Source organism: Hermetia illucens, chromosome 3, assembly GCF_905115235.1.
Source record: "Hermetia illucens chromosome 3, iHerIll2.2.curated.20191125, whole genome shotgun sequence".
Classification (NCBI taxonomy): domain Eukaryota; kingdom Metazoa; phylum Arthropoda; class Insecta; order Diptera; family Stratiomyidae; genus Hermetia; species Hermetia illucens.
The window spans coordinates 94,895,686-95,126,908 of NC_051851.1; the positions used below are offsets into that span (position 1 = coordinate 94,895,686).

The 231,223-nt window shown below is 39.9% G+C and overlaps 18 protein-coding genes and 3 long non-coding RNA genes across 30 annotated transcripts; 10 read left to right on the forward strand and 11 right to left on the reverse strand.

Moving 5' to 3' along the window:
• Positions 1–9,698: 9,698 nt before the first annotated feature.
• LOC119651648 (mitochondrial coenzyme A transporter SLC25A42) lies at positions 9,699–32,054 on the reverse strand. Its single transcript, XM_038055324.1, has 8 exons — positions 31,865–32,054; positions 11,373–11,563; positions 11,183–11,312; positions 10,937–11,125; positions 10,752–10,871; positions 10,553–10,698; positions 10,310–10,493; positions 9,699–10,250 (listed from the first exon to the last, which is right to left on the reverse strand). The coding sequence occupies exons 2-8, from the start codon at positions 11,509–11,511 to the stop codon at positions 10,100–10,102; spliced, it is 1,059 nt and encodes a 352-aa protein (XP_037911252.1). The 5' UTR covers positions 11,512–11,563; positions 31,865–32,054; the 3' UTR covers positions 9,699–10,099.
• Positions 13,138–13,605, reverse strand: LOC119652065. The gene has a single exon (XM_038056003.1). The coding sequence runs from the start codon at positions 13,603–13,605 to the stop codon at positions 13,138–13,140; it is 468 nt and encodes a 155-aa protein (XP_037911931.1).
• On the forward strand, positions 14,168–15,850 carry LOC119652066. Its single transcript, XM_038056004.1, has one exon. The coding sequence runs from the start codon at positions 14,168–14,170 to the stop codon at positions 15,848–15,850; it is 1,683 nt and encodes a 560-aa protein (XP_037911932.1).
• On the forward strand, positions 15,967–17,253 carry LOC119652067. The gene has a single exon (XM_038056005.1). It carries the CDS (start codon positions 15,967–15,969, stop codon positions 17,251–17,253), a length of 1,287 nt encoding a protein of 428 aa, XP_037911933.1.
• A 161-nt stretch (positions 32,055–32,215) lies between the features above and the next one.
• LOC119651649 lies at positions 32,216–32,957 on the forward strand. 3 transcript variants are annotated; one of them, XM_038055327.1, is made up of 3 exons: positions 32,216–32,406; positions 32,542–32,721; positions 32,782–32,957. In XM_038055327.1, the coding sequence occupies exons 2-3, from the start codon at positions 32,551–32,553 to the stop codon at positions 32,839–32,841; spliced, it is 231 nt and encodes a 76-aa protein (XP_037911255.1). In that variant the 5' UTR covers positions 32,216–32,406; positions 32,542–32,550; the 3' UTR covers positions 32,842–32,957. The 3 variants fall into 3 exon arrangements, with proteins under 3 accessions (XP_037911255.1, XP_037911253.1, XP_037911254.1); XM_038055325.1 differs by having other exon boundaries at positions 32,327–32,487; XM_038055326.1 differs by lacking the exon at positions 32,216–32,406 and having other exon boundaries at positions 32,413–32,721.
• Positions 32,958–39,416: 6,459 nt separating this feature from the next.
• On the reverse strand, positions 39,417–71,245 carry LOC119652783 (fibroblast growth factor receptor-like 1). The gene is made up of 4 exons (XM_038057098.1): positions 70,390–71,245; positions 40,377–40,516; positions 40,094–40,316; positions 39,417–40,026 (listed from the first exon to the last, which is right to left on the reverse strand). The coding sequence occupies exons 1-4, from the start codon at positions 70,481–70,483 to the stop codon at positions 39,470–39,472; spliced, it is 1,014 nt and encodes a 337-aa protein (XP_037913026.1). The 5' UTR covers positions 70,484–71,245; the 3' UTR covers positions 39,417–39,469.
• An 18,232-nt stretch (positions 71,246–89,477) lies between these two features.
• On the reverse strand, positions 89,478–90,206 carry LOC119652711 (protein chibby homolog 1). Of its 3 annotated transcripts, none has more exons than XM_038056996.1 (2): positions 90,077–90,206; positions 89,478–89,945 (listed from the first exon to the last, which is right to left on the reverse strand). In XM_038056996.1, exon 2 carries the CDS (start codon positions 89,941–89,943, stop codon positions 89,626–89,628), a length of 318 nt encoding a protein of 105 aa, XP_037912924.1. In that variant the 5' UTR covers positions 89,944–89,945; positions 90,077–90,206; the 3' UTR covers positions 89,478–89,625. The 3 variants fall into 3 exon arrangements, with proteins under 3 accessions (XP_037912924.1, XP_037912922.1, XP_037912921.1); XM_038056994.1 differs by having other exon boundaries at positions 90,022–90,179; XM_038056993.1 differs by having other exon boundaries at positions 90,000–90,171.
• A 4-nt stretch (positions 90,207–90,210) lies between these two features.
• Positions 90,211–101,088, forward strand: LOC119652709 (sodium channel and clathrin linker 1-like). Of its 2 annotated transcripts, none has more exons than XM_038056990.1 (8): positions 90,211–90,369; positions 90,420–90,492; positions 90,578–90,725; positions 90,787–91,169; positions 100,350–100,490; positions 100,548–100,612; positions 100,812–100,877; positions 100,938–101,088. In XM_038056990.1, the coding sequence occupies exons 1-8, from the start codon at positions 90,353–90,355 to the stop codon at positions 101,065–101,067; spliced, it is 1,023 nt and encodes a 340-aa protein (XP_037912918.1). In that variant the 5' UTR covers positions 90,211–90,352; the 3' UTR covers positions 101,068–101,088. The 2 variants fall into 2 exon arrangements, with proteins under 2 accessions (XP_037912918.1, XP_037912919.1); XM_038056991.1 differs by having other exon boundaries at positions 90,465–90,492.
• On the reverse strand, positions 101,077–115,236 carry LOC119652710 (vacuolar-sorting protein SNF8). The gene is made up of 5 exons (XM_038056992.1): positions 115,075–115,236; positions 101,752–102,142; positions 101,562–101,691; positions 101,328–101,474; positions 101,077–101,267 (listed from the first exon to the last, which is right to left on the reverse strand). The coding sequence occupies exons 2-5, from the start codon at positions 102,089–102,091 to the stop codon at positions 101,132–101,134; spliced, it is 753 nt and encodes a 250-aa protein (XP_037912920.1). The 5' UTR covers positions 102,092–102,142; positions 115,075–115,236; the 3' UTR covers positions 101,077–101,131.
• A 140-nt stretch (positions 115,237–115,376) lies between these two features.
• LOC119652679 (probable histone-lysine N-methyltransferase Mes-4) lies at positions 115,377–127,345 on the forward strand. The gene is made up of 6 exons (XM_038056950.1): positions 115,377–115,689; positions 115,742–115,888; positions 115,943–116,855; positions 124,413–126,588; positions 126,708–126,821; positions 126,879–127,345. The coding sequence occupies exons 1-6, from the start codon at positions 115,647–115,649 to the stop codon at positions 126,969–126,971; spliced, it is 3,486 nt and encodes a 1,161-aa protein (XP_037912878.1). The 5' UTR covers positions 115,377–115,646; the 3' UTR covers positions 126,972–127,345.
• An 8,060-nt stretch (positions 127,346–135,405) lies between these two features.
• LOC119650753 (glycerol-3-phosphate acyltransferase 1, mitochondrial) lies at positions 135,406–179,604 on the reverse strand. 2 transcript variants are annotated; one of them, XM_038053847.1, is made up of 9 exons: positions 179,460–179,604; positions 167,128–167,203; positions 151,088–151,249; positions 150,131–150,778; positions 149,457–150,066; positions 149,241–149,401; positions 136,141–136,302; positions 135,772–136,081; positions 135,406–135,712 (listed from the first exon to the last, which is right to left on the reverse strand). In XM_038053847.1, the coding sequence occupies exons 1-9, from the start codon at positions 179,573–179,575 to the stop codon at positions 135,522–135,524; spliced, it is 2,436 nt and encodes an 811-aa protein (XP_037909775.1). In that variant the 5' UTR covers positions 179,576–179,604; the 3' UTR covers positions 135,406–135,521. The 2 variants fall into 2 exon arrangements, with proteins under 2 accessions (XP_037909775.1, XP_037909776.1); XM_038053848.1 differs by lacking the exons at positions 167,128–167,203; positions 179,460–179,604 and adding an exon at positions 151,350–151,522.
• LOC119650756 lies at positions 151,556–152,536 on the forward strand. 2 transcript variants are annotated; one of them, XR_005249367.1, is made up of 3 exons: positions 151,556–152,141; positions 152,217–152,322; positions 152,387–152,536. It is a non-coding gene; the product is annotated as an uncharacterized LOC119650756 (long non-coding RNA). The 2 variants fall into 2 exon arrangements; XR_005249368.1 differs by having other exon boundaries at positions 151,692–152,141; positions 152,207–152,322.
• LOC119650757 lies at positions 152,531–171,306 on the forward strand. Its single transcript, XR_005249369.1, has 3 exons — positions 152,531–152,672; positions 152,740–152,894; positions 170,512–171,306. It is a non-coding gene; the product is annotated as an uncharacterized LOC119650757 (long non-coding RNA).
• On the reverse strand, positions 159,393–161,315 carry LOC119650754 (protein GVQW3-like). The gene is made up of 2 exons (XM_038053849.1): positions 160,778–161,315; positions 159,393–160,720 (listed from the first exon to the last, which is right to left on the reverse strand). Exons 1-2 carry the CDS (start codon positions 161,225–161,227, stop codon positions 160,706–160,708), a joined length of 465 nt encoding a protein of 154 aa, XP_037909777.1. The 5' UTR covers positions 161,228–161,315; the 3' UTR covers positions 159,393–160,705.
• LOC119650755 lies at positions 178,856–180,667 on the forward strand. Its single transcript, XR_005249366.1, has 3 exons — positions 178,856–179,125; positions 179,279–179,915; positions 179,978–180,667. It is a non-coding gene; the product is annotated as an uncharacterized LOC119650755 (long non-coding RNA).
• Positions 180,668–184,616: 3,949 nt separating this feature from the next.
• LOC119651037 (pre-mRNA-splicing factor SPF27) lies at positions 184,617–185,554 on the reverse strand. Its single transcript, XM_038054354.1, has 2 exons — positions 185,297–185,554; positions 184,617–185,239 (listed from the first exon to the last, which is right to left on the reverse strand). The coding sequence occupies exons 1-2, from the start codon at positions 185,369–185,371 to the stop codon at positions 184,661–184,663; spliced, it is 654 nt and encodes a 217-aa protein (XP_037910282.1). The 5' UTR covers positions 185,372–185,554; the 3' UTR covers positions 184,617–184,660.
• Positions 185,555–185,740: 186 nt separating this feature from the next.
• Positions 185,741–192,411, forward strand: LOC119651036 (60S ribosomal protein L4). Its single transcript, XM_038054353.1, has 4 exons — positions 185,741–185,886; positions 186,049–186,229; positions 186,288–186,658; positions 191,700–192,411. Exons 1-4 carry the CDS (start codon positions 185,884–185,886, stop codon positions 192,363–192,365), a joined length of 1,221 nt encoding a protein of 406 aa, XP_037910281.1. The 5' UTR covers positions 185,741–185,883; the 3' UTR covers positions 192,366–192,411.
• A 9,223-nt stretch (positions 192,412–201,634) lies between these two features.
• LOC119652068 lies at positions 201,635–202,393 on the reverse strand. The gene has a single exon (XM_038056006.1). The coding sequence runs from the start codon at positions 202,391–202,393 to the stop codon at positions 201,635–201,637; it is 759 nt and encodes a 252-aa protein (XP_037911934.1).
• LOC119651590 (retinol dehydrogenase 12-like) lies at positions 202,324–215,479 on the reverse strand. 2 transcript variants are annotated; one of them, XM_038055237.1, is made up of 3 exons: positions 215,135–215,322; positions 214,951–215,069; positions 202,324–203,255 (listed from the first exon to the last, which is right to left on the reverse strand). In XM_038055237.1, the coding sequence occupies exons 1-3, from the start codon at positions 215,191–215,193 to the stop codon at positions 202,462–202,464; spliced, it is 972 nt and encodes a 323-aa protein (XP_037911165.1). In that variant the 5' UTR covers positions 215,194–215,322; the 3' UTR covers positions 202,324–202,461. The 2 variants fall into 2 exon arrangements, 1 of the variants encoding a protein (XP_037911165.1); XR_005249470.1 differs by lacking the exons at positions 214,951–215,069; positions 215,135–215,322 and adding an exon at positions 215,342–215,479 and having other exon boundaries at positions 203,119–203,255.
• Positions 215,480–215,620: 141 nt separating this feature from the next.
• LOC119651592 (JNK1/MAPK8-associated membrane protein) lies at positions 215,621–216,944 on the forward strand. Its single transcript, XM_038055238.1, has 5 exons — positions 215,621–216,000; positions 216,062–216,274; positions 216,333–216,499; positions 216,559–216,693; positions 216,757–216,944. Exons 1-5 carry the CDS (start codon positions 215,774–215,776, stop codon positions 216,909–216,911), a joined length of 897 nt encoding a protein of 298 aa, XP_037911166.1. The 5' UTR covers positions 215,621–215,773; the 3' UTR covers positions 216,912–216,944.
• A 7,862-nt stretch (positions 216,945–224,806) lies between these two features.
• On the reverse strand, positions 224,807–225,421 carry LOC119651415. 2 transcript variants are annotated; one of them, XM_038055009.1, is made up of 3 exons: positions 225,289–225,421; positions 225,007–225,199; positions 224,807–224,947 (listed from the first exon to the last, which is right to left on the reverse strand). In XM_038055009.1, the coding sequence occupies exons 2-3, from the start codon at positions 225,176–225,178 to the stop codon at positions 224,877–224,879; spliced, it is 243 nt and encodes an 80-aa protein (XP_037910937.1). In that variant the 5' UTR covers positions 225,179–225,199; positions 225,289–225,421; the 3' UTR covers positions 224,807–224,876. The 2 variants fall into 2 exon arrangements, with proteins under 2 accessions (XP_037910937.1, XP_037910938.1); XM_038055010.1 differs by having other exon boundaries at positions 225,272–225,352.
• Positions 225,422–231,223: the final 5,802 nt, after the last annotated feature.

Below are 231,223 nucleotides of genomic sequence, written 5' to 3' on the forward strand. Positions count from 1 at the left end.
ATGAAGCATCAACAAATGATCCTCACCTGAAGACCGTTAATAAATACGCCCACAAACATACTTGGCCCCAGTCACAAAAAGAGTCTGAACGGGTGGGTTCGACGATGATCGCGCCCACCAAGTATTTATTTTGCGCTCGTGCTCTTCACATCTTTCCGGTGAGTGGCAGATCCGTTCACGTGCGTGTCGTTTCGCAGAGGTCTCGCCTGAGTCAGCTTCGCACTATGATATTTTTCCTCTCTGTGTACATCTATTGCCCTTGTCAGCGTGTTTCATGTTCCCGGAGATTGCCATGATAACATTCGGGGTGATCTACGAAATTGGTTCTTCTTCGGCGGATGCTTTTAAAATGGTGTTCAGCAGTTTAATTAATCTCAATTTAGCTTTAATTTGTAATGATCACCTTTCAGACAGTTATTTAACATGACACGCAATGCAATATTTGGAGCTAAATCATCAACGCCAGCCCAAAACTAGCGTTTTGGAAGTGGTGAATTTGTGTTACCGGGCATACTTTGCAGAAATCCTCCAGTCACCGAACGGTGAAACACTACATTTTTCTATTGATCTGAAACAATTACCAAACGATCTCATTTGAAATACTAGTTACTATTTCCCGTTATTGTCCAAATCTACAATTCCTCAATTGCGCCCATTTAACGAATCGCAATGACATCCTTCACATAACAAGTAATTATGGTCACTTCAGTGATTTAGAGTGTGGTGAATCTAGAGCACTTAAAGAGTATTGAACAACGTCCGATTACTACATATTGGGTTGGGGAAAAAGAAATGTCGTATTTTGTCAATAGATGGCGACACTTAATCATATTTTGTGTTGTACTTATCGCATCGGATCATACTATACAGCGCTTGGAAGACGATAATCTGTGCTATAAGTGTCTTTTTGACAGTGTTGTCATCGTACATTTCAGTCTCAAGTTATAGCGCGTCAAAAATGGAGTCTACCAAGCAAGAAAGTCGTCATATTTTACGTTTTTACTACCCGAGAGGTAAAAATGCAACTAAGGCGGCCGAAAAAATCTGTGAAGTTTATGGGCCCGATATTGTAACGATTCGCACAGCACAGCGTTGGTTCGATCGATTTCGTTCTGGTTTAGTGGATGTGGAAGATACACCCCGTACTGGTTAGCCAATCGTCATAGGAACCGGTAAAATCGTCGAAATCATCCAAGTAGACCGGCATGTGAGCATTCGCTCGATTGGCCAGGAACTGGGTATAGACCATAAAACCGTTTGGAACCATTTGCAGAAGATTAGATTCCAAAAAAAGCTGGATGTTTGGGTGTCACACGAGTTGACGCAAAAAAATCTGCTCGACCGAATCAACGCCTGCGATGCACTGCTGAAACGGAACGAATTCGACCCATTTTTGAAGCAGATGGTGACTGGTGATAAAAAGTGAATCGCGTACGACAACCTCAAGCGAAAAAGATCGTGGTCGAAGCGCGGCGAGCCGACCCAAACCATCGGCAAGCCCGGATTGACGGCCAGGAAGGTTTTGCTGTGTTTAGTGAGATTGGAAGGAATCATCCACTATGAGTTGCTCAACTATGGCCAGACCCTCAATTCGGTCCTCTACTGTGAGCAACTCGACCGTTTGGAGCAGGCGATTGACCAGAAGCGGCCAGAATTGGTCAATAGGAATGGTGTTGTGTTCTACCAGGACAACGCTCGGCCTCACATATCTTTGATGATCCGCCAAAAGCTACGGGAGCTCGGATGGGATGTCTGATCACCGAACCGGAAACAATATTTAATACATTTGATGAACGTTAAGGCGAATTTGGAATGGCATGAAATAATATGAGAGAGGAGAATAGATTTAAGAAATGTATACATATATTTTGTTTACACGCCGATATAATAGAATATTTGAAAATCCCACTATCATAATGTAAAACTAAATAACCTTACCTATAAAACTACAGCTATTGTGATATGCTACAATTATCTAAACAAGATCGACAATAGACATATATAAATGTATGTATGAAAACAGTAGAGTAAAAATTTATCATATACCAACGTATGTAATGAAGGATCGAATTTGGCTGAGACATTCGAGCTCGTATAAACAATAACTAACTAAACTAAAATATATAAGCAGTATAAAAAAAGCGCATATCACTGAATTATATATATAGATATGATAATCATGCGTAAAATCTAAGTTGTTTTGCTCTAGCCCTCCCTAGGAAGGCGTCAGTTCTCCCAGTTATTTAGCGTCCGCTCCATTATATTTAAAGCAGCAGGGAGTGAACCGCCGCAGGGCCATCATGTCATCTGGCCCCCCGTGAAAAGGAAAGGAAGAGGGCCACTCGCCGCGTAGATGCCAGAATCGGCTCTTCACATCTCTATTAGAGTAGTTTACCGCGGGTGGGTTTAGTTTTGTTGACTCCTGAGTACGTGATAAAATCTCTGTATCCTGACAGGGAGAGAATATTTAAGAACCAAGAATCTCGGCCCTCATCTCTTGAACTGCAAGCTTTCGAGTTAACTCTAGCACATGCCGTCCGGTTCCACATATTATCTCGCGCAGTCGGTGTTCACGACTGGCAAATCTGTTAGGGAAGTTTGGTTGGTTGACAGCTTAGGTGACCGTGCTGGTGTCGAGGTTATGCAACGCTGGACGCTCCCCGTAACAGAGTTGGCGACCAAAGTGGGGCCACAGTTGTTCCGTATGTAACATAGTTGGCGCCCAACGTAGGGCTACAGTTGCGTATGTAACATGGTAGTGTTGTCTTGGCAGTCAGATGGTGTTCTACCTCTCTCAATAACCCTATTTATGAATTCACTGACCCACAATATTGGATGCCAGCTCTTCGCTACCAGAGCTCAAATAGGATGTCGTCAGGTCCTTTCATTCATTTGCTTCCACGACTTCAGTCTCGCTGGCAGGTGTAATTGATATATATGTCGGCAATGCTTCTGGAAGTGGGGGATGAACAAATTCTTCAGTTGAAATCTTTTCGAAATATTCCCGTCATCTATCCGTCGCGGCTCGTCGATCGTTAAGCAAAGTATCATTCTTGTCATTAAAGCAACAGAAGTGTTCGATGTCCTGTTTGAGTTGGTCTTGGCTTTTGACAAGTCTATACAGACCTTTCTCACCGCCCCGAGTCCAGTTTATAGTAAAGATCTTTGTAATGCATTCTTGCAAATTTGCTAATTAGCAAGCGTTTTATCGTCAAAAAACTTATGGTAAAGATGTTTCTTTTCACGGACCTTTTGCATATCATCATTTCACAGCCAAGCATATCGGTTGATACACTGCTTACCTGGCATGGTGACCCCGAGGGATCCATACGCGGCCTTGTGGATTGTATTTTTGACTTGTTTCCACGATTCTTCCACATTCGTAATCGTCGACAATGTTGTAAATGAAACCGTTCTTCCTTTTTTCTCGAGAAAACACCGCCGCAAGCCAATGCGTTGCTTACGCAGTTTTATCGGAGACTTGGTTCACAAGACAGCAATCAGCGGCCAATGTTGAGGTACCATGTTCTCATAAGGAACCGCATTGCCGTCAGTGACGGTAATAAAATATTGGCATCTTATGAGGATATAGCCGATTTGCGTGTTACTGTCCCCACTATAAAATGTAAGAAGATGAGGCAATCGTTTGAAAAACTGCGTATTGACAAGCAAAAAGTCATAAGCATGCGGAAAATCGACTATACGCTCGCCATCATCATTCTTCATCTGTCTTTTTATCAACCATTAGCACCGACTCCACAAACCTTCACAAACATTTGCCTTCGGCTTTTGGGATGCAGCATCCCCATCCACACGTTTACACATGCGTTAGTATGTTCTTAGGAAGCAAGCGAATTTCCTTTAATTTGTGTCAAAAAAATCGAAATCCAATCGTCGGCTGGCTGTTTAACAAAGTTAATAATACTATATTTATTATTAGTATATTTTTTAGAAATTGACTGACATGCTAAATGCATATTCATTACAAGCTACATGCAAATGGAACAGTTCTATGTTTCGCCGGGGCTTGTTTTAGAAATTAAAATGCTTGTGGCAGTTAAAAAACGGGAAATAGTTCATAATTAATAGTTTTAGAACTGCATATCAATCAGCTGGCATACAGCTTGTCCGGTCGTGTTGGAACATCGCGTACATGTATAAACGTTGAAATACAATCCGGGGCAACAACTATGATGCGATAAGTATTCCCCCTTAATTAGTTCCGAAAATTCTCATACATCACACAAACGGTATTATTTGTAAATAAATATTTTTCAATTATTATTGATAAAAATAATCTTTTATAATGATTATCTATAAGACCCCGAAATAACAATTTTGTTGTTGATTAATATCCAAGCGGATATTCACTTAGTCACATAAGGGTTTAAACCACTTCAGATTACGATTTACACGACAGTTTTTTTATAACAAATGAAATTGTGGGAAAGAGGAGCCATATGGAACCACACTAATAGCTATAGCTACACCTCTGCAACTTCTATTTACAGTGCACCATAAACGTTTCGTTGAAACTAAGGTGAATCCCCGAAAGCTGTTTCTTCTTAATACTTTTACCGGCACCTATAAATAGAATTTATTTAAATTTGGGATTTCTTCTTCCCGACTTCACAGGAAGAAGGAAGCTTTGTGCCCCATTAGGGTTTATGGTTATGTTTAGTTTCTCGAATAGTGGCTTACAACTAAACAATGTTTTCTTAGAGCTAGCTTAAACAGGTCGGGAAACTGGAAAGCTGGTCGCTTCAGGTATGAAAGGTTTTGTGTATTTCTTATATAAAAAATATTTGAGTGGACATTTGTCCGATTAGCACCTATCACGTAATATATGCATACATTATATGAGAATATCCATTTTCGCGTGATACTGACATTCAAAGTTTTGGATTTGCACAGAAGTGAAAAATTTGACCTATTATAAATTTGTTATTAATAGTGCGATTTCCACTAAACTTGACAAGATTGTGCTCCGTATTTTGCTACAAAATTTGGTGATTCTAGGATGAACTTAAGAGGGATTTTGCAGCCAATCACTAAAAATTATAGTAATATACTATTATTAACTTTATTTGAACATATATCTGCATCATATAGTGGCATCCTCTTGATTTTTTCAGATTTTTCGGTTTGGTAGTTACTGAGAATGAGTCCGTGAAAGAAATGATCACTTTCGGCCTCTGAACTCCCTACCTTCCAAACAGATGTCAAAACTAAGACCGACATCGGGAAGTACTAATTGAGACCTTTCATTTGATATCCCATATGACTATATTTGGTGAAAAAAATAGCACCTCCCTTTTGCATATATGGGCAACTCCCCTTTCCCCGCTCCTTAAGTTTGACTTAGAATGATGTAATTCATTGTATGCGTGGACGTTCACAGTTCCCACCTTTTCGAACGGGTCATCTTCAATAGGCTTGTACCAAACACAGAAAAGGAGGGTGGTTTCCCAGACACGCGGTTCCGATTCCGAAAGGCAAGATCTAGTGTCAATAGCATCAGCACGGTGACGGAAATTGCGGAAAAAGCAATGGAGGCCAATAAATCTCGCGTGGTAGTTACTCTCGACGTGAAAAATGCCTTTAATATCGCAAAATGGAGTAAAGTAATTGCGGCTTTAGCCAAATTGGGAGCTTCTAAATACCTGGTGCACATACTCATTTCTCCGGGAGAGGATATAGTGTTACGATTCGGACGATGGACCTAAGACGTATACAAAAACCTGCGGATAACGGAATTATAAAGTTGCAACTACCCAAAGGATTGACAATCATTGGCTTCGCAGACAATATCGGAGTGACTATTGTGGCCCAAGATATTGATGAGATCGAAGTACTCCCAAACGAAGCAATTTTTGAAATAATGTCTTGGCTAGATGAAGCTGCTTTGACTCTCGCGGAACATAAAGCCCAGGTAGTTTTGATTACTAAGCGAAGGAAGCAGACGTCGATAAAGATCAGGATTGGTGAGCATATCATACAGTCGCAGCAGGAGTCATGGTTGACCAGAGACTGAAATTCAAGTCCCATTTTGAAAATTTAGCAACCAAAGCTTCCGGAGTGGCTCTATTGTCGGCAAGAATGTTACCAAATATAGATGATCCTAGGCAAAGCCATCGGCTCCTCATGTCGAGAGTTGTCACTCCATCTTGCTTTATGCAGCTCCAGTCTGGACACCGTTTTTGAAGTTGGAAGCAAATAGAAAAAAAAAATCGCAACCCATACCGATTGAGTGCACTGCAAACGTCGTGCGCTTATCGTAAGACTTCAGACGAAGTAGTTTGTGTGCTACCAGGCATGATCCCCACCGACATCTTGGCGAACGAAGGTCGACGACTCTATGACCCATCTTATGCAATCGGCAAGTCCTATACCTATCGTCGGCAATTAGCTCGAAGTGAATCTATCATATTATAGAATGGCAAAAAAGATGGGATAATTCACTTAAAGGACGCTGGACACACAGGATTATTCCAGATGTGTCTAAATGGATCAAACAAAGGCACGGTGAGGTTAGTTGCCACCTAACTCAATTCCTAAGCGGACACTGTGGCTTCATTTTCATCCCTATAAGATGGCGATAGTGCAGGAACTTTCAGAACGTGACTTCAATTCTCGGATGAACGCGTGTGAGCTTCTTCTTGATGTCGTTCCCGAGGGTGCTATTGTTTTTTTTAGCGATGAAGCCCATTTTCATTTGTGTGGGTCGGTTTACAAACAAAACATGCGCTACTGGGCTGACACCAACCCTCGAGAATTGCATCAAAAGCCTTTGCATTCACCCAAAGTCACAGTGTGGTGTGCAATTTCCTCAGCTGGAATTATTGGTCCCTGGTTTTTTGAGGAAAATGAGGTTACAGTGACAGCGAACTCGGACCGGTGTGTAAACATGCTACAGAATTTTTTTTCCCACGGCTAGAAAATTTGGATTTGGGGGACACTTGGTTCCAACAAGACGGTGCAACAGCACACACTTCAAGAGCATCGATGGCTGTTTTGAGGGAACAATTTCCAGAGCGCCTTATCTCAATTAGAGGCGATTTGGAATGGCCGGCACGCTCTCCCGATCTGTCCCCTTGTGATTTTTTTCTATGGGGTTTTTTGAAATCCCGTGTTTATGTGAACCGTCCAAGAACCCTACAAGATTTGAAGACCAACATCCAAGAAGAAATTGCCAACATAACACCTGCTATGCTAACAAAAGTCATGACAAACGCCAGAAATCGGTTTACGCAATGTATGGAAAATGGGGGACGTCACCTATCAGATTTGATCTTCAAAACAATGTAAATAAAAACTTTACACATGTACCTACACTATAAAAAATAAATAAATATTTTCCGATGCATACAATAGTTTTTATTGAGTTTTGAAAAAAGGAAGTTATGCTGCCGCACCCTGTACTATTAATAAATTTATTTGAGCAGATATCGGAGTAGAACCTATTTTAAGGCCTAGATTTTGTATAAGCGCATCACCCTGATTTTTTTTTTAGTTTTTTGGTTTGCGTAATTTCCGAAAATGAGTCCTGTCTCACTTTATGTGTTCACATTTTGGTTCTCTACTCGCGCACTTTACAATTTATGTAAAAACTAATAAGTTTTGGAAATACCCCAAATGATACCCCAACATGGCTATATATGATGAAAAAATTTTACATCCCCCCCTTGCATGCTCCTTTTAAATGGCACTTAAATTTATGTCGCTCACTATATGCGTGGGACTTTATAGTTCCCATATGTCCACCTAACTTTTTTGAATCGGTGTAGCTGTTTTGGAGAAAAGTGCGTGGGACAGACAGACAGTGAATCTGTGAATAAAAACACTGAATTTCGCAAAATAACAAAGAAATTTATTTTCAACCGACAAAAGGATATAACGGACAATTTGACGAATGAAACAATTGTATTGCAAGTGTTTTCATTTTATTTTCTTTATGAAAATGCTCAAAATAACCGCCCTCCATTATTAAAAACATTCTCGTTGATATCTTCACAGCAGCATTACTTATTTTGGAAAAAATGCCTTCGAAAAACCTCAGGATGTTCTTTTAAGCCACTTTTTTCAAATATCCTCACGAAAGGTGGTGCGTACATCGTACCGGCTCATAACGAACCCCCGTCCACGACGTTTTCGTTTAAGCAACGATGTGACGTCCATGAAATTATTTGAAAGTGCCCCATCCTGGTGAAGGCGATCCCACTTCTTCTATCAAGTCATTAATAGATATTAAATAGTTTATTGAACGAAGTGTAATGGACAAAAGGCGAGCTTAAATCTTTCGAATTGGTATTTATATTCGTGAATTTGCTTACATACATTTTTGGCAACTGCGTTTGTTTGTCGAATGTTTATTATGACAAACTGACTATCTGCTCTGCTCGATTGCTATGGGAAGATGATACAATTATTATGTGGAAAATAAATTTCATGCGGGTAACAAACTCTAAATAATAATAATAATAATCGTTGGCGCAACAATCCATATTGGATCAGGGCCTTGAAGTGTGTTAGAGCACTTCATTCAAGACGTCAATGGTACACTACAGTACACTGTAGGAGGCAATGTGCTCAGCATTGCTCGCCCGAGATTATTACCCTGATTTGACTCAGGTACTCATTCACAGCTGAGTCGACTGGTGTCCGACGTCAAATCACGATACAAATTCCATTGCCACCAACGAGATTTGAACTGCGACCTTCCGTACGGCAGCCTTGTGCTCTAATCACTCAGCTATCCGGACCCCATCAAAATGAATAGACTTTTTAAAAAATATTATACATTCGCTACAGGACATCACGAAAGATTCGGTTTGATAATAAATATGAAATAATTTATCGTGCAGTTTCATTGGTATAAATTAAAAGCAGGTACCGACCACTATCGTGTCAGAGCATGTAAAAAACCTTTAGCTTTCAATCAATATCAAAGAGTGACCTACGCAGGAAGGGCATTCGTAGAAGCTAGAAACTTACGTGCTGCACTAAGGTAAAAGAAAAGAGAGGACTTTGAAGTTCGAGACGGAGTCTCCTAGGGTTGCATCCTAACACCGATATTATTTCCCTGATGTTTGGTGACATTCTTCATGCTATCTTGTCCGGAAGACGTGGAGGAGTTCAATGGATTATAACATCTTTCCCCAAACACCTTGACCACGGCGATGACATGTTTGCTCTCTCATCGGGTCATAACCCTTGTCCAAATGGCTCTGGATTTGGAAGGAGAGGCAAAAAGTTACCTGAAGGTAAACATAAAAAACTCAGTTTCTGTCTGGCGGGTTTAATGGAAAGAGCGTCGAAAGCATTGATCAATTAGTATATCAAAAGAACGTTGTTTCCTTGCCTAAAACCTGGGAATGCAGTTATCCCAATTCGGCACACTGGTCAGCTACCTGTAGGTGAGTTGATTAGTAGGCGGAAGTTGCAATGGCAGGGCACACATTGAAAGACATTGCATGCAGTGGAACCTACTATCACTAGATGGCCGACGAGTGGGTCGCCCTAACAGCACTTGGCCCAGAACAGAGGAGAAGTACATCCGTCTCGGAAGGTCCTGGAGGGAGCTGAATCGGATTTCAGTGAACCATGAACGATGGCGACGCCCTACGCGCTAACGCGCTATTCTTCATTAGAGGGTGAATGGCAACCATATTTGAAATAATTAAAAACAATTACACATATACAATCTTTTCTTCAATTTATTTCAGAGCATAGAAACTAAAAAGGCATGTACGTAACAAAACCAATCAAGTCTATTTTTTCTCATAAATACACAACATAGAAAAACAGTTGTACAAAATTTAATTAGATTAAATTTATAACAATAAGAAAAAATCCAATATTGCATTTCTCTTTCTCATCCTAAATCTAAACCTTTTAGGAAACATTGCATTGCGTTTAAAATCAAAAATAGGCTTATGTATTGCGCGGGCCTTTCCCCAGAAAACAGTTAGAACGTCTAAAATCAAAGTCACAACGGCGGAAAACAATACTCTTCAGCATACATATGTGTCTGTGTGGATACACCATATCAAATATTCAACGACATATGTTGCTCTTATCCGCGTCATGTTGCTCCAACTTAGCCAAACCTTCCTTTTTTATAAAGCGCTAATTCCCTAAGAAACTCCTTGGTTAGATCGTACGTTGTGAAACTGATGCCAACCGCGATAGGTCCTTTTATCCAGTTCATGCTCAGGCCTTTGAAAAATCCGTTTTTAATGCCTTCTTCCCTGTTTTAAATGTATGTAAGCATTAATTCGCCATAAGAACTTGAAAATTACAACGTTACCTGTATATTTTTGATAAGGTGGAAATGAGCGTAGAGTATTGTTGATTTTTGTGCTTTATTCCCATTGTTTGCATTCTCCTTCGTACAATATCCAGTGGGTAGCTGGAAGTTTGGCCTGCCAAGCCAGCCAAAGCGCCAAAAGCTAATGATACTAGTGTATGTGGTGTTTTGCTTCCGGTTAACTCTTTTTTTATGAACGAGAAATTAGTAGAGAATTTGAGGAGTCGATTTATGTGTTCATACCATAATATTCTTTTTTCAGGGTTTCGTACGTGAAGAAAGACGTTCCTGCATACGGAATAACTCCTAACACTGTTGCAAAATATCCCCTGTATAAAGTGAGTGGACCCTCTTCTACCCAAATTTTAACGAAAACTTGCCTGAGAGAGCTAAAAAATCCAAAGTAAATAAATCAACTAATAGCGTCAATCGATTCACATACGTATAGCCAGAATATTTATTCGTAACAGCCATTCGAGCTCTCGCTAAATCAAGTGGGTAGGTTAATGATTGCGAAGTCACTCCAGCCAGGGAACCTGCTATATATCGGCGGCCCTTCGTGCTGTTTATGAAATATAAATAACCCAAATTCAGATATATACCTACTTAATTGAGAAAAAAACTTACTCCGTGTTATGTTGATCCACCTTGAGTATTTTCCGCCACTGTTCGTGGGCAGTGAATTGAATGGCTGAGTACGGGATTATTCGAGCCATAGTTGCTGAATTACCGCGCCATAACGCAAAGAATCCCTCGTTTCTATATGTTTTCTCGATAAACGAGATTGCTCCCCGGAATGAGTATGTCGCGTCCTTACTTTAAAGTTTTTTTTTAGAGTTTAATACTTTCTTCCACGTGACATTGGTTACTTACTTAATTTGAAAATTAATTTTCGTCCTATCTAGAGGTGCAATTGTTGTCTTGGCAAGAGCTCCAGCAAAGGCTCCCGCTGCCATACTCGTCAGCACAACATCGACATTGTCTAATTTTTGTGCACTTGATCCTAGAGTAGAAAAATCTACCGATTATGATTGTTTTCTAAAACCTTAATACGAATATTTACCGTAAGATATTTTAGGATCGCTTTCGTTGACATTATGTTGCGGTGGAGAACTCTGTATCACTGGAGAGCTATTTGGTGTTGAAGAAGTGGCTGTAATTGACATAGTGATATTCGGATTTTTCAGTCGGCTCATTTCCATCGACTATGGCTGCTTTTTATCATTTCAAGTTTCCCAAATGTATGCTATGCACCTGCGGAAAGTTGAACTTCATTATTCGCACTCTATCATTCTGGCAATTCATTTGGATTAGTAAGCTTTAATTTTGGCATATATAAATCTTCAATCATTACAAACTGTACTGAATTATCAGTGTTATCATTTATGAAACGCGGAATGATTTAGATTTTTATGATCCCCGCAAAGGTGAATCCATCCAAAACCAAATCGAAAACCTAGATAATTGCCCATTTTGAGATAACATACGGCGAGCGTCAAACGTACACCCCCTGAACGTTAATTGTTCTCGTCTATTATGACTAACTTGGAGAGTTTGATGAAGATACCAGCAGTTTACTACATTCGTTGTTTTAACTGAATAAACAGCGGCAGTTCAATGTATGAATCACTCTGTGGCTGGTTCTAAAGGATGACAATGTTTGCCAAATTGGAAAAAAGATTGTTTTAGTCTATGTAACGGCTTCTTCACTTTGGAACTTCGAATCTACATCATTAAAATTTCGTGATTTGCCACAAAACTTCAAGTTAAGACTCAATCTTATCCAAGATTGCCTTGTTGAAATGAAACAATCAGACAAAAACGAATTCAAATTACATTTCTGATTTCGTTGATGCGTACTGCGATGCCATCATGTTTGGAGTCGTAATGGTTTCACATGATTTCATGGACCGTAGAGCAAAAAAAATCCCCTTACTATTGAGTGATGGCCATTATTAGTTCCGAAAAAATACATCCTAAACCTGTGCGTATAAATTCTTCACAAATAAAGCATTCTTGTTTTGAAGCTTTTTGATTTCGAATAACTAACAATTTCTTTTCTGAAGGCGAAATAAACCCGAAGGTGCCCAAAGTCCAAGTCATTTCGATAGGACAATTATATTCGCAGAATGTTCAACTGCTCGTGATAAATAGTATATGCAGTTGCTCACAAATGTAAGTACGCACCGCAGAAGTGTAAGTTGTCATTGAAGAAAATGTTAGCAAACAATTTTTCGCCACAAAACAAAATGTAATTTATTTAAGTAAGGATTAATAACTACACGAAAAGACTGCTTTTTGATTGCGACAACCCTATTGTTTTTATCAGCATATATCGATATTTCGGAAGCCAGTTGCCCCCTTCTTCAGTGCTTACAATCTAAGTTAAAGATTAACAATTTAATGCTAATGAGTAAAAAGCTGATCATTATTTAAGAAAAAATCGAAGGAAAATCGGGTAAGGCACAAATTTTATGTCACAAAAGTAAGTATGCAAAAAAGTTAAAAATGAATAAATAAAAAAAAATAAAAATGAATTTAGTATTGAATGGAATATCATTTTGATGTTAAAACTGCCTTTGTTCTTGTGAGCATTGACAATTCCAGATTTTTGGGTGCTTTATTATCTATTTTAGGTCACTCTTTTGTTCAAGGTTAATATTATTTGAGCTTTTGTGGAAAACATCCTTTCTAATTTGGCCAAGATGTTGTCATAGATGTTCTATGGGTTTTATATCGTGGCTCCGTAGTGTTTTCAGTTGCCCTGGACTATTCTGGAGTAGCTGTATCAAGTATGAACATTCTTTCTTTATGGAAGCCATCCTTGTTTAGGGGGTATGTACCATTGAATTGTAGGCAGCCATTTTTTGCGTTGCGGTATGAGCCGAAGTTGCTGGTATCGTTCTTTGGGTTACCGTTGGTTTCCTGTATATCTCGAATTCGAGGTTTCCGATATTGTTTGTTACTCGTAGGTCCAAAAATGGTAGAGATACATGTTCTTCCTTTTCTATTGTGAATTGGATATTCGGGTGTATCCTATTGATTTCTGTTAACGTGTTGTCAACCCTCTCCTTTTCAACTATGGCAAACATATCATCGACATATCTGAACCAAATCCTCGGCATTATCCCCTTTTCTTCGATGATTGATTTCACGTATGCCATAAACATTTCCGTCACCAGTGGTGACATTGGGTTGCCCATGGAGATTCCTGCTGTGGTTTTATAGAAATTTTCACGAAATGTCAAAAAATTTCCACCCACACATAGTGATGCCAATTTAGTGTATTCATTCATTCATTCTGTGACGAGGCCAAATTTGGAGCTTGTACGACAAGTGAATAAGCCACACACCTTGGACGCATGGGAGAGCTTAGAAATATTGCGAAAGGATGCGGCAAAATTGATGAACACAGATGGAGGGAATTTTGCATCGAGGCTAATTAAAAAACTCGCTGACAAACATAGGAACCGCACCACCCACTAACTATAGATAATTGATGGCCATCAACCTAAAAGTTATAAGATTATCCCTACCTGCATGTGGACCTTTTCACGTTTTTCTCATTACCTTTGTGAATATTGAATTCTTTTTTGATACTTGCCTATTGTAATATTTTCTCTTTTCTTTACACATACAACTTGAAGTCTATGTAATTGTAATCAAAATTTTTTGCTTGCATTTTTCTATAAGTCAGTCTGAGCTAAACTCCCGAACCGCATATATCGATAACCTATAATATTTCATTTTCGCTTATATTCTATTCTTAGTTTTAAATAAAATAATTGAATTCAACCAATTGTTTTAAAATCTGGTGCCGAAACCCGGGGACGTAAGTCGGAAAAAAAAAAAATAAACATGGACATAACGGAACGAGCGGTTTATCGTGGGCAGTTAACGAAATTAACAAATAGTGCGTCCGAATATTTAAACAGCTCAGATTCCAAAAGTGATAAAACGGAAGACATTGATCTTATTGAAGACGAACTTGTGAGCTTTATCGAACGCATAAATTCAGTTTTGGGTACGTTACGAAAATGCAATGATGAAATTCGACCTTCTATAAAGCTAGAAAATGCCCAGAAAGAATTTGAAACGATTTACGAGTATGAGGATAAAGCCGCGAACATTTTATCGCACCTAAACCAGAGACTTAAACGGTTACGAAAATGCCGCGATAATCTTGACACTTCATCATCATCTAGCCTAAGTATTGAACGAAAAAAGGAGCACACATTTAGCTCTGCTAAATTGCCAAAACTTTCGTTAAAAGTTTTCAGTGGTCAACCACATGAGTGGCTCCCTTTCTGGGAACGCTTTCGTGTAGCGGTTCATGACCGAACGGATTTAACCGGTGCTGATAAATTTTATTATTTATCAAATCATTTGGTTGGCAAGGCGGCAGATACAATTGCTGGTTTTACACCAACAAACGCCAACTATGATTCGGCTGTTTCGTTGTTGCTGGAACAGTATGGAAACGTCGATAAGCTCGTCGATTATACGATGCAGCAGCTGATGAACCTTTCTCGAATAAACTCTCGTCATGACGTGACAAAATTGAGGAAATTATACACAGACATAAGAGCCCATACAAGGTCACTTACCGCACTTAATGTTCCATCGTCACAGTACTCTATAATGCTGAGAAGTTTAATTCTGCATTGTTTGCCTCATGATTTAGTGATCGATTTTCATAGGCTACATCCGAGTAAGCAAGATAAAGCTGCACGTTCAATCGAAGACGAAACTGCATCACTATCGGTGGGTACTAGCGAGCACAGTAGTTGTGGTGGTAATCAGCTAAATGATATTCTGTCATTTATTAAAGAAGAGATCTCCTCTCTCGAAATGGCCGAGCTGACAAATGACCGGAGAACGAGAACATCAAAAGTCGCAAATATATGTAAAACGGCTGCTGGGGTACTCACCACTACGAACATAGCTGAGTTTTGCTGCTTTTGCAAATCAAACAGTCATTTAACGGAAAATTGCAAAACGACGTTATCGCTTGCAGAGAAGAAGACAATTTTGAAAAGCATGGGGTATTGCTTTAAATGCACCAAAAAGGGACACAATGCTAAGCGATGCTTCAATAAACGTGTAAAGTGTTCTCTTTGTGGAAGTAATCATGCTACGTCTATGCACGACCCAACATACCGACCTAAAGCTAAAAATACAACAACAGTAGCACCTTCAACAACAACGGTAGCACCTGCAACAAACTCTTGTGGCTCAACAACAGCATTGTATGCATCAGCTTTACTGCAAACAGAAGAGGTACTTCTTCAAACGGCTACTATTATAGCTTCGAGTAATTCGAGTTCTGTGCCAGTACGAATAATTCTAGATGGTGGCTCGCAGCGTACGTTTGTCAAAGAAAACATTGTAACGAAACTACAACTCGACACACATGATATCGTTAAGCTACGTATTTTACCATTTGGAGATTCGAATAACTCTGAGCCAAAGCTCTTTAAACGCGTTCGAATTAAACTACGTAGTTTACATTCAGAAGAGGCGATCGAAATCCTGGCATAGTCGTGCCAGAAATTTGCTCTACTGCATTCCAGTATGTTCGTAGCACAGAATTGGACATCCTTGGCCTTAAGTTAGCGGATACTTCATATTTAAATGAAACGGAATTCGAAATCGGAATGTTAATAGGGGCCGATATTTACTGGTCCATAGTAAAAGACGACTTCAAAAGAATAACCGACAACCTTGTCGCCATTGACACCATTTTCGGATGGACACTACAAGGACCTATATCGACCCAAGGCACGTCAGTAACATCTACGAATCTCAATGTTGGTGTAATTGAGGACAACTCACTTGAATCTTTAGTTGATCGGATTGAACGATTATGGGTTGTTGACGATATTACATCAAATCATCATAAGCTTCAAGTGGATGATATTATCGAAAAACACATTCGGAAAAATGGCACGCGATATGAAGCATCATTGCTATGGAGAAACGACAAATGCACTATTGATAACAACCGCGGTGGCGCTCTCAAAGGACTTCGACGTTCATTGGTGAAGCTTAGTGAGGATCCGGAAAAGTTAAGGCAATACGATGAAATCATATGGGAGATGATTTCAAGTGGTGTTGCAGAAATTTGCGATGAAGCAGAAAAAACCAACGAACGGACTTATTTTATGCCACATCGACCGGTGTATCGGGAGGAAAGAGAGACCACAAAAATGCGTATTGTGTTTAACGCATCAGCACGATCTGGTGGTAACCCCTCATTAAACGACTTATTGTGGTCAGGACCAAACCTTTTACCAGACATATTAAAAATGATTTTGAACTTCAGGCTTGGCAAACATGGAATTACGGCCGATATCGAACGAGCTTTCTTGCAGATAGAGCTGGCACAAAAGGATCGAAAAGTACATCGTTTTTTCTGGATTTTATCCTTGGATGATTTGCTTTCAATAATCATTCTTCAAATGAATAGGGTAACCTTCGGAGTCACCTGCAGCTTTCATCTGATTGAAGCATTGTTGAAACATTTGGAGGATGAATCAATCAATTTTCCTGAAACCTGTGAACTACTAAAATCGTTTTATGTGGATGACCTAATCGTAAGTGTTGACGATTTTGAAGACGCTGTAAAATTGTTCAACGAAACACGTGAAATATTGTCCAGAGCATCGATGAACATACGTAAATGGAAGTCGAACAACGAGAAACTAAGACAAATTTTCGATACAAATGAAAGCAACAATATTTCAAAACACAAGGTGTTAGGACTCATATGGTTTATGGAAATTGATACCCTTGCAGTGGATCTGCAAAAGCTTTGTCAACAGATATCTTTCGATGTAGTAACGAAACGAACCATTCTTCAAACGTTAGCATCTTTTTATGACCCTTTGGGAATGTTATCACCATTTGTCATAAAAATGAAGCTCATTTTCCAAGAGGCTTGAAAACAAAGTTTGGCATGGGATGAAATTTTACCGGCATCAATGCTGCACGAACGGAAGAAAAGCGTATCCGAAATACATTTACTACGAGCCCTTACGATTTCTCGCTATGTATTCGATTCACCACATCAAGTTGAGAAGCAGCTACATATTTTCGCGGACGCGAGTCCAAAAGCTTACGGATCTGTTGCATACATCAGAAATAGGAATTTGGATGAAACCATCCGCATTTCGTTTTTATATGCAAAAAGTCGACTTGCGCCTATTCGTGACAAACGCATAACACTACCCAAAATGGAACTATGTGCTGATCTGGAAGCCGCAAGGATGCGCTGCTATCTTGTTGAGAAATTAAGAGTGAAATTCGATTCAATATATTTATGGACCGATTCAAAAATTACTTTACTTTATACTGGATTCGTAGCAGTAAATTCCAGAAAGATGTATTCGTTTACAACCGAGTTCAAGAAATTCAGCAACTAACCGCTAACGACAACTGGAATCATTGCCCAGGATCAATCAATCCCGCAGATCTATTGACTCGGGGTGTTTCTGCACAAACTCTACTGAGTTGCGAGACCTGGCTTAACGGACCGTCTTGGTTATACAACAACATTAGTGAGTGGCCCATATCCGACCAAGATTTCGAAACTCCGATGACCGCAGTTGATTTTTGCCTTTTAACTATTCCTCAGTCGACCACTCAATCTGACTGTGCAGTACCTGATAATCCAATACAAATTGAACGATTCAGCAAATACCGGAGGCTTCTTCGTGTTACAGCTTATGGGCTTAGATACGTTGACCTGCTTCGAAAGAGAGTAGGTTTTGACTGCGGATGAACTACGGAGAGCAGAACTGTTCTGGATAAAAAGGGTTCAATTTGAAGTTTTCAAAGAAGAAGTAAATGCTCTTAACAACCGGCAATTGGTTCCTAAGTGTTCGAAGATTTTGTCATTAAACCCCTTTGTCGACGATGACGGAATTTTACGTGTAGGCAGCCGCCTAGGTGAATCGGAGTTGGAATTTGATGAAATGTATCCAGTTATTTTATCGAAGAGCTCACACTTAACGTCTCTTATCATTATCGAAGCTCATGAAAAAACATTTCATCGTGGAACGAATTTTACGCTTGTTTATCTGCGAAAACGATTTGGGGTGATCAAAGCTCGCCAAGCGGTCAAGACTATAATTCATCGCTGTTTACTCTGCAAACGTATGAAAGGTAAGGGAGGAAACCAACCATTCGCACCTCTGGCTAAGAACCGATTGTTAGCCTCGCACCCTTTTGAAATAGTGGGTATCGACTTCGCAGGCCCATTATTTGTTCGCAGTTCCTCCAATGAGAGCAACCGGAAGGCTTACGTATTGCTTATCACTTGTGCGGTCGTACGAGCCGTGCATTTAGAATTGACGCCAGATCTGACCACAGAGTCTTGTGTGCTAGCATTACGGCGATTCTTCGCCAGACGAGGTGTACCAAACGTTATATATTCGGACAATGCAAAAACTTTTAAAAGAACGACATTGGAGTTTCAACAGTTGAGGACGACGATACAATCTGAAACTTTCCACAACTATTTAGCAGAAAACAACGTTAAATGGCGTTTCATTGTGGAAAGAGCTGCCTGGTGGGGCGGTTTTTGGGAGAGATTGGTACGAAGCGTTAAAGATGTTTTAAAAGTAGCGATTCAGCGATCTACGTTAACTTTTGACCAGCTATATACTTACTTAACTGAAGCGGAATTCGTGATTAACGCTCGACCACTTATGTTAGTTATGTTAGTGACAACGAACGCGACCTCTCTCCTTTAACGCCTGCTCATTTTTTGCTCGGCACTTTTCCTTCAAGCTTAACAACAGCTTCGTTTCAAGAAGCCGACAAAAACATTGGAGCTAAGTGGAAGGCACGATTTCGCTTCGCAGATTCATTTTTTAAACGATTTCGGACGGAATATGTTCAATTACTTCGGTCAGCGCATCATGGGCCTACAAAATTCACACGTGAATTGAAAGTCGGCGATGTTGTGATAGTACACGACTCTTCTATTCCACGGCTTTTTTGGAAGCTAGCGACCATTGAAAGGGTATTTGTCGGCCGAGACAACCGAATCCGTTCATGCGAGCTGCGTCTTCAAAATGGAGTTCTCTTGAAGAGATCAATTCAGCATTTATTTCCATTAGAAGTAAATTAATTAATTAACTTGGCGGCGGGAGGATGTTGAATTCTTTTTTGATACTTGCCTATTGTAATATTTTCTCTTTTCTTTACACATACAACTTGAAGTCTATGTAATTGTAATCAAAATTTTTTGCTTGCATTTTTCTATAAGTCAGTCTGAGCTAAACTCCCGAACCTATAATATTTCATTTTCGCTTATATTCTATTCTTAGTTTTAAATAAAATAATTGAATTCAACCAATTGTTTTAAAAGTGAATGTGTACCCACATACGGATCTTTAACTTTTAAACAACTTTTTAGAATCTGTCCCTACAGACCTTTAATTTGTTTTAAACTTCCCAATGATTTAGTAACTTAAGTACTGAGGAAGAGAGTAAGTAGCTCTCTAAATACTTATTTACTAACTATTAAAATATATTGTAGTAGGAGAAAACTACCTAGTTTTATTTTTATTTAGAAGAACTACAAGCATCGGAACGATAACTATTCTAAAACTATTTGTTTATTTATTTATTTAAGTAATTAATTTATCACATGTCAAGCATGGGCTCCTTAGATACTTGTGGAAGTCTGTCTCGGTCATAGTCACCAATGCTATGTCCGGCATGCGTCCGGCGCGGATGACCTTTGCGGATGGCCTTTGCGGATGGCTTGGATTTGACACTTGTCTAATCCGAAGTCCATCCGAACATCATGGCTGTACATGTCTACTATTCGCAACAGACTTTTAAGGTGGTCGTCAGTACCAGCATACAATTTAAAGTCATCTAAGTACATCAAGTGTGTCAGTTCGCACCTAGAACGTAGTTCATACTTTATTGCAAAATCATGCCCTCTAGCATCATTCAGTAGCCATGAAAGGGGATTCAGTACCATGCAAAACCAAAGGGGACTTTGCAACCCCTTGACCGAACTCGGCAGCCCTTCTGCTCCTCGGACAGAATGTTGGTGGTCTCGAGGTACGCATTGACCCTTCCACTATGTTATGAATTTGTACAGGGTTGGTAAGCAAGTAATCGGTCTTGTGTCTGCGGGGTGCACTGTGTCTTTCGTAAGGATAAGGTAGGTAATCCCCGCAGTGAGGAAGGGTGGAAATTCTTCCGGCCGACTCATGACCTGATTTATGCTATGTCCCAACCGACTGTGTACGCTGGTAAATTTCTTATACCAGAAATTCTGCACCCGATCCAGACCTGGGCCCCTCCAGTTTTTCGAGCTGTTTATGGCTCGTCGAACCTTCTTCTTCGGTAACATTCGCAAAAGTCATGCCAGGGGCGTATTGGCATGGCGGGTGCTTTCGGCGGTGATCCACTCAGCATGCTGGGCGGGTAGCCCCCAAAGTCCACCCCAATACTCGTTCGCTTCCGTCACTGAAAACTGCAGTCTGGACGATCTGTTGGGATCCGTTGAGAAATCTTAAAAAGCTGCGCTGGTTTCTCGCGTATGTTGCAATCTGGACACGTGTGGAGTGACTTTCGCCATACCGTCGTGACCGACTGCATACAACAGAAAGTTCCCGCTTTAGTGTGTCCAGAATTTCAACTACGGGTGTTTCGCTGGGGATGGCATTGTTCCGGCAAATTTTCTGCACTTTGTTTTTCACCCGTCTACTAGTATTGCCAGAGCTGAGTTGAGTCAGCCTAGCAATGTAATGCTTTAGTGAGTCCCGCCGTCATTCCAGACGGATTTTCCATAGTGGATCTCTTCGGTTACTCAAACCAATAACGCGAAAACGAATCGTCTTCACCACAATACACACTTGATTGTAGTTGCAGCAGCGACATATCAGCACACGTTGAAATGCAATCTCATCATTGAATTCGTCCCGAACTTCAGCGGAAACCGCAGCTAGACGGTGGAGAAGAGTGCTTCGGCGAGTACTGAAACTGTTGTCTGCAGTGCGGCGTGTTGTTATTGACGCCGCTGCCTCTGCCCCCATCGACTATCGGTCACCAGTCTCGAACACGCTCCCCCTCCTACAGGAGAGAAGTTATTTGATTTCATGACATCAGCTGATGTTATGAGTGCGAAAGTTCGTCAGGCTAAGGAGAAGACCTAAAAAAACATTAGAGTTGATTGGAGACTAGTGGGTGCTAGATGAAGTCCGTGCGACCTCCGTTAGTCTGATTATTGAAGGCAAACAAATTGTAATACATAGATGGAATCCTAGGAAAACGGACGGAACAAAGTTCTTGACAATAAAGTGCAAGTCTTTAGGCAAAGAAGCTTCTAGTGTTTTGAAGAAAAAAATTCGTCTGAATCGGGCATGTGAAACAATAGAAGTGATAACTACTGTGGGCAACCAGAATGTGAAAGAGAAGGTTTGCGGAGTTCTTAGATGGGATGAATCGGTCAAGTCGAAGTTACATCATCTACAAAAGAAACTGAAAGGGGCAAGAACTGCTTTTCTTCGACCATTTCAAAGCACCTGGCATGGATAGCATCCCTCCAGCGATTTTAAAGGTATACAGAAAAAAGCGTGACTTCCAGATCACCTCTTGGCAGAAGGTTAAGGTAGTCTTCACATCGAAGCTGAGAAAGCTTACCATTCAAACCCAAAGAACTTCAGACAAATCATCTTAGCATCAACGGCCCTTGCTTTTCACTTTAACTTTCTAATGAAATGAAATATCTGGGGGTTATTTTAGGTAAGAAGCTTCTCTCAAAAATGTAGGGGGGAAGGTGAAACGAGCAGTCACACTTTATGGGTCCTGCAGCCTGATCTTTGCCTCGATATGAGGACTTAAATCGCATGTTGTAATATGCAATCATTAGGTCGTTGTGCACTTATGCCATCTCTAGTGTGGTGAGTTAAGAGTTAAGAGACAAAAGACTGTAAGTAAGCTTTACTGTAAGGTAGCATCATTGCAAAGAATACCTTAAGACAGTAGAGTAGCTCAGAATAATTCATTTATATCTATGGGACACGGAACTTTGAGACGATCTGAATCAATTTCTACTAAGATGAAGATATAAACTTATTCCCAAACATGGTGAATAATGCAGCGAACCAGAACAATTCGTGGCGGTATATACTGGGGCCTTTTAAATCGGTGCAGAACAGATGTTTGAAGCTGGATTCTACCACTCGGATTAAAACGAACGACTGAAGCAATTCTAAGAGCAGAAACGAGGATGATTGGCGAGCGATTGAACAACAGGTAAATCGCAATCTGAAGGGATAGTCAAGCTGCCCTGATTTGGTTGAGCAGTCCTCCAATCACCTCAAAAATCGCTCAGGAATGTAGAAATTGTGTGAACTCTATCTAGATTCAACACGGTAGAACTGTTCGGAGTACGTAGTCACTGAGGTATAAAGGGAAATCAAATCTCGGATGCCTCAGCAGAAGTGGGAACATTGCTTAATACTGCTATCAAAAACTAGGAACATGCTTACCATAAGGACAGGTGGCGGCCACCTAAATGTCTTTAAACACATCAATATTTTCCTGTCAGAACCAAACAAACATATTTCAAAGTTTATCACGTCGTAGGAAGACTTGCAGAAGTATTATTTGCATTCTGACTGTTCATAATTCGTTAGGTGGACATATGTTCAGAATAGGAATTCTACAAAATGATAAGTATCCATCCGGTAATGAGGAAGTTTAATCCATGGAACGTGAGTGCGGCGCCCATGGACGTATTATACATTAGATTTTTGGCGCTGATGTACTCCAGCTGCATCGGGTAACATCACATCTGGCAACAGAAATCCTGCGGTACGTAAAAAAATCTGGGATATTCTGTTGATGGAGGCGTTGAGTACACTATGACTTGAATCCTCAGAATTTGTGCCTTTCCTACTCATACACACACATACAAAGTCGTTGCTTTTTTCGAGAAAAACTAGAAAGGATGTCAATAGTATGTACACTAAAGCAAAAGTTATGCAAGGTAGGCAAACAGAAACCCCACAAGAGCCATGTGAAATATTTCGAATGTCACAAATTTGGACATTTTTAACGGGATTTTCCAGAACAGAAGAAGGAAGAGGATAAATCATTGGTGACTTTATTAGACAAGCAGACTGAGAGATTTACGTGTTTGTGGACAAATTCGAACGAAAACATTTGCTTCTTAGATATAGGTGCAAGTGAGTCACAAAAAAGAATGGGTCAGGGAATTTGGAAAACTAAATGCGCCGAAGCGGGTGAGAATCGCGAATGATGATACCCTAAAGACGGTCGAGAATCGAAATAATCAACATTTTTGCTTTCAATGGCAATAATTGAATAAGGATAAATTCCTACAGAAAGAGGTGAATTGTATGCTCCTAAACTGCGAAATAATCTATTTTCTCGAACGCATGAAATGGAGTCAGATCACGAAAAATGTGAGTTTCGTTGTAATAGAAATATCGATACAACGGAGGTTCTGATGGAAATCTGTATAACATGAAATTTTAGGTGATCAATCAAAATTAACATCGAAATAGATAAAAGGAATTTCCTTTTGTTGACAGATAACCTTCCGCATTTCGGTTTATTTATTACATAAAACAGAAGTCCCAATGCGTCGACAATTTGAAAATCTCTCTCGAAATCGTAGAGAAACTACAGTAAAGGTTCTTCCAACCGACAATGGAATCGAAGTCATGCGCGCTAAGGTTGCAAAATTTGAAGAAAAAATCGCATCTGAGTATCGAACAATTATTGAAGTATCGTTGACCATGCTGCATGCAAAAGGCATGGATGCAAAGTTTCGAGCAGAGAGTAAATACTTTGTATTCGATGCGAAAAAGTGGAGATAGGTGATATCTTCAAATGAGAAAAAATGTGAACGAAGCGGTTGTTTCTACGATATTCGTTTTCTTTGATCTTCATTCTTTTTTTATGTTATTTTCTCTAACTGTGCTGCAGTTTTTGTGTGAAACAAAATCTTATTAAAATCAATTCAATGTCTGTCTGCCACACCCGATTTACTCAGAAACTGCTGTATTGATTTGCATGAAATTTGGTGCCAACATGTGGTCTGTGTATTTTACTTGCAGCAAGTGGCGCCATTTTGTGTTGAGTTTGCAGGGGGGTGGATAGTTGAGTGGTTAGAGCACTAGGCTGTCATATGGAAGGTCGCGGTTCAAATCTCACTGGTGGCAGTGGGATTTGTATCGTGATTTGACGTCGGATACCAGCCGAATCAGCTGTGAATGAGTGCCTGAGTCAAATCAGGGTAATGATCTCAGGCGAGCGCAATTCTGACCACATTGCCTCGTACAGTGTACTGTAGTGTACCGTTACGGTCTTGAATGAAGTGCTCTAACACATTTCAAGGTCCTGATCCAATATGGATTGTTGCGTCAACGGGCTCCCTATACATGCAAAATGGAGTGTAAATTTTATTTTTCACAGAATCTGGTCAGTTTCGAAACTGATCTTATTTTTTATATTGGGTGAAACATAGGGAAGATAGGGCTCAAAATGTGTTCCCCAAAAAGTAAAGCAGGTCTCGTTCTCAAAATCTACCTAACCGAAAAATCGATTACCATGTTTTAGAAAATTACCAGAAAAATCACACGAACTCATCTGGTATGCTTTACTTCGTGCCAGAAGAACTCGTGCGCTGGGTTCAATTGCTCTACCACGATCCGAAAAGTAAAGTTCGAAGTATGGCGGATGTATCAAAACCGCTTTGTGTCTCTATTCATCAAGGAAGTGCCCTCTCACCACTCCTCTTTGTTCTTGTTATGGACACCGTCACACGCGATATCCAACGTCCAGCGCGCTACATACTGCTTTATGCAGATGATGTTTTCCTAGGATCTCAAAAGCAAAAATGATCTCGAGCAACTTGTTCAAAAATGATCGCCTCATGCAACACGGTCTCAGATTGAATTTAAACAAAACTGAATTTTTGACGATCGATCCCCATGAAACAGACACAATCACTGTCAGCGGCAGTGATCTGTCCAGAACTGAGCGATTTAAATACCTCGGGACAACGCTATCAGCCAATGGAGAACTGCGTTATGAAATTACTTCACGCATTAACGCAACCTGGATGAAGTGGCGTTCCACAACTGGTGTTCTTTGTGATCGACGTATCAACGAACGTCTCAAATCTAAAATTTACCGCAATGTCGTACGTCCAGTCGCTCTCTATGGTTCTGAGTGTTGGCCGACTATAAAAGACAATGAACCGCGTCTTGCGGTAATGGAGACGAAGATGCTTCGTTGGACTAGTGGCGTCACACGTTTAGATCACATCCGAAATGAGGATATCCGCGATCGTTATGGGGTTGCACCGATCGTGGAAAAGTTGCGAGAGAGGCGTCTTCGATGGTATGGTCACGCAATTCGTGCAAACGAGAATTCACTTGCCGAGATTAGTCTGAACATCGAAGTCGATGGTAAACGACCAAAAGGCAGACCTAAACAACGGTGGCTTGATACGTTAGATGGGGATTTGAAAGCCTCGAGATTGCGCCCAGATCAGGCATTCGATAGAGCCAAATGGCGAAGCCAATCACGACGAGCCGACCCCGCTTGTGAACGGGACAAAGGCTGAAGAAAAAGAAGAAAGTTACCAGAAAACCCCCTTAAGCTTATCTCAGAAGTTCAAAATTTGACATCAGCATATGCGATAACATAGGACATAATTCTGATTGAAGGCAATCCGATTATTATTAACAAAGTTACAGAAGGTCAAAGTTTCGGATTTCTGTTAAATTTATGGCACCCTAAGGAGTGTATGACGGCATCATCATATAAAGTGAAATTATATGAACGGCGAGGTCCATGGGGACATTTAGTTTTTGCATATCAATGTCGATTACTCTAGGTGAACATATGTATGTGCTAACCAAGCTTGCGGGTAGTAACCAATATAATGGACATGTGTGTGCTTGGTTACCAACGATTTCTAATTTACGCACATAACATATATATATATATACTTTTGTGCACGGTGTAAAGTGGAAATACGTGAAGAAGCGCCAGATCAATTTAGATGCGCGTTGCGGTAATAGACAAGGTTTGTTTACAGTATTTATGTAGTTGATATAAATGTACGTATGTATAGCTTGGAGTTTGGCAAAATATGACGGATTATTTTGTATTTTTAGCTATGTACGAATGAAAAATCCTGCTCAGAAAGTTTCTCACATAAGATGAACACAAAACCTCAATACCCGAAACTGAGTGCTTCGGATACCCCGGCTTGTTTACATAGTTGTACGTTATGAAATTTGGTCCGGAAATCATTATAAATGGCGCAACAGCCGGTATCCGACCTGCTTTAATAAGAGACTCCAGACATCCCAGTTTTGCACCGAGATCAACTAATCCGATATTCTTACAAGCTGTCAAGCTGGACGATCCTCCCTAATACGGAATAAGTGACCCAATTTTATAAGGAATAACGCAGACAAGACAATAACCTGTGGATAACCAATTTCAGCAAAATCCAATTGGCGCTAAAAACGGTACTTTTAGCTATTTTTACCGGAATCGAGGGTTTTTACGCTCTTCACAAGCCAGAATATGAAAACGTGGAGAGACAATTTGTTGCTGCTAGAAATTTTATCAAGGAGACATCGTCAGTAGGGTCAGAAGTTGCTGATGGTCGTAGTATGAACCATGATAAAATAAAATAAAATGCGTAGCAATAACAATTATCAAGGGCACAAAAATTGTTTAGCGGTAGAGCAAATATTTAGTTGAATATTCGATAACAGATGTCTCGAGTTTGTGTACTTTTCTAACACAGTATTCGCACACCTTTGTGGAATGTTCAGTGAGATATAAAAGGGGATAAATTGACTAAATGTTGTATAATTACCAAAAAAAAATATAGAACGGAGTTCTATTAGTACGTAACGGAAACCAATGATACGTAGACGTGTGGAGATTCTGATTATAGAATTCTCGTGGTTTCGTGTAAAATATATACCGTCAAACGTCTCTAAGTCGAATTATTTTCTAACTCGAACTTTTTTGGCGACTTAGAGAAAAGTCGGGTGAACCCCCTTGTGGAGCAAATGGCTACATCTACGCGCCATCGCTCGGGGTTCGCTTGGGGCGACCCACTCGTCGGCCATCTTTGGAGAGTGGATTCCGCTGCATATCGTAGCTATCGATGCAATTGTCGCCCCTCCTTAATGATCATAAACCAGACCAGCGTACTTCGATGATACTACGCACACAGGTGTCCGCTAAGGCTTGGAACTTCCGAGTGACAATGGGGATCACCTTCCATGTGCTACTCTTATATAGCAATACAGAAAGATCAATAGAGATTTCAGACAAGGCAACGAAAGCGGATCTAACGCGCGAGCGACATCCAGTTCGGTGCCACCGTCGGCAGAAACGACACTTCCGACGCCTTCGCTGCTCTGCCCATTAATATAGGTAGGGCGGATTCGATAACACGTCAGCCTGAAGACCTTGATTTTGTTGCTGTTTATCTTCAGTCCGACTTTACTTGCCTCTATTTCCAAATCCAGAGCTTTTTGACCAAGGTCTATGACTCGGTGAGAAGCCAATTGACGTCATCAGCGTAGTCGAGGTATTTGAAGAAAGATATCATAGTCCATTAAACTCTTCCACGTCATCCGGACAAAGCGCATGAAGCAGAGTTGGGCAAAATCGTAATCACGATTACAACAATAATCAGGAAAAGGGCATGGTTACCTGATTACGTGATACTCATACGTATCGACGAATGTGTAGCAGCAAGGCGAAATGATGAACTGAAAGCACACAAATACTTCCCGAGATTTCGTCAATCTGATTGTTCATTCAATGTCGGCAAGTTGACAGCTTTTGTGCTCGAATAATGTGCCACTAATAATCAAGTGGTGGAAGCTACAGAAATCCACAATCTCCCACAATATCATTACGATCGCCAAGATCGTGCTTCTATCACATGTTGTCAGAGCCCACTTTGGCATTCAGATCACCTATCACGATCACAATGTCACCTTTAGAAAACCTCCCCTGAACTGCTAGTAGTTACTCGTAGAAAGCATCATCCTCCATTATATCGGAAATCTTCGTTGGTGCATAACACTATACAATTGTAATACTTCTTAACCTGGACCGGAATCCTGTAGTCAGAAACCAGCTCCCAGGTCTCTTGCGGTAACCGTCTAAAATAACCTGATCGCGAATCTCCGTCTGCTACCACTCAGCCTTCCAGAGTACAAAAGCACATTGACGAAAAAAATAAGTGGAGTAGTCTCCAGAGTTCATCTGCTACTTAGGTTTAGAGAAAGTGGAGAAAGTGAGCATTCGGGCGGCCCTGGCTACCATTGTCGAGGAATGGACCGATCATAATTCGTTTTCGATAGCCAAAGGTCTTCGACGTGCGGTCAGTCCGTACCCGAGACTTTTTCGACGTTAGCAGCAATGTTCAGAAATTTGTAGGTTGTCAGCCCACAAATTTCTATCCCCTTTAGTCAGCTTTTGAAAAAACCAGTGAAGACTGAGTGTATTCTTGAGCCGCCAACTCACAGGGCACTGTTTTTACAAAACGATAACTAGTCCGAGAACGGCAGTCTCTCATATACGCAGAATAAAAGTAAAAAAATAAGTGTGTGATTTGTCATATCCACAGAGGACCACTATACTAGTGAGTGATTTATTATGTCCACAGATTACTGCTGAACAAAAGAGTAATTTTTAATGTCAGTAGAGGAACTATGACGAAAGTGTAAGCTCTCTATTGTTCTGTTAAGAAAAATGAAATAAAATTTCGCCACATTTCTCATCTAGACTCAACTAATAGAGCTTTAGTAATTATTACTGCAATACACTATATCATGAGCATATGTAATTTTGAAAGCTTAATCAGCAGGAAGCAGGCTGGTTTCCACTCTGGATCATCCCATACTACCTGCAACTAATAGCTAATATCAGAGCGACATGTAATGGCGAAAAATATCACGCACTGCATCGAGAGGAATTTGAAACCGAAAGCGGGCTGAATTTCCTCATGGAGGGATTTAAGGGATAATTGTCTCAACACCAACATCAAATTTTGCAGCTGCCTCGGTACACTCTCTGTGCTGCTCTGAGAGTACTGTCACTCGAAAGCTCCAAGCTTCCATTAACTTATGTCTATGTTGTGTCATCCGAAAGTAGAAGTAGCGGTGGATGGGCTACATATAGAGAAAGGGATACAACCCACGCCATCCTTGGATGACCAGCGAGTGGTTCGCCCTAGAATTACACTTCACAAAAAGTGAACAGCAGACATACAAAAATAGACCCATAGATGCATATATGGGTCTCTTTTCATTTTAATTTGATACCAATTATAACTGCAATAACAATAGGATGTCCATCAAACTTTCCAATATCATGTCCTACTACTATGTATGATGTTGGAAAATTTTACACCCCTGCCGTTTGTAGACGATCGCGAAAGTAGACTCAACTTCCAGTTGGAACCGTGTCCGGCTATAGTACGGATTGACAGCATGTACCGATTTTAACAGTGTTCTGTCATACACAAAGACTTTTTCTTTTTGTTTTAAGTAAAACCTTAAAGAAATGTGAAAATTTAAACTCATGCAATGGTGGCTGCTTTAACGAAATGATACGTCAACCTTTTCAGTAACTGAGATGAGGTATTTTCACAAAGAGTTTGAGACAACCCAAGTTCCTCAACCTTACGTAAGTATAGTCGGTCAAATCGTCTTCTATGTTTTCAACTGAACAGGGTTTCTGAGTATAAAGTCGCAATTGGGTGAAATGATATGATTCATAAACAAGTCTAAAACCGAAAGGTCAGGGCTTCATCTATGAAAGTTTTTATGTATCATTGTGCAAGAATATTTCAGTACAGAGACGTTCCATTAACGCGTAACTCGTAATTTTATGAATTTCGCCAAATTTGGGAATAGCATGCTTTATATTCACCTTTATGATTCTAGGATAGCTTTATGGAGGGTTTTTACTCAATTTCCAAAAATATAATAATATTCTATTATTAACTTTATTTGAGCAGACATCGGTATGGAGGTTATTTCGTGCTCTAGGGATCATATAGGACAGCTTTGTGCATTTTCCAGATTTTTCGGTTGGATGGTTTCTGGGAATGACCCCGTCAAAAAGTCATCCCTTTCCAGCCCGCGTACTCCCCTCTTTGGAACTAATGTCAAAATTTATACGACTTCGGAAAGTTCTAATTGTCCTTTCATTTGATACCTAATATGACTATATTCAGTGGAAAAAGTGTTCACCCTCTTTCGCATTCAATGTAGAATAATCTAACAGTTCTCACCAAATTTTGCATCAGTTGGTACAACCTTTTCCGAGAAAAGTGGGTGTGTCTAGAGACAGACAGACAATGAATCTACTTTAAATTTTGATTTACACAAAACCTTCAAAATGCATACCAAACGGTTAGTACTCAAAAATTAGATCATAGGTTGGCTTGATAATAGCACCTTACCTTATCAGAAACTTCAGTGGACACCCCTGCCTATCTCTCTTAGTGATAAGGTGCCTTATCAGCCTCCCAGGAAAGTATCCAGTTTACTCCGAATTGCTGTCGATCAGCAGCGACAGTGAAGATCGCCGACATCGTTTCCCGACTTCTTATTGGATTTTCTCATTAAATGCATTGTAACGGAGGCGACTGATTTGCCAAAAAACCGCAGATATCCAAATCCGTTGCTGAAGAGTTCAAAGTCCTAACGAATGATATAACTATTTTCAATTTCGTCACGAGGGCAAAGATTGCAGGCAGCTTATAGCTCCGTGAGGGCAAAGATTGAAAGCAATTCATGCCACAATGTTATCAAACACGGCATACCGACCCCATATGGCCGGATATTTCTGCCAAATTATATCATCCGAAGAACCTTGAAAATTTACGCTTCTGGCTCGGAATCAGTCTCCAGAATGCAAAAGCAAACAATATTTGAATTTTAGTCACCACACTAATTCCGTAGCTTGAGGATTATGCAATATGAGCCAAATATTTTGGCCAACTGAGGATCGAATCTCCAAGAATAACGAATATTCCGGGCTGCCTCCAGGTCACGGCACGTGTTGTTTTCCTACGTGCAAAGTGATATGGCATTGATCCAAAATAATACGCAAAGCAAGGTCACGAACGCGTCGCGCACTACAGCTGGGGAAACTTAACAAGACCAAGATTAATGGATACACGATGAATGGGAGACCCTAATAACCAGCGCAACCCGGGGTATGACCAAAATAGACGGTGCCATCTCACTGCCTGATAACGCTGATCGCTTTGGCGCCTCTGCCATAATTCGCATGGACCATTCCTACCCACATTGCGAATTCTTCGCACAAACCGCGAGTTACATAACTCGATATACAAATGAAACCAAGCACTAGACACTACGCGTTCTAAAAGTCTCGATTCGCCACCAATTTTTCACTAAATCCGCATTTGCGTATTATTTATTCGCGATAACACCATGGAAAATACTGGAGCGGGCTCCGGAAACTTACTTGTTCCTTGCATGGCTCTGGACTCCGGCGCATCTGGACTATTCCCAGCGAGTAAAATATAAATCAGTCGCGCGCAGATTAACTGCAGTCGTAGTTTTTATTATTGTCATTCACTTCACAGACGTCCTTTCGGCTACTCACCGACGGATCGACAAATGTTTTGATTACCTCTGTATGCCAAAAGTACAGTTACTGCTGCTATTGATAAGAGAGAAAAGAAGTAATGAACATGACTTGCATTTTGTGTGGAACTGTACTACGTGCAAATGGTCTGTTGACAACTGCCAGTTGGGTTGAGTATAAGACCCCCATACATAGGAGAACTTTGTTGAATGAAAAGTAGTATTCGAAATCAGATGTCTGGAATTAAGTTATGATGTAGGTTTTAATTACGCCAAGTTGACAGAATAGATTATGCAAAAAATCAATGAAAGTTTGCTCTCAAGACTTGCTGAATTATAAAGTGCAAACCAAACACGTTCGACTGCTTCGAAGGGCTGCGAATTGGAGGCCGATTCACATGTAGATGAGTCGGTGTTGACGTAAGTTCTCAGGATCTCAGGTTATAGTGAATGTATTCCTGATAAGTTTTTATTTTGGGGGTAGACAAAGCAGTTTTGGATGTAAATAGTAAGAATTATTAGTGTTGGAATTGCAAGTGAATGTTTTTTATGTAGCGCTCAACCATGGGCCGGTACGAAGATGAATTCAAGGGAAAGAGGTCGTTTGTCAACCGCAACTTGGTAGCTATCGTTATGATTCCTTCCCTGATTGCATTGCATTACGGTTGGTCCTTGCTGCAGCAGAATGATGCGCTCGTGAAGAAGGAGGAAAGGATCGATCTCCCGATTGTAACCGTAAGAATCAGGATATGGGCTTGTAACCCAAGCTTTGTCTCAATGATATTTTCTTTGCAGGCTGCACGGCATCTTTGGAGAAAACTACAAGGGAGTTCCGGTGATGACGCTAGCAAATAACAAAAATAATTCTTGTAGCTTAAAGTTATTTTGTGTAACCAATGATGCTTTTATAGAGTTTAAATAAGGTGCTGTGATAGTTTGACGCCCTTGAAGTAAATTTTGCAAAATTTTAACATCTGTTTCAAAATTTGTTACCGTAAATGTCGCAGCAGACCATAGAACTCCTGGGGATTCAGGAGAGTTTTTCTTCAGACTTTATGGCTCATTGTCGGTGCCTTCCAAGTTAACAGCCATAAAAGCGAGAAAGCAGCCGAGACAAGTTTGACTAAAACCCGCGGTTCTAGCAGTCTAGGAAATGAATTGGAATGGCTACGAGATAATCGAGATGAACCCCACACATCTTCGACAGTGGGGAGTTATCAAGGAAACGTAAGTTTGGAGACGCTTTCATCGTGAATAGGGACCTCAAAGCACAAACCCCGATTGTGTGCGCTTCGCATCAAAGGAAAGTTTTTTAATTACAGCTTGTCAACATACACGCCCCAACTGAAGAAAAAGATGATGATGTAAAAGGGCAATTTTACGATCGCCGGGAAAAACTACACGACACATTGCCTTCGAATGATGTCAGGTCAGGGATTTCAACACCAAAGTTGGGAACGAGAATGCACATCGTGAAACGGCCAGAGGCCACAGTCTCTATGCAACTTTGCAGGTAGCAGAAATTTAGCTGTAAAATTGATATGCTTACCTTACAAGTGAATTCACAAAAGGATATGGGCGTCCCTAGATGGCGTTACCTCCAACCAGATAGAATACGTTCTCATTACCAAAAATGGACATTCAGCATCCTCAACTTGAGATCATATCGAGGAGCAAGCTGTGACTCCAACCACTATATGGTAATAATAGTATCGCCAAGGAATATTGCACTTCTTCTTTTTCTTTTTCTTCAGCCTTTGTCCCATTCACAAGCGGGGTCGGCTCGTCGTGATCGGCTTCGCCATTTGGCTCTATCGAATGCCTGATCTGGGTGCAATCTCGAGGCTTTCAAATCCCCATCCAGCGTATCAAGCCACCGTTGCTTAGGTCTGCCTTTTAGTCGTTTACCATCGACTTCGATGTTCAGACCAATCTTTGCAAGTGAATTCTCGTTTGCACGAATTGCGTGACCATACCATCGAAGACGCCTCTCTCGCAACTTTTCCACGATCGGTGCAACCCCATAACGATCGCGGATATCCTCATTTCGGATGTGATCTAAACATGAGCACCCTGCACTGTTCCATTCTGATAAGTTCCCCAAGTAGAGCTCCCTCAGCCTTTCCTCTTCGTTCCAGTCAATCTGGTTTGTATTCTGTCACATATCCCCACAGATTAAAACAATATCATTGGCCTAATCATCAACTTCCATGCTCCACATTAATAATGAAAATACCCCGCCTTGTGGACAACCTTGTGTAGTGTTCAGGACAATAGAATTTGTACCTGTCGATACTTCTATTTGCCTACTATGTAAGATTCTGCTCATCCAGACGGCCAGGGGGCTTCGCATTTAGGGCATCTCTGGGTGCGATGTGTTATCGAACCCTCGTTCGATGTCCAAAAATGCACACAGTGCTGTTTCCTTCGTATCTGTGGTACCCCGTACTGCATCCGTCAGCTGATACAAGGCAGTTTCGGTTGACCGTCCTGTCCAGTAAGCTTACCGAAATGGATGTAGGAGATTAGACCAAAGTTATGATGCCCGCACCACTCTTAGAAGAGGTCATAAGATGATTTCTAGGTCTCTCTGGAATAGTGCTGGGAAAATGCCATCTACTCCGGGTGATTTTAGTGGCTTAAAAGTTCCCAATGCCCATCTTACTCTCTCTTTCGAGCATACCTCTTTCGCTAGTTTCCAATTCACCTTTTTCTGTTCCATCGATGGGGTTTCAGACAGAATGTTATTGCCTTCTGCCGCGGGGTAGGACTTGGGGGGAATGAGTTCTGAGAAGCAGATGTATGCCCTTTTTCCTTTTTCCTTCTTCAGACAGACAGAAGATATTGCCTAGTTTTTGGCTATAACTGTATATAGCCTGGATGATTCTGGGGCTTCTTCTATTCCTTCACACAATTCCCTGTTTCGCATTGCTTCCTTGATCGCGTTGCTATATGTCGTCAGTGCTCTTTTGTACCTTTGCCAGTCCCCCGTTTATTTCGCCTCTGGTGCCTTGTGCAGGTCACAAATGTTGGCATGTTCCCTGCATTATTGCAGAATTGCAGAAGGTACTCACCTTTTCGATTAACGTTATGATTCCCCAGACTTCATGTGCGTTAGCATCGTTGTCGAGGAGTGTGGTAGCGCTTTCCTCTCGCAGAAGTCCGCCAGTCCAACAACTAATTCCAATGGAATCCGGATGTCGTCTCCTGGAAAGTAGCCCTATGCCACGACTGCCTCTCGGGTTCTTCATCCGGCTTCCAGTGAGACTTGGACAGCCACGAGGTCTCCAGTTAGAAACTTCGAATAACAAATGTATTTTAAGTTTCTTTTGCGAATAATGCAAGTTTTTGGTTTTTCATAAGGGGAATATCTAAGTCAAGGTTGGCCTGCTTCTCTTCTTCTGTGAGCAGGAGGACCACTTCGTTGCTCGGCCCTGCCCTTCGAGCCTCTATTTCATCCAATTCCTTCGGGGACCTTCGCCACCGCGCTTCCTCCCTTCCTTGGTCTCTCCCTGTGAACGTCCACAAGTATGCTACCAAATCTGCAAATGAGGAGGCAATTACGACCTTTAATTGCCTCCCCATAACCTTGTGTGGAGATCCATGTTTTGAGTGATGAGAAGACGTAGAAGCTTCCCCGTCTCAATCGCTGCTGCTTTGGGAAGGTAGAGCTTCACCATGTGTGCCCCTATATCATCCCCAGCACATGTCGACAATTCCGTTCCCTTCCACCTTGACAGTTTAGGGACTATAGTCCTAAGCCCGCCCGCGATTCCCTACGTTGCGCAGTCTACCAGTATAAGAGCTGGTGGAAAGCGTATGCCGATGACAAGAGCGCCTTATTCCATCCCTCGCGCATCTCCATGACGATGAAGTCCTCAATTATTTCCTGCTTCTCACGAGTGAATATTTGCTTCGGGAATACTTTTGGCAGCATGGTCAGCCGAATGTTTTTTATCGAATTAACATAGCTAATAGCGGGCCTTCTGGCTCCTGCTTTCACCTCGATATTTCCCCTTTCTTGGGATTGGATTTAGGTTTCTTGGAAGCATTCCCGTTTTGCGGGCTGATTTCCATCGCTCCTCGCTTTCTTAGCTTAGATCTGCCCTGAGCTTCCTTAATGGCCTCGTCTGGTTTCAGCCCTTCTTTCAGATAGGGCAGATACCATTTAACATCTGCGCCACTGAAGCCTGCTTCCTTCCTGATGTCTGATATGGTGACCTCAGATGTACCCTTGCTCCTCCCTATTGGTTTTTTGTGGGTTTATGTATTACTGTACTCCTTTGAATCCCACGAGTATGGAGGTTAGAAGGTCCGTTGTGGCAAAGTCTCCCATAGTGCGGCAAGGTCAGGCTTACTCACTAAAGCGACCAGGTATCAGTGAGACATCGCTTGAATAGGGTCAGTTACCCCCGACTGCAAACTATTCAATGGGCACGGCACGCATAACACCCTGGATTGGGAAAAGTGTTTTTCGACTCCTCGGTCTAGATCCGTAGCGTTTTATTAATGGTAGGGTCACAGGGTGTGGTGGCCACATCTCAATAACGGTCTTGGTAGACGAGAATTTTGGCTCCTAGGGCCACATATCAACCTCAGAGAGAGATAGGTTGACTGCCAGAAAGGTGTATTCCGTATCAATTTATTCTGCAGTCCACTGCTAGACCCCCACTGCACGGTAAAAAGTGTCTACAGGTTCGGAATTTCAAAGACCCGCGGAATAAAAACTAACCCACTTAGAAAATTGAACATGGGAAAGCTAAAAAATGATTTAATAGCGGGAGAATACACGGCAAAACTTGAAGAATTATTAGGTACCATTCTCCGCAACTTCAAGGGAAGCCTATAGATGACACATAGATGATGAAATAATTAGTTTGACGATGAATGTCATGAACGACAAGAAAAACAATCCATACAGACAACATGTGATACGAAACACAAGGACGAAGAGAGAAAACTATTACAATTTCCGAAGGGCAATTTATAATATTTTTTTTTTAATTTTTATAAAATTTTTCAATCAACGGTACTCTCAAGATTATGGTCGAGCATAATGGGAACATTGAACGGCCAGCATTGGAGAAAATAGAGAAATGGATAGGAATAACGCGACCAAATGTCACAAAGTGAGTGGCCAGGCATAGCTGAACTTATCAAATCAAGCTATCCATACTCTGGTTTTTTCTTTCTGGAACTGCGAATAGGTCCTGCAAGAGTAGAAGAAAAGTGTGATATGAAGATTTTATATGTTTTTGCGACCAATAAAATCTTCACAAAAATTTTAGAGAGAAGAATTAGACGGTACACCAATAAGATGGTTGCTGAATATCAAGCTGTCGATCGTTGATCAGTTATTTACAGTCAAGCAGATGCTAGAAAAAATTGAGATCACCATCGATGTCCATCAAATATTCGTGGACTTCAAGCAAGCATATGACAGTATTGATCGAAATGTACTGTTCAAAGTAATACTTGACTTGGAAATTCCAGCGAAACTGGTAAGCGTAAGTTGGTCTATAAATTAATGAAAACAAAGCGAAAATTATGACGCAAACGAGAAAAATGACGCCCAATAGAGGAGATATTACGATTGACGTGTATAACAGAAAATGTAGACACCTTTATATACTTAGACGTAGTTGTGACGAAAAGTGGAAGTGAACTCCAGAATTCCGAAAAACTGGTTAATACCTTCGAGAGGTGGGTCTTGATGAGAATAAAAAGAGTTGAACCAGAGGACGACCAATGACGAATCAGATACAACCATAAGTTCTACCAAATTTTTGACGACCCTAAAATCTCCAAATTAAAAAAACTTCAGAAGTTGCAATGGACCGGCCACGCTCAGCATATGGACGACATTCGGATACCTAAAAGGGTATTCGATTGATGGATCGAAATGATTGGAGCAAGGGCATCCTGAAGGTCAAGGCCCGAAATGGGCTGTAGTGCCTCGACGACGAGTATTAAGTTATGCATGGTTTAGACAAATTTTTGTGTTTGTTTTCGATAGACAATTGCATGCGACGGTCTCAGACAACAGCCAGACATGTTTTCATCCATGTTCCACTCAATGAGAACGTACATATAAACAAATTGCTGGCGACAAAAGAATCTGATACTAAAAATGAGAAAGTTCTGGTGAGGAATATAAACTACAACCCTGATCTGAACACCAAAATACGCGTAATAAATTTAGAAGAAAGCAAAACTAGAACTGGTCGACGTGACAAACCTAGAAGACTTTATCACTGTGTATGTTCGGAGCAGGATCGCGTGCTTGAGGTTAAAAGTGGGTAGATCCGTAAAGGGTTTGTCCTCCTGTGGTCCGTTTGTCATTTCCAGCATCGATTTATGAAGGACTTCGCGATTATGCTTTTTTTCGAGACACTTCCGAATAATTGCAACCATTGAGGCAATTTTTTATTATTTCTTCATAAAAATTTTACACAAACCCTTGCCATACCTCAATGTACCATTCGTTTTAAAAAATAGATGTTAACTGTGTCGTCAAAAAAATTCACAAATTTGTGCCTTTTTGCACGAATTAACGTTGTTACTATCGTTTTCTCTAATTCAATTGTACATTGAGTGAAGATAAAATGTTGTTTAGGGACCGTAAAGCACATATGCGAATGGACTCAAAATAATGATGCCTCTTTCAATGCCACTGTCTAAGTAGTGGCTTCGAATCTATTCCGAGTTATACGATAATATTAGAACACCTCATCTCATTAGAACATCTTCATCGGTGTTTTTAATGATTGATAATGATCCATAATTCAAATATTGAACGCCGTGGGCATGAAAACCACCCTAAGCACTTATAAGTATTGCGACATTGACTCCTCGGAACACATAGGCGTAGCGGAGAGATCCTTGTCCAACGCTGCAAAACAGGCGAAAACCGACGCATAACTGCTAAGGAGGGAAAAGCAGCAGAAGGATGATAATCTAGAAGACCAGTTCTTCGATTGACTTGAAACTTTTACTGTATATTCAGAAATATTTGCTCCTTGATTACACGCTATTTTTTGAAAAATTAGTTTAGAAATCCTAGTTTTGGAGTTGTTATGATACCTAATCGATTTCCTTCTATGTCAGCATTTTATGTTTGAAATTGCTGCAAATATGGGTCAAGAGATGTCTCTGTCTATTGGGAAGCCGTTATTTTGCCTTGAACAGTTCTGATAAAACTTACGAGCACTGCCTACTACTTTTATAATTAATGCTGATACCGACGCCTTCAGTTTTTGGAAAAAAATTTACCGGAGTTTATTGTATTTTTTGGCCTCTTAAATTATATTTTTTACCATTTTCGTGTTAATATGTAGTATTTTGCATACTAGAGATCCACTTCAACAAGTAATCAGTTGTCTAATCGAAAAGGATTCCTGGTATACTAATTACTACTAAAAGTATATAAATAATATTTTATAAAAGCTTATTTTTTATATTTAAAATAAATTAACAACGTATTTTATTCACAGTTCACTCTCACATAATTCATATTTGCATTCTTCATCCTTTCCATGCGCTCAGTGTGCTCTTGTTTATATCTTGAGTACCTTTTGCCAAAAACAAAGCAAAACCAAAGCGACAATGGTATCATGGCTAGTCCTACAGGCATTAAAAATAAGAGCAGAAATTCCGATGGGTCTGTGGTGCTTTGTAGGTCGTTCTCGATTGATTCAACATTCACGTAAACTTCCCTTATACGATGACCACGATAATTTAATGCTACACAAGCATATACTCCACTGTCGTCCTCAGTTACGTCCTCTAGAATAAGTTTACTTAAATATATATCATCTTTAAGGATTCGCTCGCCAGCGGTATTTATAAGTTTGTAGGTTTTGTTGGAATATTGAACAACTCCGCTTTGATCATGAAAATCTATCAGAGGTACATCCAACTTTCGGAACCATTTAATGGCAAGATGCGCCCTGCTTTGAACACGACAATGTAAAACCACGCGTGATCCCACCTCTGCTGTAGTATTTGCTAAACCATCCAGGAACTCTGGTAACAAAATTGCTGGAGATAAAATCGAAAAAGAAATTGGTTACACGATTTCAGCTGAAATCCGAAGGTAGATACTTACTCTTTACTTCCACTTGATAAATCCTAACAAATTGTATTTGTAATTTCTTAAAGTCATTTGAATCGTAGGGCCTCATAGTACACTTGTACAATCCAGAGTGCTCATCACTGGCGTTTCGAATATGTAACGTCGGCCGGCAAAGACCCGGGTCACAACTTAATTGCGTCCATTTTACACTGATCGTATCCTGGCACGAATACTGACTTGATGCGCCACCACAAGGCTGGAAAAATTTCCATTTGTACGTGTTCATAATTGAAAAGGTTCAAAATAAAAAAAATACCTTAAAATACCACTCCACCGGCAATTCCAGTGAAGAATTGATAGGGTTTTCCTTCAAACCGCATTTAAGTCTTATATCTCTTCCTATTTCCTGTTGCACTAGTTCCGGGACGTTGGATGTAGAGTCTGGCGAATAAAATACTGGGAAAGGGGAAAGGAGTTAATATTGATTTAATATTGAAATAGATCTAATTGGTGTCGCGATCGTCAATGCAATTAACTGAGTCGATTGTTATGGGTTTTCTTGAATTATTTTCATATACCCTGCAAATCTTAAATCACAGTTGTAAATGATTCGATTAGAGATTCATCCATCATTCCATACCCTTTATAAAACCAGAGGACAGTACGAATTGACAATTTCTAAGACGAAGTTTTAAATAAACAACATTTTCAGGTGTACTATTTTACTTTCACGGCTCATATACAGTCTTTAACTAATGATTTCAAAATGCTTGATGAAACTGAAGCGAGAAACTCTCTTTCTTCAAACATCGAGTTATTAAAGAGATTGTGAAAGAAATCGAGCGTCCAATGGTGCATGAACAAGCGGCCATTTACTAAAAAAAAAGTAATTAGAACATAATCGAAGAGTCACATACATTTGAGTAATTTATTTCCGGCGAGGTTGCCAGAAGCCGATGGAATTACAGCCGATTTGGTTAAATATGGAGGCGACCAATTGTAAAGCGGTTCATCAACTTATGCTCAAGGTGTGGGGCAGCGAATCTATGCCTGGAATATCACACAGTGCGGCAATTATAGAGGTATCACGTTGCTGAGTACCATCTATAAGATATTCTCCGCTATCTTGCTAGGTCGGATAGCCCCATACGCCCAGAACATCATTGACCCATACCAAAGAGGCTTCACTCCAGGAAAATCAGTAACAGATCAGATTTTCTCTTTGCAGCAAGCGATGGAAAAACTGTTCCAATATGGACATCAGTTACACCATCTTTAGTCTATAAGGGCAATATCTATGGTAGAAAGAGAAGACGAGGCTGACTCTGCCTGAGATTGAACGATGGTGTAGACCAGGACGCCAGGCAGCTTTTAGGGATATCGAATTGGTAGATCTCGGCGCAAAAGGGGGATGCCTGGAGTTCCTCATTAAGGCAGGCTTAGACCAGATACCGGTTGTCGCGTCGGTCATGAGGATGAAAGTAAAAATTTATCAAATGCCAAATATCAAATCAAATAATGAGGAATCGAATTTTGTTGAAAGATAGCGGAGCTCGTATAAACAATAAATAACGAACAAATGCTTCCTGTGTACATTGGTACATTATTGCATCTTATATGTTATTTCCACATATCACTGAATTATATGATATTATAGATATGATAGTCACGCGTAAAATCTAAATTATTTTGCTCTAACCCTCCCTAAGCGTCAGTCCTCCCAGTTATTTAGGGCTCCTCATTATATTTGATGCGGCAAGGGGCGAAAGCTTAGGTCGGGATGGACCACCACCATGTCATCTATAAATCTCAAATAATATTTGAGAAACAAGTTGGCGCCCAACGTGGGGCCATAGTTATTGCGTACGTAACAGCAGCGCGACCAGTAAGCCAATGTAAATACAGCGTTTCCCGGTGCCACCACTTAGAAGCTCTTCTTGGCCACTTGGTGTTGACGAAACCGACAGGGATGTTGCCCCATTTGCCTCCTCGAAACCTCTGAACACCGGCATTAAGGGGGAGCACCTTTTAGATATTTATTAATTTGGCTGCCACAGTAGCGTCATTTTTGCTGATTCCTGACGGCCCGACACTAGATCCGCCTTCACTGTTTCGTCTAAAATTTTGATATCCAGATACCTTACCATCAACCTTAAGTTGAAGTTGTTCCGCGCCAATGTTCTCTCCGCGCTAGTATATGAGAGCAGTACATGGAAAGTGATGACCACCCTGAACAGAGCTGAAGCATTTGCGTCCAGCCACCAACATTGGCGCCCAGGTGTCGTGGACGTGGTACGCCTCATTTAAAAAATAGTGACAATTTTATATAAAATCTATGGTGTCAGGAATTTTGTAGAGTAGCCCCGCGTGATAGGCATGCCATAAATCAATGCATCAAAAATGGACTGATGAAATACTGATGACGTGTTCAGTATAAACAAGACGACAAAAAATCATTTTTGTTGCATGTAGTTAAAGATCCGAACCATTCGGAAGTCATGTTTCGGTTAAAAACACAATGGCAGCTGCATTACACTCAATTTATCACCAATGCAGCCAGATGTGCAAATTTTATTTAAAAATTGAAATATCCTAGACGATCAGTTTGCCATAATTTTCTCATGCTCACTTATGGTGTAAGGACAGCCATACGGACAAGGCCATTGTCGTATACGTTTCTAAGTAGTTCTTTGTCTGGTGGTGTAGCGACATGTGAAGCTCAATATGGTGATTTGACGTTGTATGTTAGTCACCTGAAGTTACAAATCTGATTACAAAATAGGTCGAAATAGGTCTGCAATCCTTAAATAAAATCTATAGTTAAACTGGAAACTTTTTCTTTTAATAGTTTTACTTACAAATATGGGTATTTGGAGCTCATCAAATTGGTCAGAGGTTGTTTTTTATTCGCGACGCAGTAATTGAAAGAATTCTGTTTTCTTTATTTATGGATAAGCTGATCGATGATATTGGATTGGTTGCATCGAATGGGATTTTTCATTGATGGTTGCAACTAAATCTTTTGCACGCTTGATGTGTGTAGTAACGGATCCCTTTGCGTACTCTTATGGCAAATTAAGTTTTATTATATTAAATTGGATGTTTTCTCTCTATCCATGGTGTTGCCATTGTGCATGGGTTGCATAGTAATTTTTATTTATTACATTATTTCCCTTAGCCACTTGGCCACTGTTATCTGCTTGCACTTTGATTTCACCATTGGAATTATGAAATGCAATTTCACTTAGTTTGTACAAAGGCTTATCAATCAAGTCGTCGATAAGCATTTTGATTAATTATGCGTATGTTGCATCTGATATTGTTGGTTCCTAGATAACCACTCATAAATTTGATATACTTTGTTTAAAAACATATATGATAGGATAAGGAGCGGAATAAATTGTTAGTTTTAGAAGGCATTTCCAATAGGATTAAAGTAGGATAATCACCCCGTTTAGTTAAATCGGAATATAACAGGTATTCAAATGTTTCCTATGGATTAGGCATTGAGACAAGTGATACGGTTTCATGGAAATAGTGTGTGTGATTCGTGCGAGTGCCAAACGTTATGTGCGAGGATTCCGATTGCGGGAGTTCTGGGGTTTCAAATAAAGAGGTCTTCAAAAGTTTCAGATTTTTACATTGACCGGAAGTTTAGTCGCCGTACAGACCGCATATTCATCGTTTGAAAAACATATTTTATAAACGCTCAAACACAAAAATATCTCAAATTTGCATCTCGACGCCTTTCACCGCCAGAGTTAAACTGATGTTGATAAAAGCTTTTTAGAGACGGGAAACGATTTTAGCACTGCTTTTGCAGTTTGTTCAAGACATATTTTTCCTTTTAAAATTAGAACTTAGCTAGTCTTCTTACGATTTCATCATTCATGTATATTTTGTCGGAGTCGAAAGGACGGTTCGGTTGGTGTATACGGCACATTCCCAATTATATTGCTGCTTTGGGGGGAGCGGTATTTTTTAAAATGTGAGAAAAGATTTCATCGGATATTTAAATGGTGATTAAAATAAGGATAAAGATCGGAAGTTAATTTTATGCGGCCATACATTTAAAGAAGTAACACAAAATTACCACAAGCTACATAAGTTCGGGCAGAAGTTTATTTGTGGATATATTCAGGACTTTGTTTGATATTCGAACGAGGAAATAGTAAATGTTAAAAGGCCGTTGACTATAAAAGAGCAGATAATAAATGTTTCCAAAAGTATACATGCTTCGCGAGAATTCGTAATAAGTCCTGAGTCGAAAGAAACTGATTTGTTTTTAAACCTGTTAGTAATTAAAGAAAGACAAACAAAAGGCGTCATCTTCTGCTTATACCAAGGTCAATAAGATCCATGTATTAGATGGATAAAAGGAAATGTAACTCACGACTAACTACCTTGTGAGGCATACAACGAGACGAAGAGAAAACTTGCAATTTAATTGCAGCAAGGCTTTTACATATTAATTTAAATATTTGAATTTTTATTTATATTTGCAATTGTTTTCTGAAACTAAGTTATATCAATGTGAACCGACTCTAGAACTTTGGCTGAGGTTTATTTTGCTTTGTTTTCGTGACAATTTCTCTTGAAATATTGTTTCTTTTATTTATTTTATTTCAATATCTTATTTTAAATATAATGAAATGTATAGGAACTCAATCCTTGATCCGAGAACTGCCTCTTCCCCATTTCTTCTCCAACCCGCAGGACTTAAGAGGGCATCTCTATTTTTTTTTTTTTTTTTGAAAAATCGATTTCCCAAAACACTGGTTTTTCGTTCAGTATACATTCAAAAACAGAGTACAAAAGTTTATTCAAGTCTACGCACTATAAAAATGTATCTAAAGCGTATATCCTGAGTGCGCGCGTAAGTGTAATTGGAGGGATTCAGCCTGCTGGCGATCGGAGAGATATAGTTGCTTTTAGAACAATCCCCGCTCCCGCTCCCGCTCCTTTCTATATTTATACATCTGACACTTGTTTTTGTTGATATTTAGAAGTATAGAAATATTTTCTGTCAAATTAGTTGTGTTAAGAAAAAATTCATAAAATGGATAAAAAAGCAATTTGAGAGCAGATCGTGAAAATAAATCAATTTACGAGTGAGCGTGATGAAAGTGTGGTTAGTTCATCTGCTAAGAAAACTCTGTTGAAGATGTGAGGAATGATGGAGTAGGGGCCCAAAAAATGTAGCAGGTCTCGCTTTTGAAACCTATCCAACCCAAATATCTGAAAAAAATCACAGTGATATATCTGGACGAAATCTGGGCCTCAAAATACATCCCGTTCCGATATCTGCACAAATAAAGTTAATATTTCCATATTTTAGAAATTTATCCGGGAACGCCCCTTAAGTTCATGCTAGCAGTATTGCATAAGGTATAACTTTGGGAAGTTTGAAGGAAATCCAACTATTATTAACAAAGTTATAGAAGGTGAAACTTTTACATTTTGCGTGAATTTTTTTGCATTCTAAAATCTGTATGAGGTCATCATAACATATCAATTTGTCAATATCACAACAAAAAGAGCCCAATTGCAGGGAAACATTTCATTTTAGTTTGCTAATCATTTATATATCAATATCAATTACTCGAGACAGGCATATGTATATATTTATATGTATATGTAAATGAAGCTTTGGGGTGCCTAATTCAGATAGATATATTTTTACATTGAACAAGTGGTATTTAATATACGTGCTTTTTATGTACGTATGCATACGCACTAAGTAAATGAAAAATAGGTGTACGCTCAATTTATATACATTCATATAGAATACAGTATTCGATAATAGGCAATGTTTGTTTGTTTAGGGTGATCATAATATCTACGTCTGTAATATGTGCGTACTTCTTGTAGTTGGAAATTTGAAGGTATATTTTCAGCTTTTAGCCATATATGAATGGAAAAATGTGCGTAGAAAGTTTCTCACATAAGATGAACAAAAAACCTTTATATTCGAAGCGCCAGCTTCTGATATTCCGACTTGTTTTTTGTATCCCAAAGAATAGAATAGTTAACTCACGTGAACGGTTGAATGAATATTAATAGGAAAGTAAACACGCAAGGGAAAGTAACCGGATCAGAATATTCAAATTTCCGTCCGATCCGATCCGGTAATTTGAACATTCTGATCCGGTTACTTTCCCATACCCTGAAGAATTTTGAACGCATTCTAGACGACCGTATTCGCGAAATCGTTAAAATAACAGTGAATCAAGCCGGACTTCTAAAAATCTGCGGAACTACTAACGCAATACACGCTGCGCAGTTACTCATGGAGAAACATAGTGAGAAGCATCGCCCTCTTTACATTGCATTTCTGAATCTAGACAGAGCGTTTGACCGTGTGTCACACCAACCCATCTGGTATGCTTCACGACAACACTTCGTGCCAGAAGAACTCGTGCGCTGGATTCAATTGCTCTACCAGATCCGAAAGCTAAAGTTCGAAGTATGGCGGGTGTATCAAAACCGCTTCGTGTCTCTGTTGGTGTTCATTAAGCAAGCGCCCTCTTACCACTCCTCTTTGTTTTTGTTATGGACATGGGCACACGGGATATCCAACGTCCAGCGCTCTGCACACTGCTTTATGCAGATGATGTTTTCCTAGCATCACATAGCAAAAATTATCTCGAGCAACTTGTTCAAAAATGGAATGGAATGGTCTAAGATTGAATCTAAACAAAACTGAATTTTTGACGACCGATCCCCATGAAACAGGCACAATCACTGTTAGCGGTAGTGATCTGCCGAGAACTGAGCGATTTAAATACCGCGGGTTAACGTTATCAGCCAATGGAGAACTGTGTTATGAAATTGCTTCACGCATTAACGCAACCTGGATGAAGTGGCGTTCCACAACAGATGTTCTTTGTGATCGACGTACCCACAAACGTCTCAAATCTCAAATTTACCGCAGTTTCATCCGTCCTGTCGCCCTCTATGGTTCTGAATGTTGGCCGATCATAAAAGACAATGAACGGCGTCTTGCGGTAATGGAGGCGAATATGCTGCGTTGGACTAATGGGGTGACACATTTTGATCATATCCGAAATGAGGATATCCGCGATCGTTATGGGTTTGCACCGATCGTGGAAAAATTGCGAGAGAGGCGTCTTCGATGGTATGGTCACGCAATTCGCGCTAACGAGAATTCATTTGGCAAGATTGATCTGAACATCGAAGTCGATGGTAAGCGACCAAAAGGCAGGCCGAAACAACGGTGGCTTGATACGCTCGGCGGGGATTTAAAAGCCTCGAGATTGCATCCAAATCAGGCATTTGATAGAGTCAAATGGCGAAACCGATCACGACGAGCCGATCCCGCTTGTGAACGGGACGAAGGCTGAAGAAAAGAGAAGAGATAAAAAGAGTGAACTACCAGGAAAGTGGAAACGGGAGCAGAACGGTATGAATTTTTTGACGGAACACATATATAGTGTTTGAGAAAGGGAATGATCCTCACAAAGAAGACGCAGAAGTATTGAAAAAGGTGGTACCTAAGGGAACGAGGAAACGATTGGAGATGAAAGAACATACGTCGATTGCCTCGGAAGAAAGAAGACGCATCTAAAATTCATCAGTTTCAGCTTTGCATAAAATAAGGGTTGGATGTTCGCCAAGCAAGTTCTTTGTTTGAAATAACATAAAGCCAGTGTACTCCGATGATATGTCGCAGATAGGTATTCATGAAGGCAATGAGGATCACTTTCCATGAGATGTCCTCTTATACCCACCCATAAGGACTACTAGCAGAGTCAGGTCCGCCATCACTCGCAGAGAGAAAGAGAGTAGTTTCCACAATTCCGTAGTCAGCCAGATATTATAATGCCCCTTCGGGACGTGACCAACGATCTGCATAGCACCACAAAAAAAAAGCATTCTTGATAGCAGGTCAATACTCTCCGGGGGCTATTCAGTATATCTGCTGTCTGATCAGCAAGATAAGATTAACCCTGTCAAGCGATAGCTGGATCATATAAGCGGTTGATGTTGAACTCGGAGGCTGCAGCTCTCCAAACCTGCGATAAGTAGCGGACCCAGTACGCAAGTGATCTGATGTCAGTGCCTCTTTTGTTACATATATCAAGAAGATAAGTTCTAAACCTACTACTAATCGCAAAGTGGTTAATCTCGTATGGTGTCGGCCAATTGAAACCCTACTGATCGTACTGATCCCTATGCCAATCTTCGTGTCCGCATAACGTGCCACCAATAATAAACCGGTGAAAGCAGCAGAAATCCACAAACCCCGCACCATTCTCCTTACGGTTGCCAAGACCGGGTTTCCCCATTACATCGTGGCGGAGCGAACATACACAATTTGCGAATCGTGTTGGTCATGCACAGAGAAAAAAATTGTGACAGCGAAAATTGTTTTTGTGCGACTCAAAGAAGAGCAACTGGCGAAAGGCATCGACATCCGTGGCTAAGCCAACATTCAACACACTATGTTGTATAGTTCCAAGTATTTTTAAATGGTTGGTGCACACGTTGAGGTGCACTTGTTCATATAATCCGCAGAAAATTTAAACAAGTCGGAATACCGGAAGCTCGCGTTTCAGGTATAAAGGTTTTGTGTTCATCTTATGTAAGAAACTTCAACGCACATTTTTCTATCCCTATATAGCTACAAATCCAACATCCTTCCAATCCTTCATATTTTTTCAAATTTCAAGACATACGTACATATTACAGACATCAATGTTATCCTCACCCTAAGCAAACAAACTGCCTATTTCCAAATAATGTACATATATATGCATGTATATAAATTGATCGTAGCCATATTTCCTATTTACTTCGTGCAGAAAAGCATACATATGTACATGGCTTAAAGTCCATGGACTGGAGCTTGCCGAACACAACACGGAGTTGGTGCTCTTTATAAAGCGGCGGAAACAGAAAACTGTTGAAATTCGGATCGGATGTTGTTAGCTTTCAGCCATCGCTGAAATACTTGGGAGTATTATACGACTTCAAGCTGAACTTTAAACCCCACTTAAAGCTTACTAGGCAGAAATCGGCGACAATCAGCTCAACATTGGCAAAGATGCTTCTAAATGAAGGCGGCTCGAAGCACAGTCGACGATTACTTTTATCGCGAGTCGTCAGCTCTATACTTTTATACGCCGCACCAGTGTGGGCGTCGGCGATCAAAGTCGGAGAAAATCGCAGGCAGCTTCAAGCTGCATATCGATTAAGCACTCTCCGAACATGTTGCGCCTACCGAACAACATCTTATGAGGCTGCATGCGTGATTGCGGTGATGTTCCCGGTAGATATTCTAACCGATGAGACAAGTCGTCTGTACGAAAATCAGGAAGCGAGCCTAAACAAGCAAAGTGAACGTTTGCGGTCACTGGCTGCATGGCAAACGGCATGGGACGAGGCGGAGAATGGCCGGTGGACACACAGGCTTATCCCAGACATAAGTATGTGGAATGTGCGGAACCACGGTGAGACAAGTTACGATCTGACTCTGTTCTTAACCGGACACGGTGGATACAGGAGTTACCTCTATAGGTAGAACACGTCTTCTTCGCCTGCCCCAGATTTCAAAGCTCAAGGAGAAAGCTTGAAACAGAGCTAAATACCCGTTTAACGGTGGAAAATCTGACAAGGATTCTGGTGCAATCAAATACAGCATGGGACGCGATAGTTGCACTGGTGAAACGGATCCACCAGCAACTAAAAGCAGCAGAAGTACAGCGGAGACATAGAAGGGAAGCTACTGCAATTAACGCCACCCAAAGCGGTAGCAGCTCGTTTGGAGTGGACAGCTAAGAACTGAACAGCCCCGCGAAGCAATACCGAAACGGTGGTCCCGCAGGGAGAGTGTGGAGAAAATATGGGAGGTTTTAATCGGTAAGAGTCCGGCATGCGTGTCCTAGTATCCAGATGCATATCCATGATGGATCTCTCCCACCCAAAAAAAGACAGACGGGCAGACAGACAGACATCGACTCGATTCTAATAAGGTTATAAGGTTTTGTTTCACACAAAACCTTAAAAACTACACACAGTTAATAATTGCCATGTAGTTGTTAAACCAGTGTTTTCTATTGTTTCGTAATTAGTGTGATGTGTCACCTTATGTGGTTGTTGCCAGTCCACTTGGCAATCCCTGTGATGTGCCACCTTATGTGATTGTTGCCAGTCCACTTGGCAGTACCTTATTCTTCTTTCTTTCTAGATTAGATTATGGTTAGTCGGAGCAGCTAAATGCCAAAACTCCAGACTAACCAGCTATGGGAGCAGCAATTGCCTGAACTCCACAATGACCTAATCAAGCAGTGTAAATTATGGGAGCAGCGAATTGCTTGGACTCCACAGAATGAAACACGTTAAGCTTGAGTTTGATAGTTCCAACGAACTACGTATTTTTAATTTATATTTCCTTTTTTATACAATTTTTACCTATACTTAGTAGGCCGGTACATATCAATTTACAGTATTTTAGGAAAAATATTACATAGTAGGCAATGATAAAGTGAATAAGTTTACAGTATTTTTAGAGAAAATATTACATAGTAGGCAATGATAAAGTGAATAAGTTTACAGTATTTTTAGAGAAAATATTACATAGTAGGCAATGATAAAGTGAATAAGTTTACAGTATTTTACACCTTACCCCTTTTGAAAAAAATGAATTGTCTTTAGGAACGGTAGACAATTCGTTTTTTCTTTATTGTTTATATTATGTATAGTCAGAAGTTTTTTTTTTTTCTTTTTTTTAACAATAATGAGTAATATTTTTAAAGTCTACTTATTGTAATATATTGTATTGGTATTGATTAATTAGGTGGTATATTTATATTTATAACAGTATAGGCAATTTCAAAGCAATTTTGTTTATTTTATTTATTTATTTATTCGTCTTAACCTATTTTTGTGAATTTTAGATATTTTATTGTCCTGGTCTTTTATCAGGCAATTTACATTGTCAATTGATATTATGCTATAAGGACCTTCATACAATGGGTCTAGTTTTCGTCTGTTTTCGACGGATAACAAAACTTGATCTCCTATTTTCAATGATAATGGGTTACATTTTGGGTCATTTTGGTTCTTTGTCTTTTTCTTTGCTTTTTCTAGAAGTTGTTTGGCTTTGCTAATGGAATTTTGTAATCTGTATTTTAGTTCATTATTGTACAAATCGTAATTATATATTGGTTCTGGTTTTGTTTTAGAGAGTTCTGAGGGTATATTTACTTTTTTTCCAAACACTAACTCGAATGGTGTGTAACCATGTATGGAATTGGGTGACGTGTTGTAACAGAAAGAGTAGTATTGTACCCAATCATCCCAATCGTCTTTGTTTTCGTTAACGAAACTTCGTAGGTATTCGTTTAGACACTTATGGTTACGTTCTAGAGCTCCTATGGTTTCAGGATGAGCTGGTGTTGCAAATATTTGTTCAATTTTTAGCAATTTACATATCTCTGAGAATACTTGATTTTTGTATTCAGTACCGAGATCTGTTTTTATTTTGTTCATGGGTCCGTAGTTTAATATGAATCCATGGACAATTGCTCTTGCAACAGTGTTCGCTTCTTTGTTTGGAATAGGTATTATTATCAGATATTTGCTCAGATCACACTGCATAGTTACAGCGTATTTATTACCTTGGTTGGTTTTGGTAAACGGTCCAACTGTGTCTATTGACATGGTATCGAATACTTTGGTTGGTGTTGTTGTTATCTCTAGTAATTCCCTATTTTGTTTCTGATATTTATTTTTTGTACATGAACTACAGTTTTTAATATAATTAGCGATTGTTTTTTTCATGTTTTTCCATTTGTATATTTCACGTAGTTTTTTATACATTCTACTCTGTCCAATGTGTCCTGCTGTTGGAGTAGAGTGATTATTATGCAATATTTCTATTACTTTCGATTTGTCCGTTATCGTAATTAGTGGTTTGTATATTTGGATATCCATATTTTTCAAAGTATGATTCGCTAGCGTTTTAAATGCGGTTGTATTTAATATAGTGAATAATTCACTTTCGGCCGATAGTTTCAGAGTCTTGGTCTGAAACCTATTATTTAGATATTTTTCCAACTCTGTGAGTTCCTGCACTAATGCGGGTTCAATTGATTGGTTATTATTTAGATTTATATACCGCTTTATTTGGACTTTATTTTTATGTATTATGTTTATCTCTATATCAGTATTTTTATTTTTATATTGCGCAATATTAAATTTCAGTTCCGGTAAATGCATTACTTCATTAGGTGATAAAACCTCGAAAACGTGCAGTTGATCAGGCTGCATGTTTTTGTTAGTAATGTGGTTTTCTGAAGTATTGTGAATGAGTTTTGATTGATTTGTGTTTTTGGTCATTGCTCTTGTTTGTATTTGCAAGATATTTTTCAGGTTTGTCAGGTCTGTTATATCTAGTTCTATTCTAGATAATGTATCTGGGCCAATGTTCTCTTTACCTTTAATGTACTGTATGTCAAATTGATATTCTTCTAGATCAAGCCTCATCCGTGTTAGTTTCGATGATGGGTTTTTCATCCCAAATAAGTAAATAAGTGGCCTATGATCTGTTCTTACTATAAAATGTCTTCCATAAACATATGGTTTGAAATATATTATTGCCCAATGAATTGCTGTTAGTTCTTTTTCTATGGTAGATTTATTTTTTTCACCTTTAGTGAATGTTTTGCTAGCGAAAGCTATTGGCAATTCAGTTCCATCTATTGTCTGTGATAGTATTGCTCCACATGCATTTTCGGATGCATCTGTGGATATTGTAAACTGTTGTTTAAAATCAGGGTACTGAAGTATGGGTGGGGACATTAATATTGTTTTAAGGATGTCGAATGCAGTGCTACACAGTGGTGTCCATTCGAATTTCACATTTTTACGCAACAATTGATTTAAAGGTAGGGCAATTTCAGCGAAATTTGGGACAAAACGTCTGTAATAATTACAGAATGCGACGAATCGTCTTACTTCGTCTGGGTTTTTTGGTACTGGAAATTGTTTAATGACTTCGAATTTTGAAGGATCAGGTTGTATTCCTTCGGCAGAGATCTGATGTCCAAGATATGTTACTTCTGATTGAAAGAATTTACACTTATCAGGGTTTAACTTTAAATTTTTGGCTCGTAAGCACTGAAATACTGACGTTAGATTTTTTAAGTGATGGTTTTTCGAACATCCAGTGACTATTATGTCGTCAATGTATAAGAAAGCTGTGTCGGGTGATAAACCTGATAATGCTATGGTCATCATTCTCTGAAAGCTATTGGGACTAATATTTAGTCCGAAGGGTAGGCGGGTAAATTGGTAATGTCCCTGGTTTGTAGAAAAAGCTGTGTATTTTCGCGATGATTGTTTTAGAGGTATTTGATGAAATCCAGATAGTAAATCTAAAGTGGAAAAATATTTGGCTCGACCCATTTGGTCAAGAATTTCATCTATTCTGGGAAGTGGGAATTTATCTGCTACCACTTTTTTGTTAAGATTACGAAAATCAACTACCAAACGCCATTTCTTATCTCTTGTTGATGACTTTTTAGGGACTAGTAGTATAGGTGAGTTGAAATGCGATGTTGAGTGCTCAATGATATCGTCGTCCAACATTTGTTTGACTTGACTATTTATTTCTGTTTTGTGGGCTTCAGGTATACGGTAATTTTTTGTGTATACCGCTGAGTTATCACTCAACTGGATATGTTGGCTATAAAAGTTGTTGGTGGTTAATGGCTCATTTTCCATATTAAAAATATCCGCGAATTCTCGGCATAGTGTTTTAAGGTCTTTTATTGCATATTCTGGTACGTGTTCTACGTTCAATGTATTTAACAATTTTTGCATTCTTTGTGTGTTATGCAGTTTATCGGTATTGTTGTATACAGAATAATCCGAAAGGTGTTCCCACTGAGGGTTGAGGTTTTTGATTTTTACTGTACTTGAGGTGGTGTTTAGGATTTTAACTAGTGGGTTTTGAGGAGAAATAATTGATCCTGCTAAGAATATTCCGGGTTGTATTTCTTGTCCGGGTATAACTATGTCGTTTAAGAATTGATTGTTTAGTTTGCGTATTACTTCGCATCTGGGCGGGATTAAGATTGTGTTCCGTGTAGGACCATCTAGAATTGGAATTTCATGAAGAATATTATTGATATTAATTGTCAATATCCAGGTGTCATAGTCGATTATTGCCCTATGTTTAGTAAGGAAGTCTAAACCTAGAATTGCATCTGCGTCTAGTGGAAAGTCATTAGCAACTATTTGGAATGTGTGCTCAATTGAAAGAGTACTATCGAATTTTATATGGGTTTTTGTTGCACCAATTGATTCTTTTTGTACCCCAGTAATGCCCTGTATTGTGCATGTGTTATTTGGATAGTATATTTGATTATTGTCAATTTTTCCCCGTTTAAATATAGAAATGTCAGCTCCTGTGTCTATTATAAAGGTACATGTTGTGTTGCACATGTCAACGAAAGCTCGTACAAAGCTTGTGAGCGATGGATTTATAGTATGGAATGTGACCTTTCTTATTGATTTCCCCCCAACCGATTTTGGTTGGTTTCTAACACCGACTGAGGGGGTTGGGATTCCCCCGAACTCAAATGGTTTATATTTTGTCGGTTGTTACTGTTGTTCCAGAAGGGTCTTCGGTAATTGTTGTTATTATTTCTGAACCTGTTATTTTGGTTGCGGTTATAATTTTGGTTTCTATTTGGAGTATTGTTTCTGTTAAAATTTTCATATGAATTTCTATTTGCGGTATTATTAAAACTTTGATTATTACGTCGGTTTTGGTTATTGAAGTCATTATTGTGATTGTTACCTCTTCTGTTTGTTTTGTAATGATAGACATTTTTGGGAATTGGTTTATCGACTGCAATTGCCTTTGCAATTGTGTCGGATAGATTTGTAAGATTACCGGCACGCAAAATTAATGAGGTTTCGCTGTTCGAAACATTTTCCGCTATTGTTTGCATTGCAAATTTTTCGGCTAATTTCTCTGCAGTTTCGCCCTCTGCGACTTTTTCTGATATAAAGGCTCTTGTCAATTGCCTTGACAAGTCCTCTATTTTATTTGTAAAATCAGTTAATTTGGTATTTCCCTGTTTACAACTTTTAAGTTGTGCCAGAACGGCATCAGACGATATTTTTATAGAGAATTTTACTCTCAGTTTATCGGTTAGTTTAGTTATTGTGTTTAATTCCTCGGATACCATGTATTTGGCTTTGCCGGTTATCCGGGTTTTCACAAATTTAAGTAGAATACCTTTGTGTTCTACTGGTGTGAGTTCGTTCAATAGTGAAACTGACTCAATGAAGGATTCTGTTTCCTCTGGGTTTCCGTCAAAGTATTTGACTAAAGCTGTGGCTGTTTTAATGTCGAAAGCCATGTTCCCTAACTGTTGTTTGTCTAATATTGAAAGTATTTCAGCAGATAGTTGCTGTATTTCCTTGCAAACTCCCTTAATTAGAGTTGCTGTTTTAACGTCTGTTCGTATATTTTGTTCAGTCGACTTTGCGTCTATTAGTGTTTGTTCAATTAATTCGCGTTTTTCGCGTATAGTTTTTTCACTGTAAGGACGATTTACACTTTTCCGTAGATTTATTAGTGTAATTTGAAGTTTCTCTTTTAGAGATTCTAATTTGTCCATTTAGAAAAAGCAAAGAATAACATTTTCAGACATCTACTTTTATATTGTTATATTGTCGTGCTTTCAATCATGTGATATAAATACTAACATTATTTGGAACAAACAAAAAAATCATTTATTATTTATTACTATTACATTTATTAAACTATCATAATTCTAATTTGGAACAAACATTTTTTTTTTATATTATTTTACTGATTAACTTTATTATTTTTTTTTTGCATTTTTTTTAAATAATTTATTTCTTTTTTAACTTTGGTTATTAAATATTTATACTTGTTGGTCTCTTCTGGTGTAGCTGCGATTTCCTCTAACCGTTTATATTTTATGAACTGCCGCTGGAGTTCTCTTCTTCGTCCTCCTTTAGCGCTGACAGATTCGTTATTGGATAGTCGTTTCGTACGTTTCTTATATTCTTCTATCGTAAGGCGTCGAGGTCCCGCAAGTTTATCATCAACCGTAGTTGTCGGTGTTGATTCTGACGGCTTCCAGCGTGGTGGTTGCTCTCCAATTTTATATAGTGTTATGCCTCCATTGTTTTGCTCTGGTTTTTTGAGCAATTGCCAGATTTTCTGGTAAAGCTGGTCGAATTTTTCCCCAATGTCGTTCATTTACACGACCTTGATTTCCAAATTTTCACGATAGTAAGTAGAAACGCTAGTAAGCAGAAGTCTTTAGACTGTTACTTATGTATGAAGTCTTTAGACTGTCACGGTCGCCATGTGATGTGTCACCTTATGTGGTTGTTGCCAGTCCACTTGGCAATCCCTGTGATGTGCCACCTTATGTGATTGTTGCCAGTCCACTTGGCAGTACCTTATTCTTCTTTCTTTCTAGATTAGATTATGGTTAGTCGGAGCAGCTAAATGCCAAAACTCCAGACTAACCAGCTATGGGAGCAGCAATTGCCTGAACTCCACAATGACCTAATCAAGCAGTGTAAATTATGGGAGCAGCGAATTGCTTGGACTCCACAGAATGAAACACGTTAAGCTTGAGTTTGATAGTTCCAACGAACTACGTATTTTTAATTTATATTTCCTTTTTTATACAATTTTTACCTATACTTAGTAGGCCGGTACATATCAATTTACAGTATTTTAGGAAAAATATTACATAGTAGGCAATGATAAAGTGAATAAGTTTACAGTATTTTTAGAGAAAATATTACATAGTAGGCAATGATAAAGTGAATAAGTTTACAGTATTTTTAGAGAAAATATTACATAGTAGGCAATGATAAAGTGAATAAGTTTACAGTATTTTACATTAGTTTTCCGTTTGAAATATTAATTGCAATTTTATTTAGTTTTCTGTTTGTTCGAAAACGAGTCTACTCCTTTTGAATTGGTTCGAAGTCAGCGTAACTTTCTGTATTTTCCTTAGACTTTATTAGCTGAGTTTATATGAAGCTCATAATTTTCGAATTTGTTCCTTGCGCCTTAATTCAACCTTACTGGTTGTTTTGTTCCGCCGCAGCGCTCCACACAACTCCGTTTTCGGTGTATGTCGCGTGAAAATAAAGAAGTCGCGGAACTTCTGCCGCCCTAACTGCCGTTTCGGTTAAGGTGCCACCGTTGTTTCGGCAGAACTCGGAAGCGTGGTTCCTAAAGGTGGAGGTTTAATTAAGTTTCTAAATTTAATCACGTTTTGGTTGGCCTGGACTAGGAGTCAGTCCCATTCCTCGTCGAAGTGCAAGTTCGCTGACCCGCAGCAACACGTCTCCTTACACTGTACGACCCCCTTAATAAGTGCAATTATATGATTGACACGGGTGCAGATATTTCGGTCCTCCTCGCCTCCAGACCCAACAAGCTTTTCTCTCAGCAGTTGAAATTAGCGGGAGCAAACGGCATGCCCAACACAACTTACGAATACAGGCAAATGGACGCGGGTCTTGGCCTGCGTATGACTTTCTCGTGGCGCTTTATTTTAGCTGACATCAGTGTCCCCATTTTAAGCGCAGACTTCCTGTGTCGCTATGGGCTGCTGGTGGATATGCTGCATGAGCCCTTGTTAGACTCCACAACCTCTCTTGGGTCGTTAGGAAAAATATCAACCTGCATCTGCGCACTCCTCCAAAAATATCGCAACATTCCCGAATGCAATATATTTCAGCCAGTTAAGCATGCTGTCCAGCACCACATTAACGCTACTGGCTCCTCAATCTTCTCGAAGGTGCGTCCTTTACAATACTGACTCCATAATCTTTTCAAAAGTGTGTCCTTTACCACCTCAGAAACTCACGGTTGTGCGGAAAGAGTTTGAACAGCTAATTAAGCGATGTGTATGCAAACCTTCCAACAGCAGTTGCGCATCTTTAATCTTCGAGTTTACAGGGCATATGGAATGCTTCGCAAACCTTCCAGACATTCATCCACTTTGTACTACGAAACTTGGACTTCTATTTCATCTAATTGGATGACATTCTGCTCGCAACTTTCACCAAGTCCGAGCATTTGGTGCATTTCGAGTGCATTATCCAACGTCTCCTCGCCAATGGCCTAATTATTAACGTTGAACGGATTACAACCCGACCCAGAGGGTGTAAGCGATCGTGAGCTTTCCGCAGCCATAGAAGGTCAAAGACCTTAGAAGGTTCTTGGATATGGTAAACTGTTACCATCATTCCCTGTCCAAAGCGGCTCACCAACAAGCCTTACTGCATTTGGAACAACATGCCTCAGACATCATCCACCAGAGAACAAAAGCTGGCAACAGTTGGGTTTCTTCTCAAAAATGTTGAATCCCGCTTAACGGAATTGCAGCATCTATGATCGTGAATTACTAGTCGCGTATCTGAGCATCGTACAGCTACAAGTATTGCCGCACGATCCTTGATCGGTTTATGCAATGGCCTGAGGAGGACATTACAGTCATGTGCTGTTCCCCCGTCGAGAGTGGATTCCCCGCTTTGGTGTTCCCGCCGTAATTATTACAGACCAGGTAATGCAATTCGGATCCACTCTTTTTTTTTCTCAGAGCTCGGAAAGCTTCTTGGATTCAAACACCAGCGCAAAACCGCATACGTAGTCCAAGGGGATGCTAGAACGTTGGCATCGGACACTTAAGGCAGCCATTATGCCGCGAGTTACGATATCTCCAGGCGTCATCTCTAGACGATACCTTCACCCATCCCTAATATTGTGTAAATTCTATCAATGTTTGAGTTTGTTCGAGTTTAAGTCTGACACATATTAATGCATCAGCAGAAATCATCGCGTTTATGATTTCTGAACAAAAAAGTACGTCTAAAATTAACACAGTTTTTTTTTTATTTTGCACACGGAAGTGCTCCAACCCATAATTCTCGCGACAAGCCGTCACTTCTGCTTGGCTAGTTGACCTGGTGTACGGGGAGAACCTACGATTACCTGATGACCTGGTTCTCGACAAAAAAGACGGCTTAGAGAGACCGGATTGTTGTGCCTGCTACTGGAGACCCCTCTCAAATTGAAACCCTCGCTGAAGCCTTTCTTCCAGAAGGCAGACAGCTCTGGAAGGAAGCATGAACACCGTGTGCGTTTTGACGTAAGCCAGTTAACCACGGTAACCCATCGTGGGTTCTTTCGCCGAAAACCGTCGGTTTCAGTTGGGACGGAGTACGTTGGCCATGACATCGAGAAACAATTTCTGACAGCAAAAAAGGATGTCGATGTCAAAGGAAAAACAGAGTTTGTCTGTTACTATTCATCATGTCGTACGGGCCTTCGTATCTTCATTTATTGATTTGGTTGAATAATAAAATATAAATAGAGTTTGATGATTTAATGAATTGCAAAAAACATGTTTCATTATTCACCAATATTAAATTTGAATTGCCTCGCTGATTAAATTGACGTCTTAATCGTTTTTAAAGTTTTGTTAAAAACAAAGTCTTATTAAAATCGGTTCACTGTCTGTCTGTCTGTTTGTCTGTCACATGCACTTTTCTCAGAATCGGTTAAACCTATTGACACGGTAGAAAGGTTGGAATTGTGGCCCACGTTGAATTTACCAAGATTTCACACGGTATTGGGATTTGAGCGAGTCAAATCCGCCCTCCTTCGAGGCGATCAATAGAGCCTTCAATCTCTTCAATCGACGCCTCTTTTATTATGCAAACCCAGGAGACCAGTCCCAAATATACTACTAATCGCAAAGCGGTCAATCAGATTAATCGTTTTAACTTCGCCCAGTTTAAACACACTGACTTTATGGCAAGTTTCGCGCTCGAACAATGTGCTACCCATGACGAGGCGGTGGAAGCTGCAGTAATTCACAAACTTCTCACCATTACGCTGGCTAGGGTCGCCAAGGCCGTCTTTCACCATCACAAACACACGCTTTGGCATTCGTATAACCCATCACAATTACAATATCAGTTTTTTGGAACCTTTCCTGATCTACGTGTCATTGTTCATAGAAAGCGTCTTTTTCGTTTATGTCAGAAATCTCCGTTGATGCATAGCACGAAATGTTACAATTATTACCGTGTTAGAAACCAACTTACGGTAGCCGTCTGAAACAACCCAACATCGGAATCGCGTCTACTACCATTTGGCTTCCCAGAGTACAAAAGCACACTCACGCAAGAGTGAGTGGAGTAGTCTCCAGAGTCCTTTCTGTTACTTAGGCTTAGGCCCAGGATGTCCAGCTTCTATCGTTGCAATTCTTGCTCGAGATTAAGAAAGCAAGAATTCTCGGGACCCTCGATACCATCGTCGAAGAACATATTGCAGAAACCAATCATAGTCCATTTTTTACAGTCAAACGACGCCGTGAGGTCAGCCCCTATCCGAGGCGTTGCTAACGTTTCGGTAGCAGCAAGTTCTGAAATTTGCAGGTCGCTGCGCCACAAATTTCTATACACCCCAACTCAGAGGGTATTTTCTACTGGAAATATGTATATTTTAGCACAGATAAACAGGTTTAATTTGAATGGGATACATATGTACATAACGACTGCAGAAAAACTAAAAACATGAACATACAAATTCTTCCTTGAAATTCATTACGAGTTAATGAAATCTGAGAACAACTAAATTCCTAAATATACATAGAAACATTATAATCAAGCGATAGTGTTATCATTCTAAGATTTTCACTTTTTGCGGGGAAACCCCTAACTCGTATGCTCTAGCGTTGATAGTGTAAGAAAACAAACAGGGTGAATATTAATATGTATCTCACATTGAAGAAAAAATTGCTGCAATGGGTGCTTGTAATGAAGCCATACTTCTCACGGCTTAGATTATGAGTTTGAACCGTTTTATTCTAAAATACGGGAACTGATCTACCGTATTAACTATAGCATTATTTATAAGCCATATATGTATGATTAACGAAAATTGGATTATGAAGGATGTAGCCTCTGCTAAATTCTACAGAAACCGGGCAACAAAAGGTTCGCACAGATTACTTTGAATCAATGAATTCAAAATCTATTTACATTCACACTAGAGCATGATGGTACGATTGCCGAGTTTCATAACCTCGTTATTTCGGGTTTGACTTTCAGTTGGTCATAGATGTTTGCTTTCCTCTTTCCCTTACTTAGAGTGAGTACAAAGGAACCTTTATTTTTGTATACAAAATTGGAATCCGGCCAGAGCTAAAAAATCCTTATTAGGATTTTTTATTATTATAACATTTAAGGCTCAGACGCTGGACAGATTCGACTGGATTTCTCTTTTTTGCATCAAAATAGAACGTTTCAACAATATCGCAATCCGAGGATTATGAAGCAGTTTCGTTCGCCTTCAGGCAACAATAAAGCCGGCCATCAGTTAAGGCAGAATCCACATACCGCCAAGCCGGATCTCTTCAACTTTGGCCATCAAAGGCTTTAAGATGCAAATAAATTAATAAATTATATTTTATTTAAACTTAATTTTATTTTAAAAAACAAAATTCTATTCATAAATCAATACATTTCATAAAAACTTTTTAAAATTCAAATTTTTGGGGTAGTTCATCAGAAGTAGGTAGAAGTCTAGCAATTATTTTTTTTTATATGACATTCTGCCGTCCACTCATGGCACTCTGCTCTCCACTCCTGTGACGAGGTCTAAACTGAGTGGAGAGCGCCGGTGGCGTCATCTGTCCGCTTGCATTCGCAACATTCAAAATAAATTTCGAGTGCCGTCGAGTGGGGCACCAACTATCAATCAAATCAATGACGCGGGTAAGAACGAATTTAGATTGTAATGTTGTGTCAAGCGCTCTGATTCAGATATATGATGTTATATTATAGTCATGTTAGGTAATTTGCACAAAATAACAACAAGCAAATTTTATTTAATGTGAATTATCCAATAATCGGTATATTATAAATGTAAATGCGCTGCATAGACACATAGGAACACACCAGTGCAAAGCATTACCAGGATTTCATCCCTTTGCCGGTTATGATTACAACCCTGGTTTTAAGGTTTTGTGTGAAACAAAACCTTATTAGAATCGAGTCGATGTCTGTCTACCCGTCTGCCTGTCTATCTGTCTGTCACACCGGATTTATTCGGAAACGGCTGGACCGATTGTCACGAAAATCGGTGAGAGCATGTGATCTGTTGTTCCCTTTATATACAGCAAGTGGCGCCATTTTTTAATAAGTTCAAGGGTGCAACATTTTTTTTCATAAGATGTGGCCATGCCATTTTTCGTGCATTCTAAAACGTACATATCAACATGTCAATTCGTCAATACCACACCGAAGGGAGTTCGTATGAATGGTCGCAAAGAACTATTTAGTCATTTGTATATGAATATCAATTACTCCAAACAGACGTGTGTGCTAACGAAGTTTGCGGGTAGTGTCTAATTTAGATAGATATATTTGTACATTAAACCAACCGTATTTGATATACGTGCTATATATGTACATATGTATGCTTTTTCGCACGAAGTAAATCTGAAATATGGGTACGATCAATTTATATACGCGCATATATGTATATGTACAGCATTCGGAAAGAGGCAGTTTGTTTGTTTAGGGTGAGGATAATATCTATGACTGTAATATGTACGTATTTCTTGAAGTTTGGAAAAATATGAAGGAATAGGTTGGATTTGTAGCTATATAGGGATAGAAAAATGTGCGTTGAAGTTTCTTACATAAAATGAACACAAAACCTTTATACCCGAAGCGCGAGCTTCCGGTATTCCGACTTGTTTTAAAGGAACCAACGTCCATTTAAAGTAATTACGAACGAATTTTAGAAGGCTTTCATTGGCTCAATTGACCGCGACGACACTTTTGCGAAATTGAAGTCTTTCGTTTGCAGCATGTACGATTTTGAGTGCAGTAATAGAAACAATGACGTTAGATATCCAATATTCCAACGAAATTATAAAGTAAGGAAATGCTTTCTCCATAGAAAGCTTTCTTAATAAAAAATACAAGGCCGTGGTCTAGTATCTTTTTTTCAAAAAATCTTTTTAAAATATTTTGTTTGTATGATTTCTTTAATGTATACACAAATGTTTCTATAAAAAAAAAGTTCTTAAAAAATTTGTTACAAGATACCAGACGGTCTCCTTAAAAAATGTTGATGCTCCCCGCTTGCCACGCTTTTGTAGCAAATATGATAAACAAATCAGGAAACCGGAAGCTGGACGATTCAGATTTTTGTGTATTTCTTATAGAAAAATATTTGAGTAGATATTTGTTGAATTTATGCTACGCACTTTGACGTGACACTGATATTCTTCAGTGTTAGAATGTACACTGAAGCAACAATTTTGACATACTATAACTTTGTTCATAATAGTGTGATTTCTCACAAACTTGGTAAAACCACGCTTTATATTTTAGCCTATGTTACTACATGATTCTCGGATAACAAAGTGGAGTTTTACAGTCAATTATTAAAAATTATAGTATATTACTATTATTATTAACTTTCTATAATTAAAAGGAGGGTATTTCGAGGTCTAGGCACTGTATAGTGGCGGCTTGGGGATTTTTTCGGATTTTTCCGTGGGGTAGGTTTGGGTCCGTGAAAGGAGAACGTTTGCACTAAATGTCAAAATCAGCGTTGAAAAGTATTAATCAAGTCTTTTCATTTGATACCACACATGACTATATTTGGTGAAATGACTATATTTGGTGAAAAAACAAATCTACACCCTCATTTTGCATGTATTTACTCGAAAACCGCTGAACGAATTGTCACGGAATTTGGTTAGAAGTTGTATTCTGTGAATCCTTTTACATGTAGCAAGTGGCATCATTGTGTTGAGTTTGAGGGAGGCTCTCCATACATGCGAAAGTGGGGTGTTTAATTTTTTTGCACCGAATATAGTGATGCGGGTAATCAAATGAATTAGCACTTTTCGAAAATGATCTTGTTTCTGATGTTGGGTGAAATATAGGGGAGTGAAGGCTCAAAATGTGTAGCTCAAATTCTAAATTCCGATATCCGCATAAATAAAGTTAATAATAGTATATACGTCCGGATAGCTGAGTGGTTAGAGCACAAGGCTATCATAAGGTCGCGGTTCAAATCTCACTGGTGGCAGTGGGATTTGTATCGTAATTTGACGTCGGATACCAGTCAACTCAGCTATCAATGAGTACCTGAATCAAATCAGGGTAATAATCTCGCGCGAGCAGAATACTAACCACATCGCTTCCTACAGTGTACTGTAGTGTACCGCTACGATCTTGAATGAGGTGCTCTAACACACTTCAAGGTCCTGATCCAATATGGATTGCTGCGTCAACAATTATTATAAGGGATAATATAAGACAAAACCTTGGGAAGTTTGAGGGAAGTCCAACTATTATTAACAAAGTTATGGAAGGTTAAAGTTTTGCATTGCACGTTATTTTATTGCACTCTAAGATGCGTATGACGTCATCACCATATAAAGTGAACTTATATGAACTGCGGGGTCCAGGGGGCATGTTAGTTTTTCTTTTTCAATATTGTTTAGTCATTTGTATGTCAGTATGAATTACTCGACACAGCCATGTGTAGTGTCTAATAGGATAGGTATGTGTGTAAGTTGTACCAACAACAGTGGAAGTGCGTTAAGATGCATTTGAAGAGTTTGGATACGTACATATATATGTGTGCATCAGTATGTCATAACGGGCAACGTTTGTTTACTTAGGATAAGCACAATATTTATGTCTTTGATATGTATGTACATATGAACGCATATTTTAGAGTTTAGCAATTAATGAAAGAATACTCTGTCTTTTTAGCTGTGTACGTATTGAAAACCGTGTATATAGAGAGTCCTTCACATAAGGTGAACTCGAAGCTTTTATACCCGAAGCGCCCAGGGTCCGGTATCCCAACTTGTTTTGGATGCGCGTGGGAGAGTTTTCATTGACTGTCTTGAGAAACGAAAAACAATCAACGGCGAATATAATGTGAAATTATTGTATCGTTTGAGCGAAGAAATTAAGCAAAAATGGCAGGTTGTTTCATTAGGACAATGCACTAGTTTACAAATTCTGAAATGGCCAAAATTAATGAATTGAAGTTTGAATTGCTACCCCATGCACTGATCTCGCTTCCTGCACTCGCCAGATTTAGCCTGGATTATTTTCTGGCACAGTGGTCAAAGATTTTCGAACGATGAAGAAGTGATGTCGGCAATTAATAGCTATTTGGAGGGGGAAGTTAGTTTGTATTACAAAAAGGCCATAGAACTTACTGAATATCACAGTCACAGTTTGCTTCGCGATGTCGAGGCGAGCAGGCGTGTGCTACGGAATTGAAAAAGAAAGTGAAGGTTTTCTTATAGTGCGGTGAAATATACAGTGTATCTCAATATTATTGAGACACCGTATATTAAAGTACAATTTACATGCGATTGTTTTTTGTTTTTTTTTTTAGTGAACGGGAGAAATTCTGACATCCACGCAGGACGGGCTTGGGGACAGGATGTCCGCCAAGAGGGCGAAGACCGGGGGCCCCTCTGATTAAGAGGAGGGCCCAAGCCCCGGAGACGAGAATCGAGCAAATCTGCTCGAGATAACTAAAATGCTGAAAGAGGAGACGGCGGAGCTCAGGACAGAACGTGAATAACGGCAGGAGAAGGAAAACCTGCCAACAAGACCGTAACCAGCAACATCACTGCGCAACATCGGAGGACGAAGACCCATTCAACTTCGTCACAAGACGTAAACCAAAAAGGAGTAAGGTTAGTGCCAAAAGTGTAAAAATGAGTGAAAGCACTTCCCAGGCAAATATTACCCCAACCCCCGCTCAGAAACAAAAGATACCGGTAATTACCGGATATTCATTAGATGTCCCTGTTCTGCTAAGGTCCCTTAAGACAAAAGGGATAAAGGCAACTTTCAAGAACACGAGGGCGGATAAGACCCTCATTTTCGCCGAATCCACCGAGGATCACCGCAAAATCTTCGCTCTTATCAAAGACCAAGATTTAAACACCAAAACGAGCAACCCTCAACCCCTGAGGACGCAGTCCCTCATTGTTCGCGGACTACATCGGGAAAATGATGCTGCAGAAAATTCTTCTTTCCCAATGAAGTCTCAATCGGGACTTTTTATAGTGACCTTCAAGCCCTCTCAAGAGCTCAACGACGCATTCAAGGTGAAATACATTCTACACCAGAAGGTTACCTTAGAAAAAATAAGACCGTTGGAACAGATTCAATGTTTCAATTGTCAAAATTTTGGGCACGTTGCTCAAAATTGTACAATTGCACATTGGTGCGTTAAGTGCACCACAAAACACCCGCGTGCCGACTGCCCACGCCCCGCAATGCTGCAACTGCGGCAAAATCGGACATTCCACCAGCTTCGGCGTTTGCCGAGGATATAAACATATGCTGGCCTGAAAAGAAGCGGCCAAAGCCCGCAAATCTAAAGAAGCACAGCAGACCAAACAGGCAGTAGCACAACTGTCGCAAAGTTTGGCCAAACCAGGCGTATCTTACGCCCAAGCCATGAAACAATCACTGGCCCCGGTGGTTCCTGCACCTCCACCTCCAACTAAGTTTCTCCCAGGTATTGATCGACTCTCTGAAAGCAGACATTTATTGCGTTTCGGAGACCCATCTTAAAAGCAGGCATAACGTGAACTTCACCGGATATAATACCATCCGGGACGATAACAACACCGGCTCCGCCCTATTAATCAAAAAAGATTATGAATTCGAGGAAGTCGCCATAGACAACCTGCTAACTTGTTCCGCTGCGGCGGCTTTCATTAAAACGGCTGGCAATAAACGGATTCTCATTGTCTCCGTTTATATTAGGTGCCAATCTAGAAATGAGGAACTGGGTCATGACCTAAAAGTCTTGAGCGATCTCCAGTGGAAATCTAATTACCTTGTCTTTGGAGGTGACTTCAACTCCAGGCACACTCACTGGGGCTTTCAGGTAATATCATGTGATACCTTACCAGGCATGTCCGACCACTTTGCGGTCAATCTCAAACTGTCCTCACCTCTTTCTCTGAAAAAGAGAGTAATGACCACAATTAGGTCTTTCGCTCACACTGACTGGGATAAATTCAGGGCTGAGTTAGCATCAAAACTCAACTTGAAAAAGCCCTCAAATAATCGCAATCTGTCGGACAAAGAAATCGACGAGGCTATTAACTTGGCGTCTGACGCTACTGACACTGCTACACGCAGGAACTCTAAGCTGATAAAAGTCGATAAGTTTGAATTCAATTCTCTTTCACATGAGACAATGCTCCACTTGAAAGTTAGGCAGATTTGGAGGCGTAATATCAAGCGCAAATTTCACGAGCATGGAAATAAAATAAATGCGGAATATAAAGCAATACTCTCCCGGATAACTGCCTCAGTACGCTAATCCGTGGTATGGCGGCAAGGAATTGACCCGCAAACTTGAGAACGGGGAAATACAAAGCCCGTAACTTTATTCTAACCCAAAACCAAGTGGGAGTCTGCAGTGATGCTGAGAAAGCAAAAACACTTGGGGATTTCTTCGAGCGGCAGCTCAACGCAACTCCTCCGAGCAACAGAACGGCTCCCACTTAGATTCAACAGTCAGAGATTTCACTTCTAGGAACTGCTACAGAATCACGTCTTTTTCTGCCCAGTACCCTTCCAAGAAGCCTATTGATTCGAGCAAATTTCTGAGTTTATCACAACTCACTGCTATTACCTATAACCTTAACGGTAAAAAGTCAGCAGGCCCAGATGGAATTACAAATTTCGTCTTAAAAAATCTTCCAGTAGCCTCCATTAATTTTCTGCTTGCGGTTTTTAATATTTGCATTAATAATGGCTACTTCACATCCACCTGGAAAGTAGCCAAAATTATAGCCATTCGGAAAGGAGGTGCCTCCTGTGAACCTGGTAACTTCAGACCCGTTTCACTTCTATCTAAACTGGGGAAGCTTTTTGAGAGCATGGACCGTAAGGCTGGTCCAATACTACAATCTTAACAACATTATTCCAGACCATCAGTTCGGTTTCCGCAGGGATCCATTTCTGGTCCTACTTTATACAACATTTTCACTGCTGATGTCCCCTCCTCTGAGGTCGGTACAGAACTTATGCAGTATGCCGACGACACACTCGTCTACTCCTCCAATTTTCGACCAGACAAGGCAGTTAGCGATATAGAGGATTACTTGGTTGACCTCTGCTACTACTACCAGAGCTGGGGTATTAAAATTAACGCAACCAAGACACAAGTCTGCATCTTCAGAAGGAAATCTAGAGATCTAGATCCATCCACAGGAAGGCTAAACGGCTGAAACTGGAAATCGGGAATACAATAGTAAGAGGGTCGAAATCGATCAAATATCTAGGAATCAATTAAATTCAACGAATTCCTAAGATTTAACAATCATGTTAAACTCACCATTGGCAAACCAAATGATGCATTGCGCAAGATCTACTTTCTTCTTCGCCAAAAAGTGGGTCTAAGCACCAAGCCTAAGCTAATGCTATATAAGACTCCCATCGGGCCCATCATATGCTACGAAGCCCCTTTGTGGATCACTTGCTCTTCGAAAGCAATGGATAAATGCATGTCTTTCGAACGCCGTGTATTGAGATATTGCACTGGATTGTCTTACAATTGGAACATTAAGAAGGGCGGCAGGAACGCCATAGTATACCGGCGAGGAAATATAGACCCCATTAGAGAATATATTCTCAACATTACGGAGCGGTTTTTCAATAAACTTGGAAACCATCCAAACCCAAAAATTAGAAGACTGCATGAGCAGGGCAAAACAATCCCACTAGCGACTTTCCTTAGGCCGTGCCAGATACTCAACACTGACCTAAAACCAATAATCCTGTCCCTCTTCGACACACCTTGCCTGGTAGGAGTGCAAAGAGGCTAAGCACTATATGCATATTAAGTGCTATTGTATATAGTAGAATTAAATATTTATGTAAGTAGAAATAAGTAGTAATAAGGTAGATGCAAGTAAGTGAAATAAAACCTTCTCGCGTCATTATTGCGGACGCAGTTTTTGAAAATAGGTTAAGGTAATGTTTTAATAAAATACAAAGCCAAGGAACATTGTAAATTACAGTTTGTTTTTACACAATAAAGTTAATTACAGAGAATGTCGGGTAGGCCAAACAATGTAATAATTCTAAGCTAGCTAAGCTAATTCTAAGCTACTTGTAAGCAAAATGTATTAGATGTAAGACACTATTTGGAAATAAATAAAATGAAAAAAAATCAAAATTGAATATCACTAGGAAAAGTGTATAGAGCTGAAAGGAGGTTATGTTGAAAAATAAATACTTTTTGCTCCAAAATTTCTGGTTTTCTTTGTTTGGTTGGGTACTATTGGGACAAAAATCGTGCGGTACAGCCTTGTGAAAGTTTAACAGGATAGCGTCAACATAGGTAACGCGCGATTCCTAGAAGCCAACACCTGTATTTAGGCGGTGACGCGGAAACACATCATTCAAACGGAGTTTCTAGAAACCGCAACGAGTGAAAACCGGAAGATTGGTTACAATAAGGATGTTATATCCACTATCCCAAACCCCATCAAGATCCCGTGAGCAACAAAATGCAGGAGCGGGGGAAGCGGAAATACCCCACAAATAAATGAATGTGTGATGATATTTAGAGTCAAGATTTTGGCCGTTGGACAACTTTTCGGATGTAGGTAGCTATGTTATTAGCTTCAAACGTGCGCACTTACGATTCATTTTGTTTTTATCGTTTTCCACTAGTTCTTGGAAAGTACTTGATAAATTAATCTTATCCTCAATCTTGGTTTCGGTAATAGATTTTTGCGATTGCCTAAAGGGCATAGTACAATGGGTCGACTAAAGGTAAAAGTTCTGACTTTACGATTCCACTACACTGTTTAAAAAAAAGATTAAAATATCCATAAGATAGGTAAAACTTTATGGAACTTAATGAGGAAACTTCTTTTGATTACACTCCTTTTAATATAAATACCAATAAACCGAATTGCTGTTCTCAATTATGCGGGCATAATTCAACCATAACGGAAAGGGAGAAGGACCAACATTTCAAAATAGTTCTGGCTTCGGACGTTGTCTGCACGACATGTTGTATACGAAGTCAGATTCGAAAACATCTAAGATTTGCACATTGTGAGCTAGTCGACGCATTTCCTGTTTTTACTCGCACTATAATCAGTGGAATTACAGAATGTCTGACGAGGTCTGTATTCACTTTTTATAATATTTCTAATATTTCTAATATTATAACTTCAACATACCTCTCCCTTCTAAGTCGCCGGCCGTTAACGGAAGCGCTTCCCTTGCAGAAACTAGAAATAGGCAAACCACTAGATATTTTACACCCTTTCGCATATTTCTGCCCGTAATGTTTGTGCTGAAAACATAATCCGATTTTTATGGCTATTTTCGTGAATGCCTTGCTAATTTTAAATAAAAACTGTTTTCTCCACTTGTTGAGCGAAGTGTAATTTTAATCTTTTATTCACTGTTCACATTACACCGGCGGTAGCGGTGGCGGTGGCGGCGTAGGTCGAGCTGGGGTGGCGGTGGTGGTGCTTCACACTTTCTGCGGCTCGAGGCGGCATTTGTTTATTGACTACTCGTGAAAGTCTCTCGTGGTTACCGATTTGCACATGAACCACCAAAATGTTTATATTAATATGCTCGATGATTTGAATTTGTTTATTTATGAAATTATTTTTAAAACACCGTTTTTGCTCAAGGCGTCAATAATTTTTGGCCGTTTCACGCGATCCCATTCCAGCATTGCACACACGCACTTGGGGTACTCGAGGTATTCCTGGAAAGCTTTTTAATCCGATTTTAATCATATGTAAAGCGCTTATAATCAGTATCGTTCCAATAATAGATTCCACTTATCCGCACATAGGCGACTGATATGGAAAAATGTGGCCTTTGTCGCTGCCTTCGAGTGCGAGTATATTAGCGTGGAATTATCTGAAATGTACTTCAAACCGCGTTTATCACTCTATAAACAAACAGATTTCCCGACAATCGTTACTCTCGTTTGCCCCTAACTAGTCCAAGCACCGCCGAGAAAGTTGGATCCGCCCGAACAACAGCAACTGCCTTTTCCGGGTCCGACCTGACATTGGCCGTAAAATAATATTTCATAGTCAACTTGCAGCTACCTCAGGAACGGAGAGCTACCAAACAGCCGCGGAGTGAGTAAATTTTATTAGAACGCTGATATAAAAATCCTACTCACTCTATTTGCCGACGGAGCTGATAACGCTCGGTGTTCAACAACCACTTGAAGATAACCCAAAATCGATATAAATGCGTATAGCCCTGATAAGCAATTTAATGCAATCCGACGGTAACCATTTGATTTAGGGTTGTCAATATACATCTACCATTACAATACATTTTAATCCGTCGATTTTACAAAGCAATCATCAAATATTTGCTGTTAATGCGTGGCTCAAAAATGTAATCTTCAATGATGTATCCGTGTAATCCCTACTACTGTTGGTGTTTACTTGGATGTTTACTCGTTACATTCTCAAGATGGGGCTGCGTACGTATGTATGGAATGGTTGTTACGATCCTGGCAGTCACTGCGTACTAAAAAAATTCTGATAACGGACAGATATAATTTTCGATTTGAGAGGCTACTTTTAATGGAAATAAGTTGCCTAGAAGGTGAATCAAAGAGAAAGGTGAAAGTATGGAAAACGTTTCCTTATTACAACGCTTTAATTCCTTAGATTGACATTATTGGATTGCATGTCTCTCTTGAATGTGCTCCAGTGTTGATTTATAAATAAAAATAGCGACAATTTGCAACTACCTTCATCCAGATTAAGCAGGCTGCGGGAGACGAAGTAGGCATATGGTAGCTACAAATCCTGTCAGCAGCAGGAGAGAGAGGACACGCAGGTGGGAATTGAAAACCTTAGCGAAATTAGCTTGCTTTTCCACTTTAAGGGGGTCATCCCGTGTGTCGGGTTGGAGAAATCGATTTTTTTTTTTTGCATGAATTGTATCTATATATAGTGGAGAATATGTGGGCAAAGGGATTTTCCGATATTCCGAGTCCTTCAGAAATTACAGGGTTAAACAAGTAAGGAGTTTGCAGCCGCGGCTAGAGTACTCGGTGAGAAAGAGCATCGAATCTTTTTTTACCTGTTAGTTTTTTACCTGAGCCTTATAAATTTGAACACAGGTATAAATATGAAAAGGTGGAAAACCAACCAATTGTCTACACTTCTTTGCTGTTTGGAATAAAAAGGATAATCCAGCCTAGAGTGAGCACTGAAAGGCCTTCAAGCTATACTCAGTTATAGTTTGTTGTAAGCATTGTGCTGTTTGTGTGTTCAGTGATTTTTTTAAATGGATCGTACGAAGGGAGATGGCTTTAACGTTCAACGTCATGCTCGCACTAAAAAACGAGTATTTCATGGGAATCGATAGTTATCAGAGACGAAAAAGGACTTCGCATCAACATCAGCAAAGAAACTTTTAGCAAGCATGAACATGGATGTTCCAATTGCGACAAGTTTTGTATATTGTATATTGGATTTTGCTGCAGCTTTCTCCGGTATTTCTGCGAATTTCTGCAAATAATAAAATATACGTAGTAGTAAAAAAGGAATAAGTAGGACATGTCGAGAAAAGAATGGGAACGCGGCTTAGAAATGCAAAGATGAATCACAAAGGCATTGGTGGAAAAGGGGCTGCAAAACTTACTGATAAGGACCTCACTACATTTTCTGGGCTGGCTATTTGTCGACACGCAAATTCGATAGAAGGAATGAAGCAAGAAATTTGGGCAACTTTCTTCCATAAATGTTCTACAGACGAAAATCCTCAGCATCAAAATTGTCCAGCAGGCGAGGGCAGTTGGTGCAAATGGCGCAAAGCGCCAGCTAAGGGAGAACTGGATAGTTTTCACCACGAGAAGGCACCTTTGACTGAAGAAGTTCAAACAGTCATCAAACCAATCTACGAAGATTTGTCACGAGATGATCTCTTGAACAGATGTTTAGGAGCCGAGACCCAGAATAACAATGAGTCGTTAAATGCATTGATCTGAACTTTCGCTCCTAAACACCTTCATTCTGGGGCCAAGGTCGTAGAAATAGTCACTTTTCTGGCTGTAATTATTTTCAATGAAGGATTCAATGGCATTCTCAAAATCCTAGTGACAATGGGATGTGAAGTTGGTCACATATGTCAGGTTTATGCCGACCGCCGTAATGAAGCGCGAATTTGGCGGTCCGAACGACGATCGACTGACCTCGCTAAAAGAGCCACAATTGACACCAGAGAGCAACAATCGGCTTTACAAGACTTTTTTGAAGAAACGGAGGGTACTCTCTATAGACCAGGTGTAGCAGATTAATGGTGAGTGAAAATTTTACTGTTGATAATCACATTTAAATTTTCAAATGCGTTTTTCTCGAAACTGCATCTTGAAAATCGGCTGCCACCATAGCTCAAAATCTATCCAACCAAATTCTTTGAAATTTTCACGGCTTCTTTAGTACATATTTCTACGGTCCGCAAACTAGGATAATTGCAATCGGACGGGTAGTTTTTTTTTTATTCATGAAAAAAGCCGTAAAAAAACACCAAAATCCAAAAAATTAAGTTTAAAAGCTCACCAAAAATTTACCTTTTAATATTTTCTAATTATCCTAGTTTGCGGACCGTGGAATATTGTCCACATTAAAATGCCGTTTAGTTTTTTTCCCTCAGATGAACACAGCGCCCTCCAGCGTGGCAGCAGAAAAACACCTTTTTTTGGAGATGGGTGCATAAATTAACACCTATTCCGAAAATTAGCTATGAAATCAAGCTGAAAAATTTATCACATATACTAGAGATATCAATAAACATATGGTGAAAAAATCACGTTTCTATCTTTATCCAGTCCTCCAAAATAATTTTTCAAAAAAAGGCAAAAAAAACGGCCCCCTTAAGGGGGTCATCCCGTAAGTCGGATCCGCAAAATCGAATTTTTTTTGGCATCAATTGTGTCTAGATATAGTGTAGAATATATGGGCAAAGTGATTTTTTGACATTCGGAGTCGTTCGGAAATTATAGTGTTAAACACGTGATAAGTCACATGCTAAATTTATGTCGATCGCCGTAATAAAGCTCGTATTTATCAGTCCGAATGACTTCACTAAAAGGACAAGAACTGAAGCCAAGGCTGTACATGTGTTTTTTGAAGAAACCTAAGGTTTATGGGCTAGGTGTAGCAGATTAATGGTCAGTTAAAGTTTTATCGCTAAAAATTGCATTCTACTTTTTAAATGCGTTTTCCTCGAAACTGCATGTTGAAAATCCGCTGCAATCACAGCGCAAACTCTATTCAACGAAATTCTTTTTTTCAGGACTTATTCAGAACATATTTCTACGGTCCGCAAACTAGGATAATTGCGATTCATTCAGTAGTTTTTTTTTTATTCATTGAAGAAGCCGTAAAAAAAACCAAAATTCAAAAAAAAGGTTGAACAAGGCACCAAAAATTTAGTTTTTAATAATCTTAGTTTGCGGACTGTAGTTAAGTCTGCACTTTAAAATGCCGTTTACTTTTTTTCTTTAAGGTGACCGCAGCGCCCTCCAGCATTGCAGCAGGAAAAAACCTTTTTTTGGAGATGGGTGTATAAAATGGTCTGTATTTCAATAATGAGCTATGTGATCGGGCTGGAAAAATTGCTATGCACGATCAAGATATTAATAAATCTATAGTGAAAAATTCGTATTTGTATCTTTCTTGAGTTCTTCACAAAAAATTTCTAAAAAAGCCAAGTCCAGTAGCATTGATCAATAGAAAACTGGTGAATTTTTCTTTAAACCACCACCAGTCTTTATTGGAATGAACTAGAACCACCCTCATCTAATTCTCAAAATGGACTGAGAAGCATTTCCATCTTATAATTGAAATCGAATCTTTTAGAAAAATGTTCAATCTAGACCCTTTTCATGTAGGTAAAAGAAATAGAAAAGAGGGAATCATAGATTGGATAATGAATTGTTTGTACATGGATTTATCAAGGTGGAGTTTAGTTTACTCAACTGTCATAAACCTTAATTATACAATTCGTGGGCATCGTATGGGAAATGTTGTCAAAAACGAAATAATAGAGTTTGTGGCTTACACCTAACTCCATTTTTACACGAATTTCATTTAACACGAGTTAAAAATTTTTCTTTTTACATGAATTATTTTGCTTTAACACGATTTTTTAATATTCTAAAAATTTTTCTATATTTTTTTTTTGTTTTATGAATTTCTGCTATTCTACTACTATTCACGGAGTATATAATTTAATATCGCGTTATATTTTTCTCAACTCAGTTTAATGTAAAAATATAAGAACAAATTGAAATTGGAACCAGATGTTACAAAAACACTTCGATACCAAGCATATCTATTATGTCGATTATATGCATATTTTCTCTTTGGGTGGGATTCTCCGAATTATACATAAAGTAAGGACGTAATTTTTTTTGTACACAATTCATTATGATTTTGAGAATTGAAAGAAAAAGGCGTTTACTTGCTGTGGATGTTTAAATAGTTATAAATTAGGAAAGCGCTCCTATAAATCCTCCTACCAGGTAAGTTTTAAATAATTACCAAATTTTTGTATTGGATTTAATTTTTTATTGTATTTTGGTAGGCCTAACAAAATGTCGCATAAATCAGTATAGATACTAAAATTAAAATTTTAGATCAACTAGCAACAGGACAAGATGCAATTGTTGTAGGAAAGCATTTTTGTATTCATGAAGCTAGTATCAGAACAATTAAAAACAAGTCGGGAAAAAGAAAGCTGGGCGCTTCAGGTATGAAAGGTTTTGTTTGCTTCCTGTGTGAGCATATTTGAGTGTAGAACTATCCCATTTGTACACAGCCCGTTAAGCATGTCAGATTTAGTACCTCGGGTTGTAAATTTACACGGTAAAGACAACTTTGAGCTACTGTAACTTTGTTAGTAATACTATGATTTTGATCAAACTTGGAGATAATATGCTCCATATTATATTTTATACTACTACCAACGTTTATCACTCTGGGATAAACTTAAGATGATTTTTACTCAATTTCCCCCAAAAATATGGTAATATACTATAACTAACTTAATTTGAACGGATATCGATATGGAGAGTATTTTGAGGCTTGGGCACCATATAGAGGCAGCTTCATAATTTTTTTCAGATTTTACACCCCCCTTTTACCCCCTAAATCTCAACGTAGGACGATATCACTCATTGTATGCCTGGGGGTCCACTGGTCCCACCTTCTCGCCAAATTTCGTGTCAATCGGTAAAGCCGTTTCTGAGAAAAGTGCGTGTGACAGACAGACAGGCAGACATTGAACCGATCTTAATAAGGTTTTACACAACAAGTCGGGAAACCGGAAGCTAGACGCTTCAGGTATGAAAGGTTTTGTGTATTTCTTTTATAAAGAGATTTGAGTGTGCATTTGTCCCATTACCATGTAGGACTTAAAATATGCATATATAATCTTATGTGAAAATATCCACTTTCAAGTGATATTGACATTCATAGTCTTGAATTTGTAGAGGAGCGAGAGTTGTAACCTAGTATAACTTTGTTAGTAATAATGCGATTTTCACCAAATTTGGTAGGATCATGCTCTATGCTGTAGCCTATATTTCTGCAATTTTTGTGATTTTGTGATTCTAGGGTGCGCTTAAGAGGGGGTTTCCTGTCAATTACTAAGATTTATAGTAATGTACTATTATTAACTTTTTTTGAACAGGTATTGGTAAGGAGGGTATTTCGGAGCCTAGGCACCATATAGTGCCAGCCTCCTGATTTTTTTCAGATTTTTCGGTTAAGTAGTTTCTGAGAATGGGTTCGTTAAAAAAATGATCACTATCAACCCCCCGCACTCCCCACCTTTTCAACAAATGTCAAAACTAAGACTGGCTTCGAAAAGTACTAACCGAGGCCTTTAATTTGATACCCCACATGACTATATTTGATGAAAAAAAATGTATGCCTCCCTTTTGCATGTATGAGGCCCTCCTCTTAAATTCGACGTAAAAGGATGTAACTCACTATATGCGTGAGCGTTCACAGTTCCCACCTTTCTACCAAATTTGGTGCCAATAGCTACAACCGTCTTCGAGAAAAATGCATCTGACGGACAGACAGACAGACAGACACAGTAAACCGATTTTAATAAGGTTTTGTGTTTACACAAAATCTTCAAAATGAAACTGCGATTAGAAAGTGTATATTATCTGGAACAAAAGTAAGTGCCAAGTCGTGGTAATACATAAGAGATTTGTTAAAGAGAATATGGAAATAGCTTTGGTAATGTGGATTAGGGATAAATCTAAAAAAAAATACCAACTGACGCAATTGTTATCAAATAAACAGTCTTAAGAATCTACAAATAATTAAAAAAAAATTAACCAAGCATTTCTTCTCAGTCAAAGGACAAATTTTCTTAAAATACATGCTCTCGACTATATAAAAATTAAGGAAGAAACTGCATCTGAAAATGAATTGGCTGTTAAAGGGTTTCCTCAATCACTTACTAAAGATGGAGAATAGGAAACAAAAGTTACATAGCGCCAATGTGCGCCTCCAAAACTGCTTTTATTGATTTTTATATAAAAAATTCAAGTATTATTTTGATCATATCTTCGTTATTGTTTATCCCACTGACTTCTATCATACTTCATTGGGAAAGGCCTTTTCAAGCACTTTAAAAGACCTTTAGATGAATCTGCACCAAAAGCTATTGATTTTGCGTTATTTGACCTTGAAGGTATTAATTTTTTTTAGACATTACGAATTTACGTTTGGCGAGCCATAGCTCTATCCATCTTCTTCTTTTTCTTCAGCCTTTGTCCCGTTCACAAGCGGGGTCGGCTCGTCGTGATCGGCTTCGCCATTTGGCTCTATCGAATGCCTGATCTGGGTGCAATTTCGAGGCTTTCAAATCCCCATAGCTCTATCCATATTGTACCTATAAAAAAAAGGTTGATTCTTTTTAAGGTTTTGTGTGAAACAAATCCTTATTAGAATCGAGACGGCGTCTGTCTGTCTGGAGGGTGCAAATTTTTTTTCACAGAATGTAGCCATGTGGAGTATCAAATGAAAGGTCTCAATTAGTACTTTTCGAAACTGGTTCAATATTTGATATTGTGTAAAAGATAAGGGAGTGAGTGCTCAAAATATCACCCCCAAAAAGTGTAACGCGCCCCCGTGTAATGAAGAATGTAATGCACTGTTTGGTCAAGTTTGAAGAAAATCAAACTATTATTAACAAAGTTATAGGGAGTAAAACTTTACAATTTTTTGTGAATTTCGTACACTCTACAGCCTGGATGAGGTCATCATCACATATCAATTCGTCAACACCACAACGAAATGAATTCTTATGAATTGGATCGCAGAGAATTATTTTGTTTTAGTTTTTTAGTTATTTGTCAACCAGACATGTGTGTATGTAGGTATATAATATATGCGTGCTAATGAACTTTGCGGGTAGTGTCTAATTCAGATAGATATAAGAAGTAAATCGGAAATATGGGTACGATCAATTTATATACGTGCATATATGTGTACAGTATTCAGAAATAGGCAGTTTGTTTGTTTAGGGTGAGCGTAATATCTATGGCTGCAATATGTAAGTATGTCTCGTAGTTTGGAAAAATGTGAAGGATTATGTTGGATTTGTAGCTATATACGGATAGAAAAATGTGCGTTGAAATTTCTTACATAAGGTGAACACAAAACCTTTATACCCGAAGCTCGAGATTCCGGTATTCCAACTTATTTGTTATTTAATATGCTTTGTTTCTTCTTAATATCATTTCTGCATGAAATGTACGGTTTTCAACTCCGCCATGCTATTAACATAGTATGCTGGTCCCAAGCCCAGGTAAAGGAGGAGGGTTCGAGGCAACGTACTCTGTACTATCCTCAGTAAAAAAAATCAAATGCTGAGATCAGGGAAAGAGATAAATAGAGTATAGTTGGAGTTATTGTACTACGCTAAATCCTGCCTGATCTCTCTTGGTGACAGGCCCCGCGACAGGTCGACCAAGAAAATGCATACAATGTCGTTACAAACATGATGATCGGATTGAGTCACAAGCCTCGGAGAAATGCTAGGGCGTCCATCTCAGTCGACGCGGCAGGACGGGCCCCGGTCCTGTCGAGAAATGAGCAAGGGTTCTTGACGCATGGACGGCGTCAGGACGTAAGCAAGTTAGTCCGAACACAACGAACAAAACAAATACGTGTCTGCACGCTAAATGTTGGTACCCTAACTGGAAAGACGGAGGAACTCGCAAGAGCCCTTCGGAAAAGAAGCATTGAAATCTGCGCTCTGAAAGAAACCCGATGGTCTAGTGCCAAAAGCTGCGACATTGAACGCGAACGCGGTAAAAATGGCTACAAACGTCTCTATTTTGGTAATCCACACACTCAATATGGTGTTGACATTGCCATCTCAGAGGGTTTCCGTGTTGCCATTAAAGAAGTCGAACGATTTGATGATCGGCTGATGAAGCTCACCATTATATCAGCTGATCGCATTATTCACTTTTTCACCGCGTACGCACCACAGACAGATCGACCTGATGGCGAGAAAGATGCCTTCGGGCAACTTCTCGATGAAAAGACTTGTCACGTGCCTGCTGACGATTATATAATCATTGCCGGCGACCTTAATGGTCATGTGGGTGAAAAGGCAGACGGTAACAGGTGCCATGGGGGAAAGGGGTTCGGAGCGCGCAATGGGGGTGGCGAGCGTATAATCGATTTTGCGGACACTCATGACCTTGTACTTATGAATACATGGTTCATCAAACGATTGTCTCATCTTCCTACATTTTATAGTGGGAGCAGTAAAACGCAAATCGACTATATTCTCATAAGACGCCAACATTTTACTACCGTCACTGATTGCAAAGTCGTTCCCTATGAGACCACCGCACCTCAACATCGGCCGTTGATTGCCGTCCTGCGAATTAAGCCACCAATAAAACAGCGTGAGGAACGCACTGGCCCGCCGCGCATTAAATGGTGACGATTTGGTGAGAAGAGAAACCGAGATACTTGGCTTTGGAATGATGATGTTGAAATGAAGGTCCGAGAAAAGAAACGCCTCTACCACAATTTTCTCGACGATAAAAAGCCTGCTAACTGACAAATTTACAAGAATGCCAACCGGGAAGCGAAGAAAGCGGTCGCTGTCACCCGAGTGAACCATTTCAAAAATCTTTACGATAAACTGGACACTCGTGATGGCGAGAGAGATCTGTATCGACTTGCCAAAAGCCGTAATGAACGCACACAGGATATCGAACACTTCTGTTGCGTTAATGACAAGAATGGTACTTTGCTTACCAACCGTCGAGCCGCAACGGATAGATGGCGAGAATACTTCGAGCAGATTTCAACTGAAGAATTGCTCTGTTCATCCTCCACTTCCACAATCATTGCCGACATTTGGAGCAGTTTCACCAGTCAGTGCAACTGAAGTCGAGGAGGCAATAAAACAAATGAAGTCGGGGGAAGCTCTGGAAAGCGAAGAGCTGGGACCCAACACTGTGACTCAGTGAATTCTTTAACCGGGTTATTCAGGAAGGAAGAACACCATCTCACTGGCAAGAAAGTACCACTGTTCAAATATGGAAAAAGAAAGGTAGCCCAGTAGAATATTCAAATTACCGTCCGATCCGGTTACTTTCCCATACCATGAAGATTTTTGAACGCATTCTTGACAACCGTATTCGCGAAATCGTGAATTAAGCCGGATTTGCTAAGAACTGCGGAACTACTGACGCAATACACGCTGCGCGGTTACTCATGGAGAAACACCGTGAAAAGCATCGCCCTCTTTACATTGCATTTCTGGATCTAGAGAAAGCGTTTGACCATGTGCCACACGTACTCATCTGGTATGCTTTACGACAACACTTCGTGCCAGAAGAACTCGTGCGTTGGGTTCAATTGCTCTACCACAATCCGAAAAGTAAAGTTCGAAGTATGGCGGGTGTATCAAAACCGCTTCGTGTCTCTGTTGGTGTTCATCAAGGAAGTGCCCTCTCACCACTCCTCTTTGTTCTTGTTATGGACACCGTCACACGGGATATCCAACGTCCAGCGCCCTACATACTGCTTTATGCAGATGATGTTTTCCTAGCATCTGATAGCAAAAATGATCTCGAGCAACTTGTTCAAAAGTGGAATGATCGCCTCATGCAACACGGTCTCAGATTGAAATAGGCACAATCACTGTCAGCGACAGTGATCTGCCCAGAACTGAGCGATTTAAATACCTCGGGTCAACACTATCAGCTAATGGAGAACTGCGTTATGAAATTGCTTCACGCATTAACTCAACCTGGATGAAGTGGCGTTCCACAACTGGTGTTCTTTGTGGTCGACGTATCAACGAACGTCTCAAATCTAAAATTTACCGCAATGTTGTCCGTCCAGTCGCTCTCTATGGTTCTGAGTGTTGGCCGACCATAAAAGACAATGAACGGCGTCTCGCGGTAATGGAGACGAAGATGCTACGTTGGACTAGTGGCGTCACACGTTTAGATCACATCCGAAATGAGGATATCCGCGATCGTTATGGGGTTGCACCGATCGTGGAAAAGTTGCGAGAGAGGCGTCTTCGATGGTATGGTCACGCAATTCGTGCAAACGAGAATTCACTTGCCAAGATTGGTCTAAACATCGAAGTCGATAGTAAACGACCAACAGACAGACCTAAACAACGGTGGCTTGATACGCTAGATAGGGATTTGAAAGCCTCGAGATTGCACCCAGATTAGACATTCGATAGAGCCCAATGGCGAAACCGATCACGACGAACCGACCCCGCTTCTGAACGGGACAAAGGCTGAAGAAAATGATGAAATCTACGGGTTTCGAGCTAATTGCATGCATTTTTTCGATGAAAAAACAAGTTTGAACTTGTCCGAAAAATTTTCACTAAATATTTTTTGCTTAGAATCGACATGTAATCGATTTCGGTGGTTGCTCCGAAAAAAAAACACATCGGCGCTATATAACTTTTGTTTCTTATGCTACCCTCTACCCCCACCCCAAATTTCATGTGAATCGGTCTTGACTGAAAGAATTCGGAAGTCGCACTTGATTTTCGGCTTTAACGACTCGACTACACGTAGATAATAATTAGGAGTTAACAGTCATTGATGTATGGAAAAAAATTTCAATGATGGAGTGCATAAACCAAGTTGGGCTAGGGTTAGCTGATTTGAAGCCGTCGACCTTGAATTGTTGTGGTTGTGTTCAACGCAAACTAAAATTGTTAATAACTCATTTCGTTCTAAAAACTACTGAATTATGAACAATGGGAAATGGAAATTTTAATTGAGACATAATTCCCTAAAATAATGAACGAAATAATAATAATAAATAATAAAGAACTCCGCTGTAGCGGGTCCCAAGGCCGCTTGTGAAAGGAGGAGGTATAGATACATAGCTTCAGTCTGAATGGCTATGCGCCACCGCAGCGTCTCATAGGGTAGATGAGGAAAGTACAGGGACTTTGTAGTCTTAAAGATTACTCACTGAGGAAGCTATCACCACATCTGGCAGTTAGGTATAAAATGCACCACTAAAAATGAGAAAAAGGAGCCTTTTAAAGTGTGGTAGGGGAGTCGTCTGACTTGGTGACTGGGTAGAAATTTACCCGGGACCCCCCTTATGTCCATCCCAGAAATAAAAAAAGTGGCATGGGTATAAGGAATAACATAATGCACAATTTGGTCAAGCTTGAGGAAAATCCATCTATTATTAACAAAGTTAAAAGGGGTAAAACTTGTATGACTGTGAATGACGTCATCATCACATATTAATTCGTTAATACCAGAATGAACTGAGTTCATATGAATGGTATCCGAAAGAATTATTTTGTTTTGTATATGAATATGAATTACTCCAAACAGACGTGTGTGTGTGTGCGGGTATATACAATATATATGTGCTAATGAAGTTTTCGGGTAGTGTCTAATTGAGATAGATATATTTGTGCAATAAATCGACTGTATTTAATATACGTACTATATATGTACATATGTATGCTTTTTGTACGAAGTAAGTCGGAAAAATGAGTATGATCAATTTATTTACGTGCTTGTGTATGTGCAGTATTCGGAAATAGGGAGTTTCTTGGTTTAGATTGAGAATAATATCTAGGTGGTCAAAGGGTAGTATAGGTCCCGGGGCGAAACGTGGATTGGTACCCACGATGGAGCATAAAACCTGGGAAATGCCTGCTGAACCAACACCAACAGCTTTACTACCAAACACTATCTCCACCTCCACGTGGTGACCGCTGGGAGCTCTTTCTTGACGAAAAGCTGCAGACGGAGAAGGATGAAGGCGAGTCTCCCGCGCCTAAAAACGGGGCAAATTGTACCAACTGGTCCTCCAGGTTGGGGGTTGGGTAGGGCTGACAACCCTACACGGAAAACAACATGTTACGAAGCCACAACAGGAGCCTCGGATAGGACGGATTTTAAAACGATGGACCCGGCAACGACAAAGGAACAACGATTTGCGCATTTTCTCATGAAACGTGCGCTCCCTGTACAGAGATGAAGCTGATAAGCAGCTAGCCGATACCCTGTCCCAATATAGGGCTGATGTAACAGCGTTGCAAGAGATGCGATGGACAGGGACCGGTTTCCTGGAGAAGAGCCACTACACCATATATTATAGCGGTCATCCAGTAAACCATGTGCTCGGAGTAGGTTTCTTAGTCAGCCAAAAAATGAAACCTGCTGTTATCGGCTTTGAAAGCATAAGCGAACGGCTATGCACTCTGCGCTTGCGAGGCAAGTTTAGAAATATAAGCCTCATAAGCGTTCACGCCCCTACAGAGGAGACTGCAGAGTTGTTGTCAGCCAACAGAGCCTATTTCAGCTTACAAAGACTGTTCCGCTCGAAACGTCTCACCATAGGGCCAAAGCTCTTACTGTACAAGACTATGATCTTGCCAGTCCTCATGTATTCCTCGGAAACTTGGGTTCTTAGCAAGAAAAATTGCGAACTCTTGGCCGCGTTCGAGAGAAGAATCCTCCGAAGAATTTTTGGCCCCCTACATGAGGATGGACGATTCCGTAGCCTACACAATGACGAAATCTATGAGCGATACCATGACCGTCCGGTTGTGGATAAAATTCGGCTCAATAGGTTACGGTGGGCGGGTCACTTAATCCGTATGGATGAGGATGATCCCACCCGGAAAGTCTATAAGGGCAATATCTATGGTAGGAAAAGAAGACAAGGCAGACCCTGCCTAAGATGGAGCGATGGCGTGGGCCAGGACGCCAGACAGCTTTTAGGGATATCGAATTGGTGGACCTCGGCGCAAAACCGGGATGTCTGGAGTTCCTTATTAAGGCAGGCCTAGACCGGATACCGGTTGTTGCGCCTTTGATGATGATGATGATAATATCTACGGTTGTAATATGTGCGTATGGCTTGTAGTTTTAACAAATATGAAGGAATATAGCTATATACGGATGACATGAAAAATAGATTCTCAAGTTTTTTTAATATTGTTTATTGTACTCTAAAGGTCCTTTTTAAGATTTTGTGTAAAAGAATACCTTACTAAAATCGATTCACTGTTTGCCTGTATGTCACATGCACTTTTCTCCAAAACGGATAACCGATCCAAACCAAATTTGGTGGACAGTGGGAACTATGAAATCCCACGCATACAGGGAGTGACACACATTTATTTGGAGGGGATATCTATATATATATAATATATATATATATATAATAATGGTGTAGGGTATAAAATGAAAGGTCTCTGTTAGTGCGAAACTGATGTTAGTTTTGATGTAAATTGTAAAGTGCGTGAGTAAGGAGTCGAAATGTACATACTTAAAGTGAGACGCGGCTTATTTGCGGAAACTACCTAACCCAAGAATCTGAAAAAAATCAGGGTGGCGCGCATAGCTGAAACCTAGGCTTCAAAATATGTGCCATTTCGATATCTGCTCACAGTATAGTAGCATACACAAATCTGGCCATTAACGCCAAAGTCATAGCAGTTCAAACTTAGCAATTTCGCACGAATTTACGAAAGTCATGCAAATAAGAAGCTGACGTCATAATTAACGAGAATAATTGGCATTCGCGTGAAATATTAAAGTCGCATTTATGAAGAATCTACTTCTCCCCAGCCCTTGCAGAACAGTTATGTGAAATTTAAGCCTCGAAAGATTCCCATTCCCATATCTGCTCAAATAAACTTAATAATAGTATATTACCAACTTTTTGGAGTTGACCGGGAAACCCCCCTTAAGTTCATCCTAAGCTTACGCAGGTTCACGTATTAGCATAGAGGGCAGTCTTACGCACAATGGTGCAAAGTTTCGTTTGAATCTTAGATGCTTATCTTAAGCCTTGCAGATAATGCCCTTTTCCGCAATTAAGTGAGCCGGTTTTAAGGTTTTGTGGGAACCTTATTTAAATTGATTCAATGTCTATCTGTCACAACCGATTTGCTTGAAAACGACTGAACCTATTGTGTCGAAATTTGGTGAGAACATGTGGTTTGGAATCCCTTTACATATAGCCAGTGGCGCTATTTTCTACTGCATTTGACGGGGGGTTCCCCATACATGTGAAAGGAGTAAATTTTTTTACAGAATCTGGTCAAGTGTGGTATCAAATGAAAGTGTTTGATTAGTGCTTTTCGAAAATAGTCTTTCTGATATTGAGTTAAAGATAAGGCAGTGAAGGCTCAAAATGCATACCCCAAAAAATAAAACAAGTCTCGTTCTCAGAACCGAAAAATCTGAAAAAATTCACAATGGTGTACCTATACAAAATCTAGCCCTTAAAATATATCCAATACCTGCTCAAATAAAGGTAATAATAGTATATTACCACGTTTTTGGAATTCACCCGAAAACCCCCGTTAAGTTCATTTAATAAATACAAGATTTGACATCAATCTAGATGATAATATCGGACATATGTAATTCTGAAAAGTTTGACTGCAGTGCAACTACTATTAGCAAAGTTATATAAGGTATAAATTTCACATAAATTTATTGCTCTGTAGGACGTGTATGACGCCATCACCATATAAAGTGAAATTGTATGAACGACGGGGTCTATGAGGACATTTGAGTTTGTCTTCTTTGGCTTTTTTTAGATATTGGTATATCAGTTTAAATTATTGGAGACCTACATGTATATGTGTATATATTATATTTATGTGCTATTGAACTTTGCGGGTAGGGTCCAATAAGGTTTAGGAGCTTGTATTCTTTTATAATTCGAAATAGGTTTCTGACATGTTTTTCGTATTTAACAAAGTTCAATATACAATTTCAAAAAAGTACTCCTATTATAACTCCGAGATATTAGAAATTAAACTGATTTCCGTCCGTAACTATTTTCTTTCTGCACAAAACTTGTTCTTCTCACAATGACTGCCAACTGTCTTTTTTTTTCTTATTATTATTATTTTTTCATCTGACGTTTCTCGTCACCTGCTCTGTTCTTCACTCTTGTAGCGAGGTCTGAACTGAGTGGAGAGCGCCGGTGACGTCATCTGTCCGCTGGTATTCGCGACATTCGAAATAAATTTCGAATGCCGCGAATCCTGCCGCGCCGCAAAGGTGGACATGTGTATGTGTAATATATTCGCATATAGGTATGCTTCTGAACACCAGGTAAAGTGGAAATGCTGGAAATTTGTCTATTTAGGATGAGCATAATATTTATGTCTATATCTTATATGTGTATCTTGAAGTTTGAAAAAATATGAAAGAATATTTTTTGCATTCTTAGCTGAGTGCGAATGGAAAAATGTGTTTAGAGAATTCCTCACATAAGATGAACACAAAACTTTCCTAGCTGAAGCGCCCAGCTTCCGGTATCCTAACTTATTCAGTTGCAGTTATCAAATTTAAAACAAAAAATTATAATATGTTGGCAACTATTGCCAACGTTATTCATTTGTTCACTATTTCAATCGCATACTACTCCTGAACCCCAAAGACCTGGCAGGTGGTCACGGCTTTGCCAAAGCATCTGCTAACTTCTTATCTGTGGAAATATATTGAAGTTTAATTATCTTATTTCGTTGACAAGACAATATCATTTTATACTGATATGCTGAAATCTTTTGTAGCTGGTTAGATTATTTGCAATATTAATGCAACTTTTTTGAGAAAATTTATTATATCGCCGGGTTTTTAATTATGAAGAACCTTCATGTGTTTTTCCACTACCTAGGGTAGGATATTAGAAATGAAATAGAACCGTTATTTACCTGCCAGTCATTCTGTCGAAAGTCAAATGTCATGCTGGTTGATTCAATATTCTTTTTTTGCTTTAACCATTGTCCCGTTCACAAGTGGGGTCGGCGCGTCGTGATCGGTTTCGCCATTTGGTTCTATCAATATTCAACATAGTGAATGTTATGGTGAGAAAATCGAAAGCAAAACTAATTTCCAAGTTGCCTTTATCTAACAATACTATTAGTCGGAGAATCTATGACAAGGATCTCAATCATAAATTAATAGAAACAAGTCGAGATACCTGGAGCTGAGTGCTCGGGTATAAAGGTTGTGTGTTCATCTTATGTGGGGAACTCTCTATTCATGGTTTTCCATCCATACATAGCCAAAAATGCAAAATATTCCTTGGTTAATTGATAAATTCCACATATACTTTGTACATACATCTAAAAGATATAAATATTGTGCAAATCGTAAATAAACAAACGTTGCCTATCGAAGTTGATCTAACGCATCTTCGCGCATTTGCACTTTTCTCCGTGCACAAAAGCATATATACATTTACTCAAAGTAAATTGGACACTTCCAGCAAACTTAATTAGCACATACGTGCATATACATACATACGTCTCGTCTCGAGTAATTCCTACTGAAATACAAATAACTGAATACAGTTAAAAAGGAACTAAAATATTCCTATGGAGCCGTCATTTATATGAGTTCACTTTATATGCAATACAAAATTTTAAGTTTCTATAACGGCATTAATAGTAGTTGGATTTCGTTCAAACTTTCCAAAGTTATGCCTTATGTAATATTATCCTATATAACAATGCCAAATCTTGTACTTCTATGATGAAATTAAAGTGGTTTTCGGGTAATTTTTAAAATATAGTAACATGCTATTATTGACTTTATTTGAGCAGATGTCGGAACGGGGGCCCAGATTTCGTATAGATGCTGTTTCCCTTTTGGGGCTCTCACTCCCTTATGTTTCACCCATCAGGAATAAGATCAACCTCGAAAATTACTAACCGAGCTCTTTCAGTTGATACTCCAAATGACCATATTTTGTCGAAACAAAATGTTATACGCCCCTTTCGCATCTATACCCCCTTAAACTCAACAGAAAATGGCGCCACTTGCTATATGTAAAAGGATTCAGAGCACACCTTTTCATCAAATTTTGTGACAATTGGTTCAGACGTTTCCGAGTAAAGCGGGTGTAAAAGATAGACAAACATTGAATCGATTTTAATAAGGTTTTGTGTCACACAAAACTTTAAAAATGAACTATCGTTAACAGCCTTTTGTCCTGTAAAAGCATTATCGAAAGCGGAAAACGGAAAAGTGTATCGGCGTATGTACTGATGATGCTCGATCAATATTTGGCAAATATGAAATAGTACAAAAGTTTGTTTGCAGAAAGCACCGCATTTTATGTGCATCCATTGTAGCATGCATAAGAAAGCGCCTGCGTCTAACCCAATAAACTCTGAATTGGACCAAGAGATAAGAACAGCAGCGTTAAGCCTTATCCCATTTTGTCCACCTAACTTGTATTATTGTATTATAACTCCAGGACACCGAGACCAAAGACTAAACCTGTAAGTGCGCCGTGAACTGAAAAATGTGGAAATCTGTTTTACTTTTCTTGAAATAAATGAATCAAACATATCAAATGAGTCAGTATCAAAATTTCTGTATACATCTTCGCTCTGGTCCAAAGAATTGCCAAAAAGTGAGCCGTGAGATGGAATTTCCGTTTTTCATACAACTCCCAAAAGCTAGTATTTTCTTTTCATGCGTGACCAAATCATTCCGGAAAATCTATCGCGGCCTCCCCTACTTATACATTGTACACTGCACTATCGCCAGAGTAAGTAATAGATACATTTTAAAAGGCAATTTCCGCAATTTCAAACGAGTTAATTCTTGGGTGGGTTATCTGTTGCGATATATTTTTAGACACTATTGTTTCCTTTTGCAGCAATTGTAAGAAAAGCTCCATGGCTGATTTATTAAAATGACGAAATCTATTGTTTAATAAATAATAGACGTAAATATTTTTGAATTAAGATTTAATTAATGCATTCGTGACTATTTTTTTTTCATTTAAATATTAAAGAAATAATGAAATAAAGCAATCAAACGCGGAACAATCCAAACCAATCTACACTTATCCGGATAAAGGTGTTATGATTTTTACATTCTACATTCGTTGCACTAAATTTTCAGTTAACAAATCCAATAAAATATCCAGTTTGACTTCATTCAACTTGTTTTCATTTTCAAGAGATTTCACGGACTTGGTCAGCTTGGCTAGATTGTCATCACTAGAGGCTTGCTCCCCCTTTTTAGACACTTCAATCCAATCACCGTCTATAAAACGAAGTTGTTTATTTTCCAAATTGAGCCAAATATTTTTATAGTCATTGATGTCTTCCTTCACCACCGATGATCCGATATTGCACCGATTCATCCGAATGGGGGTTGGTTTAGGCTCGAATTTTTTAGCAAAAAGAAGCATTTCTGTAAAGCCATATAAAGATTATTTGTAAAAATTTTCACTCATCTTAAAGTTACCTTCTAAAAATAAAGGTCTCACTGTCGATAGTGATGTCCTGCCAATTCTGCAATAGGTGCGAATGCTTAATGTATACCTGTAACTCTCTTTTGGAAGTGTGAAAGTTGACAATTAGTAAACAAAATATTCACATTCACTGCACACCTAAATTTCTCTAACCAAGATGTGGAGTTGATGCCTGTTTACATTATTATGCGCAGGCCTCATTACTATGTGAAATAAAAATGCGCCATAGCAACCAGTGATACAAACAATGTTTCCCGACAACATCACTTCAACATGTTTCGCAAATTGTCACTAATTATATTTTAAAATGACAATATTTCGAAATTCATGCGGCTCCTAATGCGATATGCAATCCACAAAGAGGTATTTAATAAGCGAACAATTCAACCCATTACTTATCTAATATTAATCAGAAATTTCATGAATATCATTTCTAAATATGAACACCTCATTAAAAGGACGCAAGCCGAACTGGACTTCTTTAAGGTATGTGATATTACATTATGAAGAGCTTCTTGGCTTCAACGCGTTGGCCGGTTTACAGATTTTTCATAAAAGTCTGTTGTTTCAGATAAAAGCAGAGTATGAAGATACAATCCAGTCACTTGAAAACTTAATCAAGGGTCTGTGCCATGAACTTCATAGGCAACTGGACAGAAACTGCAATATTCTTCTTAGTAATGACTGCTGCGGAAGCGTAGCAAGAAATGGAATTACTGGTAAGTGCGTTTGAAAGCTATTCATAAATATCCATAAATAATGCAAATTCGAACTCCCCAGATCGAGATAGAATACTAAACGAATGCAAACAAGCCGAAGAAATATTTCGTAATCTAAAATGTCAATTAGACAAATTTATGGGAAATAATGTGATTCTAGAAAAAGTTCTTGAAAATGCCAAATGCCTGGTAAATGATCGGCTAAATCGTGAAAAGATGGCACTGGAAAAAGTTCAAGAGGCTCTTACGATTGCTGAGTGTGCAATCGTTGAAAAAGAAGATGCTTTGAATCGTGAAAAGGCAATAAGGGAAGAGTGCAATCAACTAGCAACAACCATTGGACAAGTAATGGAGGATGCAGCACAGAAAGTTGAACGAAACGTTAATGATATCAAGAAGCAATATGAGCGTCAGATTAAACATCTTATCCATACTCAAAATGAGGTGAGATTCATTTTAGAATGTTTATTGAATTATTATTCTCTTTTAAGGTTTCGTGTCCTTGCACTAACATGTAGAGTATCTGCCAAGCTCCCCCTCTCCTTTCCATTCAGGACAAAACGGAAAATGATTTCACCTGAATCGCTAGAGACACTCCCTGCATGATGGTCCCTATCAGGATTTGTGACAGGTGACTGATTCCTTTATGTTGTCACTGAATTCATTCCTCAACGACCCTTTCGTGAATCACCTCACCTCAATTTTTGTAACTTTTTCAGTAAATCTTGACTTGCTGCGCTTTGGTATTCTGTAACCATTTGGAATAAATTCATTCTTGTTTCAAGTGCAAAAAGCGCGCCTCACTTACTAGATGATCCATTGGACCAACACCTGCAACAACCTACTGGTACAGTGGCTCGTCTGAGGTAGTAATGAAGATGTAAAGATGTTCCCCCGTAGCGTCACTAAGTGCCCAAAAGGCTATTCTTTCAAACACTAGTATTTCCCACCAAACTGGTGCTGCGTATAATAGGGTACGGCGAATAACTCCGCCTAAAAATAATCTGTCACTATATCCAGGGCTTTCAATATTGGACATCATCCATGTTAGGAATATGTTCACATTTGCCACTTTCACGCAGGCATATTTCAGTTGTTCATAGATATAATCAGCTTTAAAGTATCCTGTTTATTACGTTTTGTGATTAAGATCGCCTCCATCTTTTCTTCCATTAGGTTAAGCTAAACCGGCAATGACCTCATTTTTTAATACTCCAATGTGGTTAGATTTCTCGTGACAGTCACGGCCAAATCATCGGCAAAACCACAGGGACCCCTTGTATTTACATTGCTCTCGACAGAAGAGGATCCAATCATGAACTCTTTATCCTTCTATGGGGCATAATACTGCAAAGTTTGGTGCAAATCCCACCAGTATTTATAAAGTCATAATAGGTGAAATTCCTCCATTCGTATAAATCTGCTTCAACCCAAAACATAGAATATAAATATTGTTACGTAGTTGCTACATATTTAATATCGATACTTTCGTACTCGGACTGGCTTACGTGACAACCTGAACCATGGAAGAAACGATTTGTGCAATTTATCGACTTAAATATCATATGGTAAGTCGCCAGGAGTGGATGGACTTACAGCCGTATTAGAGGCGGCATGCAGTTCATCAACTTATACTCAAGGTTTGGTACCGCGAATCAATACTTAATTGGTATACCTTATTTCACCATACATAAAACAAGTCGAAATACCGGAACGGGATCCGGATAGATATTATCCTCACCCTAACCAAACAAACTACCTATTTCCGAATACTGTACATATATATGCACGTATATAAATTGATCGTACCCATATTTCCGATTTACATCATGCACAAAAGCATACATATGCACATATATAGCACGTATATTAAATACGGTTGGTTCAATGTACAAATATATGTATCTGAATTAGACACTATTTGCAACTTCATTAGAACGCATATACTATATACCTACATACACACAGGCCTTTTTTAATATTGTTATACAAATGACTAAAAAACTAAATTAAAAAAATTCTTTGAGACCCCATTCATAAGAACTCATTTCATTGTGGTATTGTGATGATGACGTCATACAGGTTGTAGAGTGCACGAAATTCACAAAAAATGGCAAAGTTTCACCCTTTATAACTTTGTTAAGAATTTCTTCAAACTTGACCAAATTGCGCATTATGTTATCCTTTACACCCATCCCAAATTTTGTACTTCTGGGATGGACATAAGGGGGGTTGCCGGGTAAATTTCTAAAATGTGGAAATAAACTATTATTAACTTTATTTGTGCAGATATCGGAACCGGATATATTTTGAGACCTATATTTCGTAGAGATGCACCGTTGTGTTTTTTTTTCAAATTTTTCGGTTGGATAGGTTCTGAGAACGAGACCTGTCACACTTTTTTGAGCCCCCATTCCCCTATGTTTCATCCGATATCAAATATAGAACCAGCTTCGAAAAGTACTAATTGAGCCCTTTCATTTAATACCCCACATGGCAACATTTTATGAAAAAAAATGTTGCACCCTCCATTCACATGTATGAGGAGCCCCCCTTAAACTTAACACAAAATGGCACCATTTGCTGTATGTAAAGGGAACAACAGATCACACGCTCTTACTAATTTTCGTGACAATCGGTCAAGCCATTTCCGAATAAATCGGGTGTGACAGACAGACAGACATCGACTCGATTCGAATAAGGTTTTTTTCCACAAAAAACCTTAAAAAGAGATGTCACTCAGTACAACAATTATGGAGGCGTTACCTTGCTGCATATATAATATCGTAAAAAGACGCTGCTTCACCAAGTTGCAACAATGTTTGGTATTCCCATCCACTAAAATTCCCCCATTTTTCCGCATATATCTGCGAGACCACCGTAAAATATTGCTTCGCAGGGAGGGCTCTGGTTTATATCAACACGATTACGTCACGTGTCCGGATGGCTCAAGGCGGTTAGAGCACTAGGCTGTCGTAGCAAAAGGTCGCGGTTCAAATCTCACTGGTCGCAGAGGGATTTGTTATCGTGACTGGATGTCGAATACCAGTCGACTCAGCTGTGAATGATTACCTGAGTCAAATCCGGGTATTAATCTTGGGCGAGCGCAATGCTGACCACATTGCCTCCTACAGTGTACTGTAGTGTACCGTTACGGTCTTCAATGAAATGCTCTAACTTCAAGGCCCTGATCCAATATAGATTGTTTCGCCAACGATTATTATTATTAAGTCACGCGTCCGTCGCGCTTTCCAAGCTCGATCCAGTTCCTGTAGCTTTTCGTCTATCGCAGTTATTATTGCGTTTACCGCGCTCCAATTTACTTCTCCTTCTCCTTCATAAGATTATGAGGTCCGATAAGTACGTTCAGGGCGCTTTCTTTCGCGTATGGCCTTTTTAAGGCTATTTCAAAGATTGCGGTAACCTTTCTCCGTCTGCCAGTATTCTAGATCCCCTCTTGTCTTTTGGCAAAGCCTCCTCGCTCGCTAATACGATGATCTCAACAGCGAAATTTCCTGGTTCTACCCGTAGTTTGATTTTCTACTGTGGCGGAAACGCCGTCACGGCATTGTAAAGCCTCGTGCCACGGATACCCGATGATAGACCTTTTCCAACGCCGCGACGACTTCCTTTTAAAGCCGCCGGGAATGTCACCATCTTCGAAGGTCCAGTGGACCTATGTGCAATTTGCACTAGAGTTCTTAACGATTTCTGAGTGCAATTGATTCTTTACACCCTTGAGACCAAACTCAGTAATTTCATATTTTTGTATATATTTAACAACTTGGAAATCACTTTTAGAACGTAAGAGTTTAAATTAATTACGAATGAAAAATCCACTAATTGGAACGAAAGAGTTTAAATTCAAAGGCTGCACCGCAAGACAACCGACTATCCAAAGATTAGAGACAGAAGAGAACGATCCGTCTCCATGTGGTTCTCATGGCACACTTTCCTCGCTAGTCCTCCACTCCCGTGGCGAGCTCTACAAAGTGGAAAGTTCCGCGCCATTTATTTGTTCGCATTCGCTGTGGTTTCTAGCATCCAACACCAAACTGTCTAATATCTCCTCATATTGCGTTAATGTTGCACTAGGAGGGGTGTCACAACTTTACATATGGACACCATTAATTTTTCCTTTACAAAGCCGGCTACCAGGAGTATCATTGTTTCTTGTATGGCCTGTGTTCCGCACGCCCATATCGCCGCATTTCCAGATTAGTCTTCCGTCCACGTAGCACTATCGTAATTTCGGTAAGGTTCGCAGATTACCGCCACACCCAGATTTGACCCTCGAACGGTTTGCGGGAACAGGTCTATCTAAGCATCTGAACCATCTATTGAGAGATACTTGCTCCCTAAGTTGGCGCACGACTCAACCTATCACTACTTTGCCCGCCGTAATCTGCTGATTAAACCGGCAAGCTAATGATATCAATATGTGTACCTCCACCCGCCTTTTTCATCAACGTTATTGTACTCTCCTCTATTCCGCTAATTGCATATTTATCTTAGACCAACACAGATATCCTCCGTGATGTAACCTCATCTAGGTCCTTGCACAGAATTACTATCTTTTGCTTTCCAGCGTTCACTTCTGCGTGCTCACCTAGCACCTTTCCACTTGGCCGTGAAAACCATCCGCCATCTTCTCACTGTATTTTTTGTTTAGCTTCAACATCAGATCCCCTTTCTATCTATGTACATGAAACGACCAACACTACCGCCCATGGTCTGATAATTCCGGATTAGCTTTGACTGAAGGGTACCGACGCAAGAGATATCTCGTTTCTTGGAAATTATTATTACTTCTGCAGGAATCTTCATTGCCTTTGTCCATTCTTTAGATTTACGAACTGTCGATTGTTCCTCTGTTGTCAATGTTGATACCTTAATCGAAGAACTACCAGCTTTCTTTAGCGGAAAGGGTTTCTCTTATTGGCCATCCCTACTCTGTTTCCCCCCATTCTCATTTACCTTATGTTGAGGAGGTTTAACCGGCGTTTCTCGTGTGATTTTGCCATATGATTCTGGGGCATTTTTCTTCTGCTGCTGCCTTAATATAGGATACTTCGCGTCTCTTTGATGAACCCACATAATTCATTTAAGTATTCTCCTAGTGAAAGAAACGCTGTTCTAGTTTGCTTCTGCGTTCGTCTTTTACAACATTTGAGGACTATCTCGATTCCTTTCCGAGTCCCGCGACGAATCTCGGCTTCCGAGGGGTAATATGGGTGGTGACCTTGCAAGCTTCTAGCTATTAGGAAAAAGATCCGGTGTGGACCTCACTTCCATTCCACTGTTATATCTTGTGGCATTAGATACCAAAGTAGCCAAGTTAAGCATAAGCATGCCCATGCGCGTACACTTCCTGATGCGTACATGCGCATTCCCATAACGCAGCCGCTCTTATCCGCCCATATGTCCAAAATATCATAGGCCCCTTTGGTTTCACTCCAGGCAAATCAGCAACAGATCATTTTTTCTCTCTTCGCCACTCAATCAAAAAAAAACTATATATAGAATATAGTCATCAGTTGCACCATCATTTCATCAACTTCAAGGCTGCCTGTGATAGCATAGTCATGATGATATTTTACAAGGCCATGACCCAGAGGAAAGCAGAAGCATCACTATCGGAAACTTTCACCCTCCACCAAGGAGATGTTCCATTCTTTTTAATTTGGCCCTGAAGAAGTGATTCGCGACGCTGAGGTGAATACCTTAGATGCTATCCAAGTCCACCCAACTGCTGCTGCTATACTGACGATATTGATATAACGAAAAGGATAACCCGGGACGTAAAAACTTCCTTCATCTATATCAAGCAGGCAGTGCGAAATTTTGCAAATTAATAAAGCAGCACAACAACTGTAAGAAAGGAGACTACAACTTTGAAATCATTGAAAGTTTGTGGAGACTGCAAGGAAAAGTTCCGTAGGAAAACTGTGAAGGCCAGCATATTACAATGGCATACCGTACCATCCACAAGAGCATCGAGATGGTGTAGCGCCCCTTTCACCGCATCAGCCGCTCATTATCGTGAATAAGAAGCCTACCCTTAACGTCCCTCAGCTCACAATTCTGTATACGGTAGCGAAATCGTAACTATTTCGCAAGCTTCTCCCGCACCAACGCATTGATGGAATTCCTCATATCACGTAATCGTACACATACGTACACTGCGCTAAACTTCATATACCTTCCCACGGCAACGGAGCTTGCACTCATCAGTGGAGCTCTCAGTACCTTATGTTCATCCATCTGTTTCCACGGTATTATAGGTTTCTTTTGAAACATGGCTGACAACTTCATCCGCACTAGAGATAGAGACGCATTCGATAGTGGTCCAGTGCTAATCAATATTCCCGAGTGGGTTGTTTAGAGTTTGTTTCATTCGCACAGGATGAAAGTGGTGCTTTTGCTAGGTAACATGTCGATCGCGAAAACGGCCCGTAGTGAATTTAAGGGGCCCACTCTCTATTCCCCTGATATCACACGCTATAGCAACATGCAAGATTATGACATCTTTTGTTAACACACATTGAAAAGACAAGTGGATCTAATATCATATATCCATACATTGCCGGTCAATCGAATCCGAACAAGCATTATGTCAGGCCTTGCGCTCGAACATTGTGCCATCGATGAAGAGAAAGTGAAAGTTGCAAAGTCTACAAAGCTTGCATCTTTATTGTTACGGTCATCCACACCACGCCCCATCCCATATCAGAACAAGTTCTTGTCGAAACCCACTTTTGCGTTCATATTACCTATCACGATCACGATGTCACCTTTAAGAAGCCTCTACTGAACTGTGTATAATTGCCTATGGCAAGAATCCCTCTCCTCTATATCGGAACACGTCGGGGGGAATCGTCGCCACGTGCTCGAGGAGGGCGATCAGACCCAAGTCTACATGGGAAGTGCCTCTTGCCATGAAGTCTCCCCGAAGCGTGGAGTTGCGTTGTACAACTTGGGTGCCGCACTTTTTAGTTTAGTATATATATATAATAAAGACTGATTTACGGGCGGGTTGTTCAGTTTATGCCGTCCGGTCAGTAAGATTGTTCTCCCACTGTCTAATAACTGTTGGATCTTGTACCCGGCTGGTGGGAACCATAGGGGATCGACATTTTTCTACCCTGCGAATAGCCTCGGACGCAGAATGTAAGCGAAATAAGCAGCTACCAGTCCTTATCTCTTTCGAAGCCATTTCAATGCCTCTCTTATTACGCAAATCCTGAAGACAACTTCTAAATCTACTGTTGAAAGCGATATTATTTATCCGATTGGTGGTACGTTGATATACTGGTCTACTGTGCCGCCAATGACATGGTAGCAAAAATTCACAATCCTCTCTGGCGGCCATTGTATTACCTAAGACCCTGTTTCCTTATCTCATCATCATCATCATCAACGGCACAACAACCAGTATCCGGTCTAGGCCTACCTTAACAAGGAACTCCAGACATCCTTAAAAGCTGTCTGGCGTCCCGACCTACGCCATCGCTCCATCTCAGGCAGGGTCTGCCCCGTCTTCTTTTTCTTCCATAGATATTGCCCTTATAGACTACCAACAGTTTTTCCATCGCTTGACGCACAGAGAAAATCTGATCTGTTGCTGATTTGCCTGGAGTGAAGCCTCTTTGGTATGGATCAATGATAGTCTGGGCATTTGGGGCTATCCGGCCTAGCAAGATAGCGGAGAATATCTTATAGATGGTACTCAGCAACGTCATACCTCTATAATTGCTGCACTGCGTGATATCTCCCTTTTATGTATGGATAGATAATGCCTCTTTGCTAGTCATCAGGCATTGATTCGCTGTCTCACACCTTGAGCACAAGTTGATAAACCACTTGGTGTAATTGGTCGCCTCCATATTTAACTATTTCGGCTGTAATTCCATCGGCTCCTGGCGACTTATGATTTTTAAGCCGATAAATTGCACGGACTGTTTCTTCTATCCTCGGTTGTGGGAGTATTTGTCCGTCGTCTTCAGTTGTCCGGACCTCCAACTCGCCGATGTTTTGGTTGTTCAGTAGTTCCTTAGCTCATGTCCGCAAAGCAAAGCAAAGTGTGCGCCTTCGCATTCACATAATCCATTATGATCGTAATGTCACCTGCCTCTTTTCGGCTGTCTTGACCTGCTCATAGAACATTTAATTCTACTTCATATCAAAAGTCACCGTTGGTGCGTAGCACTGTACAATTGTAATTTCCCTTAATCTAGATTGAAATATCACAGCCAATATCCATCGAGCATCAGATTCACGCCTGCTCCGGATACGATTTTTGCAACAAAATAATACAGTGCTGCAAGAGGGAGATCAATACTTTTCAAAGACCATCATCTCACTTTGCTTAATCTCAAAATGTCCAACCGATATCACCGGAATGTTAGCCCTGGTTGGAGACAAAGCGAGCATTCTCGGCGTTATGAATACCATTGCCGAGTACCGTACGCACATTTCACAACTTGGGTGCGATGAAAATTGGAAGAGGTCGTACCATATTGTCGCAAACCATTTAATGCCCTATGAACAGTGTTTTTCATAAAAAGTACGGCCTACCCCAACAAAAGCTTAGTGCTCTATAGAAGTCTAATTAGACCCAGGCTTGAATACGCGGCTTCTGTGGAGATTTAGCCAAATCCACTCCAACAAATGCCATATTCGCCATTACGGCAAAACATACAGCCAAGCACCGAAGTATAGTACTCGCTGCAAAAGAAATCATTCCATTGAAGTCCTTCAACCTCGCATCTGAAAATTAATACTGCTTCCGAGCTTTTGAAAATATTTTCCATCAAGTCATCAAAAGACCAGATCTATCACAATCTAAACCAAATTGGAAGAAATTTGTGAAGGACCTCACAAATTTTGGTGTCTCCTCCTTGGCACTAAGATAGGCGGCGCTGATGTGCACTCTGTGTTAAGAAAATGTTTATCTGCAATTTCGGCGAAGTACCAGTTCCAACTGTAGAATTTGCAGTCGCCAACCAAAATCTACCTGAAGTTTCCACTTTAACCGACAGTTACGAGCATGCAAAGCATTTCCACTAATTATCTGGTAGCGGAAGTCCACTCCGTCATTGACAATTTTCACCTGGAGGAAGCTCAGTTTACCGTATTTAGACTTCTAGTCCCAGTGATGTTCGTTTTACGAACGGAGCACGATAACAGAAGAGTCAGAGTTAGTGCTCTTACAAACGCCCAGCTGTCGAACTGAAAATATTGTATTTACAAAGAAGATCATGGATGCCTAGGATGAAAAATATCAGTACTGCTTCAGGAGAAAAGGAAAGTTTTTCCCCAACATCATCCCCCAACCCTCTCCTTTCTCCTCTTTACTCGACTTAACACCCAAAACCATAAGATAAGGTGATCACACTATTTTCCACTGCAATAAATACCAGCACGGCCGCTCTCGGTACCCGTTCTTCAAAGAGCAGAAATGTCTAACTGGCTTTTTCAATGGAATGAAAAATGAAAACATTTTAAAACTAACACCAGCATTGACGCCACAAGCGTTGACATTCTCACCGCACAGAACCATATATTTCTATAGCGTGAAAATTCTGAATCAAGCGCTAACAATATCGATTATCCCCTTTTCAGCTAAAAAAGCAAATAGAACTGCACAAAGGACAGATAGACACAGCAGAAAAACGGAATATGATACTGGAACAAAAATTGAGAGAAATGATTCACCGGAATTCCAACCTCGATACAGATCTCCAAGTCGCTTCGCAGGCCATAGTAAGTACGACCTCCAACTCCAGCATTTAATATTTTCATTAACATGTATCTAACAAGGTTGAAATGGAATTGAAACTTAAGGCGATTGAGAATCTACTGGACCAAGATCAAAGAACAAATAGGTAAAGTACTATGAACATTTTTGGGATGTCAGCGAATGATCTTGACTTTTTTGCTGATTTTTTTTTATTCCCGGCAAGCGAGTTTTTTTATTTTTCGATAATATTTCATTGTGACACAATGAACGGAAATAAACTTTAATTGACATTCAGCACATCACCCTTTCCGCAAGTTTTCAACTAATAGGTTGGTTGTTTTCAGGATAAGTGAGGAAATTCAACAAGAAATTCGAGATTTTCTCTTGAATAATAAACAAATCAAAGAAAGGTAGTAGGTTTGGTTTGAATATTTCGTTGTTTGTAAAATCAATAAGGACTTTGTTTGAAGATGGAGATTTGCCATTGAAGACGTCACGCTCAAACTGCGAAACGAAATCAAGAACCTTCAAAAGGAGAACACTTCGTACAAGGCTGAAATTCAGAACCTCAGGATTAAATTACTCAATAAAAACAAATAAAACCCATCATTTTTAAACGAATGCGATTTTGTTTTATTATTAGCATGAGCCGCAGTAAATATTTTTATGTATCTTTACGACCTGGGAATAAACTAGGAAACCAGTACGTGGGCGCACTATTCGAGTCTGGGCAATCGACCCAAGCTAAGCCCTCACCAACAATTTTATCGATAGCTTGCTGAGTCCGGAATTCCGTCCATCTGAGAGGAAAATATCATCAAGAATTTGCTCTAAATTGTATTCTAAAGAAGTGTTCTCACCCCAATTGTTTCATTAGCAAATCTACTGTAACAGAGCCCTGTTCTTGGTTTGATGCCACTCCAAGAATTGATGATTCCTCTCGACTCAACTCCCCTGGGATAGATTGCACCATATATTTTCCTTTGCCAACAGGATAGACTACGAACCTGCAAAGGAAACAGTGGGGAATTATATAACATTCTCTCTATTCGTAAAACGAAAATACGATCTCCAAAACTTTTTCAAATACGAACCCATTTCCAAATATTTTCAATTTCTTAGCTGCTATCAAAATATCATCCTCGGTAATTTCTTGATGTATAGACTTTTGTCCTCTTGCTGCAATAAGCTTTCGCCTTAATTCACTCAATTCCATAATACCTCCTACAATAAAGTGTATCTTAATCAATTTGATACGTTTTGGATTTTTGAAAGTTTTTGCACCTGTACTAGGGTTGGAAGCCAAACAAACTTCGACAACCTGGACGCCTAATTCATAGTAGAAATCGCCCATACCAAGAACACTCCAGAATCCTTTCCCAGAAGCAAGTGGATCCACTCCAATAGCAGCGCACATCTCCTGAAACTGTCGTCGAAATTGGGCGTTCTTCCTGATATCTTGTTTGTGTTTAACTGCAAACTCCTCAAGTTTCTCCCTGAATATTTCCATGTGTTTCGTCATTTGAACAAATTGGGAATCTTCTATGAGACTCCCTTTGTCCTTATATTTTTGGGTCTCTAACTGCTGCTGTTGAATTGCGCCGAGTCCAGCTCTTCGCCTCATTTTTTCAAATTAGCTGACTTCTATCGAATTGACTGTACAATAGTAGACAACCTAGGGAGTAATGAAATATTGCAATTGATTACACTAGGCGACAAGGAAATTTTCTTTCCAATAAAGATATGACGGTCTTAACCCTTAAACCTCGATGATAGATATTTTCGACCTACACGATTTCTATTAATATCTATGCATATTAATTTAGCTGAAGCAAAAAGTTCAATTGATTTAAAGCTTTGATTATTTCTAAAATTTTTGATATGCACATATAATATATATATAAGACCATATGCATAAGGCATCCACACTCTGGTTTTCTACGAAACTCTGCTCCAATTATTATTATTTTCGAGTTTCAAAATTTCGACAGATTCGGATTTTACCTAATACTAGCATTAAGTGCCAAGCATTTAGGCTCGGACGATCCTACCTACTTAAAAACTAAAGGGGCGCTGGTGGTGGTGGCTGGTGGTAGGTCAATGGGAGAATCCGCCGAGAACTCCCCGCAACATCGAGCACCATGCAGAATGGTGTACTTCTGCATAGTTTGAACCAAACTGTGCGAAAGTTCCAGGACATCAAGGGAAGCCGTGGGAGATTTAGGTACAATACCTGTAGATGACAATATTATGAGAACTACAACCACCCGCTCGAGACGCCAAATTGTGGTTCATAGTTTACCTTCTTCTCCACGTATTTCCGTTCAATGTGGCTGTTATGGGGGATAGTAACATTAATAATATACGCAGAGCGATCCGTCTAGTCAACTAACAGCACATCAGATTTGTTATATGGAATATGGTGATCAGTCAGAACTTGCCGATCCCAATACATGCTGTAAGCAGAACTATCAAGTACTACTTGTGGCTCATATCGGTAAACCGGACATGTTCTCGAGATCAGGACATGCTTGTATGCAAGGTTTTGATGGATAACCTTACATACAGCATTATGCCTGGTGATGTATTTCGTTCCGGCCTCCGATATCACGAGGCAGGTTCATCCGCTCCACAGCAGAGTTTGGATGATGCATTCGGAATTTGGACATAGTTAAAAAAGTTAGATATTGTCTTCTATTTGTAGTTAAGTCTAAAATTGATAGACCAGTAGCTTACTCCAAACTACAATTTTATTTTATTATGTATATATATATTTCGGGAGCAACTTACTCCCTTCTTCAGTACAAAGCTTTATACTGAAGAAGGGAGTAAGTTGTAATAAAATAAAATTGTAGTTTGGAGTAAGCTACTGGTCTATCAATTTTGGACATAGTTGTTCGTATCCGCCGTTGGACTTTTTCCAGATCGGTCTTCGTCCACGGCAATATTCCGAATGCATAAGCCAGTGAAGTAATAACGAATATATTTATATATATTATTTTATTCTTCTCCGAAAGATGCGATTTCAGTACCAGCTTCACACGTTGCAGGAATTCGGACAGCAGGGCATCCTTCAGATCACCAACTCAAGCATGGGTTCCTTGCAGAATTCCTAGGTACTTGTAGAAGTCTGTCTTGGTCATAGCTTCGATGTGGAGGTCATCAATGCTATGTCCCGCATGCGGCTCGTGATGACCTTTGGGGATGAATTCGACACTTGTCTAATCCAAACTCCATCCGAATATCACCGCCCAACATGTCTATTTTTCGCAACAGACTTCTAAGATGGTCGTCAGTACCAGCATACAGCTTGATGTCGTCTAAGTACATCAAGTATGTCAGTTCGCACTTAGCACGTAGGTCATATTTAATTACAGAACCATGCCCTCTCAGGTTCAGTGCCATGCGAAACCAAAGGGGACTCAACGAAACCCCTTTATAGTATTAGCGCCCTCAAATGTACGCACTGATAAGGTGGTATGCCACCCTCCCATGACTGTCGCCAAAAACTTTATTAATTTCGGATCAATGGGATACAGATGTAGGACATCGGTCAGTCAGATATGCGGGAGTTCCTGCACTTTCCTCGCCTACCTCCTGAGACCCTGTGGTGGCGTATTCAGACTGAAGCTATCCATCCTCCTTTCACAACATTCAATGCTGTGCAAGTGATAAGCTTACAGTGACAGCACAGCATAAAGACGAACAAGAATCACCATGACGACCGTGATTGGAACCTGGAGCAACAGAATCGACTAGTGTTCGGAGAGATCAGAAGGACAATATAACTGAACAAGATATCTTTAGCAGAGGGCCAGATCTCCCAACAACAGCACAACCAAACGAAAAAAATAGAAGCCTCTACGCAGCAACAACTCACAGAAGGCTCAGATGCCTAATGGGATAAAGTTCTTGTATCCTTAGGGATGCTGAAATATCAGTATGGATATAATAAGCTGTTCGGATTCCGAAATTTGAGGACGGAATGGAAACGAAAACTTCAAGAGTCCAGAAATCGACATCGAATTGCAACGCCATAGAAATAGAAGAAGATATAGGTTCGGTGGAAAAAAATATACACCCCGCTTTTGAATGTACGGAGACCGCCCCCCCCCCCCCAACATTTTTCAAAATCCATTTGGAAAGCAGCAAGCTCTCGAAAATCTTTGGCAATAAGGAAAGTAGCGATATGAGATGATTTCGTGCAATTCCCTTCTTTTGGAATAAGGGTAACTTTGACAAATTTCAGTTACATGGAGGCTGGCACTGATTATGAAGAAGCGCCTGTCAGTGAGAGGTAAGGCTTGATGACCGCGCACCAACTGCTGCGCGAATTGAAGCAATTGGGTGGTGACAAAATCGGTTCAGAGTTCCTTCAATCTTCGTTACTGCAAAGATTCCCGGAGAGCACACATCCTGGTATGTGCCAATTCTGGACACGTCGCCTTCCACTGCCAGTAAGATTCAAGATATCCACGCGCGGCCCGTCGCTGGCGAGGTGTCGTATGACACATCAGTCCATGTGGTCTAGATACTGCAGATAGTCAACGAAGCTGGTTGATCCTTTGTATTCGGGAGGTAGGATTAGATCACGATCCTCCTCTCGAAAAGGGCGATTTGGTATTATATTGTCAGGACTCTCGACAATCGTCGGACAATACCGACAGTTCGCAGAAAAAGCCACTAAATGTACAAGCTCCTGTAATTTTTCACCAAAAACTAGACTTGCCGAAGGCTCTGGCATTGGCTATTCGAAACGCAGCACCGCGTCACCTAACAATTTATGACCCCTTCCAGTCCCAAAGCCTAATTGGTACAGTCTCGGTTCTTCTAACAACCCGGAAATACCGCTTAACACGCAGCAGCAAATTTCTCGTTGATCAAGTCCCCCCTTCTTTTTCGAAGTTAGGCAAACTCCTTGGATCCACAGACCACCGAACAACCGCTTAGAACCCCCAGTCCAATGTGATGCTACTTGGCTTCCGAACAGCCAATCGCGAGGAATTTGCTGCACACCTCGGAGATCGGGTATATGAGCAGAACATGAGATTCCCCAGCGACCCTTTGCTCCTCTTACTAAATATTGAGTCGACAACAGCTAACAAATATACGCTAGACATCACAAATGAAGTGAATTGAAGTTAGAGAAAGGATCATAAAGATAGGTTCCTAGTAAGGTTGAGTTGTTGTCTAGATGAGTACTGCCCACTGACAGTATTAAATATTCGACAGCATGGGTTCATCGAATCCATAAACAGTTTGATGCTGATATTCTTTATACAAAGGTGTATGTCTAATGTATTTCAGTTTCAAGGCAATCAGCATTAATTGCACCAGTTATTATAACAAAGGTACAGCAGGCTGAGATTAATGCTTTTTGGATGAAAGAGCCATTTAATTTATGAAATCAAGCCGATACTGTCGCCCGTAGCCTGGGTTCTAGATAATGAAGGCAAATACCCAAGTAATAAACCAACTTGTTTATTATTCGTGGACAGGATTCTGTCATGTTGCGTATTAAAGCGCATTTCACATTTCGCTGTCTAGAACTATACCAAGGCCAATAACATGACCAACTCTGTTCAGTACCACGTAGTTGAATTCTTGTGTGAAAAACTTATCGCATTGCAATTATTAGCATTAACTCAAGACCACATTAACTGCGGATAGTATGGTATATCTTGAGGCGTTCCAGAAGACACGAAATCTTTCTTAGTTCGATCAAAAAGATAGAATTGAAGCCAAATGAGTAAGGAACCCAATATACCAAAGTTATTTAATTTCCCCTATAGATCATGGTGATCAAAGGGTAGTATAGGTCCCGGGGCGAAACATGGATTGGTACTCACGATGGAGCATAAAACCTGGGAGACGCCTGCTGAACCAACTAACACCAACAGCTCTACTACCAAACCCTATCTCCACCTCCACGTGGTGACCGCTGGGAGCTTTTTCTTAACGAAAAGCTGTAGACGGAGAAGGATGAAGGCGAGTCTCCCGCGCCTAAAAACGGGACAAATGTACCAACTGGTCTTCCAGGTTTGTCGTTGGGTAGGGCTGACAACCCTACATGGAAAACCACTCGTTACGAAGCCACAACAGGAGCCTCGGACTGGACTGATAGTACAACGAAGAACCTGGCAACGACAGAGCAATAAGGATTTGCGCATTTTCTCATGGAACATACGCTCCCTGTACAGAGATGGAGCTGCTAAGCTAGCCGATACCCCGTCCCAATATAGCGCTGATGTAACTGCGTTGCAGGTGATGCGTTTGACAGGGACCGGTTTCCTGAAGAAGAGTCACTACACCATATATTATAGTGGCTATCCAGTAAACCATGTGCTCGAAATGGTTGTTGGAAGTACCCGGTTTGCGCGGAAAGGCATCCACAAACAAACGTGGGTCTCTCCAGATGGGACCACTTTCAACCAAATTAACCACGTGCTGATCGAACGCCGCCAACTCTCAGCCTTGATAACTGTCAGAACATATAGGGAGGCCAATATAGACTCGGATCACTATCTCGTTGGCATGGTGATCCGAGCTCGAATAACAACACCACCCAGAATCTAAGTCGAAAAATTTCTTTGGATCTTTGATGATTTTTTCACCCATTCAGTTAACATATGGCTCACATGTTTGGTAGAATTTTCCATTAATATTTATTCTGCATATTTACTTTATTTTGTGGTGAATTCCCTGGCAATCGTTTATTTTGTAGCAATTTTCTTAATAGCTTTATGGAGCTTATTTCGTTAATTCCTCCCGTTAATTCCCAGGATGTTTCAAATTACTATCAAGCCAGGGTATTGACCATTTATCCCATTACTTTATCTTTGGCATATAAATACTGATGGCGTGGAAGATTAATATTACTATATTAAGGATGCTACAGGACCATCTGGATCTACATTCATCTCTATGCTGTTCAAAAAATTTCTAGTGCTCTCATAGCAAGCGTTTAAAAAGTCGTGTATAATTTCGTTACTGTACGGATAAGGGGAATGTTCATGGAAGAGAGTTCAACTGTTCGGAGTAATGGCGAGAGTTAGAGAAAATGTCAGCGTCAATAGTTGGAGCTAGCAGCATATATATTGATAAACATTAGATTTAACTACACACCGCTTTGATTTGGAGTTAGAATAATTTACTGTAAATCGTTGCCATAAAATGCACTGATGAAATTAAAGTCAATAGGGTCAAGAAAGTTTACTCGGAGGAAGTGGTTATCATTTTCATCGGCAATGACCTTGATATTCGGGCGATTGAAGAGATTGTGTCAGTTACTTCATTATAAGTAGCTTCGAATGCATTTGTATTCGGAAAAGTTACTATCTCGGTATTTACACAAGTGAATACGAATACGGTTGTATTCTCACGTTCGAAAGTCGAAGTTCCTAGCGAAAACCAAAAGCAGTATTACTCCTTATGAGGAAGTTTCCTTAGGTAAAGTGAACCAACTTTTTCGGAACGCTAAATCTTGCCACTTTAATGTCCTTGCTATCACCGAGACTTAGTTGAATGATTTGTATAAACAGGAACTAATCCTCGATAGTACCACTATTGGTCTATTTGAAGAGCTGACCGTAATTAAGCTAACACTTGTGTTTCCAGGGAAGATTGTTTTGCATACAAATTTGCAAGAGCCCTCTTAGGCAAATATTACCTCTCCCGATAGTATTGTCTGCACTCCCTCCCGTTCAGCCGAAGCCAGCGTTGATCATATTTGTATTCGTAAATTTGAACACGAATAAACTCATACGATGATTTTCTATGAATGCAAATACGAATGCTTTCGTATTCGAAAACGATATTTACACAAGTGAATTCGAATACGACTGTATTCTCACGTCCGAAAGTGAATAGAAACGTTTTCGTATTTACGAGTACGAATTCTGTTGGATGAATACCTGTATTCCCAAGTGTAAATATTATTTTTCTTTTGTATTGAAATGGTAGTTATCTCCTGCATGGCGAATATTAGCGCCTTAATGATTTGTCAATATTGTACTTGTTGAAGAGATATTGTGCTTGTCGCGGAGAAGTCCATCAAAGCACCTGGCTATTTCCCAAAAATTATCGCAAATCGATTAGCTAAAATATCATCTTTTTCTGTATTTAAGTTACTAAGGGCTCAGTGATGTTTTCTTATATAGTCCTAAGCACGTTTTCCGTATTTTGCCAATCTAGACAGATAAAGTGCTCTGTAAAGAATATCTGTCTCTTGAAACACGTAGACACTCTCCATGTAGCCTACACTGGCAGAAATTTGGTTTATTGTCAGGCAACACTTGTAACTCATCATTACATTAATTGTAGGAAATTAATTGCAGGAAAAATGAAGACAGTCACAAAGTGAAACAGTTGACTAATAACACGTCTAATTGAGTTTTACAAGATTATACGCTTTAATGGTACACAATGTTTCATAAATTGTTAAGAAATTAGGTCACTACTTCTACGAACTTATACCATACAGAATAACACAGTGATTGTATAGGGAGGGGGTCAGTAGTTGATTAGCTTGCACTCTGCAATAACTCGCAAGAAAATGGCGTCCATAGTGCAGCGGTCACTTTCATAGATAACTAATTAATTTCAACAATTAATCATCATTATTGACATATCAATTTTTGAGTTAAACTTATGCACGGAATTCATACATATAATTATTTATAACTCATGAGTGAGTCGACTCATCACGACTCGGCGAGATGTGATTCGACTCAGTTGATAGCTCAATATGGAATGAAGCAACTTTAATATTGTTAGATATACTACGCAATGTCGTCCGTCTCGTTGCTCTCTATGGTTCTGAGTGTTGGCCGACTATAAAAGACAATGAACGGTGTCTTGCGATAATGGGAACGTAGATGTTGCGTTGGACTAGTGGTGTGACACGTTTTGATCACATCCGATCGTGGAAAAATTGCGAGAGAGGCGTCTTCGATGGTATGGTCACGCCATTCACGCTAACGAGATGAATTCTTTTGCAAAATTGGTCTGAACATCGAAGTCGATGGTAAACGACTAAAAGGCAGGCCGAAACAATGGTGAGATTAATATGGTGTATATGAGAAAGTACAGAGTTAACAGAAACATATTCATAAAATAACGTGAAATTGATGTTAATGAGTACATCTGTGAAAACGCATAATACAACAGTTTAGTGAAAGTGAAGCGTAGATTCTTATGCACAAGGATAAATCGAAGATAAAGTGGATATCTAGAAGTAAATGTATGAAAATGTCCGGCTCCTGCAGTGGTAGTTAACAGTTCTTTGCAAGGCGAGATATTCTAGCTGATCATACAATTCTAAAAACGAAAATATGTATTTATTCTTTTCCTATTTTTGAATAATATCTGTTGCTTGCCGAATTTCTTAGGAATTAAATTCTAAAGATTATTTTTTTGTGATTCGACAATTTTAATTTCATATGTATATGTAGAAAAGTCGGAACGTGCTTATAACTAACATATAATTAAAGACTATCATTATATACAGGCTTTTGACATCATCCTTATCGCTCATTCAATATACACAGTCCGTCCGTCCTTCCGTCCCCATCATTATAATTCGCTTGAGATGCCCAAAGAACTCGGCGGAATGTTGAAAAAAATGTATTAAAATAATAGAAGAAGTACATACAAGTCGGGAAACCGGAAGTTGCACGCTTCGAGTATGAAAGGGAAAGGTGAAGCGACAACTTTGAACTACTTCAACTTTGCTAATAATAGTGTGAAACTCGGCAGGATCATGCTTTATATTATAGCATATGTTACCACAAAATTTGATGATTATAGGATGAACTTAAGGGGGGTTTTACAGTCAATTACTAAAAATTATAGTAATATACTATTGTCCGGATAGCTGAGCGGTTAGAACACAAAGCTGTCGTACGGCTGTGAATGAGTACCTGAGTCAAATCAGGGTAATAATCTCGGGCGAGCGCAATGCTGACCACATTGCCTCCTACAGTGTATTGTAGTGTACCGGGCGGTATAGTTGTAACTTGATTATTTTTTCAGATGTTTTGGTTGGATAGGTTCTGAGAATGGGTTCGTGAAAGAAATGACCACTTTCCAGGCCGAGCCCCTCCCCGCTTAGGCATTAAATATATACACTGATACTGAAATACTGATTGAATTCTATTTCTATATTTAATATGATGGAAATACTCTAAGTATCATGTAACTGTCGTACATACAAGATATCTTGAATGTCTTAGCATAAGAGGGTTCAGACTTCCCCATGCCGGACGTGCTGCTAGGAAAAGCTGGGAACAAGTCTAAAGACAGATGTCGGAGCCTAAATGCTGCTAAATACACCAAACTTTTCCTCTCGGAACGAAGCAAACATAGTACAGCGAAATTTATTCTGGTGGCATTGGTTGGCATTCTGATTGGTCATAATTCACGCGCTGGGCAGAGTAGAAATTCTACAAAATGAAACGTGTCCATCCGTAATGAAGAGGCAGATTCCACGGAATATTTTTTCTCCGCCTAGGGACGTATCTGACATCAAATTTCAGATGCTAATGTAATCCCGCTGCAGCGGGTAGCATCAAATCCACTGGCGGAAATACTACGCTGCATAGACAAATCTGGAATATTCCATTAGAGTTGTGAGTCGAATACGACCGACCACTACGGTTTGAGTGGCCAGAGGCTATAGCTCTCCCCCGCCTCATATACACACATGTCTTCTCGAGGTCCTGAACGCCAATGGTGGCAACATCCGTTATTAAACATAATAATAATTATTGAGGTGAATAAACTTGAAAAGCAGTAGAAGGGCTCCGGTTCCCATCGCACACTAAGAGGCGAAACTCGAAACCGAATGAAAAAGAGCATCGGACTGGAAGGACAATTGAAGCGAAATTCGACGCTCTCCTAAAACAATTAACAATTAACAAGTAAAACAAATTGATGTCGGGCCCTTTAGTGCTTACCGCAGTGCTCGTATCATCAGCATCGGCAACAACAGCGGCGATGGAATCAACGTCACATATAGGTCGATTTGCCCAATTTAGGCAGTCAAAATTATTTTAGAATGTATTTTGACTATGCATCATATATTTATATGGAATTTATTACTTTTTGGAAAATGAATGTATTTTCAGGCAAAAAATTAATTAAAATTTAAAAATGGATTAAAAAAGTGATTACAATTTTAAGGAACAAAAATATATTCGTATAAAATTTGACGAAACTTCATTATTTCATTATAAATCTTGGTCCGTGTCTAGAATATCGAATTCGGTATTTGGATCAGCTGGTAGTAACATTTTTATTGTTTCAAGGCACAATGATCTTGATTCGGTCCTTTTTTATTTGATTCATGTTTGATCTGATCTTCATCATAATGTATTGTGTATATCAAGATTGCATTCCTACTTGGAGAACTGTATCACATAGTTTTCGCGGTATAAACGAAAGTGCCTCTTCTGACAATTGTCCTATGGGCAAAAAGATACTTTCAATTATAGTCGTGGTAAAACTTATTGGAGGCCATCCATCGAATTGTTGGACGTCTATTCTATCATGATTTGAGATTTTTTTCAGTGAAACATCTCTATATTAAAATTAATTTTTGTTCTCTCGATCGCTAATTGAGTATTTTCAAGGAATGTTCGACTAGCGTTATCATTATTTGTGCAATTTAGTTCGAAATCTTTCCTGGTTATGTAGAAATTCTAATTCTTTTTCTTCAGCTTCCTAAAATAATATTGTCGTTTGGATGGGTGAAGTGACCGACACCGTACGAGCAATCAGATTGGCCACCTTGCTGTCAACGCTAGAATTAGGAGTAACCAAAGAAGCGCTAACATCGGCCTCGACAGGGATCACCAGCTGATAATCGCTTACGTTCGCTTGCTGTTGCGTCCGTCACTTCTCGCACAGTTGGAGAGCTACGAACCTCCAAGTTCAACATCGACCGCTTGCATGATGAGCCGTTCATGTCCCAAAGTGGCGACTTAAGATCTGACTGCGGAATCGTGGAAGCGGATCGGTGAGAGTGATGATGTGATGTGTTCGAAGTCCGATACCATGTGAACTCCCGGGAAGTTCTACTTAGTGTGCACCTTGACAAAAGGGAATTTTTTGTTGAGTTGGTCAGGGAAGCGGAAGATTCCACAGAATGCAATGATTTGAAAGTGTATTTCGCATCACAAAAGAACTTGCATGTGATCGTCAACATTTCGATGGTCATCCAGAAGACGAGACGAAAAAATGGAAGGACTTGACCACGATTCTTAACCGTACCACATCCCGTGAAGTTTCGCCTGTTTTAGATGAAATGACTAGTGACCGTAATATGCAGATACGGACTGTTCCTGCAAGCAGGAGGGAGGGGTCAATAACTCGACGGTTTCCTGGCTGCACCTGCAGTTTCTGTAAATTTCCTACTTCCACTCCTGGGAATCTAAAACCTTTTCCAGGGAGTGGAAGAAGAGCATGGTCGTTAAAATTCCAAAGAACGGAACCAATTTTGAATATGACAATTGGAGGGGTATCTGGGTGCTCCCTACCGTCGCAAAAATAATAACTAAAATAATCCTGGAATGTATCAAGGAACATCCCGAAGACTTGAACGACAAATAGGAAGTTGGTTTCCCTTCCGGATCCTTCTGCATTCAACACATCACCAAGGATCATTTTGGAGCAGTATACGGAATATAGATCTTCGCGCTACTCTTCATCGATTTCGAGAAAACGGCGACAGCGTCAACAGAGAGTGTCGCTATTGTAATCTACGGGAAGGGCAGGACACTCCGGGTAGATTAATAGCTAATATCAGAGCGACAAATGATGACGCAAAATGTTGGGTGGTGCACAGAGGTAAAATTTCAGATGAATTGGAGGCCCAGAACAGAGTCCGGCAGATATTCGTTCTTCTTCTTAACGGTGACGTTCTTCGTGCTTTAACCAGAGAATGTGGAAGAGTTTAATGGACTATGACACCTTTCCTCAAATATATCTACCACGCACATGACATCTGTTTGCATTCTCACCGAGGCCAAATGGCTCTGAATTTGAAAAGAAAGGCATGTAGAGTTGGACTAAATGTAAACACACAAAACTAAGGTTCTCAGTAAGACTGGTCATTGCACTTTACCCTAACTGCATTAATGGTTAGAACATCGAAGGAAGCATAGTTTCTACTGATGATGACACCGAATCGGAAGTCGCTCGACGCTAGATCGCTCGGAAGCTCCAAGCAATCGTAAACACCCATTTGCCATGTATCAGCGGACTACGCTGTACCAATACAATTTCAAACGAAGAACTCGATCGGTGCACAGGCCTGTCACCCATACGCGATGTGGCAGCGGATAGGTCACACAATAAGGAGGGACAACAATTGTAGTGCCACCTACTTGCGCTAGCAATTCTAGCGATATTTGTTTTCTTTGCATGGTGTTCTCCTCGTGGATCGTGAGAACCGCAATTCTTCATTGTGGTAATTGGGTTTCTGCAAATTCCGCAGTAATAACACCTACATATACAGCTTGAAATTAACGGAGTGCATAATAAACTTTCATTATTCTCGTAATTCGGTTTTACACCTAAAACACAGCCATCACTTCTTGGTGCTGCACCGAGGAAACACAACAGTTACCTTTACATTCTGGGCGTTGCCCCGGAAAAAATAGGTTATTACCATCGTCATTGCGCCAAAGACCAAAGAAACATAGGCTCTAGCTTGACGTTGTGCCTACATAATACTTTCCGGTAGTGGTAAATTAACCGCTACCTTGCCCGGCAAAGAACAAAGTCAATGCGGATTTTCGATTATTTCCCAGTACAAAATCTTAACAAAAAAATCTAACGTAACGAATATGTCAAGCATTAATTTCGGGGAAAAAATAATAAAATAATATTTACTTTGAGTGTCATATGTGGCCATTTATTTTAATAAATGCCCTTAACCTGTAAGATAAGTTTTAGGTTTGCTTTACTTGCCTAAGAGTTTGTAAACGTATTGTATGGTCAAAAATAAAGCAATTTTTGAAAAACAAGCAGACCCAATCTACATGGTATTTTTAGCCACGCACAACCAGGCACCCTTTTAGCTACCTCGTACCATACGCGATCACAATCAGTCCCGCTTAGAAATTCGATTTGCTGCTCCTGTATGAAGTCCTCTTAGGGATGAGTTGTGGTTTTGTTGCAGAGATCAGTTTTCATTTTAATTTTCTTCATTTTGTAACATTTATTAGTGTTGGGATTTCCGTCAGGTTTCATGTAAGAATGTATTGCCCTATAAATTACACGGCATTACAGGAAATAAACTGTTATTGTCAGAGCATTTCAATGTCTGGTCTTATGGACTAAGATATCATCGGGGGTGTGGAACCGACAAAATTCACCCCCTTGTATGAAGACAATCTTAAAGTCTACATAAAGGGAGTTGCTACTGTGTTAGATTTTTCCTGCCGCAAGCAGGAGATGATTTGGTTATTAACTAGGAGAGTACTAAAACCATAATAAAATGACCCTTTTAATGATTTGTGAATCACTAACAATAAAAAAGCTTCAAGGCGGTACTTTGCAACTAAATGATGGCAATATAAGAATTGACACGAAGTACTGACTTACTTTTAGGCTTCAAATCGTGACTTCTCGGCTAGGAAATTAAAACTGTGACTAGCTCGTCAATTATTGTTTACCAAATCCCTGACGTAAACAATGCAAGTTTCACAAATCCTCAACAACCACCCACAACGCTACCACGGTAAATATGTCACTCTTGTGACTGCTGTCATATGTACGTGCTGTCAAAAAATGACCTCTCCGTTGAAATCGACAATACTCGCCATTTCCCGCGCTCATCTTGCCCTACCTTCTTATGGTGCCGGCTATGATGCTAATAAGAAGAAGACAGTAAAGCGCGACTGTGGAATTCCTTTTCGTGCCGGGTCATCACTTGAAAACGTGACTTAACTTAAATTAGGATACATTATTTTGAATTTCAAAGTTCTTACTCAAGTGATCAATTTATTTACAATCGAACACATACCACGCGATCTGCAACCACGGCCCGTTCATGAAATCGCTTTGACACTGTAGCCATTCCTTTGACAGACGCGTTCCCGCCAAAAGCGTTCCGAGTGGATTGATGCAGGCAAATGTTCTAAGTTCTTCCCAATAAGCATCAGAAAAATTTGATAATGCGAAGAACTCCTGCAGCAGTGATTAATAATAAGAGTGAAAGTATGTCTTTGGCTTGGTTTATTCAGTTTAGTTGTACGTTGTTTACTTTCAGTTCGCGTGAAATCGAAATGTGACGGAATTAAAGTACAAAAATCAAGAGTAAAGCTATCCAGGAGTTTTGCTGACCAAAGGAAATCAAAAAATGTAAAGAGACATAGTTTGCCCGCTTCCTTAGACCAACCACAATCTCCGGAAAGAAGTGAGAATTATGATTCTCACAATGGCCAATTAGTATTGAATACGTTTCTTTCAGAGCGACGGAAAAATCAGCTCGAAAAGTTGCAGTCAAGTTTGAGTCCGGAATATATTGGCTTTGGCGTTGTGACCGGGAAACGCAGTCGCTACGGCCGTGCACAGAAGCTTAAGGAGGACGATGACTTTTTACCAACGCAGATCGCTTGCTACGTTAGGAGAACTCCACCGAAAGTTAAGTATGTAGCCCAGTCGAATGGCTATGTCCAGAAGATCGCCCCGTACGAGAGCCCTATTGAGAAGCTCATCAAGAAGAACAAAATGCTTGCTAACAACAGTAGCCGAGAGAGTACAGAAAGCCCGGAATCTGAAAAGGATAAAGAGGCAGCTCTATTTAAGGAGCTAGGCATAAGTACAATCAACAACAATGAACCTACAGAGGAGAACAACGACTTCCTTGACTTTAACGACGAACCGAGATATTCCGGCAGCTTTCTGCCCTACCTCAAATCACCATCTTCTCACTCGACAGACAGTGCGAAAGGATCGTCCATCGATTTGGAAATTGATTTTCCTGTACAGTCTGGTGACATCTTTTGGGCGAGAATATCGCCCTTCCCTTATTGGCCTTGCATCGTCTGGCCTGATCCGAACGGGCGAACAATTGTTCTGAACAACAACAAAGTGCAAAGACGAAGTGTAAAAATCCATGTGAGGTTTTTTGGGGACAATGGTCGGCGTAGTTGGGTACATAAATCCAATATGCTGCCTTATAGTGGCCGTGAAGATTTTGATAAACGAGGCGAGGAATTCCTAAGGAAATTCGGTAAGAAACATTCCATATCTCGTGCATTTGAAGTGAATATGAAGAAGAAGTTCACTTGGGAGAAGGCTGTAGCCGAGGCAGATGAAGTGAGTGCGCATCCTAATGAAGAACGGCAGCGCATTTTCGATATGGTTTTGGAGAAAAGTCGGTAAGTTTATAGTTTCCTAAAAATTTACGTGATTTAGTTGAAAGCGTAGTATTTTAGGTAAAATATTTTGAATGAAGGACCACAAAATAATCTTGTTTCAAGAGAAAAGTCATTCTAGCTGTACTATTCGCATGTGTGGTGCTACTTGTTAACAAGCGAAGGATGCATATGCATTTGCATTGATTTTACTAGAACATGGTGCTCGCTGCGTTAACTTACTCAATCTCGTGATAATATAACGTAAACGATTCGTCGAAATGGTGAAAATCGAAAAAGCTTTAATTTTAGAAATAATTGAAAATACGTGTCTTTCTGCCACTATTTTAAAAGAAAATTTTTCACACTTTATATGTAATATGTGAAACATATTTTAAAAATTCCAAAAAAAAATTTAAACGACATTCTATCATCACCAAATTTGAGCCTCGATGATAAGTGCCTATTGGCCTCCCCAAATGGAATATTCAATATCGCTGTCGCAACTACTCCCTTGGTGTGTTCTCCCGAGTATTTTCCTGATCCTATCGCGCATTTATTATTGGAAGCATGTATAACAACAAAGCCTTTGAACAAGATCATGACTAATCGGGGATTAAGATGGGCTTAACAGGCTACGGCGGGCGGTTCAGTTGATCCGATTAGACGAGGGCATCAGGAGACCCGTTGTCGTGCAAAGATGATGATTCTAGCCACTTGTCTCCTATATACTTTATGGCATTGTAGGAAAGATAAGAGGCGTTGCATCGAGAAATGCTTGCAATATTAGCGTTGATGGATTTAAATTCTAGAAATTAATTAGTATCTCGAGATACAGACCATTGAATATGTGGAAAAGTTGTTGTGCCGTAGGGTGAAGGTAATTTTCTCACCTGCCAACCACCGGCCCGATTAAAATATGACATCCAAAAACCAACTCACACAAATTGAACTAATTGTCTGTCAAACTGTCAGCTCACTTACTATAATCAGTAAAAAAAAATCTATGCTAAAATTACGGAAAGGTGGAAATAAAGTACACTACTCCATTATGCAAAATCCTACTCGATTTCTCCTAATTTTAGATCCCATGAACGAAATCTCGGAGAAATGCTAGGGTGTTCACCTCAGTCGGTTCGGCACGATGCGCCTCGGGTCTGTCGAGAAATGAACAAAGGTTCTTGATGCAACACAAGGACATAATAAATTAATCCCCACCAAACAAATCCCTGTCTGAACGATGAACATTGGTACCTTCACTGGAAAGGGGGAGGATCTCGCATGAGTCCTTCGGAAGAGGCACATTGATATCTGCGCTCTACAAGAAATCCGATGTTGAGGACACTCATGCCCTTGTACTTATCAATACTTCTTCTTTTTCTTTAGCCTTTGCTTCGTCCACAAGCGCGGTTGGCTCGTCGTGATTAGTTGTTCTATCAAAAGCCTGATTCGGAAAAAATCACCATGCAGCGTATCAAGCCACCGTTGTTTCAGCCGGTCTTTTGGTTGCTTGCCGTCGGCTTCGATGTTCACACAAATTTTGGCAAGTGAATTTTTGTTAATGCGAATTACATGTCCATATCATCGAAGAAGCCTTCCCACGATTGGTTCAACCCCATATTTATTGCGGATATCTTTATTTCGGATGTGATCAAGGCGTGCTACGCCACTAGTCCAATGTAGCATCTCCATTGCGGCAAGATGCCGTTCAGTGTCTTTCGTAGTCGTCCAACATTCAGAACCATAGAGGGCAACAGAGCGGATAACATTGCGGTAAATTTTAAACTTGAGACGTTCGTTAATACATCGATCACAAAAAAGAATCAGTCACCTCCATTGTGCGCTCCAAACCATTTTCCCCCATGTCACCTATTATCGTCTGCCTTTTCACTCGCATGACCATTAAGCTCGCGCGCAATGATGATATTGTCATCAGCAAGCACGTCTTTGATCTTTGCATCGAAAAGTAGCGAAAAAGCATCTTTTTTGGCATCAGTTCGACCTGTTTGTGGTGCGTATGCGGTGAAGAAGTGAATAGTGCGATCAGTTGAAATAATGGTGAATTTCATCAGTCGGTCATTAAATCGATCAACTTCTCTAATGACATCACGGAAATCAGAGATGGCAATGCGAACATATCGAGTGAAACAGAGAAGTTTATAACGATTTTTGCCCCGTTCGAGTTCTTAGTCGCAGCTTTTAACACCAGACCATGACGCCTTTTCCGAAGGGCTCTTGCGAGTTCCTCGGTCTTTCCAGTGAGGGTGCGGATATTTAGCTTTAGCAGACAAGTATTTGTTCTGTTCCCTAACGCCGCCCATGCGTCAAGAAACGTTGACTATTTCTCGACAGGACTGGAGCCCGCTCTGCTGCGTCGACTGGGATGAACGCCCTAACATTTCTCTCAAGCTTAGTGCCGGAACCTGTCACTGAGAGAGAACAGTTAAGATTTAGCATAGTGGAATAACCCCAACTATATTTATCGCTTTCCCTGATTTCAGCATTTTCTTTTTGTTTTACTGAAGATAGTACAAAGTACATTGCCTCAAACCCTCCTCCTTTACCTGGGCTTGGGACCATCATGCTATGTGAATAAGATGGCGTAGTCACCTTGTTCTTATCAATACATGGTTTATTTAACGATTGTCTCACCTTCCTAGATTTCATAGTGGGAAATAGTGGGAACAGAAAAACATATCAACTACATATATCCTCATAAGACTGGTGCGCTAATCAAATGGTGGCAATATCCTGACAATAGTGAAGAAATGATCTCAGCTAAAAGCACAATCCACAAAGCGATATACGCTACCCTCAGGATCACCATGTCTGGTAAGCAGTTCATCAACCGAGAAGACGATGTCCAAATAAAAGTGTAAGAAGAAACCCTTCGAATTTATAAGAATGCCAACCGGGAAGCAAAGAAGATCTTTATGATCGACAATCGGGACAACGAAAGATATCTGTATCAACCTGTCAAGCCGTCACAAACGCACGCAGGATATTGGACAATTCTGTTGCACCAATGACAAGAACAGTTCTTTGATTACGGACCGACGACCCGGGACGGATAGAGAGCGGAAATAGTTTCAGCAGATTTCAACAGAAGAAATTGCTCATCCTCCGCTTCATTTCGACTCACTCATTTATCTGAGTCGACTCAAAAGAGTCAACATTGAAGAACATTTTGTATCGAAAACTTAAAAATCAGTTCAATACAATAAAACACATCTAAATTAATTTCAGCATAAAAAGATGCCTAATTTATTGTGATTTTAGTTTTCTGGTATTTGACATTCAAAAATTTGAATCTTGGGAAAGACTAGATTTATTCTTTGAATAAATATGTCTAGGTGCGGCTATATACAAGTTAACACATTGCTATCTCTGCCACAATGAAAACACTCCTTAAGTCAGCACTTACCTGTAATTCACACCATAAAGTTAAGAAGCGCATACTTCAAATCTCAGAGTAATAATTCTCAACTCCATCTACTTACAATCACTCGATCCAATTCCATATTAAAAAGACCAGAAATTTCAAGCGAATTTGCCTAGAGATTTGATTTTCTAAGGCGTCTAAGGCGTTAAATTGACCTAAAACGGAATATTTATTTGAGGAACGAACTATTTACCGCCGGGAGGTAACATTTTAATTAACACGTGAAATTGGAAGTAGTTGCATTGAAACCGTGAATAAAATAAAGATTTAATTCTGAAATTCAAATTGTTTCATTGGAAACTCCATAACTTACTTCCGACAATAGCATGCATGTCGTGGTGGTGAGTCCACTCACACATCAATGGATTGAACAGCACAATTGAGTTGACTCGCTCATCAGTTGCCCATCTCTGCAGTTTGCAGTGAATAAAATAAAGATTCAATTCTGAAATTCAAATTGTTTCATTGGAAACTCCATAACTTACATTGCCCCTGCTTCCGACAATAGCATGCATGTCGTGGTGGTGAGTCCACTCACACATCAATGGATTGAACAGCACAATTGAGTTGACTCACTCATCAGTTGCCCATCTCTGCAGTTTACCTTAATATGTGACAGTGTGGTTACCGTTGATCCCTTGATGGTGCAGGGTGCGTTTCAACTACCCGCAGGACTCTTCCTCTACGCACTGCGCTAAGTGCTCCTCCGGCGACCCACTCGTCGACCATCTTGGCCACTACATGGCACAGTCAACAATTGCAGCCCCTGTTTAATGTGTGACCTATCCATTGCACCTTTCGCCTTGTAATTACATCGTCTATGGGTAAATAGTATCAGGATAGCGTTCCTCAATGAAACAACGCAGAGAAGTTTTGACAACGGCTTGGAGCTCTTGAGTAAAGTGAGGATTACTTTCTTTATGCTACTCCAGTATAGTAATACATGATGAACATTAGCGTAGAACAGTCTCAACTTGAACGTGGTGTTGAGATAAGTGCATTTCCAGATTCTAGACAAGGCAGCGAAAGTGGATCTAGCGGTTTTAATGCGTGGAGCGACATCCTGTTCGCTCCCACCGTCGTCAAAAACCACGTTTCCTAGATATAATAATAATCGTTGGCGCAACAATCCATGTTGGATCAGGGCTTTGAAGTGTGTTAGAGCACTTCATTCAAGACCGTAACGGTACACTAGAAGGCAATGTGGTCAGCATTGCTCTCGACCGAGATTATTACCCCGATTTGACTCAGGTACTCATTCACAGCTGAGTCGACTGGTATCCGACGTCAAATCACGATACAAATCCCACTGCCACCAGCGAGATTTGAACCGCGACCTTCCGTACGACAGCCTTGCGCACTAACCACTCAGCTATCCGGATCTAACGCATTCTATGCTTTACCTATAAATGCAGATAGAGAGACTATGATGAACCGTTAGACTTAGAATATTATTTTATTTATCTTCAATTCAACTCTACTTGCTTCTCTTTCCAAATCCAGAGCTATTTGATTAAGGTCCATGATGAAAGAGCAAGTAGTTATCACCAACCTAGTCGAGATGTCTGAGGAAACGTATTTTGATCCATTGAACACCTCCACTTCAGCATGAGGAACGTCACCGATAACAAGAAGTCAACTTTGGACCTCAAATTCCTCGGAGATTTCACCTCGATGCAATACGAAAGGAGAAATTGCAAGCGCGGTGAAGAGACCATCAAGTTCAGTGATTATACCGTTTGAGCGCAATAATAGCCAAGATGACTTCTCTTCTGTTTGGGGGAATTGTCCGTCTGCATGTTACCCTGACTACCTATTTCATCAACAAGAGAGCTACTCCTGATGTAATACGTTTAAGAAGCGTGGTGAAGTATGCCTGCTATTTGGACTACGAGCGTCTAAGTGCTCAGAGGCTTTGCCTCTCTCCCACCTCAAAATACACACATGCCTTCTTTTTCTTTAATCGCTCGCTATCGCGAATGAGGAGTCGACCACCCACGTCCCTCACATCGGTCAATAGAGCCGTCAAGCTCTTTCATGCATCGACCCGCCTTCACGATTCCACAATTAGTCAGATTTTGTGACATTCCTTCGGAACGTGTCCGGCAAACTGCAGAGCACCCCCAGAAAAAAACATTTGTGATGATGGCCTAATGCTTATCAATACCCTCAATCGCTTGACTGAGGATGTCTGCCGACCAGTCAGCAATTAATCCCTTTCAAGCCCGATGTCAGTGCCTCTCTTGTTACGCGCATCCAGAATACAACTTTTAAATCTACTCAGATACAACCCAGTTGACCTTATGTCAAGCTCTGTGCTCGAATAGTGTGCCACCAATAACGAGGCGGTGGAAGTTGCATAACTCCATAAACCTCCCACCATTATCATTTCGGTCCCCAAGGCTGTGCTTCCCCACCACGTGTTCGAGCAAGGTGTTCTCAGAGCCCGACTAGGCATTCAGATTACCCATCATGATCACAATGTCACCTTTAGGAAGCGTTTCCTGAACTGCGTGTAATATCGGAAGGTTCCGTTTGTGCACTGTAGAATTGTGAGGCTTCTTAAACTGGACCGTAATCATGCAGCCAAAATCAGAAACCGGCTCCCAGGTCAAGTGAGTGCGCCTTGCGTTAGTCGTTGCTAAGAATCCGACACCGTGTACAAAAGTACATTGCGGCAAGAGGGAGATGTACCCACCAGAATCCCACCATCTTACTTCGCTTAGATTCACAGTATCCACCTTTATCGTTGGAATTCTCGCTGTTGTTCATCCTACACAAACAAGCATTGCACATTATTGCTTACGTAATTATATACGTACACAATGTAAACAATTTAAACATAAATATGCTTCCGAATTATGCTTTACTTCGTATCCAAAGGGATTTATACATATCTATGTATCTATGGTAAATTGAATATCGTCTTATAGTTAGAAGGTATATATATACACAAAAATATATGTGCAATTTCTCTGTTATGACCCGTTTTAAGTCTTCATTCCCGTACTGTACCATACTTTTCAGCTGCTTACCATCGTGAATGAGTAGCTCTCAGAGCAGCCTGGCAGATCTTATGATGTCCCTTCGTGACATGGCCGACGACCAGAGTAGCACGCGAGAAAAGATCATATTTAATATAATTCTTATGAACGTTTTCAAACCTACGTAAAGCAGCAATGTGGTCAATTTAGCTGCCCGTACGTTGACGTTTTTAGTTTAAATCCAATTGGCATTGAGGCACTCTTGTGAAAACTGCAGAAACTCACCAATCTGTCACCGTTGTCGTTATGGAAATAAAGACCGTGCCTCCCTAACACAGTTCCGAGGAAGGTGTTTCAGAGCCCCACTTTTCATTCAAATCACCTCAGTAATTGCTCATAAAAACTCTCTTATCGGTAGATTAGTAAGGAATACTATTGATAAGGTGGGTAGGTGGTACCTTATACCAATAGTAACTGAACTGCTTGATGATTCAGACTTGTAACTTCATCCTAATTTCTCAAACGCCCTATGGGTTATTTTTTGCGGTGTAGGTGTTCGCAAGTGTTTCACTTTTGACCTTTTAGCACTTTCCGAGTTAAATGTTCCCCAATCACTTTTTTGTTACGTTCTCCATACATTGCAAACTCTCCTCATGCTTTGTCCTTGGAGGACAAATGTTTTGACTTCGCTTATGTACATGTATCATGATCCCGTTATCTTTGAAATGTTATATATATCTCTTCTCTCCCCTATATTGCTTCTACCCAAAATCTCTAATAAAACAGGTTTCTTATGGTTGATTTTTAAAATGAGAACGAATCAACTAATATTTTGCAAAGTTTTGCATTTAGCGCAACAGAATTCATGAAATTAAAAGAGTAAGCTTGTAGACAAAATTTCCTGACAATGAACACAGTTATTTAGTAAATATTTGTAAATATGTCCATTTCTTCAATGTAACTTGAATTTAGTTCAATAATTCAAATAATATTTTTGGTAATATTCCATAACACTTACGAAATAGAGATACTGGAAAATTGCAAACCCAGGTCAGAATGTCAATACTGATCAAGGGATTATATACCTTATGGATTGATGCAGTAATTATTTCTATTAGAAAATCAATCATCCCATAATTTTCCTCTTTATTCTAGGGAAATGATGACAACTGAACGTTTACGAAGGCGTCAATCGGTTACTGAGAGCCGCATAAATAATTCACTTTTAAATCCAGATGCTAAAATCAAAAGAGAACGCTCACCCGGGATTGAAAGCGAAGGAGCCCCCCATGCCGAAGCACAAGTTAAACGGGTAAAAATGGAAACTAGTTTCGGTTCAGATGAAACAACCGCTTTTAATATAGAAAATAGTTCAGATGACACTCATCTGTTCGACGACGAGGAGTACACCCTTTTCTACGAGCTAATTAGACTGTACATTCTAAATAAGAAAAACCCCACGCTAGAAAAGCATTTGCAAGAAAATGTACGGAAAATATGGCGTCTTCGACGTTTGTCCCAAGGTACAGATGAAAGGCGCTCTACCATGAACATCCGGAAATTGGGGGCACGATTGCGGGAATTAAGTAAAAGTCCTCCTGCTCCGCCGAAAAAGACGATGCAACCGGAAAATCGTTCAGATAGCGCGAAATCGGAGAAGAAAGGTTCAAAACTGATAGAAGAAGTCATTGAAGACATCATGGAACTTGGCAAGAATTATCTTTTCAAAGGCCTTAGTAAAGAGTCAGTATGTAAAGATTGTCATTGTCCCTCAAATCTAGTTAAATGTAGTGGGAATTGCCAATCTTTGATTCACAAAGATTGTAATAATTCTTCTCGAAGCGTGCATGTAACGGGAGATTTAGAAGAATATCGAGTGAATATGGAAAATTCTATAACAAACAACCAACCAATGTGTTCAGAGTGCTCCTCGGGTGAATTCCCGAAATGCTTCGTTTGTAAAAAGCATGAAGAAGGCACGGGAAACATAATTAAGTGTCACGTTAATTGGTGTTCCTATCACTATCACATAGAATGCCTGAAATATTGGCCACAATCAAAAATAACTAAATCATCAGCAAAAATCGAAAGTCTACTTTGTCCATCACATGTATGCCATACGTGTGTCTCTGACGACCCCCGTGGAAAATTTTTCCAAATAGATAAATCAAAACTGGTGAGATGCGTCGAATGCCCAGCAACATATCACTCTGACTCGTTCTGTATACCAGCAGGCACAAAATTTCTCACAGCCACACAAATTGTTTGCCCTCGCCATGGCAAACATGACAAACTTAATGTAAATGCGAACTGGTGCTTCATTTGTGCAGCCGGAGGCCGGCTAATCTGCTGTGATACATGTCCAACAGCTTTTCATTTGGAATGCCTTAAAATTCCGCAACCAGATGGTAATTACATATGTGAAGAATGTGAAACGGGGCGCCTACCACTTTATGGTGAAATGGTGTGGGCGAAATTAGGCAATTATCGATGGTGGCCAGCAATAATTATACCTCCTCCTGAAGTACCAAAAAATTTGCAAACAAAGAAACACGAATCGAGTGAGTTCTGCATTCGGTTTTTCGGAACCAATGATCACACTTGGATAAACCGAAATAGAGTATTTTTGTACCAAGAAGGGGATTGGGGAAAGGTGTCTAATACGAAAGGTATTAACCAATCTTACAAACAAGGCTTAGAGGAAGCGAAAAAGATATCCGAGCTGTTGAAGAAAACCAAACAGTTGAAAGCAAATCCAAGGAAAGACAAAGGCTTAGCACCACTGCCATATACAAAAATAAAATTCAACCGTCCAGTACCTCCTGTGAAATTGCAAGAAACAGACATAAGTGAATTGACGCCATGCGACTGCAATCCCCAGGATGAGGATCCCTGTGGCCCTTATTCGGGTTGCTTAAATAGGCTACTCATGACCGAATGTAATCCGAAGGTATGCCCTGCTGGGCCTAAGTGCCAAAATCAACTTTTCGAGAAACGTCTATACCCACCGTTGAAAGTTTATTGTACAGATGGCCGCGGATGGGGTTTGATTTGTGAAAACGAAATTAAAAGTGGAGCTTTTATTATTGAATACGTGGGAGAGGTAATTGATGATGCAGAATTTCAGAGGCGAATCGCTCAAAAGCAAGAAGAAAAGGATGAGAATTATTATTTTCTGACTTTGGAGAAAGATTATATAATTGACGCTGGCCCCAAGGGAAACATGGCAAGATTCATGAACCATTCCTGCGAACCGAATTGTGAGACACAGAAGTGGACAGTGAATGGTTTAACACGAATAGGACTTTTTGCAATCAAGGACATACCAGCGGTAAGTATCGTAGGCATTTGCTTAGGTTTACAAAACGTTTGATCTGAACAAGCTCGATTGACTCAACAGGAGGGTAAAGATTGCGGAAACTTTTCAATGGTATTTTGATGATTTTTCAGAAAACTGAGTTGACGTTCAACTATAATTTGGAATGCTTGGGAAGTAGTAAAAAGATATGTCATTGTGGATCAGAAAGATGTTCAGGTTTCATCGGCTCTAAATATAAAGAGAATGTAAATATATTCGGAATCGTCCACTTAACTGTAGAAACTCATTGGTGTTCGTTTCAGGAAAAAGAGAAATCAACGCCCAAATCGACATCGGCACCCAGAAGCAAAAGTAAACTTAAAGCAAGGGAGAGACGTTCAACGACACACATGTAAACCGTTCATAATCATTCATTCGCATGAGCAATTGAAACTGTTTAAGTAATAACATAAACTTCCTGGGAAAAATAAGTTCAGATGTTACCAAAAAAAAATCATTTTTAAACATGTCGTTCAAAGCAGCTTGGTTAAGTCGTTAGTGGAAATGTTGGAAGTGAAACGCGTGTAGTCTATTTGAAACTGTTGACATCGTTATTAATTTTTCTCCCACATATATGTAAGTTTTAACCGATGTAGTCTATTTTTATATAGGATTCTTTGTTAATATTATGAGATAAATAGCAAGGCATTTTCTCGCGTGTAAATCAATTTATTGATAGAGTTATATCTTGTAATTTATTGGTCAAATATAGTTTCGTACAAGAAAATTATGAACATTTTTTTCGTTTTCCATAATAATCTATTTCCTTTGAGCCTTTAGCGAGCAAGCGAACAATTCAAGAATATCTGTCACCGACTAACCCCTAAAAATAATGACGTAATATTTTCCATATATGAAAGTAGTTTAGTCTAGTAAACTGCTACGACAGGGTTAGCATTGTGAACTTCTTCAATTACTCGACCGACTAAATCAGTTCTTGGTTTCCAAGGTATCGCAGATATCGCAGTTCAATAACCTATCCTTTAGTTGGAAGTACCACAAGCAGTCTGTTCTTCGGCTCAGTAGAATCCTCCTATCCTACATGCTTTCCTTCTAAGGGATTCTACCTTTTAACGTAAATCATACGAGGACGGGGTAAAAGACTTCCGGATGTTTAATTTTTTACTGGTATTCTATAACGCTGAGAAGCGTGCTATCACCAAATATTTCTATTTGAAAGACCTAGCACCGCTTCAAATCAAGGAAGAAATGGATTCATCACTGAAAGTCTTCTCCATTATATTCAATAGACAAGCAGTGGGTTTCTGATTCAAAAAAAGATCGCAAGAGCGCTGGTGATGCACCTCGTTCAGATCACAACCCTTTTTTGGAAGTTGAAAGATAACTGAACGTGAACTGTGCATGAAGAAGTTTTCTACTAGGCGAGTGCCATGCTCGGGCCCGATCAGAAGTTGAATCGGAAAACAGTTTGTTCTCCCATCAAGTATATTCACCAGATTTAGCCCCCAGCGATTATTTTGATAAAAAAATTAGTTTTAAATCTATCGAGGTAAACGCGCTCAAAGTTTCAGAAAAGGTCTACGACCATTTGAAATGTAAAAATTTATTAATTTTAAATGCAAAAAACTATTGACTGATAAGTTCCCTTAATTGTCTGTTGGCTTGGGTTAACATATACATATGTTTTTTTATTCCTTGATTTTGAATGCAACTTCCTTTGCTGCTGTAGTTAAGCGAAAGACAGTAAGAAAAATTGTATAGGGACCAGGCCATCTCCTTGTTTCAAAGCCGTTTATCAGTTCCTTTTGCACATCGACATGAGAATTCGTGTTTGTCCCTGTGTGTGGAATCCGTCCACCTTTAGTGTTTAGATTAGCGTAGTTTGTGAGATTTGAGGAGTTGCAGCAATTCCAAAAGACTACCGGCAATATGTCGACCATTCTCCCCTTCTGGTGATTACGATAGAGTATTTCTCCTCAAGGGCAAATTTGAAAATCACATAATCAACAGGCAACAGAAATTTCTAGATGGGCGCATGATCATCCAATTGGTCAACTTTTCACGTGCCAATCGTATGTAGCCTATAAAAGTCGCCCGTTGCTTGCTCTTCAAATTATTGGGGGTTATGTATGGGATGGGATACTTGTCGTCGCTACAGTAATACTTAGATAACCGAGCTTTCAAATCTGTGCTAGCAGCTTTATGCTGTTTACAATGCTCAACCTCGACCGTCAGACGATGCGTGCAAGCAAGGTGGGGTGAAGGTTCGCAGGTCTTTTCTATTCTACAGTATCAGAGCAATTTGGAGGATTTCTAATATTGTTCCTGGGTATAGTGCCCCCACTTAGCTGGGAATCACGTTGCGCTCCTAAATACTTGACTGTATTAACTGGAGTATCATCACTAATTATGTCGATAGCGTCTAGCCGCCCCACCTAGTGTTCCTAATGAGCATAACTAGTAGTCAACGTTCATTGTAAGCCCATTACGAAGGCACCAACTGTGAATTATCCGCAGAATAACATTCAGGTAGTATCATACTATATCTGTAAACTTGCCGATAATTATTTCTTCGTCTTCAGATGCTTGCGCAAAGATGACCATTACCAGCAGTCATAATAGAGAAAATCTCTCCCTGTGAGCAAAGCCCTAATACCATCACGGCTTTGTAAAGAGCAAGGAATTGGAGTCCAGTCGGCTCAGATTTTCGGAGCCAACCTGTAGCATTCATGAAATATGGCAGTTCCCTCAACCTGCAAATAGAGATAGAGATTGGAGATCCCCAAAAATTGTTTCCTTGGCGTTCGCAACCTGTCTCTAGGTAGACCTGGACAATTGCAGGAAAGTGTCTGAGGGCTTTCCCCCTTTCGGCAGCTGCAATGTGAATTGTTAAGTATGCCAAGTCTGGCAGTACGGTACTCCATACACAAGTGCCTCATACACTTTGCTGTAATCCTGTACGTATTTGCACGCGTCTGGTACAAGAACTCGTGCGATCGGGTCTTGCTATAGGTGTGCCAAATCCTCCTTGACGTGACGCAGGTAGTAAGCATTCACCATCCGGAGTTAGCGGCCTTTAAGAAGTGCTTAAATTGAATGCCTGACAGTCGCCAATTGGATGTCAACTGCGCCCACCAAGAGGTTGCAAAGAGCAGAGCCCCACCTAGTCAGTTCGTCAGCCCATTCAATATTTCCATAACCGAAAGGAGGTTGCTACTAAGTACAGAGGTTTTTTTGGCATCAATTATATCTAGATATAGTGTAGAATATATGGTCAAAGTGATTTTTTGATATTCGGAGTCGTTGGGAAATTACAGTGTTAAACAGGTAAAATGTCACATGCCAGGTTTACGTCTATCGCGGTAATAAAGCGCGTATTTATCGGTCCAAATGACGTTAGAATGACCTCGCTTAAATCATAGGAAGATTAGCGGTCAGTTAAGATTTTATGGTTGAAAATCGCATTCTAGTTTCAAAATGCGTTTTTCTCGAAAGTGCATGTGGAAAATCTGCTGCCACCATAGCTCAAAATCTAGCCAATGAAATTCTTTGAAATTTCCAGGACTTATTCAGAACATATTTCTACGGTCCGCAAACTAGGATAATTCCGATTCATTCATAAGTTTTTTTATTCATTAAAGAAACCTTGAAAACAACACAAAACATTTAGCTTTCAATGTTTTTTAATAATCCTGGTTTGTGGACAGTGGTTAAGTCTGCATGTTAAAATCCCGGTTACATTTTTTCTTTAAGATGATCACAGCGCCCTCTAACGTGGAAGAAGGAAAACACCTTTTTTGAAGATGGATGTATAAGTTGCTCTGTATTTCAATAACGAACGACGCTATCATGCTGGAAAAATTACTACCAAGACAGGTTGATTATTCACCTGGGGTTCCTTTTGTTTTATGTCCACAATTGAGATCGTGAGTTTTGAAAATGTAATGTTTGATTGAGCTGGTCCTTATCCATATGATTTTCCGCTAACCAGATGCGCGCAACCAGTCTACTGTAAATCTCGTAGTATGGGACAACTTTGGGCTTCATGTTTTTTCAGGCGGCGCTGTTCTTAGCAATGCACGAACGAAATCTCTATAGAATTAGTCTTCGCATGCTATCATGTTGAAACCAAGGTGCACCAGGGAGGAATAAAACCACAATCCCCCCTGTTCCCCTTTGCACCAGGTGCACCAGGGAGGAATAAAACCACAATCCCCCCTGTTCCCCTTTGCCATTCAGGAGATGCTCGATAACCATCTTTAACGGCCTAGCCTCAACGCTGGTCCACACCTCCGGTGCCAGTTTATCAGTAGCGGAATTATCATCCGCTAGCGCTACACGTCGCTAAAGGGTTTCACAGTGCGTACCTCATCCGTCGGCCATTGTCATTTGCAAAATGCTCCTTTTACTTTGTTGTTCGAAGACTGTACGTTCCGTCTTCTCCTTGTTTGCCAGACGTTTGTTGTTGTATTCTTCTACAATCGCTTGGTATTCTTTATTCCTTACAATCTTGCTTAGAATATGTGTGATCTTCTGGTACTGGCTTTTGAGCAGGACTCCAGATATCCGCTTCTTTGTGGTTTCTGGCGGTCGGCATTTTTTCCTTGGAGAACATGAGTAATGCGGAAAACCACCAAGGTAGGAGGTTTATCCTAAATTGAAGGTGCCCAAGTTATTCAGAGCCCGCATACTTAAAACCAAGCTCCCCATTGGCTTGGAGTTCTATTAACAACTTTTCCAGTACAGAAAGGACGGTCTTCGGACTGTTGCTTCGGTTCACTCGTCGCCAGATTCGCTTGTAAAAAATGACCAGCAAGCAAATTGATCCTAACCAATTGGATCAAACTACTAACAATCTTGATCCTACATACTCTTGGCCCGCCCGAAGACGGTTTTCAGGAGGCAGTCCGCAACACGGCTCCATCTGTCAGCGCTCCTTAGCATTTTCTCGACAATGTTGTCTGGAAAGAGATCCCCTGTGTTTAAGAGTTGTTGACGAATTCCATCCCACCTTCCACAAGAGAAAAAGGTGTGATGGGCATCGTCCACAACTCCATTGCAAAACACACAATCCGGAGATCGTGCATTTCCAATCTTGTGAAGGTAAGACTGAAAACCTCCATGCCCACTAAAGAAATGTATAAGGAAATAGTCGGTCTCGTAGTGCTTCCAATTCAGCCACGCACCTAAGTTGTCAATTTGGCGCGCAGTCCATCTGCCTTTAGTTTTATTTTGCCAAGATAACTGTCACTCATTCATGGTGCGTTGCCGTTCTTTACGTGCAACCACCTCCCTTAGCTCTTCTCTCTTGCGCTTGTATATGGCTTTACGCTGTTTAGCAAGAAGGGCGACGGGATTACTCTCGCGGACACCTCCGCGGTCGGTTCAGAGATAGTGCGGTACGCAGTCACCACCCGCAAGGGTCCATGTATCTGTATTTGCGCGAGACGGTTACGATATACCTCCTTGCCAAAAGCGTCAGCCCATTCCTCTGAACCGTAGACCAGGACAGACTGCTTTGAACTTATCAGTAGGCGTCGCTTGTTAGACGTATAATCCGCAATACTTGCCATTAGCCCGCTTAATGCCGAAACTCCAGCTACACCCTTGTTCGCTTCTGCTTTGATTTGCTCAAAAAAGCTCATCTTTGAGTTAGAAGTCAAAGGTACTTTATCACTGATTTTGACTCGATTATCTATTCATCGAACGATATGGGTGCAGGGTCGGAACTCTTCTTTTAGTCAGGAGGACTACTTCGGTTTTTTTCCAGTGCAAAGTTGAGACAATGAGAAGTCATCCATCCGCTTACCCGTCGTATCAATATGCCAAGTGTGCTTTGCGCCTGTTCGATAGCGCATATGGCAACATCATCTGCATAGCCGACCAGGCGCGATTCTTCTTGCGTGTCGAGTTTATGTAGTATACCCAGGTAATGTTTTCTTTGCCGAGAGTAGCACCGAACGCGATGCATTAACAATGCTAGGTCCGCCATCACTGATCTTTTAATATAGAAATAGAAACACATCAATATCAAGTTTAAACTGTTCCGCGTCAATGCTTCCCATGTGGTGTTCTATGGAAGCAGGACATGGAAAGTACCCGCCACTATTACTCGAAACATCCAAATTTTCATCAACTCATATCTGTCATCATGTCATGGGATTATTTCGAGCTGAGACAATATCCAACACTTTTTCGGCTTACAAGCTAGATGGCCATGTTGATTAGAATGCGGAAGTGGAGCGGATAGGACATACAATATGGTACAAAACTGATTCAAAGGATATTACGAACCAAAAACGAACTGAAATCTCTTTAAATGTGTATTTTATACACAAAGATTTCATGTGATATTTTTTTGTATTCTAGAATCTCTGAAAATCGATTTTCTGAATTTTGCAAGAAATACGCAAATAGTCCATTGGACCAGTTTTGCACCAGAACTTTGTGATTGTGATAACGGTACCTAAATTTCAGAAAATCGTATAATTGTGAAATCCACTCGTGTCTATTTGAGCGTCTACGGCTAATATATATTCTTGTGCAAATGCGTAAAAGAAATTTCAGTTATCACAAATATATTAATTCAAGCCCAAAATGGCGAATGCACTCGCAAAATCTTAAAAATTTTGAAAATTAGCAAGCCATTTGTGCAAATGACTCTAAAACGCAGAAAATAACTGAATCAATATCCACACAAAAAAAAACGTTACTTGTCACCCATAAGCCCGTTTATGCAGTACCGGGCCTATGGAAAGCCTAAAGCAAGCATGTGGTGTCTTCGATAAGCAGTGCAGCGGGTATCCGAAAAAATCGGCCTGAACCATGTATTATAATTTTAAGAATATTAAAGAGAAAGAAATTCATAATGCAAAGATATCAAAATACAACCATTTTGAGGTACCATACATTTTAGCCCCCCCTCCCATATACTCTTCCCATCCTCTGGGGTTTAGATTGAAAATTCAAAATTAATCATATTATTTAAAAATAACTGCTCCATCTCCCCATAAACTCCTCACCTTCTCCGGCGATAGGTTGGAAATTCAACCTTTAAAATTATTTTAGAATTTAAAGATTATTTTTTCTTGTGGAACTAAGATATATCCCTTCCAATTAGATGGTAAGGCGTGCCGCTGAAAAAGACCCGCTCGAGAAATGCACGCAGTTGAGGAAAAGATTGAGTATGGTGGCGACTTTTTGACTGGAGAAGACTGAATCGTATCGTGACATTAGCCCTAACTATATTGGACTTAAAAGTCTTAAAGTTTCTCCCACTGCATGGGAATGTATCGAGTGAACTATTTTGAACTTTATTCGACTTTCGCTCAGTACTTTGTCTTTCCATCAATCTTTAGCTCTCGGCTCCGGGTAATTTGAATTTTGCTGTCATCGGGCGTTACTTATTATAAATTATGGAATATTTAGGAATTTCGAGTAATCTTGTCATGTTGGTGGAAGTAGTGTGTAAGGTCCGTATAGATAACTGCTGCTGCTGACGTCCACCGTCACATATCGATGCATGAATTCGGGTTTTTTTATGGAGCTCGCGCGGCACCCACTTTGAACAGAGCTTTCATATACCCAAATATTCATTCATGATATATCCAACGCATTCTTTTGATATCTGTAGAGCCTGACCTATCTAGATGAGTTTCACGCTGCTGCCATCGAAAGCTATTTTGTGGACTTTTATGATGTTTTCGCCGGGGTGTCCAATGCGTGCATCGTCCTCCATGCTCATTTCGCTTCGTTTAAACCACTTCTCAACGGTTGATTTTCTTATTCATGAAGGCGTAGATTTTGTATCGATGCATAACTGTAATTTTTTCAGATTTCAATTGAGCCCTTTCATTTGATACCCTACATGGCCTTATCCAGCAAAAAAAAAGTTGCTCCTCCATATCGCATATATGTTTTTCTTCATTGAAATGTTGGTATGAGTTTGCCCCTGTTATTTTTTCCACCATTTTAATTCCCTTTGTCGGCTTTACCAAGTTTTAGTAGCTTTACCTGGTCATTGCCATTCTAATATCTTTGCTTTGTTTCTTCGATTCAGTGTTGCTCCTTGTCTTGTAAATTGTTGATCCTTAAAGTTAGCTAATTGGTGAAGGATTAAAAAGAGCAGTCATTCGATAGAAGAGTGAGCCTACTCACAGCTCTTACATTGTGAACACCACAATGAGAAGCAGGTCCGATGTTGCAAAACATTCACATTAAGTTTATCAAAAAAGGTTTTATTGAATTTCTGCTGCTAACCAATCATCCAGTTGGTAATTTCTGAATTTCTAATGTATATTTGGTTAAATTTTCCTTTTATAGCGTTTTGCTGTCTGAAAGGTCATAACCAGGCCCTAATTGAAGAGGTGGTAAATTTTCGTCGTACCAGATCTCGAGAACTATCTCGTCTTCTTCATACTTTGTCACTCATTCTAGTCCGGCCATCACTTTCCGCAAGAGTACAAAAAAAACGATGGGAAAATAACAGCCACGGAAGTCTTTGACTGGATATTATTTCAAATTAAAACAAAGCTTGAATAAAAAGTATCCCTTCTGGTCTACGTAACATTCTCTCCGAGGCTGCCCTTCGTTGCCTTTTCCGCCACCTCCTCCTTCCTCGTGCCTCCAACTGGTGACAACTGCTAGGTTCACATCTTTCCACAATGTGTTATTAAGAAAGGAAAAATTGTCTTATTCACCTGCTTAGAGAGAAGTCAATGGTTATAATTTTTAATTTTCGAAAGTCATTAACAAGTTCATCTTTGTTTGTTATGCTCGACTTATTCTGAAAATGTCTTGATATTAATATCGATTCAATTAAATTCAAAATATATTTAAAATTAAAATTTGCATTTCATTTTATTTCTTAATAAACAATTGATGTATGAAAATTATGGTCAGTCCGCTAAAATGTTATTTCCTTATTGTGCTCGACTAACTCTATATTAACATTCGCTTTCGGCTCTACAAACGTATGATTCAAATTTCTCGATTAGCCCTTCAATACCGGATAACGATTCATATGCTGGTTCTAACGCTAACAACCGCAAACCATGGGTGCTTGAAACTTCTAAAACTTCCCATTTCTCTAAAAGTTTCAGGCAATTCTTGATTGAGTCCATAGAAACGCTTTCACCTGAAAATAGCAATAATGTATACTGGGAGCGTTGGATAATGGACGACATATTAACATACTATAGGGACATTCGCCACACTCTATCTGCCTTGTCAGTTCCTTAATGCATGTTTTGATGAAATCCGATTCTAACGTAGAATTTCCAATTAATTCAACAAGTAAATTAACTACCACCAGATATGTAAAACCATATGGAGCTAGGATTGCTATGTATGCATCGATTTCTTCCTTTTTATCGGACGCTAAACGTATTACTTCTTCGGTCATTTCATTGTAAACGTTAGCGTCATCGTCGTCATCCCACATTGTGTTTTCAACGTAGCTGGCTATTCTTCGACTATGCATTTCCATTTCGTTGTAGCTTTTATTCTGTAAAGCGAAAAGTAAATTTATAAGGTCTAATCAGTTACATTATGAAGCAAACCAACCTCTGGTAAGATGACGATGTCTTCTTCGCGCAGGACGTCTATGGCTTCATCAAGAAGCTGATCCAAATTTTGGGTTGGCTTACTTAAAATAAATTCATAACGAAGAATATCACAATGATTGATACAATGTTCCTTCAGTCTTTTTCTTGTTATTCTTTTATCCTGAAATAAATAGAAATTATTTGAGTGTTTTGGATTTATTGAAAAGAATGGATGTGTAGTTGCTTCCTAACAGGTCAAAATTACATGAAATGAAACTGATTGGTAGAATGGAACTATTAGAAATTGACGAAACAGGACCCCGTGATAAAGGAAGAATGCAATAGTGAACCTATGAAAAGTGATTATTAAGTGGAAAGAAACAAAATCCATCGGAACGACAAAAGAAACGAAATATATATAACTTCCATAAATCAACCCGGCAATTAGAACGGAAATCGGTGAACGGGAAATGCGTGAAATCGACGATAAATGCGACACTCTTGAGTCGAAAATTAGTAATTTATTCTCGATTGCGCTCACCGTACGTTGGACTTTTTCTTTTATTGTTTGTCTTCGTATACTTTGTGTGTGCGGCAGTCGCCTTCTACGGCGGTGCCTACGAGATGAACAACCATCAGCGACATGGTCATTGCTGCCATTTTCGCTGGTTATACAGTGAAGGAAATATCCAAGAACTTGGAAGCCGGAAAAAACACTGCTGGTGAAAACGAGAAGCTTAGATCCAGAAGGCGTATTAAACGCTGACTGCAGGGAAGCCTTTCTCAGTGATGTGGACGGTTTGGAACGATTGAAGGCGATTATCAATTCATACAAAATCAAAGTGGGAACAGCTACTGGGAAGACATTGAAAAGCATTTGGAGGAAACACAAAGGAGATAAAGGGATGAAAATTATCTTCGACTTAACTACGTGCTTGTCGGACTAGATGAAGAGGCGATTGAGCTTGGCTATTCTAAAAATCTGAAGGAGCAACTCATTAAATGTCTGTCACTGGGAAACGCAAAGCCAAATTACTGAAAGCGCTAAAGCTAGGTGACCGCATATCAAGTCATTTGCGGCACGAGATGTAGTGACAATCGACACCGAGCTGCTGGTTTTTGTGTTGCAGAGACCAGGCCATTCTGATATATACGGATTCGGTGTCCATGGGACACGTTGACCACCACCGTCGATAAAATCAATGAAGCCCGCGTGCTACCCGCGATTGGGGGAGGTGTTACGTGACAAACCAGGTGTTTCACCTGGTTCGATCGATTAATAAGTCGTCACAACCATCGACAAGGGCCAGGGCATGCTAGTACCACCGAAGTTTCACAGAAAAGGCCACTAAATTTTCCAGCCTTTGCACGAATCATCAATTTTATGAAACCCAAAAACTTATTTGCTCTTAAGAAATCGTAAATGTGAAGAAAATCACGTTCTTCTTTTTAATTCACTGACAACTGCTAGTGAAAAATTGTCTTCCTCATAATGAAGGGAAATATGCAAAGACCTAAAATAAACCAACGCATTCAATGAGCACAATAACAAAAGGATCAAAGAATTTGATTTTATTGCTGGTGTTACTGATGCCAGAAACGAATTTCAAGTCGAAAATATCAATTTAATGTCTGTCTTTAATATCTGCACTGGAACTATTCCACTTTCCAGGACATTGTTATACTCCAGTGTATTTATGATTGAGTTTACCTATTTAAAGAAGAAAATATCGATGGGATTGTAGTGTTACGTTCCTAATTGAAATACAAGGCGGGAAGTTGGACGCTCCAGGTATGAACGGTTCTGTGTATTCCTTATATTAAAAATATTCAAATGGACATTTGCCTTATTAGTACCGAGCACATAATTTACATCCATATATTCTGTCATATTTTGCGTGCTACTGACATTCAAAGTTTTAGAATTTGCACTGCAGCGAGAACTTTAACCTATTATAACTTTGTTAGTAAGAGTGCGATTTCCACAGTTCCCACCAAATTTGGCGTCAATCGATGTAATCGTTTCTGAGAAAAATGCATGCGATAGATTGACGGTAAACCGATTTTAATCATCAGACTTGTTTAACACATAATCTTAATTACTTGACTGGCTCCGGTCGAATGTTATCAGTCATCGTCACCGTGGCAAGTACGTTACACTGGCCCCAAACGTGCAACCAAGCTGTCAAATTGGTTGTTACGGTTGCCGTAACCTGATCAACCCACTGTAACTTGTCCACACACGTGCAATTTCGCTGCAACCGCAACTTGCCGACAAACGTACAATCTCCCTGCAATCGACAACCTACTTGACAACTGACTTGTGCACATATGGCTAGTATTAAGCTGGCTCAATACTTGAAATAATAAAAACTTGTTGTTTCTTTTTCGTTAGTGTCGATATTTATTCTTGCAAATACCGATATTTCGGGAACCACTTGTTCCCTGCATCAGTGCTAACAAGTTTCAGAGAACATAGAAAACTTGTTAGCACTGATGAAGGGAACAAGTGGTTCCCGAAATATCGGTATTTGCAAGAATAAATATCCACACCAACGAAAAAGAAACAAGTTTTTATTATTTCAATTAATTAATCGTTGGAAACACCGCATAATTTCACTCAGATGGCTCAATACGTCCGCCGTTTGCTGCTTCAAAAATTTATTTAGGGTTAATGACAATTGATGTTAATGAAATCGATGAGCGAATGATACTTCAAAAGTCCTCTATCGGAAACTTGGTGGAAGTACACGCGCATATACATTTTTATTCTTTTGTTCCTGCTTCCGCGCATGAGCTTTTTGGAAAATTATTGATTGATCCTTACTCAAGGGCAGTGAAACGAAAAAAATAAATTTAGCTACAACGGTACAGTGCTATAAATATAGACTTCATTGGGAGGAAAGAGTGCAAATATTATATTTTACAAGTATAACATACTTTCCCTTAACAGAATAACATATTATAGAAAAAACATAAGTTTCATTTTTAAAGTAATTAAGCAAAATATTGTTTGTCAACGCCGCACACTCAAAATGTTTTTAAAGAATACATTTCTTGCTGGGAAACTGTAAGCTTCCAGAAGCGTGCTATATGAGCTGCAACTCTAATGTACAATGAATATTCCACACGTGTATGTGCCAGATTGCCAACAAACGCTAGCAACCACGCCAAATATTCTGTTCACACACTTGCGCTTGAAGCTTTTGTCATGGCTTGGCAAATATGTAGTATTTGTTGTTTATTGCTACGATCTTATTATGGTTCGCCAAAAAAGCAAGTGTCAGAAATATTTTTAGTCAGCAGGCTTTGATTAAATGAAACAAAAACAAAAGGAAAATATTGAAAAATAAATAATTTCAATCAAAATTTCCAAACTCCGACGCAAAAATACATATTACATTAAAGTCATAATTATCGCTCACTGGTGCGCTTAGTATATAATAATAATAATCGTTGCCGCAACAATCCATATTGGATCAGGACCTTGAGGCGTTTTAGAGCACTTCATTCAAGACCGTAACGGTACACTACATGATAGTCTGTAGGAGGCATTGTGGTCAGCATTGCGCCCGCCCGAAATTTATTACCCTGATTTGACACAGCTGAGTCGACTGGTATCCGCCGTCAAATCACGATACAAATTCGTTTTGAGAATGAAGGGGATCCTAAGTCCGCATCAACTTAATGCAGGACCGGACCAATTGAGGAGCAACTTACTCCTTCTTTTCTGGTCCACGGACCCCTCGCTTAGGGCTTGCACCCAAACTTTTTTAAAAAAAGTCAAGCGACGACGGCTTTACGGTTTCTTACCAGGGCAGAGGCAAATCGTCAGACGCTGCCTCACCTCTGCCCTGGGAGCAGCGTGACCGTAGCGGCTCGCGGCTTGGTCCGGTCCTGCATTAAGTTGATGCGGACTTAGGATCCCCTTCATTCTCAAAACGAATATTTCAGCTCTGGCCAGCTTTGGTCAATAAGGCGGATTTGCGCTCAATATAATTCGTAGGCATGTCGTGTTTTACGAATTATATAAAGGAGCATTCAACATCTGCGAGCCGCTACGGTCACGCTGCTCCCAGGGCAGAGGTGAGGCAGCGTCTGATGATTTGCCTCTGCCCTGGTAAGAAACCGTAAAGCCGTCGTCGCTTGACTTTTTTTACGATACAAATACCGCTGAGATTTGACCTTCTGTACAACATCCTTGTGCTCTAACCACTCAGCTATCCGGGCACATACATTCATACATACATATTAATAGTATGCATCTGAATATTTACACTTTTACCATTTACTCCGCGCGCAAAAGCATCCATACATATATATGTAGGCAAATTGACTACTCCTGATAAGAACGCATATGATATAGAAATAACTAAAAAAGTTAAAAAAAGGAAAAATTAAATGTTCCCCCGTTCATGAGCTCGCTTTATTGTGGTATTATTGTTATTAAATACGAGGCTTTGTTTCATACAAAACCATAAACAACCCGAATACCGGAAGCTGGACGCTTCGGGTATAAAATTCAAAATATTCCTTAATATATTTCCAAACAGCAACTGCACCATTCATATGAGTTCACTTTATATGATGATCCGAAAAGTGCACCAGCTAGACTGGGTTCCAGCGCATTCGAGTGCTTCAGTCGAATTTCCGATGTTTGTCACTTCCCTATTATTTTCCAAGGATTTTAGAAGATCCTTTCCCAATAACAAAAAAATCATTGAGCCTAGATTACAACGGAAGCCAACCAAATCACAGTTGGTTCTATAGTTATGACACGCCCCATAAATACAAATTTGCTCTTGCTGTAAATATCAACTCAAATAAAGAACAATTCTTCATTCAGTCGGTAGTAGAGGTGGACAAATTTTGATTGAATTATAGACATTCGGTACTTCTTTCTCAAATCATTCAGTATTTTTTGTGAAAACTATTTACTAGACATCTTATAAACGAATTGACAAATTGGATTGTAGCAGGATGCTTTATATGAGAATTATACGTTCGGCAGAGGTTTCCTAAAGGTAACATTGTGATTGTGATGGATGATTTGAATGCCAAGGTGGGCCCTGACAACACCTTGCATGGACATGTAAAAGGAGAAACAGTCTCACTTGTATTTGATTAGTCACCCTAATACCCTTATCCGTATGGTAGGGTGACTAAGCCCCTCAAAACAGAATAAAAATGAACACACTGGCACATGTGACAGCTGGAGGGTATCTGCGTGGTTAATGATAATCAGTGTTATCAGATGACATGTCAAATGTCAAGTGTTGTATCGAGCAAAATTTCAGAGGAATGATCTTGTCACCGGTATTATTTTTTCTTTATATCCGGTGACGTTTTTCATATTGCCTTGTTAGGAGGACGTGGAAGATTTCAATGACTATGATATCTTTCCCAAACACCACGCCAAAGTTAATCACACAAAAAATGTCGATGAATTCAATTAAATAACAGAAAAAAACTAGCGTTTCATCGATGCATTTAAGGAAATATGCATTTTTCGCAAAATAGTGGACAGTCAAAACTAATAGTTCGATGTTTTTAGTGTGGGAATTGGGAAACTGGACGCTTCGGGTATAAGGCTTTTGTGTTCATCTTACGGGAGAAACTCTATGTACGATTTCCCATTCGTGCATAAATAAAAACACAAAGCATTCCATCATATTTTGTCAAACTTCAAGATACACATATTTACATACATATCAACGGCATAAATAAACCAATATTGTCTATTGCCGCATTGATAAATTGATCTAACACGCTTTCATACACTTCCACTTTACTCCCTGCACAAAAGCACGCACGCAAATTGAAAACCGCTGGTAACCAGGTACACACATGTCTATTATATTGATTACTACCCGCAAGCTTTATTACACATTCATATACATGCATACACATGTCTACCTCGAGTAAATGACACTGATATACAAATAACTAAAAAAAAAGCCAGAGAAGAAAAACTAAAACGTCTCCATGGACCCCGCCGTTCATATAAGTTCACTTTATGTGATGATGATATCATGCACGTCTTAAGGTGCAATAAATTTTCCTGATCTGCGAAACTTTGACATTCTATAACCTTGTTAATAATAGGTCAAGAGTCTTCAGAATTATGTCCTATATTATCGCCTATGCTGATACCAAATTTTTTACTTCTGGGATGAACTTAATTATCGGGGGTTTTCCGGTAAATTTCTAAAATATGTTAATATACTATTATTAACTTTATTTGAGCAGATATTGGAAGGGGATGTATTTCGAGGCCTAGATTTCATATAGCCGCATCACTGCGTTTTTTTTTTCAATTTTTTCGATTGGATAGGCTCTAAGAACGACACCTGTTTCACTTTTTGGAGGACACATTTTAAGCCCCATCTCCCCTATATTTCACCCAATATCAGAAATAGGATCAGTTTCCGGAAGAACTATTCGAGCTCTTTCATTTGATACCCCACATGACCATATTTCGTGCATGCATGGGAGTCCCCCTTCAAGCTTAAGACAAAATTGCGCCACTCGCCGCATGTAAATGGGCACACAGACCACACTTTCTCACCAAATTTCGGGACAATCGGTTTAGCCGTTTCCGAGTAAATCGAGTTTAACGGACAGACAGGATCATACTCTCTGTTGGAATTTTGTAGTTCTATTGTAATTTTGTTGTTCTAGGATGAATTTAAGGGAGGTTTAGCAGTCAATTACTAAAAATTATAGTAATATACTATTAATTATTTCAGATTTTTCAGGCAGTTTCTGAGAATGGGCCTGTTAAATAAATCATCACTTTCGACCCCCCCACACTCCCCATCTTTCTAACGGTTTCAGAAAGTACTAACCGAGACCGTTCATTTGATACCCCACGACTATATTTGGTGAAAAAAAAATTTACACCCTCCTTTTGCATGTACGGGAACCCCCTCCCTCCTTAAATTCGACGTAGACAGATGTAACACACTGTATGCGTGAGCATTCACAATTTTCACCATTCCACCGAATTTGGTGTCAATCCCTATAATCGTCTCCGAGAAAAATGCGACAGACAGTGAATCGATTTTAATAAGGTTTTGTTTTACACAAACCCTTATCTAAAAAAAAACGGAACCAATCGATCAAACACTACATTTTTATGTATTCAAGTCAAGTTTCAAAAAGATCGATTTAGTATTTTCCGAGTAATTTTGGTCACCAGTTTCAAGCATGTTATTTGTAGAAAACCCGCGTTTAAAGTGTCAACTTCAGGTCGTTTACGGTACGGATTCTTCTCTTTCAAAGATCATATCTAAGTCAGTTTTATTCGGAAATGTTTAAGACGTATTCTCAGAGATACGTCGACGAAAAAAAGTCATTTTTTTTTTCGATTTAAAGTAAACTTTTACAAAAGTTTCATCGCGTCAGTATAATAAACCAACATTATGTTTTGATAGCCAGATATTGTCTTGTAAACAATAGAATATTTGTATATATGACAGCCGTGAACTTTTCTCCTCCAATAAACTCACAGCGCTATTTTATAAAATCAGTTATTTTGTAATAAGCAATAAAATTGTTTCAAGAGATTGCACTTTATGACTAATACTAAATATAGCGTGGCCAATTTAAAAACGTAAATAGAGACTGTGATATAGGATAGAAGCGTATACAGAAATCAGAAGAAAGCATACTTTGGACTGGAGTTGCTGGGACTTGAAAATGAATTTGCATTTCCAACAATTGATGTAATATATTGATTTGTTATCTAAATATAAACAACAAATATATTGTCATCCAGTTAATGGGACCTGCCATCGTTTTTGAATGTGTTTACATCTGTGTATGGGCTGATTAAGAGGCATAGCCTTTGACCACTCAGAACGTAGTGATCCATTGTACTCAATGCCCACATCTGATAGAATATCTCAGATCCGATTATGTATCGGTGGATTTCCTTTAGTAAATGATGATACCCGCTCCAGCTGAGGTACATCAGCACCGAAAATCTGATTAGTCTAGTGCCTCCATAGGCAGAGCGTTTATATAGGAAATGTTCGGGATTTAGCTTTCTCATTACGTATCATCTGGTAGAATTCCTATTTTGAATATATATATGTCCAACTATTGAATTATGACTAGTCAAAATGCCAATTAAGCTTCACCAGTTTCCCGTAAGGCCTGATTCCAGTTTTTTATAGCAGCATTAGCTAAGGAAGGGTGATTAAATCCCCTGTTGCTAAGGCTTCTGAGACTTTATTTGACACTACAATTCCGTGACCGAACCCAGAGTAGTTCCACTGTCTTTGAGTTCTGGACCGGATTTTTCGCTACATTTTGCAACTCATTGATATGAGCGCATCGCCCGTCCCCCGTTTCATCAATTATCATATATTTCTTATATGCAATGAATCTGCTAACACGAGTGACCCATTATTAGTATACTAATGCTAATGTGTCCGGATGGCTCAAGTGATTAGAGCGCTGGGCTGTCGTAGCAGAAGGTCTCGGTTCAAATCTCACTGGTGGCAGAGGGATTTGTTATCGTGACTGGATGTCGGATACCAATCGACTCAGCTGTGAATGACTACCTGAGTCAAATCATGATAATAATCTCGGGCTAGTGCAATGCTGACCACATTGCCTCCTACAGTGTACTGTAGTCTACCGTTACGGTCTTGAATGAAGTGCTCTAACACACTTCCAGGCCCTGATCCAATATGGATTGTTGCGCCAGTTTTATTATTAATGCTAAACATTTAAAATTTTTAGATGTACTACATCAAATTGAGTGAGATGTTTCGATTTCTTGGGGTTGAGTAATTTCTGATAACTCCCGCTCTTTACAAATAAATTCAGAGCCAATACCTGCTATATTCGTATGGGGAGTCCCCGTTGACCGCATCTATCGATTGGATAGTTCCTGAGAATATGGACGAAAGTAGATTATAGGTAAAAGAAACTAGGGCCAGACTGAAACTAAACCAATGTTCATAGGCCAATCTGACCTGTCAAAAATTTTGAAAGAATTGGTTGAGGGCTACATCAGGGACAGGCTTAATATCAGCCATCATACTTTTTGCAACTTTGCATTAGCTAGCATCTAAGATTGAAACAGCTTTCTACAACAAAGAGACGGCTGATAATCCCCATGGCATAAACAAGGACATTCGATAACACCTCCTTTAACATACATTATCCGCCAAAAGTTTGATGTAGAGAGTACTGTATATAGACTTCTACGATTACTGGTTTAAGCAAACTTGTGTGATGAGAACACGTACTCCATCATACGCAAGGATTGTCCGCAGGGGAGAATTTAATGACCAATACTGTCGGGCCTTGTAATAGACGAACTACATATTTGTTATACTAAAAGACATGGTATTATGCCCCAGCAATATACTGATGGTATAAGTATTATGGTGAACTGCGCCAAATATTTACAGCACTTTCTGCGATTTGCAAATGGACAGTGTGATAAAAAAAGTTTTACCTAATAAACCGGCCTTCTAGCTTGTAGCAGAAAGAAAAGGATGAACTTATTTGAATTTCAATCTGTTCTCGGCAGCGGCTCACGATATCAAGGGAATATACTTTATGGAAGTGATACTGAATCGAGAAAAGATGTGATGATCGGTAATGTGATATATCTTTTTGGTAAATATCTCACATTATTTTTTTTTCCTGAAATCTCCTTTCTCGACGCCTGGTCATTACTCGAGTTGCCAACCTCTTATGACGAGTATGCTTTATTATGATTCTTTTGGCGCCGACAATGCTAGCATTTTTGAAGTTCCTTTCACGGAGCACCTACGCTACTTTTACTTGCCCGTGCCAAGAATGCTATTAAATACTCATGCACGCAAACAACGAAGAAAGAGGATCAAATTAACAGCCGTGGAAAAATTAAAAGAAAATCCAAATTCACAATCAAAAAAAGTATGTCAAAACTAGGAATGAGATCAAGCGCGTTCAAAAAGGGGATCTAAATAGTTCGGCGGATACACCGTTGGCTTTAATTACGATGGGGCATCGATTCCAGCAGGATTCGAAGGTAGTGTGAGGGAAGATTATTCCATTAAAAAGGCGTGTCTAATACTTTAGGATAGTTATAGAAGAGCCGAATTGTTATGCTGGTTAAACCAGAATGAGTCCAAGATGCCTAATTCTTCAGTAATCTGACGCAAATTTTCTTTCAAAATTTCTATATATATATTTTCATTGGCAACGTTCCTTCTTTGAACAGTAGTGCGCCTACCTCGATGTCGCGAAACAACGACTTTCATTAACAGCGATTATCATTTCTTTTTTTCTGTATGTATGTATTCAGTTAGACTTCTTTACCACAAATCCGTGCATCCTCAACTTATTTTCTCCCCTACTTTTACCCGCGTTTTCACTTTATTTTTAGCGTTGTTGACCAACTTTTTTCGACCACTGTATGTGCGCACAATACATTCTTCAATTCTGTTTATTGTATTGTGATTTAAAATAAAATTAAGTAACAGTAAGATTTGTGTTACTCTATTTAGCTTTAGTATGGTAACCAAAGATAGAGTAGAGGACGTGCAAAGGACTTGTCCGGACTTCATGCCATGAAAGATACACTCTCCAGCTGTGGAGATGTGCAGTGATTTCATGTTGCCAAAGTTCTGCCGAGACTCCAAAGTCGACACTTCAAGAATTAGCAGAGATTGGAATTCTTCAAGAAATATGGTGCAGATGGCTCCGAAACAGAAAATGGAAAAGGAACAAGAATATATGACATGCATGCGAGAAACAACTTATAGGAACCCCTATGTTTTAGGCACACGATACTCTTGTGCCTCAGAGAAAATCTTTGGCTTTGAATCACCTCAAACCAAATCTAAATTGATGTGGAAATGCGAGCAAAACCTTAACGCGTGGATGCATTTACAGGAAGTGCCACTTGTAGGACCACTTTGAGCTAGGAGACTGAACTAGTTCATTAATAGGAAACGCAAATTCGAGCTATAGGATCTACAGCCGAAATAATGGGACTAAATAAGATCAAAGTAACGACGACACTGATATGTCTAAGACCGGTCATTATCATCCACAAAAGCATCTGGACAAAACATTGGAAACCCATATGCAGAAATTGCAATGAAGATCAAAACATCTCTCATATCATCTCTTCTGCTAGACATTGCTTTTGCCGATGGGAGTATTCTAATTTGAGGTTACTAAAAGCTTTCTCTTTGCTGGGGTAATGACAAAGCACATGTTCTAGGCCATTTCTAGGACAAATCGTCCAATCTAAGGCTGTGAAGACACAGTTGTGTTGCTCGGGTGATTAGAGACATATTTTTCTCCTACTAGCTTCAATCACGAAGTGGTTACCTGTACAGGGAAAAATTCACAAAGAATACAATTTCTTCTGAACGAGTCCGTCGATGGAAATAGTTCTATTCCCTCCCTGGTGCTTGATAAATTTAATAACACATTAGACAAGTTAATTGTTTAGGATAAGTGAGGAATCCTAAATCCACAACCACTTCTTGTTGGCGGTTTCTACTAGATATAATTCGCGCCCTTGGCGTGTTTTTCCAAATATATAAAGGAGCCTTTTCCATCTGATGCTACTCACGGTCACGCTGCTCCCAGGGCAGAGGTGAGGCAGCATCTGTCGAGTTGCCTCTGTCCTGGACGAAACCGTTTGTCCTATAACATTAGACAAGATTCTGACTACTGAAGCACTGTGGTAGTTGCTTATCGGCGGGGAGACCGCTAGCGCACTGCTAAATACCATCGGTTATGGACTCAAGAGCCTTGCACGGTAGCGTGCTTTTCATCAGGTGGAGTACCTAGTCAGATATCTTCTCAGCCTTGGGAATTGGTCGGGACTATTAATTTAAAGAAACTTTTGTAGGAGACATTAAGGTAACAGGCTCCATTATGAGGTCATGAAGCCCAACCTCCTACTAACAACTCCTCCGATGGCAATATATTACTAAGCAAGTTGGGAAACCGGAAGCTCGGCGCTTCAGGTATGAAAGGTTTTGTTTGCTTCTTGTGTGAGTATATTTGAGTGTAGAACTATCCCATTTGTACGTAGCCTGTTAAGAATATGCATTTAGTATGCCAGATTTAGTACTTCGGACTGTAAATTTACGCGGTAAAGACAACTTTGAGCTACTGTAAATTTGTTACTAATGGTGTGATTTTGATCAAACTTGGGGATGATATGCTTCATATTATATTTTATACTACTACCAACTTTTATAACTCTGAGGTAAACTTAAGGGGGGTTTTACTCAATTTACCCAAAAATATGATTATATACTATTATTAACTTAATTTGAACAGATATCGATGTGGAGAGTATTTTGAGGCCTGGGCACCATATAGAGACAGCTTCATGATTTTTTTCAGATTTTTCTGTTGGGTAGTTTCTGAGAATGGGTCCGTTAAAGAAATCATCACTTTCCACCCCTCCCACTCCCCGCCTTTTTAACAAATCTCAAAACTAAGACCGGCTTCGAAAAGTACTAATTAAGACCTTTCATTTGATACTCCACATGACTATATTTGGTGGAAAAAAAATTTCACACCCCCCTTTTACATGTATGGGGACCCCCGCTAAATCTCAGCGTAGAAGGTTATCACTCACTGCTGGTCTGGGGGTCCACATTTCCCACCTTCTCACCAACTTTCGTGTCAATCGGTATAGCCGTTTCTGAGAAAAGTGCCTGTGACAGACAGACAGACAGATAGACTTTAATAAATTTAATGCAAACAAAACCTTAAAAACGAACCTGTTATTTCCATTGATTTCTTGAGGATTAATATTTAATTAAATAATTAAGAAAAAATTCACTAAATAATACCTACATGTGACTAAATTAGATCTTATGGAAAATGACTGAGGTCAACACAATGTCGAAAAAACTACTATTGACAAGTTTCGTTTTACAAAGTACTATCGACTTTCTAGGAATAATCTACATACCCTTTGATTGCAAACCGAGACCTTGATTGTCCCTATCAAGCGATACGAGAAAATGTGTATCTGCAGATAACTACCCAGAATTAAATAATTCCAGCTAATACCTGCCTTCCCCAAATAGGCAATTATTCAGAGTTACTTTTTCAGTTTAACTAGTGCTTACTTACCTCTTTCTGGGAAAAGATGTGTAATGCGGTCACTACTATTGATTGAAGAACAAAATATGGAGCTAAACCATTTCCATAGTACGTTAATTCAATAACGTGTGGTAATTGTACATTTGGTTTAATAACTATCGCATCACCTTCCTTTGTTCTGCTCACCAAATCTGGAAAAAAGTATCCAATTATAATATTTCCCAATATTCCACTTTCACCACTCACCTTTCCCCAACAAATTTGAGGCATAACGAACAATTTGTATGGATTCGCCCGAAAATGCTAAATCTTTTCGGCCACACAGCCTCTTCCTGAGAGCATCTAACTCTTTAGCTAGCCTTTCCTCTGTGGCCCCATTGCGGAATCGTGTAAGCAGAAGAAACGCAATCGCGTTGGTAGTCATAACGGAAGTAGCGGATACACAGTCGTAGACCACTTGTCGTGCTATACTCTCTACTAGTGTCCGTTGATCCTCGTTTACCACGTCCGTTCCGTACAATGATGAAGACGATTGGATGTGGTGCATGGCTCTGGAAGCGGGGGTGTAGATCTTCGTCCCTTCTACTGCCGCGATCTCGTTGTAGGTTTGCACAAGTTCTTTTATTGAGAACGGCTGGTTGAAATCGATCCTCATCAGGCCATATTTTGAATTCAATGCCTTCCAGATTCCTGATATTGCTGAGGAGAGCGTCTCTGCCTTTTTCCGCTGACCCATTTGTTCCGTAACAAAATGCCCGTCAACTAGACGCTCGTAGTTCACTGAGACGGGGACTAACAATGCATCTTTGATTGTACCATCCATGAAGGCGTTTACAATTACAGATAAGATGCCACTCTATAAAATGGGGAGAAATCATCGTTACACTGAGTTAAGATATTGACGATTCGGAAAATATTACCTTTGGCATGCATGGCTTTCCAGTCCTCGTACGTCCGCCCTCCACGAAAAACTCCAAATTATGCCCCGCTTCGAGAATGTGCTGAGTATACGTTTGCAGGACAGCACGATACAAAATATCTTTCTTACCCACCACCGGGTCGATCTTCCGCTTTATGAAAAACGCTCCCAATCCTCGCAGCAAGAAACCAAATATTGGTATTTGAAGATTATCCCCTGCCACCACTATCGGACTGCGAATGTCGTTATTCAACAGAATGAAACTAACAATTATGTAATCCAGGTGACTGCGATGCAGCGGTAGAAATATTAACGGAACCCCGTCTGACTTCTCGGCAGTGGCTTTCAGCATATCTATTTGTTTGGTGTTTGTTACCACACCTGACAGGAAACGAGGTAGTAATTTGTACAGTAGCCATGAAGTAACGCGTAGGAGGAAGTCGGACAATTTCGATCTCATCCCCATGAGAATTTGCACGGCGCGCTTCTCCTCCTTCTCATACACCTTTTGGAAGTCCTCATTCTGCCCAGTTGAATGCAGGCCATCGCCAGTTCCATCCTCCAGTTCAGCTCTCTCCCTCAGAGTATTTTCCGCAGATTGCTTTATGGCAGACTTCAATCGAACGCTTTGCAGCACAGCATCTGAAACCTACAAAAACTCTTGATTGCTTCAGTTCGCACTTCTGCCTGTTGCTTGGGCAATACACGAAATGGCTTCGTGGAGAGATATCTGGTTAATGAACACGTCGCAATAGTGCCTCGAGACCCAGTACATCTCGCCATAACGTACGACCAAGTTCTAGACTATAATTGGAATTTCTTGGGAGGAATGGAGCTTCAAAGCACGGAATGCGAGGCACTTTGAACGGAACTTAAATTATCAAACAATAGGTCGACTGCGCGCGACCCTCCATGCCGGCGAATCTCGCCGAATGGCATCGCGGAAGATGTTAATTACCTGCAAATACTCGAACTTCTTGAGGCGAACGCACTGCGCCAGAAATGGAAAATAAACACCCCAGTCCAAAATAGAGCTGTACGGCTTTCTTCCCGCGTGCTGGGTGACGCGCAGAAGGTCCTTCACTCCGCATTGGTCGTCAATTATGTCGTACCGTCCGCCCTAAAATAGAAGACGTTGTTATAATTGTCGCTCGATGAACGGTTCTACTTTAATCCGCGCTGATTGCTGCCAATTAGCACCAATTAAGGCCCACACTCACTTCGAACCAGCCGCGGGCTTTGAAACCTTCAGTCATGCCTGCTTCACTCTAACCAGACGAGGATCAAGGAAGTACACAAATCAAAGTTCTAAGAGGGTCTGCGAGCACTCGCCGCTTTCTTACATAAATCACCGCAAAATGAATTTACTCCATAAACGAATGTCATCCACGGCGTGCACTACGAACACATTGCGGCTTTCCCGCTTCTACTACTCACTTGGCAGTGAGTGTCATTTTACTGTTATCTTCACTCTCGTCAACTGTCAGTGTTGTCAGGAGAGCCGACGTCAACAGTGGCGGCTGCCGCTGCTATCGGAAATTGGCGCTCCGAGCGCAGAGCAGAGAATCTATTTCGATCTTCGTGAAAGACCAACGAGACGGCGAAGATTGGGATCAAGAGTGTTGCCGTCTCCGGATGCTCGCGCGACTACGGTTATTCAAAAGCTCCGGAAGTAGACGAGAGTTCTTGGCGAAGATCCTGTGGCTTCTACAATGTTGATGTTGCGGTTCACACGTGTCATAAGTGACGAACTATTAGTGACTTCCCGCCATGGCGATTGGTAATTTGCATATGCCTTGCCTTAACCCGGGATGGTCTCTCGTTTAAATGGTTTTTAAATATATGCACATGCAGTAACGAATGCGAATGGTAGAATAAGTCATTTGCATAACTTTCAGCTTAATTTATTGTAAATTTTGCATAAAATTAAACGCGATAGCAATACAAGACATCACCTTTGCGAACAATCAATACGCAAACTGGATACATTAAAAGAAATTTGCTGCCGAATGGTAAGTAAGCTAAGACACAATTTTTCATGACTTGAAATATCAAGAATTTTTTGAATTTTAAAAAGGATTTCTTAGGAGAAAGGAACTGCCGAATTCCTTGAAGGTCAGTCAGTCGACCTGATGGTCGGATTCTAATCACCGTTTTGTCATGAATGTTTGTACTCGTGCTCGTCCCATTATTGTAAGCTTCTTACTTACATAACATAAATTATGGTGGTAACGATTATATCCGTCTATATCCTCAGTCACTGCCTAGCTATTTCTTACGGGACCACTACATCTCGACATTGGCCGTTTATTGCCGTCTTGCAAATCAAGCAACTGATAAAACAACGATAGGAACGCACGTGCGCTGCGCATTAAATGGTGGCGGTTTAGTGAGGAAAAAGGATTAGTCTAACTTACGCGGTTACCAACCATTACGAATATCAAAGATTCGGCGAGCTAAGTTAAAAACATAATCCACCAAGCGAGTTACGCAACACAGGGTTCATGAATTATTGGCTTTGGGAAGACGAAGTTCAAATGAAGGTCCGTGAAAACAAAATATATCTTAATGGGCAGAGCATTGAAAGTGTCGATCAATTTGTATATCTAGGAAACGTGGTGGCACCGAGCTGAATGCTGCCCGATGCATTAACAGCGCTAGATCCGGGAGAGACTGTTCTGTGCTGCTTTATAGGAGTAGCACATGAAAAGTGAACTCCACTGTTACTCAAAAGCTATTACCGAATAGGTTGCATATACATTAATGTACGTATCTGAATATTTCCACTTTAAATAATAATAATCGTTGGCGCAACAATCCATTTCCACTTTACTCACATATATATGTTCATGTATGTCTATCTGAATTGGACATCGCGCACTACTTCATTGGTATATATATATACACATACATATATCTAGCTCGAGTGATTGACACGGATATACAAAAATCTAAAAAGCCAAAAAGGAAAAATAAAATGTTTCCATGTTTTTCGAGGCTTAAATTTCGTACAAATGCACTTTCATGATTTTTTTTCCATATTTTTCGGTTGGATGGTTTCTGAGAACGAGAACTCTTTCATTTTTTTGGGCACGTTTTTGAACCTTCACTCCTCTATATCAAAGATAGGAGCAGCTTCGAAAAGTAATAATTGAGCCTTTGCATTTAATATCGTACGCGGGCTATTCTGTGAAAAAAGGTGGGAGCTGTGAACGCACAGACATGCAGCGATGAGTCGAAAGTGATGATTTCTTTAACGGACCCATTCTCAGAAACTACCCAATTGAAAAATCTCAAAAAAATAATGAAGCTGCGTCTATATGGTGTCCAGGCCTCAAAATACTCTCCATATCGATATCTGCTGAAGTTAAGTTGAGTCCAAAATATAGTAATATACTATACTATATACTATATATATATATATGGCGTCCTGGTCTGATTATGCTTCAGGGTAAAGTTGCATAATTAGGCAAGTCCTCACACGACCTCCGCGTGGTGGCCGCTGGAAACCGTCTTCGGGCGGGCCAAGAGTGTGTAGGGCCGGGCTGGGAGTAGGCTTATCCAACTGACGAGGATCTGCTTGTCTGCTGGTCATGTGTTAGGGGCAACTAGATCTGGCGGGGGGATGGACTGAAGCAACAGCCCGGGGATCGTCCTCCCTGCACCGGAGAAGGTGCTAATAGGACCCCAAGCCAAGATGGAACAGCATACGCCGAGGGCTGCGTGGCCAATGGGGAGCTTGGTCTTTAGTATGCGAACTCTGAATACCTTGGGCACCTTCAGTTTCAAATAAGACCCTTACCCTGGTGGCCGGGCCAGCCAGGGTGGACATTCTTCCCGGACTACTCGTGGGACCAAGACATGGACTCAATTAACAAAAAAACTAAAACGACGATAGAAGAGGAGGCGATGATGCCAGCGGCATCATCGGAGGACGAGCTGCTGGCCTCCAGCCAGAAGACAGTGGCCGTCGAGAGCAGTACACTCGGTGCCAGCCGTAGCACCGTTGTGCTGAAACCAACCGCAGGGACCTCCCGGAGCGAGGCGTCAGACGGACTAGTGGCTTCCAGCCTGGAACCCACTGCCGTCAGGCTGGGTGTAGCGAGTACCAGACATAGTACTCCTGACCCGAAGCCCTCAGCGTCGGGGGATCCCTCGAAAGCAAAAACTGACAAGAATGTCGGTCGCCGGAAACCGGCTAAGAAGCGAAGGTCCACGGGTGTCCTGCTCAAGAGCCAGTACCAGAAGGCCATGCATATTCTCGGCAAGATTGCCAAGAATAAGGAAGCCGGTACTGTCGACGAGCGGGATGAAAAAGACCTCGCTAAATACCAGGCGATTGTTGATGAATACAACAGAAAACGCCGGGCTGACGAGCAGAAGGCGAAGCCCATCGCTCTAAAACGCAACCGATCTCAAGACGAGGTCGAACAAGATAAGAAGCGGAGCAGAGTGGGCAAGAGCGCAGACGCCAAGCAACATACGGAGGAAATTGTACAGCAACCGTCAGCCGGCGGGCCACGTACTGCGAACCCCTTCAGCGATGTGGCCAGGAGTCACTTACGTGTGGCGCTGGCGGATGGCAATTCTGCTAGCGGCAAACTAACGCTGGAGGTGTGGACCAGTGTTGAGGCTAGGCTGTCGGGCATGGTCTATGAACATCTCGTGGAAACCGGAGGCAAACACCCGGGACTCACTCCCCACTTTGATTCATCTCAGGTGGTCCGTGGGTTTCACGTAATAGCTTGCATGGACCAGTTCTCTAAGGACTTTCTCGGCTCGTGCGTCGCTAAGATCAGCGACGCTTGGGAGGGCGTTAAGCTCAAGATTATCCCTTACGACGAGATTCCCAGGAGACCGGTCGCTCGCATTTGGTTGCCGAAGATCCACATGGAGAAGGACAAGCTGGTCCATTTCCTGCGCCTTCACAACCCCGGGATTCCCATGGACGACTGGGTTGTTATAAAGGAGGAGGAACCTCAGATAAACAGCCAGCCCGTACTACTCCGCATAAACGAGGAATGCCTGGAGGCACTGAAAAAGACTGATTATAAAGTGTGGTTCGGAGTCAGGAATGCCAAAGTAAAAGTGTTCCGCTCTGCAAAACCGGACGACGACCTTGACCCAATCGACGCCGCCAACGAGCTGTTGGAGGAGATGACGATCGACGGTCCGACGGGAGCTGACAAACCCCCCACGCAAGCAGATCATGCTGAGGGTAACGCAGATAAATCTGCAGAACTCGAAGTGTTCCTCGGCTAATCTGCTCGTCTTCCTCTTAGAGGAAGACATCGACATCGCATTAATTCAGGAGCCCTGGGTCGGAAGCGACCGAACCATCTCCAAAGCAAATATTTTAATTTATTCCACAGCACAGGAGACGCTGATCAGGCTAAACCTAGAGCATGTATTCTTGCGAGGAAGAGTCTGCACGCTTTCCTGTGCCCGGACCTGAGTTCCAGTGACCTAGTTGTGGTCAAGCTGGAGCAGGTGGGGGCAGAGAACGTGTATATTTCCTCGGCGTACATGGCTCACGACCGATCAGCTCCGCCAGAAGAACTACAACATCTGACGAACACCATAACACCAAAGAAAGCCAACCTGCTGATAGGCTGCGACGCAAATGCAAGACATGCGCTTTGGGGCAGCTCCGAAATCAACGAAAGAGGTGAGTCATTCTTTGATTTTATTATTACTTCAAATCCATCGGTGTGTAACAGGGGCAGTACACCAACCTTTCATTTCCCCTGCTCGGAGAACTGTGACGGTTGGGAGGATGTCCTTGATATCACCCTAATAACCGACAACGGGATTCTTAGGGTGGAGGACTGGAGAGTGTCTGACCAGAGATCCTTCTCTGACCACAGTTGGATACTCTTCAGTCTAGATCTCGCCGCAGAGGTCTCCAAGCCCTTTAGAGACCCCAGGAGGATCGACTGGAGAAAGTTTGGTCAGGTAATTAAGATCAAACTCTCCGGTGCGCAAATTGGTAGGATTGGCACGACAGACGAACTGGAGTCAAAGGTCGGGGCTCTGGAGAAGGCTTTTAATACCGCCTTCAAAGTCTTGTGCCCTGCTAAGTACAGCAAAAAGACCCTGCCACCGTGGTGGAACGAAGATCTCTCTAGTCTCAGGAAGCTGACCAGAGAAATCTTCAACATCTTCTACAGGCAAAAATACTGGCAACCATACAAGGACTGCCTAAAGAAGTACAAGTCGGCCATCAGGACCGCCAAGAGGCGGTCTTGGCTAGACTATTGTTAGAACATTGAAAGCACTAGTGAATCCGCGAGGCTCAATAAGATTCTGTCCAAGGAACATAAGAGTCCATCCTTCCTTAAAAAGTCGGAAGGCTCCTGGACGGAATCTTCTAGTGAAACCTTGGAGCTGCTGGTGCAAACGCACTTTCCCTCCAGCGAGGAGGACTGTGAGTCAGAACCTCGCTTGGAGGGTTTGCGGCAACCCCAGCTGTGCGAGACTATCAAATCGGTAATTACCGGGGATAGGATCGGCTGGGCTATAAACAGCTTCTCCGCATACAAATCTCCAGGCCCAGATGGCATAATGCCAGTCATGCGACAGAAGCAGCAGGAAAGGGTTGTGCCGTGGCTTGTTGAAATTTACCGGAGCTGCATCTCTTTAAAATACGTACCGCAGTCCTCGAGGCGCGCACGGGTGGTTTTCATACCGAAAGCGGGCAGGCGAGGTCATGAGTCCGCGAAGGACTTTCGGCCAATCAGCCTGACCTTTTTCGTGCTGAAGACCCTAGAACGCGTCCTGGACATTCACTTAAGGACGATTATGGAGAGAACGCCTTTCTCTAAGTCCCAGCATGCCTACCTCAAAGGAAAATCCACAGAAACCGCCCTCCACGAGGTAATTGGCACGGTTGAGCGGTCGCTGCAGTACAAGCAGTATACCCTTGCTGCCTTCTTGGATATAGAAGGAGCTTTCAACAACGTCAGTACCAACGCCATCAAGGAAGCCTTGACCGGTATTGGATTGGAGGGGTATCTCACGCATTGGATTATATCCATGCTGAGTACCAGGATAATCCAGTCCGATCTGGGAGGCAACCACTTGATCAGAGCTGTGAACAGAGGCACGCCCCAGGGTGGTGCTATCTCACCGGTGCTTTGGTTAATAGTAATGGACAAAATTTTACGTACATTGGACAGCAGCGGGGTGAAGGTGGTGGCGTATGCCGACGACTTGGTGATATTAGTATCAGGGATGTTTCTGTCCATTATGAGCGACATCATGGAAGGAGCGTTGCAAAAGGTGTGCCTGTGGGCCGCAAGATGCGGACTCAGCATAAACCCAACCAAAACGCAACTGATGCTATTCACCACCAAGACAAGGATACCTGAATTCCATCTACCACGGCTGAATGAACAAAGATTGGTTCTTTCCTCTAATGTAAAGTATCTGGGTGTAATCCTGGATCCTAAGCTAAATTGGAGGTTGAACATAGAACTGAGGGTTAAGAAGGCCTGTATAGCCTTCTATGCCTGTAAGAGAACCTTTGCCAAGAAATGGGGTCTCCGGTCGAGGATGGTTCTCTGGATGTTCACCGCTGTAGTGCGTCCGATCCTGACGTACGGATCTATTGTATGGTGGCAGGCTTTGAAGAAGAAATACAATAGAACGAAGCTTAATAGGATTCAAGGAACCGCGTGTGCAGGTGCTACGGTGGCTCTGCAGTCCTGCCCGGCAGATGCTCTCAATGTACTCCTGCATCTCCTCCGTCAGACTACGTGAGTCCGGATGCTGGGCAGCGAAGTCCTACGGCCACAGCAACATTCTAGATGAAATACCTCGAGAAATCTGGGCATCCCCCACAGACTATGTCACACGCAAGCTGAACTTCACGAGAAACTTTGCTGTGGACCTTCCAACCAGGGCAAAGTGGAAGACCGGCGGCGTGTTGCAAGACTATGACACGGTATTCTTTACGGACGGATCAAAGATGGCCTATGGAGTCGACGCGGGGGTTTTCTCGAATACACACGGTGTATCCAAGTCGTATGGTCTCCCAGGTTTCGCCAGTGTATTCCAGGCGGAAGTACTGCCGATATTGGAAGTCTGTCGATGGCTGGAGCGTGATTCGAGCCCCAAGCGTAACATAGCCTTTCTGACCGACAGCCGAGCGGCCATCAAGGCCTTGTGCTCAACGATGACATCTTCCCGGTTGGTGGGGCAGTGCAGAGACACGCTCAACCATCTGGGCGGCAAGCTCAAGATCACTCTCCTCTGGGTTCCCGGGCATAGGAACATAGAGGGGAATGAGCGGGCTAACGGATTGGCCAGGCAAGGCTCTGCTCTTGGCAGTCCCTCGGGGAATACAGTCGGTGTTCCGCTGGCGGCTGTCGGGGGCCGAGTCTACTCGCACTACCTAGCAGCCGCGGGCCTGAGATGGCGAAGGCTTACAAGCTGTGCCAAATCAAAGAGAATTTGGCCCGCTTATAACATAGCCCGATCACGAGAGCTCCTGTGCCAGACGCGTGCAAATGCATTCAAGATTACGGCGGTCTGCACGGGGCACTGGCCCATAGGGGACCATGCCGCTAGGCTCGGCTTACCCTACAACTCGCATTGCCGAAGCTGCGGAGAAGGAAGAGAAACCCTCATGCACTTACTCTGCGATTGCCCGGCTCTGGCTCGAATCAGGCTGCGGACACTGGGTAAACCATTCTTTGGGGACCTTAGTGAGATTTCTAGCTGCAGGGTCGGAGAGCTGCTGGCTCTGAAGATCTGAGCCAGCTGGACTCTGCTTCCTATAACAACAGTCACGGTCTTAGGAGTTTGTGGCATCAAAACGGCGCACCAAAGCGCTAATTGGGCTCCTCGGAGCGGTCACTGATACCTACCTACCCTACCTATACTATATTTTGGAGAGAATTGGTTAGAAATTGTCGCCTTAGAGATACTGAACTCCATTGCTACTCTAGGTTTTTTTAAGATGCAACGTTAATCGTTAATCTGCTGACATCGTTAGGGCCACAACAAATAACACACGTGTACTGAAGCTAAACAATATACACATTTTTACAAGCGTGAATGCACATATTGCATTAACGTTTCATTACTGCTTACGAATATCCAAACAGTGACAATCGACATAAAATCAAGTTGAAAAAGAATTTTGCAAAGTTAACTTTTTATAGTCTTCTGTGGTGGCCGAAGCCTAGTTAACTTTTCCATATATTTCTCTTGTAACTTCTGTAATTCTCTACTGTAGCTCAAAAACTTCCGTACTCAATAAGCTTTAACGGTGTAGAAATTGTCTTTTTTTTTAAATTTTTTTCTATAATAAGCCGCAAAACGGAAATTATAAATTCAAAATCTTTTGAGTAGCTTAGGTCTTAAGGTAAAATCGTGGGTTGGTACCCATAATGAAGCACAAAATGTGAGAAACTGCTAATGAATTTACACTAACAAATCTGCCAAACATTATCTCCACATCTAGGCGGTATTCGCTGAGGATTTTTCGTACCGAGAAAAAATCCTGGCCGGGAAACCTACTTGTCACGAAGCCACGAAAGGAGCCTTGGCTTGGATTGGACATGCGGGGCCAATATAGACTTGTTTCCGGCCTCAAGTAACAATCAGATGAGAGTAAACCTCAAAGCAATTTACAATAAAGTCATCCGTAACACATACAGGCGTAGCTACATCCCACAATGACCGCAAGAAAGAAAAGGATGATAATTCTTGACTAGAAATGGATCGCAAGAATACTATATACAAGAAAATGTAGCATTTTCAAGGAATACGGTAGCCGCAGAGGCTTTTCGTGAATCCCGCCAAGCAGAGAAGCAACTTCAGAGATAGAAAAGGAAGCCTGAGAAAGACAAAAATTCTATGAACACGAAAAAAACAAGGAACAACCATAACAAGCAGGGAAGTTTTACCAACCAGTCAGGAAGATGAAACCTTATACATATACCCCGATACTTGTCTTGCCAAGATAAAGGAAAATCTGATTTCTTACCGTATGGGCATATTGGAGCGATCGGTTTAATATTTTGATGAATTTTTGAAAAATCAGCTGGCCGTTACACCTTGGGCACAATCACACTTTACACGGCCATAAGAGAATTGGAATTAGGTTGACTAGGCTGAGGCCGACTTACGAGATGTGTTCAAAAAGTAAGGTGAATTTTTATTTTTATAACAAAATATTTATTTATTAATCAATATTTTTATTGTGTCCTTCAAAATAATCGCCCTCAGATATAATACACTTGTACAAGCATTTTTTTCCAGTTCTTGAAGCATTCCTGATAAACACTTTTTGGTATATCCTTAGGCTCTTCCAGCGATGCAGCCTTTATCTCGTCAATCATTGTAAATTTTCGTCCTTTCATAGGTCTCTTCGGTTTTGGGAACATAAAAAAGGCGCAGGGTGCCAAATCCGGTGAATCTGGTGGCTGAGACATGATTGTCGCGTTGTTTTTGGCGAGAAAATCTTTCACAAGCAATGATAAATGAGCAGGTGATGCAAAGTCATGAATTGTTTTTCCACAATTCTGAACATTTTTTTCGTATTGCTTCTCGCAAACGGCGCATAACTTCAAGGTAAAAATTCCTGGTGCACTATACCATGATAAAAAACAATACGATACAAAGAAAACAGTGATCAAACCTTTACTTTTGATCGAACTTGGCGTGCCTTTTTCGGTTCTGGTTCTCCGGAGAACTTCCGTTGGCATGATTGTGCTTTGGTTTCAACGTCATAACCATATACCCATGATTTATCACCAGATATGACCCTTTTGAGCATATCGGGACCGTCGTTGACGTCATTCAACAGCTCCTGAGCAAAGCCCATGTGTCGGTTCTTTTGGTCAAAGTTTAGCAGTTTTGAGACAAACTTCGCTGCCACACGTCTCATGCCCGAAATATCCGAAAAAATTATATGTCGGGAGCCGACTGATATGCCAACATCCTTAGCAACTTCTCTTATGGTAATTCGACGATTTTCCAAAACAATTTTCTTCACAGCTTCGACGTTATCATCGGTTGTTGATGTGGGGCGTCCAGAGCGAAGTTCGTCATTGACATCTTCTCGGTCATCTTGGAAAGCTCGTAACATTTGTAAACGTTTTCAAGGTTTTTTGTAAAACAAAGCCTTATTAAAATCGATTCACTGTCTGTCTGTCTGTCACATGCACTTTCCTCCAAAAAAGCTAAACCGAGCCGAATGAAATTTAGTGGACTATAACTATAAAATCCACGCATACAGCGAGAGATATAAATTTATGTGGAGTTTAAAAAGGGGCTCCCCATACATGCAAAGGGGAGATTTAAACATTTTTTCACTGGATATAGTCGTGTAGGGTATCAAATGAAAGTTAGTACTTTGCGAATTTGATATTAATTTTGGGGTGAATTGAAAAGTGCGCGAGTAAAGAGTCAAAATGTACACACTTAAACTGAGACAGGACTTTTTTTCGGAAACTACCCAACCCCAAAATCAGGAGGGTGCGTTTACAGGAAATCTAGGCCTCAAAATATGTCCCATTCCGATATGTGTCAAATAAACTTACTAATGGGAAATCACCCAGCACACTAAAACACGTCTAATTTTTGTATCTGCCAAAAACAAACTAAGTATGCTATATACTTGAAATTATGTTATATGTTGGGGACATGTATACTACATTGCCCGGGCAATTTGAAAATACACCTTACTTTTTGAGCACACGAATATATGTGAGGTCAGAAGAGAACAGCAGGATCACTTTCGAGACCCTTATTTATCACTAACACAGGGCGATACCCTAAGAGCCCAAGACGAAGTACATGGTGGTAACGTTCGCACCAAAAACAAAAATAACATTATCTAGTAGCACTGGTCAATAGAAACAATGCAAATAGGAGACTACAACTTTGAAATTCACAGGACGTCACTGGGGTAAGCAGGATTTCTTGTTCACGATTCCTTCTCAAAGTACACTCACTACTGACGATCGATTTATTTCCACTGATTTTATATTTACACTAAATATTGGAGTTTTTTAAGGAACTAAGAGTTGCTAGTTGTTACTATTTCTTTTAGTATATTATCTCCCTCTTCAGCTCACTATGCACACTTAAATAGAATTGAAAAATGGTGAATGGCTGTACTTGATAAGTGCCATTTTCTTATGCTAAAGGATGTGGTTCTAGTATACCAAAGTCGTGGATCTTAAATGCGACAATTTTAGTACATTCACATGAAGAGCCAGAAACCCATCTACCTCCTCAAACTTTTGTGCAAATCGATTTGAGATGAACATCTTCTGTGGCACTGCATTTAGCTCTGGACTAATCTATGAAGATATTAATTATGATTTTTCTACGTCTTACTGCCTGGCCAACAAAGACCGTTTGACCGTTCCGAATACATCCCACTTACTTTATTTAACAAAGAACAGACTGGTTTTCTTTCCGTACTTTTTTTTGTACCAATTCAATAGTCAAGATGCAACAATAGGGAAGTAAGCTGAAATTTAAAAAAAGTTCAAAGGCCCTCATTTTTGGATTCTGGATATTACACGATATATTAATAATTCCTTTTCGTTTCCATGAAGGCCGTTACGAGAAAATTCGGGCCGTGTTGAAAATGAAACCTAAGAACCAGGCGCGGGATTTGGTACTAAAAAGTTTTTTTTTTTGTCTACGAATTTTTCCATCACAATTTTAACAAAGTCAATAACGTCCGCAGTTAATTTGCTCTTCCTGCAACAAAGCCACATTGGACTGGACTGACTTTTGTAATTTTTAGCAATCTTTTGTTGACAGCTCGATCGCAGAATTTAAAGTTGTGTGAAATTAGATTAGAGCTGGCGTTTCAGCATCTGCGAGTATCTTCTTTTTCTTTGTATATATTCATAGTTACATTGCAGGTCTTGCGCTACCAGTTAGGTATGCTGTTCTTATTAAAAAGCTTCGTAAGCCATCGTGTTCAGAAATCAGTCATGAATTTTCCTCAATCACGATAGGTTTGACGGGATATTTCCCGAACTTTAACCTGGGTTAATTTCATCCGTCTAGATAGCACAAATTGTTAGAGCGCTGGACTGTCGTTGCAGAAGGTCGCGATTCAAATCTCAGTGATGGCAGAAGGATTTGTTATCGTGACTGGATGTTGGTACCTGAGTCAAGTCAAGGTAATAATCTCGGGCGACGGACCACATTGCCTCCTACAATGAACTGTTGTGTACCGTTACGGTCTTGAATGAAGTGCTTTAATCCACTTCAAAGCCTTGAATCAATATGGATTGTTGCCCCAAGGATTATTATTATTATTTTTAGATCGCTAGACCGTTAATCGAATTACTGAAGAGTAACCTCAAGTTACGCTTTGATACCGCTGAAGTAAACGTATTTAATAACTTGAAAGTCGCATTGAGTTGCAAAAAACTATGTCTATTGTTAGCCTAAACAGAATTGCACACCGACGCCTCTAATTAAAGGCGTATTAAAGCAAGGCGCTGGTAAAGATGGGTTTCTCTACCCAGTTTATTAGATGAGCGATTAAACTGACCTTTATAAATTAAATGTATTATAAATTAAGTCCAGTAGGATGGCGAGAATTTATGCAGAATATCTGGTGTGACCAAACAAAATAAAGCAAAAACTTTCGGTCTGCGAAATAATTTGTGATACCGGAACGTTCAGGAATAACTGTTACCCGTAGTGCCGAAGACTATATATATCTTTGGCACGACAATCCATATTGGATCAGGGCCTTGAAGTGTGTTAGAGCACTTCATTCAAGACCTAACGGTACCGTACAGCACACTGTAGGAAGCAATGTGGTCAGCATTGCGCTCGCCCGAGATGATTACCCTGATCTGACTCAGGTACTCATTCACAGCTGAGTCGACTGGTATTCGACGTCAAATCACGATGCAAATTCCACTGCCACCAGTGAGATTTGAACCGCGACTTTCCGTACGACAGCCTTGTGCTCTAACTACTCAACTATCCGGACAACCAAAACTATACATGGTCAAATTATACGCCGAGCCCATGAACCGGGCCATTTTCGACCGAGTGAAACTGATACTGCAGCATTTCACGGATAGCATTAGATTGAGAAACCGCTTTTACATCACACATACTCAAATAGTATTGCCAGGACGAGAATATACAAGCACGTGAAACTAGCTCAGCGATATTAAAATACCAACAGCAGACCACAACGTTCAGAGTGGCTATGGGAATTAGAAAAGAAAACTGAGGTACTAGTTATAATATATGAATTATGGGAATCATGCGTATTCCCCCATCATGAAAGTATGCAAAAAAGCCACTTATCCCGTAGCCCCATTTGCAGAAACTACTCAACCGATACGATACCTAGTATACAATATTTTCTTCTCTTTCTTTTTTAAGGTTTTGTTTGCAAAATTTAAAATGTAAAAAATGTAAAATGTAAAAATTTATTTCACCAAATATAGTCATGGGGGGTATCAAATGAAAGGTCTCAATTAGTACTTAATAGCCGGTCTTAGTTTTGAGATTTGTTAAAAAGGCGGGGAGTAGGAGGGGTGGAAATTGATGATTTCTTTAACGGACCCATTCTCAGAAACTACTACTCTACTACTACTACTACTAACTCATGAAGCTGCCTCTATATGGTGTTCAGGCCTCAAAATACTCTCCATATCGATATCTGTTCAAATTAAGTTAATAATAGTATATAATCATATTTTTGGGTAAATTGAGTAAAACCCCCCTTAAGTTTACCTCAGAGTTATAAAAGTTGGTAGTAGTATAAAATATAATATGAAGCATATTATCTCCAAGTTTGATCAAAATCATACTATTAGTAACAAAGTTACAGTAGCTCAAAGTTGTCTTTACCGTGTAAATTTACAACCCGAAGTACTAAATCTGACCTGCTAAATGCAAATTCTTAACGGGCTACGTACAAATGGGATAGTTTTACACTCAAATATACTCACACAAGAAGCAAACAAAACCTTTCATACCTGAAGCGCCCAGCTTTCGGTTGTTTTGTTTTTTGTTGAGGATGTTGGAAGTCCTGAGTCCGCACGCTATGTTACTGAATATTTTTTGAAAATTGGCTGAAGACTTTCCTTAAGGGGGAAACAACATTAGGAGGTCTGTGGAATCAATTTTTTATTATAGAGAATATCTCGTTAACTTAGCTATCCCAGAATATACTGGAAGAATTTCAAAGTGAAATTCGCGTTCCTTTAGATTTTGTGAGAATAGAATCTAGAAGAAGCTCAGGCTCGAGCGCCCAGGAGATAGTTGCTTTATGTCCTTACGTAATCTTGTAGCGTTATGGAAATAGCGTATTTATAATTTGGTGTCAGTCCCTTCTATCGAGCATATTTGTATTTTTGTAACTCTATATTGTTTGCAATTGGGAGTAAGAATTGTCATTTTTCAAAAAAAAATTTTACACGTGTTTCTTCCAAAATGACTTTCCGGTTTGCATAAATTCTAGCTCAAAAAGAAATGAACCGATCGATCATTATGTAATTTGGAGTTATGGTTCTTTATAAAATTAGGAAGAATATGAACCAACCTTAGGAATGATATCATATTTTAAGGGTGCTTTTTTTACATAGTTGATAACAAACAATTCGAAATACCGAAGAGGGAACGTCCCGGGTATAAAGGCTTTGTGTTAATGCTGTGTGGAAATCTTTTATGTCCGTTTTTCCATTCGTGTATAGCTAAAAATTGTGTATGATAATATGTATTATATTATTAATTTTATTTGAGCAGGAATAGGAATGGGATATATTTTGAGATTTAGATTTTGTATAGGCGCACCATTGCGAATTTTTCAGATTTTTCGGTTGGATATGTTCTGAGAATGAGACCTATTACACCTTTCGGAACATACTTTTTGAGACCTCACTCCCCTATGTTTCACTCAATAACAAAAGTAAGATCAGTTTCGAAGAGTGCTAATCAAGCGCTTCCATTTTATATCCTGTGTGACTATATTCTCTGAGAAAAAGTATACATCCCCCTTTAGCATGTATGGGAAGGCCCCCTTAAACTCAACAGAGATAATATTCTGCAATGTTCAATTCTCACTTGTGGCAGTGGGATTTGTATCGTGACTTGACATCTTGACGTCGAACGCCAGTCGGCTCACCTGTGAATGAGTACCTGAGTCAAATCAGGGTAGTAATAACGGGCGAGCGGTACTGTAATCCTCTAGTATACCCTTGCAATCTTGAATGAAGTGCTCTAATACACTTCAAAGCCCTGATCCAATTGGATTTTTGCGAAAATGATTATTATTATAAAGGCATCGTCGTGCCTATAATTAGCTGAAACAATGCCAGTCGTACTTGGAGACCCACATATTTTGATCTTTCTGTCCAGTATTTTAATATAGCAAAACAGTTTCGGGTCAAGTCGACACGAAATTTGACTACATTTGGCGAAACATTTTACACCGTCTTCGTATCTGAGAGCCAAACACTAACAAACTTTTTCAATGTTTTCTCAGTTTTCACTGTAATCATGGAGACAATATGAGCTTCTTACAGAAGATAATTCAATAAATCTACTCAGCTGATTCTGCCACACATTCAATTTGAGTCAATTATTTCAACTTTTAATTTTACTGATTGTCACGCATTGGTGAACCCCATTGATTTCTCAATTGACCCCGGTCATGGTAATAATGTAAACATACCTTTTTATTATACACATAGATTCAGCTTTACACTACTTGTTAGGTGCCCATAAATTGCATAGAAATTTTGAATAATTTAACAGTGGCTTTGATTTGGGGAAGCCATTTGATTCATCTCAGTTGTATGAATAATATTTTGGACTTGAGTGCCACTTCTTACTTACATGACTACTCCAAAACCCGATTAGTCTATCATCTATTTATATAATACCAGTGAGTGATGGCTTCTACTAGACAACTTGTTGCTTCTGCGAATGTTGGGTTCAAATGGCATTCAATCTTTCAACATAACATAATCAAGGCCGAGAACTTACCGAAGATTTGATGTAGTATGAATTCACTAAAGTGGCGCCACCATTTCTAATGATTTTGCTGATAGTAGATAAAGCTCTGAAATGAGTTAATAGAAAAAATTGTCAGAAAACTTGCTGCCATATATGCTCGATGATACTATAATATTTATGTTCGTGCGATCGCCGGTAATTTTCGAATGAAAATTTTAAAGAAAAGTTTCATGGGTAGCGGATTAATCTAGTTTCGAATTAATTTCAAAAATAATTACAACAAATATTCAAGATTATCTTAATATTTATAATCCGTTAGACGCATTCAATCTTACTCAAATATATGACCTCTGTAAAAAAAATACTGATTTGTGTTATAGGCAGACTTTCAAAATATAAGACCCATGTCTCTTCAGCTTCTCTTGACTATCCATATCCACTTCCTCCTTATAATTTCTTTCTAGAAATACAAAATAGGTTTATGGATCCCAATAGTTATTTGTCGATAAAACATTGTGAAAACAGGTAATTATATGATCACTGCAAACATTTAACTCGGTTTTTGCCATAGACAAAATAAAGGCAAGGAAAGTAAAAATGGAAGAAAGAAAGATTCGCCTTTTGCCAATGAACAATACTGCTTATAGGTAGAATTTCAAAAGGACGAATTACAAAACGTTCGAGTATAAATGTAACTCAGGGTGTTGGGAGAAATGCCCGTCTCTAGATGAGACGACCATATAGTCCACTATTTCCTAAAGTAAGAGGCACTAACGCTGAACACTATTGACCAAAACGACCCTAAGTTTAAACTTAGAACCACCGTGGGAGAATAAGAAACTCTAACAATTATCGAACAGAGTTATTTCCACAACAGTGCATCAAGCAATTCATTCTGGATTCTTGGTGATGATGCACATGTTAACCGTTGCATGTCACTTGTAGTAGAAAATCCAATTATGGTCGTTCAAATTTGGCTGTTGAGTCAGCAAATACCGATTTTATACTTGATCTATTAATCCAAAACCATCACGTACAATTGAGAATTGGTTTTCCGTGGAAACCCTAACGCTTGTTTTTCAAGTGGCGATCCCATCGCTAACAACTGAAATGTTCAGGTCATGCTCATGTGTTCAGGTTCTTCGGATCCCTGGATCATAGGTTATAATCCGCAACAACATCAAACCGCACTGGTCAAACAGGAAGAATAAGGATAGAAGAATACAACTTTGAGACCGTTGACAATTTCTCCTATCTAGGGTGGAAAATCACATCCGATAACAGCTACGATGATGAAATCCGCGCACGGTTGTTGTCAGCCAACAAAGCCTATTTCAGCTTACAAAAACTGTTCCGCTCGAAACGTCTCACCATAGGGTCAAAGCTCTTACTGTACAAGACAATGATCTTGCCAGTCCTCATGTATTCCTTGGAAACTTGGGTTCTTAACAAGAAAAATGGCGAACTCTTGGTCGCATTCGAGAGAAGAATCCTCCGAAGAATTTTTGGCCCCCTACATGAGGATGCACGATTCCGTAGCCTACATAACGACGAAATCTATGAGCGATACCATAACCGTGAGGTTGTGGATAAAATCCGGCTCAATAGGTTACGGTGGGCGGGTCACTTAATCCGTATGGATGAAGATGATCCCACCCGGAAAGTCTATAAGGGCAATATCTATGGTAGAAAAAGAAGACGAGGCAGACCCTGCCTAAGATGGAGCGATGGCGAGGGCAGGATGCCAGACAGCTTTTAGGGATATCGAATTGGTGGACCTCGGCGCAAAACCGGGATGTCTGGAGTTTCTTATTAAGGTAGGCCTAGACCGGATACCGGTTGTTGCGCAGTTGATGATGATGAATATTTTGCTACTTCTAGAGTTGAATTGCACTAGTCCAAAAGAGATATAAAATAGCTTTACAAAGCAAAAATTTGAATTTAAAGTTCTGTGTCGAAGGAGACATCAAAAGTTTTCAAGAAATATTTATAATTTCTCCGAGTTAATACATCGATGAAAATGCAAAATAAATGTCCATATTCTTTGATTAATGGTCTGGAGCTTGAACTATCTGTCCAACAAGCTAGAATTCTTAACTACCTATCAGAAGACAAGTCATTCAGTAAATGCTCCCCGTAAGATGTAAAGTCCTAAATATCCCTAAATCCCACCTAACTTACGTAGTGCTCAATAGAAAGTGGTCGAAATTATCATAGTTCCTAAACCAGAGAAAGGCAATACCGTTTCACCCAATTATGGCCAATTGTTTGAAAGCTGGTCCTGAAGGGTCTTATGGATTGTTAGACAGAAAGTTCAAGACTTTTCTTTGCGATTAGTCCGTTGACTTCTGTAGGGCAGTTAGTGTATCCATTATTTTGTCCACAATGAGCTTGAGTGTTTATTTAAGCTGCATTACAGAGTAGCACAGATAGGACACATGGTTTGTTTGAAACACAGGTTTGCTTAGAAATAAAACAAAAAACATCTTAAGCCTTTTTGAGAGGTTGTCTGCTGTCATTGTTATCAGCAATTATTGTGCGTCCCATAATCATTACTCCCGCCAATTATTTTCAACTAGAGTATTTGATGTTTAACGATTCTGCTGATATTGATCCGCGGGGAAAGTTTTACTTTTGGTTTATTTGTGTTTTTCAGTTTGCAAGTTTTCATTGGAGTTTTCCTAATAATGCCTAACCTGTCTTTCTTTTCTTAGGCTCTTCTTGTTTTGAAACTCCAATCAGTTTCTCTAGCCAATTCTTCTTCGTCTTGTGGCATCCTGTTGGTCCATTGGCACTAGAGCTGATTTAATTCTTTATCTCAGATGCCGTTCACATTTGTTCATTACGCGGTAGTTACCGTCTAGTGGGTGAATCAGGAATTGACAAGCATCCTTATTGAGGTTTGCGTTAAGGACAATCTGGAACTTTATCATGTGTAACTGAATCCATTCATCCTCCAAACAAAAATAATGATTAATCGTTAAAGTTTGTTTCGCTAGGTATCTCAAAATATATTCTGCAATTATCGGTAAAACTTAATAAACTTATGAAATTTTTTCGTAGTGTATATCTGTTTTATTTCAATTGAATTATCTAAACACTCTTTTGAACTCATCGAGCTCTCGAACAAAATGAAATCTTTATGCATCAAATTACGACAGTACAGACTGGTATTTTCGCCGGTTAAAAATTGCTTGACGATGCGCAAATTCTTACATGGTTATGGGGACAAAATGGTATTGACAGTTTTTAATCTCTTCGAAAACTTCTGGTAAATAAATGTTTATGGTTAGCACAATTTATACATATTTTCGCTCATTAATATGGTTTTCTCGAAAATCATCAAACAATTCATCAGATCACGAATCTGATTAAAAATTTTCAATGACGAATTCAAAATAGCGACATTTGCAGATGACAGTACTACCCTACAGCAAAGCAACAAAAAGCTATTGACCATAATATAAAATGGACCAGTGCATGGAAAGTTAAAATGGAACTAACTCGTACAGCCAGATTTAGAACCAACCAACAATGGGGATAAACAGTTTCAACAGACTTGTTGGTCTGGAAATTTAATAGAATAGTACATAATTTTATAATTCATTGTTTTGGCCCTTCAGCACTATGTTCATACTTGCCACCCAATATCCTACTGACGACTCTTCTACATAGTTTCGTATACTTGTAGCGAATTTGTTTAAGTCAGGACTATCTAATTACCTTTGAATTACTCAAGTGCGTTCAAACTGAACAGAAAACAATCACTGCAATAAAAGAATGATCAGTTTCCATTTATAGAAAGCAATTGTAACGCTTAATTGAATGGAAAATAACCACCGTGACCGATAAGCGAATATTTTAACTTCATATCTTAGCCAGCTGTTAATCCGTCTTTTAAAACATGCTTTGTTTGCCTGGATTTAAATTTATTTGGGTTCAAAGATCTTTCATGCCTATAAATGTAATTTTAGTCAAAAAATGGTATCAAACTATTTCACTATACATATCAGCTTAAGATTTTATTATAATCAACATATTATTTATGATTTTATTTGGCCGGCAAATTCCAGTGAATTTCTCTCAGTTTTTGGTTGGAATATGCATAGAAGCACATAATAGTTTGTAAGTTAATAAGAGTCTAATGATGTCACTATTACGTTGTCATGTAAAATTATCAGTAACGTTGTTAGAAGCAAGTTTATGATGAAAATTTTATGCTTCTGTTTGCAGTTAGAAGATCCGAATGGTATAGTACACTGACTCCAGTGGGAAATTATGCTTCTAAATTTCATGAACGTGCAATGGGGCAAGTACATAATTACCTACTTTGACTCCTTTTCAGTAGGTATGAATATATTCGTAACATTTTAAACGGGAAAGTTGTGTTCCACTTTTAGCAACAAAAACCTTCTGAATTGGAACTATATATTATCTCCACATCTGGAAATGACAATTGCTTGTAGCAAATGAATCAAAATATATGCGATTAATGCAATACAAAAATTGAAGCTTTTGATGAAATTCAAAGATTTTTTTTTTTTAAATTAAAGATTAAAATTAAAAGTTGAAGGTTGAAGATGAGAACTTGTAGATCAGAATTCGATTTTGTAGATCGTAATTAAAGTAAAAACTACATAGCAGCGAATTTTCGCAACTTTAACTAATATTTTGGCAATAAAGAGCGTTAGTAAGTTTCAAAGAATTTCATCACTTTTCAGACTGATTCAAAATAGATAGCGCGTATTAAGTGAAGTAAGGTCTAATTACTAGTTTATCTGTAATAATACACGTAAACTGACTTTCCCATTTACCACGACCTGAAATTCTATTATTGCTTCCCATAATATTTAGAAACCAGACCTTCACTATGTGCTAGTTATTCAATAATATGGCAAGCTTGCTTATGAATAGTGCACCGTCGTCTCAAGTTTGTTGTAAAATTGACGGCATAATTGATTATTTCTTCGTGAAGCTATTCACGTTTAATAGTTGTTATTGTTACTCAAATTACTTTTGTCGATTGAAGATTGAAAAATGTTATCAATTCTATGTGTGAATAACATAACCATGAAATCAATTTTTAATAAAGTTAGATTGGAACTCATGTAGTACAAAATATCAACCAGAATCATTGAGTAAATGCTAATATAATAGCGACGCATTGAAACTTTAATTTGTAAACATTCCACATTTGTGAAGTATACATGTTAGGGCAACTGTGGTTATTATTACGACTTCCGATCTTCGAATTAAAAGGTATGTTAAACAATTTATAGGCTTAAACCTTCATGTTTGAGATGTAAATCATCCACTGGAAGGGCCAAGTTGTGGAAGAAGTTTATAAGTGTTAAGAGATCCATTCTTTAAGTACAATATTTAGGATGGAATATGCTTAGGTATTAGCGAAAAATTAATAACCGAACTTTAAGAGCATATAGCTGGGCCCTTAGTTAACATAAGGAAAAAAACTATGTCAAGAAAGGTTTAGTTCGATTGATGCATTTCGGCAGCACCTATGTAATACGACACCGACGAGTCTACAATTTTTTAGCACGCTGTTTAACAAAGGCAGGCTGTTTTCTCGGTTATTTTTGACCATTTTTTTTGCCCTGACGACTAGGAGACTCCGCCACTGACAACACTCTGCATATGTTCTGGGACCTGTTTGCCCGTGGATGTCGCGACATCTTGCTCCAATATTGTAGTGAGGATGTTTTTGCGATTTTATGGAAATTTTGCCTATTTCGCGAGGTGATCGCAGACAGTGTAACTTACCAGTTCAAATTTTTGGTCCTATTGTCATTCAACAAAACATGATATTGCTAGGTATGACCTTACCGACAATTTATATTGAAAACTAAAAAAGTACTGAAACATGAGAAAAAATGCTGATGATCTTCAAAAGATACTAATTTTTTTTTTATCAAAGGTAAAGGTAAAAGTTAAATTTAATTTCGAAACAAATGGAAAAACAGTAATGTAAATTATAATATGGGGCGTCATACTGGTAGCTTTTGTGTAAAATTTACTGCACCATAAGACAACACTATATACATGAAATGTCAACATCAGGTTAAACTGAATATTCCCTGCAACAGGATGATGTTTCCAAGCGGAAGAATCAACCGGTTATTGAAATGGCGCACCGCTTAACATACTTATTGATGCTTAATTGCAAGTTCTTGGGGTGATGTCAGTTTATATTCAGAATAGAATGACCACAAGGAAAATTGGAAGTAGCAAGGCCTAAGTTTATGCTTTGCACTAATACCGAATATAAGAAGTAAAAACCTAATCAGAAGGCGAAGAAAATCATTTGAATTTTATTATCAAGAAAAGTTGTAATGAAATTTGCTACAGAAGATATTCTATCCAAGGAAGTGAAATTTGAATCAAACAAGGTTGATGAGTTAGTTATCGGAACCAGAATTAAAAAAAAAAACCAATCAAAGGGAATCTCATCCAAGCATCTTATTGATCAAATATTTATCTTTCGAAATAATATCAATAAACCTAAAACCTACAAAAAATCTCTACAAACTAGAATCTATCAGGGAAAAGTAAATAGAATGACTGCTGATAAGTCCTGGGAACTTGTAGACTTGTTAGAGAATGAAAACGGGATTGGTTCGAGGTGGGTCGACAAATTGAAGATGATTTCTAATGAAAAATTGTATGATTCAGGGTAAGATTCGCTGCTCAGGGAATTGCATAAAAGTACGGCGATGACTATTATGAAGTATTTGTCACAATTAGAAGGCAGACAACCTTTAAGACATTGCCGTAAAGTACGCAGATATAAAGACCAGTCGGGAAACCGGGAGCTGGATGCTTCAGGTATGAAATTTTTTGTGCTTCCTTATGTGAGGAACTTTAGAGTTCATAGCAGTTCAATTCAATTGGGCGCTATTTTTCAGCATTTTTCAGCAAATCATTTGCTCTGGGAAGTATTGTACCTATAATAATCAAATCATACGCTGTATACTAGGAGTTCAACATTATTAGGAAGTGTGCAGAAACTCTCCTGAACAGATACAAACAATTCGGAATACCCAAAGCTGGACGCTTTGGATATGAAGATTTTGTGTTCATCTTTTGTGAGAAACTTTCTATGCACTTTTTCTACTCGTACATGTGTTCATGTGAGTTCACATTATATGATGACGACGTGACGACATGAAGTACAAAACTTTGACCTTTTATAACTTTGTTAACAATAGTTGGATTACCTTGAGAATTATGTCCAATAATATCACTTGTGTCCGGATAACTCAGTAGTTAGTGCACTAGGTTGTCGCACGGAAGATCGCGGTTCAAATCTCAATTTGTAATTTGACGTCGGATTCCAATCGACTCAGCTGTGAATAAGTACCTGGGTCAAATCAGGATAATAATCTCGGGCGAGCGCAATGCTGACCACATTGCCTCCTACAGGGTACTGTAATCCTGTAGTGTACCGTTACGGTCTTGAATGAAGTGCTCTAATACATTTCGAGGCACTGATCCAATATGGATTGTTGCGCCAACGATTATTATTATTATTAATATCACTTATACTGATGCAAAATTTTATGCTTCTAAAATGAGCTTAAAAGAAGCTTTCATGTAAATTTCTAAAATATGGTAATATGCTATTATTAACTATATTTGAGCAGATATATTATAGTAATTGTGTGTGTTGTGTTGTGTGTGAAAAGTATTAATTGAGCCTTTTTATTTATTTTATTTATGTGTGCGGTACCATGGTCATATTCTGTAAAAAAAATCTTGCCCCCCCCCCTTTCCCATAGAAGAAATTTGTATAAACTGTGAGAAATTAGCAGAAGAAATTGGTATACAGATCAACGCAAACAAAAAAAAAATAGTGGCATAAACCATAAAAATTACGTCCTGGTAATTTTGAAAACCAACTGTCTAAACAAGAGTACGAAGATTCTCGAAGGGTCGAGACTTTTTGAAGGATGCAGGCTCAAGCCCAAAACAGGCGGCGCGAGTATGGAAACAAGCGATCGGTGGGATTTTGAGTGAAACTAAATTGCATCAAAGTTAATTTGAAAAAAAAAACCGCAATTGGGGATTAAAGATATTATGCAATTGTTAAGTTCGAATTGCAAAATCTTGATGAGATTAGGCATTATTTAAGAATCGAAATCACACGCAATGCTGATAAGAACTTTGTACTTTGTCAGTCAGATTTTATCAAAGGATTGCATCAAAATTCAATCTGTGTGCGATACCTGCATCGACACATATGGAGATAAGGTACGGAAAAATGTTACTGAACGGAAATGTTACTGAATAATACAGCATGCCAGAACCTAATTGGTGGTTTATTGTATGTATACGTAAACATGAGACCAGGCCCGTCGCTACGCAGTTCAAGTGCGCAGTTTTATATGATGAACAAGTTAATTGGAGTAATTATTAAGAAGATAAAAAAATCTTTGGAGAACTTTAATGCCTTAGTAACCTATTGTGCAGACGGGGCTCAGCTTAGTAATTCATTTCTATGCATAGGCACATGGTTTTGGGTATAAACTTATTAGCTGGGTTAACTCACTGGATGATGTATCCTTGTTCTATTTGTATAATACAATATTGTAGTCAATGGTTCACTACTTATTCGATAAGCTATTATAAATCTGCAGATTTATAACAGCCGACCCCGCTTGTGAACGGGACAAAGGCTGAAAAAAAAGAAGAAGATTTATAACAGCGATCTCAGCACTAGCCCTAGAATTCATTTGTTTAAGGGTATCATCTATACACATTTGCATATAAGCAGTTAAATAATTTCCGCTTTAGTTCATATACAAAACAATGAATATTAATTTTAAAACAGAAAATGTTTACCTACTCTAACATTGTTCATCTGGTTGTGGATAAAATCTGGTTGCGGTGGGCGGGGCACCTAATCCCTATGGGTAAGGGTGATCCATCCATCCATCCGTCTATAAGGACTATAGACTTTCCGAGTAGACCTTGCCTCAAATACAGCGATGGCGTAGGTCAGGACGCCAGACAGCTGCATTAGTGGACCCTGGCGCAAAACCGGGTTTTCTGGAGTTCCTCACTAAGGTAAGCCTAGACCGGATACCGATGATGATAACATTGTTACTAATAGTAGGATTTCTATATAATCCCTGCACTCATACTTGATTTCGTACTACAATAAACCTTAAGAACTTTCTACGAAAGATATCCAAGGTTGGTATGAGGACGATAATCTCTAATGCGAAGATATTTCAGACTTCTCTGGAACAATGATGACGAAGAGGCAAAATATAAAAAAAAAATTGAAAATTTAGTATTTTAATGCAATAGAGGCCACAGATTTGAATAGAGAAGATGCTGCATTTAAAATGTAGACTATTTCGATAAAATATTACGGACGTCGTTTTAATAAAGATGAATCATCTTACAAGCATGAAAATGATATCCCCTTAATAATTTTTAAAAAAAACAGAAAAGTGAATTTAATTTCAAACTACTGACATATGTTCAGAACAATATTCCGCAAATAAATAAAGGTACATATATTAAATTTTGCATATAACGTAGAAAACGAAAATCATTTTTCCTCAAAAATTACTCCAAATAGATATAATTCTGTTCGGAAATCAGCTTCATAATTTTGAAAAATAAATTTTTGAGTTTATAAGGAATGAATATACTGTCCACTGAGGCAACCAATAGACCGATAATTGAAGAGTGTACATCAGCCAAGGCAAGCCTCGATTTGGAACATAACGCCATTGAAGAGGAAACTGTACTACTCGAACTGCACACTCACTAAAGAAGAAAATAATCCGAAATAACGATTTACATGCATACTATTGTGTATCTCAGTAATGGTTACTCTTTTTGATACGAAATTTGGTAGAAAGATGGGACCTCATCGTATGTATGAACATAGTTTCACGTTAAGTTTAACGGGGGCTCCCCATACATACAAAAGGAAAGTGAGGCATCAAATGAAAGGTCTTGACCAGTATTTTTCGAAACTGATATTAGTTTCGACATTAGTTTCAAAGCGATGCAATGTGGGGGTCCGAAAAGAGTCAGTTACTTCAAGGACCCGTTCTCAGAAACTACCCAACCCTAATATCTGAAAAGAAATATGATGGCCAATGCACATAGTATCTAAGCTCAAAACACTCTGCATACCGATATCTGTTTAAATAAAGTTAATAATGGTATATTGTTATCATCATCATCAACAACGGCGCAACAACCGGTATCCGGTCTAGGCCTGCCTTAATAAGGAAGTCAGACATTCCGGTTCCACCAATTCGATATATTGTTATATTTATTTTAAGCATATTTTCTAGAAATTGACTGGGGACTTATCCTTAAGTTTATCTTAAATTCTAAGACTTCGAATGTCAGTATCATACTGACAGTGAAGGGTTTGACAAGCGAAATGCAAAAACATTACGAGCTAGGTACAAACGAGATAAATGCCGACTTAAATATACTTATACAAGCAATACACAAAATCTTCCGTACCTGAAGCGTTTAGCTTCAAATTTCCCGACTTGTTTTTTGGCTTAAAATAAATCATTTTCAGATTCATATTTAATAACGTTCATGCACAAAAACAACTTAGAAATATTCTTTAAAAAAGTTTTTCTAGAACATCCCCAAAGAAGAAACCCGCATCCAAGCTGCCAGGCATTCATTTTTCAGTATCGGACTAGACGCAGCATTGCATGGTCACCTTTATGATTTCAAAAATTTTTCTCGAAAACATGTTTTCGAAATCGGTGAACAGTAGAACTCGAAGATTTTTCAGCCAAACGCCAGACACTTGCAAATGACAAGATTACGGCCTACCCAGGGCACTGCCCCCCCCGCTCTACCGAGGGTGCGGAGAAGAAGGGGAAATCCTCAGGTACTTCCTTTATAATTATCCAACCCTACTAGGTAAACCTTTCTTTTGGGACTTCAGAAAGAATTCTAGCTGCAGGATGGGAGATCTGAGCCGGATGGATTCTGCTCCTCTGCTCTTACCACCGCATTCATGATCTTAGGAGTTTGTAGCATCAACGCGGCACACCATATCGCTAATTAGACTTTGATCCCATCGACTTGAAAATCTTACTGTCACTTCTTCATTTGATTATCTAGTGAAATACACACGATTTTAACAATTAATGCAGAGAATTTTTTTTTTTTTTTTGATTAAAAACTTAAAACTGCGTATTTTTGAACTCTCCCAAAAATAAATTCTAAGATTATAACGTGTAAAATAGGAGAAAAGGGAGCATTACATGGCATGGCGTAATAGGGTGGTCCGCACAATTTTCACCCCCGGACCAAACTTTCTCTCTACGGTTTTGCAAAGCCCACAACTATATACTAATACTACGTCATAAATTATTAGGTTTACATGCTCTTAATTTGTGTGGTTCATTTACTTTTAGTCCTTAAGGGGAATCTGAATGTCTGTCGCGAGCAGAATAGTGGGAAGTTTTGTATTGTAGAACAGAATTCCATGCTACCAGATAGTTGCATTTTAGTCACTGCTAAGGGGTTTACTGTGCACGATTTACAGGGTCATGTTGTCAATTGCTATTGTTATTAAATCAATTCAAAATGCCGCAGAACCCATTCGAGCAAGGGAGCAACAACAAAAGATGAATTACGGAAGAGACGCTGGTTCCTTTTTCTATTGCAGTTTTTTAGTATTCAGCAATTGATAATGAGCCACTCATGGGAACAAATCGATTGAAAAGAAGATTAGTGTTATCTTGTCTTTTGTGTAAGTCAGTAAGTGCTACAAGTGCTTTGCCTTCTCTTCCATGTAATCATGTGTGCTTTCGTACATACGAACTACGGACATTGCGAAATAATTAGGGTGCCCCAACGTTCATGATGAGTGCCTGTAATTGTTGGTCTGTTCGTTAGCGATTTTGCGCATAAGAGGAAATGTGGCTCGCGACCTCCACCTAATTACCAGAGGATGGATCATTTAATGTCGTCCGTTATTTGCGTATTTAAATACGAGTGTCTGTAGCGTTTAGTATGTTTCATATATGGCGTAGCACTCATACATACATAGGCAAATCAATGTTTATAGACAAACTTATCATGGATTTGATTTATATTTAAATGATTTGTTTTGCGCCCAGAAATTTGTTGACGTTATCACCAACTGATTGTTGTTCTTTGTTAGGGAAAGCGTCAACTGTAATCTGTCACATACCAGTTAAGTGCCCACAATAAATTTACATTTTATCACATTGAACTTGGAACGGTTCATACGCAAATGCCGTAAATTGCCATCGCCGGCGATGACGAATCACTCAAAGTTCAGGCATGCCAGGTCTTGGCAACCACCTTGGCCACCGACTTACCTAATCCGCACGCAGGCGTAGAGCACGACGAAAACAAAGCAGATCACTTGGACTATTTCGACGAGCGAGCGCTCGACCACCATGCGGCCCGTAGACAAGTTCTGCAGCACGTCCATTTCCGTGCGTTGGTGACTAGAGCAACAGTAAACGTGCTCGGCAGGCTGCTCCCGTGCACTCACTCACTCACTGATAAGGAACAAAGAACCCACGAATTCGCGCCGTTGACCACTGTGCCCGGACCTCCGCCAGCTGTTGTGAATGTTTGTTTAATGGCACTTAGAAGCGCGAATGAATGAGCTGAGTCGGGGGCGACGGACTTTTGTTGCTTCAGATTCTTTTATCATCTCAACAAGTGCTCGAGGCGGGCGAAAGCTCGCAATTGTACGCGGTGTAGATTGATATTGATTACGCTTCGGAGCGTAAATAATCAGGCGATGTGGCGCGACTCGGGAGCGGGTAATTGAAGACGCTCATCTTGCATGCCGTCAGCAGCGGGTAATTGTGGTTTCTACTTGCAGGGAGGAAAGCGAACGCTGCAGCCGCGGTCCTCAGAGGGAACATGGCGTAGGGTCAGCTTCGGCTCAACAAGCTTCTTGAAGGGATTGCTTTGACTTGTGGGCAATCAAGCTCATATGACAGCGCGTCTTCCCGCTCATTACCAAAGGAAGAAACCTCTTCTCATCTGGTTAAACGTGGTCTTAAACGTGGATGTGAGTATGGACTACGTCCTATTTATAAACAATTAGTGAAAATTAACCAGAACCATATAAACAATTCCCCAAGATGTTTCTTTTGTTGGCAAATAAGGGAGAGTAGGCCTGTTATCATCACTCCTCAAGAAGTAATTGCGTCTCGGAAAATATTTCCACTATCACTGTAGGAAATGAATTACTTTTGTTTACACACAACAAAACGCTACTTATGACTTGGTATTCTGCAAGCGCGATGCCTCTCTCGCAGTCAAAGTCCATCAAATCGACATTCTGCCCTTTTGTCGTTCAACATTCGCTCTTTAATAATATATTTATAGCAGAGTACCTTTTTCCTTTTGTCTTTGTATTTTAAGGTGCGTTTCATAACTATAGGACCATCTCTGATTCGACTAATTTAGTCTTTTGCGTTATGGAAACTACAAGCAATTATTGTATTATTTATTTGTTAACACTTGCAGAAAATATTGTCAATAAAATATGGATACGGTAAGAAAAGTCGATGTTTGGTTCGCCAATGATTTGTTGAAGTTTGGAGTTTGCGGCAAGCGACAAACATATAGAGCCTGCATAAGTTATTAGCTTGGAAGCAGGTAATTGTATTCGCGGAATAAGTCATTCATATCAGGTCAACCGAAACTTCCTAACTAATAGTTTCCTAGAAAATGAAACAAACCAGTCGGCCACAGAAGAAAGTAATGAGGCTTATTCAACTTCGAATTGTTAATGTAGTTAGTAAAGGGCCCCACAGCCTATCAGTTCGAATTGAGACGATAGACGGACGGTCTGTCATAACATTATCGTTCAGTTTAGATGAAGACGAGGAACATTTCAATAGTATAGTGTTGCGTACCAGCGGAGACTTCCGATACAGAGGACAAGGACGCTTTCTATAAGCAATTCAACAAAGTTCAGGGAAGGTGAAATTGCGCTCGTGATGGATGATTACGATAGACTTTGACAACACATTCCTTGAGGGTTTAGAATTGAAACATGGTCTTGGGGACTGTAATGTGAGAGGTTTGGACTTTCTGCAGCTTCCACCACCTCGTTATTAATGGCACATGATTCGAGCACAGTGGTCATAAAATGAGTTGAGTTTCAACTGACCGACAACGTACATCTAATTAAATTGGTAACTTCACGATAAGGAATAGATTTAGGAGCTGCCTTCTGGATGTGCGAAACTAGAGAGGTGCTCGTTTCGCGAAATCAGTTGGTGGTCGCTTGCCTTCGTTTTCGGGCTGGCTCCGCACCTTATCGCAATTGTACATACTTAGTGCCTCTTCAGTATCACATGGCCATCAATTAACGTGTTTATCTAATTCGTCAGAGCGTACGAGCAAAAGTCTGTTTGTGTCCTTACTTATACGCTTTGCACCCATCGTCAGTAGTGTAATTGCGATTACATAATTATTATGATGCCCGCATTATTAAGCTATAAATTTTTAAAAATTTGCATCACAAGTGTATCTCGGAATACATAAAATTGATAAAAAGAGACTTATCCTCCAGTAAATTGCTGAATGCATTTGCATCTCTTATTCAATTCCGAATGTATGCGTTCGGCTTACCTCACTTCTCTAGGCAAAAGGGTCGTGGACCGATTGATCCTCTTAGTGTTGAGAAACCTTCATACGATATGCTTGATGTACCCGATACAAATACCGATACATTTGAATAAATGCTTGTTGCATTTTCACGTGTGCTCTACGGATTTTCACGAGACGTTCTTTCCACATATTCAGGACAAGTCGCGAGAACACGATTTCCACGGGCCAGTTACGGGTGTTGTGTGGAACAAAGGACCTCATGCGGTTCCCATGGTCGGCCCAGCTCCCCTTCTCTTCCCAGAAAACCAATTCCGTCAGCCATGTAGCGCGGCAAAGCAGAGCAGGACAGCCGGACCGATAAACTTCCCTTCCGACCAAATGGACAGTAACTTACTCCCTCTTTTTTAGTCCACGGACCCCTCGTTTAGGGCTTAGCACACAAACTTCAAAAATATTTACGGTTTCTTACCAGGGCAGAGGCAAATCGTCAAACGCTGCCTGACCTCTGTCCTGGGAGCAGCATGTCCAAAGCGGCTTGCAAATGTTAAATGCTCCTTAATATAATTCGCAGAACACGACATGACTGCGATTTATATTGAGCGTAAATCCACCCATACTTTGGGCCGAAGCCTGAACATTCAAATTTGAATTTCAAATTGGAATATCCAAACCTTGAAAGCCAAGTAATTAAAATAAAGTAAATTAAGTAAAGTAACTAAACTAATAAAAAATGTTAAGATATTCAAATTACAAAACTTTAAGAGGTTAAGATATGGGCTATTAAAATTGCAATATATTAAATTATTTTTTATATCCCACAGAAGAAGATAGCAGGTGGCTACCGAAATGCGCATTTGGAGGAAATAAAAGTTTTTTACTGGTATAAGGAAAGAACACCATCCCTCAAATGGGAACCATTACAATAAAGATGCGCAATGCAACTGTGTGCCGATTCCGTCTCTGGTGTAGGTACAACCAGTTCTCGAGTTCAATTCAGTAGCTCGTTTGAACTACTCTTCTCCTAAGATTTCCAGCCTTGCTCGCATTACTTTGTGAGGCAGCGCTCATTCAGAATAATATCCAAGTCGGTTCGTGTGCGACTGTTGAGGCAAATTAAACCGCCTCACATAATACCACCCTAACTCAGACCAACTGAAAGGTATATTAATGCTGGTCAATATCTCCTAAATAGAGCACAGCGTGTCTACCACACAGACGCATGATTAGCCGCGGCTCAACGAAATTATACTTCCAGGCTTTCTTTTACGGTGGGTCGTTCTAGACACATAACGTTTCTTTGAGATTGTGGATTCCATTGTATGGTATAGCCCACAATGCACTTACGGCATTTCGTTTGAAATTTTCTCGGTCCGAGTGCATTGATGATGAGACACAGACAAGTGTTGACGGAGGCTTGTGGCTTTCGAGTAATAGTGGAGGTTACTCTCCATGTATTACCCCCGTATAACAACATAGAAAGAACATTAGCAGTCTCAGCTTGATGTTGGTATTGAGATAATTGTGTTTCCCGATTTTAGAAAAATCTGACGCAATACTGCACGGTTACTCATGGAGAAACACCGTGAGAAGCGTCGCCCTCCTTACATTGCATTTCTGGATCTAGAGAAAGCGTTTAACTGTGTGCCACACGAACACTGCTTTATGCAGATTATGTTTTCCTAGCATCTGATAGCAAAAATGATCTTGAGCAACTTCTCCAAAAATGCAATGATCGCTCCATGCAATACGGTCTCAGACTGAATCTGAACAAAACTGAGTTGTTGACGACCGATCCCCAGCGGGGATCAGCGACAGTGATCTGCCCAGAACTGAGCGATTTAAATATCTCGGCTGAACGCTATCAGCCAATGGAGAACTGCATTATGAAATTGCTTCACCTATTAAGGCAACCTGGATGAAGTGGCGCTCCACAACTGGTGTTCTTTGTGATCGACGTATCAACGAAAGTCTCAAATCTAAAATTTACCGCAATGTCGTCCGTCCTGTCACTCTCTATGGTTCTGAGTGTTGGCCGACTATAAAAGAACATGAACGGCGTTTTGCGGTAATGGAGACGAAGATGTTGCGTTGGACTATTCACTTGTCAAGATCGGTCTACACATCGAGGTCGTTGGTAAACGACACAAAGGTAGGCCGAAACAACGCTGGCTTGATACGCTGGATGGGGATTTAAAAACCTCGAGATTCCACGCAGATTCGATAGAGCCAAATGGCGCAACCGATCACGACGAGCCGACCCCGCTTGTGAGCGGGACAAAAGCTGAAGAAAATAACAGCAAAGGGGGATTTAGCTCTGCTAATGCATCGGGTAACCGGGAGAAACCAAGATGTGCAAAATAGAGCACTATCGGAGTTCTGTCTTTTAGAAAGAGCTTGATGACCAGTCATACGGAGAAGCTTGGTTTTGATAGTGTTTATCTTCATTCCGAGAGCAAACAGAGCATAGCATAACTGAGGTATTTTAGGAAAGAGGTTAAACCATTCCGCGTCTTCCGCACAAGGCGACATAAGGGAACGTCAGCGGTAATAAAGAAGGCCTTATTACCGCTGACGGTAATGCCTCTGGAATTTTACAATCAGTTGCAAGTTTTTTCGTGCGGAATAAGGCAGCGATCAAATCCCCTTTCGTCACTGCACTGCACTTCCCGAAATTAGCCGCGATACCGTAGTTCATTCTCGATGTTATCAAAGCCAAGCCATTTACAAAGGGAATACTATGATTGAAATCTACCACCCTCAGCTCACATGAGTGTTACTACCTCAGCGAAGTACCGATTTCCTGTCATAAAATAAATTCAATTAGTCTGGTTGGAATTTGCCCTTCACAGTTTGAATTTACGAAGAAAATAAAAAAAAACTATTCCAAGCTTGCTTGTAAGGGGTAATTTTACTCATCAAACAATTTAAAAACAATCCACTAATCTCCGTTATCCGCGCTTTCATTCCGCTTCTTCATCTTCGCCTTTATTTCCTCAATTTGTTTCTCCAACGCAGCGCACTCCTCTTCAATTTCATAATTTTTCGAAACAAGCATGACCCAGTGTGCCTCCAGCGACCGCAGTTTGTCACCGGCCTGTGTTTGGGCAAGTTTTCGTTGCCAATTCACGTCCTGAATCTCCTTTTTGAGTGCTTGCAATTGGATCTGGGCCTTGGCCAATAGCGCCGTGAACACCTCCAAGTACGCTTTCCACGACTCTGTTCCGTACTCCAGCATCAAATCTAGGTTTTGAACGCGGACCGCCTGATGTTCAAGTTGTGCCATTGAATTATCCACGGATTCTGCCCAGGCCGTTATCTCGGAGAGTCTTCCCGCCGGAGGTGGTGGAAGTTCGTACCTTTTCATGCTTAGGGTTTCCATGGGAACTCTGCTTTGTATGCGTTCAAACTCGTAGCTTAACATAGGTGTTTCGAAGGATGATGTGTTCAGGGGAAGGTGATCTAGGTAGTTTTTGGTTGGACGATAACGACGACATTCTTCCTCCACCATAGCGAGGGCCTGAGGAAATCGACGAAATTAGAAAAACGGCAAAGCAATTTAAAATACTTGTATTACCGCTTCACGAACACCGGTCTCGTCGTAACCATGGTCAATGTATGGCAGTGCATCTACTGTTACCTCGCCTGCCATGATGAAATTGTGCTTCAAGAAATAAATCCCCAAGCGTGAAAACCGTCAGGAAGTAAACAAACAACACACACGTCAAATCCGCTTACTTCTTACCTCCAATTGACAATCACATTCGTTGTTGCTTCCTACGCTTGATTGGTTTACACTTTGTGTTCTCCATTAACTGGTCACTGCTGCCACAGGACATACTTTATTTCATTACAAATTATTTTGTAATTATTGCTCTCAAATTTGAAAACTAATGTCGGCTATTTTGTTCCGGAATACGCTGGCGCGTAAGAAATTTACATTAAGTTTTCACTTTCATTGAGTTATTTTATTAAATCTAATGTTAATGCTGTTGTGCATACTCAAACAACTGCCATCTTGCGGCGTAACTGAATGTCCAATTGAAGCTGATTGGGTTTCCGGCAAGCATCTGTCTTTTTAGAGTCCACTGTTATTTAATGGCGGACGTCCTTTTACTTGCAGTAATCAAAAAACTGTAAATTTAGTGGATAAAACATAGTGAAATGGCAAGTATTTGTTTTTAATTGGCTGCATTGGAATCCCTTTCGTCCGAGTGCTTTTATAATAGTGTTTCTGTGAATTAGTGGGTCATTTTTATAAAAGTCTTGGGACACGTGTTTCGTGGTTGTTTTTGTAATGTCAACTGAATTTAAAATTTCTGTTTTTAGAGTCTATCAGCCGCGCGCCCGCTCGTAACCGTTTATTCGGAGAAAAACGAGCCTGTTAAGGATACGAGCATCTGCCTCCCAGCAGTTTTCAAGGCTCCCATTCGCCCAGATGTCGTGAATGAAGTGCATCAGTTGGTGCGCCGCAATCGCCGACAACCCTATGCGGTGAGCGAACAAGCAGGTTAGGAATTTGCAATATTTACAACGTGTGGCGTTTGCTAAAAGAGTGGTAATTGCAGGTCACCAAACCTCTGCTGAATCATGGGGTACCGGTCGTGCTGTCGCTCGTATCCCCCGTGTCCGAGGTGGCGGTACTCATCGTTCCGGCCAGGGTGCTTTCGGCAACATGTGTCGTGGTGGTCGAATGTTCGCCCCAACCAAGCCCTGGAGAAGGTGGCACAGGAAGATCAACATCAATCTACGTCGCTACGCCCTGGTTTCGGCCATCGCAGCCTCTGGGGTGCCAGCCTTGGTGCAGTCCAAGGGCCACATCATTGACGGAGTTTCTGAATTTCCCTTGGTAGTCTCCGATGAAGTGCAAAAGCTGCAGAAGACCAAGCAAGCTGTCATCTTTTTGAGGCGCATGAAAATCTGGGCCGATATTGAGAAGGTGAGTGTTTGGTTTACTTTTGAAATGAGGAACGTGAAAGGTTGCACAGGCCGCGAAGTGTGAAAGTTCGGATAACTGATCATCGACTAGTAAATTCAATATCGTAATTTGCAACTTTCCAAACGCAGCTGCTCACTTTTTGTGTCGTAATGTGTTTTTCGTAATTCGGGAAATTTTTCAATTGCGCATATCCTTAATTCGACGATGGCAATGTCAGTTACATTATTAATTTGTCATTTCGTTTAAAAATTGAGATTAGAGAGCCCTGATTTGTTCGAACTGTTTAGTTTCATGTTATTGTGAAACGAAATCAACGTGGTCTCAAGATACGACTGCACGTTGATGAGCCAGAGGGTGGCCAACGGACCCATCGTGCACCGAAATATTCTTACATAAAAACCCACAAAATCTTTTATACCTGAAGCGCCGCCAGACAATGTAACTGGTTGTCAATCTGAGACTCTCTCCACAAATATTAAAGTTCTTTGATATTCTAGCAATCGTTAATGAATTCGAGCAAGCAATCGCAACTTGCCCACATATTTGCATGATATCTCCAGCTTGCAACTTTGTTAAAATGAGACAGTCGAATGTTCCTTACCCCGAACTATACATTCTGCACTGATCTTTCTCAATCTCTTCTTTCATAGTCAGTCTTCCATATGAATGGATGGCGATTACACCGTCCTAGATGGCACACATAAATCCCTCTGTCTAAGCAAAGAGATTCGCATCGCAGAGTCCTCTGTGGAGCCCCAGCTTCCAATGTAGCATGAATTTTGATAGCAGAGCATTATATCAAACTTCCAAACTCGAGCGTGGATTTCTAGATAGACATGGAAGTCTGCCTCGGTCATAACATGATGGCCCTTATAGTTGGCTTGGATTCAATACTTATCCAAACCAAATTCAATCCGAATATAACATTGAACAGATGGTATAGGCCCTGTGTCCAAAAACCGACCATCCCAGTATTCATTTGCTTCCATTATCGAATTGCATTGCCTGGACGTTCTGATGGGAAGAGTTGAGAAAGTTCCATTAGTTCCCCGCGGAAGTTACTATCTGAAGTATATCGTCGAAACCCATTGTATACGGCAGGGAGTTTCTGTTTGAGTGTGTCCTGATCTACGATAAACCCTCTGCACTTCATTAGTTTTGTGTAAACACAAAACCTTATTAAAATCGGTTTACCGTCTGTCTGTCTGTCCCTCGCACGCATTTTTCTCGGAACCGGTTATAGCGATTAACACCAAATTTGGTACAAAGGTAGAAACTGTGAACGCTCACGCAGTGAGTTACATCCTGTTACGTCGAATTTAAGGGAGGGTCCCCATACATGCAAAGGGGGTGTACATTTTTTTCATCAAATATAGTCATGTGAGGTTTCAAATTAAAGGTCTCGATTAGTACTTCAAAGCCGGTGTTAGTTTTGACATTTGTTGGAAAGGTGGAGAGTGCGGGGGTTGAAAGTAATCATTTCTTTAAGGGGGCTATTCTCAGAAACTCTCCAACCGAAAAATCTGAAAAAAATCAGGAGGCTGACACTATATGGTGCCTGGGGTCCGAAATACCTTCCATACCAATATCTGTTCAAATAAAGTTAATAATAGTATATTACTATAACTTTTAGCAATTGGCTGCAAAACCCCCATTACGTTCATGCTATCACCGCGATTTTTGTAGTGATAGGCTAGACTATAGAGCATGATCTTACCAAGTTTGGTGGAAATCGCACTATTACCAACAAAGTTGTAATACATGAAAGTTGTTTCTTCTTTGAAAATTGAAGACTATGAATGTCAATATCACCCGAAAGTGAATGCTCTCACATAATATATGGATATTATACGTGCTACGTACTAAGAAATACACAAAACCTTTCGTACTTGAAGCGTCCAGCTTCCGGTTTTCCGACTTGTTCATGCTGGCATTGCAAGTGCTGATTTGAGTGAATCTACCAACTCTCCTGAATTAACGAGTCGCGTTGACGTTCCAAATGAATTATTCATCGCTTCAATCACCCAGCTTGATTGCTGTAACTGCATCAGAATACAAAAATGATTGCAATCACAGTAGTTGTATCTTCAAATGAATGAGTCGATAAATTTCGGAAAATTTGTAAACTTTTCTTTCAAATCTGACAATTATTCCTTGCAGCAGATAAGATTCGCCATCCTCCGTTTTGATCTATATCGTTCCCAAAACTCGGAATTCCTGGTTGCACCAACATTTTTAACCAATGAGAAATGTACGCAATCACTATTTTGGTGGGATTGATATGATCCCAGAGAAGGAATCATCGAGAATTTGAAAATCGTGGAAAAAAACTTCTCTCATTGCGTGGGAATGTACCAAATGAACTATGTTCGACTTTCGCTCAATCTTTAGCTCTCGGCTCCGGATGGTAGAATCTTAATGAAAATTCGGTTATGTTGATTTGACATTTTGAATTGTGTTGTCATTAATACTGGAATGTTTAGGAATCTTGGGTAATCTTGCCATGTTGTTGGAAGAAGTGGGTGAAGTGGAGAAACTGAAAACAAATGAGGATACCGGAATCTCGACGCTTCGTGTATAAAGGTTTTGTGTTCTTATATGAGCAACTCTATGCACTCCATCCATAGTTGAGAATGCACTTTTTTATTCATATATTGGCAAACTCCAAGATATAAATATTTACATACATATTAGACATTGTGCTCATCCTAAACAAACAGACATTGCCTATATCGTATACTGATGCGAACATATATATGTACGCATCTAATTGATCTAAGGCATCTCTCTGTCCTTGTATTGTACATTACCTACGTCACGTCTTAGAGTGCAGTAAATTTATGTAAAATGCGAAACTTTAACCTTCTAGAACGTTGTAAATAGTAGATTGCATTCAAATTTTCCAGGATTACGTCCTATATTAACGCCTATACTGTTTTGTAATTCTACGATAAACTTAAGGGGTTGTCGGGTGAATTTCTAAAATAGGGGGTAATATAAAATTATTAACTATGTTTCTGCAGATATCGGAACCGAATGCATTTTGAGGCCTAGATTTCATATAGTTGCACCACTGATTTTTTTCAGTTTTTTCAGTTGGATAGGTTCTGAGAACAAGACCTGTTTCATTCCCCTACGTTTCATCCGATATCTAAAATAAGATTAGTTTCAACAAGTCGGAATAACGGAAGCTCGCGCTTCGGGTATAAAGGTTTTGTGTTCATCTTATGTAAGAGACGCACATTTTTCTGTCCGTATATAGTTACAAATCCAACATAATCCTTCATATTTTTCCAAACTACGAGACATACGTACATATTAGAGCCATAGATATCACGCTCACCCTAAACAAACAAACTGCCTATTACCTACTGTACACATATATGCACGTATCTAAATTTATCGTACCCATATTTCCGATTTAGGTCTTATATCTAACTGAATTAGGCATTACCCGCAAAGTTCATTAGCACGCATATATTATATACCTACATACACACATGTGGGTTGACAAATAACTAAAAAACTAGACCAAAATAATTGCCTGCGACCCAATTCATAAGAATTCATTTCGTTGTGGTATTGACGAATTGATATGTGATGATGACGTCATGCGGGTTGTAGAGTGCACGAAATTCACAAAAAATTGTAAAGTTTCACCCCCTATAACTTTGTTAGTAATAGTTGGATTTTCTTCAAACTTGACCAAACTGTGCATTATATTCTTCATTACACGCATGCCAAATTTTGTACTTCTGGGATGAACATAAGGGGGGTGCCCGGTAAATTTCTAAAATGTGGAAATATACTGTTATTAACTTTATTTGTGCAGGTATCGGAACCGGATATATTTTGAGGCCTAGATTTCATAGAGATGCACCACTGTGATTTTTTTCGGATTTTCCGGTTGGATAGGTTCTGAGAACGAGACCTGTTACACTTTTTGGGGGTCATATTTTGAACCCTCACTCCCCTATGTTTCATCTAATATCAAATATTGAACCAGATTCGAAAAGTACTAATTGAGACCTTTCATTTGATACCCCACATGACTACATTCTGTGAAAAAAAAATTTGCACCCTCCATTCACATGTACGGGAAGCCCCCCTTAAACTTAACACAAGATGGCGCCACTTACTGCATGTAAAGGGATCACCAGATTACATACTCTCACCAATTTTCGTGACAATCGGTCCCGCCGTTTCCGAATAAATCGGGTGTGACAGACAGACAGACAGACGGACAGACAGACACCGTCTCGATTCTAATAAGGTTTTGTTTCACACAAAACCTTAAAAAGTACTAATCGAGTTATTTCATTTGATGCTCCATATATTATTATATTCTGTGAAAAAAAACGCCTCTTCCATAATCCTAACGCAAAATGATGCCGCTCATTACATGTAAAGTGGCACACAGACCACCTATGCTCACCTAATTTCGTGACAATCGGTTCAGTCGTTTCCGAGTAAATCGGGTGTGCCAGACAGACATTGAATCGGCATTAATAAGGTCGTGTTTCACACAAGAAACGGAGATCGTGTAGCTTCCGTAAATTAAATCGCGAACAGAATACTAATGGTTATTTAAAACTGAAGAATTGTGATCTTATGGGATAAATTTAATTTCTTATTGACTGCCCTGGCACTTATTTCAAAACAAGACAGAGTCGTCTATGAACGTTAGCAAAAACTTGACGCACGTCTTAAACCCGAATGGGTAAAACTCCTGGCGGTCAAGTTTTGACGTCTTAAGATGAATGAGCAACAACCTTGCAGGTGTTTTAAATCCAACATAGTTAGGGCTTCAGGCGCTGTGAAGACGTAGTTTTTCCCTATATAGATCTTTACATTAGAGAGAGAATTGAGCAAGTCTTGCAAGCTGTCATGTAAATGAGAGAATCTTGAAGCGTGTGTGCATATGCCGTTTCTTCAATCACTGAAATATATATACCATGTGTTGGTTTAATTTAGCCACCTCTTTAAATTGAAGGTTTCAAATTCATTTTGCCACGAAAATTAAAAATTACTTTTATTTCAGGTGTACAACTCGCAACGATTCCGTGCTGGCCGAGGAAAAATGCGTGATCGCCGTCGCATCCAAAGGTGCGGACCATTGATTGTCTACGCCAAGAACGAAGGTCTTCGCAAAGCGTTCCGTAACATCCCAGGTGTCGAAACCATGAATGTTGAGAAGATGAACTTGTTGAAATTGGCTCCAGGCGGTCATGTTGGTCGGTTTGTCATCTGGACTGAAGCTGCCTTCAAGCGTCTCAATGAACTTTTCGGAACATGGAAAGAGGCATCAACAAAGAAGAAGGGTTACAATCTTCCACAACCAAAAATGTCCAACACCGATTTGTCGCGCTTGTTGAAATCTGACGAAATTCGCAAGGTATTGCGCGACCCCAAGAAGAAGGTGTTCCGTCGTGTACGTCGCCTCAATCCATTGTCCAACACTCGTGCTCTGATCCGATTGAATCCATATGCCGAAGTAGTGAAACGCCGTGCACTTTTGGCTGCTGAAAAGAGGAAAGTACAACGTGCCCTTGAAAACGCTAAGCGCCGCAACATTGTTTTGTCAAAGAATCACTTCGCTGTCAAGGCAACAAAAGTATCTGAAAATCGCAAGAAACAACTTGTTAAGCTTCTAGCCGAAAGGAAGAAGAAGACTGCAGCCAAAAAAGCTGCCCAGAAAAAGAAGTAATCCCTGTATTACGTGATTTTATAAAATACAGTTAAATAATAAATAAGTATTGAAGTTTCATTTGTTAGGATTATCCTTTAGCTGATCTTTTTTGCCGCATTATCCATTGACATCACGTGCCGTAGGCGTGGTCGTCATTGAGATTGAGATTCAGAATCGTTGCGAATGAACAAAAAGATTAAAAAGAGTTTCGTTCCGAATTTCTAAGTTTCTCCAATTAAATGACGGTGTGAACTTTTTCGATTCCGAATAGCACTTCGTGAGTCTTTCGAAAATTGATTAAAGGATTTTAGCGATATATTACTTATCCTAACATGATTTTATGTCGCAGTAAGAGCAATTCTACTACACTAAATAAATAGCACGCTGGTTGTGTCAGAAAAAATATAACTTTATTCACAGTGAACAATTTCCCATGATTGCTAAAACTGTATTGCTATTGATCATTATTAGAATTATTCCTGAATATTTGAATATGGGTCACGAGGAACAATTGTTTTGATAGCAATTAATCATGGGCAAATTTTAACTTATAGTTGAGGAACCTGATACCCAAGCGGGTATTTAACTCTTATAACAAGCCCAACAAATCGTAGTAGATTGACTCTGGTAAGCGTGTAGACGATTGATAGTTGGGGGGCCGTAAGAGCTCACTTGAGTCTATATCTAGCTCTGCTCATTTAATGTGGACGATAAATCAACTGTTGTTTTGAATTGTGAGGCTTGTACCTTCGTCACATATAATGTGACATTTTCGGTAGTCGATTTTACTAAAATGATGGCCATTACCGTTCCGCAAAGAAACTAATTGACGTCGACAGTCGTGGATGCTTGTGTTTTGCTTGCTGCGGTGAGCCTATCAACTGTACAACATGAAGTGTGATGAAAATAAAACTGAAGCAAAAGTCTGACTGTGTGGATGCCCTTCACTTGGATGTAGCATAAGACTACAGTTCAAAGCGTGGATTATATATGCGGGTGTGTATAGCGTGTAAATTGATTGCGCTAAATACGTATGATATGAATTGTTAGCGAATGATGTCGCATAAAGGTGACAGTAAGTCATTGTATTTTTGGGCTTTCACCACATTTTCTAAATTTCGCCCAAAATTCGAATGTGGGGATAAAACCTTGGTTAAAAAAATTGTTCACTTCCAAAGCCTCAACTTCGTCTACCTCTCTAAGGAAAAAAGCCATTATAACTGCCGAAACAAACCTGTTCATCGAATTAGGACCAATAACGTATATACCAAAATTCAGTTTTCTTTCTTTCAATTTTTTTTAAAGTGAGTTGTAAAATAAAAAATATTTTCTTTGCATTCTCTATTATTTTATTAACGATAAAAGCGAATAAATTTTTACATATATATATCAATATTTTTTGTAACCACTCTTGACAGTAATAACAACCCTTATTCTGTTTGGCATGCTTTCATAGCAGCGTTTATCATATCCTCGTTATTTTACCAGATATAGATGATCTTTGTTTTGAGCACGTCTATCGTGGGATTAGGAGAGGAATAAACTTTCGATTTCAACAGGCTCCAAACATTGTCAGGCCAAGGAAGAATTGGGATATTGCAGGTATTTGACAAATTAAGGCAGGATTTGACGTGATGACAGGATGCACCATCCTGCACATACAGAGTAGGTAATTAAAATAATGGGTCAAGATGTCGGCAATGACCGTCTGGTATTGACACGGGTCCATTCTTTCTTCCACGAGATATAAGGGTCCAGATCCATCGACGGAGATAAGTATCCATAGGGTCGTTGCTGGCGGATATTTTATTCTTGCCGCAACATAACCTTCATTAAAACGCTCTAATGGTCTCCTTCGAATATATTGGCTGCTCTCTGTAACCGCCTGCAACTTACAATCGTCGCTGAATGCTACCTGCAAAAGAAAAACGTTTTGTTTTAAATTTGCTTTTTAGAAAAATAAATAGAAATGTGCAAATCAAAGGTCAATTACCTTTTTCCATACTGCAACGGTATAAAGGCGATAGTCCTTGTAAACTCCTGCCTGGCTTTCTTCATTTTCGCGGTTAACTTTGGCTTTTTGACGGTCTTCTCGTATGACCTACTTCTTAATGCCATTTCCAAAATGTGTATTCCCTCTTCTTGGAGTTCCTGATGAAGAGGCTTAAAGTAAAAAAAATGCTCCTCACAAGCCTGTGCAATAATTCCGCCATCCTTTCTAGGAGTCCTTTTACCATGGCCCTTTATTATTGATGCCTATCCTGTTGATTCTGCTCGCTGTTTGATAAGAAACCTTTTCCCTGCTTGCGATATCTCGAAAGGAATACATGTTGGTCCTTAATAAAGCCAGCATTACACTCCTTTTTTTCAGAGCTAATGTTCTTACACCTTCCCGTCTTCAAATTTAATTAAATTACAGAACAAAAATCACTTTTGTCTTTAAAATCACAACTTTTCGGTACTTCTCAATGTAAATTCGACGGGCGCAACATGCAATACCGTAGTTTAAATACCTTTATGAGAATTTGAAAAAACAGGAGTAGGCACGTGAGGTAATAGAACTGTGTCCCGGAGGGGTAAGGCGTGTGGGATTTTCCTGATAGGATTATTTCTTTTATTATCGTTATAGTTACAGCGAAAAATTGCCATAATTAAGAAAACCCGAATTTCTAGAATGTCACAGATAAAATTCTAAGAGAATTGTAAAAAAATCATCATCATTAACGGCGCAACAACCGGTATCCGGTCTAGGCCTGCCTTAATAAGGAACTCCAGCCATCCTGGTTTTGCGCCGAAGTCCACCAATTCGATATCCCTAAAAGCTGTCTGGCGTCCTCACCTACGCCATCGCTCCATCTCAGGCAGGGTCAGCCTTATCTTCGTTTTCTAACATAGATATTGTCATTATAGACTTTCCGGGCTGGATCATCCTCATCCATACGGACTATGTGACCCGCCCACCGTAATCTATTGACCCGGATTTTATCCACATCCTGACGGTCATGGATTCGCTCATAGATTTCGTCGTTGTGTATGCTACAGAATCGTCCATCCTCATGTAGGGGGCCAACAATTCTTCGGAGGATTCTTCTCTTGAACGCGGCCAAGTCTCCGAGGAATACATCAGGATTGGCAAGATCACAGTCTTGTACAGTAAGCACTTTGACCCTATGGTGAGACGTTTCGAGAGGAACAGTTTTTGTAAGCTGAAATAAGCTCTGTTGGCTGACAACAACCGTGCGCGTAGTTGTTATCGGTTGTGATTTTCGACCCTAGATAGGAGAAATTATCAACGGTCTTAAAGTTTTATTTTCCTATATTTATTCTACCCGTTTGACCAGTGTGATTTGATGTTGTTGGTTTGTTGGTTTTCGGTGCTGACGTTGCCACCATATATTTTGTTTTGTCTTCATTGATGTGCAGCACAAGAACTCGCGCCACCTGCATTGTCAGCATAGGCCAGTAGTTGGGTGAACTTAAAGAGGATCGTACCTCTTGCATTTACCTCAGCATCACGGATCACTTTCTCAAGGGTCAGGTTAAAGAGGACGCATGATAGGGCATCCTCTTGTCGTAGACCATTGTTGATGTCAATTGTCTTGAGAGTGATCCTGCTGCTTTTATCTGGCCTCGCACATTAATCAGGGTCAGTCTAATCAGTCTTATCAATTTCGTCGGGATACCGAATTCTCTCATGGCCGTGTACAGTTTTACCCTGGCTATGCTATCATAGGCGGCTTTAAAGTCGATGAATAGATGATGCAACTGGTGTCCATATTGCAACAGTTTTTCCATCGCTTGCCGCAGAGAGAAAATCTGATCTGTTACTGATTTGCTTCTTTGCCTCTTTGGTAAGGGTCAATGATGTTCTGGGCGCATTGGGCACTCTGGCCTAGCAAGATAACGGAGAATATCTTATAGATGGTACTCAGCAACGTGATACTCCATAATTGCTGCACTGTTTCTCTTTTTATGTATGATACAGATAATGCCTCCTTGAGATTCGTCAGGCATTGATTCGCTGTCCCAAACCTTGAGCACAAGTTGATGAACCACTTGGTGTAACTGGTCGCCTCCATATTTAACCAATTCGGCTGTAATCCCATCGGCTCCTGGCGACTTATGATTGCGTGGACTGTTTCTCCTATACTTGGGGGTGGTAGTATTTGTCCGTCGTCTTCAGTTGGCGGGACCTCCAACTTGTCGAAGTTCTGGTTGTTCAATAGCTCATCAAAATACTCAACCCATCGCTCCAATATGCCCATTCTGTTGGAAATGTCTCGGCAGGATGAGCATCGAGGTGTATAAGGCTTCATCCTGCTGACTTGTTGGTAAAATTTCCGGGCCTGATGCGGTTGCTCCCTGTGCTTTTCTAGTTCACAGACTTGTTGTTTCTCTCAGGCTTCCTTTTTCCGCCTGTAAAGTCGCTTCTCCGCTCGACGGAGTTCTACGCGTGCTCGCGTTCTTTGAGAATGCAACATTACTCGGTATGCGGCATTCTTCCGTTCCATAGCTAGCTTACATTCATCGTCAAACCAACCGTTCCGACTTTTTTTCCGGCTGGGGCCAAGTATCTTTGTGGCCGTATCAATGATAACGTTCTTCAGGTGGTTGTGAAGATCATTTGTTGATGCTTCATCTCCAGGATCTCTGTTGACTGCGGTTATTACAGCATCCATTTCCCTCTTATAGGTGTTGCGGAGAGCTGTGCTGTGGATGGCTTCAGTGTTAACTCTCACCTGATTGTCAGAGGGGATTCTGGGTAGTGTTGTTATTCGAGCTCGAAACACCATACCAACGAAATAGTGATGCGAGTCTATATTGGCCCCCCTATATGTTCTGACATTCATCAAGGCTGAGGGGTGGCGGCGTTCGATCAGCACGTGGTCAATTTGGTTGAAAGTGGTCCCATCTGGAGAGGGCCATGTATGTTTGTGGACCGCTTTCCGCGCAAACTAGGTACTTCCAATAACCATTTCGTGTGACACTGCTAATTGAATAATCCGCAGTCCGTTATCTTTTGTATTTTGGTGTAAGACAATCCGCAAGTATGATTTTGGCATCATATCTGCGACAGGCTTCGAGGGTTCGTTCTACTGCCTCGTAGAAAGTATCCTTCTCCGACTCTGCAGTCTCCTCTGTAGGGCGTGAACGTTAATGAGACTTATATTTCTAAACTTGTCTCGCAAGCGCAGAGTCCATAGCCGTTCGCTTATGTTTTCAAAGCCGATAACAGCAGGTTTAATTTTTTGGCTGGCTAGGAAACCTACACCGAGCACATTGTTTACTGGATGGCCACTACAATATATGGTGTAGTCACTTTTCTCCAGGAAACCGGTCCTTGTCCAACGCATCTCCTGTAACGCTGTTTCATCAGCACTATATTGGAACAGAGTATCGGTTAGCTGCTTGGCAGCTTCATCTCTGTACAGGGAGCGCACGTTCCATGAGAAAATGCGCAAATCGTTATGTCTTTGTCATTGCGGGTTCGTCGTTGTATTATCCGTAGAGTCCGAGGCTCCTGTTCTGGCTTCGTAACTTGGGTTTTCCGTGTAGGTTTGTCAGCCCTACCCAACCCCCAACCTGGAGGACCGGTTGGTACAATGTGTCCCGTTTTTAGGCGCGAGAGACTCGCCTTCATCTTTCTTCGTCTGTAGCTTTTCGTTAAGAAAGAGCTTTCAGCGGTCACCACGTGGAGGTGGAGATAGGGTTTGGTAGTAGAACTGTTGGTGTTGGTTCAGCAGGCGTTTCCCAGGTTTTATGCTCCATCGTGGGTACCAATCCACCTTTCGCCCTGATACCTATACTACCCTTTGACCACCAAAAAATGGCTGGTCCTAATTCAATGAAAAGGGGCTATAGTACAGTAGACTCTCGAAATAACGAAGCCTCAAATAGCGAACAACAAACCCTTCGAAATAGGGAATATAATTTTTACAAATTTTAATATTGTTTAAATTGTTTAGAACCTTTGTACCTTTTACAGGCAATAAAATTACAATATCAAACGATAGATACAAGCTTCGAGTAAAATAAGGATAGGATAAACCATGTCTATGATGCATATGGTACGTAGATTTCAAGAGAATTCTAGAAAACAATTTTTCTTATTTTAAGTACAAATTGTTTATTGCTAATGCAATAACTTCATCTATTAGGATATACATGGGACGTACTACCTACTCTATTAGTTTAATAGCTCGGTGCAACGTGTTCCAGTAGTTCCTTAAACAGCTCGAAATATGTCTTTTTCATAATAAGTGGAGAAAATAGAAGAAAATTGTTCACTCTTATGTGACAACGAAAGTTAACGATGTCTTCGGTATCGGGAAAGTATCGTTGGTGGAAATCGTCAGAGTGTATGATAAGAAATTGTATAAATAGGATGATTTGTGCAGCGACGACCAAGAAGTCTCCCAATGAGTAGAGGTAGAATAAAAGCTAAACAAAAAAAAGATTTCCAAGAGATTTCTGGTGAATTTAACACGAATGATGGTTGGCTTAATAAGTTTAAAAAGAGACAAGGAATACGTCATTTGAAAATTAGTGGTGAAAGTCCGTCTACAATTGATTCTTCTTCTTTTTCTTCAGCCTTTGTCCCGTTCACAAGCGGGGTCGGCTCGTCGTGATCGGTTTCGCCATTTGGCTCTATCGAATGCCTGATCTGGGTGCAATCTAGAGGCTTTTAAATCCCCATCCAATCCAGCGTATCAAGCCACCGTTGCTTAGGTCTGCCTTTTGGTCGTTTACCATCGACTTCGATGTTCAGACCAATTTTTGCAAGTGAATTCTCGTTTGCACGAATTGCGTGACCATACCATCGAAGACGCCTCTCTCGCAACTTTTCCACGATTCATTTATAACACAATTTTTGCGAAATTTTGAAAATCCGCTAATTTATAAAAGGTCGAAGAATCCATCAATGGCAGATAAAATGTTTGGAGAAACTAAACTAAACTAATCCAAGCAGGCTGCAATGGATGTAGTACAAATTTTACAATGTCAAAGTCATTGTAATAAAAAAGAATAAAACTTTCATATTTTTCCTTGTTTTTCTTTTAAACTTTTCACAGCTTCTCTCTCATAATAATGTTTCTAAATAACGAACCAAGTCTGTTTTATGTATTCTCGCGCCTGTCGAGATTCCTTTTGGGAGGGGGGGGGGGGGGATTCGGGGGATTCCCCCCGGGCCCGCAATAAAAATGTCATTGAGAAAAACAGGGATAATATGGGAGCCCGTATAGTTTTCACCCCACGCCCGGATTTTTTCTCTACGGCTCTGTTTATGTTGTTCGCTATTCGTATTGTGATGTATCGCGCGACTGCATAAAATTTGCAGTGAGAAAAAACTCGCAACGTTTATTTTAGATTGAATGATCTTTGCCACAAAAAGTGAAGAGGATAATGCACTCGCTTGGAATCCATTGTTTTTCCCTAACAACACTGGTCTGCAAAACTGAAACTTGTATCAAATTCGGAATGTACTATACAACAATAATATATTAATGAAATACAATTAGCTCAACAGATTTATGACATCACATATTCTCACAAAAAGTATAAATCGATTATACTCCGAATTTTAAGTAAAAGATTGATTAGGAAAATAAATTCCTTTATTGACTAATCATTTTGTAAAATAGATACAAATGCAGTATTTTGGGGACAAATACTCCCTTTCCTCAGTTTTTTATCTATTGAGATTGTCATTCTGTTTTTTAAAGGTATCTCCGTAATTATCGTATCCTAATCATCTAATTATGGTTCTTTTCTAGTTTTTCTCTGAAAGCTCAGCCAAGCTAGAAAAGTGGTTGGCCGTGTCTTTGGGGAATTTTCAATATGCGAAGGCTTCCCTATGGGTCTACTTTCCTAACGTCGTTTATTTTTCCCCTTCCTTTTCGATGATCCCCGAGAAGTTCAACCGGGCGCAGTTGAGTTTCTCGAGGATTATTCCTGTTTCTTCAATTTGGTGATTGCTAATGCATCGCCCACGAATCTGATCACGATTCTCGGAAGTAGGCCAGCCTCCTCGAGTTCGTTCTCCACATTGTCCATAAACGCCTCGCATAGCAACGGCGAGAGGGGATTACCCATTGCTGGCCGGAAATTGTTTTATAAAACTCATTTCTGAATGTGAAATAGGACTCACTCACTAGGACGGGTTTCACTTCAACTCCTTAACGATTTTGTGGTGGTTATTCGACACTCTTTTCCTTGTGACCATTCGTTGGCTGGAGGCTAGTAGACGCCAAATTTCTCGTTCTCATCTATTTTGAAGCGGCGGATAAGGATTTCTCCATTTTGCTTATGAGTTTTGAGTCGATCTTGCAAACATAACAACATATAAATGTTTGAGTTTATTTTCATGAAATGAAAGATTACCTTGGAAGATATTTTTTTTTTATTGGCTAAAAAGTATCTAATCTATACAAATACGTATTGCGGGGACCAACTGTCCCCTTCTTCAGTGTTTTATATTTTCATGCCCATAGCGCTGGCTATTTGCATGAAGATCTATCATTGAAAATACTGATTGAGACATTCGTGGCCATATCTTATATTCCTATACCAGTTTCAAGACATGGTGGGAGTTTGAGCCAATCTGTCTATACCCCTACGATTAATAAATTCTTATTGTGGAAATCATTTGACGAAAACGGTGATAACCGCCATATAAGAAGCCACTTATTACAAAATGAAAGCTCAGGATCGTATTAAGATGAACAGAAAAGATGTCCCAGTTCGCGATATCAATTGAGACACTTATATTTTTTGTCTGGCGCCTGAAACTTTGCTACGTCATTTTTAAGATATTGAGGTATAGTTTAAACCGAAACAAACTTCGATTTTCCGAAAGTCCTAGAGTGGTTTTCCCTCTTAAAAGATAAGAAAGTTTTTGACGAATTCGGAGTTCACACCTCTGGCGTATAGTGCAATGATCACAAACCAGAGAACAAATCAACACCCTTCTCTACTTTAGAAAACGGTTTGAGGGACGAATTACATTACTTACTTTATTAATTGAATCCACTCCATAGAGAATTCAGATTGTAGTTAAAGTCAAAGGCGGATCCACCCTAAACTTAAATACTTTTCAGTGAACATCATAAACAGTGAAACATATTTGAAGCTCTCCAGAAAGTCAATTTTAAGGATATTCTAAAAAAATTTAAAAAATCGGCTGCGTTTTACTTGTTTTATTAATTTTAATTAATACAAAATAAATGAAAGATTGAAAATTAACAAAAAGTATTAGCATTGCATCAAACTTTGGTGGCTACGAGCACTCAACCAAACATTTTCTTAACCATATTAGTATATCTCTCATCACTTCTTCTCCATTCATTTTTAATTCTATCGTATAAACCACAAAATTCTTTATTCTCTGCATAGTTCGATTTTTCTATCAATTCCTTTGCTTCTTCGTATTTGTTCAAGTTGCATAGGGCCAATGCCCGTCGATAAATGGCTTTGTCCGAAACTTGCTCGTTGTTCTGCTCAACGAATTCGGTCACGTGAAGAACGTCCTCGTAACGACCCTCTTTAACCAAACAAGCTGCAATATTTGTTTGAAGATTTGCAAATAGGCTTTGCAAATCACGTGGATTGACGTGTTCGCTCGACTCCGTTAGAACATCAAACGGTTGATATGAGATCAAACATTTCGCAGCTCGACAGAAATATTCTTGTGCGAATTTTGGATATTTTTTGAACATGGTTACGCCATTTTGTTTGTATTGTAAAGCCAACTGATATACCTCAGCGACTGTTAGTTTATATAAATAATTAATGAATTCGATTTTTAACATTTTTACAGTGAACTCTATCTGCACACCCGATTTCGTTTGAATATAGCACCGACTCCTTTCTCCAGTGAACATTTGTTGCAGAAATATCTCAGTGTAATAATCGGTGGGGGTGACTGCAGTTCCCAGTTGTATCCAGAATTCCCCTTCGTTGTTAAGGTAGTTTGTCTCACGGTCTTCGAGATTTTTAACGTCTGAGATATTCACAAGACATTTCGATATTTCCGTGGCCTTCGTCATTGAATTAAATGTGAAATCGATTAGTTCTTTACGTAGACCATTTTTCGAACAAGTCCATTCTCGCTGTGCTACTTCGTTGAAGATAGATGGGCCGCGCATGCCTTTCGACTTTCGATCCATAATTGTTCAGCATAAACTAGATCCTGCACATCTGGATTATATTCTTCAGTTTGCTCTAAACCTTTTATATAAAATCCTGGTTTCGGTGCTAAGAGGGCATGCAGTACACTTTGTGCTGCTTCTAGCGGTCTTTTAATAACAAATACACGAAAAGGCTTCTGTAAATAGAACCGCCACGGATCTGCCAATGGTGGGAAATTATGGAAGATATTCGTTTCTACGTTCCCTGGGTCCACACAGTGCACAGAAACGTTTGTATTGTATAGTAATTTCGAGAGCTTTACGGAGAACAACACTAGGCAAAATTTACTATACCCGTATGCTTGGAAGCGATTTTCCGGACAGTCGTCAAATACTTTGTGATATTCTAGTTTAGGGTAAGTGTGAACGAAATTATGTGCAGCTGATGAAAGATTTACAATTCTAGCTACATTGTCTTTCTTTAACACTGGAAGCAATAAGAGCGTTAGAAGAAACACCCCGAGATAGTTCGTCTGAAAAGTCACATCGAAACCGTCAGCAGTATTTTCTGGGTTAGCGTAAAAGACTCCGGCGTTATTAATCAGAGCATGTACAGGTTGGTTGGATTTGGAAATTTGTTCGACAAATGTTGATATGCTTCTGAAGCTAGTCAAATCCAGGAGCTGTGCTTCAATATTTCCCTCTGGAATTTCTTTTTTTAAGTGTTTTTCGACCTTAGATAGTTTGCAGAGGTTACGCCCGGTTAGTATGAGATTGGCACCTGAAAGAAAAAAATATCGTATGAGCTAGGAAGAAAGCATGATATAAACCAACTCATAAAATGATTTCAGAAGTGCTTTTCCTATGTGTCTTTAAAGGGGCACAATAGTTCTTTTAGAACGCCGGGCAACTTCTCTTAACAAATATTATTATCACGTGTCTATAAAGCAGCAATTAGCTAGGATTGACTTCCTGCGGTTACACTGCTCGCAGTATCTAGTAGGACTAAACTATCACTTGTAATACTAATAATATTCCATCGATCATCACTCGACTATTAATGAAATATTGGCCTATCATATAGCCTTAAAAAATGCTAGTTAGTTGCTTCAGGTAATAGCAATTAAATCAAGCGATCAAAGCACGGGTTTACAAAACATTTACCTCAAGTAGCAAACGGATATGAAATCTACAACAATTTAGTTATTTCGTCTTAGAATATTGAAAATAGTGCTTGGATCTTTGTAATTAACTGCTTGGCTCATATCATTGGTAAAATTTTGCACAAGTCCATAAAGATTTCAACCATGCCATCATTGCCGGTTTGTGGCAGTATGTTTTAGGTCATTCCATATAGCAAAGGATATGCCGACTTAGAAGATCAGGCAGAGTTGTAGTGCATATCTATTATGGAATAGAAACTTTTGGGCTTGTACTTCCATCATTCTCAAACCGAATCTGGCCTCTAGAATGATTATATGGTTGTCATTCACCCCTTGGTGGGGAATAGTGCATCAACCACGCATAAACGCTTGCGCTCCTTCTCTACAGTTTTGCATCGAGTGTTCTTGGGGCGAGCCACCCATCGTCTATCTTGGATAAGTGGAGTTCACTGCATGGCATAGCCGGCAATGCAATTGTCGCCCCTCATTAATGTGTCATCTATCCATTGCCTTCCGATCACATCGCGTACTGCTGCCAGGTCTGTGCGCCAATCGAGTTCTTCGTTTGTAATAATATAAAGTCAGCGTATTTTTATAATACCTCGCAGACAGGTATTCACGAGGGCTTAAAGCCTTCGAGTGATAGTGGTGGTCGCTTTCCATGTATTATTCCCATATACTAACATAGAAAGAGCACTAGAACAGGACGGTCTCAACTTGATCTTGATGTTGAGATAACTCCAGATTTTAGACAAGGCAGCGAAAGCGGATTTAGCGCTTTTAATGCGTGGGACATGCAGTTCGGTGCTACTATCGGCAGAAACCAAATTTCGTAGATATACAAATTGATCGACGCCTTCGATAACCTGTCCATTAACGCAGATAGGGAGAGTGCGATGATCCGAGAGACTGTTGATGTTTCTGTTCTCTACTTACCTCTCTTTTCAAATCCAGAGTCATTTGGTCCATCACTTTCACCGGGTGATGATCAAACAGATCTCATCAGATGTCATTGTCCATTGAAATCCTCCACGCCCTCCGGGTAAAATAGCAGGAAGAACGCAACCGATAACAACACGAAATAACATCGATGACAAGATGCAACCTGGCAGACTGTGCAGCACGTGACATTTTGCGCCATCATATGTCGCTATGATAATAGCTTTAGTTTCTTCGGAATAACACTCCTGCGGAAAGCAAGCCAAATATACTCCTTGTTCACGCTATCGAAAGCTTTTTCGAAAACGATGAAGAGCAAGTCAAACTCCGCGCACTCTTCCAAATTGATTCCTATGGTGTTGTTGTGGTGACAATCCGGAGCGGAAACTAGCCTGCTTTATGCATAAGGTGGCTATTCATTTCATTCATAAGAGGAAGAACTTCATCGTATGTGATACGGTTAAGAACCTTGGTGAAGTGTTCTTCTCACCTCTGTAGCTGCTCATCATTGCTGCAGAGATCCACAAACTTCCAGCCATTATGGTTGCGGTCGCCAATACCGTGTTCTCCTATCACATGATCGAGCCCACCTTGCCATTCAGATTATCCATAACGATTACAATGTCACCTTTAAGAAGCCTCTCCTGAACTGCATGTAATTGTTCGTAGAAAGTATTCTTCTTCATTATATTAAAAAGTGATACTCCTCAACCTGGACCGGAATCACGCAGAAATGTGTCAGAACCCGCCGCTCAGGTCAAGAGAGCGCGCCTTGCGTTAGCCTTCAGAAACAACACGACACCGAATTCGACTCATGGAAGTTCTTATATTTTTGAATAGATATGTTCACTTTTAAAGCGTATAATTGGTTGTAACGTAGCTTGAATTCTTTATAACATACGTTTATAAGACCGCATAAGAATCCATAGACGGTGGGAACTGGTAACGTTCACACATGCAGAAACCTACATTTCTCTTCGTTGAGTTTAAGAGTGCGGTGTCCTCATACATACAAAAGACTTGTGTAAATTTTTTCACCAAATATGGTTATGTTGGGTATCAAATGGAAGGTATTGTTTAGTACAGTCTTAGTTTTGACTTTTTTTTAGAAGGGTGGGGAGTGGGAGGGGTCGAAAGTGATGATTCCGTTCTCAGAAACTACCCAACCAAAAAAAACTGAAAAAAAATTATGAAGCTGCTTCTTCACATATCTGTTCAAATTAAGTTAGAAATAGTATATTGCTATATATTTGGAGGAATTGGCTAGAAACCCCCCCCCCCCCTTAAGTTTATCCTAGAATTATAAAAATTTGTAGTAATATAGAATATAATATGAAGCATGTTATTTCCAAGTTCCAAAGTTGGCTTTACCGTGTAAATTTACTGCACTAAAATGAGTAGTCTGACATTCGAAATGCATATATATAACGGGTTGCGTACAAATGGGATAGTTCTGCACTCAACTATACTCACAAAAGAAACAGACAAATCCTTTCATACCTGAAGCGCCGAGGTTCCGGTATCCCGACTTGTTTTTTTTTTAAATTGCTTCGACCTGTGCCAGGGATTTTTACATAAAATATTTTTGGCAAGGTGCTACGACAAAGCTAGTATTTTTATAAAAAAGTATGATTTCCTGACAGCACCGATGTGGGACAATTTTTAAGTTTCTGCCTTTCAATGAAGAAAGATTCAGCGGAATCGTATCGAATGCTTTGCGAGGCTTACAAAAGTTACGCGTTGTCCGAATCGCACTGTAGAGCTTGATCTCACAGTTTTCAAAATGACGTTTTTGACATTACAACGAAAAGGCGCCAAGCGTCCTTGCTACTGATGGCACCCCAAATCAGTACTCCCGTGGAGTATTTTACGATATGGATAACGCAATTAGGATGAAATTTCTCGCCTCGACGAGGGCGCACAGATTCTGCTATTTTTACTAAAATATCAAACGTGTTATAATCGCCGAAATAGATCTGTGAATATACAGCAAATGTATTCGTTTTTATTAAAATGTGATGATGGTGATGCTGAAATCATCGATCTCTATATGTTCGTCAGATACTTGCTTTTGCCATCCTAACCGCTTAGCTTTATTCGCAGCCGTTAACTTAGACTTTTGGTGGTAGCCAAGCCTTAAAATTCAAATATTTTCCTTGATTAATATTCAATAGTGTCTACTTGAAATAAATATATATCTATTTACGTTTTCAATGCGTTTAAGGTTTGTTTTTGCGTACGAAGTATATACATATTTCTGTATTCATCAGGAAATAGTAATGGGCAATATTTTTTTGTTAAGAATGAGGTAGTAATTATAACTCCAATATGTACATCTCGGAGTTTCAAATTACATGAAGGAATATTTGAAATTTTTAGCTATGTACGAATGGAAAAACATTATTGAAAGTTTTGTTTAAGAATTGAGGGATTCCTAAATCCGCCATTCACTTAATGGCGGATCGAACTAGTTGGAAAGTAACATGCTTTCTCGGTTGGGGTCTACGGAACCCTCAAACTTGGGCAAGCACCCAAGCTGCAAAATATATGACTTGCGGTTTCGTCCAGGACAGAGGCACTTAACGGCGGACCGGACCAGTTCAAAAGCAAAACACATGCCGGTGCGAATTCACCGCCATTGCGATTCCCTTTTCCTCAACGAAACAGGGACCAATAATTCCAGCTTTGCACACCACACTGTGATTTTAGGTGAACGCAAACACCTTTGATTTAATTTTCGAGGATTGGTGTCAGCGTTGACGAATCCACACAAATGAAAGTGGACTCCATCACTAAGAAACAATAGTATCCCCAAAAATGACTTCGAGAAGAACCTCACACTCGATCGACCGCATGGTGGCGACTGAACTCTGTCAGGACAAAACTTTGTAGTTCCGTCTCTTGAACGAGGCCATTAACGCTACCTTACGACATCAACCAACTGAATAGCGAGCACTTTTAAAAAGAAAGTTATGCTATCGCACCCTGTAGTAAAGTTATCAAAAACAGGGAAGTTGCGTTTGTTGAATTCTCCGTGGAAGTCAGTAAAAGCATCGCCTTTCGCAGGATGAAATTCCGAATAGATATGGACATAATCATTACTGAATCCAATAGTTTAAATCCCAATTTAATAATAAATTCACATTCACATGTTAATTCGTGCAAAAAAACGTACACATTTGGGATTTTTTTCAAGACAATGAAAATCTACTAAAATCAATGGTACATTAAAGGATGGCATTCGAAGGATATTGTGTAAAATTTTCATAAAGAAATATTAAAAAATAAGGCAAGTTCACCAATTATTCGGATGCGTGTCCGAAAAAAAGCAGAATTGCGTTGCCCCTTATAACTCGGTGGTGGATCTTCTGAAATAAAAAAATCAAAGTTTGTTCATTAGATGATCCCTTTCTCCAGGTAACGCTCGGAGGTTTTTTTGGAATTTCAGTTTTTCACTTTTTGATGTGAAAAAACGTGATTTTTTTGGAGGAAATCGGCTAATTATTGTGAAATATAAAACATTAACAAATTAAAAAAAACTCTCCAGTGTTGCCTGTAGTGTAATGTTCAAAATTTCAAAAGGCTCGGTGCAGTCATTTTGAAGTTATGAGCGGCACTGACTTGAGAATCGTGGGTTGTTGAAAAATTGCTTTGAAGTTTTGAACACTAAAAAATTTGAAATAAAACTTTCATAAGCGAGTTTTGTCGAGTTAGCTTACATTCAAACATCGATGATAGGTCCATAAAGGATGCTGCCATCATCCATGATGTCTAAAGTATCTTTTTGCTTCTGTCTAGGGCGAATCCTGCTTTCTTTAGCCTGTTTTTCAGCTCCCGGCTCCGCTCGGCTTATTGCGCCCTATCTTAGGCGCTTGGTCCACATCTGATTCTCATGCCTTGCATGAAGTTTAGTAAAACAAAGAACCTTTATTGAAAACACAGGCTGCGACATAAGCTGCAATATCGACGATGATACAGGTTGCACTGAAGTGCTTTGATGAGATTTTGCAAATAAGTTGATTGGAACTCTCATTGTTGTTCTGCCTAAAACTCTCGACACATCGCTCCAGAAGAGCATCGTCGCCCGGCGGAGACATACATGCCAGTGGAGCAATTGTGGAACCATATAAACAATTCGGAATAAAGGAAGCTTGTGTTTATCTTATGTGAAGAACTTTCTATGCATGATATCGCTTATCCTGACGCCAGTATAAGATCTTCTACTATGAACTTAGGGAGGTTTTGGGGTAAATTTCTAAAATATGGTAATATGCCATTAACAATAATAATAATAATCGTTGGCGCAACAATCCATATTGAATCAGGGCCTTGGAGTGTGTTAGAGCACTTCATTCAAGACCGTAACGGTACACCAGGAGGCAATGTGGTCAGCATTGCGCTCGCCCGAGATTATCACCCTGATTTGACTCAGGCACTCATTCACAGCTGTGTCGACTGGTATCCGACGTCAAATCACGATACAAATTCCACTGCCACCAGTGAGATTTGAACCGCGACCTTCCGTACGACAGCCTTGCGCTCAAACCACTCAGCTATTCGGACATAATATGCCATTATCAAGTTTAATTGAGCAGATATTGAGGCCTAGATTTTGTGTATATTTTTGTGATTTTTCTCAAATTTAGATAGGTTCTGAGAACGTGACCTGTGTTTTGGGGTGCACATTTTGAGCCTTCACTCCCGATATTTCATCCCATATCAGAGCCAAGATCAATTTCGAAAAATACTAATCGAGCTCTTCGATTTGATACACTACATGATCATATTCCAAAGTAGAAAATTTTATACCCCCCTTTCGACTGTATGAAAAAAAAGAGTAACGTAGGTGCCGCACAAAAAACAGTGAATGGTTTGAGACAGGAATGCAAGCCAAACACGAAAGAAGATAGAGACAATGGAAGAAATGTTATTATTAACCCAGACGATGTCAAGACGAGATGAGTTAAAAACCCCGAAGAGTCACTGATTTCGGCTTAAGGGGCTATTCTAGCTATAAAAAAATTCTCAAATTTTTTTCTATTAGCATATTTTGATTAATTATATGTTCAACAGTAATTGTGTATAATATTAGGTTGATATCTACTTTCTATTTAATTCTATAAGCCTATTTCGCATATAAATCATAATAAAGGCTGTTTCACAAAAAATGGTTTTCTGATGCGCTGTGTAGTACAGAGAAAATCTAATGAACTTATGATATTATTAAACACTGCGCGCACCCAAAATTAGGCAAGTACATTAAACTTTTGCAGTCTGAGAAACACGGGAAAAGTCGATAGCCCTATGTTCAACAGCTTGACAAACTGCCAAAATTCAAAATATATGCCCAAAATTCAGGAGTGTGCGATAGATTTACATCCCAACTAAAGAAATATTTTTATTGAACTGATTACAATTCACTTGGAAAGGCTGGATTTCTATCTCTTTGGATTTATCTTTCGACACTGTGGGTGCCATTTAGTTTTTCTTCCTTTTTTGTAACGATGAAATTTTCATCTTAAGGATTCTTTTTTATAAAATGTTTAAAATGACACCCCGTCTTACGTGTTTAACACTAAAATAACTCCTTAGGAAATTAAAAATCACAACCACATGTATGTACTGGGTAATTATTGTTGCCTGTGTGGCTTGTTCCTGTCTTTTGTCTAACAAATTTTCTTTTCGGGGCTTCTTGTAATTTGGCGAACTTTTCCAAGAATTTGAACTTCCTTGATCTGCTATTAAAGCGTCGTCTACAACTGGACACAGTACAGTACCGTCGGATGTCATCCTACTCAAATTTCTCGAAAATTCTGAAACAATTTGTAATTATGGTAAGCGTGATATCTGACTGACATTTTTTTGATTTTCCAAAAGTTACAGAACTTTTTTTAACCTACATTTCTGATAATGCATTTAGAAGTTCTGATGATCCCCATGGCTCTCTGATTGAATTTCGTCCATCATTTTGTTCTCGCCTATTAACTAACTTGTAAAAATATCCTTCTTTCCCTTATAATCGACAGGTAGGTAATTTATTCGTCGAAAACAATGAAATTTATTACTTCTCCCTATTTTGGAAGAAGAAGACATCAACTTTTTTTACTCAACCACGTTGGCTGCAACCACCTTTCTTTGCTATGCTTTCTGTAAAAACATTTATCTATTTTAGCATTGAAGTGCCATTTGGTAAGCACTTGCATATATATATTTTCTTTCAATATTGGTTCGCTTTTGGGGCGATTGCTGCCTCTCATTAAACTGTACTATTCAGCTTTTTCAACAGTTTTGTATTTGCACGCTCTGTTCCTTTTAACAATTCCACTAGAACTAGCGCTTCTAAACCTTTTGCTCTTATTTTTACAAATGGGAGCTGACTGTTATGATATAGATTTCCTTGTGGCGGAGCGATGCTTGAAAACCGCTTCACCTTCCTGGCAGCACCAATCAGTGAACGCGCCTGGCGGACACGTCGACAATAAAGGCCACGTACAACGTGTCAACCCGACGCGCTAAGACCCGGAAAAGACTACGAACACCGGGGGCTCTTCACGGTTGTGGAAAGCGGTGAGTTGCGGGAGGAGCCAATCGACCGAAGACAACGGGCCGCAGCTACCACGCTCTGCCCATTTTGCAATACACACCACGATCTGACCAGCAACCAGAAAACTGTAAGAACCTGCCGTCGGCTCGGACAATTGGAAACTGCTTCTGTTTCTTATAAAACAAAATAATAGCGAGCAACGAACTCAGCCAACATTAATAAGAGCCAATTCTCCATTGAAATCGGCACATCTTCCGGTAAACTCTAATTAGTAACAACTGTCTAAAGCTCGTCCTTAGTGTCGTACCAGACAATTGCAGTTGGTACCAATTCTTTACGAATCCTTCATATTGAATATGCAACACGGACCGGAGCAGTCGCAGAATGATCGGCAGAAATACAAACGCATCAAGTTCGAGCTTCCGCACTGGTGAATCGAATCAGCCGCAAAAGCAGACAATACACATGAATTATCATCCACCATCAACAAGATCGGCAGACAATTACAGCGCCCCAACAGCAGCTTCAGAAGCAGCAGCAACAATAAACCCAACAATAGCAGCAACAGCAAATGCAGACACAAACGCCTCAACCGTAGTCTCAGCGTTAGTAATCTCTGAGGAAAGGGCCGAATGCGAAGCGCAGGAAACGTCTAACACATTTCGGAATAGCGGAATTTGCGTTTCGGATGTAAAGGTTTCTTCATCGTCATCATCATCATCATCAACGGCACAACAACTGGTATCCGGTCTAGGCCTGCCTTAATAAGGAACTCCAGACATCCCGGCTATCCCATATGACACACTACAGGATTATAGTACCCTTTAGGAGGCAATGTGACCAGCATTGCGCTCGCCGGAGGTTATTACCCTGATTTGACTCAGGTACTCATTCACAGCTGAGCCGACTGGTATCCGACGAAAAATTCCAATGTCACCGGTGAGATTTGAATCGCGACCTTCCGTACGATAGTCTTGTGCGAGTGGTTAGAGCACAGCTGAGTAGCTATCCCGACACATATTGTGGTGGTTAAATTATCGAAATTTGAAATTTCTGTAAGAAATGCTTGGTATGTGTTTTCTACTGGCAAGGTCTATTTGCCCCCACTGACTGCGCCACCAGAGCCGCTTGTAACTCCTATTGCTGGAACTACTCAAGAATCCAAACAGCTTTTACAAAGTATTTGGAGATAACATGCATGCTTGCAAATGGTATCGTTTGGAGTGACGAATATTGTAATATATTATAATTTCACACCCAGATTCAAAGTGCAAAGACAAGTGTATCATTAGATTAGTTCACTTCTTCCAGTACTTGAAGAAAATCTGCAGTTTTTGCAAGGGGGAGCAGAACAACGTCTGCCGGGTTCAGAGAGTATTTTATATATTTATATAAAAAATGCCACACTCCCAGTAGCTGCTATGGGAAATAAAGCAGCTGGATGGGGACAAGGCTGGTACCAAGCTCCTGCAGTCTTGTGGCTTCAAAGACTGCTGGAAGGCGCCCAGGCTGCACTAACCTGTGCCAACAGCAGTTCCCTGATGAAATGTATGAGGGGCAAGCTCGCCTCGCGATCCCGGAAGTATCTCACGAGACTACCGAGATCGGGGGAATGCGGAGAGAAATGGCTGGTTTCGCGGTTAATGTCGCCACGTTGACAGTAACCGTGAATGAAATGGACGGCCTTGTATTCGCGCGCCGCAGTCCATGTTCTGGCCACCTCCTCCAGGGAGTCCTTGGCACATCTCCAGTGTATTTTTCAACGCCTAACTTACCAGTTCCTAACGCTGCGGGACCACAACTATTGAAGGGCGTCCCCCAATTGACATTGTAAAAGTGGTATTAAATACCACAAACTCTTCGAAGAATATATGGCACAAAAGCATTATATGCCCGTTATATAAGATGGGAGATAATCTCCGATGTGACAATTGCAGACGCGTTTCACTTTTGTGTTCATCATACTAGAGATAACTAATCTCATTGACGTCGGATACCAGTCGACTCAGCTGTGAATGAGGGTAATAATCTCGGACGAGCGCAATGCTGACCACATTGCCTCCTACAGTGCACTGTCGTGTACCGTTACAGTCTTGAATGAAGTGCTCTAACACACTTCAAGGCCGTGATCCAATATGGATTTTTGCACCAACGATTATTGATTTTATCGCTACGATAATAAACGCCAACTGCTGATTGAGGTGTTTATGGTGTTATTATGGTTCTAGTACAAGAGGCCGTTGTGATCGTCGATGCTGGCTATCGCTTGTGAATTTGCTAGTGTTTCTCTAGGCAGACCGTGACTTCGAAAAAAGATTTTGGGTTTGTGTGAATACCTATTTACTATGGGAATTCTTTGCAGTGCCGAGCAAACAATGAAAAATTCATATTCTTCTAAATGATAAGCAATAAAATTTATTGATTCCCTGTTCTTTGCATACCTTATACCTTTCTGTAATATACGGGAACTTTTACTCTTCTGCTGTCATTTGGGAAAATTAATTCTTGACAACAGCAAGGCAAATATCATTCTAGTAATAACTAATAATATCTGCTGCCGAGTATAATATGTGACGTTGGCGATGAAAGGTAATGAAAGTTGGAGTTTGTGATATTATTCTATAATATCTCAATTTGAAAGGGTGATGTAATGAAACGTATTAAAGTGATGCTTCGCGCCGAAATCATACAAAATCATTGAAAAAAAACTAAGGCCTTATTGAAGTAATAAAAACTTGTTGTTTCTTTTTCGTTGGTGTGGGTATTTATTCTTGCAAATATCCGAAATATCGGTATTTGCAAGAATAAATAAATAAATACCCACACCAACGAAAAAGAAACAACAAGTTTTTATTACTTCAATTAATTAATCGTTGGAAACACCGCATAATTTCACTCTGATAAGGCCTTATTCCAACAATTTCATTGATGAACGCCAACTGTTCTCAGTAAAACTAGTGTTTGAGAAATGCTGAAAATTTAACACCAATATGCAACAGATCTTGATAGATTTCGGATTCAAATAATGCTCGGTTTGGAAATTCCACCGAAACCAGGAAAATTGACACATAACTTGTTTATAAACTCGGATTTGCTGCAAGGAGACAGTCTCGCTCTTAGTGTCTTCAATATATAGTAGCTCTGGAGCATGTTATCCGGAAAATTCCCACCAATACGACAAAAGCGAATACAACGTCGAAAGCAAAGACAACTTGATATATGAAATAATAAAACTTGTTTTTCCTATTCGCTAGTGTTGACTTTTATTTTACAAATACCGATATTTCGGGAACCACTTGTTCCCTTCACCAGTGCTAACTCAGGTTAACACTTCCCAAAATATCGATATTTGCAAAATAAAAATCAACACTAGCGAATAGGAAAAACAAGTTATATTATTTCAAATATTTAACCGCTAGAAACACCGCGTAATTACACTCAGATAAACTTGATATAGTTGGGGTAGACTTGATAAAGATCGGCAAGGAAGATGACGAATCTTGCAGGCGAATAGGTCTACCAAATAAGAGTTTTCCCTCGGCTTCTCTCGATGATGAAATTAAAAAAGCTACACAAGAGCAGATTCCGGATAAACCTCACAATGCTGGATTTAACGTAAGCCGTGTCTGTGGATTAATATTAGCTTACAACAAAGAACACAAGATTCTCTAAAATCGAGTTTATGAAAATGCGACAAGAAGTTGAGGGCGATGACCTTGACAACATATTTGAAAATTATAAAAAAAAAACAAACGGTTCAATAAAGATAACCAGAATTTTTTGTTAGGGGAATGCGATACTTTTTTCCAATTTGATGTAATGAAAGATACCTCTGGAAGCTAACTCCTTCGCTACAGCGAGTCCTATGCCTGATGTGGCACCTGTAATGATGACCACCCTCCCTTTAAGACTGGCACGGCACTTGCACCGTCTTCCGTAAAAATATTGCCTGCAAGTTGGGATAACATCAAGAAATCAATAAAGATCGAAGTCTTTGACTATTCCCGTATGTACCGAACAGAAAATGCAACCGCCACTGCCACAACAACTGTTAACCCGAATCGGTACCACATTTTGATACTAGATTATTCGCGAAATTTGCAATTATCAAAACGAACGAGAATGACTTGAAACAGATTCTCCAACTGATACGTATGTAGATTGCCGGTTGTCACTGATTGTCAACTCAGCATAATTTGACTACGATTATCTCCTGCTTACCTTACAGCGATGAATGCAAATAAACGTTGATTCTTTCTATTCAAATAATTGCTCTGGTGGTTGGGTACTGTACCGAGCACGCGATAAACAGCCTTCTATCTTACGAAGCCATTGGATTGACACAACGGCAAGAAGCTGATGTAGCGCAAAGCAGGGACGCTGGGCAATTTTTCACCGTTTTTCTGTTCGAAAATCAAATCTTCTCCTGCTGGACTTATTTAAAACCGAGTTCTCAGTGAAAATTGATTTGCGAATTAAACTAAGGAAAGACCGAAATAGCTCATCCACAAATTTGGATCAGCTGTCAAACGTCAACAAGCTCCTCAAAAACTTATTACAAAACGTCAGAATCTGACATCGCTTGGATGCGTTCATTGTTGATATTTCTTTCGTTATTTCCCGGCTAAGTACTATGTGAAGAAGGTGGATAACATGTTAGATCGATGTCCAGGATTATATTGCGGAAGAATTGCGTTAGGAAATGATACATGGAGTGACTGTGGAGCGTGCCCCCGTGGCTTTCGTGTCAATGAGAGTTCAGCCTGTATTCCGTGTTCCGAGTCGCCATCCCTCTACGACTGGTATTACCTAGGGTTCATGGCGATCCTGCCGCTGATAATGCACTGGTTCTTCATTGATATGGCAGCAAAGGCAACATCGTGAGTCGTAGCTAAATTTTGCGGTACTTAGTCATTTGCTGTATTTATGCTGCTGTTTTAGGTTCACAAAGGAGCAAATTATCCTTCACACAAGCGCTTTGCTTGAGGTGTCTATCTCAGCAGTGATTTCACTCCTTATTGCGGAGCCAATGCTTTCCTTTACCCTCCATTCATGTGGTGTGGTTCGCCTATCAGATTGGTACACTTTATTCCACAATCCGTCTCCGAATTATGAGGACACGCTCTATTGCACCCAAGAAGCTGTTTATCCGCTGTAAGGACATAACACCCTTAAATAGCCATTTTTTACTTAAATTTCTTTCGTGTTTCAGGCAAACAATTGTTTTAATATTTTATTTATTCTGTTTGTTGTTTATGATGATCATTCGTCCGCCGTTAAACAAGCGGTACATGGCAAAGGGCAAATCGGCTGTTTATTGTGCGCTGTACTTCTTCCCGGTGTTAACGGTTCTGCATGCAGTAGCGGGAGGTTTGATTTGTAAGGGCCTGCTTATAGTAGATTAAATTGACTGCTTATAATGTTCCGATATATTGCAGATTACGCGTTTCCATACCTGAGCATTGTCATTTCTATGGTGTCGAACGCCTGCCACTTTTCACTGAAGCTCAAGCAGACAATGGACGTTTTGTTGAAAACATCGATTACCGAACTCAAAAATTTAGTGATAATTGGTAGGTGTAATAAGATTTGACTCTTGCTATCTACGCTAATGCTCGATTGAATTAACTTTCCAGCTGGGCACTGGCTGCTATTGGCGTACGGAATAATTTCTCTCCGACAGCATTTGGGACTTTTAGCACTTGTACCTTTTCCTTCGATATTTTATATTTTGACGGTCCATTTTACGGATCCCGAAGAATTTCGTGAAAGAGAAGAACGTAGTAATTAAGAAAATAAAGCTTAGTTTAATTTATCACATGTACTCTTCCTGTTTCTTCTAATGTTACAAGACTTCCCATGTTTTACTTCCTGACAACGAACTTCTTCATCTCATCTCCTGTGAAAAAAATTTGCGGAACTCTGTAACCAAACCGGTGTCATCGTATGATCAGCAGATTCAGTCAAATTTAGCCAAAGGTAGAGGACGACGAAGCTTGGTGATAAAACGTTTTTTGGATACTGAAAGTCACATCTATCAGAATCAAAAATAGGGATAAGTTAACAAATTGAGTTGAGTTGTTTCTCCCAGATAGGGAGCAAAATCCAGGCTCAAACCTACAGATCAAATCAGTAAAATATTTGAATGTTTTTTTTGCAAAGGCTGATAATGAGGCTGCAGCAACGCTCCCCTTTTGGGGGTTTATATTGGTGTGGTTTCGATATCCCCTAATCATAACCTTACATCTCTTGGATAGAAAAAGTATTCCGTATTTCATCTACATACATAGGTATTCATAAATGGCGGATTCAGTTTGATTTCTAACTATTTTACGAACAGTCATTAAAGTGCTATTTTTTCTTATTTTTTAAGAAGCTTTCTACATTAAGTCACGTCCTCGTCATCTTGCGACAAAATATCTGCGTATGGAGAAGATTTAAAAAATAAGAAGCGTTGTCATGCCACAACGTAAAGCACATCTATTAGATAGTTAACAATTCTGAAACTTTCCGTCCAATATAGGCTTGCGGAAAGTTTACCAAAGACCTAAATGGAATGGAAGAGGACAGTAACTTTTGCGCGGGGGACCGTTCAAGAATTTATGTCTTCTTGCTGGGACAGACCCGTACTCTGCTGAGCTTTTCAATAGGTTTTCGAATAAAATGCTTTAAAGAAATGAATTTGCTCATTGCCCTGCTGCGTTTAAGGTCCAACGATCGTTTGCAGATCCAAATCGTACATTATACCGAGGCGCGCCTTTACTTCGCTTTCGCTTTTCGACATTTTTAAGCACTTCTTGGGTGTTTGACGGAAAATGTTAGATGCGCACTCAAGCCCGTTCTATAATCCACTCCGAGCGTGGATTTTCTCAATAAGACCCTACCAATAGTGGATATGGGGGGGGGTGGATATGAAGTCTAGCTGAGCCTAGGATAGAGCTTAAGGAGAAAAACGATAGTCTGGTTCTGCAAGCATCTTTAAATACATATATAGCTACGTTATCTGCTGTGATTTTAGGAACTTTGTGGGACATTTGTCGATTTAGGTATTTTAGTTTATCGGCTCGTAAAGGTGCTTTTATGCTATTAAGGCGGATTTAATGTGTCATTTTCCATCGAAATCATCCGGAATTAAAGTTTTTTCCCTTGGGAAGTACTCAATTTATCTAGGTTTAGTACTTTGCTAGTTTGGGCTTCGAAGTTCTTTTTCATGTGGCTTGTTATTGGCTAGCACCTAAGTTTCCCTTGACTAATATAGTGATCCGAGGAGCGAAAAACTCGGCCCAAGTAGTTCTACGCCAACTTTTCCTTGATGAACGGTTCGGTTGCATGTTCGATTATTAAACGATAGGATGAAAAATCGAGCCAGATATGAAAATCATACGGACTCCTTCCGAAATTGCATAATTGCTCTGTTAAAGAGTTCCTATTCCGAGCCCTCGAGAGACCTCCGTATCCGGGATCTGGCGTCTACTATTTTATGAATGTTGTCATATGGAGAGCAAGGAGAGTTTAGCATCAAATTATTACTAAGAAAATTTAAAAGTTGTGTTTATCTTGTACAATATGTGACTGTCACTGTGCTTTTTGCCGACTTTTGTTTTGAAATTCGCTTTGAAGAATTTGAAGTCCATTACTATCTATTTGAATTTGCTAAGCGCTGCGATGAAGACGGAATTATCGAATGAAGAAAGCTGGTACCGCTACAAACTGAACATTCTAGGGTTAAGCGGGAGTAGATGGTGAAACTCTGTAGAACCCCCTCTCTTGCGACACTGTGTTACTGAAGTCCGGAAAACCTAACGGTATAAAGCGGAAAACCTAACGGTATAAGTCGGTCGGTCTCGAACTATTACTTATGTAAACCTCGGTTTCGGACAGGATACTAACTGCGCAGTTCCGGTCCAAATTGGGGAATATTTCAATAATGCAGTGTTACGCACCAATAAATACCTCTGATACGGAGGAGAAGAGGATCTCTATGAGCGAAGAGAGAAATCATATTGTGATCGTGGTGGGTGATTTGAATGCCACGGTGGGCTCTGACAATACCTTGCTCGCACATGTGATGGGGAAACACAATCTTGATGACCGTAACGGTAATGTTGAGTAGAAATTGTTCGATTACAGAGCCCTGAACCCCGGAAGCTTACGAGCAATTAGGTTGACCACCATTAGCAATAGAAAGACAGCTTTTGGATGTTTAACAAGACAGGCCTGGACGTTGTCCTCAAAAGGGAATATCACTTGATGGTCTCTTGCCTTGACTGGTGTGTTACCCCGCTAGTCGTCGCAAAGCTGGATAGTTTGTCTCCTCCCCTCTCAAGGTCAATACCAATTGATTATATGATCCAACAGTCGTTCGACAGTGGGAGAGTTACCATGTTGATTGTAGAGTTTGTGAAGGAAAATCGATGAACATAGAGGGTTGAAGGCTCATTTGTTCGCTGCAAGTGATACGCGCGAGCTCTCATACTGTGAGAAATCTGTCTATGACAAAATGAAATTTATTATTGCGTTTGTTAGGGAAGAGAAACTTGTCACAAAGAATAACGATTTGAGAATGATGTATTGTATCAGGCGATCGCAAATTTTTAGGTGATCCAATCCAGGATGTTAACGGTCGACCCTTATTCACTATGATGGGGAGCTTAAGATGTGGACGGAACGCTTCACCACGCCTTACATCTGTATAACATACAATGAAATCCCACCTCTAATGAATGAAATGGTTAGTTACCATAACATATGGATTCGGATTGATCCTCCAAATTGCTTGGGTTGAAGGTCTCCCCGTGGAATTGTACACTGCAGCTCCTCCAGATTCTGCAGAGCGGCTATTTCCATTTATCTAATAATGCTGGAGATGGAGAGAGTGGGAAAAGGGGATGATCATTAAGATCCTGAAGAAGGGTACCCATCCTGGATGCGACAATCATGACGACATTTGATGACGGGCCGGATCACTAAAGAAGCGACTTACCTCCTACCTTGTGGTCCACGGACTCCTCTTTTTGGGTTAAATACCCAAGTTTATCAAACATCTTAACTGACGGTTTCGTCCAAGGTAGAGGTTTCTGCAGATGGTGGCACTGAATTTGATATCGCTCAATACAATAACAGCGCTAGGTTTTTTTCGCTGTTTTCTCCAAAATCTGACAGTCCTATATCTAATAATATCCGAAAGCTGTAAGCCTGTGTCAACACTTGTCTGTGCCGTGTCATTGGGATACTCACGCCTAATACAATTTAAAGTGAAGTATTCTGCGAACGTCCTGGTTATATATCCGTGGACATCTTAATCAGAAAGCGGAAGTAGGAGCGGTGGCGACGAATGAAAAAGGGCGATGACTCCATTGCTTCTTATGCAATACAATGGAATCCACTATCCTACGAAGACCGAAATCCGTCTAATCAAAATTTTGTTTCTGTAGTAGGGGATTTAATAAAATCGTCTTGGCAGGGTGAGATAGAGTTCATACCATGCTAATGGAATCTGCCCATACATTCTATGAAAGAAGTAATTTAAAACGCAATTTGCTTATTCGGTGAACATGGATAACAAACTATAAAGTTTATTTTATTATTGAGGGCGATTCTTTAATGGTTAACTTAATTACTTAAAATCTCTTAAACTATAATAATAAGCATAAATCAGGTCATTAGTCGATTGGAGGAATTTCCATCCTTCCTCACTACATGGATTACCTACCTTATTCCTAAAAAGGACATGGAGCAGGACCCCGCGGACACAAGACCGATAACTTGCTTACCAACCCTCTACAAATTCATAACGTCCATCATTAGTGGAGGGTTCAATGGGCACCTCGAGCCCAACAACATTATGTCCGAGGAGCAGAAAGGTTGCCTACTCGGTTCAAGGGGTTGCAAAGAGCAACTCATTATCGCAGGTTGTAGGTCGTAGCTGTAGGACAAGCAACTAGAGGCCAAAAAAATCTCTTTAGTTGCTAAATCGATTATGCCAAGGCTTTCAATAGTGTCCTTAACTAGCTAATCGATATCCTACATCTGTATCGCATTGATCTAAAACTAATAAAGTTTTTGGCGACAGTGATGGAAGGGTGGCACACCACCTTATCAGTGCCTTCATCTGAGGGTGATAATACCTCAGAGTCTATCCATATACGGAGAGGCATCTTCCAGGGGGTTCGTTGAGTCCCCTTTGGTTTTGTCCGGCGGTGAACCCCTTTTCATGGCTACTGAATGATGCTAGAGGGCATGGTTTTGCAATAAAGTATGACCGCACTTAGCACGTAAACTGATACACTTGATGTACATATATGGCATCAAGTTGTATACTGGTGTTGACGACCACCTTAGAAGTGTGTTGCGAATAGAATACATGTTTAGCCGTGACATTCGGATGGAGTTTGGATTAGGCAAGTGTCAGATCCAAGCCAACTGCAAAGGTCATCACGAGCCGCATGCCGGGCATAGCATTGGTGACCTCCACATCGAAGCTATGACCGAGACAAACTTTTACAAATGTCTAGGATTTCTATAAGGAGCCCATGCTCGATTTGGTGATCTGAAAGATGCTCTGCTGGCCGAATTCCTGCGACATATAAAGTTGGTGCTGAAATCGCATCTCTCGGGGAAAACTAAAATAAGCGCATTGAATGTATTCGCTATACCTTCACTGGTTTATCATCATTATCAACGGCGCCGCAATGGGTATCCGGTCTAGGCCTGCTTTAATAAGGAACTCCAGACACCCCGGTTTTACGCTGAGGTCCACCAATTCGATATCCCTAAAAGCTGTCTGGCGTCCTGACCTACGCCATCACTCCATCTCAGGCAGGGTCTGCCTCGCCTTTTTTTTCTACCATAGATTGCCCTTATAGACTTTCCGGGCTGGATCATCCTCATCCATACGGATTAAGTGCACTGCATCTGTTGAGCCGGATTTTATTCACAACCTGACAGTCGTGGTGTCGCTCATAGATCTCGTTATGTAGGCTACGGAATCGTCCATCCTCATGTAGGGGGCCAAACATTTTTCGGAGGAGTCTTCTCTCGAACACGGCCAAGTGTTCGCATTTTTTTTGCTAAGAAGGAATACATAAGCACTGACATGATCATAGTCTTGTACAGTAAAAGTTTTGACTCAATGGTGAGACATTTCGAGCGGATCAGTTTTTGTAAGCTGAAATAGGTTCTGTTGGCAGCCAACAACCGTGCGCGGATTTCATCGTCATAGCTGTTATCGGTTGTGATTTTTGACCCTAGATAGGAGAAATTTTCATCGGTCTCAAAGTTGTAGTCTCCTATCTTTATTGTTTTCGTTTGACCAGTGCGATTCGATATTGTTTGTTCTCTGGTTTCACTAGCTTATTCATTCGGAATATGCCGTGGACGAAAACCGACCTAGAAAACGTTCAGGGGCGGATACGGACTACTATGTTCAAATTCCGAATGCATCATCCGAACTCTTCCGTGGAGCGAATGAACCTCGCGACATCGAGGGTAGGGGTGTGGTTGACGTGGTGGTACAACACCATCGTTAAGTCAACTCGTTACGCGGTTATTTTTATAGCAAAGAACAGGCGAGTCCGTTGCATGCGGTTGTCTGCAAGGCAGACTGTGGGCTGACTCCACTTAACATGAAGGATCGATCTTTCAATCTTCTGAGTGGGGTGAAGTCGGACCAAGAGCGGATCGATGGATGGCACGGTAAACACGTGAATTGTCTTCATAATGTCTGCATAAATCTTCGATGTTGCGAGGAGTTCTTGACGAATTCTCCCTTTGACCTACCACTGACCACCACCACTAGCGCCCCTTTATAATTTAAGTAGGTAGGATTGTCCGAACCTAAATCCTTGGCACATAGTGCTAATATTAGGTAAAATCCGGCATCTGCTGAGATTGTGACAACTCGGAAAAATAATAAAATTGTTGGCTCAACAATCCATATTGAATGAGGGCCTTGAAGTGGGTTAGAGCACTTCATTCAAGACCGTAGCGTTACACTACAGTCCACTGTAGAAAGCAACGGAGTCAGCATTGCGCTCGCCCGAGATTATTACCCTAATTTGACTCAGGTTCTCATTCACAGCTGAGTCGACTGGTATCCGACGTCAAATCGCGATACAAATCCCACTGCCGCCAGTGCGATTTGAACCGCGACCTTCCGTACGACAGCCTTGTGCTCTAACCACTCAGCTATCCGGACACTCCTATAGAACTAGAAAAAAACGGTGTAAATGGACTTGAATATTAGCTTTATATAGACGTATTAAGTTCCACAGAGAAACAAGTCGATATACCAGGAGCTAAGTGATTTGAGTATAAAGGTCGTCCATATCTAAAAATGCAAAATATTCAGATATACATATGTACATAGCAAAGACATAAATGTTAAGCTCATAAAAAACAAACAAACGCTGTGCCTCCAATTGATCTAACTCATCTTCACGCATTTCTACTTTACTCCGTCCACAAAAGCATACACATGCCTATCCTATTGGTCTCTACTCGCAAACTTAATTAGAGCATCCATATCCACACATATGTCTGTCTCTAGTAATTTATACTGGACTACAAATAACTAAAACAAGTCGGGAAACTGGAAGCTGGACTCTTTTCCTTTTATGAAAACTTTAGAGGGAACATTCGTCCCGTTAGTACCTAGCACGTAATATATCCATATATTATATTTCGCATGATACTGACATCTAAAATCTTGAATTTGCACAGAAGCAGTAACTTTGTTAGTAATGGTGCGATTTCCACCATGCTATATGTTATAGCCTACATGCTGCTTTGTAATTGAGGACTATGAACTTAAGGGGATTTTGCAGCCAATTACTAAAAATTGTAGTTGTAGATTTTTGGGTTGGGTAGTTTCTGAGAATTGGTCCATGGAATAAGTGATCACTTTCAACCCCCCCCCCCCCCCCCAACTATATTCGGGGAAAAAATGTCAACCCCCTTTCTGCATGTATAGGAACCCTTAAATTGCATTCGTATTCATATAAAATCATCGTACCATTTTTTTTGTATTTACAAATACAAATATGTCCAACACTAGTGTACATGCATTCAACCTACTCCGTTGTGATTTATCATCAGATCTTATTCATGATAATCATCTCTTCACAAGAAGCGCCAACGTTGTGAATTTCAAAATTCATGCAGATTTCCTTGATAATTACCCCTATTTATTTAATTTTTTCTTTTTGAATTGTGCCTCAGTTTGAAGACTTTAAAAGGCGGTGTTGTGTTTCCTCAGTAAAATCTTGCCTCATTGACAATATGCAGATAGTTGTGTCGCGCTTTAACCTGCACCAATAATTGGTGCTCGTCTGATTCAAACTCATCATTCAACAACTTCATAATCTCTTGCCATCACACCCGCGTGCTCCCCACATATTCAAGCTTTGTATGGCGAAGTAATATAAGCCTTTATTAGCGCATCTCATACATACATTCACTCGGAACCTGTACCAATACGAGTATCCTGATGCTTGCCGTACGCGTTATGATGCCTATTAAAGCACTTGGTTGTGCTGACGAGTTTGCAAGTGGAATTTTCGCACCATGAAATAATTTTGACTAATATCTTTCCAGAGCACTATGCTATTATATTGGCGCATCTAGATACACATCATCCAAATCCATAAAATGTATTTAATTTAGAGACGGGAAATCATAAACTTTGTCTTTAAATTGTTTTCTGATCTATTATTGAAGTTTCTTTTACATTAAAGACAGAATTCGATTCAATCTTAATTTAATGGTGGTGTTCAGCGGCTTCCTTCCTCTTAGACTCAGCCCACTTTGCCTTGTTTTCGGGCGAGTTAGCTGCAATGGAAAAAGCGACATTAACCTCCAAACGTTAGCAATTACATCTCACTACTTACATAGTTTGCTAATCTTGTAGAAGACTGGCAGGCAAACACCGCAAGCGATCAAATAATAACGCCAGATCCACTGATTCTGAATGTAGTAACGGAACGGGAATTGTGCAACTTTCGCCGAGAAGGTGTAGGGAAACTTCATTGGACGACCGGGAGGAGCTGCTGCGTCAGACATTTTGATTGGATATTAAAGAATCTGGAAGCAGATAAGCGAATTGCGCTATTAGGAGAATGAAGGGCTCAGGGATAACTTTAATATAAAAATTACATAATTCTAACACTAACCAACACCACGGCAGAGAATCACGGCGATTACGAGCGACAGCACATGAAATTCTGAAGTTTCGAAATTTGAACAGGTCTGCCAACTGTGGGTCTCTGTCGAAAATTATAGTGCAAGTGGAGAGTTCGAATTTTTCATTTCCTTCAGATATTAATTAACTTCACCGTTTGTAGCTATAATTGCTGCTCGATTTTTTTTTTAAATTATTGCTGCCAGAAATTAATTGGAACCGTATTGGTTTGACCATCCTTTCCGATATTCTACCCTTTTATTGAGAGCTTTTTATGTGTCTACTAAATACTACAGAAAAATGCTTTATGGAAAATGTAAGTAAGATATGTACATAGATATAGAAATTTGCAACACAGTCAATTTTCATTGAGCAGAATTAAATGAAAAACACGGAGTTGAAAATATTTTTTATTTTAACCCTCTATGAAGGAACTTCAAGGTTTTTATTATTAGTAATACATTTTAGGAAATAACATTTAAATACATTTTTAAATTTAAAAAAAGGTGAAACCATATATGACTATATATACATTTAATACTAAAAATGAAAAAAGAATCGTTTGCCATATACATATAGTTTTAATATGCGATGATGCAAAACTGATTATACGTAGCTATTGAATTTAATATTCTAAACTCAAATATTTTTGAAAAAAAAATAATTTCTTTTCATTGCAACATAAATGTATATAATATTTTTTGCATTTTGTGTAGGATCTGAAAATGTAGCTGTTTTGACATAGTTGATCATTTTTGCGTATTCAGGAAAATGTCCATGATTATCAGAAGGCACAGAAGGTAAGCCCTGTTTAGTATTTTCGCGCCTACCCTGCATTTAAACACTTCAGTAATTCCTCTGAATCTAGAGTTTTTTTCCCTAAAGAGTTTTAGAATTGTACTTTTACTCATACACTATATGGTAAGTTAACGTCCATAACCTGTACTTTATTAGTTTCAGTTTCCAATATGGTTAATGACTCCCTTCCAAATTCAATAGTCTACGAAATAGCATATTTATCATCTGAATGTGATGCATACATATACATTTGTCTGCCTCGAGTTATTAATACTGATATACAAATAACAACCGCCGTCCGCCTTCTCGCTCTCTATGGTACTGAGTATTGGCCAACCATAAAAGACAAAGAACGGCGTCTTGCGGTAATGAAGGCGAAGATATTGCGTGTTAGTGGCGTGACATGTTTTGATCACATCCAAGATGACGATATCGATCGATCGATATGGGGTTGTTGTTCCCATTCGCGTCAACATTCATTTGAGCTCACTTTATATGATGATGATGTCATACACGTCTTGGAGTCCAATAAATTCACATGAAATACAACACTTTGACCTTCTGTAACTTTGTTAATAACAATTATATTTTCTTCAACCTCTCTAGTATGTCTTATATTGTACATACATTTGTTAACACTGATGAGGGGAACAAATGGTTCCCTAAATATCGGTATTTGCAAGACCAATAAATATCACTAGTGAATAGAAAAAAGCAAGCCTAATTATTTCAAATGTCTTATATTATTATAGAATTAATTAAATCTCAATAATATGAATTAATTCTATATTTTTCTAAAAAAATATTTCTGTCGCACTAAATTCACAACTTTCTTATAACATTATTTCGAACATTATCCAAGCGACATTACTCTTGAGCGTACACAAAGAGATTTTTGTTATATATACTTTCGTTTTAGAAAATTACTGTTGTTTATTTTATTTTATTAACACATTATCTATATTTATTTAATTTAATTAAATTGAATAGAGAGGAGTGGCCTCTCTCCTCCTGCTTCACTTATCTTCGCTCGAACTCCAACTGACGCCAAAAAACAATTTTCACTGCAAAAAGTTGTTTTTCGATGTCATAGCTAACGCGATTCGCACTTGCGTGCATGCGACACGCTAGTTGTTCGCTTCACCACATTATCACTTATCCTGATGCCACTTCTAAAAAGATCTTAGGAGAGTTTTTGGGCAAATTTATAAAAAAATGGTAATATGCTATTATTTATTATTTATTTTTACAGATATTGGAAGGGGTGAATTTTGAGGACTGGATTTCGAATAGATGCATCATTGTGATTTTTTTCAGATTTTCCGGGTGGATAGGTTCTGACAATGAAACCTGCTTCACTTTTTGGAGCTTGTATTTTCAGCCCTCATCTCTTATGTTATGTACTAATTGAGCCCTTTCACTTTGCACCCCATATGACTTTATTTTGTATTTGTACACCCCTTTCGTCCTTTAAACGCAATAGAAAATGGTGCCACTTGCTATATGTAAAGGGACCACACCTTCTTATCAAGTTTCGTCACAATAATTTCAGCCGTTTCTTAGTAATTATTGTGTGACAGTTAGGCAAACAGATATTGAATCGTTTTGAATAACGTTTTGTTTTACACCCAAATACCTCACTGCCTAATAGTTAGATTTCCTGTTCTGCCCAGACATTTTCCTTGTACTTTTCAAATAGGAAGCAGGAAATAGTATGCGCAGATTACAGGGTTTAGACTTATAGTATTTTTCCATTGCTTTGGTCGTCGTTGTATTTCCGATCCGAACCTAGGCTCAATTTCGGGTTGCAGGACAACAATATACTGTGTAAAGGTTGTCAACCCGTCACAGAGCTAATAACCTGGAGCACCAGACGGCTCGCCCCTGTTTTACGATGCAAAGAGCTAGTGACAATGGAATGTGGTAGAGTGTGGCCCATTTAAATGCAACACGTATAAACGCAAGTTCTCTTCAAATCTTCTTTGAGTACATTTTTCTTCAAATTTGTTCTAGAATTTGTTTGATAATTGCAACACGTATAACTGCAAAATACTTACAAGTGCAAAAGAAATGTTAGACGAATTAGAGGCACGCCATGTGTTTAGATACGGTAAAATGCAAATTCAAGTTACTTCTTTCAACATATGATAGCAGTATGGTACACGTACGTGCAAACTTTTTTTGTACTTATTTATTGATGTTTGTTGGTTTTCTGATTTCTGCTCTGTTTTGGTGATAATTTTGAAACACAATTACTTATTCCAATATCATTAAGTATCGCACGCAGGCTATGGTCACTAACGTATTGTCTGAGTATGGAATACTTTCCTATATTGCTGTTAAGGCCCAAAGCACAAGTTTATATTGCGGAATTTGCCTTGCACGCACAGGGTGTATATATAGTGAACATGCGCCATCGCTCTCAATTTGCCGAAATATGTTGTAGCTTCATCCATATTTCCTCGGGCGAACTGGGATAATGGATTCAATCCATGGCATATTCGTCATGTCTATTTTGTCGCTTTTCACTTCAGATTGGGTTGGGAGGAGGAGAATCCAGATGACATGGCAGAGATAGGTGTTAACGAAGGTTTGGAGCTTTTGAGTAACAGTGGCGCTTTTAGGGTAGTACTCCTATATAGCAGTGGAAAAACTTTAACCATGGCAAAGTGTTCCTTCCTCCTCTTAAACTGCTGATTATTATGGATGAGTAGCCTATTGTTAAAGTCTTCGTAGGACCATCGAAAGACTTAGTACTAAGCACAGGTTCTTTCCCAATGCGGTATACGGTATTGAAATCATTATTATTTATTGCAGCTTCCAACTGCCTGACTAGCATAAAAATACATTTTAGTTTTTACGGCGGATGCTAACCTGCACTTCCCGAGATTCATCATAGTATCAAGTGCAATACGGACGGAAAAGAGTCTTCAATTTTTTCTGCTCGTTCATTTACTTCGACCTTTTCAGAGTAACCTAGCTTGATTTGCACCCGAAGAAAGAGTAAAATAATAGCTGCCCAATATATACATATGCTTGCAATTTACACCTGAATGGTGAATAGCGCGTTAAAGTTGCCTTCACACCATCGTTGACGATTTGTTGAAATCTATTTAAGTTTCTTCCAGAACTTTTCGAGAAACTTCCAGGCCTCCTCAATTATCGGCGATCCTGGGGTAGTGAATTCCACTACATGGCGCAGCCAGCAACTTATCGCGGTTCCTAAGACCTTGCTTTGTAATTACATGTTAGAAAAGAGCCCACCTTGCAATTTAGATCGCCCATCAAGTCCCTACTGTATCGCATTGAGTTGCTCAAGGAAACCCAATCTCCGCATTGAAAATCATCCGCTGGTGCAGAACATTATGTATTTATGTATTCTGGTTCCGAATCTCGTAATTAGTATTCCGTCTGGAACAGGTTCGCAGGACATGAGGCCGCATATTGAGAGCAAGCATTAGTCCGACATTAAATTCACCTTTGGTTTATCTCTGAAACATCATCGATGTTTCTGAAACATAAACAAGATTCAAGATTGGCATATTAATAGTCTACATCTCCATCCGTTTTAGTCACCTTTGACGATAAGCAGGGAATTCCCTAAATGGATTCAGTTTACAGGGGAGGCCCGACCTCGACTTAACACTAAATAACATTTTTTTGAGTCAAATTGATCGTACCTACCTTTCGCCTCACCCAAACAAAGTACCAGCCGTCTATGTTGCAGGATGCATAGTTTTTCGTTTATTGATTTAAAACTAGGCAACTATGAAACTTTAGCCCGTGGTGGTTTGGATGGTAATTGTACATGGAGTGTGTGATTTGTAACTTAATTCTCAATTTCAGTATGGTAAAATAACAATGACAATCGCCCATCATACGATCTTTACTCTACAAGATCTTCAAAATTGGTGGAGTTTTAACTTCAACGACCAGGAAATATCTTGTGTGAATCCTCAATGATTTTCCACCAAGGGTGTCATAATATTAGATTTTAGAGTAATTGGTAGAGAAAATTAATTGTAACTGACAATAACAGCATGTGGAATTGCCTTGGTTACTTTCTCAGATATTTAGATTTCTCCAGGCCACTTAAACGATAGTAATTCTCGAGTCCTATTTTCTCAAAAGGGCTAGGGACAGTTTTCGGTACACTAACGGCTAGTGGGTGAGCGAATCAATGAAATTTGCTTCTAAGAAAACTTGAAAGGTTTGATTCCCTCGATTCAATAAGCATAATTTTCTCTTCGAAATATGGAATTTCTCGATTCATTCTGTTCAACTTCGTTATCCGACAAAAGAAAAATAAAGAAGTCAGGATACTAGACGCTGGGCGCTTCGGAAATAAAGGTTTTGTGTTCATCTTATGTGAGAAACTCTCCTTGTACGATAAAGTTAATCTAACCCATCTTCACGCATTTCCATTTTACTTCGTGCACAAAAGCATGCATATATATGTTATGTACGTAAACTAGAAACCGCTGGTAACCAGGTACACGATCACATATTGGTTACTAATCGCAAACTTTATTAGCAAATAACTCTTTAAGTCCACCCAACTACTGGCCTGTGCTGACGACATCGACATCATGGGAAAAACGACCCAAGACGTACAAACTGCCTTCATCCAGATCGAGCAGGCAGCGCTAGATTTGGGGCTACAAATCAATGAAGGCAAGACAAAATATATGGTGGTAACGTCAGCATCAAAAACCAAGCAACCAATAACACTGATCAAACGGGAAGAATAAAGATAGGAGAATACAACTTTGAGACCGTTGATAATTTCTCCTATCTAGGGTCGAAAATCACAACCCATAACAGCTACGATGATGAAATCCGCGCACAGTTGTTGGTAGCCAACAGAGCCTATTTTAGCTTGCAAAAACGAAGCGTCTCACCACAGGGTCAAAGCTATTACTGTACAAAACAATGATCTTGCCTATTCCCCGGAAACTTGGGTTCCTAGCAAGAAAAATTTCGAACTCTTGGCCGCGTTCGAGAGAAGAATCCTCCGAAGAATTTTTGGCCTTCCAGATGAGGATGAACGATTCCGTAAACGAAATCTATGAGCGATACCATGACCGTCAGGTAGTGGATAAAATCCGGGTCAATAGGTTACGGTGGGC

Coding starts and splice junctions, on each gene's coding strand:
- LOC119651648 (XM_038055324.1), bottom strand. CDS start 11,511: ATGGAAATGAGCCGACTGAAAAATCCGAATATCACTATGTCAATTACA. Junction 11,126..11,182: donor AAAATTAATTTTCAAATTAA/GTAAGTAACCAA, acceptor AAAACTTTAAAG/TAAGGACGCGACATACTCAT. Junction 10,251..10,309: donor ACCTTATCAAAAATATACAG/GTAACGTTGTAA, acceptor CATTTAAAACAG/GGAAGAAGGCATTAAAAACG.
- LOC119652065 (XM_038056003.1), bottom strand. CDS start 13,605: ATGAATGAATACACTAAATTGGCATCACTATGTGTGGGTGGAAATTTT.
- LOC119652066 (XM_038056004.1), top strand. CDS start 14,168: ATGGACATAACGGAACGAGCGGTTTATCGTGGGCAGTTAACGAAATTA.
- LOC119652067 (XM_038056005.1), top strand. CDS start 15,967: ATGTTAATAGGGGCCGATATTTACTGGTCCATAGTAAAAGACGACTTC.
- LOC119651649 (XM_038055327.1), top strand. CDS start 32,551: ATGGGCCGGTACGAAGATGAATTCAAGGGAAAGAGGTCGTTTGTCAAC. Junction 32,722..32,781: donor TCGATCTCCCGATTGTAACC/GTAAGAATCAGG, acceptor TTTTCTTTGCAG/GCTGCACGGCATCTTTGGAG.
- LOC119652783 (XM_038057098.1), bottom strand. CDS start 70,483: ATGCGAAAGGGTGTAAAATATCTAGTGGTTTGCCTATTTCTAGTTTCT. Junction 40,517..70,389: donor CGGCGACTTAGAAGGGAGAG/GTATGTTGAAGT, acceptor CCCCTTTCCCAG/TATTTTATTCGCCAGACTCT. Junction 40,027..40,093: donor TTATCAAGTGGAAGTAAAGA/GTAAGTATCTAC, acceptor TTTTATCTCCAG/CAATTTTGTTACCAGAGTTC.
- LOC119652711 (XM_038056996.1), bottom strand. CDS start 89,943: ATGCTTCTTTTTGCTAAAAAATTCGAGCCTAAACCAACCCCCATTCGG.
- LOC119652709 (XM_038056990.1), top strand. Junction 91,170..100,349: donor TTATCCATACTCAAAATGAG/GTGAGATTCATT, acceptor TCCCCTTTTCAG/CTAAAAAAGCAAATAGAACT. Junction 100,878..100,937: donor AATAAACAAATCAAAGAAAG/GTAGTAGGTTTG, acceptor CTTTGTTTGAAG/ATGGAGATTTGCCATTGAAG.
- LOC119652710 (XM_038056992.1), bottom strand. CDS start 102,091: ATGAGGCGAAGAGCTGGACTCGGCGCAATTCAACAGCAGCAGTTAGAG. Junction 101,692..101,751: donor GGCTTCCAACCCTAGTACAG/GTGCAAAAACTT, acceptor ACTTTATTGTAG/GAGGTATTATGGAATTGAGT. Junction 101,268..101,327: donor TTGCTAATGAAACAATTGGG/GTGAGAACACTT, acceptor TTTTCCTCTCAG/ATGGACGGAATTCCGGACTC.
- LOC119652679 (XM_038056950.1), top strand. CDS start 115,647: ATGCGAAGAACTCCTGCAGCAGTGATTAATAATAAGAGTGAAA. Junction 115,690..115,741: donor GATTAATAATAAGAGTGAAA/GTATGTCTTTGG, acceptor GTTTACTTTCAG/TTCGCGTGAAATCGAAATGT. Junction 126,822..126,878: donor GCTCTAAATATAAAGAGAAT/GTAAATATATTC, acceptor TGTTCGTTTCAG/GAAAAAGAGAAATCAACGCC.
- LOC119650754 (XM_038053849.1), bottom strand. CDS start 161,227: ATGTTACGAGCTTTCCAAGATGACCGAGAAGATGTCAATGACGAACTT.
- LOC119650753 (XM_038053847.1), bottom strand. CDS start 179,575: ATGGACGTGCTGCAGAACTTGTCTACGGGCCGCATGGTGGTCGAGCGC. Junction 136,082..136,140: donor ACATCGTCATCTTACCAGAG/GTTGGTTTGCTT, acceptor TTCGCTTTACAG/AATAAAAGCTACAACGAAAT. Junction 135,713..135,771: donor GTGTGGCGAATGTCCCTATA/GTATGTTAATAT, acceptor TGCTATTTTCAG/GTGAAAGCGTTTCTATGGAC.
- LOC119651037 (XM_038054354.1), bottom strand. CDS start 185,371: ATGGCAGGCGAGGTAACAGTAGATGCACTGCCATACATTGACCATGGT. Junction 185,240..185,296: donor AGACCGGTGTTCGTGAAGCG/GTAATACAAGTA, acceptor CGATTTCCTCAG/GCCCTCGCTATGGTGGAGGA.
- LOC119651036 (XM_038054353.1), top strand. Junction 186,230..186,287: donor TGCGGTGAGCGAACAAGCAG/GTTAGGAATTTG, acceptor TGGTAATTGCAG/GTCACCAAACCTCTGCTGAA. Junction 186,659..191,699: donor TCTGGGCCGATATTGAGAAG/GTGAGTGTTTGG, acceptor CTTTTATTTCAG/GTGTACAACTCGCAACGATT.
- LOC119652068 (XM_038056006.1), bottom strand. CDS start 202,393: ATGACGAAGGCCACGGAAATATCGAAATGTCTTGTGAATATCTCAGAC.
- LOC119651590 (XM_038055237.1), bottom strand. CDS start 215,193: ATGTGGTACCGATTCGGGTTAACAGTTGTTGTGGCAGTGGCGGTTGCA. Junction 215,070..215,134: donor GCGGTTGCATTTTCTGTTCG/GTACATACGGGA, acceptor CCCAACTTGCAG/GCAATATTTTTACGGAAGAC. Junction 203,256..214,950: donor GAAGGAGTTAGCTTCCAGAG/GTATCTTTCATT, acceptor TTTTTCTTTCAG/GTGCCAATCTCATACTAACC.
- LOC119651592 (XM_038055238.1), top strand. CDS start 215,774: ATGTTAGATCGATGTCCAGGATTATATTGCGGAAGAATTGCGTTAGGA. Junction 216,275..216,332: donor CAAGAAGCTGTTTATCCGCT/GTAAGGACATAA, acceptor TTCGTGTTTCAG/GCAAACAATTGTTTTAATAT. Junction 216,500..216,558: donor AGTAGCGGGAGGTTTGATTT/GTAAGGGCCTGC, acceptor GATATATTGCAG/ATTACGCGTTTCCATACCTG.
- LOC119651415 (XM_038055009.1), bottom strand. CDS start 225,178: ATGTCTGACGCAGCAGCTCCTCCCGGTCGTCCAATGAAGTTTCCCTAC. Junction 224,948..225,006: donor CTACAAGATTAGCAAACTAT/GTAAGTAGTGAG, acceptor TTTCCATTGCAG/CTAACTCGCCCGAAAACAAG.